The sequence below is a fragment of the Motacilla alba genome, chromosome Z, assembly GCF_015832195.1.
Source record: "Motacilla alba alba isolate MOTALB_02 chromosome Z, Motacilla_alba_V1.0_pri, whole genome shotgun sequence".
Taxonomy (NCBI): domain Eukaryota; kingdom Metazoa; phylum Chordata; class Aves; order Passeriformes; family Motacillidae; genus Motacilla; species Motacilla alba.
The window spans coordinates 41,784,868-42,073,225 of record NC_052046.1 but is presented as its reverse complement, the minus strand read 5'-3'; the positions used below and the strand labels follow the sequence as shown (position 1 = coordinate 42,073,225).

General features: G+C 40.5%; 5 protein-coding genes and 2 long non-coding RNA genes across 14 annotated transcripts in view; 3 read left to right on the top strand and 4 right to left on the bottom strand.

The window, feature by feature from the left end:
- CLTA (clathrin light chain A) overlaps positions 1–1,116 on the bottom strand; it is a 14,070-nt gene extending 12,954 nt beyond the window's left edge. The window contains exon 1 of one of the 3 annotated variants that reach the window (XM_038123889.1): positions 836–1,116. In XM_038123889.1, coding sequence (XP_037979817.1) covers positions 836–1,046 — 211 coding nt within the window. In that variant the 5' untranslated portion in view covers positions 1,047–1,116. The remainder of the gene's footprint in view (positions 1–835) is intronic. The other 2 variants (XM_038123888.1, XM_038123890.1) reach the window with 2 other exon arrangements.
- A 13,510-nt stretch (positions 1,117–14,626) lies between these two features.
- NANS (N-acetylneuraminate synthase) lies at positions 14,627–22,910 on the top strand. Its single transcript, XM_038125018.1, has 6 exons — positions 14,627–14,791; positions 16,114–16,329; positions 19,385–19,484; positions 19,733–19,887; positions 20,874–21,140; positions 22,241–22,910. Exons 1-6 carry the CDS (start codon positions 14,660–14,662, stop codon positions 22,448–22,450), a joined length of 1,080 nt encoding a protein of 359 aa, XP_037980946.1. The 5' UTR covers positions 14,627–14,659; the 3' UTR covers positions 22,451–22,910.
- Positions 22,911–24,491: 1,581 nt separating this feature from the next.
- TRIM14 (tripartite motif containing 14) lies at positions 24,492–34,762 on the bottom strand. Its single transcript, XM_038125017.1, has 6 exons — positions 34,168–34,762; positions 30,098–30,193; positions 28,937–29,170; positions 27,741–27,903; positions 26,542–26,634; positions 24,492–25,453 (listed from the first exon to the last, which is right to left on the bottom strand). The coding sequence occupies exons 1-6, from the start codon at positions 34,348–34,350 to the stop codon at positions 24,918–24,920; spliced, it is 1,305 nt and encodes a 434-aa protein (XP_037980945.1). The 5' UTR covers positions 34,351–34,762; the 3' UTR covers positions 24,492–24,917.
- A 20,157-nt stretch (positions 34,763–54,919) lies between these two features.
- RNF38 (ring finger protein 38) lies at positions 54,920–169,828 on the bottom strand. 5 transcript variants are annotated; one of them, XM_038124539.1, is made up of 13 exons: positions 163,238–163,374; positions 149,777–149,861; positions 107,637–107,707; positions 84,267–84,460; positions 79,103–79,316; positions 76,117–76,284; positions 71,928–72,098; positions 70,151–70,312; positions 67,140–67,246; positions 65,499–65,583; positions 63,913–64,034; positions 63,494–63,593; positions 54,920–58,358 (listed from the first exon to the last, which is right to left on the bottom strand). In XM_038124539.1, exons 2-13 carry the CDS (start codon positions 149,823–149,825, stop codon positions 58,296–58,298), a joined length of 1,506 nt encoding a protein of 501 aa, XP_037980467.1. In that variant the 5' UTR covers positions 149,826–149,861; positions 163,238–163,374; the 3' UTR covers positions 54,920–58,295. The 5 variants fall into 5 exon arrangements, with proteins under 5 accessions (XP_037980467.1, XP_037980468.1, XP_037980466.1 ...); XM_038124540.1 differs by having other exon boundaries at positions 147,486–149,861; positions 163,238–163,273; XM_038124538.1 differs by lacking the exon at positions 149,777–149,861 and having other exon boundaries at positions 163,238–169,828.
- A 26,164-nt stretch (positions 169,829–195,992) lies between these two features.
- Positions 195,993–210,750, top strand: LOC119695645. The gene is made up of 3 exons (XR_005255314.1): positions 195,993–199,387; positions 199,707–199,809; positions 210,625–210,750. It is a non-coding gene; the product is annotated as an uncharacterized LOC119695645 (long non-coding RNA).
- Positions 206,673–265,974, bottom strand: SHB (SH2 domain containing adaptor protein B). 2 transcript variants are annotated; one of them, XM_038124544.1, is made up of 6 exons: positions 264,989–265,969; positions 251,893–252,010; positions 228,845–229,060; positions 222,543–222,708; positions 218,214–218,333; positions 206,673–209,936 (listed from the first exon to the last, which is right to left on the bottom strand). In XM_038124544.1, the coding sequence occupies exons 1-6, from the start codon at positions 265,574–265,576 to the stop codon at positions 209,753–209,755; spliced, it is 1,392 nt and encodes a 463-aa protein (XP_037980472.1). In that variant the 5' UTR covers positions 265,577–265,969; the 3' UTR covers positions 206,673–209,752. The 2 variants fall into 2 exon arrangements, with proteins under 2 accessions (XP_037980472.1, XP_037980473.1); XM_038124545.1 differs by lacking the exon at positions 206,673–209,936 and adding an exon at positions 212,639–213,092 and having other exon boundaries at positions 264,989–265,974.
- A 12,184-nt stretch (positions 265,975–278,158) lies between these two features.
- LOC119695462 lies at positions 278,159–287,593 on the top strand. The gene is made up of 4 exons (XR_005255219.1): positions 278,159–278,497; positions 278,925–279,030; positions 280,719–280,922; positions 284,862–287,593. It is a non-coding gene; the product is annotated as an uncharacterized LOC119695462 (long non-coding RNA).
- The last annotated feature ends 765 nt before the right edge of the window (positions 287,594–288,358 follow it).

Below are 288,358 nucleotides of genomic sequence, written 5' to 3'. Positions count from 1 at the left end.
CTACAAAACTGGCCCCTCAAACATAAGATATGTCAGTAATTCCTGATATCAGGCAGCAAAATGAAGACTTAATTCTAAAGATGTTCCGACAATGAACTGAGGAGCAGTTATTCAACTTAGTCTGAAGGAGAGTGGCATCCTACTGCAGTGACAAAGGCAAGTCACATGAAACCAAATATGTCCCTGTGGCCCTGGTGACAAGTAGAATCAAAGTCTTCTGAGAGCGTTGCAACATCAAGCCCTTTCCTCTCAGGCTTCGGTTAAAACCTTTCAAAAGGAGAAGTGTTTATTTTGGGCTGCTTTAGGCACCATTAGACCATAAGCCATACTTCTCAAGACACAGTTCCCACCCTTCTCCAAACGCGGGTTCTGCAGTGTTGGGCTTGCTACATTCAGTACAAAGGTTACCAAGGAACAAAGGCTAAAGGTTTAGTAAAATTAAACATTAGCTTAACTGCTCTTACGCTTTAAGACTAAGATCAGCCCCGCTGAAGACAGAAATTCAAGTGGCGGATTTATTCAGCTTCCCAAGCCTTTCTTCAGACAGGCTCCTGGAGATGAGCACCTTTCGCATGAGGACATGGGCACGCCTTAGGCACCTTCAGGGGATACAAACTATAACCGAGAGAGCAGGCAGGTAGCTCACCTTGTGGCACAGCGCACCCAGGACGGCCCCGACCCACCCCCCGGACCACCCTCGGGCAGCGGGCCCCGCTCGGGGCAGTGCGCCGAAGCGAGGGTCCCGCCAGCACCGCCCCGGCCGCGCCGCCCCGAGGGACAAGGGGACCCGGGACCCCTCACCCCCAGCCCCACCCGCCGTCCCCGAACGGCGTACCCGCGCCGAGGCCCTCGGGACCCTGCAGCGCCTCGGGCACCTCGCCGTTCTCCAGGATGCCGAAGCCCTCGTCGTTCTCGATGCCCGCGATCTCGTTCTCCTGCTGCGCCAGGAAAGCGGCGGCAGGATCCTCCTCGCCACCGTCGGGCACCCCGTTCCCGGCGGGCGACTGCTGCGGCTGCTGGGCACCGAAGAGCTCCATGTCGGCCATGGGCGAAGGCGGGCAGGCAGCTGCGGCTCCGCACCGCGCCTACGCCGGGCAGCAGCGCGGAAAGGGCGGGGCCGCCCCACCTGCGCCAATGAGCAGCGAGCGCCGCCGGCTCCACCCAATCAGCGAGCGGTCGTGGCGGGGCCTGAGAAACCCGAGCCAATCAGTGCCCAGAGAGCAGCAGCGGGCGGGGCGGGGCGGAGCGCGGCCCCGGTCCCCGGAGAGCCGGGGGGCACCAGCGGGCTCCGCTCCATCGGGATCCGCTCCGCTCCATCGGGATCCGATCCCTCGGGCTGTAGCTGGACCGGAGTCGCCTCTGCCAGCCTGCCAAAGCACGGGCGTTCCGCTGGGAAAAGACACGGATCCGTCGGCAACTTGGAGACAAATTCGAACCCGCAGAATGCATCCCAAACATCTTTCTCTCGTGATTTTGGGTGTCTTCTGTCTGACATGAGGAAGCTTAAGTCACAGAAACACAGAAGTTGTTGGTAGGGACCACAGTGGGTCATCTGGTTCAACCTCCCTGCTTTAGCAGCGTCATCCCAGAGCATTTGGCACAGCATTGTGTCCACATGGTTCTTGAATATCTCCACTGAGGGAGACTTCACACCCTCTCTGGACAATCTGTTCCAATACTCAGTCACCCACACAGTAAAGCTCTTTCTCATGTTCAAGTGGAATTTACTGTGCATCAGTTTTTGACAGTTGTCTCATGTCCTGGTGGTTGGCACCACCAAGAGCCTGGCTCCCTGCTTTTGACACCCCTGCCTTTAGACATTTGTACACATTGATGAGGTCAAACCAGTGTAAATTCGGGAAGCATGTGTTCTATTGACAAAATGTTCATCAGAAGGGCAGTGATTTCTGATACAATTTTTTGACAGTTACTTTGATCATATTCTTGTGTCTGGCTTATAACACAGATGGAATCATACAATTGTAGAATGTTAAGGGATTAGAATGGACTATAAGATGATCTAGTCCAAACCCCTGCTGCCTTGGGCAGGGACACCTTCCACTAGAGCAGCTTATTTCAGGCCTTATACAACCTGGCCTTCAACACTGCCAGGGTTAAGACATCGACAACCTCCCTGGGCAACCTGTTTCAGTCTCTCCCCAGAAAACTAAAGAATTTCTTTCTAATATCTAACCTAAAAATTTCCCCCGTTTCAGTTTGCACGCATTACCCCTTGCCCTGTCACTACAGTTCCCGACATTGACTCCCTCTCCAGTTTCCCTGTAGTACCCTTCAGATAGTGGGAGGTTGCACAACCTTCTCTTCTCCAGGATGAATAGACCCAACTTCCTCAATCTGTCTTTGTAGGGGTGGTGCTCCAGTCCTCTTACCAACATCATGGCCTCCTCTGGACTTGCTCCAACAGTTCCATGTCTTTCTTATGCTGAGGGCATTGGAACTGTGTGCAGTAGTCCAGATGGGGTCTCATGTGAGCAGAGAGAAGGACAATTTGCAGGCCTCCTTTGACCTGCTGGCCACATATGTAGTTTATTGGCATAGCAGAGAGGAAGGGGAAAATATTTTTGTAAGAAAGATGATGATGCTGGCACCCCTCAAGCTGGTGTATTTGCTGCAAGAGATAGTTGTTTAATTCTGCTTACATGTTGCCTCCAAGTCTGTGTGTACATTTCATGAAATATTAGAGGTAGTGCCATTATGGCATTAATGCCATCCAGGCTTATGTTATAGTCCCAAACAAGGGTTCAGACATATTTCAGAAGGAGGCCAAATTCAGAGAAAAATTTAACTCTGAAAGACAGTTGTTTCCCATGTGAATTTAATGGGTGAGATAAACCACATGCTAGGTTACAATTTTCCCCCCATCAATATAATTTCTAGAGAAAAAAAGCACAAGTAAATTCTTGTAGTGTGACAGAGAACTCCCTTCACCTCATTTAGTCAAATAAAAGATGTGCCTAGTTTTTCCTTTGAAAACTCAGAAGCTGGTATGGCAGGAGGCCAGACTTTCCTGAATTTCATCTCTCAAAGAAAAACAGCAAGGTTATTTGTCTTAAATAATCTCCAGCTGCCATGGGAAAGCTAAAGAATTAAAAACAATAGCAGTAAGTGAGCTCATAATTCACAACAGGAGACGATAAAAATGAAATGCCATCGTGAAGTGGTGTATGCCACACTCTAACAGAAACTTCCACAAGTTCTTCTAAAAAGATACTCTCACATCCATTTTCATCACTCTTCTTTCCTTATAAGTAAATAAAGGAATATTGCACTGCTTCCCTTTAACTATGACTACTGAATGTTGGATGCCTGTCTAGCTATTTCCTCTTTTGCTTTACCACTGCCTCTTAGCCCTCTGGGGGATTTCTGATGGCACAAACACAAGTAGGACATTGTGATTTAAAATGAAAAGCAAATCCGGTTACTTGCTTGTCTATAAATTGCAGAATAGGGATTAAGGAATATGAAATATAAGCAGAATTGCAATTTTTCAAATGGCCCAACAAAATTACTTTCTGTGTTCTATCAGAATGAGTAACTGAATGTTATTGCTTCAGATGCAAGGGAGAATACAGTGAGCCATTAGATCTATTTTGATGATGAATTCAAAAATTTTTATGTCATCTATCATTCAGACCCACTATGAAGTGTTCTGGCACTGACAAAGCTATTACTATTTTCCTGCTTTCTTGCCCTGTATAAGAAGTCATGATACCTCCTTTTCTAAAGGCAGGTGTTACTCCTTAGAGAGTATTACTAAACATAAGAGTAGCATACCCTTTGTTATTCATCCATAGTGGTTTGTTGATGTGTCACGCTGGGGAGAAGAGTTTATTACAGAAATATTAGATGAATAAACCCTTATGGAAATATGAAAAGGCAAACAGACTACAAAGGAGTATCAGGATTGTTCTGTTTCTCTCCATTCTTTGAAAGATGGTAAAATTTAATTCCAGTTTCTATATCTACTGAGATTTCATTTAGAAGTAGTTTAAAAATATGTTTTTGAGCATTTATGAAAATTTGGGTTTGCAGCTCTGCACTTCCAACATTAAGAAAGGCACTGCAACAGAAAGGCTTTGCTATCCCACAACAGTAGGATTTCTCTGACTCTTTCACAATGTTTTTGATTTAAGAAATTAAATCATTAGTAGAACAGATATTTCTAGAGAAAAAAAATTGAAATGCAAGCCCTTACAACATTCTGCACATATGCAAATGAGAAAGACATTGCACAGCTGACATCTGGGCATGAATCACTTCTCAGGAAATCTCTCTAACTAGAAGCTCCCTGCACAAGAGCCCTCAGTTGGCAGGAAGTCAAAGGTGAGAGCATGCAATGACTAGGACTTGGTCCAGTTCCATTGAAACTAGTTAAGAGGTTCCCTCAAACTGCTAATGGCTAGCAACTTTCAAGCTGTAGACAGAAGTTAGAAAAACCTCCTAGCTTTGCACTTATGAGAACCTAGTATATTATAACTAGACTCCTGTATCAGAAAAATTGTGCCTACTTGGGGTCAGATTGCCTCTCCTTTGCAAAGTACACAAGCCAAAAGGAACGGGTTTGAGAGTCACATAAAGCTACCAGCATCAGTCGGCTCCACAACAGCTACTCTGCACATCACATCAATCTGGAAGCTCCCTCAAAGCAGATTTTAAAAGGTCACTGCACATACACTGACTTGGGCACTTAAGCTACAATTAACAGTTCTACTAAATGGGTTTATGAAGATTAAAGCCCACAAAGAAAACATTTGTACACGTCACTGCCATTCAGCTCAAGCCCATCTGCACTACAGAATCATGCTGCAGCTGTTCACCTTGTTTTGATGGGGCTGGATTTAAAGCCAAGCCAGGGTCTATAACTCATATTGACAGTAGCATCTTAAATAAGCCATCTGCCCACTCTGACTACCTAGGAAGACCAAAGAGCAATTCTCCTATTCAGACAATCAAACTGGAGACATGTTCATTGCTACAATGTGCAAGAGAAGCCAGTCTTTAAATGTATGTAGTTCTCATCTCCAGAAGAAAGGCAGTTTTTTTCATAAGAGAGGCTCCTTGGGTGCATCAAGTCACCTGCAAAGCAAGAGGATTTGAAGTGGCCCACCCTTACTTCACATGTATATTGACAAACATGTACTCTGCTACAAGACCTCCAGTGCCATGGCAAGACATCCTGCTTTCAGTTTATCAAGCTGATTTCCTGCCATGAGAATTTAATTAGATAGGGGCATGAAGAGAGGCTGCTGATAGTGTCCACACTGTTAAACACAAACATCCCAAGATAAGATGTGCAGCTGCTTTCCAAGGAACAGGCAGTAGTCAATAAAACAAGGAACATACCTACAACTAATAAACACGTGGCACTATGCTGTTTTTTTGTTGCTCCAACAGCTGTATCTAATCATCAGAGCTGTGCATGGTATTCAAACAGAATCTGAGTAAGCAGAGAATAGACATTGTTCCCTACCTAAGGGAAGCACAGAGCTGCACAAAGATGAGCAGAGTGGAGGGTTAGACTGCCGGAGCAGAATAGTAGTAAGTAAGTAATATGACATGAATAGTATAAAGAGAATGGTGTGCAAATACAGGGTCAAGATATTTGAAATTATGTAAATATGAATTATAGAGTGATATATAGAGTGTCATGAGCAATACCATGAAGGTAAAGTCTTGCCAACATTTTTTTATGGATATAGTGAGCCTCTCCTTAACACAAAAGTACTTTAGTCCTTTAATAATCTTTGTTGTCTTGCCCTGGACTCACTCCAGTATGTCCATGTCTTTCTTGTTCTGTGGGCTCAAAACTGGATTCAGCATTCCAGATGTGCTGAATGCAGAGGAAGGATCACTGTCTTTCACATGCTGGCAGTGCTCGTCCTAGTGCAGCCTAGGACGTTGTTGGCCTTTTTCATCATAAGGGCACATTACTGGTAGATGATAAGCTTGTTGTTCCCAAAGACCCCAAGGCCCTTCATTGCCAAGCTATTCTCCAGACCCCAGAATGTACTGATGGCTGGAATTATTCTTATCCTAGTGTAAGTCTTCACATCTCCCATTGTTGAGCTTTATGAGAGTCCCCTCTGCCCAATCCTTCAGCCTACCAAGGTCCCTCTCAGTGGTAGCACAACCCTCTGATGTAATAGTCACTTCTCCTGGTTCTGTATAATATGTGAACTTGCTGTAGCAGCACTCTGCTCCACCATCCAGGTTGTTAATGAAGAACCTCAACAGTACTGGCCCCATTATCATGCCCTGAAGTATAAGGCTAGAGAACTTGCTTCCAGCTTGATTTTGTGCCACATATCAAAACCTCTGGACCTGATTGTTCAGATAATCTTCAATTCACCTCACTATCCATTTATTTATCCCATACTTTGTCAGCTTGTCTTATTAGAACATTGTGAAAGACAGCATTAAAGCCCTATTACAGCCAAGGTAAACAATGTCTCATTGCTCTCCATTCATGCAGCAGGCAAGGCAACTCACTGTGGAAGGTTATAAAGTTGGTTAAGCATGACTTTCCTCCATAAGTGCATGGTGGCTACTTCTGATGATTTTTTGTCCTTCCTGAGATTGGAAATGGTATCCAGGATTAGTTGCTCCATCATCTTCCCAGGGGCTCACATGAAGCTGGTTGGCCTGTTGCTTCTCTGCTGATGTTCTTTTTTGACTTTCTGGAAGATAGGTGTGACACTTTCTCTCTTCCAATCTTGAGGGACATTCCCAGTTGCTATGGCCTTTCAAAGACTATCAAGGGTGGACTCCCAAAGACATCAGTCAGCTTTGTCATTGGCACAGTATGTAAGGCCTATTTGTTTATGTGCTCCTTAAACTGGTCCTTCTCTACCCAGGGAAAGTTTCTTTTCTACAGACAATTTCTCTGGTTCAGTCTATTTGTCTGATACAGAGTCTTGAGATTCTTGAAGTTTAAGATTATTTTATTTCAACAGACCTAATAAGGTGCTCCAAATTTACTCATAATCCAAGGGGGAGAGTTTGATTTAGGCGCATACAAATCCAGTGTAGAGATAGGTGTCCTTCTGATAGTTGAAACAGTAGTATGTGGCTCCTCATTACTTCCTCAGAAACAAAAGAAAAACTGGAACTAGGTTTTTGATGCCTTACCATTTGTTTTCTTAAGAGAATTTGCTTTGCTAAAAGGAGCCAGAGGAAATGCACAGGAAAAACTCTTATAGCATGTTGCATTTCCTTAAAGATGGTGAAGTCAATATTTTTGTGGTGTTCTGAGAGGTGTATGAAATAAGGAATAATGTACTTGAAGGGTTCCTTTTAGTTCTTGGTACAAAACTCACTAATTGTCAGGAAGAAAAAGCCCTATGTAGGGGCAGAAGAAAAAAGTACCTATTTGCAGGTATTTCTGGAACACATTTTCAAGCTAGGTCGTTGATTCTCCTTTCCTGGATAAAGGCTTATTACCAAAAACAAAACAAAACAAAACAAAACAAAAACAAAACAAAAAAGAAAAACAAACCCAAAAACAACCCAGTTACCATGTAGAACTGCTGAAGCCTGCAAGAAGCCTCAAATTCCTACCTTATTAAATTTGCTTAATCTACTCTTGTCTGGCATCCATGCCAACAAAGAAGATGATTGATGTCATTGTGAGGCCACTCAATCATCTTTGAAATGCCAGTTGGGAGGATTCCTTAAGCCTGAATAAGGGCAATTTCCATTCATATCCTAAAGAACAAGTTCATAGAAAAACATTTTGAATTCCTCACTAGTGAAAGATTAAACAGCATCTCTGATTCCACAAAGCAATGACATGTTTGTTTGACTTCACAGTTTCTTGTTGTTGTAGAATTTGCTGCATGTGAAGTTCTTACATCCAAAGGAAGACTTGTCAGCCTACCTCACAAAACTGTCCTGAGAGAAAAATTGGTTTTCCTCAGATGATCGCTTCCTAGCCTGTCTCACCAAACTGATTGCAGCTGTGTAGGCAATAAGCATCTTTCTGTCCTATAATCTCACCCTCATCTTCTCTGACATAACTAAATAGACCTATTTAATTTACATCAGGAATTGTAAATTCCCCCACCATCAGAAGTATTCAGTGAAAAAATTTTACTTCAGTAGTATATTTGAAAATGTATTCAGTAAATTAGTTTCCAGTCAAGTTTTTTGGACAATCTGTATTACATTTTGGTTCTACAGTTTGTATTCCCAAGGCTATTTCACAATATATTATCTTAGTATTTTAGTATCACTTCTGAATGTGGAACTTCTGCAATTTCTAAGGTAGTAAAACTAATTGAAATATTAGCAAATCATCTACAACTTCTTTCATGTATTACAGTCCTGTCGGCTTCCTTAGAAACAATGAAGCAGTGGCCCTTTCTGGATTTGATATACAGACACAAAAGCATTCCATGAGGTGCAGAATGAGTGTTTTGACTTGCCCAAACCCAACACAGGTCACAAAAAGTTGAGAAGAACCTGACTGCATAAAAACAACTCATGCAAAGAAGTATAAATTAAAGTAACTCTTTAATTCTATTTCTGCTGTTAACTGCTTTTCAAAGTGAGGGGTTTTTTTGGTTTTGTTTGTTTGTTTGCTTTTTTGTTTTTAATAATTTAATTGAACCTTAAGTAAATGGCAGACACTTGAAATATAGGGATTGTTGAAGCATCTACAGAGTAGAAATCACAATTTACTCCAGACTGTTGCAACATAAGGAAATTAAGAAGGCTCTGGTAAAAGGGAAAAGCCATTCTTTATTGACAAAGGGGGGTTTTTTACCTTTTTAATTAATTTTTAGAAGAACTTTGAAAGGTAGTTTGACTATATGGGAAACTGGATAGTCAAGAGCTTTTGAAGCTCTTTTGAAGCTCTTGGACCTGCCAAAATCTTTTCATTTCCCTCCTTAAACAACAACAGGTTTATGACTGAACTCCATACAGAAGGTGAGGTATTGCACCACTTTCCCCTGTGTAAGTGTCAAAGTAATCTACATTCTGAACACATAAAAAGCACCCATTTAGCTGCCTTATCACAAAATACATTAACTTGACTTTTTTCTCCTGGGCAATCAAGGCAGTAGCATCTATGCGAATACTTATTTTTCCAGTCAGAGTTCAGTTTTCTTTCTAATACTCGGAAGTGTTAGAGATCTATTTCCTTGCAACAGCACACCTGGGCTCTGATCTGCTGGAGGAAAGCAACTGGATCCAAATGCAAGATGTGCCTCATAACAGTGGGAACTTGTGACTAACATGTACAAACCAGCTGAGAATGGGTTTGGCACTGACCTCAGCCCGCAGATTGTAGTGATGAGCAGGTCAGTGATGAGCAATGACATCCAGGCAGGCCAGGAGGCTGAGATGTAGACTGGCACTCCTACAGCACCACTGAGGCAGGACTGACAGCCCCAAGCTAAGCTGCCAAACAAACATTCTGTTCATTCTCACTGTTTTGTGTGTCACGGGTTTCTGCATCACACACTTTTCAACTGTTCCTCTGACAACAGATGTATTATTTCTGTCCTTACGCCTTTTACAATCGTGTGGAGGCTTCTTTAAGTAATAATTTACATTTACACACCTCTCGGAAAAGTGAGAGTCCCCCTCTGCCCTCAATGTACAGAGTGTACTCTCCTCCCTCCTCTGCTCCCGCAGAGTAGAACTGAAATACAGCCAGATTAGACTGGATGGCGTCTACTTATTCCAAATGTCAATTCAGAGATGCCAAAGACCAGTTATTTTATATAGGCTTTGTGTTAGTTCAGCACATTTTTCATACTGATCTGTAGCTGTAAGAATTCAACAGATCTGTAAACTAAACTATAATGCCTTGAATAAGCCAGCTATAAGAATTCAGTCTGACAATTAGATATTAAAAGCTTATTTTAGTGATTAGCCCAGTATCATCCAGCAATTTGATAGCAAAAACAGTGAATCAGAACTGGCTGATTTAGGGACCAGCTTTCTCTTCCCTAAAGCTTTCATCACTGTTTCCCTGCTGTCTCGTAAAACGCAGGATATATAGACCAGGACAGTCACCTCCAGTACTTCTGGTATAGTCTAGGGCAAGATTGCTCTTGAGGGGTGTATTTTACTGAGTGTTCACTAAGTATGCTGAAAGAGGCAAAAATGATGACTGAAAAATCTTAAAACCAGCAGCCTCTATCATTTGAGGGTTGTATAGCCCTAAACATGTGCTTTGTGTCATAGCCCTGATCATGTGTCTTGTCAAGTCGAAAATTGCAAGCCAGTGCACCCCAGCGATACACACAGGGTTGGAACATAGAGATCTCTGTTCCTTCAGCTCAGGAAATAACTGAAGGAGAGAAAACAGGTGTGTAGAAGAAGGGAGAAAATATACTCTAGGTAGGCCTCTAGCTAAATTCTAAATCTTTACCAATTTTGAATATGTTCTAATGGAACATAGTCCTTTCCTTGTGATTTTTTAGGGGAAAAAAAGATTATGTTTAACATCATCTGCCTTCTTCTCATGCAGACCCCTTATTTATAGCCCCATTTGTCTCATAGTACTCATAGCACTAGGGAAAGGCTCTGATTTTCATGACTCAGACCCCTCAGCTGCTATTCCCAGCAGCATTACTCATGAAAAAAGTGAGCATCTTTCAAGTTCCCCTGTCTCCCAACTTTCAGTCCAGCTTCTTATGCTCCTCAGATTTTTGGGTTTCACAGCATCCTCAGCAATCCACTGGCCCAGAATCAGCCAGTACAACTTTATTCTGTTACTATTCCTTAGTTTCTCCTTATATCTTTTCCCTTCTGAATCCTTCCTGCCTCTGTAACCCTTAATCACAGTAAGAGTTTTGTTTGTCAGTAAGAGTTGTCCCATTCACATCATCCCAGCCACCCCTCTCAAATATTGTATGCAATCTCCATCTCTCACTTCTTCCTGTGGAAGTTGTTTAAAGTTACTTAAACTCCACAAGATCTGGTGAAAGGACAAGCCAATCCATTACTGTAATTTCCTGAACTATTAGCACATCTGGATGCATTCACAGTACACAGGCATGTTCTCAAAGTTGCTTGAGAAAGCTGGTCAGAGCAAAAGGGAAACATCCTGGTCTTCTTAGCTGGTCAGAACTTGTGTGGAAACTAAAATTCAAATGTCAGGCTCAAATAAAGAAAATCTGCAGAAATCAAATTCTTGCTGTCACCACAAGGAGATGTACTGCCTGTCATCTATGGCCTGGATGACCCAATAAAAAAAAATTATACTGTCATTGCTAGTAAGAAAACTAATGCTAGCATTGCAAGGCCACAAGAACTGGTGGGCTGTTAGGTTTGTTATTAGTTTGATTGAATTTACTCAGTGCAAGCTGAAATTGGGTACCAGGTGTCTTTTGTTATGATGTAGAGTTTAAGTGTGGGATAATACCAGAGACCTTGAAAATATGTGCACAGGCTAAAAACGGAGGCCAAGAGACTATAAACATCTCACTGGCAGTCAGCTTCTGGTTCTTGAGAACCATTGTAATCCTAAAGTGCTGAGAACACTTCTTTAGACATAACAAGGAGGATGAGGAAGCAATGAAAAAACAAGTGCATGTAGTTTATGCACTGTTTATGAATAAGACAAATAGATTATGTGGCCATAGGAAGTTAACATCCCCAGAATTGCAGAGTATATCATCCAAGGAAAGGAGACCAGAGAATTAAAATTCACTGACAAAGTCAAGCTTTTTTGAAATGTACTGTATCTTGATATTGAAAGGAATTGCTGCTGTCAAATGGTTGTCATCACTGGATTATAATGGAATTTTCTTCCAAAAAACTATATCAAAGCTGCAAGCACATCATCTGTTTCAAGGACCAAGGCTCTTCAATTATCTTTTATCATGCCAATCAAGTTTTAGGGCTGTATAGAAGTCCGTGTCTGAGTACATAAACTACATGCACTTGTGGTCTCAATTCCTGAATAAAGCATTACTATAATTCCCAAATAAAGCACTACTGCATGTAAATTCAGTTTGCCTAGTGTGATAACTATCAGTGTGACAACCATCACACTGACAAGCCATGAAATGGTCAAGCAATTGCACTAAGCAATCATTGTAATCATTTCCAGCTGGAAGTATTCCATTGTATTCTCTGTGTCCTTCTCATTATTGTCTGCAAATACATCCATCAAATCCTCAGTGTGAGATGGCTCTCCTACTGAAATAAAAGACAAACCTGCAATAGAACCAGGGTTTTAGACATCACACAGGAGCACAGTTTCGCAGAATACAATGTTGGAATTATTGTAGCCAGACCTTCATTAGGAAGTGTTAGGGAGTGTAAAACTGCCTGCGTTGGAGTAGTTCACAGTTTCTGTACTATTATTATTTATTTCTTACTTTAGTGCTTTACAGTAGAAATATTTATATATGTGTGTATATATATATATATATATAAATATATATATATAACTGCGTGTCATCTTATGTTCCATTCTACTGGTTTAATACCGAATAATTAAAAGCACAAAATCTTCTGTCATTTTTAGGCTATAATACGCAAAATGTTATGTCATTGTAAAATTATTCCAAGAGTTAATTACTTGTGTTTTGAAGGCATTTTTTTTCCTGCTTCTTTACCTGATGACTGAACAAGGAACTTGCCCCAGGAAAGAAGGGTGTGTCTGCTCTGCCGAGCTGGTAGTAAATGTTTATGCAGGAAGAACCTAGAGCCCCTAAGGAGCTACAAGAACAAACTGGGCTTTTGGCCTCAAGCCATGTAGTTTAGTTGGAGAAATGTCTCATAGGGTAGGTGGTATATTACAGTGTAAACTAAAATTCAGTGAAACGTAGCACATTAGAGGCTTGCTTCAGATACTACAATTAAGAAACAAGACTTAAGGAGCTGCTTTTTCAATCAGCGAACTTTTGGGGTAAACTTCATTATAATTATTCTCAGTGTTTGTATGCATGCAGTGTTAAGATTACATTCACAAATTGTTTTGCATAGCCAATATTGAGTGTCAAGTGTTTTCATAAACCCTTAATTTTTAGTATCCTGAAGTTCAGCAAAACACGGTATGGCTTTCAACTCTATATATTTCCTGAAAGTATACTGTTTTAGCTCATACTAAAAGTACCATGGGGTACATCAGTAATACCTGCAGTATAGTTTCAACCTTCTATTTTTTTCTCTGGAAAGCTTTCATTAAAACATTAATTATGTATTACCCATTGCATAAATGCAACCTTTTTTATAGGGACTGTATTTTACTCAGATCTCTTTCTGTAACAGTCATTCAGCACCCCTAAAAAGGCTTCGCCTGCATTTGTATCCACCTGTGACTGTAGTCAATTGACTGTAGTAATTGACCAGTAGAAATGGTTAGTATGAGTTCTGTTGTCAGGAAACTTTCTCGTCTATGAGACAGCCTCAGGCAACCGACCTGTTTCTAGAGAACTGGCTGGTTTTATATAGATACAAACATTTTATATGGTCTGCAATTCTTGGTCACAAAAAGAGAAAAAAATCTGTATTTATACAGTGTTCTCACCATGATTTACAAAAGTCAATCCTTTGTAAAAGACAATATCCTTTTCAAGAGCCACTGGCATATTGCAGTATATCACTTATCAAGGCCATTTCTGATTTTAAATTGAGGCAATTTCTTGGGCTGTCTCTCGTGTAGTACTACACAGCTTAGAGCCTGCTGGTTGTGTTCAATCAGTCACTGCAGTCTGTCAGAAGGATGCAGTTCTCCTTGGGGAACAGTCAACACTGGCAAAAAGAATTACTGTACTCTAAGTGTGGTACTAACATTGTGTGTCAATAAGACTCAACTCCACTTCATATCACTGACCAAAATAAAACAAACCAGATCAAACAAACAAACAAAAAAACACCAGACATGTACCATAAAATCGTAACAATTGAAATTACTGATTTTCAGTTCCATTAAAAACCTCACAGATAGGCCCAGAATGTCACAAAATGTAGCTGCACGTCAGTCAGAGAAGGATTTTGGAATAAAAAAATCTCAGAAGTGGCTTCAGCCATTGCTTCCGGTTTTACCACTTATTTCCATGTATCATGGAAAGTTTTGTCTGAACCAAGTCTCTACAACTCCTGAAAGGAGGGTGTAGTGAGGTGGAGGTCGGTGTCTCCTGCCGGGCCTGCAGTTAAGAGGCCAAGCGGAAATGGCCTTAAGGTGAGACGGGACGTTCACATTAGCTATTAGAAAAAAAAATGCCACTGTCAGGGTGGTCAGGCACTGGAATAGGTTTCCCTGGAGGTGGTGGAGTCACCATCCCTGGAAGATTTTTAGGGTCTCTTGGGTGGAGCACCCAGCTGATGTGTTTCCAGGGAAACCGCTGCCGTGGCGGCGGCGCCCGTATCCCTGCGGGCATGGCTCCGCGGCGGGTGCACGACGGGAAGCGCTTAGGGCGCGGCGCCGCGGCGCTCCCTGCCGGCCAGGAGGTGACCCTGGAGAAGGGAAGCCGCGCCCGCCGGCGGCGCCGCTTGCTGCGGCCGGGAAGAGGCGCGGCCGGACCGGGAATGGCGGCGCCGATTGGTGCTGCCGGGAAGAGGCGCGGCGGGGCCGGGAGCGGCGGCGCCAATTGGTGCAGCCGGGAAGAGGCGCGGCGGGGCCGGGAGCGGCGGCGCAGTCGCGGGCGGGTCGTGGGGTTGCCGTCATCTCGCCATGGCTCGCGAATTCGAGCTGTGCCCCGGGCGGCGTGTCGGCGGCGACCAGCCCTGCTTCATCATCGCCGAGATCGGGCAGAACCACCAGGGCGACCTGGACATCGCCAAGCGCATGATCCGCATGGTCAAGGTGCGTGCGGGGGGAGGCGGATGAACGAGAGCGCCGGGGAGCGGCCTGGGTTTATTCCGAACACAGATTGTCTGCAGGGAGACCCTTGCATTTGACTTTGATGAAGGGTCTGGAGGCTGAGGGAGGTGTGGTTGTTCAGCCTGGAGAAAAGGAGGCTCAGGGGTGACATCATCACTCTCTACAACTTCCTGAGAGGATCTTGTGGCCAGCTGAGGGTCCGCCTCTTCTACCGGGCAGCTGGTGATGACAGGATGAGAGGACGTGGCCTCAAACTGTGCCACAGAGGTTAAGGCTGGACATCAGGAAGAATTTCTTCACAGAAGGGCCGAACAGACATCGGAATGGGCTGCCCAGGGAGGTGGTGGAGTCGCTGTCCGTGGAGGTGTTTAAGGAAAGACTGGACGTGGCACTTGGTGCCGTGGTCTGTTTGACAAGGTGGTGTTCAGTCACCTCAAGGACTCGATGATCTCAGAGATCTTTTCCAGCTAATCCATTCTGTTATCTTTTGTCATGGCTGCAGCTCCACAGCTGGGGCATGAGCTTACAGGGAATTTAGGAAGTATCAGGCAGCTGCTGAACCATCTCTAATGTTCCTCCAGTTTGACTTGGTTGACATCAGGGCTTTATTGCAGTAAAGCTTGTGTCATCCAGTAAGACAGCCAAACTGCTTTCAAATTTGATGTTATATCCATTAGATAGGAAGCCACACATCATCACAGCTCGGGGTATGGTGTATTCAGTTATGTGACTGGGGTGAAAGTAGTGACCAGTCTAAAGAGGAGTTGTCTTAACTGTGTGACTTCAAATGCATTATTATTCCTGGTGGTGTTCAAGAGTGTCTCGTGGTGGTGATGTGATCTAGGGACAACTGTGGTGATGCTGGGTGGATGGTTGGACTGGATGATCTTAAAAGTTTCTTCCAGCCTTTATGATGCTATGAATTTCAGATTCATACTCCTTGTTCCACAGAATCCTGTGTATTTTTTAATGCAACATTATTGGTGACAACTAATCTGGGAAAAGCACCACAGAAGTCAACTCTTTGAATAAGCAACATGCTTAGCTAAGTAATTTTGTAGGTTTAATATGATTTCTCTGAACTGCTGCTCTACTAAGTGTATTGAGACTCTGAAATAAAAGGGTTCATATGTGTGTAGATCCACAGTCATTCTGTGTTCATTACCATTTCTGTGATTGCTGTGATGATAATGTGAAACTTCCACAACACATGAGCACGTCAGTTACTCACTCCTTGCATTCAGAGTCAGGTGAGTGCACGTTCACTTGCACTTCCACTCAGTGTGCACCAGCTTGTTTTGCAGGACTGCGGAGCAGATTGTGCTAAGTTCCAGAAGAGTGAGCTGGAGTACAAATTCAACAAGAAAGCCTTAGAAAGGCCCTACACCTCTAAACACTCCTGGGGAAAGACTTATGGGGAACACAAGCGCCACTTGGAGTTCAGTCATGACCAATATAGAGAGCTAAAGAAGTATGCAGAGGAGATTGGCATTTTCTTCACAGCTTCTGGCATGGATGAGGTATGTAAGCCATTCTGGGATGACAAGGGGGTCTGGCTGTTGTGTCTATTGGGTATTACTAAGTGTGATAGTTCTTACAGTAAAAGAATATAAAGACAATCAATTTCTTAACTGAGAGACCTAGACTGTGCCTCTATAATGGTTGGCTGCATATTTTGGAAGATTTGCCACATGTGTTGAGATACTTATACACAGTAAGTAATATTAGGGACAAGGCTTCATTTTGACCTTCATAAACAATGGAGGCTTTGAGAGTTGTAGATCAAGATGGCCATCAACTGCTCTCCAGTGTTGTCTGGTATGTTGGTTTCAAGCATATCAAACTTCCTTCTGTATTTAAAACAGATTCCATTCTTGATCCCCATTATTTCCCTCTTTTTTTCCTCCCTCCTTGTTGTTTACAGACCCTTGTGGTGTTTCTAAGCAGCAGAAGTGTTTATGCCCCTATTTTACTAATCTCATGGAGGGGCTCAGCACTTTGTCCTGTTATTGCTGAATCATTTACTGATTTTTGCCAGTGGGCTCTTGAACAGTCAGTCGGTCACCAGCTTCACAACTCCATGAAACTCTTGCTGCTGTTCCCCCTTAAAACATGTATGCTTGTAGCTGTTGCATGTCACTTGCCTCAGAATAATGGTAGTGACAGTTAACAAATGCAACATACAGTTCATATATGTAAGCTGTAAAGGTTAGGTAACACTTGAACTTCAGTGTAGACAAGAGAATACAGATTTATTTCTATTTGTGGCCTAGAAAATACAGAGAACCAAATGGAAAGAGACCATCCCAGAAGTAAGCTAGCCACTCTTGCATATGGCTAGCAGAGCAGCGTCCCTGGCTTTCTGGAAGTAGACATATCCAGGATAGGGCAAGGATGTGATTTACTTAATGTTTTAAGGCAATCTATTCAGTGTCTCACTCTTGCAATCAAAGACAATTCCTGATATATCAGTGTTATTTCTTATAATTTGTTCTCCCTCTTCATCTGACAATAGACAAATATGTTTTGTGTATATGGCAATAACTCAGTGTCCCAGAATCAGATATAGATCTGTGAGAAGAGGGTGTGGTGATGTTTCTTGTATTGCTATCTTCACATCTAGAAGACCTGCTGCACTCCTTTAAGAAAGGAGTAAATGAACCCAGGATTCTTGGACTTCTGTATCTGGGATCTTAAAAGACCCACGTGCCTTTGGAGAGGAAAAAACTCCCACATTCCCTCTTTTATGTTAAAACTCTGGTTTCTAAAGGCTGTAGTGCAACACAGAACACCTTTTATAGGCAGCACCTAAGATCACTTTCTGCTGCTGGGATCCCTCTTTTTCTCTGCTGTGCTCCTATGTATGTGGCTTTATCAGCTAATTAACAGAAGTGATACATGTTTGTGTCTTCTTTTTGAGCAGTGTTTACATTACACAGCTCCTAGTATTTCTGGTGGCATTTCTCCAAGACAGGGGTTTGGAACTTAAAATATTGCATAAATTGACATAAAAACTCTTCAAGAATACATTAACTTCTGAGAGTTTTTATACATTAATTTCTGTAAATTTAACATGATCTCTGGAAGTCCAGTTACGTCAAAGAGGTTAAATTGTGTGTTTAACAATATGAAGAAATTATTTAAGTGATGTGTAAAATAAATAAAAAAGCCTATGAATAACCTCTTTATCTATTCTGTTCTGGTGTGTGCTCAAGACAAAGCAGGATCTCATTGAACCACTCCCTTTAATGTCATTCCTGTTATTTGAAATTACTTCCTGGTTCTTGAATCTCTTAAAGAAGAGCTGCTGATTTTCAAGAGCCATTTACCTAATGAAGAGTGGCCTTAGATGCAAGGTCTACCTGTCACATTTAATTTTTTGTCATCTCCTGTGATAAGATCTGTGCCTTTTTAATATAGAATACTCGTTGTCTTTATGCATAATGCATCTGAATAAACTACATTAAATAGTGAATACAGAGACGTTATATATTGCAGATACAAGAAATTTAATCTCCATCATACTGATAGCAGAAAAATTAGACCAAACAAGATGTGATTATATTCGCTGACATTAGCATTCTTTCTCTGGCATTAAGTAAATGTAACTGCAATAAAGAAAGAGCTGGAGAAATTAAAAGTGTTTGTGGGTGGTTGACAGGGGGCAAAGGTAACTATTTCATTATTTTCCCCACCTCTTGCCTGTGATAGATTTGGAATTTAAATTTTCTTCCAATAAAGTACTAATTTTTAAAAGGCAACTTACTGATGTAATACCCATTTTCAGGAAGCCTCTAATAATTCTTGAACTGTCTTCAATATAGCACTCATATTTTTAGACAAAGGCAGAGTATAATTAGCATTTAAATAAACAGTTTTATAGTCTTTGCTTTGCCATATTTTATTGTCTACTATCTTTCCTAAAAGCAAGCTAATTTTGGATTTCCCTTTTTGGGCACTTTCGGGTTTTTTTCCTGGTGCTTTTTTAATATGCTCATACAGGTTTTCAGTGTGATGAATCTGTTCTACTACCTGTAGTTTTAAACACTCTGTGCCTTAATATTTCTGACCTGCAGGACACGTGTGGCAGGAAAACTCTGTGCATGCTTGTATCACATTTCTTCTTCAACAGGCAGACTTCCATCTGCAGATAGTTGCTCTCTCTGATTGTGTTTAAAAAAGAGAGAAAAAAGCAAGAATGTTGTGATACACAGGTTCATCTTCAAGCTGAGATGGAGCTCACGTGTACTAAGCAGCAGACTGTACAGTTGGTGAGACCAGAGACTGCCTTGAGACAGTGATCCCAGTCAAAACTTTGCACTAAAATAGAAGTATGAAAGAAGGCATCATAATTATACTCCACCTGGAGGGAAATCAGAAACTAATATTGTCAAGATAGCAAATGTTACTTCAGGAGCAGTGTTTTTTGTGTATAATACTCTGTATAATACCAACCTGTTTACTTAAGCTTTGGGTTTGCTGTGTTAAACAGTTGTTTATTTCCAAGCACAGTAGTTCTCTATTCCTTGATCCAACTGAAATAGAGTGTTAAAACATGATTTCTTTTCCTTGTAGATGGCTGTGGAATTTCTGCATGAACTGGATGTTCCATTTTTCAAAGTAGGATCAGGAGATACAAATAATTTTCCATATTTGGAAAAGACTGCAAAGAAAGGTTAGCATTTTCTTTGAGCCATCTTGGTGAACATCACAATTTCTCAGTAGCTCAGTTATTACATTTTTCCTCCAGTTGATTTTAGGGAAAATTTTGAAGTTTTGTTAAATTTCAGACTTTGAAAAAAATTTTACCAATAATTCTTTTCTAGTTTTACTGAATTAATTTACTTTAAAGAATTTGATTTAATCTTGGGTAGCTTTCTTGTAGACCTAGGACAAAACCTATGCATATTTTCTAATGGCTAGGTCGCCCAATGGTGATTTCCAGTGGGATGCAGTCGATGAACACAATGCATCAGGTTTATCAGATTGTGAAGCCCATAAATCCAAACTTCTGCTTCCTGCAGTGCACCAGCGCATACCCGCTTCAGCCAGAGGACGTCAATCTCCGTGTTATATCGGTCAGTGAGTAACCCAGAGCATGCTGTGGGTAGGGTAACAGAGAAGGGCTGTGTCCTTTTGCTGAGATGCACTTCCAGGTCTTAAGGTGTGCTGGAATTGCTTCTGAGAAGTTACAAGATGTGTCACGTTCTTCTAATTCACACTGAAGTAAAAAGATCCACCGGGTCCTTTTTCATCTTTGAGGAATATAATAAAGGATATTGCTGGAGTATTCGCAGTTCAACAGAGGAAAACATGACATGGTTAACAGGTTAACACTGTGGTTTATAGTGCTAAGAAAAATCATGTAGACTCCTATCATTAAGAAGGTGCATGAAGTGAGAATGTCATTCTAAATAGGGAGCTAGACCAGAAACTTTGTTAAAAAAGTTTCATGTGGCTATCAGAGCCATGAGGAAAATTGATTCGACCCTACTGTAGTTTCCTTCATTTGAAATGTTACTTGGATATGCCAAATAGTGATGTAAGAAAGTTTTCCCAAACTGGCCAGTGTTCAAGCACTACCTTAGATCTATGCACAGATAGGATATTATTTTTAATAGAATGACACATGGCTGCACTTAAGTGCCTTTAGGATTTGTTGACTGTTCTCTATGTGTGGATTAAAAGGTTGCTTCAGATTTTAAATACAATGTTGAAGAAATCTGTTTTGGATACAGATTAAGTTTAACCAATCCACTGGGTTCTTGGATAAAAATAGGATGCTATTACTGTTACTTATGCTGATACAGGCTTTGAAGACCTTGAATAGTAGAACTGAATTAAAAGGAGAAATATAAGTTGTAGAAGAGAACATACTTCCTTTTTCTTGTCCGTACTGATAACATCAGTCAAATTTGGAATGTGGTGATTGGTAATGCAGTGTGACTTGCTGAATTTAAAAGGTATGGCACAGTATTTGTCGACTGCAGTTATCACTGTTAAATTTGCTTTGTTTTTGAAACTGCTGCCTTGGTAATTCAGACCAACTCTGTCGTGATTCAAGGCATATCAGTCAGCTTTTCCTGATATCCCCATTGGCTATTCGGGGCATGAAACTGGCATAGCCATTTCAGTGGCAGCTGTTGCTATGGGTGCTAAAGTACTGGAACGCCACGTGACTCTTGACAAAACATGGAAAGGAAGTGACCACCAAGCATCTCTGGAGCCAAATGAACTGGCAGAGTTAGTGAAAGCCATCCGTACTGTGGAAAAAGCAATGGGTTCTCCAATCAAACAGCTTCTGCCCTGTGAAATGGCTTGCAATGAAAAGGTAACTTTTGATTTTGATTTGTGTAAACCTGCAACTAATTTAGACCTAAGCTGATAACTCTGTATTCAGAAAAAATAGCTTGCAAATTGTTTATTGCAGTAGCGTTTCTGTCTCTGCACTTACAAAATTTCCCATTGCATAATGTTGGCAGTTTTGATTATAATAGGATTCTATGTTTATAATCCAGTGGTTAACTAAGATGAGTAACAGCATGGAATCATTTAGGTTGGAAAAGACCTATGAGGTCATTTAGTCCAACCTAACACCGCCAAGTCCAACCACTAATGTATGTTCCTAAGTGCCATGTCTACACATTTTAAATAACTCCAGGGATCATGTCTCATGACATGCCTCATGTCATGTGCTTCCATGTTGTAGACTGTTTGAGTGCTTGATGACCCTTTTAGAGAATAAATTTTTCCTAAGATCCAGTCTAACCCTCCCCTGGCACAGCTTGAGGCCATTTCCTCTTGTTCTGTCACTTGCCACCTGGGAGGAGAGACCACTCCTCACCTTAACTACAGCCTCCTTTCATGGAGTTGTAGACAGTGATTAAGGTCCCCTCTGATCTTCCTTTTCTCCAGGATAAACAACCCCCAGCTCCCTCAGCCTTTTCTCAAAGGACTTGTGCTCCAGACCTTTCACCAGCTTCGTGGCCCTTCTCTGGATTCACTCCAGCACTTCAATGTCCTTCTTGTAGTCAGGGGCACAGAACTGGACATGGGATTTGAGGTGTGGCCTCACCAGTGCCAGGTTACTTGGCAATAGTAATAGAAATAATATCTCTTATCATTTTATATGAGCTGTTTTTACACTAAGCTAAAATACCTGTTACTCTAATCAGATTCCCTCCATTGTGATTTTGAAAAATTCCAGTGAGTCACTGTCCAGTTTCAGAAAACATCTGCATGTTCCTGGCAGCCTATTTAGAATGAGAGTAACCATGCTAAATTAATCTTCATTTGGAATAAGTAGTGGAGAAGGCAATTCTACACAACCTGTTCTAAAATAACTGCAGAACTTTTTTTATCCTTTTATGTTATACTAAGCTAGCAGTGTATTTAACTTCAACATTGTTTTTTTTTTCCCCCTACCTGTAGCTGGGAAAGTCGGTAGTGGCAAAAGTGGCAATTCCTGATGGTGCAGTATTGACACTTGACATGCTGACGGTGAAGGTGGGAGAGCCGAAGGGATTTCCCCCAGAATGCATCTTTGATCTGGTGGGCCAGAAAGTTAAAAGAAATATTGAAGAAGATGAAACCATCACTGAGCAAGTAGTGGAAAATCATGTAAAAAAAGTGAAATGCTAAACCAAAGCACTTCATTCCATACATTTCTCAATGTACTACCATGCAATGTGTTTGAGAATAGCAGCATGGTAGAGTAGAAGAAAGGGGTGTAATTATGAGGGTGCAAACAGGTTAGAATTTTCAGGTTCTTGTTAGCAGGAAGTTTCAGAAGCAAGGGGATATAAATTATGAAGATTTTATTAGAAACTGTATAGCATTTTGCCTAGGAAATGCCATGATCTTCTCTTCTCCATTTCACTTAATCTAGTTTAATTTGGAGTTCTGCCAAATAAAAGACCACAGTCTGCTGCTTTCCAGCTTCCCTTTTCTGTTAAGAATACAGTAAATTATGAGAATTTTGTCTACACTTTGAATTGTTCTAGCCCTATATCTTTTGATACTCTTTTCTGCCATTTGCCTCACCCCTCTGATAGCAGGACTCTGCTTGGAGTTGAATAAAGGAAAGTTTACACTGAACAGAAAACTACAAAGGCAACCTGGATGGATTTGTTTTTTAAGATGAAAATCTTAAAAGTGTCATGATAAAGCAGTGGGTTGCAGGAATCTGTATTCTGTGGGAAAAGGGGCTTCTTGAGAAAGCTAAGTTCTCAAGAGACAGTACCAGGAAAGGAAGCATAGGGATATTTAGAAAGGTCCCATTTAAGGGGCAAGAGAGCCTTTTGTGAACTGAAAGGCCAAAAGGCAAACCAGAGAGACTGAGCAGGGAAAAAAAAGTAGATCTGAGATGAATCAGTGGAAATAAGTTTTAACTTATGCTTCAGAGATTCTGAAAAGCATCTGTTGCAAGTTGAGTGAAGTCTGGAATATTAAGTCGATTCTGCAGAGCGTTTGGATGCCTCTGTTGGACCTGGGGGGCATCTTCTCAGGTGGAAGCCAAATGCTGGTGAAGTTTGAGCAGCTTTTTTTTTCGGTACTTACCAGCAAATCCTCTACATTGGGATTTTTCTCTCAACACTGGTGTGTGAGATGGCTGAGGCTGACTGCCTGACTACATCACAGCATTATGTTTCAGCATGATGGTCAGCACACTATTTGTGTGGTCTGCTCTTGCTTTGCAATAATTCATCTGCTTTTTTTTCTGTGGTGGAATCATTTACTAGTGATGGTTACTTGGAACTTGCTACCTTTTTGTCATGAGCCGGTGAAGTATCTTGAATTTGGTGGTGAGTGGTTTTGTACCTATAAACTGTTTACTTTCAAAATGTTTACCCTTGTGCAATTCTGAGGAAACTGTATTCATATATTTACATGGGGAAGCAGAGGTTGAGTCATATACTTGACCATATGTGAGGTATGACTGATGCAGTATGCTTGCCTTACATTAAAAAACTACTCAATTGTTACAAGATTTTTTTTTTCATTTCAAATTTGAAAAATAAATTTAGCTTATAAAACAAGCTCTTGTTTCTGCATTTCAGCCTATGGTCAGATCTTGCTTTTGCCAGCACTGGTGGTGCTGGGCCTTTAGTATTTGAACACTGTAAGATTACCTGACCAGTTTCAAGTAGCAGTGGTTTTTCACTCTGGGCTGGTCCTGGAGACTGCTGTAAGCAAAAGCTCCAGAACTTTCCAGGACTTTAATTAATGTGTTGGTGAGGGGAGAAATATCCATATAGAGAAACTTGCAAGCTGTGTCCCCTAGTTTTATGTGAATTTTGCAAATTGGATGCAAAGATAAATGGGCCACAAATGCACCTCTGGCCTGGTGTTTTTATTGCACCTGTGAGCCCTGCAGACACATCATCTTTTGTTAGGGCTTGTACACACCTTTTTCTCATGCTTCCACTCAATGGAAAGAATAGGGCCACCCAGAAGTCTAATTCAGAGTTTCTGTTACATGTAAGACCAGCTAGTGACTATTAAATGTGGCCAAGAAAGCTCCAGGACCCTTCCCAGAGTCAGTGCCAGACTTTGATTTTTCCAGGATGACACAAGTGAGCTAGTTCACCTGTTGCCATACACAACTGCAGCCTCTCCAGGCTGATGAGAGAAGGGAGTTCATTAAAAAAATTTTCAAAAAGTCAATACCCATGTTCCAGTCTGAGTTGTAATATATTTATTTCAACCTGACTTCCTCCATTTTGCAAGTTGAAAAATACTACATACAGCACTTCAGGTGGTACAGCAACACCATTTATAAGTACAATCATCTTTCCCCATTGAAAAGCACATATATATTAAAAAAATACAATTGATTTTCTTGAACTTACTGTTACAAGTTGAAAAAAGTTGTACAACAGTAGTACATACGGCACTTTGAGTGGTGTATCAACATCATTTATAAAAGTCAGGTCACCTTCCCTCATTGAAAAAAAAATACACATTAAAAATCACATCTGGTTTTCCTAAACTTACGTTACCGTCTAAAAGCATCAAATTACAACTTTGATAGAACAGAAATGAATTCATGTAGATAATTGCTGAAGTGGTATTATTAGAAAAAGCATGAAATAGTAGGCTTTGTTTTTTACGTTAGTTTGCATGTTCTAATGGACCCTTCCCAGAGTCTCAGGGCTGGATAAACTGGTTCTGTGAACTTGCAGCAGAAGGTGTGCAAATGAGCCATGCCATTGCTAACATTGTAGAATGAAAGGATTCCTGCTTCATAATCTAGAAAAATGCCAATGCAATCAGGATCATCTTCTATCAGGATGGGGATTCTCTCTCCCTTGTGAAATGCCCAGTATTCAAAATCAAACTTCTTAAGGCACCAAGATGCTCTATTCCAGCCCAGTCGACAGGCTTCAGAGTCTCCTTTCCTGCCAATGGTAGGGTAAGCTGCACCAATCCACCATCCTGCGCCAGCGCGAAGCAGGTCAACTTCCCAGTAATGGCTCCCAGAAAGGAATGCGTCTCTGCTTAGCACTTGCCATAATTTATCAAATCTCTGGGGACTACAGGGGTAAAGTATTCTTCTCCAGCTACAGCTTACTTCAAGACGGTCATCTGACAATTTCAGTCTCGGGTGAATGCTGTCGTATTCCCAGGTTGGTGATCTTGCATCTGCAGTAAAAGCCATAAACATACTTGCTACATTTCTCATGACCCTTGGAAGAAGTCCAAGTTATAAAACACCTGCAAAGGAGCCCACAGTTGGAAGTGTCTTGGGACAGTCAGAAAGCCTGCAGTCCCAGGAACACGGGCTGGAAAAGGTATGCCAAAGGGGTCACAGCAGGGCACTAACATTGCTGCCTCCACACCTTTGTGATCTGGACCAACCATGGTGACGGGGACCTCAGCCACCACACCAAGGTTGCTTTACATTTAGAGTTAAGGCTCAGCGAGAAAACCCACAGGTCCAAGGACGCTGGGTCTGGAAAAGGTTTTCTAGTTAGAGTAAGGCAGGGCCGCAACATTACTGACTCTGTGTTAGGTAGAGATGGGATTCAGCTAGCCACAGAGCCTACAGCCCCAGGGACACTGGAGCTGGAAAATGTATGCCAAGCGCATAAAGCAGTGAACCAACACTGCTGTCCCCACACCTTTCTAACCCAGGGCACCAGCGCAATGGGCACCTCTGCCACAGCACTGAGCTGCCATTTGGGCCAAGGTCAAGATTCAGAGAGCCACAGAGCCTACAGCTCCAGACACACTGCAAAAGACATGCCAAAGGAATCAGAGCAGGGCACCAACACTGATGCCTCCACACATTTCTAGTCTGGATCACTCATGGTGATGGGCTAAAGAGAAGCCATACACAGAGAGTTACAGTCCTGTGGTCAGTTCAGCCTTGAGGAGACTGAGGAGAGACCTCACTGCAGTTTACAACTTCCTTGTGAGGGGGAGAGAAGGGGCAGGCACTGATCTCTTCTCTGTGGTGACAATGACAGAACCCAAGGGAATGGCCTGAAAGTTCTGTCAAGCAAGGTTTAGGTTAGATATTAGGAAAAGGCTCCCCAGAGGGTGTTTGAGCACTGGAACAGGCTCCCCAGGGAAGTGATCACAGCACCAACCCTGACAGAGCTCAAGATGCGCTTGAGCAATGCTCTCAGATACATGGTCCTGTGCAGGCCCAGGAGTTGGACCCTAGTAATTTTTGTGGGTCTATTCCAGCTCAGGAGATTCTAGGACTCTAGCATGATCATACTTACGTTTTAAGAAAAGCAACCGATCAACAGGAGTCATGGTTTTCAGCACTGTCCCAGGCTCCTTCTTTGCAGTGGGATTAAGGCTACTGAAAACATCTGGGCAAAGATGAAAAGGGATAGCTTAGGGAGTCTGTCAGTTTTTCAGCAATCATTTTCCAACTTCATGGACAAACTATGTGCCAGTTTTTCAGCAATCATTTTCCAACTTCATGGACAAACTATGTTACTTTTTCTGGGGAGGGCCTACTCACTCTGTATGCTTTCAGCTTTATGCTCTTTGTATAGCACGGAGATGCTGGACTAGTGTTGCCACAGAAATGCACAACTGAGCACATCACCAAGTAATCAGACCTGATTCCTTTTAAAATAGCCCTTATCAGATGAAAATAGTCAGGCAGCTGAAGATAGCTGCAGGTGCTTGCTGCAGAGCACCTCCACAATGCTTTCTATCAGTCTCACACGCGTCCTGCAGTGGTCTTTCAGATCAGATCTGACCATTTGCCCCAACAACCTGCTACTGTCTTTTCGGGTGGCAATTCTCTGATAAGGGATTAAAAGGCAGCTGGGTGAAATGTGATGACCAATGTTGCCTGCTTACTCAAAGAGCAGGCGGGATTTTCCCATGGTTATTTAGCTTAGTGGTTCTGTGTCCCATTAGGAAAAACTCCTTGTCTTAATCATGCCAAAGGTCATTTAAGGATGGAATAACAGCTCAAAGACAAAAGGATTTCTAAATAGAACTTGTCAGCTCAGCTTTGCAGTACTAAAAATCATCAATTTTTTTCAGACTGGGGCAGATCACCACGTACATCAATTAAAAAAAGCTTTCAAATTGTAGAGGTACCGCAATGTCAGAGCCCTTACACCCAATTGTAAGTAACTGAGAGAATAGATACATTCTATAGGTGTGATGGTCTACATTAAATTGTATTGAAATACCTAATAGAACTGGGGGGGGGGGGGGGGGGGGGAACAGTAGACAAACCAAAGATCATTTTCAGAGTTGGAAGAGAAACCTCTTATGTTCCTAAATCACCACTGCTATAACAGCATTACAGCCATTGTGTCAGAAAGCAGTACCCACGCGTAAAACACTGTTGTTTCTCCAGATGACTAAGTAAAAAGTCCTCTTCTTACTTAAAAAGTACACTTTGTATAAGGAGAGCAGAAGAAAGCAAAATTCAAAGCACTCTCCCAGGTACCTTCCTTAAGCCGGGCTTCCAGTGGTTTCTGTAGAATGGACTGAAGAGCTCTGATGAAGTGTTTATAATGGTTAAGTAAGTGCTCAAACGAGAGCGGTATTGGATGCCATTTTTCTAACGGGTGCCTGGATTCCTTAATTTCCTTCTCAATTTCTGTGTACTTCTGAGGGCAGAAAGCCAAACACTACAATTAGCAGAGACTGTGACATGAAAGGACTCTTCCGTCCCAGCTCCCATACACCACAGAGCAAGGACAACTCCAACACTAGGTAAACCTATGGGCCATAACAGGCAAACTTTGCTGAGATCAGCCTGCCTTTTAGCGCATTAGCCTGCCCATCATCTCCTCCTGAGAGTGAAGCCACCCCAGACATGGAGAACCCAACAGCCATGGTTAAAGAGATCCCTCCAGCATGGAAATGAGTTTAGCCTGGCCAGGACCCTTTGTGGGAAATCCCATCAATAGTAAAATCAAACTATTAAGTTTTAAAAACAATCTGAAGAATAAAATCCAACCTCCCCACAAGAAAATCTCCACAAAATCACAAAGAACAGCTCCTGTGTGTACATGTGTTGCTAGCACACACAGCAGAATGCCAGGGCCATATCACAGCAATGGAAACTCCAGTCTGACACATTGCAAGGATGCAAAAATGCTCCAGAGGCATCATCCCGTAAGAAATTGCATCTTTTGTTTTGTGTCAGAGCACAAGCACATGGCAACACAATCTTTCCAAGGAAGGTGAAGATTATCATCTGTAGGCAAAAAGAATTGCTCCCTCCAGTGAAGTGGAGGTGTATGGTGATTAGGACTCCTTGCAATTAAGGAAATTACACATTTTAACTTCCCTCCTGAGGTTCCCTGAGGGCTGCCTTTTCTCATATTTTCATATTACACTGGACAAGGAAAGACTTGACAGAGCATTTGTCTTCAAGATTAAGAGACATGTATCTGTCTTTTCCATCTACGCTAAAAACTGAACTTCATACAGACCTGAAATCAATGCCATAGCAGGAAGACCTAGTAGCTCGAAAATCAGGAACCAAATTTGTTCACCAAAACACCAACACCAAGCAAATTAAAAAGCACTTAGGAAGAAGCTGCTTACATACAGAAGGATCTATAGAAGACCTCACTAGAGAAATTAACTAAGAACTGTCAGGGTAAGAGGTAGAAAGAGACTGTACAATACCACCTCCAGCAAATGAATAGGATCACTGTCCTGTTGTATTTGTCTGATTTGATGTGTGAAGGTCTTGAGGGCTTCAAGCTGTTCTTCACAGGACCGCAAATGCTGATCATGGGTTCCCAGGGCTTGCTGAGTCTTTTCATCAATTAAGATTTTTGCCAGACTCTCTTCTTCCCGAAGAAGTAACTGAAGCTCAGTCATTTTTTCTGACAGCTGCCGTTTGATCATATCAGCATGTGCCTATGGATAAAGCAGAAGAATGTCTCCCCCCTGCTCAACAGACCATAAACATTTCAGACATTTCTCTTTCAGGCTTTCAGTGCTATGTTTTGGTTGAATTTTACTGATTTTCTCCACCTCTTCAGAAACATGTCTCTACCCCTTAAGGGAGCACAGACATGATCTACCTGCTGATGTCTGGATGGAAAAGAGTGAGTAAAGATTCTAAGATGCCTATTTATGTCAAAAAATCTGGTTTCAGCTGGAATTAACAGGGTACCAATTGCAACAAGAAGCAGACCTTTTTCTTCAGCAGCAAGACTTTGACTGCTTTTAAAGCAAGCTAGAGACAAGTAACTGGTAGGAAGAGAAAGCCTCCAAAAGAAAGTGACATCAGTCACCTAAAGTCTCTAAAGCCCCCTCAAGCACTTACTGACATTTCTGTAACTGAACTGCGTAGTGATGCTCCTTAGAGCAGAAGTCATTTCATGCTCTATAAATGAGGTGCAGCTTAGCATACATTCCCATTCTTAAGACAGAATCAACAGAACTGTTCTTGTGTTTACTTAACTCTGAATCCAGAAAATTCAATAATGCAGTTCAGTGCATATCATATGAGTTACGTGCATATCATACAAGATACAGAAGTGTACAGAAGAATAGCATAGGCAACTGGGGCTACCTGCTATTCCTCTGCATAAAAACTTCACCCTTGGTCTTACAGAGATGCTCAGCTGATCAAGGAATGAGGACCAGGTCTTTGGAGACTCTCCCTCTTCCCTCTCTTTGGTAGTGTAATATATTGTGATGAATACAGGGAATACACTCTTCTCCTGAGAAGTAGAATAGCCACCCAATAGATGGTTGGGTCTTTGAATAGCTACAGAGAAAATAAAATGTCTCCTCTTGGAAAACGACCATCCAGTGGAGAACAAAATCACACTTTACCTTCACATCATTTACAGCCTGCTCTATGCTCCTTCTGTTGACATCTTCTTCCTCTTTTCTCTCTTCTAGATTCTTCAAACACAATGCCATGAGTTCCTATACAACAATGAAACAGAATAAAACACTGTTTCACAACAACATCTGTAAAACCCAGAAACAACTATCCAGCTTGATTTCCATATAGGGGAGTACTGAAATACTCTGTTTCAGAATCAGAACATTATGAATTGGAAAGAGAAACTCTTAAATGAATGGCCTTTTATGAGGCTTATTAAGGCCAGTATAGTGATGAACCACAAGGATTTCAGCATTTCACCTGGTGGTTATACTGGTAAGGTTTGGACACCTGGGCAAATTAATACCAACTTCTTAAGGCACAAGCAAACCCAAAGTGAAAAAAACATATTCGTCTTTAAATCCATGGTGCTGCATATTTCAATTATGTGCTAATGCATTTAGCAGCTGAAGGGCAACTAAGTACTTTTATTTAGAGGCTAAGTGGAAGGCTCCATTTAGACTAAAATTTCAGTGAATGTTCAGGATACTTCCCAGTGAACAAATGACCAATCAGATACCCCACTATCGCCACAGTGATGCTGTAGTCTGAATGTCTGCAACAGCTAATAGTGTCAGCATGGCTGGTAATCAGTCACACAATTTGTGACACTTCTCAGATTATGGTGTGTCCAGCACAGCATAATCAATGTTCTGTTTATATCTTGCTCCACTTTCTCACCTGCAGCTCTCTGAAATTGGCTGCCCTCTGCCCAGCAGGTTGAACAGTCTTGGCATGCCTGCTAATGCATTTTTGTCATTAGTAACATGAAGGATACAGGCAATGCTGCCCCACAGTGCTCTCAGTGCACTGGTGCTAAAACAGGCCCTCATTAAATACAAGGTAAGCCAGTGCCAGCTGTAGCTGCTATCAGTGTCCTCTTCTGCAGCTGAGACCCAGTCAAGAACACACCTGCACACACATGTACCAGGTCACTGCAACAGCCCCAGGGCAGCACAGCATTTAAACTCTGCAGCGTGGACAAACAGAGCATGAAGTGTTGCTTCATGAGCAATGTTTTGCATTTCTGATGTATCTCCTTAGAAAACACATGCAGTTAGTCATTTGAGTATGACAGAGTCAGAAGAAAATAGGCTCCCAGCAAAAGCCAGAGACTCTGCATCTGGAAGGCCCTTGGCAGAGATACATCCATGCAAGCAGATAAATGTTCTTGCATAGAGCAAGACACTCATGCTATTTATTCCAGCCACAGTTTTCTAGTTTTGTCCCTGAAAAACCAGAAGAGTTCTACACCAGTAGAAGATTCAGGAATTCTTCCAGGTACCAGCCTTCCTTAGTTTATTTTGCAGCCTAGATCTCATTCCTTTCCTCAAGGACTGACAAAGACCACAGCAAAAAACCCAATCTTCTTTCTTTGCTAGGAACACACATCACTTTGTGCACTCACAACAGTGACCATATGCAAATACTTGTATTAATCCCAAGCATTTCTGGTTAAGCATTACTTTCTTTACAGAGGTACATGAAAGAGCTGCTTCCTACCAATTGAAGACTGCCAGCAACCCATGTCATTCACCCTGACGAATTGACTCCAAAAATCTTCCTTTAGGGATTGCCTGGGTGCTTTAACTCATTCAAGTGAAAACACTGTAAAAGCAAGGATTTCTGAGATGACACTCAGAGCTCCAGTCAAGCTCACAGGACACATACCAAGTGCAAAGAATGCTGATCCTGTGTGCTGCATTCAAGAGCACAGGGAACATCCTTTCCAATGATTTTAAACAATCTCTGCTCTAGGGATGAAGCAGCTGATGGATCTCACACAATGGTTTTCATTTCTTCTTAGCACTCACAGCTAGGATTTGCTGAAAGAGCTGTGGAAGATTCTCACTGCAAGAAGTGCTGCCTGGCTGTTGTCACACCACAAGGGCTGTACTGAATAACTGCTCACAGAAAACAAAATCACTAGTCAAAATACCATCTCTTAGGCTAAAACTATTGATAGTTTGTGCCTAAAATCTCTGCACCCCTAAGCCAGCAGATGTCAGCAGATACCTCCTTGGGACAGAGGGTCACACGGGAGTACAAGTTTCTACCCCGCTCACTTCCTGATTTGGCAGAAACAAGTCCTTATCAACAAAACATGCTTCCCTCTGTCCATAAGACCCCCAGGGAAGCAGCAGTTTGTAGATTTGTGCACTTTGCCTCAGATCAGGTTGCCACTGCACAATATGTGCATCACCCACCCACTGCCGCCCTGTTGTGAAGGGAATGCAAACACTATAGTGAGCAAGAAGGACACCTGCAAGAAGGTGCAAGAAGGTGCAAGAAGGACACTTTGGATGAAAGCACACCAGCAGGCAGGTGCAGTGCTCTGCACTGCAGGTGCAGTGCTCTGCAGGTGCAGTTGCTCAGACGTCTTAAATAGTTTTACCTCTGTGCTGCTGTTTGCAGCAGTCTAGTGCACTTGCAATGCTCTGTAACATGAAGTGGAATAGAATGCTCCAAGAGTTTATCACAACCTGTGTACAGTCTCACATTCTGTGTGAACTTCCAAGCAGGAAGTTCTGTAGGAACTGTTTCTTCCTAATGTTTTCTGCAGGAAACCTCCTAGTAGCACTCCTGTATCACAGAAGGAGTGAGAAGAAACTTTCTGAAGTTGTAGAGGGAGGAAAAAAAAAAAGAAAAAAAAAAAAAAAAAAAAAAGAAGGAAGGAGAAAGAAAGAAAGAAAGAAGAGAAGCTTCTGAACATCAAACCTCTGTGTTACAGTATTTTAAGTCTCCCAAGGTTAGCACCACAGCATGCAGGCCTTAGTAAGCCTCCTGGCAGGTTTTCCAAGTAAAACAGTACAAGCAGGAGTATTGGCAAGCTTGCAAAGCTTCCTCGAGGGTATTTGGTGGACAGCTACACTGGGATGAAAGAAAAAATCTTAGGGAAGAACCCCTGGGCTGGCTGTGGCTGGGATGGAGTTAATTTTCCTCATAGCAACCCGTGTCGTCCTGTGTTTCAGATGTGACTATACTGTGAATGCACAGAAGACTAGAAGGGGACACAAGCAGGAGATGACCCCCTACTAATCAAGGAGGTAATCAGTGCCATATAAAATCATGTTCTGCAAACTGGAAGAGGGGTGTTTATGTGGGCTAGCTGTCTTTTGCTCGGGAACTGTATGGTGAATGTCGCCTTTGCATCGTTTTTGTTCTTTTTCTCTTCCCTCCACTTCTTCTCCTATTAAACTTATTTTTATCTCAATCCATGATTTTTCTTGGTTTTAGTGTTTCTCTTCCCCTGTCCCACTGGATAAGGAAGAGGAATATGCAGGCAGCTGTGTTGTGCTTAGCTGCCTACTGGGGTTAACCCAACACATCCCAGAGGAGTTATCACAGAACCGTGCATGGGCAGTCATTGTGATCTAACCAGCTACAATGGTGGGGCCAGAGGGTAAATAGAAATGACCTTTCCCCTTCCCCTGAGGCATCTGTGTTTTGGTCAAAGGTTCTTCTAGCCTGTCAATAAAACGAATTTTCTGGGACAGCCACACTCCTCTGAGTCCACGTACAAGGTCTGAGGATAAAATGCTGCTGCATGTGATCAAACAGTGAAAGTCACTTCCTCCTTGCCCCTTGATTTATACAGCTGTTTTGTGGACGCTTGGGTGTGACTGATTGACTCTTTCCTTTTCGTACACAACTTACATCCCTGTGCAGTGGCATCAGGCTGACCATGTCTGTATGGGGTCTACAAAGCACTTGTTGAAGTACAGAAAGTACAGAAACTTTGTTCTAACTTAACACAGTTTCCGAACCTTGAACTCCGCGAGGTGTTGATAAGGCAAGCAAAGCAAGGCTAAAGATCGGCTTAGTACTGTGGCACTGCGCTAATACTCACAGACACCATCATCACTCTCTAGCCAAAGAAAACCCAGCGGCACACGTTTCAGAAACGTGGGGATAACCGGCAAGACATGAAATCAGGAAGAACTCGTCTCAGCTCCCGGTTTCACGCCGGCTCCGCGGCACAGCGGCCCCGGGCTCCGCGGCGGCCGGCACTCACCTGCGTGCGGCGGACGGCCTGCGGCAGGAGGCAGGCGCGGTGCCCGCGGTGCGCGCCCAGGGCCGGGCAGAGAGCGCACACGCAGCACCCGCAGTCCTCGCAGAACAGCTCCAGCGGCCGCCCGGCATGGACCCCGCACAGCCGCGCCCCCGCCGCTGCGGCCCGCGGCTCCCCCTGCGCCATGCCGGAGGCGTGGGAGGGTGGGGAAGAGAAGGATGCGGAGCCGGCAGTGAGGGAGAGGCGGATACGGGGCAGGCGGGGGCAGGCAGAGGCGGATGCGGGGCCGGCGTGCGGAGGGTGTGCGCAGCGGGCGGCGGGGCCGCCCTTCGGGCAGGCGAGGCCGGGCTGTGGCCGTGGCCGTGGCGGCGGAGGGCGGCCGGGCCCCGCCGTGCCTCACGCCCCGCTCGCTCGCCCCGGAGCGGGGACCGCAGCGGGGCTGCCGGACAGGAGCTGTGCCGGGAGCGGGAGAGCCGGTGCCCTGGGAGCTGCCTCCGTCCGGGGCCCGGGCTGGAAAACGGACTAATTTGTGGAATTTCAACAGCCTCGGTGTGAGGTGGGCTTCAGTGCCACGGCTGAGCAAAACACTTAACCTGATACAAAAATGAAGGGGGGGAAATTGTCTTCAGGGTATGTTTTGTCACTTTATATTTTTCAATTAGAATTTTGTGCTCTGAATTGTTTCATTTATAGAAATCAAAATAGAGTGCTTATGCTCTTACAGAGCTTGCACACTTACTTTCCTTGGCTGTAACTCTTACCTACATTCCACTAAATTCATACTAGTTTTTTAATATGCTTTGTTCTTCCTGTGAATAAAAGCAATACAGAGTATCCACACGCACGTGCACACACACACAAGATGTGGAAAAAATAGGAAGATATTTAAAAAACAAGAATTTTGGTGCAACATGTGGTTGTCAGAATATGTATTAGTACATAAGAATGTGGAGTACTGAGGAACAAGGACAGTCATGCTGAAATCAAGCAGAATTTTATGCCTGCGAAAGAGCTGCTAACATAACCAACAATTTAGAAAGTGCCTTTTGTACATACAAAAGTCAGCTTTTTTCTTGAAAAGTGTTTCATACAAATCCCAGGCTACAGTCATGGAATCTTAGGGATCATTATAGATATTTGTAGATTGTTTGCTCTTGTTCTACACACACAAAGAAAAGTGCTAATGCCTGCTTTAATAAAACAAAAGTTTCACATCATCTTTGGTGCAGTTTCACCTGCTCTGGTGCTTGACCATCCTCAGAAAGAAAGTTTTTCCTACTGTCAGTCAGCATTTTTCTCATTACAGCTGGAGCCATGTTGTTCCACTGTGCCTTTCCAAGGGGAGTTTTAATCTAATCTCAATCTACGCCCATACAGGAGCTGTAGACAGTGCTGAGTTCTCTGACAGAGGCTGCACAATTCCAGTTCTTTGCCTGTGTGTTTTGAAATGCTAAGCTTCAGCTCCAGTACTATGTTTGCAGCCTCTGCAGGAAGGTTTGCCTGATGGAGTCTGTGTGTGCCCTGTCCAGAGGATCATGTGTGTTAAGCAAACATTCCCATCGGACCATTCAGGAACACACTGCCAGTCACACCACCAGAGACTGTAACTGCTGGGACTGAGGTCTCTTCACAGGGGTTTCTCCAATGAGCCAAAGGGTCCCTGCCTGACTCCTACACACCCCACACTCACACAGACAAGGCTTCCGTAACAGTTCAACCCCAGGTTTCCAGTAGCAGAATCTCACACCTCTGGATCCCTGAAGAGATTTATTTATGGTTTGGTAATAGAGTAACAGCTCCAGCTGGTGCCTCAAGTAGGAATCCTGAACAAAGGATTTTTACACTGTCTCAGAAAGACTTTTACACTGTCTCAGAAAGTCTGGGGTCTTCCTGCTGAGTCCTCAGTTCCTGCAGTGCCTCGGTGTCCGGTCACCTGGCTGGGTCACAGGCCCCTGCGTCCTTTGCTGTGCCAGACGTTGGCAATTCCTGACCTCGTGCCTCAGGCTCCCAGCCAGAGCTCAACCTGCAGCTCCCACTGCAGCTGCACCCCGAACTACCTTCACAAAATGTTCATCCCTTTTTTTGGATTGAGCATATCTGCTAATATATTAAAAGAGGAAAAGAAAGCTTTCACAGCATTTTACACTGCCCTTACTTACAATATTATTACAACTAACAGAATTAAGGCTAACATTGTTGTCATTGGGTAGAAATTATTATCAAGGCAAGATCATGAAAGATTCTTGAAACTCATTTATTGTCCAACTTCTTAATCATTCACTACTTGTTGGATATGAGACTGGTGTATCCAGTTTTCCTAATACAAAATTTTAACAGCAAAATAAGAACACAGAAAGACAGCATATGGTCCCTCCCATTCAGATTCTAATTGGAGCTTTTTGCGAGAACATCTTGCTTAGCACTACATCTGCAAGTTGTGTATAATTTACTTCTATTTCAAGTGGGCTGGGCTGATACTATTGTGCATGCTTTCTCCATTCCTCGAACCTTTTCTGTATTTTATATATAAAATACTGGATCAGGCATTCTTTTCCATCCAGAAGCTGGTCAGGAATACAAGTTCCTGACATAGCTGAGGGGCTTCCAAAGAAACTTTTTTTGCCGGTGCTACAGCCTGTGACGGAACATTCCAAACATTCCACAGCACCAAATTTAAGGTTTGTGGCCATTTCAGATAAGTTCATGTGCCTGTTCATCCCCTCTACTTGTCCTGAAGATTGTGGATGATACAGTTAGATGTAATTTTCTCTGTATTCTCAAGGGCTTCCACAACTGGTTGTTTATATTTGCTGTAAAATTAGTAACCCCATCTGATTCAATACACTCTGTAGAACCCTGTATCTTAACTTTTTTAAGCCAAGGCCTTTTGTGCTCCTCTTGTGCCAGCTCTTTTTGTTGAAAAGGCTTCTGCCCAGCCTGATAGTTGATCTGCTATCACTGGCAAAGTCTTACACACAGCCATAGGCATCCACAGAGTCTATTTGTAGTCACTGAAAAGGGAAGTAGGCTCATAGTTTGTCATTCTATCTCTAAGCTTGGTCTGAAATTGAGAACTTCTGGTAGGCTGGGAAGCTGTTTGTGATTATTCTTGCAGTGGTGTAAATTCCTGGAGCTGCCCATTTTTTTTTCTTTTTTTATTTGGCTAGCTGTAGCCTCTGCCTCTCCACCTACGTTATTGTGAACTTCTAACTACACAGATTAAATATCTCCTTGGAAGAGTTGGCTTCCCCTCTGTAGACCCCATTCCATCATAATCTTGAGTCGCCTCCCACTTTTCCCACTGTTTCTTTTCTTCTGTTGAGCAGTCCTTCTCATACATGGTCTTAGAGTCTCCCAAATTTGGCCATTCACTCTAGCCAACCAGAGCCACAACAGTACGTTCTCTGCCATCAGGTAGAGGCATTAGGCTCACTGGATTCAAGGTGTTACATCTTTTTAATATTATCTGCCATTGTGAAGATCAGCTCCTGTCTATGTGCCCATTGCAGTGTTAGCGCTTGGGCTGCAGACTGTCAACAGTTATCTCCACATCATGTGGGATATGAACTGTTCCAGGATAAGGGGAACAACTAATTTCTAATATTTTTGCTGTTGTTGTCACTGACTTGGGCTGGTGCTCCTGCTGCAAGGGAAGTTAATTTAACCGAGTAATATGCAAATGGTCTCTGATGGGGTCCTAAATTATGGTTTTCCACTCCACTGGTTATTCCTTTACATTCATGTGCATACAGGCTGAAGGGTTTTGTATAACCTAGGAGCCCAAGACCAGGAGCAGACACCAGAGCTCCTTTTATTGCTGTGTAAACTTATTCTTTCTCCAGGCCCTATGCAATTGACTTTATGTCTTTGTTCATGGTTTCCTCAGTCAGAGGCTTAGTCAATTCTTCTACCACAGGAATCAATGGCCAACAAAATCCCACACCTCTGAGCAAACCTGGTACATGCTTTTTGTGACTGGATGTGGGAGCCTAATTATGGCCTCTCTTCTTTTTTGACCTGTCGTTCATCATCCCTTTCCAAAGTAAAGTGTAAATATTTAACTTCTTCTCTGGCACAGCTGAGGTTTGGATGGAGATGCAGGCTGTTCCCTGTTTTGGGAATACATAAATGCATACTGTCTAATATATAAACACTCTTGTCACAATTAGCCAATGACAGATCATCTAGATATTGTACAAGAACCAATATGCCCAGTAATTTTATACCTTTATTGCAGTGCATTAAGTGCCAAAATTCTCTGCAGATTCAATGGGTCTAACCTTCTATATCCTGAAGACCATAACAGAACTTTCAAGCATTGTCATGTCTACAAATTTGGTTTTTTTAAAAATATACACAGAATTATCACCATTACAAGCAAGTACTAGTCCAGAGGAAATCTCATATATGTACAAAAAATAAAGCAGTGTTTCCAACTGACCTAAACTTTCTGGAGAACCTGTTCTTGGTATTTCAAGTTTACACCACAACAATCAATTCAAATAGTTATAACAACACACAGTTTGAAGATGAACATTCCTCTACACGCAAATCTCCCTGAATCCCCCATTTTGAAGAGACACCATATGCACGTAATAGCAACAGAGGGTGAACTATTTTATATGGTGTTTTGTGCACTCTCCAAAGACACGTTTTGTCTGTGCAGGAATTGCCTCAAAAAAGAACTGTCAGGAGATGGGCGGATCACCTTAGAGATCTGCTGTGGATAGGGATACAGCCCAGCACAGACTGACACTGCCTCCAAAAAAATGGGAAAAACCCATTTTTTTCCCATTTCCAAATGGGAAAACCCCTTTTTTTTCCCTGCCCAAAAAAATGGCCATGGTCAGTGAGAGCACCGGGTGCTGTCAGAGCTCTCCTCAGAGGTCCTGATAGGTTGTGCCACTGCACTGGGTACCCCATGACACATATCTCTGCCAGTCTGGATGCAGGGATCTGAACTCAACACCTGACTGATTGGTGGAGGGCAGGGCAATCATTGCTCATTCATTTGGAATGGCACTTTTCATGAGGGTTTCAGCCAGGTCTCTGGCTACAAGTAATTTAATCCTGGTGTAGCAAGACAGTAAGAGTTTGAGCTGATGCCTCAAGGAGAAACCCTGAACAAAGGATTACCTGGGCTTTTATACCCTCACAGTTTGTATTCCAGAAAGTCTGGGGTCTTCCAACTGAGTCTTTGGCTCCTGCTATGACTCAGTGTCCAGTCCCCAGGCTGGTGCCACAGGCCCCTGTGCCCTTCCCTGTGCCAAGGGTTGGCAGTTCCTGGTCTCCTATCTCAGGCTACCATCCAGAGCTCAGCCTGCAGCTCTCATTGCAACTGCACCTTGAGCCACCTGCACTGGATGTGTTCCTCAGCACATGGCTGGTCTTCATCACCACAAAACCACACAATGCTCCTGGAAGGTACTCAGCTCAGGACTCTGGTTCCTCTTCTGGAAAAGTTAATCCCCAGCGTGTTGGAGCCCAGTCTTAATTGTTGCAGTCACTCCACGTGTTGGACAAGCCCAGACACAATTTGATCTTTGTGAAGTTCATGCTGGTGCTTTCTGCAGCACCTCGCAGTCCCTCAGAAGACTGACTCTGCCTGCCACTAAATCTTTCCTCATCCTCTGCTTCATACCCTTCCTGTTTGTAATGACAGTAAACTCTGAGGGCATATTCCATCCTCTTGCCCTGGTTGCTGATAAGAACATTAGGGCACATTGGGTCCATCTTCTGTCCCAGAGGAATGGCACTAGTACCCGCTGCCAGTTCAGGTGTTCTAGTCTATCCAAACTCAAACATAAGGTTGTCTGTATGGACATTTCAAGGCCTATTACTTGCAGCATTAGTATTTGCAAGTTATTTGCAAGTTATTAGTACCTAGGGCACTTCCCATTACAAATGAACTCATTGCGCTAGATTCTCTGTGCTTTCAAGTGTTTTAAATTGTTTACGGTGGATAAGAGAGTTGTGATAAAACTAAATAATGCTTGTGTAAACACTACTGGATAACCAGGTGCTGCTATAATGCACCAAAATAAGATGTAATTTCTCCCCAGTACTTTACTGTCTAACACTGGGGGGAAGTGCTCCTGCACTGTGGTTGTGAGAGGTCTGAAGATTCTCTTTTCATCCAACTCCCACATTCATCTCTCTGGAGGGAATGCCTTTAGTCTTTCAAAGCAGATTTTAAATGTCTCAGAGTGTGCCTCATGGTTTGTTTTTTTTTGTTTTTTTTTTTTTTTGCCAAGAAGAATCATCCTCCAGTACAGGCAGTGGAGAGAAGAGTTAAATCATAAGAAAACAGGAAGTAATAATGTTTTCCTCACTCAGCACAGTCTCAGTGTGAAAGCCAGCTGAGGAAGAGTGGGTGGAGTGTGTTGGTAGGGTCAGAATGGGCCCGAGTCTTCATCTGCTAGTTTTGAGGTGAAATGATACTTTCATTCTGCTGACTTGGATCTAATATAAGCCTTCTGCAAAATAAGGATGCATTTCTGCAAAATTTTGGTGTTTCTGCAAGCTGGCAGCATACAATACTCAGAGACCAGGCTTTTGTTTAGGTGTAGCATCCTCTACTTCTTTGTACAGAAAATTTATAATACAAGCTCTGATTTCATCTTTGTACATTTGTGTGAAGTATTGGGGGAGGGGGGGGTAAAGGAGGGAAAGGAGGGTAAAGGGGTAAAAGAGGGAAGTCTGTTTTAGTGTACAATTTACAGTGGACATCTTTACAGCCATCTACAAAAAAACCAACCAACCAACTCAAAACCAAGTGGAATCACCACTTCAGCAAAGACATTGAGGACTGTAATTTGCATGGCACTAATAAGCCATCTGTATGCACTGAACAGCCTTTAGTCACTGCCACACAGGGGCTGAATGTTAAATAAGGCTGAGCTGAAGAATCCTGTGTCAAAGTGGTCTGTTTTCAACAGAAGTCACCCTTCCCACTGGCTTAAAAAGAGAAATAATTTTTACTGCAGAAATCAGAGTTTGTCTTGGTTTTGTTTGCCTCAGGGCTACCCATTTCCAGAGGGGCCACACAGGGAAGAGCTATTTTATTCTGAGTCAAGAGAACCTTCTGGAAACATATGCTTACATGTGTGTATTTTAAGTATTTTGGTTAGAAAAATGTTTTAGCAGTGCTGTGTGAGTTCAGTTTTCTGTGGCTTAGCTACCCACTATTTCATTTAAAAAGACAGAAGATCATTTCAAGTTATCAAAAAATCAATGTATATTTTTATTTTTAATTTTTAGCAGAATATATTTTCAAACTCATGCTTTTCAAAATACACTTTCTGCAGTACTGCACAAATATAGTATGCATTAAAGAAGTATCAGAATTACTTCAAACTGACATGAAAATTTTGTCTTTCCTTGTAGTATCACTGAGTTGGCTGTGTTCAGGCAAACCCTTTGAACACACATTTTCAACACTGAAAAGTATCCCAGGTAAACAGAGGCAAAGAAAAAGTAAGTGCATTTTTTTTATGCCTCAGTTTTTAATAGTGACAATTAACCTTGTGTTGCCTGGTTCTCAGAGTTGGGAGGACCACGACAGTGGGAAGTGACTTTCCATTTGTAGACACTGAAATTGTCAGGGGCCAGTTGTACTAGTTGATGGTTTGTAGGTTTTTTGTGGCCAGACCAGTTTCATCTCAGAAGGATGAAGGAGGTGGTGGATGTCCCAGCAGGACCCCTCCCATCACCTCCTAAGTTCTTGGGAATCTGGAGAGGTGCATGCTGAGTGGCACTAGTCAGTGTTATCACAGTTTACAAGGCCATGAAGGATGATCCAGGGAACTCCAGACCTCTTAGTCTAAATTCAGTACCTGAAAAAAATGTTGGGGAAGATCCTGCTGGGTGCTGTTGAAAGGCATTTAAAGGATAATGCAATTATCAGGCACAGCCAGCATAGTTTCACGAAGGGGGAATCCTGTTTAATTAATGTGCTATCCTTCTATGATGATGTCACCAACAAAGGTGAAGGGAAGGCAATGGATGTAGTTTTTCTGGATTTTAGTGAGGCTCACTGTCCCTCACAGCATCCTTTTGAACACGTTTCTGACTGTGAGATGATCAGGTACCCCCTCAGGGGTCAGTGCTGGGAGAATGCTGTTCAGCATCTTTGTTAGCAACACGGACAAAGGGACCAAGGCACCTTCAGCAAGTTTGCCACTGTCACCAAGCTCTGTGGGGGCCAGTCAATGCGCTGCTGGAGAGAAGGGATGCCACACAGGGGGACAGGCTGAGAATGCTTTAAGGTTTTTTCCTCACCCACTTGGTACTGTTGTCTTCCCTCAAGGCTGAGGTCCGACGCAATTACTTTCAGATGGTTTACCAGAGGAAGACAAATTCTTTTTAGGCAGCCCAGATTACAATTATTTTCCTGGGCTGTAAGTGCACATTGCTGGCTCATATTTAATTTTTCCTCTACTGATATCCCCAGGTCTCCTTCTCTTCAGTGCTGGTCACAACTCATTCATCTCCCTGCCTGTACTGATAGGAGGGACTGCTCCTTGTTTTTCTTTGCTTCTTTGGGTGGTTTTTGCTTTCCCTGTTAAACTGTCTTTACTCAACACACAAGTTTTCCATCTTTTACCCTTCTGACTCTCTACCTGATACATCTGGTGTGGGAGTGAGCAACTGTGTGAGGCTTTGCTGTTGGTTGGATTTAAACAAAACACAGGGTAAGGTGCTCTCTGGAACAAGCCAAAGTGGGCATAAACATGTTCTCCCTGGGTAACCACAGCCTCTAGTCCTGCACCATGAATGGACGCTGATTGGGCTGCTGTCCTTCCCCAGTTTATCACTAATCCAGATCCTTCCCTGTCACAGGGGAACAGTATTGACCTCACATAGCTTGAAACCATCCAGAATCAAAGCAGTTTACTGGTTTCTCAAGTACACACAATTAGCTGTCCATGACCTTGCAATTCTAGGCTCCTGAGAAGTCTTGGGCTGCAATTGGGCAGGGCAGTTGGGCAGACCCCACCTCAATTCAGGCCTCAGAGTTCTCCCAGATGGGATCAGAGCTCAAGGCAGAGCAGAAAAGAAAAAATGAGCTGCCATTGCTCCCTATGGCAGAAAGAAAACAGACTCATTGTCATTCTGACCCAAGTTCAGGTACTTCTTGATAAGTAACATAGAAATTCGCAGCTGCCCTGAAGTTGCTGAATTGAGCTTAAAGATGAAGAAAAAGTCTGAGGGAAGGCCACCTTTGAAGCACTTGATATTGAAGCATTCAGGGAATATGATCACCAGAGATCCCTTTTGATGAACTTCCAGGACCTTACTTGCCTGCTTTCTAATGCTTCAAATTGTGTTAAAAATTTTATTTGGTTTGATTTCAGTATCAACCTGAGGCACAGTGAGAGATCATAACATGGCCCAGGAGTATTACTTTCCTGCAAGGTTTAGGGCTAGAACATGTGACAGCTTCACTCTGTGCTCCATGCACATCTGTCTCTGCACCAGAAGTTGGCTGCTTATGAGGGGCGGGAAATGTTCTCCATGTGTTAGAGAAGCTCCAAATACAGGCTTTTGGTCTTGGGGCAAGTATGCTGGTAATTAGGTTTGGGGAGGTGTGGGAAGCAGAGACAGGGTGCCCAGCAAGGGCAGGAGGGTGGGTGCAAAGGTTTTCTGGGTACAGACAGTGCAATTGAGCTTTTCTCTGCTGGCAGGGCTGGGGCATCTGGGCACTGCAGAGCCCCAGTGAAGCCCCTAGCAGCTGGGAAGGCTGGGAGCTGGATGGTGGCCCTAGAGAAAATTCCTAGCACTGAATGCTGAGCTGCAGGTGCCCCCTCAGCCTACATGAGAGGCAGCTCTGCACAGCCCCAACAGCACCAAGTCTTGCCCTTGGCTGTTTTGGGCCGGGGCTCCTCTGGCTTTGGAGAGAAACACAGGGACCTGAGAGCATGGGGGTCTGCAGGATGTGACGTTTTCAGACTGCTGGGAGGGCTCACCAGAAGGCAGGGATCCTTGCAGCAGCCCTGGGAGCACTGGCTGGCCCTGGGTCTGGGAGCCTGCAGCTGAGCCTGGCTGGGGCACGGGGGTATTTGTAGCTGGAGCCAGAGCCCTGATGCCTGCCTGGCAGCAGAACAGATTTATTGAGTACTACAGCCGAGCATTTGGTGTTTGCAAGCACAAGTGGTTTTTTGAAATTTAAACTCCTTCCCCTCCTGTTTGCTACCTCCAAATAGGTAGGTGTTTGCCACACTGTGGCACGGCAGCAACCATCCTTTGTCCTTTCACTGGCCCTTTGCCTGTACGTCCATATCTCTTTTGTCCTGGGAAGCCCACAGCTAGGCTCATTAACAGCTCCTTGAGCCTTTTCACCCTGGTGCTGTATGACCCTTTCAGATGCCGGCACCTCAGTATAAGCCATGTGCACTGGCCTCACTGAGCTGCTTCTCTGGCTGCTTGTACAGAAACAGGTACCAAACACCAAAGTCTCCCAGTTTGCCAAATACCATGACATTGGAAATATTGGTGGAGACTTGAAAACATTTGCTTTGAATTCCCAAGCCCAAATCCATCAGCTCGTGAGGGAGGAAGAAGAGGCAGAAAAGACACGGGTCTTCCTTCAAGGATGGTATTTCTCCAGAATAACTTCTGGAGAGATGGTAGCCCAGCCTGCAACTGCAGCTAGCCACCCTGTCTGGGCAAGGGTTCCCCAAAGACACTCTGATACACCTGCACTTCATGCTCATTCTGGGTGGGTGAGGGCTGAGAGCAGCTCTCTGGCAGCAGGCTGGCACCTGGGAATGCATTCCTAGGTGTTCCTTCCCAGCTTTCCCTGAAACTAGTAAAGGCAGAGGGCAGAGACGTCCACAATATGACCCAACAAGCCTTTCTCAGCCTGGACAACTGTTGCTGGCAGCACAGCGACCTCAGACAGAGGACAGGAAATTAAAGACAGAAAAAGGGGAGAATGAAGAGTCCAAGGGCGTGGGATTAGCCCGCACCTCCTTTGGGAGGCAGCACACATGCAGGGAATAGGGGCACATTACCAGCCTCAGCTGCATGCCCCTTCTCTTTCCCTGTTTTGGGGTCTGAATAAAAAAAAAAAAAACTCCCCAGTTAAATTTAGAGGGAGATGCTGCTCTACCCTCTATCCTGGGCTACCTGTGCCAGCAGGGGTTGGGTTAGTTTTTGGGTATCCCTAAATATCCCCAGTCATGTGTTCAGCATCTCAGAAGAGCATCTCTTTGAACCTTGCTACTCCTCATCCCTCTTCTTGCACCTCCCTACAGCATAAAGTACTTCCATGCTGACAATGGACAAGTGAACATCTCCTCTTGCACCTTGGCCACAGTTCAAGCCATGGATTTGGCCTTAGCAGTATCTGTCAGAGTTTACCCTTGGCTTTGGCACTGAAAGCCTTCAGAGCAGGAGGAGCCCTGTCCCAGACCCCCTGTGAAACAAGGCACTCAATACTTACATAAAACAGACCAATTCTAATTCATTGCTTTCCTTCAGATTTTGTGCTGCAAGCAAAACACTTTTATTACACAGGCTTTCTGGTCTCCCAGTCACCCTTCAAAGCATGGTACCACAACCGAAAACTAGCTGACAGGACAGAATTAGAGTGTAACTGGCTCCTTCCCTTCCTCTTCAGTCACATGCTCTTGCTTGCCACAGGACACTCCCCCAGCGTCCCCGCAGACTTCCTGCTTATTTGCCTTTTGATGACAGGCAGGAGTTTCAGAGCCACCTGCCCACCCCAGTGCAGGGAGTTCCGCATCACGCAAGTGCCTCGTGTGGGCAACCACAGCCTGGAGCCCAGGAATCACTCTTCACTGACTGGTGTGAGCTGAGGGCTGAGGAAGATGACATTCTGCTATGGGCAACTCCCAGGTTCAAGGCAAACAACTCTCAGCAAAGCCCTAGTGATGCTCCTGCTGTCACAGGCAGGAGAGGAATTCTCTAGCACCTGGTGTTCCAAGTCCCAGAGAGGATACAGGCTGCATATACAGCTTGGAGATGCTCAGATCAAGGAAGACTGGTTTCATGTGGTTTAGTTGGAAGAAAACAGCTGGCAAGAGAATGCAAGTTTCAATGAAAACACACAGTCTGGATATGGAGCTGGGAAAGGGATTTCCACTTAAGGATAGGAGATGTAGAATTTCTGCTTGGCATTCTTATCTATGCATCCCACATGCTCACTCACTCTATTTTGTGCTGACTTAATTTTATTTTCTTATTTTCTCTTTTTCTCTGACTTCAGCCATGGATTCTTTCTATGACATCCTGTTTGCTGCAGAAAATGCTCTAAATGGCAGTAAGACAAAGATCTTTTTTCCCCCCTGTATTATCTTTTCCCATCTACCTCTATTTATGACAACATTCTGAGTTCACTTTCTGTTTTTTCTATTTTAATTGTTCACCAGGTTATTGATGAACAGTAGCATCAAAAACACTCTCCTAGGACAGCCCAGTAAAGGTAGCACTGAAATCCATCTGCATTCATCGGGAACTGAAATTTTCTTAAAATAGGTGTTCTCTCTGTCTTCTGCTTAGCCATGTTATCCTGGTGATCAGTTCTTTGTAAAACTTGCTCGACACTGCCAATTGCAGAGCAGGTGGTTCTTGCCTGAGTAACAGATGGTTGTCTTTCAGGGCCCAAAGTACAGCAGCTGAAGTTCCTACCCAAACGGCATGTAACAGATCTCCCCAGAAAATTCCCAGGGAAATAGAAACTGGCCCACCAAGCTGTGGCAGATAACAGCTGCAGATTTTTGGAAAAAAGAGTCCAGGAATTTCAGCAGCTATGTAGGTACCATTTATGTACCATCTGATGTGCAAGAGGTGAGTTACTATGTAAAAATTGAATTATTCTATAATAATAATGTAATTTTTACTGAGAAGTAATGGTAGCCACAGCTGCATATACATACTTAGCCCTGCCTTACTTGTATTCAAAACCAAACCAATACATCTACACCTCAATCTGCCATAATTTAGATACCCTCTCAATGAAATTATGCCATTTATGAACAACTCACATAGAAACCACCCTTTCAAAATGAAATATGCTCCTACACACCACTTTCCTTTTCACAGAGTCTGGCTTTCATGGAAAATGTTGGTACCTGCAGGGCAGAAATTATGCCAAGCAGAACACTCCCTGTTTGAGGACTGTGCCTAGCACACTTTGCTTGCTGTCAATTTGCAGCCCATTTTTGCCACAGTGACCCTGTCCCTCTGGATAGCCCTCTGAGGAGAAAAGCACTCCTGGTCCCATTCACCTAACAGCAATGCCAGCAATATCTCTGAGGTAGAAAGGTATTACCTAATGTAATAATGTCCTGGTTGTGCCACAGAGGTTCAGCTTCAGCTTCTCTGTAAAAGATTCAACACTTTCTGCAACATCCACAGCACCCTCTATAGCATCTAAGAAAGAGCTTAGAGACAGTTTCCCCCCAGCAGTACCATGTGGCATCAAGGCTGAGCTGGCTGCACAGCTTACAAGGAGCTTTGTCACATTGGCAGCAATATTGTCCTTAGCTCTGCAATATTGTCCTCTGCTGTTCTGCACTGTCATTGTCACAACAGGCAGGAAACTGGTTCAGCTTGGCAATAAACCATGATCCCTCCCACTACCAAAGGGAAAACACACCATGTCGGGAAGTGGGGGAAGACAAAAGGGAGGAGGAGGACTGGGAGTGTGTAGAACTCGCGCTGTGTTTGAACGTTTTGTGTTCTGAAACTGCAGCTCTGAGACACAGTCAGATTCTCAGTGCAGTGGAGGCAATGCCCCGTGCAGAAGGAATTAGTTGTTGAATTGCTGCCATCTGCAGTTCCTAGGGAGACTGGAAGTCTTCTGTTGGTGAATAAATTTTGCCTCATCCAACGGGCACAGAGCACCATGGGCTTCTTGTGAAAGCCCCTGGGTATAGTCTTCTCAACCTCTCTTTGGCTCGTTTTTTTCCTACAGATCCCAAAACATGAACTAAATGGAAGTGTGTCTTCCATTTCCACTCTCCTACAGAGCCACCTACCTAACAGTCCATGAAATGAGGGCAGAAATTCTAGCCAACAGACTCAGCAGTGTTTCTGAAGCTCAGGGATGCTGTGATCTGTGACACTTGATGCTGAGATTCCCCCGGCATCAGATCTTGCAAAATCCATCATAAGCAAAATGATGGGCTCGCTAAGACAATCCCCAGGAGGACCAGAGCCTGGGGGTATTTGGTATAAGGGGTTTCCCAAGGCATAGTCTCATTAATCAGCAAATAGTATCCTTAATTCAGCAAATCTTGTCTGTGCTCTGAATTTCTCACACCCTGAGAAAGATTTACCAAAGCAGATCATTGTTTCTTTTCTTAATGGATTCAGACAGATTGTACCTTTCACTTCAGGTATAGAGTTCAGTCAAAATAGCACTCCTACCTGCTACCTCAGGATGAATTTAGCAGCTAATCATTCCATATGACCCGAAGGCTTTTGCTTCTGGCTCTCATCTCTAGGGTCCCCCACATCGTCCCCCATTCCCCCACCCTGCGGTAAACTGAAGTCACACAATAATTCTTTATCTGCTTCACTCATCTTCTATTAGTAAATTGATGCAACTTGACTTGTTGAGGACATTACACAAAAATGAGGGTACACAGAATTACATGACCATACAAATTCATCACTGTGATTGTGCTCCCTGTGACTTCCTCAGCATCTGGTATTGATATTCAGCAGTAAATGTCAAACCCTACAGAAGTTGTATGGTTTCCTGTCCTTTTGTACACTTAATAATTGTGCATTGTAGAAGCATATTCCTTTGTTGAATGAGACACTCCATTAATAACAGACAGATGGTCTGGTCATAGAATTCATTTTAGCATGCGAGTGAGCAACCATCCAAGACCAACACTGACATGTTTATTTTTTGATGCTGTGTCATTTGTAGTATTTAACTGCATTTACTCCTTTTGTGGCAAACTGATCATTCTCCATGCTGAAGTCTTAAAGACGAAGTGCAATCACTTCTTTTCATGCTCTGCAACCTCCTTTCCCTGCTCTGTTTCCTTAAATCTGTTCAAGCTGGTCCAAGATGCAATGGTATACAGAGGAAGATGAAAAGCAATTTGCAGTAACTAGATTTTAAATTTGGCCTTGCTCTTCAGAAGGAAAAGACATAGCAAAATGCCATAAGGCCAAGCAAAATGAAATCATACAAGGCCCAAAGTGCTCCTGGCCCTGCAGGTTGGACTAGATCTGGGTAGAAAGGTTCAAGAGAGTAGAAATAACCTGTGTACACAGGAGGGATATGGTCTATGATCAACAGCAGGTCAGTAAATTGCAGAGCAAGAGCAAGCTGAGAGAGAGAGAACCAATGCTTCAGATGTTGCAAAAATGTGTTTTAGCAGCACCAGCATGCATAATTACTTCCTTCAATTAGCATGATTGTTTCATGAATTTTTACAGAAATACTTCCTAATTACTATGCAAAACTATCACAGCTACTTGCTAAGGATTTTTTTTTTGAAGATGGTAAACCATATAAACATTATGGTCTATGTATCTAATTTCATTACTAGTCTGTTGCACATAAAAAAAAAAAAAATCATTCCTTGTTTTGAGTACAGTTCCGTCTTGTTTCTCTTGTTGAACTCACAGATTGATCTTCAGTTTTTAAATAAGACTATATGATGGCCCAAGATCCTAGTACTCAAATGAGCTGTGAATTGCTGCTTAACTTCTCTCTCCATATTCTTCCCTTAATCGCCTGTCGAAAAAAACATTCTCCAAACCCTAGCAAACATGGTGTGGTAAAAATGATCCTCCTGCACACACAGATCTATGGGAAGAAACAATGAGACAGAGGAACTTGGTGGGGTGTCTCCCAGGACATTTATTATGGAGGACTGTGCTGGCTTGGGCATCTGCACCACTCTTAACTTTAGACTCTTCTAGCAGTGCCAGGATGAGCCTTTCCAAGATGTCCATATCAAAATGAAGATTTGCTGAATTTTTTTCTAAGTGCTAGAAGTCTGATGGTACCAGAGTTCTTTCACAACTGGAAATAGCACTTTGAGACACAGTGATGTGTTAAGTGGTGCGATGCAATCCACTGCAAAGGCCAGCACATGAGACTGTGTTAGGCAGAATAGGCATTTCAGAACTGATGGCTCACAAATAGAATATTTGTGTGTTTGAAAAAGCATAGAGCTTTGTGGATGGTAATTCACAAACTCATAGAATATGCTGACTTGGAAGGGATCCATCAGGATCATTCTGGCCAACTCCTGGTCCTGCACAGCACCATCCCCAAGAATCACATCAGATGCCCAGGAGTATTGCCGAAACCTTTCTTGAACTCTGTCAGGCTTGGTGCTGTGACCACTTCCTTGGGGAGCCTGTTCCAGTGCCCAAACATCCTCTGGGTGAAGAACCTTTTCTAATAATGCAACCTAAATCTCCCCTGAGTCAGCTTCATGCCATTTCCTCATGTCCTGTCAACTAGTCACAAGAGTCAAAAGATCAGTGCCCGCCCCTTCACTTGTGAGGATGTTGAAAATTACAATGAGGTCTCCCCTCAGTCTCTTGTAACTGAACAGACCAAGTGACCTCCAGCTGCTCCTCATATGGCTTCACCTCCAGACCCTTCACCAGTGTCATTGCCACCCTTTGAGTACTCTCCAAAAGCTTAATGTCTTTTTCATATTATGTCACCCAGAACTGCCCCCTAGCACTCGAGGTGAGGCTGCCCCAGTGCAGAGCAAAGCGGGACAATCCCCTCCCTTGCCTGACTGTGATTCTGTGCCTGCTGCACCCCAGGACACAGGTGGCCCTTCTGGCTGCCAGTGCACTGCTGTTCACTGTCATGTTCAACTTGTCAGTCAGGACCCCCAGGTCCCTTTCCATGGTCCCTTTCCATGGAGCTACTCTCCAGCCTCTAATGCCTATCTATGCACACACACAGGGCTGCTAGGCACAGAATCTGACACTTTCCCTCACTGAACCTCATACAGATGATGCTTGGCCAGCCCTCTCATTTGTCCAGGTTTCTCTGCAAGGCCTCTGAGGGAGTAGACAGCTTTCCCAATTTAGTGTTTGTTGCAATTCACGTTTGTTTTAGTTTATTGTTTAATGGTTTGTTCTGTTGTACCCCTATATTCTCCCCAAAGTTGGTTCACCCCTGATTTGTACCCTCCCTCAAAGCTGTCCCTCATGCCTTTCTTCGCCCTTTGTTCCAGCTTCTTGTCCCACCTGTCAAGGCAACCCAGTCCCTTTTTCCTGAACCTTCCCTGTCACTCTCCCCTTGGGCTGATCCCTGATTATGACATCCTTTTGGAATTCCCCTAAACCTTGACACCCCATTGGCCCCATGTGACCTACCCTCTCCTCCCATCAGTCCTGATTGGACCCAATACAGTGATGTATTCCCCTCACTCCTCCCCTGAAGATTCCCCATTGGATGATTGTTTGTAACCGCGCCTAAGGCGAGGCTGTTTAAAAACCCGCACAGAGTGGTGCTTGGGGCTCTCTTACCTTACTCCCTTCACTGGGAATAAACCCTTCCCTGTGGAACCTCAAGATGAAGCGTCTCCTCCTTTCTCCTTCACCCACTCCCTGTCACTGTCTCTATCTGCACTGGAGAGCAAGTGGCTCTTCAGGTTCAGCTGTGGGCAGAACCCAAGGCCCAGCTGTTCCCCACTCCTGGCGCAGCACTGGAGTTCTAAGAGCTAGTCTGGGCTTCAGTGGGCTGCATGAATGTTGTTGGCCAACCTACTTAGTATCCCTTCCAGTCTTGTGCCCAGGTCATTTATGAAGCTGTTGAAGAGCACAGGGCTAAGGAAGGAGCTCTGTGGAACCCCACCAGTGACAGGTCACCAGTCTGATGTCACCCATTCACTGTAACCCTTTGCACCTGACCCATGAGCCAGTTGCTCACCCATTATTGATGTATTCATCCAGGTCTGTGCTGGATGTTTTGTCCAGAAAGATACTGACAGAGACAGTATGGAAAGCTTTACTGAAATCCAAAAAGATTACATCACCTGTCTTCCCTTGGCAGCTTGCTGTAGAAGCAAGCTTGGGTTCCCCTTGGGTTATGTTGCAGCAGAAGGAAATCAGGTTGGACAAGCAGAACTTTCTCCTCCTGAAGCCGTGCTGGCTGTGACTGATGACTGGGTCATCCTTCAAATGTTTTTCAGTACTCCCAGAAAAATCTTTTTCACAATTCTACCCAGCAGTGAAATGAGACTTCACTGTAGTTTCAGGAGTCTTCCTTTTTTTCCTTCTTGAAAATTGGGATAATGTTCACCAGCTTCCAATCAGCTGGAACCTCTCCAGATTCCCAAGACTGCTCAAAAACTATGGAGAGAGGCTTTGTGATGACATCAGCCAGCTCTTTGAGGATTCCTGGATGAATCCCATCAGGCCCCATAGATTTGCAGGGATCCAGATGGAGAAGATCCTGCACAAATTCAGGGTCAAAAGGAAACTGATCTTTCTCACAGTCACGGTCCTCCAGCTCAGGGCACTGAGACCCCCCTGGGGGTCCGTCATCCCTGGCCCATTATCTGTGTTAAAAGACAGAGGCAAAGAACACATTTAACACATCTGCCTTGCCCCATCCCTGTTTGTGAGGCGACCTTACTCATTCTGTAAGAGGCTGATATTACTTCAACACTGCCTTTTGCAATTAATATCTTTGAAAGGACTGTTTTTATTGTCCCTGTTTCTGGCCAGCTTCCACTCCAGTTGAGCTTTGGCTGCACAAATTTTCTCACTTAAGTGGGAAGCAGCATCTCTGCATTCTCCCCACGTTACCTGACCTTACTTCCACTGGGCATATACCTTACTTTTTGCCTTATTTCCAAGAGAAGATGCCTGCTCAGCCAAGCTGGCCTGCCTCACCTGCCTGACTTCCAACACTTAGGAACTGCCTGTTACTGTGTCCCTAGGTGATATTTAAAAAGTGACCAGCACTGATGGACCCCAGCATCTACCCAAACATTTTCCCAGAGATTTTACTTACTAGTTCCCTGAACAGTCTGCTCTCCTCATGTCCAGAGCTGAGGTTTTGCTGGGATTTTCTCTCACATCAACAAAGATTTTAACTACTTTGTGGTCACTGTGGCCAAGATGGAACTAATCTCCACTCACAAGATCCTCTCTGTTGACAAGCAGTAGGTCAAGGAGGGAATCTTTCCCAGCTGGCTCTGTTCACTTCTATAAAGCAGTCACCAAGGTTTTTAAGAATGTTACAACCTGGGTTGTACTAGCTGTGTGATGGCTCCCAGTTGATTTCTGGCAAGCTGAAGTTCCCTTTAAGGACAAGGACAGCTGATTTGGAAGTGTACCCTAGCTCCTCAAAGAATCATAGACAAGGGAAGAGCCTTATGCTGTTAAATAAATGCACCTACACCTACCAAGGTTAGCAAAGGCTAGAATTGGACAAAAGCTGCAGCAGTGCCACTGCTCCTGAAAAGCCAAACCTGTCCATTGCACATGTAAGACTAAATAAGAAATGAGGAATTCTGTATTTTCTTAAGCATGCTGTCATTCCTGAATCAGCTGGTAAGCACTGTGGGCATGCAAATCACAAATTTGCAAGGAGAATCAGTAGCAAGGAAATACCACATCTAAAAGTCAGATGGTCGTGTGCACCACAGTGTGAGCTGTAGGAGAAGGAGGGTTACAGCAGAGAAATGAGATGGAGAAACTAGAGCATAGGCAGTAGTTGAAAACAAGAAAGGAAAACAGAATCACAAAAGAGCACACAGGATGCAGTATCTGGTGGTAGTGATATGATTTACTAGAAGTTAGCAACAGAAATTGTAGCTAATTGATGAGAATGCCAGGGGAGTCTCAAGGAGTGGTAACACAGGATTGTGAGCAAAGACAGACACTGCACAGGCTGAGGAAGAGACTGAGATGCTGTGACACAAAGGTGGGGAGCAGAGACGAGATCAGGAGAGAGAAGCAGGGCAGTTCTGCTCTTCAGGCTAGGACTGGTCATGGCCAGTCCATGATGTCCTACTGATGATGCTGGAAGCTGCTCTGCAATATACTCACCTGCAAAAAATGTGACTCTGCAAATATCTGAGCTCACAGATTGATACCTTTCTCTTTTCCAGCATCTCCCAAATCCAAAAGGTATGTGTGTGAACCTGCATAAGGATTCTCAAAAGTATAAATTAATCTTCAAATATGTCTGAGTACCTAGAACACCTGCTATAGATGCAGCTATTAAATGTCCTATGTAAATGAAAACCTCTTCAAAAACTACATTTGTCAAATTAGTTTACATTATCTGAAAACCAAAATCCACAACTCCTTTTTTTTTTTTCTTTCTTTTTGGTTTTGTTTTACTACCAGTTTCTTGTGTGACCCTGGCTAATGAAACCATTATAATTCAGGATGCATCACTTATCACTCTTAGGGCACTGCAAAAGTGTAACACATCTCTTCAGCTGATTCACAGTGCAAATAGTATGCCTAAGAAGCACCTTCATCCCTGCAAAGTTTCTTCTGACTAAGTAATAAGATCTTTAGAACACAAGGCTTTGAGTATGCTGAATTCTCAACTCTCAGAAATATGGTACAGCATTTCCGATCAGTTTCTGAGGCTGTCTCAACATACGAATAAAGAAAAGGTTGTGTGCTACAGTTAAGGTGGCAAAACACCTACAACACAAGTGGCTGTTGCCAGTAATATTTCAATTTGCATGATGATGCACAGAAATATGCCCAGTAATAAAAGAAAACCATGCACTCCTCAGAGAAAGAACAGGACAAAATTGTGTAAGTGTACATCATACATTTATTACCGAACACCTCTCTCAACTCCAAAATTGGGCACAGGGATTAAAAATAAAAATTCATTGCACTACCTAGTAAAGCATTACTAGTAACTCTCATAAAAAATGTACAAATTTTGTTAAAAATTTATCAAGCCTTCAAATGATTTGGTTACAGATATTTATAATACATTTAAAACTACATGTTAAATGATACAATAGCATATGATTTAAAGAAAACACTTAACAAAATATGATTTCAACAAAAACCATAAGCTTTCATAATAATTAGCAAGTCTGAAACACAAGTAGCAAAATGAGGTAACAATGTACCAAAGGAAAAAACCACAGCTTTTACAAAGGCCCAAAGATAACTCAGTTGAAACTGTTTTCTACAATTGAAACAGTTGGTAAGTCTCATCCCAAGTATTATGCATTGCATTAATACCTGTGAAGTCACATTCAAGAGCCTCTACAAAATGGCATACAACACATGGCCTTACTTCTTTTTCTAAAGAAAGGCAAAAAAAGAGACACTGGAATTATCTGTAGGCCTTGATATCTACCAAAATGTCAAGTTAAATTGACAGTTTATGCAAAAAAACACAGCAGTGCCAATATGATATAGCAAACATAATGGAGGTTAGATATTTTTGTTTTTTTGGAGAAAAAAAGAGTCATTGAATGGCAGAAAGGCAATGAACATAAGTGTTGCTGAATTCAGGTGCTGTCAGGCACCACGGTAGCTGTGCATAATACGTGGCAGTTAAGAGCTGAACAAAAATCCCCTGCCCTTGACAGCCACCACAGAAGATGTGGTTGTACCCTGTCTGAGCTAATTCAAAACATAAGCATGTGTGCTCTTTGTACACACTAAACACGAGAAGCAAGTCCCCATTCATCCAAGCAAACTGAAGAACCATTCCAGAAGAGATGAGCCGTAAGAGTGCAACAATTAATTGCAGGATTTTACCAACTTAGACCCTCCATCTCCTAGATCTCCCATTGTCTCACTGAATTTTAGTGGGGGAAAAGGGACATTTCTCCAGTTCCAGAAAGAGAACTACTTTCCCTCAGCTTCAGAAGTATGTGTCTTGTTCACTTGTATCAAGTTTAGAAAAAGTACCCTCTTTCCATGCTTTGAACTGAATACTGGGTATTCAGTAAACACAGAAATGTTAGTCATGTTTAAATCTTACATGGATTCTTTTTCTTTTGCAGTTATATAAAAGAGGCTAAGTTTTGTAAGACATACGTGGCATATGCTTTTTAAACATGATTTTATTTGTTAAAAAAATAAATTTTATTACATGTAATTTAACCTGCTAGGTGCTATTGTGAAAAGTCTATTCTTTAACTCCACTGGAAGAGAGGAAAAAGAAATTCTAGTATTTTGAAGTAACAGCATTTTTGTTTATTTAGTGTTCCTAAGTAAGGTCAGGTACAGAAGGCGTCACTGTTTTTGAGAACTACCTGCATAATTAAACAGAGGGAAAAAAACATCTGAAACAGGGCAATATTGTGCTTTTATTTAGCTGCACCAAAAGCTGTGACTGGTCTGTAAAATCTTCAAAGAGGAAAACCAGCATGAAGAACATCTAACACTGTTTGAAATTTTAACTGATACTAAAGCATAGCAGCATACAAAAGCATCAGAAATTATAAAGAATAAACTTAAAGCTGAGACTGGCAGCAAGTTGTAGCAATTGTGCCACACTTGTGCTGTTGCTGCAACCAAAGAAATGACACTGAATTTGTGAGAAGAGTTTCCTTACAAAAAGTGCATCCTTTTAACAATTGCGGTATATGCAGACCTAAATATTTTGCTAGAACACATCAGAGACGTTAACAGCATGAATATTACAAAAAAAAGCTCATTTTTTTTCAATGTCCCAAATAAAATATTATTCAGAGCACTTGAATAATCATTATCCCCTCCTTTTTCACAGCACTGTTCTGGAAAGTATTCCAAATTTCTCCTCTAGCGGAGCAGTCTGGAAACTTGATTGCAAAAACCTAGGAGTTCCTTCTTCCTATTACACTCATCATGAAATAAGGAAGGGAAAGAAGCAGCATCAGGGCAACTGAATTCTGCAGGTTATCACCAAAACCTACCTCCTCTTGTGATAGGGTGAAAGAAATATGAAATTCTACTTCTCTGAGAAAATGCTAAAAAATGTATTTTATTCATGAAGTTGCAGGAATAAAATTGTAACCTTTTACAAGTTATTTTAGTTACATACCAATTTCCTTGCAGATGACAAAGAACGAAAAGCCAATGTTATAAGCTAAAAGATTATGTCCTTAGCAAGTACAATGGGCAAAAGTTAAGAGCTGTTCCACAAGACCAGGACACCCTCAGTGTATTTCCTGCTTCCTTTCATGAAAGAAACACATAACTGGTAAACTCAGCTAGAAAAATTTAAAAGGAAAACAGAAAAACATTGATATATTTCAGCAATTGAAAACATTAATATTGCTAAATGTGATATTGTGACTCTACATTGATAAAATAACTTGTAAATCAGCCATTAAAAAATCCAGACTTTGTAACATATGATAAAACCCCCAAGGTTACTCATGTATGAAGAATCAATGCATTCTTTAGTGGTACACACTTAAAGCCTCCAGTGAAGGGGAAGCATAACAGCTGTTTGAATAGTAGTAGTTAGAAAGGTCTTTACACCTGTAAGTACATTGGGGACAAAATACTTAATGTCTGTAATTGCTGCACCCATCGCATTCAGTGTGCAACTGCAAACACAAGGAAAGGAACCAGTGTACAGTACTAGTACTGTTTAAATAACACACAAGATTATACATTGCAGCATAATTATTACTACACACATACGTTCTCAGTACATGCTGGTATATAGGTTCTCAAACACGCAGGCACACCCAGTCACAAGCACGCTTCACTCACCCTCTCTCAGGCAAACACACATTCACACCATTCATCCCCACTCACAGTATCTGAAGGCTCTATATAAGGTAGATTGCTATATTGTTTGGAGCTACCACTTTTTTTTTTTTTCTTTTTCTTTTATATAAAAGCACATGCTAAAAGATCACATCCACAGTAATCTCGCAGCAATACTTGGAATGATCACACAAAACCCAGGGAATGTTAGTGCACACACAAAATTAAGCTAAAAAAAAATCTTTGGAGTTCCAATCACACTTGTTAGTATAACAATCCCGTAACTGTGAAGACTAGTTATAAGCTTTATAATTGATTAAGTCACACAGTGCAAAGTAAGGTCCATTGACCCTTTTGTATAAAGGGTAGGCTGGAAGCCACATGGGTAGGTAAATTCAATAGAGAGTTCATATATACATGTGACCAGAAACACCCAAACCAGATTTGTGCTCTTAGATTGGTCATTCTGAATCACGATGCACTTCTGAAGCATCAGCTCTACAAATCGGGCAGGTACGATTTGCCTGTAAAACCAGAAAAATGAAAGGGGGTTAACCAGACTGACAAATACATTGTTAAAGTAATGTGTACATGACACTGACATCTGTGACCACAGAAGAGCAATTCAAGAGAAGATAGAATGTGCTTATGCCTTTTCTTGTTTTATGTTTGAATGGTGTAGTGACTTTGCAAATTCAAAATTACATTTACAAAAAAAGCCTTTTATATTTAAATATATATCTATAATATATATTATAGATAATATATTATATTATAGTATTATATTTCAATATTTTATTTAAATATATTTATAATATTTATAGCCCAAGCAAGACAACAAATAAGTCTCTAGCTAAGTGATAGTGGTTTCATTAATGCAAATTCATAATTATAGTATATTGCAGTCAGATGGATGCAACTAACAATCTATACTGTATGCCGAAGAGAAAACCACCAAAACAAACTGAGACACCTTGGGCTCAAATAAACATTTTGTGTGAGGATGTCATATTGTCACAAACTGTACTGATCAGGAATGACACCGTATGTTGTTTATCTGGTTATCATCATAGAAAAATATCAGATAGACTTGGTCGAAGCAAGCAAACTGGGGAAAAAGTGAGGGGCTTTTAGTAAAAGGGAAGGAGAATAAAAAAAAAAAAGATGACCCAACCAAGCAGATATTCAAGTAATACACACCAGCAGGCCTATATTTAGCTCTTTAGTAAAGTACATATTGAAAATATGTCCTGTGACTCATTTACTTTTCTAGCTTCCTTTAAAAGTAAGAGACATAAGAAGCAATATTCCTTAAGATACTGGGAAAGTATAATTTAATTTTAGCAAATAATGAGAACAAACCCCAGAAAAATATATATTATCTATGAGTCAATACTTCCCTTGCAAAAGGAAGAGTGAAGAGAGTTCTTCCCTGTCACAAATTCTCTATTTCATAGTTACCAAAACTGCAGGACCAACCACTGTACTCCAAGTCTTCTATGGCAATCAGATTTTTCAATGAAAATACAAGTGAAGACCATCAAGAAATATGACTCTGTAGGCCAGTATTCAGAATTCTTTGCCAAATATTTTAAATCCAAACAATAACTAATCCAATGAAGGTACTATGTTATTATTTATACTGAAAAGCATTATTCAGTAATGAAAGTTAAAGTTACAGGGTTTTTTCCCTGTCGATTTTCCTGCTGTCAACTGTTAGCGCTGTCCATAATTTTTATTGCTTTGTAATTTTTGTAAATCATGGATTGAAGTACCAATTAAACTTACATTTCTTGCTGTTTCACTAGCAGTTTCAAAATATAATTCAAAATGTCCTTAGTCAGTTATTTCATTTCATTGGAATGATTCTAAATATAGCCTGGCTAATATAATGTTTAAAATAAAAAGGCATGTTCTTAAACATTCAGTGGATTAATAAATCAAGAGCTATTTGCTTAGGTTGGTACTGAAGTAACATCTACTTGCACCACAGAACAGCATTCAGTAGGAGCAATTGCCTGACAGGAATTGCAGACACAGACACAGACCTACTGCGCCAGGATAAAATGAATACTCGTGGACACCAAAACCCTGCTTTTAAAGTAACTTTTCAAGATCCTACATGAACATCTGCTTTAAATTTAGTTGCATTCTTGTGTCTTTCATGAAATTAATTTCCCCCTCCTAGCATTTCACATGACTCTTTGACACTAAAAAAGGAGTGAGTAGGACATAATATTGTAATACTGACCTTCTAACTTGCCACTCTTCCAGGCAGACTTAATTTTGTGCTGTAACTATAGAGTGCTGCACAATGAACTGATTTTTTAAAAACTATTTAATAGAAATTTATAGTTAAAGTGAACTGGATTTAGAATAATGAAACGACAGGGCTACTAGAATCCTCAAAAAACCATTGCACTGCTTTGGTATTAGTCTATCAAAACTAAGTTGAAGTACAGTTACAGTTTGTCTTTTCTTATACATAATACAGCACTTCCTAGTACGCTAAACATAAATGCAGGCTGTCCTTTTAACATCGTTCTCAACCCTAACGGTCAACACAGGTCATGGTGTTAAGTACTCTTTTGGAATTATGACTTTTATTGTATAGAAGAATGCATTTCTCATGTTTTCATACTTGACTAGAGGATATAGGGTAAGAAGGAGCCAAATACTGTGAAACATGGGAACTGAGAATACTACAAAAAGTGAAAGGAAAGCCTGTCTCTTTTTAATTCTTTTGTTCCCTCCATTGTATTCTATCTTCTCTCCTTAAGTCTTTAAGTTTGCTTAAATAGGAAAGTATTTTAGCTAAGTGAGCAACTTAATGCACTGTTATAGAACATTTCCTCTTACTTGCACGCCACCTAAAAAGACAGTACTGTCATATATTCTATGCATACAAGCCACAAAACGTTTTTAGATAGTTTTTTTACTTCACCATCATCACCAACAGACAACCCAAGAACAATATTTTTAAGTACTCATATTGAATCACTAACCTTTTACTTCTATCTTTCACTAAAGTGACATATGATGGAACTTAAAAAAAATAATTTGACTCCACAGTTCTAGAAATAGTCCTAGATAACAAATACACTCTTCAAAGAAATGATATTAAATCAGTAAAAAATAGTGACTAACCGATAATTTTTTTCTTTTTCTACTTCGTGGAATAACATTACAAGTACTGAAAAGCTACAATTTTAACTTTCCCTTGTAGAATTTATGAACATGATGTTGGCTGGATGATGTGAATTAGGTAGATGTGGACATAATTATACAATCAAGATACATTAAAAAAAGCTCTTAAATTCATAAATGAATGGACAGAAGCAAAACTAAAGCACAAAATATTTTCCAGTTATCATCACTTCCGGATGTTAGCTTCTTCATTGTAACCAAGTTTAGACAGAGGCAGTAACTAACACAGACTGGTGTTACAGGTGATTCGTTACAGCTTCCAAAGCAAAATAGTCTTTATTTGCAAATACCATCTTCGTAGCAGTGTAACTGAGCCCACATGGTGTAAAAGTATCGTCTTAGTGAAACTACACTAGGATGGTTTAATGTTGTCTATCTTATTTTGCAGCTGAGCTCTGGAGTAACAATGTCAATGCAAGTTCTGCTAGGTTTAACTGCACCCCTCTACATTTCAATTGAAGATCTTGCACCTCATTCTAAGGACAACCTTTAGAAAATACTGCAGGTGAAGATCTGTTAGAAAACACCAGTTCTAAGACGGGACAAGAACATCAGCAAAACTATTTCACTACTGGAACAGTACACTACGATTATGAAAACAGACTAAACTAAATCTGTTTTTTTCACTTTGCAGCTCCAAATTCTATTGCCAGCTCATTAGCAAGTGAAAGGACTAAGTCTTTAGCTTTTAAAGTAACACACTGAGTCCAAAAGAGATTAGCTCAACATGCTTGTCTGATTCCTGAGTGGGATGTCAGATAAGAAAAGAGGATTAAGAAAAAGACAAACACGCATTATACTTTCCTGACGTGTTCCTCTAACTTCCAGAAATCTGCAGATCAGGGGTTCTATGAATCAGAGGTTTTTGGTTTTTTTTAAAATTAATAGCCTGGAGAGAACTGTCTCTAAAAAAATCCACATAATAAACCTATAGTGTCCACTATCTCACAGGCTATGTCAAATTACATTTTCTTTTTTTTTCTTTCTTTCCATAAAGTGGAGAGAATACTATCCCTGGATACTCACTGTCCACACCACAACTGACTTAGAGAGTTTCATGCAATGAAAGATTGACAGATGTAGTGTGGATGCTGCTCGAGAAGAGAAGGGGAACACTGAAGAATACCACTCCATATAGACTCTACTTTTAATTTTTAGTAAGTGAATAAAACTTCATACATCTAGCAGAGAAAAACTGGTAATATTATGTGGAGTGGATTCCTGGTATGACAATAAAACAACCAGGTGTTTACTCTTGCTGATTCTTGAGCACGTATGTGAAATCAGATACTTTTGGACCATTTCTACCAAAAACTAAGAGCATTACAAACAGCTACACTGGCCCTAGATTTTGTAGGAGCTTTAGACTTAGACTACTATGGGTACTGTATCAAAGGGCAGTTTGACATCCCATTTTTTCAAATCCTTCTCATTATTCTTGGTATCTTCTTAGGAAAAAAAATACTGTCAATATTGACTTCATTTTCTTCATTCTCTGCATTGCATATTTTAGCACTTAGGCCTAAGATATGATGCCATATTTATGATGCCATAAAGGCAAGGGGGTTTTCTTTTTCCAATTTCCAAATTTCTTTTTCCAAAACAACAAACACCATCTGTAATTTTCTAGGGACCGTATCAACAGAGGATTACTGCAGTTTCCAATGTTCCATATGACAGACTAAATGGATTAAAGCTGAATAGAATAAAATAGTCAAAAAACTGAGGCAAGATGGGAATCAATACCTTGCTGGCAGTAGATCTGGCTCAATGCAGCCTGTAGAAATGCCTGCCATAATCTACTTGTATTTCTTGTTCTTCTCACCTACAGCTGCTATTTAATCAGTGCTCTTACTGGGTGGTCCTGACTCTTGAGCCTTTCTTATTTGCTCAAATCCTCTTGGATGGGTAAATTATTTTGTAAAACTGTAGTTTCTATTTGTATATATTACATTTCTGTGTATATGCACACACATAAACGTACATATGTAACCCACTTTATTTGCCCCAGAAACCAACATTAACAGCAAAGTGGGGAATGTGTTGGTACTCATTCTTGCTAGGCAAGCTATGTAAAGCAGTTGAAGCCAACATCATCACCAAGCTCTGTATCATACCTCCTATATTATTTACTTTTTCTCAAGTCTTCTTTAATGTTGTGTATTACTCAAATGAACAGTTATTGTTATAAGCAAATGGAAAACATAGTAAGAGCTGTCAATGAAAACAACTGTATTCATATTCATTTTCCAGTGTACCAAATATTATGAAGAAACAGCCTTCATCAATTATTAGAATAATATAATACCTAGGCAGTGATTCCATTCTTCTGGCTTTTTAAGTATCAGAAACACAAAATAAGATGAAATGAAGCATAACAGTAAAATATCCCCACCCTCTCCTACAAAACTACATAATCAATTTCATCTAAGGTAGGATTACTTTTTCTTACCTTCAGCCATTTATCAACACACTTGGCATGGAACTCATGGTTACAGGGTAAGACTCTAAGTAGCTGCCTTGACTCAAAATCACACATGCACACCACACACCTAAAAAAGACGAAGAAGTTCAAATGTATCTGGTATGTAAGAACAAAAAATATGCAGTTCCATACAAAACCTTAGAGGTATGATTGCAACACAGAAGCTATTTTACTCCTTCAATAGCTACAGTGATTTGCGTCTGACAATGGAAACTGAGAACTGACTATGGGGTTCTATGGGTGTTTTGTTGTTTTTTTTATTTACTGTGCTTTCACATCACAAATCAAGTATTCTTGCTCTTCTGACCTCACTGTGACTGCAAGTTAAAGAAATGAAAATCAAGCCACCTAAATTATGGATCCTTGAAAGAGACCAATATACTTACAATGTCTGCTCTGACTGGTGATTGTTTGGATTGAACCTGTAGGATGGAAGCTGCTCAATGTCTGCTTTTGTTAATCCCCGTGGTTTGGCTTCTCCCAGACGTTCTGCCAAATTCAGCAGTGCCTGCAAAACATGGAAACCAGACATATAAAAATTCACTGATCAAACAGTTGGGCACTACCATCACATCTCTCTACACCAGCTGCTAGCACAAAACACCTATCAAGAAATGTTTAGAACCTAAGTTCTTCCACACAATACAAACTCCTTAGAAAGTCTTTCAGAGCTTAACCATCTTTGTAATGATGTAAGATAATTTTCTCTGGGATTTCAAAACCCACCTCCCAAGGACCCAATTTCCAGTTAGTCCTATGACTGCATGCACAGCTCAATAAATAATTATCTTCTGAGGGATTGCCTCACCCTGCTATGAAATTAACAGTGCCAGTAACCAGAAAGAAATTGTCAACTAATTTCCTTTATAGGAATATGTGAATTTGGTCTTGTGAGAGAAATCATGAATTTAACGGGACAGTTTATGATTCCCATTCCATGTCTTGGGCTAGCTGAATAAAAATACGAAGATTTTATCCTCAATCTGGAAAACAAATACATATCATCAAACTTTAGGCGCTTTTTTAGGCTGCTAATTTTTATGTCAATTTTCTGTAAGCAAACAATTGCAACTAAAATCCTTTCATGTATATAATTTGCAATCTGTCATGTATTTAATTCACACTCCTTCATCAGGGGCCTAGGAAACAACATCAGTATGACAGACAGTCAATGCAGAGAAAAGATACTATGAAAGCTGCAAATGGTATTGATTTCTTACACTACTGAACCTAGGGCCCAAATTCTCAGAAGACATTGCTGCTTCTGAACCACCACAGAAGTTATTACAGAAGCACTCACTGTTAAACTGAAGATGTGCAACTACACAGATATCTTAACGAGAGCACAGGAAAAGAGATGCAGAGGGCAGGGTTAATGATGACTAACTCAAGAGAAATCAAATGGAATCCATTAGCTTCAAAACCAGCAAAGAAACAACAGTTGGAACAACCCCATAATCATCTAGGATATTTAAGATGGTTCTGCATCTCTAGATGTGAATTACCATCCCCCTCCAGAGGGAAAGAAGAAAAGGCAGTAAGGCAATTTTATAAACATTATGTTTAGATTAATTAATCCTATGATATTAAAACTATTCTGAAAGTTACACTCATAAAACCAGTAACTTACCCTTTTCTTTTGAAAGTGCTTCACTTTTGTTTGGTATTTAGAATCAATTAAATTTTGAAAGGAGAAGAATAGCATGGAGAACATAAAAGCTGAACAACTTAATTACTACTAGCCTGGAAAGGTGAATTCTGTGAAAGAGCAATAGACAAGAAAAAAAGCTAAACACTTCTAATATTCAGTATTACAAAAAAATCTGAAAGGACCATTTTTTTATTCTGTCTTCACAGTCACTACATTTATCTGAAAAGCAAAACCAGGATTAAAAGCAAAATAAAATAAAATTGTATCTATTGCTTGAGCTAACATCTGTTCTTTAAATGTAGTTGTAGTTCACACACCAACCTCATAGTTTTCTACCTCTCCATCTTCCACATCCAACTCAAAGCTGAAAGCTGGTCCAACTGCTGGTGGCACTGGGAGCATTGATCTACCACGAGAGCAAACAAGGATAAGGTTCAGCATCTTGCTGAAGGAAAGCACAGAAATATCTGGCAGAGGTAAAGTAACCTTTCTGATGCCTCTCAAATCAACATGTTCTCGGAACTGGCAAAAATGTAGTGTTTGAAGTCAAGAACAGACATTTGAAGTGAAAGAGTCACAGAAAAATGCTTTTTCTGCTAACTTTCTGATATTGGGAGTGCTGACTTTTTAACTGCATGCGTGCTTCACTTGATACTTTTAACCAAGCTCAGCTTTATTACAAAAACTAATCTCTTAATTATCACAGACTATGGAGACCTAAAATTGACAAAAAATTGACATTCTGGTTTTAAATATGTTTTACTTCCTTAAGTGGATAAAAGACCATCAAAAGGAATACTAAGTCTATTTAGATCTCCAACATAAAAGTCTTTCAACTTCTACAAGCTAAAACACAAAGTGAAGATAAATAGGATTTCCTACCAGACAAACCCATCCTGAAGGCAAGGATGGGTTTTCATGTACTGTGATGTTGGTAAAAGCAGAATCCCTTCAGACTGAGAGATCAGAGATGTTTTTTCGGTTGTATATTCAGTAAGTCTTTTTACCCACCCACCGCCCCACCCCAAGGTAGTACAATGGGTCCAAACTTCATCCACAGACATGGAAATCACAAATTCAAAGCACTAATATAGTAGAATCAGGAATTACTCTGCTACATCATGTCCTCAGTGAATAGGCAAAAAGCTATGACACTGCTCTCAGACTGCAAGATGAAAAGTTGAACTACACCAAATCAGATTTCTGGTGCCATTTTCGTGCCACGTCTGACGTTGAAGAGAGAGAATCTACAGATTTGGTGTCAATGCTTGATTATTTCCTTGTCAATGTCACCTTTGCCATCAGAAGCTTAATCTTTGTTTTCCAAACATTTAATTCTTACTTCTAATACAGAACACAGAAGACTAATACATCTCATGTCATAGACCCAAACTCTCTTCCAGAGAGTCTACCATAACACATTACAGATAATTCCTAAATGTCAATTGTCCCACATCTTTTCCAGAAACAGCTACTCAGAGGCAGAACAGAAATGTGACAGCCTTGACAGAGTAGCACTTAAGCCAATAAAGAGTAACACCCCAGAAGCCCCCACTCTTGTGTTTTACATTTAAGAACCAAACCAAATTAATTTATTCCATAAAGGAAGACTCCTACAACTTCATCCTACAGTGTTAACTGTGCCTCTGTAAGAGTATCATAGAACTATGATTTAAAATCTGTTGAAGATTATACCAAGAGTTCAGAAACAAAAGGCTACTCTGCCTCAAAATACCTATAAATAGGTAAAATACACTGGACAAAACCTGTTCACTTGTATTTTTCCTTGCTCAGTGGTGTTGGTTATTAAAAATAAGCTGAAAAGTTTACACAGAAATGGAAGTTTTCCTCTGAGACAGGTGAAATATGCCTGGTCTCTGGTAGAGTCCAACCATAAAAAGTGCCAAGATGCTTTCTGACTTCTTAATAGCCTACATGGAAGCAAATGTACTTTTCACTTACAGCACATAAGGTAATAGGCTGGGATGGTAAGGGTGTGGTGGTATTGGCTGCTGTGATCGGTATCTGCTGCGCCCTGTGAGTCTTCGAGGCATAAAAGGTGGGTAAGGCTGCAAGAAAGAAGAAAATAAACTTCAACTGAAACTTCTGGAACTGGAACTTGTGTCCAGTTCTGGGCTCCCCAGCACAAGACAGACATGGACATACTGGGAAGATTCCAACTCTCTCACTAAGATGGGACTGGAGCATCTCACATGTGCAAAAAGGCTGCAACAGCTGAGCCTGTTCAGCCTGCAGAAGAGAGGGCTTGGGGGGATCCTATCAATGTATATAAATACCTAAAGGGAGGGCGCAAAGAAGATGGAGCCAGGCTCTTTTCAGTGATGCCCAGTGGCAGGACCAGAGACATTGGGCACAGACTGAAACATAGGAGGCTCCGTCTGAACATCAGGAAACACTTCTTTACTCTGAGGGTGACTGAGCAGTGGCACAGGTTGCCTAGGGAGATGGTGGAGTCTGCCTTCCTGGACATACTCAAAAGCTGGCTGGACACAGTTCTGGACACCGAGTTTTAGGTGGCCCTGCTTGACCAGATGACCTCTCTTCCAACCTTATCCAGTCTTTGAGCCCATGATTCTATATTTTCTATTCTTAATAATGAAATAATGAAATTCACTTTCAATAAAGCATTGTTTAAAAAATTCAGCCTCTGCTAAAATCCAACAGAATCTCAGCCACAATTTGAAATGACATTCCCATCTATAATATACAATCATACCAATTCATGTGAAAAAGTGGTAATATACAACAGAAATCCCTACAAGTTCTTATGTATTTAGTCCATAGTCAGTACAGTTTGGGAAACAGGACATGAATTGCTGAACCTCTTCTAAATATAAAAGGCTCAGGCGCTATTATGCAGGCCTGTGCATAAGCAGTTGAGTAAAGAAGCCCTTAAAAAACTCTCTAAAAATGAGAATTTTAAAAAAAAATCTCCTTAAAAAACCCTCTAACTTTTAAGGAGCGGTATATACTTATATTTAGGCTTAAAGGCTTGAACCCTTTCAGGTGTACGTAGAAGGTTTAATCAGTACAACTTCTGCAGCTGAACCACACATAGGGAGACTCAAGCCCAAAGTTTCAATGCATCCATTCTATGGGTAAATCAGGGTGCTTTTTGTCATGTTTTATTAAAATGTTTTTTGTATTTTCTACAAAATTCATGTATCCCTATTAAATTCATATTTGAGAGCCTTATGTCCTTTTTTTTTAAACAAAGAACACTCTAAGCCTTTACTAACCTGTTTTTCTTCTTACATGTTTGAAATTTGAAAGCACAAGAGCCCAACACCCTCAATGACTAACCTAAAATCCTCTAATTTTACAATCGAAACATTATAATTAGGTAGCCATAAAATCAGTAATTTTATGTAGTTTCATACATAAAATTAACTTATGAATATGAACATATGAACATATGAACAATACAAAAGAGACAGGTTCCTTTTGGTTGGAGTCTCAAACTAGACATATGAACTATTAATTTTACTGCTTTGTGAATTCTACAATCAAAAAACATAATTAGAAATTGTTGTGTTCACTGAATGAAAAATAATCAGAAATGCATCTATTCCATTCTAATGTTAATGCAAATAAGGCATTGTAAAGATTTAGTATTACTTTATAAAAGGCCACATGGTTACTTGTAATAAGTCTCAATTCTACTCCTTAGCAATAAACAACTCGGAGCTGAAACATCAGAGAGGACAAATGTTACAATCTGCAGAAAATGGTTATTATGTTCCCTATCTACTTTAACAACCAAACTTAAAAATGAAGTCTGACTCCAAGCAAAACATGTATGATTAGACTAATTCATCTGACAAGCATAAGAATAAGAATAAGACTGAATAAGATACAGCAGTTCATAGAAGATTTCAAGTGTCCTGGACTCCAGAATGTCTCATAGTGCCTGAAAATTTCATTGAAAATCTGTACACCTTTAGATTAGGAGTTAGTTGATCACTTTTTGAAATGGTGGACATTTACTTGAACCTTTATGAAAACTGCAAGCAACCATTTGACTAGGTTCTGTGATTTCAAGAAGAATAATTGAAGACAAGGTATCTGTATATTCTGCAGCTGCAGGGCCTAAAATTTAATTATTATTTAAAATTTAAATAACAATATGCCCCTAAAACCACTGACAACTTGATGTACATGTCAAACAACAAAATATTTCAGCACCTAAACCTGGGATCTAGCTATTTCTCTCAGCATCACACAAACAGGAGAGGGGATATTTTGGTTTTTTTAAAGAAGTGACCCATACAAAACAACCACAACAACAACAACAAAATTATGACACATCTCAGGACTAGTATAATTGCAGATTGAAGTACAAGACAAAGATCCTAGAAGTGGCACCACTGGACACACCACAGAAGCACATGATTCAGCAAAATTCAACACAGACTTTATCCTGCACCACTTTTAATTTTATTTTGTGCTGCTGCAGTTGAACTGCCTGTTGATCCCCTGAAAGCTGAGTTAAATCAAGCTTTTTTACATGGCTATCTTTATAATGTATGGTGTAGACTAAATTATGGAAGCACTTTACAACTGCTTAAAGACAACTGTTTTTAAAGCATTCTGGGTTTCCTGAGCTGTGGAAACTCAACATATGATGATACCACTTAACTATAAGTGGTAACAGTTTTTCTGAACTGTACTAACCGCTACCTGCAATAGAAGTCCTGGACTACGTGACAACATTGAAAGTTTTGTAAGTAAATGCTGCTGCACTCTGCAGATAATGTTACTGGAAATAATTTGCTGGTGTCATTAAATTACCCTTAACTTGATTAACTTAGGCTTAAAGAAAATACCACAATATGCAGCTATTCCAATAATGGAATATGATTGCAAAAGCATGACTTTTCAACAAAATGTACTACAGAATAAAGATCAAGAATGTCAATGAAAGAGAATGTAGCACAGAAAACAATACTTACTACCCCAAATGACACCTCCTGGTGTAATGGATCATGGGCTAAGAACTGAAGTGGAGCTGAGGGAGGCAACGTTGGTGGATGGGCTGAGGGAGGGTATGTAAAACCTCCTACAGGAAGATGTTCTCCAAGCAATTCTACATCATTTTCTATCCTTTGAAGTGGCTACAAAAAAACCAGAGATAGTCTTTGTTGCAATAACAGAGATGAAATTTTTCCCCAATAAAGAACTGCAGTCCCAGCTGTATATTCTATGCTACCATGATCAATTTTATTGTAACTCTGTGAGCAATTCCTAGATCATTAACACTACCCAAAAGAGCAAAGACAACACTACACATTTGATGCAAGTTCACCATTTCCAGCTAGCCAAGCTTATAGACCAGGACTTTATGTGACCTAGCAAATACAGGAGTGGATGTAATTTCCTGTATCTTTCATTTTTCAGGACAAATATTTGTTCTCCTTCTTGCCAGGATGCTTTCACTGTGTAACTATGTGAGGGAAAAAATAAACAACCACAGACAAGAACTGAAATAGTGCCAGAAAAATTGGAAAGTGGAGAGGAATCATGATGGTTCCAGTAGATGAAACTGATAATGATATCCAGAAAGAAAGCAGATGCTTTCCTAGGAGGGTCATGCAAGCAGTGCTAACAAGCAGTCCTGAGGTTTCAGAAGCATGGGATTCCAGATTGGTTTTGTTGCTAGTCAAATCTATTACATTAGTCAGGCTCAAAAGTGTCCATGAAACAATCAGGAATTCTCGCTGTTTCATAAATACACCATTCTGTTATTGACACTGAATTCCACCATTTCAAGAAATTCAGCTAAGAAAGCCACCTTGTGGAACCAAAGGATATACTAATTTTTCTGTTATACAGAACAAGATATTCTTAAAGCACTACGATGCAAGCTTTTTGGCACAGCTGAAAGCAGACAGGCAAGTCTAGTTAAAAATCTAAGTAACTCAAGGTAAAACCTGAGTCTCTAAATTTTCTAAAGCTAAGTATTGCAAAGATTTCTACCACAAAGAACCATTTTATTAGGATGATGGAAACTGTTCTCACATCACTGTAATGAAGTGATTAAAATCCTATCCACACCAGAGACATGGCATGAAGGAGTTTCAGCAGTGTTTGCAATAATAAAACTATATCCTATTTCTGTGTTACTGAAATATCTGCATCTTCTACTCACTGGGGCAAACAAATGGATGAGCACTCAGATAACCACACAGAAAGAGTGGTAGGCCAGAACTGTAAATCTGATTTCCCCCTAAATCCAAAACAGGTCACATTTTTCCATGTTTGCATAGTCCATTTCACTAAGCCAAATCTGCTTAGGCAACATCAGTAACTTTTGTAAGTGTAAAGAAAATGTCCTAGGAAAAGGACTAGTTATTTAAAAATTAATCAAGAAGTAATACAAAAGAAACTAAAACAAAAGCAAATACTGTGCTTTTTTCTCTGCTAAGCTTTTCTCTGAGATGCCTCCTATCCTCACACAACTTCTGGATTCTATTCTGCTTCCTGGGAAAGAAATATCTGATGGTGAAGGAAATACTCATCTTTCTGAGAGAAGTAAAAGGGTATGGACAAACAGCACAGGCAATGACAAAACCTGAAGTGAAACACTGAACTTCAGAAGTATTTTTTCATCTTCATACCAAGCAGTTACAATTTGAAAGAAAATCCTTGTTTCCTCAATCAGGTAATCAGTACTGTGTGCCCATCCAGCCCACCAGATCTACTGAGAGCGGGGTAAGAAGCATTACTTACCGACCGTGACTGTTGTGCTTGGAAAGGAACAAATTGTCCTGGAGGAGGTAAGTGAGGAGGGTGGTGTGTAGAGATATGAGGAGGATGCAAAAGGAATGGGTCACTAGAAATGAGGGGTGGAAATGCTGCATATGGGACAGGTAGGTGCTGGACTGAGCACGCCTGAAGCATCTGAAATAAAATGAAAACAATACATTTTTGTAGCACAAACATTCCCTACACAATGTTCCATATTCTATGTATTTATTACAGAAAGATATAATGGTAACAGAAAAGTTCTTTAGCCTTGTTGAAAAAGTCTCCAAAATACACATAAATAATAACTCATTCAAATACCCAAGGAACAGTGATTACTACAGAACAGGCTCTAGGAAGTAGCATAGTATGATGCCTGCTAGGTGCTCATGAGGTCACCAGGAGACTGGATTTTCAATATTCCAGGACCAGACAGGCTCCTAAGTGATGAACAGATACAGTTATCCTAGTAATTTAATTTTTCCCACATATCATCATCAAAACAACATGCCAAAACAATGGTCTTGCAAGCACTATAAGCTCTAGATGCAGATAAGGGACTTAGCAGCCAGACTGTGCGTAAAGACCTCTGTTGCCTCATATACTATGAATAATTCATACAGTCTGCTTCATTTTGCACTTTTGGGTGAATCTGATGCTCTAAAAGCAGCCCCCTAATAACAGATACTACAGAAAATAGCTCTTTTTCTCTCCTCCTTTAAATACCTGATAAAAAAGCAACATTCGTTACTAATGTTTGAACAATAAATGCTGAAAGCACTGCAGGGGAACAGGAATGTACTTTGTGGCATTGTTCAGTTTTACTTCCACCTTTATATATGGAGGAGCAAGGAACCTGCAATCTCCTCTTTGTTGCACTTTGAACCATTATGAGAATGTCAGGAATTTCTTTTACAGTTTTAACAAGTATAAGAGCATTTAATGAAGATATTCGTTATCAAATCTTGAAAAGAAAGATTACCCAGTTTTGATCTCTCCCTTTTTTTTTATTAGTAATGCCACACAGCATACATTTACATATTGACTATAATAGCATAAAATGGTAAAGGGAATTAATTTAGTATTAGATTTCAGTAGTAGAGGTGAAACTATCATCTCAATTTGCTATGATCATGACCAAACATAAACCTCCAAATGCACCAAAATACAAGTAGATTAATTTGATCCAGCTACTATTTTTAATTTAAATGCTGACTATTCTTTTCCCTCAGTTACTACATCATTTTTCTAAAAAATAAATACTATAAACAAGTGTTTCTATGCTTATAATACATTTTTATTTTATTTTACTAAATTGAAAACTGTCCTCTGAAATAGCTGAAGATAAATTTGCAGGTAGAACATCTCACAGTCTTCAAAACATGAGATTCTTTGGAAACACTGAAATAGGATTCTACAAGGTAAAGACTACCACAGCTCCTATATATGTTTGCAAATGTTTTATTTGTGCTATGCCCATATCACTTTAATATTAAAGCTAGAGCAAATGAGGCGACACTAACTTCCAAGCAGAAAGAAATGAAAATTACCTGTTTATTCATTCAAGCTTTTAAAAAAGTTCTTCAGTTTGTACATAAAGTAGAATGACCTAGGTTGGAGGGCACCTTAAATATCATTTTGTTCCAAACCCCCTGCGCCATGGACAGGGACACCTTTCACTAGACCAGGTTGCTCAGAGCTTCATCCAACCTGGCCTTAAACACTTTCAGGGATGTGGCATCCATAACTTTTCTGGGCAACCTGTTCCAGTGCCTCACCATCCTCAGAGTAAATAATCTTCTTTCCTAATTATATCATTTAAACCTACTCTTTTTCAATTTAAAGCCATTCCACATCTTGTTCTGTCACTACATGACCCTGTAAAAAGTCTCGGTCCACCATTCTTGTAGGCTCCCTTTAAGTATCTGAATTAGGGTACTCCTAAGCCTTCTCTCTTCCAGGCTGAAAAAACCATATTCTCTCAGCCTTTCATTGCAGAAGACGGGCTCCATCACGGGCTCCATCTGATCATCTTGGTCTCTCTCCTCTGGACTCAATCCAGCAGTTCCATGTCCCCCTCCTGCACTGGGACCCCAGAGCTGGATGCAGGGTTCCAGGTGGGCTCTCACTAGAGCAGAGCAAGGGGCAGAATCCCCTCCCTCCCCTGCTGCCCACGCTGCTTTGGATGCAGCCCAGGATACGTTTGGCTTTCTGGGCTGGGAATGCCCATGGCTGGGTCATGTGCAGCTCTCACCCACCAGCACCCCCAAGTCCTTCTCACAGGGCTGCTCTCCATCTGTTCATCCCAAGCCTGTGTTGGTACAACCCAGGTGCAGCACTTTGTGTTTGGTCTTGTTACACCTCATGAGATTTTACATAAGCCCATTTCTCAAGCTTGCCCATGTTCCTCTGGATGCCATCTTGGTCTTTGAGAACTTTTAAAACTGATGAACATACTTAATAAATGGCATTTGTTTACTTCATAGTTGCACATGCAGTGCGATAGACAAATATTGTGAAAATAACAAAAGGAAACTGGGAAGCTCACAGACGTAGCTGGTGAGCAATGTGACATGCTGGAGAGCATGTGCCACCTTGAGATGTATTTTTATAGGCTGGAGAAATTGGCCAACAGAAACTGTTTAAAGTTCCAAGGCAAATGTGAAGTCTAGCACTGGAAAAGAGTAACTCCATGGATCAGGACACTCTGAAACTAAATGGCTGCAGTCAAGACTTGCAGAAAAAAAGTGGGGTTGTGGTGGACACATACATAATACCCATAGTGTACCCAGCCAAAAAGGCCTATGGCATGCATGGCTAAGAAGGCAACTGGTGAAACTAGGGAAGTGATTCTGCTTCTCCATTCAAAAACTGTGACAATTATCTCAATTGCTGGGCCCAGTTTTGGGCATGCCAGTGCCAAACACAGACAATGACAACAGGATGACCAGGTCTTGGTGAAAGTCACAACAACCAGTGACTTGGAGAGAATTGCATAAAAAAGGTGGCAGAACTAGACTTGTTCTTCTTTAAAAGAGAAAAGTAAGCAAATATCTTACCCCTGTGTCTAACTCTTCCTGAGAGTGGACAGGAAGAATCCAAGACCTCCTCAAGAAGCAAAGTAAAAGAGCACAAGACTAATGGGACCAAGATGCAACAAAGAAAACTCAACCAGACATAAAGAGGAAATTCTTCATCACAAGGACAGTCAAACGCTGAAGCAGAAACTTGGAGGTACTGTGAAATCTCCATATTTGCAAGCTGGTACTGCAGCAGGTGACCAGACAACCTCCAGAGTCCCCTCTTAACTTAAAACTATTCCTCAATTTTAGGCTTGAACGAAAGAAAGCAGAAAGTCTGCCTGCTGATGCCAGAGAAACCTAACTGTTTATATTCATTTGAACTGGATCTATTCTCTAAACACACTTGATAAACTGTTGTACATTCAAAACAAAAACTAGAGCTTTACTCCTATATGAATTATAAGGACAACTGCATTGTTGAATTACAAAACCTTTTATGAATTGCACAGATAACATACCTATTCACAGCACAGGGTAAGATTATTAGTATGCGTAGAATGGATTTCCCTAAGCCCCAAATACAGTTTCAGATTTTTCTCTGTTGCTTCTTAGGACATGTTGCTTTTTTCCTTGCTGAATTTACTATGTAAGTGTTGTTCCAGTCTGTGGGTACTTATTCTGAGATTGCTTTGTTCCACTACCACCACGACTAAACAGAAGGAAAAGCCTGTCTCTCATGCTGCCTGAGGGATACACACCAGCTTATGTAACAGATTTTCACCAATTTGACAGGTAAGGAACTGATTCTCACAAATATTCCAGACTTGCCAGCACCATGCTGCAGACCTTGTTGCCTCTCATGGGGATAAATGGCACCTGGGCAGGATTAACACAAATTACCCTTACTCTTCAATGGGCAGCCTAAAGAAATAGATGGCTCACATCAAGGGTTTTGTTCCAGTGCCACACAGGCTTACTCATGTCACAGAAAGCATCACAGGAAAAGCAAACTTACACACTGCTGGCAGAGACCAACACTATACCAACATCAAAAGTGTTCACAAGATGCTGTATATAGTACTGTGTACGACACTTTTGATTTGTACTAGAGAAATAGATGGAAGCTGGTGTAGTTAGAAAGACCTACTTACTGGGGGAGGCACACTGCAAACTGGAAGGTGCTGGCCACTGAAAACCACTGAGCACCCTGGGACCTGCTGCGTGCTGCAGGCTGGAATGTGCTGGCCTGTGCAAAGTGGTATCCCATGTGGAGCCACAGTTGTCACTGTGTATGAAACAGGAACTGTGCCCTGATGGATCTGCAGCAAAAGGAAAAGAAAATGTATTTAATAACCTACTGTAAAGTCTTAACACTGTTGTACAGCACAGTAAGATAACAAGCTTTTATTTACACATCAGAAAAATAATATATACACAAAGGAAGAGTAATAGGAGATGCATGGTTGTAATTTCTGTTCATTAAAATGTTTTAATCAATGGAATGTTATTTATTGATAAATAAAATTCAGAATTGCTGGGCAAAAGGGATCTCTCAGCTTAACATGTTAAAACTTCACTGGCACCTTAGTCACTCAGAAGCACATCAGACTATTAAGCCTGCCTACCCTCCTTTCTCTCCCCCAGGTTAATTACGGAACTAACCTTCTTATGAAATAAGAAGGTGGTAACTCCCACATAAAAAGCTATTCTACAAGCAGCTCAAGAATCTTCTCCATTCTGAAAGGACTGATTCAGTATTAATTCAAAAGACTTGAATCTTTAAACAACAAAACAATTTTCCAGATTTTCTTTCTTCCTAAGAGACCACTCTCTTGATTCACTTTCAGGCCAGCATTTAAGTTAAATTCCCAACTTAAGTAATGGAACAGCTAACTAGAATGCTGAAAAGGAAAAGTTAACATGACTAAGAGGCAGCAGAGCCTATCTGTCCAGATTATATTAGGAAACCACATAACCCAATTTTCTAACTAGTGGCAGTACATAAAATTTAATCACCAAAGGTATTCTGCATCTAGGAACCACATGGGATGGTTTTTTGTTTAAAATTTTGTTGTTGGTTTTGTTGAATTTTTTTAACGCTGAACGATCTTTTAACATTTTCATGCTCTAATAAAACTGAAAAGGTTTAAGAGTCAGGCAGCACAGATTAACTGAAAGTAGTTATTTCAAAGCTCTCTCTTCCTTTATGATCAGCCAAAACAGAACCTTCTTATTTAAAACAGAACAAGAACAGCTCCTCATGAAGGTGAGAATGAGCAAAGAGAGCTAAACTACCAAACTGGTAGTGTACAGCCAGATAAAGAAACCAAAATAGAACACAGATCACTGAACACAGGTTAAAATCTCAAACATCAATAACGACAGAAACCAGGTTCAGGAAAGACACTGGACTTGAACCAGTTCCAGCTCTGCTACAAAAAGCTGGGCTTAAGTGCCATGCTATATGTGATCCTGGAATGTTTACAGCTCATAAGAATAATAATAAAAAAATTACTTCTCAAAATGTTCATGCCGCTGAATTGTAAATTAGCACCATGGAAGACCTCAGTCAGTCTGGAAATACATCTGATCACAGATGGTGTTTTGCAGTGGAATGAAAAACTGTTCAGCCAGACTTGTCATGAGCTTGCAACATAAAGCAGGAGCATTTTTGGATCTCCAGCAGAAGAACTGTTAATGTAATTTGTGAGACTGCTAGAATGGCATGGGGCTTCCATCCTTCCACTTGGTCCCAAATGCAAATACTTCTCTGCTGAGAACTGCTCTGCACACATAGTACAACACACTAGTGCTATGCATCTGCACTGAATGGAAACCAGCTTTTAAGCACAGATGTTACAGCTGCATTCTGTGCAAGTGCAGCTTCCGATGTGGATATCTATGAACTGTCTGTGGCTATATAGCAAGCAATGTACTTGTGCTATGGCCTGTTAATTTAGTAGACAACAACAAAGGTTACCTCAACAGGATCACAGAAGCATACAGGCTGGAAAAGACCACTAAGTTCATCAAATCCAACCATTAACCCAGCACTGCCACCCCAAAATCATGTCTGTAATTGCCACACCTATGTGTCTTTTAAATAACATCAGGTATGGTGACTCCACCATCTCCCTGGGAAGCCAGTTCCAATGCTTGACAACCCTTTCAGTAATTTTTCATAATATCCAATCTACACTACCCTTGTGCAATTTCTTCCTGTCACTTGTTACTTGGGAAACCAATGTCCACCAGGTTACAACCTCCTTTCAGGCACTTTTAGAGATTGGTAAAGTCTTCCCAGAGCCTCCTTTTCTCCAGGCTAAATACACCCAGCTCCCTCAGCCGCTCCTCATACGATTTGTGCTCCAGACCCTTCACCAGTTCCATTGCTCTTCCAAGAAGGTGTTCCATCAACCCAATGTCCTTTTTGTAGTGAGAGGCCTGAAACCACTTTTACAGGTCCTCAGTTACAGAATTCTATACAAAGTGCTGTCACAGAAAGGAATTATTTACTTTCTGGACCAACTCAAATATAATTTTTTCATACAATTTAAGGAGGAGTTGATTAGGCTTGGAGAGTTAATTCAGTTATGCACCAAAACTATTGTGAGTTCTGCTGCTATGCAAACAACCAACTATAGGCATTGTGAATTCTACCCCTAAATAATATATTTTAACTATTTAATGATTCTTAAGCTAAGGTGAAACATTTCATGTGAAACAGAATACATAATTAGTAAGTATCGTATCACATCTTTATTGCAAGAAACTAATTACAAAAGCAAAATAACTGCATTTCAAAGATTCAAGACAGAGACATAGAGAAATATGACAATTTATGCATTGACAAATTGTTAAGTATGAATTGTTAAGTATCAATCTTCTTTATTAAAAGTGTGAACTTTTTGGGTTTTTTTTTTCACTGCCTACTGCAATGCTTCATACACATAATATTCAACAAAAACCACCACTCTGTAAGAAGTCAAATAGAAATTAGTGCTCTGTGACTTTCATTGTCGACCATGAGATGAGATGACTTGGTGAAGAGAGGGATCTTGAAGATGGTGGGAAAAACCTCCCAAAACCAAACACCACCTCTTGAACAGCCTTCTGATTGTGCTCTAAAAATTTTACCTGATCATGAATGTCAACCATCACTGCATTCTGCTGTGGTGGGTGAGCAGCTGGGTGCAACATACGAGGAGATACATTCGGTGGGCGAAAGGCTCGAGGCTCTTCTATTGCTTGCTGCTGTCCATAGGAGAGATGGTGATAGTTTTCATCCTGGCTAATAGAATTGTGTCTAGACAAACGATCTCTCCTTGCTCTCTGACGTCGAACAGGAGGACTGGAAATGCATTAAAAAATTAGAGTTATATAAATGACATAAATTCTTCTTAGTAAATAAAACCTCAAGAGAATCAAATATCAAGGAATCTTTTAAACTGGAAAATTTTACTAGAACAAGTTTATTAGATTAGAATAAAATTTTTTACTGACAGAACTGCTAGAATCCTTATAAATGACACTTTTTACAGTATGGAAATGCTTAACAGAGCATAACTTAATGCTGTTAGGGAAACCAAGAGGAGAACTCCAATGTAAATATTACCTTATTAAAAAATGACATTTGGATTGCCACAGTAGTGCTCAAAAGTCAAGACAGCAATCTTCACAATATTCCCATGCCTTTATTCTATCTAGGTAAAAATCCTTCATTAAATGGTCACAGATTTCCCCAGGGTCTTTGTTTCAACCACACCATAGAATGACTGCTTGCTTATTGACAGCAGACTAAGCAGTAGACTTCATTGAAGAAACAAATTTTTCAGCTCTCACATGTTCACTACATAACTGCGCGCATTCTAAAATTCTTCCAGGAGGTCCCAGGAAATTATGATTGTGGTATTGTTTCTTTTCCAGAGTGGAGAACTTCTGTAGACAGACCCAGACCACAGCGTACACCTCTTAGAGTAACTGATCTACAAGTGTAGGATTTGATTATATAGTCCTATATAATTGTGCGCAGTTCTGAGTAGAGCTGCAACTATCTTGAGCCAAAACTTCTAGAAATCAGAGACCACTGGCTCAGGTTCAGCACTCAGAAAATGATGAACACAGATGTGACAAACTCACTACCAGAAGTTTTGAACAAGTCACTTCTCATTCATTTGGAAGGGGAAAGCACTGAGAGCACAAAATGATCTTGCAGTACTTTCAGCACATGCCTTCCAATCTCCACAACACACACAAGTTACAGGTCCCAGAAGCAACAGCATATTAAAGCTACATGGGGTGAAGTGGTTTCCCATTTATGAAACAGGCTAAAGAACATAAACTACAGAGAAGAGACAAAAAGAATCTGTGATCATTACTAGAACGTGTCCTCTCCAACTGCAGGGAACAGAATTTCTGCTATTACCAAATAAAAATCATATAAACCTGCAACCTGTTGGCAAATCCCAGATAATTCTTAGGTTGAGTCCAACTTTTGTGCTGCATGAAACAGACATACTCAGGGAAAATGAGATCACATCACCAGCTACCCAGACGCAACTGTGAGCATATGATACAATGTCTCAAGCCACTATTTTTCTACCTCACAAAGATTTTTGACACTATTGCCTCTCTTAGAATTGAAACAAATGGCAACTCTCAACAGGCCAGACAGAAGGCATAAGGCCAGACTGTAACACAGCAAAGGAAAACCCAAACAAATTTTAAAATGCATACCCACCTTTATTTTTATAAACTACCATGGCAGAACATACAGGCTGTGTTTTCTTCTAACCACTGAGAACCTAAAGTTTAGTTCTCACTAATGTATTTTAAATCCAGTTTTCTTTCCTGAAGTTTTTGCTGCATGCTGTATCGCTTTATTACTAATATGATATAACTGCTAGTTTCTCCTTAGGTAAAATTGGCATATATAATTTCTAATCATGGAACTAGCAATGCAGATGATGTTCTATAGTTTGGAGTACTCGGTTGTTTTAAATTTGCTATATCCTGCTATGGAACAGAAATGGTCTGAATATTTTCACATAAAAATACCTATGCGAGGATTTTTCTTTGGAAAAGTACCAAAAATAGAGGAAAGTTACAAAACACAGCACAAGTGCTTCAGAAGAAGAGAAATTCTCTTAACTGCCACCAGCACTTAGACAAGGTGGCTTCTTAGACAAGATAGTTCTCATAAGACTTGTCTTAGTTAAAAGGCCTGGTTTTACTTTTTCATGAACCCAGAATTATGAAAAAGCCAAAAAAGGCTGGAGCGTATTTTAAAATGAATGAATGAATAAGTATCATTCTCTGGAAAAAAGCAAAGCTGGATTTTTTTCCTGTGCAGAATTATACCTATACTATCCTTTCAGTCAGCAAAATTCAGAACATCTGGATACATAGCTTTATTATCTTCTGAATTATTGGAAATTACTTCACAATAATTGTCAAGACATTGGTCTAAACTATTATTGAACTTCAGTAATGAATTTGTGCTTGAAGTCTTTAAAAACAGACACAAAAAAAATCCCGTTACTACATGTGCAGTATAAACATGGTAAATGCCAGGTTAAGACAAAGAGACAGGATGAAAATGGTTAAAAAAATTGCATGAATTCCCACCCTTAGGTAAGAACAGCCATCAAAAGGTATCCATAACTGCAGAGTTAGTATGTGCAGATCTTAGTATTTCTAACAAGGGTGATTTCTTTGCAGTAAGGCATTCTTGAATCCCTTTAGTTCAGAATTACATTCAAGACAAGGAGGAAAGGAAGCACAGATGAAAGGTAAGGCACAGCAATGGATCCATTTCACAATGACTGATAAATTGGAATGGCCTTCTCTGTTTCACATAGGCATGCATTATGATTTTACATTCATAATTTATCTGTACTATATATAAGTTTCTAGACAAAAATAATCATTCTACAAATTTACACCAGAAGGCTATCTCTTTTAATGCAGTATTTGTTTGCTTACAACGAATCAGAATGAAAAACCACAACAAATCGGAGCATTCTTGTGTTAGGCACAGTACAAAATCACTGATACCAAGAGGAAAAGTCAAAATACTAAGGCAGGTAATAAAAAAAAAAATTCCAGTTAGTAAAAATACCCAAGACAGACTGTCCTGACCACCATGAACCAACTGGCAGGATGAAGGAGTTAATGCTGATGACACCAGGCAGTGATGTCCACACTACACACACTTCAAAGGTTTTGCCTGCACTTGCCCTAGCCTGTTTTCTTGAGTTCAATGACCATTTGCAGCTGGAGTTCACCTTTCATCTTATCTTAACCTGAAAACCTGGCGAAATCTGAAACCATTCTGCAATGAGAAGAGAAAACAAAGCAGGGAAAACAAAAAAATTGCTTCAAAAGCATAGGCATAACCTCACCTAAAGCATTAATAACAGATACATTCATAAAGATCTTAAGGACTCAAGCTTTTGATCTATGAGAATGGCTGTTAGTTCTGGAATTACTCCAGAGCACTCTTAAGACTGAGAAAGATTCCTGCAAAACAAGAAACATGTATGTACTGTTCTCCCTAAAAACCCTGGTTCTAGAAGAAACTAGGTGCAATGCTATTATGGAACTGACCTGGAGCTAGCTCAAATGCAACACTGCACCCAAGCTAAAAAATGCCCTGACTCAAGTGCAGGGAAACAAAGTACTGACACATTGAAGTGTCTGTGATTACAGCAAAAACTTGTGTTATAACCCAGGAGCAAGCGAGCTGGCTCTAGAAAGAGTAATATTTGTGTTCATAAAGCTGCAACCAACCTAACAGTTCCGGTCAGACTAAAGATGGCTTTGCAATGAGGTGTCTCCCTCTTTGCCAGTGGCTTACTTACAAAAAGCCACAGGCTACTACTTCATTAGCATTTGACTGCATCTGAACAGCAAGACACTTGTCCCATGCACATTCAGTCCTTACACATTTCCATTCTTATCCTCCATTCCACAGTATACCCAAACTGTCTAGATTCTGCTGTCTAGCATTTCGCTAGCCAGATAGTTAAGCATGCTGTTTAACTCTGCAGATGTTAATGAACACTGCAAAGAAAGTTGTGTAAGCTGACTGGACACCAAACAAAAATGACTGAATGCACATAAGCTAGGCATCTCAGTTCAAAACATTTGAGGTCAAAATAATTTTGTGGGCCAATGCCCCTAACAGAGCATTCGTGTACCAAACTATATGAAAGGTGTGATCTTATGTTTTCACAGCAACCCTTTTAAGTTCACTATTTAGCCTCTTTCCTAAGCCTGACAAGCTGCATTGAGAGCTGCATATTTTACAAGCCACTGACTGAAGGCTTTCAAATTGATAAAAGTTGAAGCAAAGATCCAAAACTAGCATGCTGTAAGCTCTCTTGCTTCAAAACTGCTGGCTGATTATTGCTGACAAATTTGATTTGTGGAATCTGAAGAAAACTAGCTAAATATATCTTAAGCCTAAATTTCATATTAATGAAAAAGGAGAGACACTTTTTTTTTTTTTAGTACAAACCAAGCTAAAACATGTCTTAGAAGCAAACAGAGACACTGTGTTTTAACTTGACTAAGATGACTCAGTATTTTAGAGGCAGAATGTGAGGCAATGAAAGCTTCTGTTTTGGATAATTTGTTTAACCAGAATAGCAAAAAAAAATCTGTGAGTTCATGTTTTGCTGGAGTACCATCCATCCACACCCCAGTTCCAGTTTCTCTCTTCCATGACCACAGGAACTTATTCCAAAATCTCTGCTTTGAGAAGTTAATGAGCCACAAGCTAAAACCAACATGAAAATCTAATTACTACTACATGTCAATCACCCACCTCAGCAAACATTTGACACTATGCTAACCTTCTGATCTCTCCAGCTGGTGTCTCTAATCTTTATTTTGATTGGTTTTACGTACAAAAATAATTGTGACTGTAATGAAAATGATGGTATTACATGAGTAATTCTTAACACCTTTAAAAGTACCCTGATGAGAAAGATTTTTCCTTGCACTTTTCTACATGCTTTTTACCTCAGGGCAGAGTAATAGAGAATTACGTTAATAATAAAACATGTCTAGAGCACTCTTCTCCTCAAGCTGACTTTTCACATAAATTACAAGGTGATGCACAACCCTGAAATACTTCCAGTAGCCTTTTAGTCACAACTGCATTATCTTACAGTTTAAAGGAAATGTTAACATGTTTACCATGTGTAATCTAGTCAATGCTACCCAAAACACGCCTTCCTTGAGCTAAAATCAGAAAGAATAAGAACTTGTTTCCCAAGCTACACAGCTTGCTTACCTCCTCCTGTTTCGTGCAGGTGTGTTGCATCGTTCCCCTGAGAAGTGGTGTTGGTTGGGTCGAGCCAAAGGAGGCTGCCTATTTGATGTCATCTCCCATGGTCGCATTGGTGGTGATGGGGCTGGTGATGCTGCTGTGTAGTCAAAGACGGAATGGGAAAGGCGTTGTCGCTTGGGACTAGGACTGTCTTCACTCTACACCAGTGCAAAGAAAACCAAACCAAAACAAAAACAAAACCAACCACCAGATGAGTGAATTGCAATCCTTACTTCAGTATTACTTTGCATCTAGCATTATGAGTGACTCATTGAAGATTGAAAACACCATGAAATTTAGCACCTACAAGTATTCACCTTTATATTTTGTTTAGAAACACAGATTTTTTTATGGTTCCCTAACCTCTAAAAAAATTACTACTTAGATTATACTTTAGCAGCACTAAAATATTAAATTCCAAACACCCATGCAAAATCAAAACTCTATCAGAAAAGAGTAACATGAAGGAAATAAGGCATCACCTACTCTACATTCCTCCTACAACAGCACTTACAGGCTACAGAAGTATGGGAAGATGTCTTCACAGTAATGGAACTGGCACTTGTGAGTAAGCAGCTAGTACACAGAGCTTGCTCTCTGCATTGGACCTCCTTCCTATCAGGTCTGTACCTAGCTAATCTGACATTTGCTCTGTACTGCAGCCTATTTTAATTCGGCTAACTCAGCACAGAGATGCTCAATCCTTCTAGTTATTCATGTAATGATAACCATTCATACAGAAAACCTGAAAAAAAATCATCAATCTCCAGTTAAACTTCATTATAACTCCACAAGGCCTATATAGTGCCTGAAATTTCCAGTGCTAGTGATGTGAAGGTCATTCAACTCCAAACAATGTTTTCCCAGTTGGCTATGAACACAACTTTCACTGTGTGTCCATGCTATCGAATAGAGCTGTCATTCTTCTCAGAAGCTTCCACCAATGCCTATAAAGCCGGCAGAAAATGCAATAAACGTCCTCCTCCTAGGGGGGAGCCTCCACCCCACTATTCTGCCAAAATTAAAGCACATCATGCTGTTAATAGACACGACAACTGAAAATACAGAAGACTACACATCATATTGCAGAGATCAGCTACTGAACAAAAAACTAAAACTACATGAACTATCACTGGAGCTATCCTTGAGTCCAAGCATCACATTAACTTCTGACAGAATTTCTAGTACAAGCAAACTTGTAGTATTTAGTTGCCCTCAAGCTTGTCCAGTCACTCCACCACTTCCATTTCAGTCCACTACCGCACTATTTCAATTACATATGCATGTAATTGCAGATAGCTGAAGCACAGAAAACAACTTGTCTGCAACAGCTTTGTGCTCCAGAACTGCCCCCTCACCCTAGACTGTTAGAGGTCTCACTTCAGACTTAATTGTAGACTGGACTCTGGACCTCTCCTGGCTCTTAGCTTTACAAGGGCATTTTATTTTTTGAACTGTATTAGTTGCTTCTTGGTAGGTTTCCATCAATATATAGTTTATACTCCAGCATTCTTTGCAGTGCAAGGACACTCTTTTTAAGACCTAGAAGTTTTGTCCAGGTGTTCAAGAGACAAAAGGTGGCTACTGACTTGTGGCCATTTTTTACAAAATCTTAGAGCTTTTCAGTCTCTTGTCTTCAAATACTTGAACACAGATTGTAGTTTTCCCCTACTGTATCTTACCTAAAACAATCATTTTCCTTAGAGAACCAGCCTGATAATGCATGCATCTGCTTGTTGCTCAATCTCTTTTGGACTCCTTAACCAACTGCACTTTAATTTTTTACAGAAATATAGGTGAAAAGGCAGGTATGCACCTGATGGTTCATGACAGTAGATGTTCAGGTAAAGGGTGACTCTTCCAGAAGGTTGCTAGCCCTGAGAAGCTCAACACAAAAAAAAAAAAAAAAACAAAACCAAAAACCAACCAAACAAAAAAAAACACAACAAAAAAACAAACAAAAAAACAACAACAAAAAAAACCAAACAAAAAACCAAAACCTGGAAAAGATACCCTTGAGAGCACAGCTTCTGTGAAAACACGTATTTTATCAGATTTCAGAGAACACTGCCAAAGGACAAATCTTAAAGGAACTATGTTACAAGAGTGAGAGAAGGATGGTTTGTGGCCCAGCATTTTACACCATGATGACTAAGCCTATTCAAAGAAAAAGACAGGTAATAAAAGTGCTGGTAAAGTTAGGTATGCTGGGATTTTTTGAGTGCAAAAGAAAATCTCAAATGGAGGAAGAAAAAAATTTGATTTAGTGAAGCTGGCAGAAAACAAAACCTTGAAAGAATACAATAACCACTCCTGTCCTAATACAATCTATACATGCCTTAGGCTGGGGATCTCCCACTGCTATTGCCCTAATTTAAATGTGACACCCTTCCCAAGCATTAGCACTAATATACCGTGCCCTGTAGAAAGCAGTCTACTTTGCAAAAACAGCTCTTCTATTATTATTTTTTTTCCTTTTGCATCTGGAGTGCACCACTTCAAAGACTGTGGAGATGTAAACTGCTAAGCAGTTTGCCTTCATCACCACTCCAGATTACTAACTCTCACAGATATTTCAAACTCTGTAAGTGCTAACTACCCTCTGCAGTAAGCAACAGTAATTTTACTCAAACTTGTTTCCCATTAAGAGAATAAAGGTTAAATAATTTTTTTGGAAATACATATTCAGAGATTTAAAATATAATTGTGTCTTTTTCTGTACTGAAAAAGAAGTAACCTAAGGCTAAGCTTAACTTATTTGCAAACAAACTCTATAAAAACCCCAATACAAACCCAATTAATTGAAGACTTGGTGTTCTGTCTTAGTTTTTATCAAGAAACCAATTCTCATGTGGTAATTGTATCAAGGTAATACTACCATGCAGAAAAGTACAAGAAGCTAATAAGAGACACTCATCCTATATAATTTTGTTTGCATGTTATTTTCAATCAGCATGTGGAATAACTATATATTGACAGTATTTCAGACAGTTGTTTAGTCTACATTATTATTATTGGTCATTAAGTTCAGTAGTTTATTTGTGGAATATATGATACTTTCCACAATGATAAGTCTCCAAATCCCAAATGGCTCTTACTGTTTCTTGTTAGTACTCAAAATATTTTCTGGGACTACTGCTAATTTTTCCAGACATACGCTATGTATTTTTCTCATGTCCAACATGCAACAAGAACAGACTGGATGGCAGTTGTCAAGAACACTCTACCTAGCTTTTAACTAACAAGATAAACTCATTGCCCTTCTTTAAAATACACTGAACCAAAAGAGCATGATGAACAGGGATACAGACACTTACAATCTCATCCCTAAAAGCTGGCATTTCACTGACATAGGTAGTATAGTTGTCTCATTCGCATCTGTGCACCACATAAACTCTCATTACTCTAATGGTAATAAAGGTGAATACAGAGTTTGCCTGTTTGTAAAACACCATTTAGAAGTGTTTGTTCTATTTCTGTATGTGTTTCTTGCAGTAATGTTTTATCTGAAAGCCTTTCCATTTTGTTTGGGAAAAACAAGGTACTTTCACTGAGACAACACCCTTTGAGGTATGTTTTTGCCACTGTCCTTTTCCAGTAAAGTTATAAATACTGCAGCCACACTCTGATTATTAACCATCACAGAAGGGAAAGATTACCAAAGCAATTACTGCAAATATCTGAAAATCATTTTCCTCTCCAACTCCCTATATATTTCCACTTAATGGTCCTGCGAAACGCAAGCAGCTACTCCATACCCTCCACCTCAAATTCAGAGAATAAATTACATCTATGCTGTAGTCCATAAAAGACCTGTATTTCAAAAGCCAACTAATACTACAGGAGTATTCTCATGCATAGCCCACAGAAGGCTTTACATAAGGACAATCTGATGGGCATATCCTATAAAACCCTACCAGAGGCTGACCAGAAATCATCAGCTGCATGTTTCCTCTTTATGACTGCATATTGAAAAGGAAATTATTTTTCCCCATGACACTCAAGCCTTAAGTTTTAGCTTTAATATTTTTCAGATTCTGTGCTGCCTAGGTGTGTAGTTCTGAGCTTCATATTAAGTATTGATAAGCTCTCTTCACAGAATAGATAGACAAAACAATTCCTTTTCTAGCTTGTGACCAAGGACAACCATTAACAAATTTCAGGCCCAAAAGCATAAACAATGGTGAACTGAAGAGAGAAAACAAGAAGAATGGGACTTCATAATCTAAGTTGTAATTGGACAGTTAACCCCAATATGCAAATAGACCAAAACTTATAGAAGTGTGGGACCTCATAACTGGTCGTCCATTTGGTGACCATTCTGGATTCATCTTTGGTGTAGCCCTCACCAGGCCCTTGCACTGCCCAAGGTGTATCCTTTAAGGTCTTTTAATATATACCTACTTTTATTCTTTAACTCTGTGTAGCCTCTGTTCTAGGTCAGCCTTCTCAAGGCATCAATACAAGTTGGTAAACATCAACATCAAGCATTTTCAAATTTAACTATAGGCATCTAGTAAACTGAGTATTCTGCAGATCCTATCTGCTCCAACAATTCTAACTGTAATTTGAATTACATTGCAACATTTCTGTTAGTCACATTATACCTACAATAACAGCAAGTTCTTGGGCTGAACAGACAGTTGCATCCAAATGCAGTGGCCAAGACCAAACTAATCCTAAATACATTTTTTGGCCTATGTCGAGTATGCTCTGAAAGAGCTGTGCCCCACAACCCTAAAACCAAGGCAAGGGAAATCACTTATGTGACTGGAGATGGATGCCATTTCAGGCCAGATGGCTTTGTAAGCATTACTGTCTTCTTCCATCTCTCCCACAGAAAGCAGAAGCTGCGTAAGTTTAACTTCAGTGTGGCATTACAATGCAGAGTTTACAAGCTCACACAACTCCCCTGTAGCTGGGATTAGAGATACAAATTCTGTAGGAAACCAACAAAATAATTCAGATAGCTACAGCCCCTCCAGCTCCTGCCACCAAGAACCTCACTCACTTCTACCACTGGCACTGCAAACCTGGTTGTTGCCAACGTCTCCAGAGGGACTTCAGTTAAGAAAAGATCTAATAAGGCAGTTAAGAAAAGATCTAATAAAACAGGACAGACTGCAGAGATCAGGCACAGGGCTCAGCCAAACAAGGGTAAAGACTGACCACAGTTTACCTGCATCAGCCCTTTTTCTGTCTGGCCTCATTTTGTCCCTTTTCCAACTCCATTCCCTTACAAATCACCTTCTCAGATGGCATAGTCTCACTGACCTGCCCCAACATCCTAGACTCTCAGGTATGCATCCTTATCAATCACAGAATCCTTGTTTGTGTGCACATTTCCGATAGATCATCAGTTACTGTGACAGACCAGGTTTTGTTTTGTTTCTTGTCTTTGTCTCCTTTAAGTTTGCTTGGCAGGTTTGTGTCTCTCGCCATATCTTTATGGCTCCCTCCTTTCTCTTATAATGCCATGTGATGAGGTCTACAATCAAATAATCTCTGAATTAAACATTCCACATACCCTCTTCAGTTAGTGACTGATCAGGTTTGGTCACTGGTTTGGTCATATCTACCTCCCTTATTTTTTGGTTCAACAGATTTGTGCCTTAAATCGTTCCTATTTATTACTCCTTTTCTTTTTATTCCCTTATGGCACTCAAACATTCTTTGACCAGACACAACTTACACGAGCTGATGGTCTCTCCTTCCACGTTCCCTTACAGACCACAAAACACTTTCCTGATCAATACAGAGCACAACTGTAACCACTCTGTCAGTCCAGGAAGAGCGAAATGAAGATTATTTCTGAAAACAGTAAAAACTAAGAAGAATATGGGAATAAACAACAGCCCTTCACTCTTGCCCTAAACAAGAATATTTAATGACAATCAAAGGGTTGGTGTAAGGGATGAGAAGAATTTGTTATGGTAAACCAGGAAAGTTTGTCTCTCCCATCCAGGTATGTAAAGCCCAGGATAGTTCACACACCCCCATCTGTAGGTACTTTAGTACACATGACAGATGCCAGCTGCAGATCTTGGAATCCAGACAGCACCTGCACTCATCAGCCAGTTCCCTAATGAGCAAAACAGGACACTGCACATACACTGTGTACTAATAAGCACAGGTTTTTTCATCCTTCCCTGCTGTGCTTTCCCTTGAGCTTCACTCTCAATCAGGTCCCCATTTGATCAGCACTGGTGTCCCAGGGCTCCCACAGTGGTAACTCTCAGCTTCCATGAAAGCCAAAGCTTTCACATGCTCATCAGTCCTGCCTTATTCCTGAGGGATCCACATTTACATTTTGTGTAACAGTGAGGGAAAAAAAAAGAATAGGATGAAAAAGTGGCATCATATTAACTTGTAAGCTTCCAGATGAAAAGCTCTTGGGGACCATGAAGTTTGACATTTCCTTTAAATATATTCTTAAAATTCTAGCTTTAAATAAAACCAGAAAGAAGCAACTATAAGAAGTAATGATGGGGCAGTAAATTAAAAGCCCTGTGCCACAAGTGGCAAAAAGTAACAGATTTTATGAACAAGTAGACTACTTCCAAGACTAATTGGTATGCTTTTTTCAAGACAAAATAAACAAGGATTATCCAGTTGGACTCAAAGCTGCATGACAAAGGACCTGTCCACATATAAAGATCTGCCAGCAGAATCATACTGTAACGACACACATCTCTCACTGGCAAAAGCTCTTTAGAGGAACTTCAGTTGACAAAATAAACACAGGAGTAAGAATCTTTTGCTAGTATAATTGGATTTGCCCAAAGAATTTTGCTGGCTTAGCTGCATTGGCCAACATAGTGATATTTTTCATCCTGCTAACTGTGTGCCAGTCCAATTAGAGCACGTAACATTGCTCGTTCAACTTCTGCAGGATAAGCAGGATTCAGAACCTTTGCTTCAACTCACTACCATTCACATAACCATTATACCGCTTTTCCTGAATAAAAGAACACCTGGAACAGATACAGTGGCTTCTCTAGTAAGAACTGCAAACTGTTACAGCTGTTGACGATGAGCACAATCTTGGTATAACATAGTCATGAAGTCAAGGTGAATGGGTACATGGTGAGAAAAAAAAATTCTAATATTAATGTCCTTGCATCCTCCAGGCACTAGATAAAAATCCTAGAATGTAAATAATGCTTCGTGTGTTAAGAAAAAAAATAAAAAATTCAATTTTTACCTAAAAACCTCACTACCAGTAATATTCAGAGCCATTTTTTTCTAGCCAAGCTTTTATTTCAGAGTTGTGACCAGGACACAACTTGGAAACTTGACTCTCTGGGCACATGCTAGACAACTTCCTGATGAAGGAACAGTAAGGGAAATCTGAATTTGGTCTAATAAAAAATTGGCACAGAAATGCAGACCTTCCCAAATCTGCAAACAGTTTCAATAAAAGCAGGTGACTGAAAGGAAGGCCAAAATGAGCCAATTCTTGCAAAAGTCCTAGGAAACAGCATCTGGAGGACTGTGTGTAGTTCTGGGCTCCCCACCACAAGAGAAACACTGACTTACTGGAGAGTCCAGTAAAGGGTCACAGAGATGAGAATGAGATGAGGTGCAGAGAAGCACCTAGAGCATCTCTTACATAAAAAAAGGCTGAGACAGCCTCAGACTGACTGATCAGCTTAGAAAAGAGAAAGCTCAGGGTTATCTCATCAGAGAGACGCAGCAGGCTCCATCTGAACATGAGTAACTTGACTGAGCACCAGCAGAGGTTTCATGCAGGCTGTGAAGTCTCTCTCCCTGGATCATCTCAAAAGCCATGGTCCTTGGCACTTAGCTCTACCCAGCCCTGTTTCAGTAGAAGAGCTGGGCCAGATGACCTCCAGAAGTCCCTTCCAACTTCAGCCACTGTGATTCTGCAGTTGATTTTCATGCAATGCTAAACACAAGGCTTTTAGAAGCCTTTTTCCTGTGAAAGAAGCAAAGTGCAACTCATATAGGACTTCAGGGTACTTCAAGATGTACCCTTGAGATATGAAGAATCCCTGTATCTACAGTTCCCCACTGAACACTAGATACATCTGAGTATTCAAAAAGGAAGATCATTTCTTTCTGCACTTCAGAACTTTTTCTTAATTTGTCTTAATTCTTACACTGTCAAGAATTAAGAAATTCTGTAAAAGAATTCTGAGGAATCTGTAACCAGCACTTGGGATGAAAATTTGAAAATTCCACAGAGAACAAAAAACACTAAGCATGACACTGTTTCCTATAGCCACAGCAAAATCTAAAAAAAAAAAAAAAAAAAAGGCAGCTAAAAAAACTCATGCTCCTGGTGACATCTCTGTTGATTTATGAAGAAAGTGTATCAATTCAGACAGAATAGTGCATAGCAAGGCACATCATTCTGAAAAGAAGCCTACAGTATTTTCTTTAACTTGCTTTCGAAATATGATTATGTGGTAAGAAGAAAACTAGCCACTACATCTTAAAATTGAAACCAATGTTCAATAGCCATGTCAGGTTACTGGTACAAAATCTTCTGTAGCAGCTTTATACATAAATATCAGGTCTCTTAGTAATTTTTGTGAATTAAAGAGCCCTTCTGAGAGTGGAACAGCAGAACTTTCCACAATATTTAGTAAAAGGACACAATTTGTAAAACAAGAGCAACATTGCCAGACATGGTAAAAAGAAGTGCAAGTTCATCTCTTTTTTTTTTGTCTTGCAACACTATGATGGTATATATCAATTACGTGGTATGTATCAATTATAGCTGTAACAACTGTACCAAGAACATGCCTCAGTAATCTTTCTGGCCATCAATAATTCACTTCTGGCTAACAGAATTAATTCATTATTTACTGACAGTAGACACAAAAGCCAATTTGTTCTTCAGCAATCAGAACTGGTAATGAATCCTTCATGCAAAGTTTACCTGTGAAGATCCGGGCCATGCAATAGCAAATCACACAGCAATCTACAGAACTGTTCCAAAAAAAAAACAAAAACCCAGGTGATTGACAGAAAGGCCAAAATGAGAGGATTCTTGCAGAAGTCCTAGGAGATAGGATCTGGACTACTGTGTGCAGTTCTGGGCTCCTACTAGCAAAAAAAACACTGACATACAGGACAGTCCAATGAAGACTTGCTTTACTTACGGTCAAAACACTATTAATAAGCTGAATATTTGATCTGTTGCTTATTCTACATCAGATTGACACTTCTGTGTTTTTCCAGTGTTTTCTCCGTATCAGTTTCTTCTCTGAAATACATTTCTCACTTAACTGAATGTTTAGGACATACAAAAAACAACATTAAGAGACAGCTACATCTGAAATGCTTTAGTTTCACACAGTAAGTACTTGAAACAGCCCTAAGAATTTGATTATTATATACCAAATTTTCATTCCAAACAGTGGAACATTACTTTGCTGCACATTAACTTAAAACAAACAAAGGCATTAGAAAAATGTAAACACATCAGCATCATATTTAGCACTGCAGGACTTAATAGCACAAAAAAAAAAGGAAAATGTTTTAATAAGACTAAATGTTTCTTATTTTCAAGCTGTCCTGTTCATACAAAATGGACAGTAAAATCCATATAACACAACTGTAGCACCTCCTTTTGCAATAGTGAAGCAGGTTTAAGAACCAAGGCAGCACACAACCATCTCAAAGTTCTTCATATTAAATTTAATTAGTATTTGCAACTGCTTGCAGTACTTGCTGCATGCAAACAATCCTTTGAAATATGAAAAGGTTTTGCAATCATTTTTTGCAGGAATGAATCATAGCACTTTAAATGCTCCAAACTCCCAAAGATGTTAGCAAGTATTTATTTTTGTATCACATCATTATATTTCTTCTGAATGGGAATCTTTAACTCTCAATCCAAAAACACCAATCAAACATCAATATGGGAAGAAACCTCAGCTATATCTCCCTATTTTAAAAAATCCGGCTGCTGGAAGAATATGAATTTTACCTTAAAATCCCAATTTATGGTTGCAGTTTTCAACTCAACTTTTTTAGTGGTATGAGTGATAGAAAATGGAAAAAAATTGTGCTATTTCTGCAGATGTTCCCTGCAATTAATATGTACTATGATAGCAACCATTTCAAGCTTTCTTAAAACTGAAAATTGAAAGAGTTATGCAACAAACAGTACTGGTGTCCAAAAAGACTTTAAAAATATTTTCCATTGATAATTTCTATCAGTCAATCTCCAAAATGCCTACCAAGATCTAAGGTAAAGTGTCCATGTTTTGACATCTGCACCACCTTACGCAATATAGAAAGTGTTATTTCAGGTGACAGTGCTAAAAGCTATCTCTGGGCCTCCATCAGAGTCCTGATCCCCTCTTTCATATGTAAGCAGAAGATAAATTTTAAATACAGAAATACAGATATAGAAAGAGAGCTCATTTTCCTATACAAAGCTGAAACACATAAAACTTTGCACACGTACCATTAAAATGTATTCACTATTGTAAAGAAATTACTTTAAGTGTAATAAAATGTGCTGAGATTGACATACTTAAAATAATGCCAGGGCAAGAGTGAAGTGGGAAATCAAGACAAGGTGTTCAGGTATAGGTACATCTGAAAAAGATCATATTTTCAATTTTAAACATAATTCTGCTCTTTCTGCTTTGACAGGACCAGGGATCTGAGGAGAATATGACTCAAAATTGCTTAATAGCAAAGTCTACCCTACACATATTTTGCATATTTAATGCATATTTACTAATGATTTTGCCATTTAGACATGTGAAATTAACAATACAGGTACCTCAGTGGAGACAGGTTAATTAGGACATTCATTACAAGTAAAAAACCAAAATCACACTCCTTCCACTTTAAGATTTTTTTCCCTGTATTAAACTACACATATATAGATGCACACAGGTATGTACACACATATATGAAACACAACATATGTAAATGAACAAGCTGTCACTTGAGCACTGAAGACTGAAATCTTTTATTTGTGTTAATGGATGCTATACTGACCATATTTGTTGACATAGCACCAAGAGAACATCCAAACATTTACACCAATGAAAACATTACTTGCACTACTATACCTGATATTTGCAATAGGCACAAGGACAAGTCAGCATTTGAAATCTGTTCCTAGTGAGAGGACTAAGGGCATAATAACTCAACCTCTATTGTGGTAACACATATTTACACTTGTCTGCCTTCACTGTTGTTGCTTGTCATCACAATACTGAACTGCATTACAGGAAGATGGAAGTATCTGCTCAGCACATTATACTGTTAAAAATTTCTGTGTGTAATATAGTTTTACATGTTCTCAGTTCATACCACAATTTTCTCTCTACATTGCTTCAGTTTCTCTGTATTATCAGAAATACAAATACTCTTCATCTGTTTTAGAAGCTACACAATGAATCCACAAAAACCTACCTACTTACCTAATCAGTACAACCAAACTGTCATGATAACAACAGAACGCTTCAATACACTCACACTGGTATTAATGGGGAAAAAAACCCCAAAAACCAAAAAACAAGAGAAGCAATTCTAACAGGATTCAGCTTAAAACAGTTATATTTAGACACAGGCTTGAAAATTCAAAGGTCAAGATACTTAATTCTAAGAATAAGGCACTCTAAGTTGAACCTTCCTCAAATTCCTTTTTCTACGGAGAGATGCCACTGAATGAGGGAGAAAACACATCCCAAATGGGACACAGTACAACTGCAACCCTTGTCCTTAACTGTCACAGCAACCTCCAATACTGAACCTCTCACCCTGAGCACCAGTCCTGTCCTTCTATTTACAATGCTTAATTTATTATTTCCTTATTCTACAGAATTTTACACAAAAAAGCAAATTTCCATGGTGAAATAAATACCAAGGCTTTACTCTGCCCTTCACACAGCTTAGGACAAGTAAACTCTTTATCACCTATGGCTGGACACAGTGGGTCACCAAGCACGACGTGATGATTAACATTTTGTTAAACTTTTTTAAAAAATGAATTTATTTACATTACAGAATACTACACATTGATACACAGCAGAAATATCCTTAACAACAGCACAATCTAGGACTCTAGGTCATGGCAACTCATGACTTAGAGAGATGTCCTCTTTCCTTGGTAAAGAACTGGCTGAATGGCCTGGCCTAGAAAACTCTGGTGAATGGAGTTATATCCAGTTGGTGTCCAGTGAAAAGTGGTGTTCCACAGGATTCAGTACTGGGGCCAGCCCTCCATAACACCTCTATCAGCAAACTGCACAAGATGATCAAATGACTCCTCAGTGAGTCTGCAGATGACACTAAGTTGGGCAGAAGTTAGTTGATCTGCTGGAGGGTAAGAAGGCTCTGTGGATGTGTCTGGACAAAATGTACCAAAGGTCAAAGGATGCACTGAGGTCAAAGTTCACAAGGCCAAGTGGTGGGTCCTGCCATTGCATCACCACCCCATGCAATACCTAAGGCTGGGGCAGTGTCTGAAAAGTTCCCAGCAAAAAGGATCTAGGGCTGCTGGCTGACAGCCACTGAATACAAACCAGAAGTGAGCGCAGGTGGCCAAGAAAGCCAGTGGCTTCTGGCCTGTGTCATCAATAGTGTAGCCAGCAGGACCAGGGCAGGGATTGCCTCCCTGTACTTGGCACTGGTGAGGGCACATCTTGAGTGCTGTGTCCAGTTCGGGGCCCCTCACAACAAGATGTTCCTCACCTCAGTGCTGGAACATGGTGGGTTTGGAGCACAAGTCTTATGAGGAGCAGCTGAAGGAGCTGGGGTTGTTTAATCAGGAGGAAAGGAGACTCAGGGAAGACTTTTGTCTCTCTCCACAGCTACCCACAAAAACAGCTTCAGCAAGGTGGGAGTTGATCTGTTTTCCAAGTGACAGGACAAGAAGAAATTACCTCAGTTTGCACCAGAGATGGTTTAAATCTGGTATTAGGAAAATTTTCCTCACAAAAAGGATTGTCAAGCATTGGAACAGGCTTCCAAGGGAAGCAGTTGAGTCATCATCTCTGGAGGCAGTAAAAAAGATGTGTAGACATAGGGAGGTCATTTAGTGCTAAGACTTGACAGTACAAGGTTAATGGCTGGACTTGATGATCTTATGGGTCCTTTTCAACCTAAATGATTCTTTAACTCTTTTCAAAGCTCATCCGATTTATGTGCTACATAATAGAGACTACTTGATTTAAATATATACTCATCATTTAGTTTTTATTAACAGCTTGGATAAATTAGTAAGAGTTGCTTCAAAAAGCTTAGGGGTAAGAAATGTTCTTCTCTAGAGCTGGGATTTAAACACACCTTTTATTCTTAGTAGCTTGTAGAACTTTTTTTTTTTACGTGTGTCAGACCCAATAAAGGCCCAGTAAACATATTAACTAGCACAGCAGTGGCTGTTCCTCTGCCCCTACAAAACATACATGTTGGGAGGCTGTCATCAAACAGGTCATGTAATGGGTAAAGAACACACTCCTCAATGTAAGCGACAAATTATTTGAGATGACAAAACCAAGAAAGAATTGGCATTTTCTGCTAAGTTAACCAAAACAAGGAACATAGGAGGAAACACTGCAGGTTCTCAGGTTCAAAAAACAGCTTCTACTTGTGTAGATCTTTTCATTTACTTTAGATTATTCTCACACAAAGTCAAAGGAAGGTCAATAAAAGACAACCCACATGATACACATTAGATGACAGGCAAAGGAACATGAGCCTCGTTCCCCCAAACACACTCATATTAGCACCATTTGCTGACTCACTTCTTAAACCTTATCCCACACCTTTTATAAGAAGAAAAAAATAGGCATTAAGAACTTAAACCATGAAGAAATTTGGTGAGAGGTGTCCTTTTTCAAAACACTCTCATGTCCTGCCCAATGTTGAACAAAACAACAGATACACATAAATATTCACTTACAGAAAGCAGACCCAAAGAATACAAACACTATACTAGGTCTCTGTATTTGAATTTGAGAAAGAGTGATCTGGTTGTTCTCTGATACAGTAAGGAAATTAAATGAAGAGGAAGAAAGCTTCACATATGATCTGTAACCTATGCTCAGTAGAGCTTCACATACAAAATTATTAAATGCCTATTGGTCTTACCAGGTCCTTTGTGCCCGTATCTGACTGTTTTTCTCAAAGCCATACTCATCCATGTGTAACTCACTTGTCTTCATAAATGCTTCCAAAACACTATTTTAAATTAATTTTCTAGTCTTTTATGTCTCCCATCTCTTCATTTCCCATTTTGCTTTGCATTCAGTTCTGATGTTTTACCAAGACATAAACACAGAAGACAGATCAAAAATGCGCTCCCTCAGTACTTGCAAACAAAATAGTTTTAAATCTCTTTGCAAGAGATTAATTTCCAAGAATTAGATTTTGAAAATGAGGCTCATCAAAAATGTTCATTACACCACAAATTGTTTAAAGAACAGTCCCAACAGGTCATCTAATAAGGTCATCTGAATAAGGAAGAAAAGTCTCAAATCTTTGTCTAGAACGCCATCTCCTAAAGCTTTCATGAAGACTGCCAGACAGAGCATCTGCTCAGCAGCACCATAAATTGTGCCATGAACGTTCTCATCCCTTCTCACACAATTTACAGTTACTGCAGTGTGACAAAAAAAAAAAAAAAGAAATTAGCCACTTCTAATTAGTCAGAAATTAACAAAGCTGGCGAAGACAGACGACAAGGCTAAGGTAAGAGGTTCTGGAGAGAGAATGTAGCTGACTTAATGCAATTTCTGAGTTTTTCTAGGACAGGTGTTCACAGATTTTGCAAAGGAACAAAACTGCAAGACTGATGAGATGAAAGAGCTACTTAAACAGAAAGAAAGCAAAGAACAGCCTGTGCAGTAGTGCTCACATGAAGCACTGGTTATTTTTTGTAGTGTCTGTGTGGGAAATACCAAAAAAAAAAAAAAAAGCAAAGTTATTGAAAATAAACAAGAAGATAAAAAATACTGAGACAGCAAACCTGGAATATATTTACTGAGAACCAGAAACTGCATAAATTAAAGAAAGAATGTCCCTATTTTCCTGAGAGGAGAAAAGCAAAGGAATCAGTCTTTCTACTGCTACAATGCCAACAGAAGACAGTACGCAAGTCAGATATATGCTGCTTACCTACTTTTCTACCAGGTGAGGTACATCTCCAAGGCAATCCAGTCAGACTGGTTGGAAGGCAAGCAGCAAAATATTCAAGGTGTAAAAGGGCTTCTTTTCTCTCTTTCCCCTTCCCGCTGCTTTTAAATAGCAGCTGTTGCCAGCTGTTGCTAGCATTCAGGGCTATTAAAGGCCAAAACCAGCACCAGTGTTCAATGTTCTGACACACTGGAATCAGTAGAGGGCACCAAAAAGCAAAACAAGTTTCCTTATGTTTAAAGAGCTTAGTAAAAGAGGAACCTACCCACTCCCATGAGAAGCTGAAGAGTAAAAAAAATTAAAACCATCCCGTTAAATCACAGACTTCATCAAGTTCCGCCCACAGCAGAATTTCAATATTCTGTATTAGATAATTTAACTTGATATAAATTCTTATATAGAGAAAGAAACCACAAGTTCTACTTCCATATAAACTGATTAAGTCAAGCCTGTATCTTCCACAAGTTTTAAGTTTTCCTATTCCTCCACAGTCAGAACAACTTTCTGACCAAAAATAGGAAAAAAAGAAGTTCTATATCTTTCCTCTACCCTTATTTCTATCTTTCAAATCCATCTGAAGCAAGGCGGGGATGGTAAAGCTACACACAAAGACTACCTGAGAACTTTGTAGCTCAACGACTGGCTCTGTACAAATTCTCATTAGATCCCCAGCAATTCAGTCCATGTAGTCTCTACAAACACGTATGCCATATCTGACTTACGACAAGACCAAAGTTTCATAGTACAGGACTATAATTCAAAAGCAGGGGTATCTGAAGAAGTAACTTTCCTCCCTAACTACACAATTTTTGTATTTTAGCAAGTCATTGCATAAAAACCATCACAACTCTTAAAAACTTTTTTAGCAAACAATTGAAAAAATAACTTGACTTCCTCAACAGTCCACTTTAAATCATAAAATATATCTCTTATTATAATGCCAATAAGCCATATTAAAAACAAAACATATTTAGAAAAGCCAACACATAAACTTGACAAATCACAACAGTAACTGATTCAACTAATATCAGCTTCTGAGCAAAATCCTTGTATTTCAGAAGACAATAATATACTGTGACTTCGACACCAGTGCAAGGACTTAAAAACATGCAACTTCATTTCTGTATTTATTATACTTCGGTCAATTAAAAAGCCCCACAAAGTGAACCAGATAATAATCAAATGAAGTTTAACCTACTGTAAGTCCATGAGATAACAAAGTAAGATGCACAAAGGAGATCATGAAATCTTTACTTTTCAAGACCCTTTTATTTACATACAATTTTTCACAATTGACACTTTTCACACATGGTGTAACTCCAAGTAACAATTCCCTAAAAACTTACTTCACATGTTATTCTATGTATGCATATATTCCATTTTCTCCCCAGTGATCTGGAGATTTAGGAAGATCAAAAACATTATGAACTATCACTAGCCATGAAACCTGTCACAGAACCTATTTGCTCTTCCACCTCAGACTTAATCGTCTAATGACTGCACCCTCCTTTCTCTTACTGCACACATTAGTATCCAAAAGGAGTTTTTTCCTCTCTCAAAACAATGAGCTTTTAATACCACAGCGACAATACCCCCCTGAAGGTAAGAAAGGTAATGTAATATAATGCTTCAAAGCAGTTAAAGAGTCTGTTGGGTCAGCAGACAGCAAGATCCCCAGAATGTGGATAAATACCATAAATTTGGCAAATGAAACCAAAGCAGTTGCTTCAGTGAATGACATTTAAGAACAAGCACGTCATCAGCAACATTAAATCAAATTGTAATGTAATTGTATTCAGTATTTGAATATGGCAGACTTCTGTTAATCCTGTTTATCTTACTATTCTAATTGCCCCACTCAACACGTGAAGAACTTAGCAGACAATGCAAGTCTGCTTCAAACACCACCCTCAAAAATCTCTCTCAAAATGCAAATGCTATACATTCGTAAACATTGTCATGACTTCCAGTTCAATGAATTTCTGTGTAAATAATAACTAAGCTACTTACTCTAAACCCGTCACAATTTGAAATGGGTGTCCTCAGTTAAGATCTCAATACACAGGCAGATTAAAAACACACTTCTTAAGGAAACAAGATGTAATTTTACAGTTCAAGCATTAAAAAAAGAAATCCCTTTTGTGTTCTTTAGGAACAGGAATTAACTCACGTGCACTAAAAAATACCGAATGCCCTAGCATGTATGCTTGCTAAATCAGTGTTTCCTTAAACAGTTGCTCTTTCGACTAATTTAAAGGGGATTACAGACACCTAAAGACGTCATTTTACTACATGGATGGGAGGACGTCCAGCGCTTCAGAAACCCTTGCGACCGCCTTGCACATTGACCTGCATGTTTTGAAGACAGCACAGAGCACTCCAATCCTGGAAAATCTGCTAATTTTCAGGCTCCAGTTCTGCCTTATGCCGAGGCAGATAAAGCAGCTTTAACAAGATCAGACAATTGCATCCCTTCCCCAGCTCTAGTGCACCTCGCGGGCCGCCCACGTGGAAGGAGCTCGGGCTCCCCGTCGGCCCAGGCCACACAGCCTCCTCCACCCTCTACCTGTACGGAGGGCGGCCCGGCGCCGCCGGGATTTCGCCCCTTCCCTCCCCGGCTGACGAGCCGCGGGCACCAGGCGGCGCCGGCGAGGCCCCGCCCCGCGCGAGCCGCCGCTCCCCGCGCCGGTACCTGCGGCCCCGCCGCCTGCGCCGCGGCTCCCGCGGGGGCTGCCCCGCCTCACCCTCGGGGCCGCCGCGGCCGCCCGGGCCGGGCCCGACCCTTCCGCCGGCGCTTCCGGGAGCGCGGCCCCCCGCCCCTCGGGCCGGTGACGTCACTCCCCGCTGGCCAGTGACGTCACACCACGCCCGGCGTGAGGCGTCCTTTGCGCCCGGCCACGGCCACGGGCCCAACGCGCCTGCGCGCCGCGGTGACGGCGCGGCCCGGCCCGGCCCCGTTTTAGTTTCGGTTTCACAGGATCGGAGAGCGGGCAGCGCCGGGGAGAGACCTCCGGGATCGTGCGGGCCAGCCTGGGGCCGATCTTCGCCATGACAACCAGACCGCGGCACCGGGTGGTCACGTCGTTTTTCCTGAAGCGTCTTCCGCGACGGGGAGTCCAGCGCCTCCCGGGGCAGCCCGTTCCAGTGTCTGACCATCCGCTGAAGAAATCCTTCCTCGTGTCCAACCCGAGGCCTTGACTTGAGGTGGTGTCGACTGAGGAGACCGACCCTCACCTGGCTCTAACCCCCTTTCGAGAGCCAGTGGAGAAACAGGGTCTGCCTTCTGCTGACGGTGCCACACGGGTGCGGGCTCGGGATGCAGCCCTGACCAGCAAAAGCAGCAAACGGAGCCTCACGGGACTGACTTGCTTGAGCTGTTCCACTCAAATAAGATACTACCACCTTACTTTTCACCTTTCCAACCTCCCTCCACTCTCCACCTCAGCGTGATTAGAGTTTTTCTCAACTCTGACCCAGGAAAACGAAAAAACATCTGCTGTAGGTATAAAGAATTAACGTTCTAAAGGAGATGACTACTAGGCACAAAAGTGGTTGAAAATTGGTAAAAGACATCCTTTAGCTGCCAGAGGTGAAAAGAAAAAGGCATAAAGCTGCTCAGTAAATATAGACAGAATAAACTGGGACTAAGAGTGTGTGGGTGTGCGGACGGGACAATACACGCCATGAAAAATGAATCTGACCTGTCCTAAGTGGACAAGAAAATTTTCCAGTTTTGAAATTGGAGGGAACAAAAGAAATTCCTCCTGATACTCCCATTTTTCTATGTACTGCCCCTCACACATTCCCCACAAGAGGTGCATGTAGTCCTATATAATACGTCATATATAAATAAATGTGCTGGGTCCTTCAAATACCTGAATTTGTGAATCACTTTTTGTTCAGCTATATGTGAATTTCGTAGGCTTATGCTACCAGACATTGTGCCATTCAAAGTGGAATACAAAGCTGGTAATTTTTACTTTAGGATTAGAACTTAAAAATACTTATCTTCTTGTGAAAACATGTTTTTAATGAGTTGACAGGCCTCTGTATTACAGACTGAGTACCTGATGTCCATGACAATGTCATTAAGACAGGTAAATGAGAGCAAGTTCATACAAGCACAGAATTGTCAGGGTTAGATGGGACCTCTGGAGATCATCCTATCCAATTCCCCTGTCAAGGCAGGGTCACCTCGAGCAGGTGACACAAAATGTGTGTGGAAGATGTACCAACTATAGCTGTGAAATTTAATGGTTAGAAATAGTATAATAAATTATGTAGCTATGTATTTCAGTCATAAGTATCAAAAAGAAAAACAATTTCTTTACATACTGTGAAAGTAAAAGAAATTAAAATAAGCTAAAAAGGAGAGAAGCCAAGTATAATTACCAACCCCTTAGTACTAGTAAAAAAAATTCCAGGCGATTTTTTCCCTGGAAATTTCCCTGGAAAAAATTCCACAGTGATTTTTTTTTTTTGTCATTACTGCTAGGTGGCCAATTTGGTTTTTAACTGTATGGAAGAGATGACTTGAGATCTGTGAAACAACATGTTGCAAGAGTAGTTAAGGCTTGCATCTTTGGACTTTCAAGATGAGTCAGCATTCTTTAACAGAAGCACACCACCAGTGAAACAGCCACCCAAGGGACAAAAAAGTATTCTAAAAGCTAAATAAACTTGGTACGATTGAAAGGCTCTGCCGGATGATGTACTTGCAGAGTATATAGAGATGGATCTCTAACCCTAGTAGGAATCCACTGCTTGAGCATTAAAGTGATATACTAAGGAATACCAGTTCCTTTTTACAAGTATCTTTCCCTAAGTGCTGTGCTCAATAAAGAGACTTATTCAATTCTTTTATTTAACATTTATACTTTAAAGCAAAAATCAAAGAAATTACAAACATGAAGAAACAGTGCCCTGACTCATGCACTGAGGTTTAAAAGCTCCCACCACCAAAGCAACAATTATTTTTAAATAAATCTCAATTCTGTTCACTTTACTACACCGAGCAAAATGGGAAATGTATTTTATACCTATGCTATATTAGATTTCTCTGTAATACAAGAAGCACTACTTTTGATGCTACAAAATTAGACAAGTTCTTAGTACTACCAATAATGCTCTCAACAATGGCACATCCCTCTTAATGCAGTGAGTCCACACATGAAAAACCTTACACTTTGGTTTCCTGCTGATGTCACTGAACATGAATTCAAGATTCTCATGTGCCAAGTCAACAAAATCAAGTAATTGGGGTGGAAGCCTGGGAATTGTTTTCATTAAGATTGCAACATTCCTTTAGCATGTGTGGTGTGGAACTTTTCTCATGCTGTTGCCGAGAAAATAACATCTGGGTTTGTGGAGAAACTACTGTAAAATATATATGGATTGCCAGTCAAATGCTAACCTTTATATTTCTTTTAAAATGCAAAAACCAGTTTTGCGCAATCAGGCAAAACATAATAAATTATTTTGCTAAAACATGCCGATTGACTAATTAAAGGTATGTCAAACTATTTTAAATGCATGCTTTTCAAAAACTTTCTAGAATTAATATAAAAAGGCCCAACAATTAATCAATTTGTAGTTACATCAATCAAATCCAGCATTTAGTATCATTTAAATTATATTCATACCAAAATGAACAATGGTATCTCTCAGTAATAGCAGAATAAATCAGAACCCAATTTTCAAACTAATTCACAGGGGAAACTGTGACCAAAACCAACATAAAAATGTAGGCATATGTGAATACAAGGAAGGAGTGAGAGGAGATTGCAACTGTACCCTAGCACAGGCTAGTTTTAGGAAGCATCACTTAGGATTTAAAAAAAAAGTCTATCCATATATACAAACCCTATGGAAAAAAAAAACCCAACAAGCACCAATCAGTGGGCATCCAGAACGCAGTGCCCAAAATCTCAAGAGTCCCAATGGACATCAGTGACAAGCTGTGTCCCACAGGGATCTGTATCAGGACCAGTGTTGGACCAGTGTTATTCAATACTTTTATTAGTGAAACAGATGAAAGGATCAAGGGCATCCTTATCAAATTTGCAGATGACACCAAGCTGAGTGATGTGGCTGACCCTCCTGAAAAACAGGATGCCATCCAGAGAGACCTGAACAAGAGGACGGTTCATTGTTTTTCCAAACAAGTGGTTATAAAATCCATATCAGACAGCTTCGTGTATTCTTACAGAAAAATCAAAACCATTACCAAATAAACCTGACACCTGAGGGAAAACCATGTCTCTTAAACAGACCGAAAAACCACATTCTTTCTGCTTTTTATACTAGTTCTATACTAGTTCTACTTAAGTAAAATTCACAGTGGGAAGTTCTTTCTCAATTGGTGCAGAATCAACCCTAAGGAGAAAGATGGGTTTCTTCCACCATCTCTAAATATGCAAAAAATAACATTTGGCCCAATTCCTCTATTAATATGGAGGCAGGTGGTGTGCCAAACAACCACTCTTCTGGAATTTACACCAAATAAGCTGCCACAGCCCTTCCTACTCCCCTGGCCCCAAACCAGTGAAGCACGTAACAAACAGATTTTCCAACAAGATTTAAACCAGTTTTAATTGCCTTGATATGAAATAAAACTAAGGAAAGACAATCAGTGTAACTGATTACAAGAAATGTAATGTCTTCTATGTAATGACTCACAAAAGGAAAATGGTTAGGTTGGTGCACTAGGGTGGCTCTGAAATGAAATTTCTCCCACCCATTCCTCACCCAAGAATCTTCCAGTGCAGAGTACACAAGGCCCAAAAAAAAAAGTAGTGAATACTGTTGAATACAGCTAACCAGATAATCAAGTGGAAACTTAAAATAATGTTAGCCATGCTCTAGACAGCATGCTTGATAAGTATCTCTAAGATGAACCAGTAACCAAATCTAGGGTGGTACCTAAAAATAAAATTAAACTAAAAAACTAAACCACACCAAAAAAACCAACCTCTCCAAAAAATAAACCCCAACAAGAAACAAATACACAGACACACTAAAAAAAAAAAACAAACCAAACAACCCCCCCAAACAAACAAACAAACAAAAAACCCAACAAAAAACACCCAAAAAACCCTCATAAAAATAAACAACCAAAAATACCCTAAACCCCCCATAAAACAAAACAAAGAAACAAACAAAAAATTCCCCATAAAACTAGAGGAAGGAGAGTGAGAGGGGAAAAAAAAAAAAGATAGTAAGGCAGTAGATCAGTAAAAGAGCCTCTTTCTGAAAACAACTCTATCTCTAGATAAGCTGGAACAACTATAAAATTAACTTATTCCAGAGTTTCAAACCACAGTGATTAGTACACTTATTAAGGCAGTGCCACACAGGTTGCATTTCATTTCCCAAGAAAAATTATTTAGAATTTGACCAATACCCACCCCTTTCCAGACATGTCAAGCCAAGAAGTTAGTTTACTATGATGTGTCATACTTGCATACAATGTAAGACACATTACGTGTTGAACTAAAGTTAATCAATTTGCAGTACTTACAGACAATAAAGCTTAAGGTAAAACCATCAACAGCCAGTCTTGCAAGCAGTTCAATGTCAAAACTACTCCTTTCTGTATGCCACAATTACAGTAGTGATTGAAGTATCACTGAACATTTAATACGCAGTACTCTACTAACCCCCAAGCAAACTAATCTGCAAATATGCCAAAAAAGGGTTAGGGAAACACATGCACACAACTAGACAAGTTGCTATTTTGAAGATGCACCACCAAATAAGAGGTCCTAATATGTAAAAGCTTCAATTCCCAATCTAAAACCAGGAAAATACGACAACTGTGAACCGCCCCCCCCCCCAAAAAAAAAACAACTTTGAACACTTAGCTAGGCTCTAATTTCTAAAGTCAGAAGAAACAAGACATCCTACCTTATTTAGAAATTGGCAAAGCCATTGCTGTTATTTATTAACTGAGGGTGTCAATATGGCAAAGGAATACAAGCAAAAAGTAAAAATACAGTACTAAAGACAAATTTCTCATTAACTGTCTAAACATTGTCTAGAGAAAAATATATATCTTACAACGACAGAGACAGTTTGAAAAGTAACTCTGAAAACTGACTGCTATATCTGCAAAACAATACATCTTTGCGTAGTAAAAAACAATATATAAAAACCCTGCAATGCATATTCATCTTGCGAATGAAACAGTCACATAAATCTCACCTTGTCACTGTCATCAGTACAAATGTGGTCTTGATGGATTGAGTGGCATTGAAATGCTGTACCAATACTACCTGGAAAACAAGGAGGGAAGGGAGAAAAAAATAACTAAAATGATCACCCAATTTCTGTGAACACTAAAAATAAGGGTAAATTTAGCAAACTTTCTTTCATCTAAGATTTAGTCGCCAAACAGCTAGGTTTGATAACAGAACAAGCATCAGAGAGACATTTTACAAGTGTGTCAATGTCTTCACATATATTTTTTATAGAATTTTAAAGAAAATATTTATATTTTTAAAGAATTTTAAACAGAATAAAATTATAGCTAGCTCATCAATCCAAAAGAAACTAATGCACTAAAGTGCATATGCACATATAAAAACAAGGAGAAGCTACGCAATTCAAGTTTATATACTGTACTACAGAACATTTTCAGCACCCTGGGTAACCACAAACCAGCAGCCTCATTCCAGCAATACATTAAGAATAAAAGAGGAAAATCCCAAGGTCAAAGTTTTAATTATGTCCAGTTTTCTTGTAATGGAATTTCTGCCTGTTTAATGTTTCTATACAAGTTTCCTTAAGCCTAGGAACAAAAGGGACAGTACACCCCTACAAGGCTTACCCCCATCCTGAGATTTCTGTCCTAAGAATATATGAAAATATTTTACAAAGCTTCTTTCTGACTTACCACTTCAGAAAAAAATATTATTTTGCCATAGGAGTCATTGTACTGGCTTCAACAGCAGTAATGCATGATCATACTGTGTATTATATTCAACTATACAGTTGAAATTTCAAGGTGAAAAGGGAAAAAAAGAACCAGTTTTAAACTGTTCAAAATATGCAGTGCTCCCCTCCCTCTTGATTTAGACTTATGCAAACCACAAGCATTTCATTACAAGCACTCCATATGTTTTCTTGAACTGGAATCAGTTCAAGCTCAAAAGCAAGCTACAAAACTCAGGAGAACACAGTATTAAAGGTAAAGCTTAATATCTTTCTAACCATTACACCAGAGGCAGAATTGATGTAAAATACAACCTTTTGAATTGATCTAAAATAAGAAAATAGGCAACAAAAGATAGTTCGGTTCAGCCAAATTACAATACATACATATAAACTTGTTTCAGGCATCCACGCAGGTGGATAATAAAAGGAATTTCCAGAGATTAAATTCCTAAGACTTACTCCCCAACAAATTAAAATTCATAAATGTGGACCTTGCAATACAGGCTACATTTTATACTTTACAGACAAGCTTTTCACGAACCGTGATTGCATGCACTATCACAATGGTAAGCTGACTTTGTTCTAGCTATAACAGATACCAGCAGTAGCAACATAGCTCCAGTAGCAGAGCTTCCAGTTAGTTAATGCAACATAAGACACCTGTGCAGCTCATCAGTCTTCATGATGCCATACCTTCAATTCTAACAATATCAGCATTACCAAAAAAAAAAAAATATAGCTTGGGTTTTATCTACATGTTTCACTCAAACTCAACTGTTCTGCAGTTAGCAGAGAAAATGTCAACGTTTTCCTTTAATTTTTTTTCTCTTAACAGGATTATTAATGGCCTTTATGACATATTTGTTTCATTTGCAGTCAACTAATACCCTACAGTACAATAACAAGTTAAGACACAGTCCCTAACTGTGAGAGGTGAAGGCATTACACACATCCCGGCTGCTTTGCACCAGTGAACTGGCTGACCTCACCAACAGCCTCACCAAAAGCTATATTTGGAAAAGGGTTTACCTCAAAGACAGCATTGAAAATAGAGTCCCTTGAATGTGTGAGCAGAGATAACAGATCTGAAGACACTGACACAGCAGACTACCAGCTAAAGGCTCTGCTTCACAACAGTGCAATCTATAATCTTGAGTTCAATGGTCAGGAAAGTCCTGTAGGACTTCTCTGATCTTAAAAATATTTTTTATATTTATACACATAAAATATAAAATCAGTTTTGAATAACTGACTTATGTTTTTAAAGCATTTTCTTTCTGACAGATTGCACTGAGACAAACCTGAAGACAGGTTAATCACATTTCACCTACCTGCAAGGAAGATCAGAGTCAGAATCTCAAAACATGACCTCAGCAGCTCTCTAGTCTGTGTCAAAGACTTTTCAATTGTTGTTTAACCATTAAAGATGCCCAAGGACTGAAAGGAACAAAAGCCAATTTGCATTGCACTGACTGCACTGAGTAGATACAAACTCCGTTTAACCACTTTCATATCCCCAAATTTACAGGAATTTCAGACCAACTCAAGACCAACTGCACTCCAGGGCTAGCATATCCTAGGGCTACTACAATCAAAGCTTTAATTCTGAGAGAAGAATTACCTCTGCAAAACTGACTGAGAGTAGGGAAAATGCCATCAAGACTCCTACAAAAGGAGCAGAATGCCGCGCGCGGGCCACTACCCACAGCACCTTCCCAAATGCACTTCCTTGCTATTGTGTTCAGGAGATGCATTTGTGAGGTCTAATGCTCATCATTTTCTCAAGCCTAATCCCAGTTTGAATTTGCTCTCTCCCGCAATCCAAAGCAATTTCCATGCTGTGCAAGTAACAGGACACTGTTGTAACAGTCAGTTGGTTTTCACAGCTTCTAATACCTGGGTGACAAAAGAGGAGCCTCAATTTACGCTGAGACACCACCAAAACACAGCAGGCATACATGAAACATTAGATCAGGCATCCCTTCACCACTACCAATATCAGACAGGGCAGAGAGTATTGCCCTTCAATTGGTGCACTATATGTATATATATAACCTCTTTAAACACAGTTAAATTCTTTTACATACCCTTCTTCACCCAGCTTAGTACTATGACTTGCACGATCCGTTCTTTTGGAGCAGGCAAGAAAGAAAGAATGCTGCGTCCTCCAGCTACTACAAGAAAGGGGCTGTTTTTCTTCTAAACCCCCACATTAATAGCAAAAAGAATCTTCAGAATTTCATGGATTCTGTCTAACTTCTGCATTGTAATAAAGAGAATCAGTATGAGGTTTGAAAGGCCTGCGTCATGCTTACCAATTTAAACCATCCAAATACAATACTAGTCCAAGGGAAAAAGAGGTGTGAATTCAAATCTTTTAATTCAGTAACTTCAGCACTACTGGAAGTATCTGATTGCTTAAGTGAATGACACAGATTAATACATTCACTGACTCTCCAGCACCAGTCTCATTAGGAAATTGTTTGTGTACAACCTGCTTTATCTAGAGTGAAGCTGTTCAGTCTTACTAACTTGCATGAATCAGACAAGTTCTGGGCTCAGTGTTTGATTTGCAGACTAGCGTTTGGAAAGTAGGAAATGCATGGAAACAAAGTCTGAATTGGATCAACCTAAGACTCTTAATTAACTGGTCCCTTTAAAAAAACCTATGAGTTGAATGGAGTATATCTGGTGAGATATAGCCATGGATGACTAGTCTACTTGAAAATATACAAGGAAGGGAGGTTAAGTTATCTGTGATCTAGGAGCCTCAACTTCAAACAAAATAATGCAAACCACTCCTGCAGATTATTATAATGTGCTAGTCAACAATGTTCCTCTACCTGTGGCATATTATTTAGATTTTAGATGCGCCTTCTAATTCAAGAACCTTTCAAAGTGCAATGAAGAAGTTACTCAATGGGTAAACAGAATACTTTGCTATTACAACAGAAAAGTTACAGGTGAGTTCAATAAAAGATACAGCTACTGAGGTTGGTCAAGTAAGAACAAGGCTGCAAATTAAGTATATTATACTACTTTTAAACTTTTTTCCCCATGTGTGCAAATCTGACCACAAAGAAGAAACACGATACATTGTATAGTAGCTGTATACAATTCAGACTAGAATTGGCATTCTTCCCTTCTTCCTTCCATTCATTTTTTTATAAACTCCAACAAATTGAAATTCCCATGGATTTCCATCTACTTTAACTTAGATTGTTGAAAGAATTTATTACACTCTAGGAAGAGCTAATACTTTCAATTGCATGGTATGGGACACAACACTGATTATTTAAAGCAACTCCTCAGCATGGAGAATACCTATCTAAGGAGTTGTGATAAAACTCTGTAACACATTCTAGTCAGGAAGCAGCCTAAAGGCATTAAAGCAGAAAAAAAAAGGTAAAATGCCTCCTGAACGTCTCTCCTTCCTTTCCTCCTGCTTCATCTAATTGTCAAGAAATCCATGCTCTTGTCAAACTGCAACCAGCATAGGTTTGCTGGTGTTTTCTGAGTTCTGGTGTCCCCTTCCCTACCCTGACCCAGTCAACCTTACTGGTTTCCCCACCACAATGCTCAGCCAAGTAGTGCTGTCCTCAATTCCACACACCCAGTGAAAACTTAGATATCTAGTAATCATCAGGAAGCACAGTAACACTCTGCAAGAAAAGCTCTCTAGCTTTTCCTTTTTCTGCAGCTATCAGAGAAACACACCGCATGCTTACTAATCAGCAAGAAAATGGGATGAAAATGACACAACTAAGAGTTAAAAAAAAAAATCTGGGCCTACATTATTGCATATAAATTAAGTGTATCTTCCAGTCCAACTTGTGACTGTATGACACCTCCAAGACACTTCTGGAGAAAAGGAGAGGATTGTATTTTAAAACCTTGAAGTCTGACATATTTTAACAATACCAGAGCATAAAAAAAGAACAGACAAATTTACTTTAGTACAGCAAAAAGCCTGAATATGAGGCAGGCCTCAGCTTCATAAACAAAACTCATCTAAAAATCAGAACTGAAGAAAACTCATCTATAGATCAGAACTGAAGAAAGATCTTTTTACCTGAAGTTTCTGCTATGTCTCTACAAGACTGCATAAACACTTAAAGGAACATCTAATTTAAATTTACAGGTACAAACTGACAGCTTACTCCAGGAACTGTCCACAAAATGGCCCTTATAGCAACCATCTGAACATAACCCCATCTACATACCATTTACCTTAGAGTTGAAAATTTTATTTCTTATTATTTGGATGTAGACATCAGTAGCTAGAATTGTTATGATGCAAGATGAACTTTACCTGAACTATAAGGCTATGTTGTGTAAGTCGAGGTATTATTGTAAAACCTGGAGCTAAAAATCTGAACATTAATAATAGTCAGTAAAGACAAACCTAGCAACCTAAATATTATTTTTAAATAAACAGCTAGAGTATATGACCCATAGATTTATGAACTGTAACAACCATATTTCAACGTGGACTATAAAACCAACAGAAACTCCCACCAAAACCAACTTAATACGCTGTGAATATGACCACATGGCAACTACTTGGTAACAAACAATGAACCGATGAAGAGCAAGACCCCAGACCTTAACATGGCTATCTGTCCAGATTGTCACATGAGAGATGCCAAATAAACCTGCCTAATGGAGATGAGAACATTGTGTCCAAAATTTCTATAACACTATGGTTGCAAACACACTTATAATAATGATGGCCCCCTCACCTCATACAAGGAAGTACTGTGGCCTAGCTGTTGCCTTCTTCCTTCTCCACTAACTCTAGCAGCTACATGTTTTTTTAGTGAAGAATGAGAACAACTACACTTCAGATGGCCTGGTAACCCACAGAGTCAACCATATGGTTTCATCCCCTCCGCAGCAGTCTGGGACAAGGAAAGAGGCCATTGCTTTGTCAGTCATCCAACTTCATCTTGCAAGGTCCAAATTCTGAAAATATTTGCATATTTTTAAGCTAAACACATACCTGCAAAAAAAAAAGTGAGTCACTTTCACATGATAAAATGTCTGAAGGATTCAAATCCCCAGCAAGTTGCTTCCCCACATACCCTACAGCTCAAGTCAGGTATCAAGTACAACATCAAAATATTTTTTTCCTGAACTAACAATGCAGCATTATGAAATAACCAAAGACTCAGTAACCATGAATTATTCTAAAATTTGTGGTTTCATATCTTTACACTGCAGATACAAAAGCAAGGAATGTTTTCCATAGGTTTACTGACAGCAGTTGCTTTGCTCTGGGGATCATTTTTTCCTGCTTATTCAAGGAGCTGTTCAGCAAGAAATCATGTATTGAAAAAAATTACAGCATCAATAAACCTTCAGGAAATCAGCTTAATGCAGAAATACTACTACACCCATAAACACAGCACTAATATTTTACTGGTGCTCTTAACACTCAAAATGTCAAGACACAAACTGTATCTGAAGAGACTACACAGACAAGCATCAACAAAATGTTAGCAGGGTGTTTAAGTCTGGTTCCCAGTAGTTCACAACTGGAGAAAAAGAACTACATAAACAAGTATGGTAAAAGTACTGTTTGTGTCAGATAAGCTATGCAGACCATTCCCTCTCTGTTACCTTTGTATCCTCCTATTACTGAATGAACTGAGCTCATAAAAATCACACTGTTTCCAGCTGTCTCATGCAAGTATCAAACATGGAAGACTGACAATAAATCAGGACCAGTAAATCATTTAAGGACTTTGCAACCAAAAAAACCTGCATCAGATGACAGTTCAAATCCATTGAGAAAATTCACTGCTCATTCATTAGGGTACCAGCTCATTTCAAAGAATCACAGAGCCATTTGGATTTTAAAGAACCTTTAAATACCATCTAGTCTAGCTATCATTAGACCAGGTTGCTCAAAACACTGTTCAACCTGCCTTTAATACTTTCTGTGATGGAATTTCTACAACTCCTCTGCAACATCCACATGAGGGCAACCAGCTCCAGTGTTTCTCCACCCTCATTGTTAAAACTTTCTTCCTTCTATCCTCCTTATATTCCTAAATCTACCGTCTTTCCATTTAAAACCACAAAGACCACAGAGCTGGATGCAGTACTATAGATGGGAGTCTCAACAGAGTGCACTAGAAGGAGCAGAATCACCTCTCTTGACCTGCTGGCCATGCTTCTCTTTGACAGCTGAGGACATAGTTCTAAACCATGAGTTCTAAACACACACTGCTGGCTCATGTGAATGTTCATCCACCACTATATCCACAGTCTTTCTTTGCAGAGCTGCATTCAGTCAATTCATTCAGCAGCCTCCATGGAAATGGGGGATCTCCAAGACCCAGGAGCAAGACCTTACACCTGGCCCTGTTAAACCCCATGAGGTTCACATGGCTCAATGTCATCTAGCGATAGATGGCATCCCTTTCATCAAGCCTATCAACTGCACCACTCAGCATGGTGTCATCCACAAACTTGCTGAGGGTCTGGTCAATTATTTTATGCCATTGATTAAGGTATCAAAATGTATTTGTCCCAGTAGAGACGCCTAAGAGACACCAGTCATTACTGGCTTTCACATGGATACTGAAGTGTTGACTGTAACTCTGGGACATGGCCAGCCAGCCTATGTCTTATCCATCACACAGTACATTCATCAGGTCCTACTCCCTCCAATTCAGCAACAAGAACACTGTGTGGGACCATTACGAAGGCTTTGCAGAAGTCCAGGGAGATATCTGTAGCTCTTCCCTGGTCTACTGATGCAGTCAGGACTCCCTCATAGAAGGCTGTGTGATTAGTCAGGCATGGTTTGCCCTAGGTGAAGCCCTGCTGTCTGTCTCCAGGCACCTCCATGTCTTCCTTGTGATTTGACACAGCTAGCAGTAGGATCTGTTCTATGATCTTGCTGGGCACAGAGGTGAGGCTGACTGGTCAGTAATTTCCAGGGCCCTTCTTTTTATCCTTGTAAAAAGGGTGTGCCCAAAAGAAAGCCAAAAGTGCCTAGGGAATTGTTGATTTTAGGTACACGAATCTCAACCATCTCAACTGCTCTAAGGACATACAGAAATAACACCTAATATATAAGCCTTTGTGTGGGTGTCATGATTTGGCGCTGGCACAATGCCAGTGCCCCCATGAAAACATACTCTCCCCGGTGTCTGCTGTGAGATGTGATCAGAAACAGAGCAAAGCAGGCTTCAACTTGAAAACAAAGGAGGAAAAAACTTTATTAACTTACAATTATATGAATATGTACAGCAAACTGGAAAATCTTTCAAAAACATTTCTCCTCCCGCACTCAATTTCCTCACAGCATCAAATAAAACCTTAGATTTTCATTCATCACCCTTCAAATAATCAACTCTCAGTCCATCTCCATCCTTCAGGCAATCACCTCTCATTTCATCAAGGAGAGAGGAGTCCCTCTTGCGCCACAGGCTTCCCCTGGAAACACAGCTGAGTCCTCTTGTGTTTCCACGTCACTCAGTACCGCCTTTGTGACTTCTTCCTTCCATGTCCAGTGCTCTCACCACTGCACACGGACCAGAGCTGCTTTTAGGGTTCCCCTTTTCAAGGATGGTTTGCCCAGTTCCAGAAAAAAAAAAAAAAGCTGCAGTCTCTCACTTTTTGGGACACCAGTCCCCCCAAAAATTTCACCCCCTGGGGCAGAGGGGTCTTGAGAACAGTGATCTTCCTGGATGCTTTGCCCAGTTCCAAAAAACAACAGTGTCTCACTTTTTGGGACACCAGTCCCCCCCAGATTTCACCCCCTGGGGCCGAGGGGTCTCGAGAACAAAGCTCTTCCTCTCCACTGAAGATCAAGGGAACCACCAGCCTCCTCACCTGTCGTCTCTGTTCACACCACTCCTTTACTGCTCTCTCTCTTGGCTCCAAGCCATCGCCTCCCCCTAAATGCAGTCTCTGCGTCACAGGAAAAATGGGTCTGTCCATGGCCATACAAGAAAAGAGTCCAGCCAAAGGCCACTCCATCATCTCCTCCCAACTGGGATTCTTCTCAACTTCTCTCGGTCATTCTTTACTTGTATAAGTTTACATTGCACTTGCCCATTTCCTCCTATTTCATCCCTATCTCTCTTCTCATTCAGCTCCCGGAGGATCAGCATTTGTAAGGTTTCCATCATCCCAAAAAAGGGTTAAAAGCTTGGGCTCTGTCTGCCCAGAACTCCCATGGCTGCTGGCTGCATCTTCTCGCCACATTCCCCCCCCCCCTTCTCCTTCTCAGCCAGGCCAGTGCTATCAAATTTCAAGGTGGCACAGGCACACTCTCTTTCTCTTTCTCTCTCTCTCTCCTGGGAGGGAGGGCGGAAGGAAAGGCTGCCCAATGTCTCTTCACCGCTCCTTCACCCTTCCATCCTGCAGGGGCCAGGGGCCTTCACCTCCCTTCTCAGTCCAAGGCTTCGGCCTACCTCACCTCGTGGCTTCCCCTTCCCCACCCAGCCCGCAGCTGGGCAGGGGAGGTCTGTCCTCTTCAAGGACCAGAACCAAGAGAGAGTTCCCCTTGGAGTCCTCTGCTTTTAACCCCTGTGTTCTCAGAGGCGAATCCATATCCTCAGTGGCCACACCAGGTGCCAATATTCACATCTGAGCACCTATTGGTTTGGCCACTACCTCTCAAAAAACTCACTTCCTCTCAAACCACGACAGTGGGGTAGAGAATCATTTTCCAAAAACTGACTTAGTCCCACAATCAGTACATGTTTCTCAAGGGGTAATCTACCTGTACATTCTGCAGGTAATTCCATGCTGCTGCAGACAAGATGAACAGATTCAGAAGAGATTACTCCCATGGCCATGGCAGTCAGATACTTGAACCAAGTGAACAACACAATCACCAGTTTCTTCCCCTCTGTCATTCTCTTTAGATCTTCTCTCATGACAAAATCACTGAGGTGATTTTCTGAAGAACTGACATAAACTTAAATTGCAGCTTGAAACATATGACCTCTGCACAATAACACAGTTCCTCTTAACTCTGTACTACAGAACTCTTACAATGCCACCTCACAAAGAATACTTGAGACACAAAGCTTGATGCTTTAAGACACAGAGATTAAAGACAAGCAATGTTTTATTTTCCATGCTAGTCTCCCCTGTGTACAGTAAGATTCACAGCTCCTACACTGGAGTTATCTCTGAGACAAAACAAAAAAAAAAGTTTATTAACAAGCTAAAAGGAAACTCCCTTTCAGCATTAAAATCCTGCAAGAGAAGGACACTATTGCTAAGAAACTCCGAACAGCATCTCCAACTTGTGGTGCCTGGTCCCTGTGGCTGCTTTGCTTAGTAGTTAGTCACAGTTTGCTTGCTGTTCCCTGAAGGCTGTTTCATTGGGATTGCTTCTGTGCAAGTGTAGTCTAGTGAAGGATGCTCACAGCCTTCAATGCACATTTACTGCCATTCCAGAGAGAACGGTAACATTCATTTATAGACAAAGAGTGTAGTGAAACTCACCACAGAAAATAGTACCAAAGGGCCAAAATATAGACCTTTTCATAAGGAGCCTCTCCTCAAGGAAGTTCAGTATCTACTTAAAAGAAGGAAACTTTTTGCCTGTTCTTGTTGTCTTTCAAAAGGACACTAACAGTAGTACCATAAGCCCCAAAGGCATCCAAACACATTTACTATAATGCATATGCAAACAGCTAGTAAAGGAGAGAAAACAGGTATTTCAATAAAACAAGGCTGACTTTTACTGAAAGTAAATCAATTGTAGAACAAAGAATAAAACTGGCAAGCCACAAAGCATTTAAAAAAAGATAAAATCTTTTAATCTTGTCCTGGAATTCAGTTTTCATCAACCACTGTGTGGGAGCTGAAGCAAGAGATGCAAATACCAAGCACAACTACATTAAAGGCCCGGTATGAGCATAAAAGATCACACAGATATCCTCTACACTGTTCTATTTCCATCTTTATAGGAATTTGAATTACTGGTTTTGAAGGTTCAGTTGTCTTGAATTTCTGAGCTTCCTGAATCTGTTATTGTTCAAAAGCTACCTAAAGTTTCAAGCCATTTGTTCCTCTCTGTTTGTAACTACATTATTAAACTGATTTTCTTGAAATTAATCTTCTCTTGAGAATTTCATTTAGTCCCTAAAAACTAAAAAACTGCTTGTACAAACTTTCTGGATGCAATGAATAAAGGGCTTTCTAAGGCTTACATTTATTGTTAATAACATAAACCAGCCAACATTACCACAAAAAAACTGAACAGGCATCGAAGCACAATATTAACTCTAAACCTTAGCTTGTTGTCCTCTGCCTGTTTTTTATGGTATCACACTTATGAAATCTAGCATTAATTTGCACAAAGGCTGTGGTAGTTGTTTGGTTGGGGTTTTCAGTTTTGATCAGGTTTTTCTAATAACAGCCTTAAAGCTCCCATCCAACCTGGCCTAGAGAAGCAAATGCTTCAGTGGTAAAACTATTGTTGGTACCAATTCCTGTAGTCTTTGACACAGATAGGAAAGAGCAATTAAATGTAATGTCAGTGAAATCCCAGAAACAAAGTTTTAAATGAACCTCAATTATTTATTCTTTTGTCTTTTATTTTCACTGTATATTCAATCTAACCATAAAGTGAAGGGTAATAAAGAGGCATTTCCTACCTGGGAACTGACCTTGTAAATATCTGTTTCAAACAGAATCAATTCTGAAAGTACGGTTAAAGGTGCATGATCAAGCTACCTGTAGAAAATTGTTTCAAATGAGAGAGAACCCAATCTCCCTCCAAAGACAGCTTATTTAATGAAATGTGAAAACCTCAACACAATCAAAACTGGTCTAAGAGAGAATCCAGAGAAGTGAGAATTAAATAGTCTGTTACTGTGTATGAGCTCTTCACATCCCTCAACTCCCTGCAGCCCATTAAGTGCTTAAAACTGCAACTTACATTAATAATCAGTAAGGAATGACTTGGCCGAACAAAATGAAAAAGTTAATTTACATTTGATAGGCCATGAAATAACTTTCTCTCTTCCTATCTTTCTTGGGTTTGTTCCAATTAGTAAGCATTTGTCCTAGTCTTGTTTCAAAGAAAGCTATATTAACAATCAACATTTTATGTCTTTTTCTCATACATGCAGAGTATAAGGCCATCAGCAGCCTGAGACACCACACCAACTTCTCAAAAAAAAAAACCCAGAAATTGTTTAGTAATATTTCTGTCCACTGAACAAACCAAGCTATGATGATAAAATAGAAGTTACTTTGGAGGAAAAGAACAGAAGGTCAACGGAACTCCTCTTTTAATGCACTGCTGCTTGTAGTAAATTATAATAGAGATTTCAATCCCACAATATCACAGTTTTCCTCCCTTTCTGGATATATCCTGTCTCAAGCTGACAAAGCTTGTCTAAAGAGAGAAACATTTTGAGGAACCTCAACTTGTTTTATCACAAGCAGCATTATTGTCATCAATAAGAAAAAGCTTCTGAGAAAATAAGAAGAAAATTTGATATTTACATACCATCAAAAGACTAACATTTCTCTGAAAAAGCAGATTCTAAGTCTTTGGAGTAACATTCAGTAAGTAAATTACATTAAGCTTTACAGAACAACAATTCTGTGCTAATTCTGTCATGGGGAATTCTTTGCAACTACTTTTTTTGTACTCTGGCTTTTAAAACCAAGATGCACCACCGCTCACTAAGTCTGATCTTGGTATTCCTCTCCCAAGATGTCTGTCAACACCTATATCCCACTTGCCCTTGTTCACACTCTATGCTCATTTTCAAAACCTTTTTCTTCTGCACTGCCTATCCTGAGGAAGGATATCAACTGGTATATAATCCCCAGCTTTAGTTCTGGTGCAAATGTGAGAGACAATTATTATGGGCATAACTAACAGGCAAAACTACAAGTAATTCAGCCAGTAATCAGGTATGCAGAAAGCATCACGTTTCTTGCTTTCAGTTTCCAGCCTTTCAGAAATCTGGTTTCTTTTTTGATGATTTTGAGTTTTAAAGGTTAATTTAAAAGGACATCCATAAGGAGAGTAAATCAGAACACTGGCACAGTGTTCAGTGAACAGGAGATCAAGCCTGTGCCAAGTTTGAAATCTGAAAAGCATATTAGGTAACTAGAAATTTTTCGATGAAGATGTACTCTGACAAACTTACATTTAAAATCTTTGTTCCCTGTCCTGTCACGACAAGCCTTGGCAGTAAATCTCTGTTCATCTTTTAAACCTCCTTCTGAAAGGTCACAGTAAGGCCTTCCCAGAGGATTTCTCTCCTCCAAACTGAACAACCCCAACTCTCAGGCTCTTGTCCAAGGAGAGGTGCTTCAGCCCCCTGACCATTTTTGTGGCCGACCTCCGTACCCATTTCAATAGGTCCATGCCTTTTGTGTAATGAGGTCCCCAGAACTGGAAGCAGTATTCCCACTGGGGTTTCATAAGAGCAGAGAAGAGGGGCAAAATCACTTCAGGATACAGTTAACTTCTTGAGCCAAAACGCATTTCTCTCCGTCCTGGACCCTGGAGACTGCAGAATGTATCTTCTAAAGTCCTCCCAAAATTAACACAGGAAAAATTATTTAGTTTCTCCAGAAATATCTGCAGAGAGAAAAACTCTTCTGAAAACAACCATATGCCCTATGGTAGAGGTGAAAACCTTCTAGGGTTAAATATGCTTATTTTTCAGTGTAAGCAGAACACCCACACTCCTCTATTGAGTACTGCATATAGGGCAACTTTTCAGTATGGTTGGATCAGTCATTACTATCAGTCATTATTGCACAATGTTGTCTTTTCTCTTTTAAAAACAAAGAAATTGGTCTATCTACATTCCACAGGCTACCAGGTCCCAGAAAGATCATTAAATGTTAACATAAGCACTCTTCTGGTACATATACAACACTCAGATTAGAAACCTGTCAGCCATGGAATGAGGTAAAATTGTAAACAGGAGCAAATGTTTACATTTATTTTACCTTTGTTAGACGTTAATAACTCTAGTAAAGAAAGTCTGGAAGCTTTGATACTTCAGAACAAATGGATAATCTTGTTTCAGGACTGGTCAATAGCAATTCCATCTGGAGAGAGCACAGAAAATAACACTTCATTTCTCCTTTTGACACAGCCAAACAACAACAAAACCAAAAAAAAGCTCACAACAAACAATAGTTCTGGGACCCTGGATCTGCAAGTTGCATGTGGATGGTGTTGACAAGTGAAAAGTGACAGATCTATCCCCCATAAATTTGCCCTATTCTCAGTTCTCTACTTTTCATAACTAATTTAAACTCTATTCAGTTTTTCACTTCTGATAATCCTTGCATTTTCTAAAACTCATCAAAGGTTCTCAACAGAAAAGAATCTTTTCTTCTTGGAAAGAGCATATTAGCAAAATTCGCTCCAACTAACATGCTATTCTGAAATCATTGCAGGTAATATCCATTACAAAGGTAATTTACCCTTCTGTCAAGCAAGGTAAATTACTGATTCAAGCAAGACAAGCTGGATTGCACCCATCCGTCTGTGCTAAATATTTGGAATCAAATGGCCTAATGTAGCCAACATACAAACTAACAGGATGAGTAATACCAGGGGTAGAGGTTAGCTCCCTTTGGTTCTATAAAATATGCAGCATACAGGCAGTTTCTCATTAATTCACAGCATACAGAATACACATACAGAAAGATTCTTCTACCTGGAGATCCACTGAGATAGCCACACAGCCCCATTTTTTGGACAGTACATTCTACTTGCCAGTATTTTAAAAGATAAGATTACTGAGAAGTTCTCAGAAGAGCTTTTATATTCCAAACCCTTTCATAACAAAGGGCAAAAATTGCAGAAAAATGAAATGCCATAGTAATATGCTGTCTAAGAAAAATCATGATGGGCCAATATAAAAATTGTATGCACAACCTTGATTACAATCTCTGATCCAAGGAAGTCTTTGAATATTGGAAATCAGCAGGTAAAAATACATAAATTTAAATTAAGATACTGAATTTAAACTCAATCAAAGCTATTTTCAAATGTACTAGAAATTCAAACCTAAGTTGTCCAGAACAAAAACCAAAAAGTAATGAAATACTTCAGAGAGTGAACATTAGTCCTGAACTTTTAGGATCAGTCAAGTCTCTGAAGGAAATTCTTCGCCAATGAAATTAGAGATGTTTAGGGTGCTCTTTCAGAAGTTGATGCCTTTTGCCCCTCTTCCCATTGAAGAGTTTAATAGCTTGCTCATTCAAAGTTAGAAAATTTATTACAAATTATAGGAGAAAACAGTCTAATTTTTACATATCAGAAAAAGAAGGCAAAGTGCAAGTGAACACTAAATCACTAGTTCTACAAATACTACAGATCTACAGATCTGTATATTGTATATATAGATCAAATACTACAGATACTACAGAAAAAAAAAGCTTAAATTTGCATCTCCCTCAAATAATTTTGTTTCCATTTTCCTGATTTCTCAAAGCCACTCTATTTTCAGCATAATGACAAAACACATCTGCCTTTCAAAACTGTTTTAACAAGCTTGTTGTCTAAATTTAATTTATGTTTCTATTAAATAGAAGCCTATCATCAGTTAAGAAATCAAAATTTTTTTTATCAAGGAAAACAAAGTAACAAACCATACAATTTTTCAAAACCCTAAAACACGGAACTGCAATATAATGTGAAGTTATATAAATTCCTTAAATGTGCCCGTAAGTTACCTCCTTTCCTCACAAAATTTAGCAATTAAGACTTCAAATGTTATGTTCAATAGGAAATACAATTATTGACTACTAAGATTCAAGTTTTCTTAAGATGAATGCTCCAAGTTAAACTGAAAACCATGAATCAAAGAAGTATCCTAACTGGCAATTTAAATTAATTAAAACCAACCTAACTTAGTTTCCCTGTGAAGGCATTTTTGTGGTGGCCTATGGGTTTTGCTTCAGGCTTTCTTCCTCCCATGTTAAACAGAAAGCATGTACAGCCTTTATGAACTCAAAAGCAGCAATATGTAAGGCACACTAGCATAAAGATATGCTAAGTAAAACCAACAACAAAGTAAGGGACATCATACCTTCACTTACAACAACATTTGTTTTCAAGGTATGAAGCTGCAAAACCTAAGTAGACTGTTTCTCTGAAATGTAAAACAAATTGCTAATTTGTTACTGGGGTTGGGTAGTTGCTGGAAGCACTACTACATATAAACAAAAGACCTTGAATGGAGCAATTATGAAACCACAATATAAATTATTTTTAAATAATTACAGGATGATTATTAAAAATGGTTCTGTAAAAATGTTTGAACTTTTAACTGTATCAAATATTTAACCCATAGATACTTGACATTTGAGATGCCTTCCAATTACCAGCCTCCTCTCAGCTTGTCTATCCAACAGCACCTACATTCATGGCCAGGCACCACACATGTGCTGAGCCTTTCTTAGCTACTTCACAACTCCTACAGCCACCAGCAGAAGCAGCCTGGGACATATACAATGAGGAGAGAGATCCCTGACCAAGAATGTGCACAGAAAGTCCAGGATCTTGCAGCTAGCTTCCCTGATCAGTCTCCAACAGACCTGCTTAGTGACTCCAGACACAACAGTAGAAATATTCCTCGGCATGCATCTATAATCTTCTCAGACATCCTTTAACCCCATGCTCAGAAGTCACTAACTGACCAAGAGGGGCGTTACCTGAAAAGCTGGCATAACCAAGCTCAATTGTGAATGGGACATCTGGAGTGACTTTGACCAAAGTTGCCACAGTGCAACTCTCTGCTATGAAGAGAAGTACATCCCCTTGCTCCCCCTACTATAAACAGAGGGGTAGCATGAGAAGAATAACTTAAACTACTGCTCATTTTTCAAGCATCAAAATCATGATGCATATAAAATTTTTTATTTCTACGCTACGGATTGCATCTACTTTAAGTCTATAACCTAGAGAAACTGACTAACTACAGTTTCCCAATGCATAACTGTCCTTAGTTGTAATTAAAACAGTCTTGTCATTTCACTATACCTAGGAAAAATAAAGGAACAGAAAATCAAGAAGTCACAAATGTACCATTCACAAAAACATGCAATGCACAGTTTGCTTGTGAATCCTTCCCAGTGCTGTTCCACCTGGCGTTACAGGGTAACATAACCCAGTAAAACTAGTAGTATGGTTTGTACTGGACAGGCTTATCAGACATTAGGCTGAGAGCAAAGTGCCTTCAACTACCACATAAGTGAACTAAAATCCTAAATGAACCAGAGGGAGCTCATGTTTTTCTTTCTTTCAATGCGTGTGCGTAACTATACCTGCCCATTTGATAGTTTGTAAAATCTGTAAGATGCCTCAACACAGTGAGACACAAATTTTAACCTTATTACTTTAACATCAGCTTTAAAAGACCAACATATTACACATAAACATGAACATAATTTAAAAAGAAGTCATATACACTACTTCATTTCAAAAGCAATCCTAGGTTAAAGATAATTTTTATCCATGAGACTGAGGCAGATTTTTCCCAGCAAAATATGCTTTTGCCAATATAAACTGCCTCAGAGCTGTAACCTTGGTTTCCTAAACACACCAGTAAACTTATTCTAGCTAAATGTCATACAACACCCCCACAACTCACTACAAAACAATGTATTGTTTATAGTCCTACTCCATCTTTCTCTCCACAACCTACACATCGTAAGCCATTATGAGTACAAAAGGTTCACCTGCACTTCTCCAAAATGGTAGAAGCTAGCAAACAAAAGCAAACAAAACTAGAACTTGATGCGACCTACCTACCATTATACAGTAAACATCTGCTGAACAGGCTTCTCTCAAAAAAACCCTCTTGCAAAGTAATTCACAAATAGAGATCTCCTTTTAATCACCTGCTCAAATCACTGGGTCACTGAACAATGTCTGCAGCAAGAAGAACTGAAAAGAATGAAGAACAATCAGAAATGTGAATGCACTCAGTTGGCAGGAGATGCAGCCAAGGAAGGCTAAGCTATTCCATCAGTCTCACTGGAATCAGTTGAGAGCATTCACAGGCAAACTGAAGTTGCTGAAGTCACAGCTCTGTTTCTCCTGCTCCAACAAACTGTGTGTGCATGGTCTGTTTCTGTGTTTGTGTGTTTATAGGGAAGCATGAAAATGTATTTCAACAGGTATTTAAAAAAACCCAATACATTCTCAATATAAGCTTTACTGCTAGTTAACAGTAAACATTCAAGTTCAATTTTAACACTGTGTACATATAATGGAAACAAATTAGATCACATTATTAATTACCCAGCAATTTGTATACAAACACAATATAGCTGCAGGAACTATAAAAACCAGCCAAATCCACAAAACCTCTACTACTCAGCGTCTTTCAAATCAAAATGAAATTATGTTTTTAAATTAAAAAAGGAACAAAGAAACCAAACAGTAGCATTTACTTGGGCTCTGGCCAGGAATGCCATATTCTATTGCCTACAGTATGTTTTCACTGCGACGTGATAAATCCTGTCACAGAAGAGGTTACAGTATGAGCAGCAATCTCTAATACAACTCTAATAACAGGAACAGCCTTTAACACATTTCATAAAACTGTTAATTCTATTTTAAGATTTGAAGCTGGTCACCAAACTCTCTTCCTTTTTCCTCTCTTCCTTTTCTTGAACAATCTTTAAAAAAACAAAGAACAAAACAAAAAGCAAAAGCATCAAACAACCCAAAAACTCAGAAACCAACAAATAAGATTTTGACAGAGGAGGTACCAGTGTTCGCAACAAGCAGAAGACAGTCAGTGTGAATGGATATTATGCTTTCCACTTACTTCCTCACACAGCAGCATCAGTCAAGGCAATACATCAATTTTTATCAGCCAAGTTACTTTCAAACTCACATTATCTCCAACTAGGAAGGGACACTCACAGATAAGTGAAGAACTAGGGAGTAGCAGTAGAAAGAATAAAGGACCCTGAGTGACAAGAAAAAGAGGCACTTAAGCAGCAACACTACAGGCTGAAGGGGCCCCTGTCTGAAGTGTACATGTAACACATGCAGTCTGAAAACACACAGGAGGAGGAACAAGAGCTCTGCATCCAGTCACCACACAACGTGACTGGAATAACTGAGATCTGGCAGAAATGACAGAGATGTAATGGACAAACAGATGCAATTCAGGAAATGCAGACAGGGAAGATGAAGGTAAAGGGTGCCTTTATGCAAAAGACCAGTTTGGATTTATGAAGCTCTTTCAGTGGACAACAGGTGGGTGAGAGTTTGTGGACCCACACCAGAAAAGATGTCAGGAAATGAGGCATCATGACAAAAGACTTTTTTACAGACCTCCCACATAGACAGAGCACCCTAAACAACCTGAGAATTGCTTTTGATCACAACTTTGGTTCTTGTGAATGATTTTAATCTCCTTGAAAAAACAACAGAGCAGGTGGGGACACACACTAAAAAGAATAGAATAGAATAGAATAGAATAGAATAGAATAGAATAGAATAGAATAGAATAGAATAGAATAGAATAGAATTTCTATAAAGAGTATCTCCTTAATATAGATACTATACCGGCTAACCTGGGCTGGTGTACAGCTAAGCACATCTGTGATTCAGTAGCTGGGAAGTACCAATTAAGGATACAAAAATCACTGGCAGCCTCAGTGGTAATGACCATGACATAAGGGAATTCTAAACCCTGGGGGCACAGGGGAAGGTGAACAGCAGAGTACAGACCATGGACTTTTGTAGAGCAAATTTGGGGATTGGTAGGTATGATCCCACTGAAAGCTGCAATGATGGTAAAGGATCACAAGAAAGCAAGCAGGTCAAAGGACATTCTCCAAGCACAGGAACAGTCCAACCCAATAATGTGAAGTACACATATCAGAAGACCAGCCCAGCCAAAGAACTCATGGTGGAACTCCATTGCTAAAAGGCAGTATACAGGAGGTGAAAGCAAGGTTAGGCTACAAAGGAAACATTCACATATATTGCTTGGGCCTGCAGGAATGGCATTAGGAAAGGCGAAGCTCACCAGCAATAGAAGGATACACAAAGAGTTTCTACTGCTCCATGAACAGTAAAAAGCTGACCTCTGAAAACACAGGATAGTTACTGAATGGAGTAGGTGATTTAGTGAACCCAGGAACAGATAAGAGAGAGGTACATGATGTCTACTTTGCCTTTGTTTTTTACCTGCAAAGTACTCCTGTTCTTATATACGGGGTTAAAGGAGGTTCAAAGAATGGCCATCAGTTGATCATGATTTAGTCAGAAATTGTATAAGAGAACTTGAGCCATACAAATCCATGGGATAAGACCTGCTGAACCCAATGGTACTGAGAGATGGGCAATGCCATGACAAGGTCCTCTCTCTCACACACATCTAAAGTCATGTAAAAAAGCATGGAGACTAGAGAGGCCCCTAATAACTGAGAAAAAGCAAATGTTACACCAGTCTGGGGAAGAAGGCAAAAAGATCTTTGGAGAATTGCAGAGTGGTCAGATTCACCTTGATCCCTGAGGAAATCATGAAACAAGTGAGTTCTTTGAGCATTTTTCAACATACAACCGGAAGCTGACTGTGAACAGTCAGCATTTGCTCCTGTAATCCTCCTCTATCACTAGTCAACAGGCTAAAGTTAATATGGAGTCTCATGCATATCAATACCTGCAGCTGAAAGCACTTAAATAACCAACACATGGGGGGACGAGAGGAGAATGAACAGGACTCAAAAGTACACACCGCTAATTGGAAACCTCCTCTTAAGAGCTAGCTACAAAAGTATTAATCCAGGTACTAAATCTTCCATTCACTTTGAACACCTTTTTTAAGCAAGCAGTTAAAACAACAATGAAATAAATGAGACAGATTTCCTGAGAAACTAGTTTTAGAGAAACAAGTTAATCACATTTTTTACAGTAAGAACAACAGGAAAACCTCCATTGGAAGCTCACAAAAGTCTCAAGTTTTTAGGAAAGAAACTGCTCTTTTAAATGCCAAAGTGTCACTATTATTGCAAGCCAATCTTTGCCACTGAAATCCACCAATACACAAACCCCAACACACCTTCTTAAACAGAAAGAATGGGCTTTCTTTTTCAAAAAGAGGAATATTTGCAGGTGTTCCTGAAAATTACTATATCTGGCAGCTGTAGGTAGCTCTGAAGAACTCAGCTAGAACTGAGATGCCCTCAACATCAGCATCCTCCCAATTTTCATAGCACGACATGACAGCCCTCCTTGTGTTCTGACACAGACCACCCCTCACACAGAAGAGGTTTGCCAATTCTACAAATTGTAATGCTCCCTCATTACCATATTATTGTCCAGAAATATTCACTAAAAGCTTTTGAGCAATTGGCAGCTTTACACAGATCCTCTCTCATTCTACATCTACATTATTCTGCTTGTGTATCATACCTGGCTTAAAATTACTTACTGAAAACCCATGCTCATGTAACAGAATCTGTGGTACAATATCCTTTCTAAAATCTCTTCCCTCCTTGTAGCAAGGCCTCTTTGAGGCTTGACTTTGAGAAAAGAAAAACTGAGAATGAATGAAAAGAACCATCTCTTCTTAAAAATATTGTAAGCAGACAGTTGCTTATTTTTCATTTGTTCGTTGGGGGTTTTTTTGCCCCCACTGTTCAAAGGTTGAATGTATGAGGGGAATGTGAGAGGGGAAGAAATAAAAAACACCAGTAAAAGTGCAGAGGCTATGTAGTTAAAGTAAAGTTTGGTATTTTGTCTCTCTCACAGACTTCATGGGACAATGAAGCACACAAAGATGATTTTTCTAGTAACTGTGACATGTAAAGAGATCTCCTGGTATACTCAAGAGCTAGCAAGATAACCCTGTAACCTGTGTAGGGCATGAGAAAACTATGCCGTGATAACCCAGGGTAGCTCACCTCCCCTGATCAAGTATGCAGAGTCAGGAGCACAACTTATATTGTTGTTACAGTAGACTGGGACAGTTTGCTTCCCAGCATCCCCAGACCAAGTATACAGAGCCTCAAGCATGTTTTATTTCCTCACAGTACACCACTATAGTTAACCCACCCCATCTGCACATACCCTTGCACTGCTTCACATGATGGAGGCCAGCTGCAGATCTCAGAATCCAAACAAAAGCATATGCACATCTTGGATCAAGCCCCTCAAGATCTGAAGCCAACTTTGCAATTTTTTTTGTTGTTGTCAATCAGCAGATGTAGCTAGACAGTTATGATTAAGCAACTGCATTGTGAACATTATATGCTTGGTTAGTGTCTGTTTGAGGGAAAAGGGAAGGCAATCCCAAGATGAATGGCCTGTCTGGATGAGAGCCACCAGGAGTAAGGTCAGGACTGAGCAGTAACTGGGGGAGAGGTCATTCCAGCAGTGGACCACCAACTCAGTGACCACCTACTCCAAAGAGACCCCAGAGTCAGACAGAGGGAAGAACTGCACCTGCAGACTAATTAGCATGGCAAATAGGGGACTGAGTACTAATTAATGGAGTCATGTAATCTGTAACCAATGAATGCTGATGCTTTGTTTGTTACAAATGCTGTAAATTTTGATGACTGGAGAGCCAGTCTTTTGTGGGCTACCACCCTGTTCTCTCCTTTGCACAAACCAAATAAGAGGTAGAAATACCTTGAGTGTGAGTGGCGCTGCAGACTGGTCAAGGAGCCCATGGCTGGCACAAGTTTTTGGTAACCCAAGTGGACAGACAGGGTGCCTTGCCCAGGTTGACTAGCCACTCCAAGCAAACAGGCTCAGATAGACAAATTCCGCTGCACACTGACCTTCTGACTGGGGACTTCAGAAAACCAACCCCAAAGTTAGGGCAACTGGCACAACACTTTAAAGATGTATGTCATCAGTAAAGGGGGATGATTGGGAATTGATAAAGAGGCAGGAGGATTTTGGGCTGGGGCTCTGCACAAGCTGCAGGAGCAAATATTTTGTTTCTGCACTTTGGTGACAAGCGTCTTGAATTTTTGGTGTTTTGCACATACATTTTCACACTTGTTGGTGGTGTAAAAACTTGTTTTAAAGTGTATGCATTTGGACAGTTTATGAAACATTGGGAATTTTAGTACTGAAATGGGCTCCCCTGCTTCTACAAAAAAATTGCTCAAATTTGTTCTGCCCCTGGATGCATCTTAAAGAATAGGAGTAAATTTCAGAGTGAGCCCATGACTCCAGAGAAATTGAAAAGATACTGAAATCAATGGTGGCCTTAATGTGAAATAGAGTATGGTGAAAAATGGCCAGAAAATGGGTCTCTGAAATATAATATGATTTTATAGTTGATGTTATTTTGTAGAAGGCAAATTAAAAAAGATTAGGCCTATTATGTAGTTTTGGTTTTTGCTTTAACAAATAATTGGGATGTAAGAAAACCACACCCACACCTGCTTTTCATGAGTAAAATTTCAAAAATTAATATCTTCATCAGGCTGATAAACGTTCTTAGTTCTTATACCTTATCCTTTTAAACCAAGTGCAAATAATACCTTCATCATCTTAAAGAGAAGAAAGGAGGCCCAAGATGAAGGTCCTCATGTTATCATACATAGCACCAAAGAAAAAAACTAGAAGTACAGTAGATCCAGCACAGATGTATTAATCAGAGCAATAAACTGGATGTCCAAACACAAAACTAAACCTTGGGGTAGTGCAGCTTCAGTAGACAACGAGCAATGAACCATTCTTACCATCCTGGCTTACTCAGAAAAGCTGAATGAAACTCAGCTAACATTCAAACCTTAAAATCACAACACTCCCACACACCCCTCATGTTAAACCAAATATAAAAGGAATGACAAAATTATATACAGGTATAAATAGAAAGGTCTTTCCCAGCAATGTACAGAACTTCTCTTAGGCTTTGACTACTACAGTGTATAAATCACATTTTTCAGTGATTAACTGTAAGTCAGGAAATCTCACACACACAGACACGCACACATATTGTTGCATGCAGGACATGCTGACCCTCAATATGCTTTCTAATTATAATATTTGATGCACAATTATAAAATCACAATATGAGTAGGATATTTTACTGGGCTTCAAAAAGATGAGAAATCTAGCAATCTAACTTTTAGCTAGCAAAACCACTCTATAAGGAAGCTAAACTGTATTTCCAAATGATTTCAAATTATTTGGAAAGGCAGAGAATCACTTACAAAAATTAGCTAATATGGTGACTGAAACCAGTATATACAACATTCAGGGACAACTCTGATCGTGCTCGGCTGTTTTTAGATGAGGTATTTAGTTCAGCCAGGAACTTCACAATCTGAATGCCATCAGTATTCAGAATCGTTTTTCTAGGTTTTCAGTTCTTCCAAGTTTCCCTTAGCCAAAGACAATCCAAAGACATCTTCACTGCATAGCTTACCAGTATTCTATTCAGCAGGAAAAGCAAGATTGAAAGCTACACACACACACACACACACACACAGAGCACAGCCCAACTCCCAAGTAAGCAAGGAATCATGAGAACATAGCTAAAACACCAGGACAGAAACACAACTGAATGCAGGATACAGACAAACAAAGGGCAGTCAGACAGATTATGTCCAGATGCAGAAATGCACTGAAAAAGCTACACCAGCACCTTGCAGTAGTTTTGTCTCTCAGTACTAGTCTAAAAGACCATCTAGCATGTGACAGGAGCCTGAAGAAACATCTGTAACAATAATTTTGTTACCAGGTTTATTTCTAAGATACTCTCTTGAGGATTCAGTTCTGGAAGTTCCTTCCTATGTTAATAAATGAAACAGATAAAACAAAGTAAGTGAATGCAGCACCATTACTAAATCACACCCTAATTCCTTCCACCTTCTACAATCAGAAGAGAATACTCGCATTTCTTTCTGAAAGGCTGAAAGAATTGGAATTGTTCTGCTGGGAAAGGGAAGGCTTAAGGATGACCTGTTTGCAGTCTTCCAGCACCTGAAAAGAGTCTTCAAGACAGATGGAAAGAGACTATTTACGAATACGTGTAATGACAGAACAAAGGCCAACACCTTGAAATTGAAAGGCAGCACGTTTAGATGAAACATTAGAAAGAAATTCTTTACTGTGAGGGTGATGACGCACAGTATGCCCAGAAAAGTTGGGGATGCCCCATCCCTATTCAAGGCCAAGCTGGATGGAGCTCTGAGCAACCTGGTCTGGCAGAAGTTGTCTCTATTCACAGTAGGGTTGGAACTGCATGATCTTAAGCTACATTGGGAATAACCTAATTCAAACTCTCTTTTCTCATCCCAACAGCCTTCAAGTAAGTATATACATAGCCTCCATTTAGAAAGCTATGCCACATTTATTTAGTCTCCTCAGGTGAAAAATGTCCTCCTGCAATTGCCATTGAAGTGTCTAAGGGTTCAGAGCCCTCACAATGCTCCCTGCTGCGTATATAAGCAGCAGCCTCTCTGCTGGCAGGCACCTGTTGGTAGGTAGGCTGATAACATCAGTAAATGTGCCTGCAATGGAACCCACACTTGACACACAACTCAGATAGCACTCAGGCACACTGCAGTTCTTTATAATTCCTTTATCAAGCCTAGAAAATGTCAGTGAGATCTGTACACTAGGGTCAGCATCCCTTTTGTCTAAGTTAAGCACAAAGCTACACATTTCGCTAGCTCTGTAGGTAGAGAAATAGCAAGGAAGTTTGACTCTCTGTCTTTTCAACAGTTAAATGCATTTTGGCTATTAAAACTCATAGATCATACCTCAAGACAGAACATTCAAGCAATTAAAAAAAAAAAACTAGGCCAAATGTGCTCAGAATTGGAGAAAAAATTAGTGAAAAACACTGTTAGTTTTTATGTGGGTATCTACACCAGCTGCTGAGTGGGTTTGTAACTGTACATGTAAGCAAAAAAACATCATTCTCCTTGCTCAAATGATACATGAAAGAAACACACAAAGAGATCACGGGAAAAGATCTGAGGAAGTAGATGAAAGTATTAAAAAATAAGACTCCATACATCACTTGTCATCACATACATGAAGTTAACAATTTAGAAAAAACACTCCAAATTCTCCAAACTGTTTTCTAAACTTGTCAATTTTAAATGTTACACATAACAGTTCATGATTACAGTTCATAGAAATAGTGCAAATAAACACAATTTGTAAAGGTCAGAGAAGCAACATCTGCATTCTGTCAATATACCACAACAAAGGATACACATGCTTAAAAACAAATTGAAAAGAGTATAAAAGTCTTAGCAGTAGTGCAATTTGGGCAAAAAAGCTACCCTTTCTCAGGCTCTTTTCACGAAGAAGTGACATATGAATTCAGGAAGGGGTGTTATTTGGGGATTTTTGGTTGTGTTTGTTCTGGGGTATTATTGGTTGTTTGCTTTAGAGGGCATTGTGGTTTTTTGGGGGGGGCTTTTTTGTTGTTGGGTTTTGTTGGGTTTTTGTTTGCTTTTTTTCGTAACGCTGACTGAACTTATTTGGACTACTTGACTCTTATGTAGTTTTTTTCCACCTGAGTTGCGCTGTCACAGAGAGGCCCTGTCTTCATATAAAAATTTACAATAGCATCTATCCTAAAATCATTTTCAGGATCTGGAGATATTAAAAAGAATCCAAGTTCAGGACACTGTCCTGGCCAATGTGTTCTACATGACCCTGCTTCAGCAAAGAGGTTGGACTACATGATCTCAAAACATGCCTTCCAACATCAATGCTTTTCTGATCTGTGTACAATGAAAGAGCTTACTTTTGGCTAACTAAGGAGGCCATCTACTCCAGAATAAGCTACATTATCCCAAGCAAACATGTGGTATTGTAAAACTTGCCACACTCCTTTAAGGACAACAATGTATGAAATGCCACTATTAAAAATAATAACAAATTTTCCAAAAATAGCATAAAAAGCTGTTATTAAAAATAGTTCATGGTATTCAACATACTATCTGATTCACTTAATGACCACTCTCTCATTCTCCTGCTCTATATCCAAGTACAGTCTGTACCTATATTGTAGGCAACTTCTTTATAGATGTAAGCAGACTATTACTACAAATCACTGCTCTACAGTTGTCTTTCCTCCATGCCAAACAAACCCCTGTCCCTCAGCCTCTCCTTGGAGCGCACACACCCCAGATTCTGGGGTGGTGGTGCTTCATAGTCCTCTACTGAGCTCAGTCCAGTTCTGCATCATTTTTACTCATACTGGGGCATCAAAAGTGGATGCAGCATTCCACATGCAATTTAACAAGGGACAACTAAAGAGGAATCACTTTATCTGATTTCCTTGTTATGCTCCTGTTGATCCAGCCAGGGTGCTGCTAGCTTTTATCAGCTGCAGAGCACACTCTGTTCATGCATGGCCACTGTCACCCAGGATCTCTAAGAGCTTCTCAGCAGAGCAATTCCCCAGCCAGTCAGCTCCTGTCTGAGGCAAACAGCATCTCCTACTGCCCATGTCACTGTTCAATTATACAACATGCCTGGTGGTACACTCTTCTAGCCTGTCTAGATTGTTCTGGACAGCAGCCCTTACTTCAAGTATATAAACTAGAAATCCAGACTGGAGTCATTCACAGATTTTAGTGATGTGCATGATCAACAGCTGAACAAGGAAAAGTGAAGACATTAAAAAGATTTTAGGATAGACACCCGTAATATTATTATCTGGAGGCCAGCAGTATTACTCACTAACTACTACTTCCCAAGCTCAAACATAAAACCAAGTTTTTCACATACAGAGTCACAGATCAAAGAATTACAGAATATGCTGATTTGGGAGGAATCAAATCAGATAACTGAGTCCAACTGTCCAACTCCTGGCCCTGCACAGGACATCCCCAAGAGTCACTCCACATGCCCAAGAGCATTGTCTCAGTTTTTCTTGAACTCTCTCAGGCTTGGTGCTGTCTTGACTTCTCTGGGGGAGCTGGTTCCAGTGCACAGCCATCCACTGAGTGAAGAAATTTTGTCCAATATCCAACCTAAACCTCCCCCTGACAGAACTTCAGGCCATTACCTTGGGTTCCTTCACAGGTCACTACAGAGAGATTATCAGTGCCTGTCCCTCCTCTTCTCCTCATGAGGAAGTTGTAACTGCAATGAGGTCACCCCTCAGTCTTTTCTTCAATCTGAACAGACAAAGCAACCTCAGTCATTCTTCATACAGCTTCCTTCAAGGACCTTCACTGTCTTTGTTACCCTCATCTAGTAGTTTTTCATTTATCCAGACTTTACCATCCCAACTTGGGTGCAATGATGCCACTGGAGACCACAGCAAAAGCCTTGCTAAGAATCAAGGCGGATGACAGCCTCTACTCTCCCATCATTCATAGATCTTGCCATTTCATCACAGAAGATAATCAGCTTGATAAAACCTCCTACTTAATGTACCCAAAAACGGCTTCAAGAGACTTTATCCCACTTAGAACAAGGTAGTTTATGTCTTTCAAAATGGGGCCTATTGTGCTGTTCTGTTTCTTTCCTTAACTAATTAAAGAGCCGTATCACAGGGAGAGAATGCACTCATTCTCCAGCCAAGGTGAAAGGAAAGCTGTAAATGTTTTATGAGACTTGTCTGATCATATAAGTAAATTTGTAATAAACTTGTAGTAAAAAAATTTTGCTAAGGAGACTCCCCACCACTGCCTTGTAACTTCTAAGCCAGTTCCTCTGACAATTTCACAGAATCCATGTTTGTTGGTATTGCAGGATATCTTCTCTTGGTGTGTCATGCAGACCTTTAATATGATCTTGCTCTGCATTAGTTTTATCGTCTGCATTTAGAAGAGTGAATGTCTGCTTTTAGCCAGCAGACATTGCAAGGAATTCACTCACAGCGCTGGACAGCAGGGTTCAGTCATTTAATCCCCTCTCACACTGCACACATCTAGAATGCAGGCTTAAAGTAACTCAAGTTGCTTTATGGAGCACTTTGGGAATATTTAAAACTGTCCAGTGAAGTACCACAGCTTTACCAACAGGTCTACAGTCCCAGGTAGGTTGCTAATTTAACTGCTTTGTAATGAGAGAGAACTCCCTGTACAAGCCAAAACTGGTACAAGAAACACACACTTGACTTCTTCTAGTTTTTGGTTTGCATGATCTCCAAAGACAAATCAACAGTCTTTTGATTTACATAGCTACTACTGTCAAGCATACTTAACTTTTAAACAATTTTGAAAAAGACATGTGATTGAGCTCAGCTTCTTCAAACTTCCATGGATCTTTCTTTTAAATGTGTTTTTTCCTCATAGGGCAAACTGATAATAAAAACCAAGACTTCTAATCAATAAGAACAACACACAAACTTAATAAACCCATGGGACAGTTACCAGCTTCTGAAGAGTTCACATAGTTAAGATTTAAATTATTTGAAGATTTTCCTGTTTTCTGCCAAGTAGAAAACAGTAATCTGAAGAGGGGAGGGGCAGATGGGATGGGTAGCGGAGGAAGAGGGAGGAAGAGGGAGGGAGGGAGGGAGGGGGGGGGAGAGAGAGAGAGAGAGCAAGAGAGAGAGAAAGAGAGAAAGAGAGAAAGAGAGATAGAGAGAGAGAGAGAGAGAGAAAGGACTTCAACAAAAAATCCAAAGGTTTTAAGAGTTGCAAAACAGTGCACCTGACATAGAAAGAAAGCCCTACATATTATTTGAGAGACAATAGAAATCAGTTACTGAAGTCAGCTGCTTAGGCTGACGGAAAGCAGAAGGGCATTAAAGACAAGAAAACATTAATCATAATTGAGGATTAGAAGTAGAGCAGCCTAGGAAAAGCTCAGCATTATTTAAATTGAAATCTGCCCATCATTCAAAATCATTTGGATCATTTGGTTTTGACAATGTTTCAGTGAGTGCTGTTTTACCGCTAGGGAAACACCAAGAATTTCTGTGCTTGTGTTTTAATGCTAAACTGGCAGCCCCCTAGGTTGTTTGGAGAGTCTCTTTCACTTTGATAAAAATTTAGAGCACTAGAAAACGCTTTTCCCTGACACAGACTAGTATCATAAGCATCTCTACAGTAATGCAACCCTTACTGGTGTTTTTCACATTCACCAATGCTTCCTAAGTGCTTCAGATATTAGAATAACATTTTCTAATAAAATGCAGAGACTCTTCACTGAAAGAAGTGGAGTCTGTGTAGGTAAAGAGCAATAAAATGCTGTACAAATAACTTTAAATCCTTTTAAATATAAAAATACACACACAGCACTAAAAGCTGCTATTCCACGGCAGTAGTCAGTCACTGAACATCAGCTGCAGTGTACAAACCTTCAGGGCTGCTGGCAATTCCTTAGCTTGGTAAATCTGTCAGTGAATCTACCATGCAAAGGAAGACCCTGGCCATTAGAAACATTAACTGCTCCTGGCAAATCAAACAATCATGTATGTGACATGTATATGGTCAGGAAAAATGCAGGGAGGAGTCTAAAGTGAGCTCAGTCAAGCCTTTGTCACTACACTAAGCTGGAGCTCCAGTTTATCCAAAAGCCAACTAATATTCCTTAACCGTTGATGCAGAATTTTGGTGGCATGTTGTTAAAGAGCGCAAAGAAAATACCAATACAACAGAATAATGAACCATGTCAGTCTGCTCAATTTTTGCTGCAGTAAGTGAGCAGTTTGATACAAACCTTCAAAAAGCTGTTGCAAAACACAAATATTTGTTTCCTAAGAAGAATAAAATGCTTTGGATTACTTCTAACATAAATTCTACCTTCACCAACATTTGATTACACAGGTTAGACAATACCAGAAAGTTGGAGCAAAGAAGCAAAAGTCCAACAACCATACACACAAAAAAATCCCCTGTTCTCTCCTCATGTTTTCTGAACAACTTTCATAGTCAGAGTAGCTGCAATGGCCAGTTACCAAACCAGTTACCACTTTAGTCTAGCTGTTCTTTTGCCAGTGTCTACTGAAAAAATGTCCAGAGTTCATTTCTGTATGAAAGCCCGGGTGAGCAGATTGCTTATACCACCTCCAGATGGCAAACTGCTTCACAAACTGCCAGCCCACCCCCCTACTCCCAGTAATTTTTGCTGCTAAAACCTAAAATTCATTCATGCAGTACTTAACAAAAGCTACATGGAGAAGTAACGGTAAAGTTGTTCCACAGATCTTTTTGTCTTGTGCATTACTCTGGAATGACATGATCTTTTTTTATGGCAGCTCTTCTTTCATATTGAAGGGGAATGTTCTTGCAAGGTAAAGTACTGCCTCAGCACTTAATTAAAGAATACATGAACAGACTTTCAATTATCAGCAATTTTTACTGCTGACACATCTGAATGTGTGCCATGGTTGGACCACCTCATCTATTTGGCACTCCAGAGGCAGAATATGGATTTTCACTTTACAGATTCATAAGAAATACCTAATTTTTCAAATAACTTTTCTTTTTTTCCTTCTTCCTAAAATCTCCTTTTATTCACACATAAAACTAAAGAGCTTTAAGACCTTATCGTCTCAATGGGAAAACAAGCATATGACCTTGCCCTCAAAAAGACTGTCATAACAAAACAAGATGTTTCTGCAATAAAGCCAGCTGATTTGTTTTGGGGTTTTTTTGTTTGTTTGGGGGCCTTTTGTTTGGGTTTTTTGTTTGTGTTTTTGTTTGTTTGTTTGGGTTATTGCTTTGGGGTTTTTTTTTTGAGCCAGCTAAAAAGGGTTTCTGGGAGGGCTGCTGTTGTCCCAGAGAAGTAGCTCTCACTCTCACTGTACGAAACCTTGTGTCACTTCTTTTCTCTTCATGAAGTAGGAATTTTCTCAGTGGGTTACAAGTTAGACTACACTTGCTTACTGACAAATCTTTCAAGGGCTTATGCTTCTCAGCAACATGAAAAGTTATGAACAGGATAACAAATTCAAATCAAAGCTGTTCAGTCAAAGAATACCTCTCACCTTCCTTCATCTGGTATGTTACAAAACAGTCAGAAACAGTATTTCTGGTCTCTGAAAAGTTATCAATTCTTATTTAAATTCAAAATTAGAGCAACAGGTGACATTCTAAAAAAACATTAATGTTTAGATTTGCCAAATATATTACTAAGGTACAAATGCTTTAGCATAACTGGGTACTTGCTTCAGGTGTCCCTCTCCTTCAAAGAGTTTACTATGGGAAGATGCCTTCTCTAAAACAGAAGCTGGGATAATCTACCCAAACTGACTTTCATCTACAGCCCACAACTGAAACTTAACAAATATTTGATTTTTACCTTCTGAAGTTCGTATAAATCAATTTCTGGTAAAATGTTTTAATTTGAAAGGCCTCAAAAATCACTTCCAAGTATTAGAAAAGAAAGCACTTCTGGAAGAAAAATAACACTTTTTGGAGGTAGGAATTTCCCATTTCATGCTTCAGAGAAAAATGTTGACAGCTTTTTTAATGTGGAAGAAATAATCTGGCATCATTGCTGATTACTGTGCAAACAAGTCTGCTGTGAAAAAGATAAAGAATCACAGAATAGCTGAGGTTGGAAATGGAAGGGACCACTGGAGGCAGTCATCCTGTCCAACCTCCTTGCTCAAGCTGGACTACCCAGAGCAGGTTGCTCACCACAATGTCCAGATGAGTATCTCCAACCCGGAAGACTCCAAAATCTCCCTGGACAACTTGTCCCAATGTACAGTCCCTCTCTCCATTTCCTGATGTTCAGAAGGAAGCTCCTATGTTTCAGTTTCAGCTCACTGCCTCTAATCCTCAATCCCACAACCAGAGCTGTCATAACAGAAGGGAACACAGTTCCCTTTTTCCTTTAAATTTCAGCTATTTTGGCCACTTCTCCACATAGCATGCAACCCACAAATGAGGATGCAAGAACATAATATATAGTCCACTTGATTTAGGGCAAGAATACATTGAGACCAAAGAAAGTGAAATTACAAAATCATACTGCTGTCTGCCTATTTGGAGAACAAGGAAGAAAATACCTTTTTTAAAAATTTTTTGTTATTTTTCAATGTGCATTTGCAACCTTCTTAGTTGCAACATCAAAATATAAAAAGGCATTTTTATCCTCAGTAGGAGGTAGTATACCAGAGGAAAAGAAACGTACAATAAAAGAACAGTTAGCTCTCCAACTACACACATTCAAACATCAAAAGCCATGAATTTAGAAAACATGCTCAATTTAAAAGCTAACTTAGAAAAGTTCAATGCAAGAACTAGAAATGACTATGCCCTAACTCTTTCCTAAAAAAGGCATCATCTGGGAGAAACTTGCTGAGTAAAAGTTCTAAATCCACCACTTTAACAATGCACAATCAATTAATTCTGGCATGTATGTGACAAGAAATAGGAACATGGAAAAACTGTACACTTAATGAAGCTAATTATCAAGGTACTGGGATGAGCACTTGTTTTTGTAACAGGTTATTTGCTTAGTGTTCAGTGCAGCACACCTCTGCTACACAAAGTCTGCTACCTGAAGCTAGGCTTGCTGAGGGCAACAGCTTACCACATTCACTAGGAGGCTACAAAGGTGATGCCAGAGCAAGGCTTAAAAGGTTAGGAGAGAGTAAGCTGATAGCAGCAACACACAGCATATTTTAGTTCCACATTAATATATTTCTCTCCTTCTCCAGCTTTCAGTGACTGAGGTGTGAAGATTAGAGGAGAGCTGAATTTGTAAAGGAGGCAGATCCAGAGCAGCAAGAATCAAAGGTTATGCTCAAAGCCAGCAGACAGCACAATGGCATGGAGAATGATCAGGACATGAAGAGATCATAAACAGGCCAGTATGTTTTAACGTAGAGAAGAGGTAACTGGAGGACACAAAACTTAAGCCTAAAAATGTGAAGTCATAGGTTTACATAACAGTATGAAAGACAGTGATCAGACAAGGAATAATATCTCTGAAGACTACAGGAAAGACACACTGAAAGAGAAGGCAAAAGTTCAAGGGGCATAATGTAAGTTAAGGAGGGCAATTTTACAAAACTTCTAAAAGAAACTACCCAGAAGGATCTTTCACACAGGAAAAACTGGAAAAAGCACTAAGTATATATCACATGAAACAGTGATCATAGAAGTATATTTTTCAATATTACATAACAACTATTACAGTAATTTTTGGGATAATCCCCCATCAGAATATTTAACCGGCTGTTCCCTAATTTACAGAAGATATTTTAAAACTTAAGACTTTACAGGGACAGGAAGCTGCACATGTTGCTCACAGGAGAAAAACAGCAGTGGAAACACTTCAGGTAGCTGCCTGAACACTGAGGAGCTGAACTGTGATGATTAAAAAGTCTTTTCTAACTCAGAATGGAGAAACAGAAAAGTTATCCTATGTTTTCAGGGCCGTAGCTGAAATTAAACCACACAACACAAGTTTTCTGAGTATTCTTGGAAGCTCAATCTTTAAGCACATATGGTTCACACATAACTGCTTTACCTGTTCATTTTTCCTTCTCTCTTAACCCCAAATGTGCAACAATTCTTTGCTTCTATGACTAGATCTGCTATACCATTGTACAGAAATAGCTAAACATCCATTTCTCTCACTGCAGCAGTTTTAAAATTTATTTCACTTATCTTCCTTTGTACCTGAGGTATATTCCCAAATAATACAAGACTGACAACATGAAGTTAAAGGTCTAACCAATAACCTAGACCAACTAGCATGCTAATGACAATGTACATCTCACCAAAGACTTCTTTTTAACTGAAAGTGTTAATGCTAACCAGAGAGAACACTTCAGCTTCCTCATCCATCAGAAGACTCAAATATTCACTTGCTTCTTAAGTTGGACAGCAAGCAGATGTTATGTATCAGAAAGCTTAGAACTCCAATCAAAGCTTATTTGGAAAACATGAAGGACATGGCTGGCACATGAAGTACAACAACTCCCTAGGGAGAATCATTCTGCCTTTTCTCTTCCCACCAGCTCAACTGCCCATGCAAAATATAACTACTGCCTCCAGCATGTGAACTACTGCAAAAGCCCATACAAGCTTAGTCCACTCGTTTTGTGACACTACCTCAATGAGAAGTCAATACATTTACATGATACATATATAACATAGGAACGTTTTCATAACATAGTTCACTTTGCCTCTGAAAAACAAACTTCTAAGAACAGAGAGACTGTCCTACGTGTACTACTACCAGTTAGTAGTATTACTAACTACTAGTAGTACTACTAATAACTAATAGTAGTAGTAATACTACTACTAGTCAGTTATATTCAGGAGACTTCTTCCTCAATTGCATTGCTCAAATCTTACTTTAGAAATTTACAGTTACTTTACCCTTCTGTTCTCTAATTAGAACACAAACAAAGCAGACATGAGGCATACTTTTTGGTACTGCTAATTTCAAGGAAGCAACAAGTTGATTTAGCTAGTGGACAGAACCCAGACTTCTCAAGCAGGTGCAAAAACACAATCTCAAATTGGAATACAGTAAACAGCTGGAAGCACTCCCTAAAAAAAACACTAGATTTGTGGGGGTTTTATAAGATCTTCTGAACTTCATCCCATTCTAGTGCAATTACAACTTTGTACCCTCTGGCTTAACAGCAAGATTTTCTATTAAGATATCTCTTAGGAATGACATGGAAAAAAGGCAATCCCAGCAGTGGAATGTGGAGTGAACACATTCCCAGAAAGTGGATGGAGAGATCGGGAGATTCACTAAGTCATCTTGAAGAAGCAGTGATGGGTTACTAAAAAAGCTTCCTAATTATTCATAGCAATTAAAAATCAAGGCTGTTGACCCAGTTACTTATCATTTTAAAGAGGAAAAATCATTTAAGTAACTTCATAAGTAAAAACAGGGAGAGGACCAAAAAATACCTTCAAGGAGATGAAAGGAGGATCAAGAAGACAAAATCATGATTGAAATCAGAGGGAGTTACTCTGTGCAACCTTTGTTCCCATTGCCAGGGCACGGCCTCCACACTTCCAGAATCAGGACATGCTCTATTCAGGAGCAAGCAGAGCAGCACACTGCCAGTAAAGTAAACGTGGAAGACATGACCCAGCCAGTTCCACAGACAGGCAAATATGCTTTATTAAGTGTGGGCAGAATTGTTCAACTAAGGAGTATTTATCCTCATCTGTCTAACATGGATCTGCAATTAATGGACAAGGCCTTCAAAGTTTCAAAGCAATCCATTTCAAAGCAGTTGTCATTTCCTAATCTATTAAAATCAGCAACAGGCACAACCTAGGGTCAAATGGAAGAAAAATATACAACAGAATTATGACACTATTTAACAACAGCAAGTGAGGAGTGAATAAAGTGACTGATGAAATTCAGTGTGCCAGTAACTACAGAAGAATCCACGCAAGGAGAAAGATCATTCCAGCTACACTTGTAGGACCAAAACCTTCCTTTTGCCTTCTCCCTTCTGTAGTCCCCTTAAGAACAAGACTGTTCCCCTATGGAACAAGACTGAAAAATACCTCAGGGTTTTCCAGTACCTTGATAACTGCATTCTTAAGAACCTGTAATTAGTTAGAGAACACTGATTAAATAGATGGGTGTGGGGAAAAGCAAGAAGACAGCACACAGACCTGGATTCTTCGGCTTTTAAATTGCTTGAGTAAGTAGAATACTGCCAAAAAGAATCCTGATAAAGAACACTCACTGTGCCTCAAAAAAAGTCCAGCCCACTGAACACAATATGCCTGGTAGAACTTCCTCTTCTGGAAGTGCCTGACAAGGACCTGAAGCTTGGTAACATCATGGGACAGGTACAATTGGCTTGTATTTGTCAGATACTGGCTTAGGACTAGCTGATATCTGACGAAACAAGAACAATTTGCTTCAAAAGCCATTGTTCACCTTCTACAAACATTCCCCTCCAGACTTCTAAGTCCAGCTGTAGACAGGTTCCAGGTTTTGGAAAACTCTTCAGTACTTTAGTGTGGTATCAGTAAAGCTGCAAGAAAGAACAGGGCACCATCAACAGGACTCAACAGGATTGACAGCAGTCCTTCTCAGGAGACATTGTGTGGTTATTGGGGACAAACAGTTGTTCACAGCCCTAGTAGTTCCTATAAGACTAGTAAGTGCCTCAACAGGGCAAAAGAACATTCCTGACCCCAGGTCAGATAAATCAACATGACACTTTCTCCTCACTCTGAAAGTAGTCTGCTTGATTACAGGTTTTTCTTTTCTGCACCATCTGTTTGCAGCACTTTGCAAAATACAGCCTCTCCAAGCACAACAGAAATGTAAGTAAAAGGATTCTGCACCATGAAGAAAAAAGCATGCCATGTTGTTTCCTGGTTCAGAAGCCCAATACCAACCCTATGATTTTCCTAGAACATGACCAAGCATCAGCTGTCAATTTCTAGCAGTATACAAGCACTGAGGGAAGGCTGAATTTCTTTAGATTGCTCAACACTTAGCACATGACAGACCCTTCTGGGCTCAGGTACCTGGAAACTGAAATCAGATGGAAGAATAGCAGATAACATTAGGGCTACAAAAGTCAAAAGAGAAGAATTTCTGGAGGAAATTATATTTTTGTTTCTCTTCTTCCTCAAGACACCCAGAGGCTATGGATGGTAAAACAAGTTGGAACATACAGGGATATATTACTAGGAATGAGGATCTGAATATCAAGGAAATAAACAAGGGTATGTGTGGCCAAGACTTAACAGTGGGAAAAATGGAACTGGAGAGAGCTCCTGCCAGACACAAGCTCAACCTGTCTCATACTAGAAGATTTCCACTTCTTCTAATAGTGGGATGTTATAACATCTTCAAAATATCCTTTCAAGAGAGCCCAGCACAGAGCAGCAACTAAAGTAAGTGCTCTCAATACAATCTCTCAGAAAAATTGAAAGCCGTGCTTAGTGCTCCTAATAGACCAAGGTCCAGATCTTCTTTCAAGAGACACTTTGAGAGAGAAAAGCACAATTCAGATTATAAAATTCAAGTATCAGTAGTTTACCTCAATAAACCATTTAATTTAATGTTATTTCTCATGGAATCAAATGACTTTGCTATGCTCTGGATTTCTAGACACAGATCCTCACTTGTCTAACTGCCAATGTGCCTACATTATTTTCAAAACAGAAGCAACACCTTATGATGGGAAACTCGCTAGGTTTTTACAGGAAATTGTTTCTCTCCAAAAATGTCAACCATACTAAAAAGGTTATGAGAATGAATAAGTTGAAAATAACTGTGATGCAAAAAAAAAAAAAAAAAAAAAAAAAGGTTTTTAATGAACAGTTCATCTGGAGGAGGAAGTGCAGTGAAACACTTAGCTGTGTATGACAGGGTTAATACATTTCTGTGAAATGATAACATGCTTCTGAGTGATAAGGGCAATTCAGGTTTTCTGCTTTTCACTAGATATGAAAGAAAAGCTGTCTAATATGCATTACATGACTTGTGCATGGTTTACATCATGTTTGCTTGTGCATATCAAGTACCAGAAAAAAAGCAACAACCCTGTACTATTACTGTAAAGGGGGAAAGCACTGGGTTACATGAGCAAACCACACAGCAGAGTCAGGTAAAAATTCCATTCAGCAGCTGAGGCTCACATTTACCAGCCTGCAAGCTTATACTTTGCGATATTATTTGGGGTCAGGCAGGAAGGATCAGTACCTCAAAGTGAGAGGTCTCTAGCTTCAGTCCTCTGGTTTGTGAGGATTACTCGAAATTGGAGTTACAGAGTGCATAAGTTATTGTCTTTAATTCATGAACAATCTGAACCACGTAAATGAAGGTAAAATTCAAAGAAATATCTGCATATTGAGGCCTTTGTGTGTGTGCGAAATTTTTCATTCACTTTACACTACTGTAGAACTGTATTCAACAGAAAAAAATACTTTTCTTCCTGAAAAAAGAAGTTTACTCTCTTCTCTTCCTTCCAAGCTCCCAAATATATGTACCTGGTACTCTATCACTATTTTCACATGGTGAAATTTTTTAAAAGCCAAAAATTAAAAAAATCAATGCCATCACTCTTTATTTACTTTTACAAAGCACTCATTTGTGTTTACTGTGTATATCCTAGTAGCCCTTTAAAGAGTATCAAAATTGATTGCAGTAGGTAAAATGGATGACGAAAGGAGGAAACAAATACCACCTGGAAGTTACTACACAGGCAGAAAAGAAGTGGAAGTAATCTCTTTGCTTTATTTTCTTGATCCCATGTTAGAGGAGCATTACCAATGAGGGAAATACTTCCAGATTTCCTACATACTGTAGGTATGTATCTGTAAGAACACCCAGCGAACCTGGACAAGTGGCTTACTTCAGTTAACACCTACTGCTTGTGTTAAATTGCAGCAGTACGTTCATTCATTTTAGGAGTACGGTGGTCAGAAGCCAGGTGGTAATGTACAGCTACTTCTGCTACTCCTAGCTGCACCTTAAGATTACACGAAGCTATTACCCTAGAAACAGAGTTTTTGGGATATTCCTTATATTGATTCTACATATCTAATAAAAGGCTAGGTGCCTGATTCAAAGCTTTGTGACGTGAAGTAGAGAAAACATACATGCACAAGCCAAATGCTTTATGAACTCTGAAAAGACCAAGGCTGTCCTCATCTCTCTTAAGCATCCAATGCCAACCTAACACTCAAAAAACTACCACAAACCAAACCAGCTCTTGCACATGTCTTGATTTCACATTGTTCCTTTGTTTTGTCCTAAAGGTCCATAGTATCACACTCAATAAAAAGAAGCACTGAAGCACTTCTAGCAATGGGTTCAGATGGTGTTCTTTAAAGAGACTGCACATCACCACGGTGAAAGGTTCACAGGGGAACAATCTACCTAAGAGATCCTGAAAAGACCCCATACCCAATCACTCCAATGAAAAATGTATCCCTTCAAACGCAAATCAGAACATTTTCTTCAAACAATACAGATGTCTTTGATCACTTTGGAAAGGCTAGAAATGGGCACATTTTCACCACAGGACAAAATACAAGATAGGTCAGCTACAGCAGGACCAGCTGATGTTTTCCAATACCAGTTTTTCCTTGGTATGCAAAATGTGCTACTTGGAAAGGAGAACTTCCTTACAAGCACTAGGACAGAAGTGATTTCCCTTTTCTCCTTACTCATAAACCCATGCACTCTTCCAGAAACATGGTTTCATTGATGAGTAAAGTTTATTACTCTCTATTCCTGTCAACAACCTTGCTGACCTCTGTACTTACTCGAAAATACGTTATCAAAGCTCCCTCCATTCTTGTGATGGATGTGCCTGCTTTCTGAAGTTTACTCTGAACATCACAGCCATTGACATTTTACCAGAAGATGGGTATTAGAGAGTCAAAATCCACCTAAAAGATTGTTGCAAAAACACGTTCAAAAAATCTAGGTACCAGATTTAGAAACACAACAGAAAAAGTGCAGAAATTTCAATCAAATGGCAAAGCAGCAGGTCAGTCATAAGTAGATTTTACTGACAATCACAGATTAGTCTGAACACTACTGTTTCTATTCCATTTATATGGCTGGATTATTTCTGAAGCATGGTAAGTTCTGCAGTTGCTTTCTCTCTGATTGGGGGGGGGGGGGAGGGGCGGGAACCAACACACAGACACACACACAAAAAAAACCCAAACCAAACAAAAGAAACAAAACCCCATGCATAAACACCACCACAAAGCCCCCCCAGTTTTCTGAAAGCCTCCAAGGTTAAGCTGAAAATTTGAAATCCCCAGAAAGCTAAGCAAAAGACATGATACACAAATCTCTATCTACATCAAAAAGTTGAGGTTTAGCATTTCAATTGGAATTTCATTATTTTACTTTTTTAATAATTCCAGACCTGTCCCCAACAGCAAACTTACAAGTACAAAGAGCATCTTTATTTCTGACAAGCGAGTAATCTAGTAGGATTCATAGCCTTTATCTAGCTCCTTCTGTATATTTATACTTCTTTTTTCAGTATAATGGCTGCAATGCAGTTCACTTTCAATTTTAAATGCACAGTACAGGATGTGAAACCCAGAAAAACCTGCCTTTAGGGTCAACTACATTACCCTCTTCAGCTGCAGAGCTTTTCTAGGCAGCAAACTGTTTAAGTCATAAGCAATCATAAACCAGAAAATACAACATGCTGAATTCACTCTACTTCCCTGCATTAGCTTTTTCACCCAATTCGTCATACAACTCATCTTGCTCCAGGACACCCTATGGAAAGAAGTTTGTTTCCTTCTTCAAGCAACTGTCTTGGAGCTGTGACAAAATCATGACATCAAAATCTTTGTGTAGCCAAAGGTCATACAGGCAATGTTTGTCTGCAGTGACTACTTCTGTGTATAATTAGAGATTTTTTTTCAGACTATCTTGTGTGGCAAGGTTTTGGTGGCTGGCTAAAAGGATAACCTGTGTCAGATGATGTCAGAAACTTCCTCTATGCACAACAGCCAGTGCAGCCAGATCCAAAACAGAACCACCTTGTCACCAGGCCAAGCCTGTCGGTGACAGTGATGGGCTTGTGCATCTCTAAGAGATGTCCAGTGCATCTCTAAGAGAACATACTTAAGAAGGGGAAAAAACTGCTGTGCAACGGCAGCAAAGTAGACCTCAAGGTCAGTGAAAATTCTGCTCCAGGCACTGGAGCAGAAATTCTTCTGCAGCCTGTGCTGAAGACCATGATGAAGCAGGCTATCCCTCTGCAGCCCACCGAGGTCCATGGTGCAGCAGAAATCATCTGCAGCCCACAGAGGACTCCACACCTGAACAGGTGCCTGAAGGAGGCTGTAACCATGCTGGAAGACATAGTAGGGCAGTTCATGAAGAACTGCAATGGGAAGGACTCATGCTAGAAAAGTTGGGAGGGACTTCACAGAAAGAAAGTGAGGAGGGAGGAGCAGCAGAGACAAGTGTGATAAACAGACCACAGTCCCTATCCCCCATTTTTCTGAGCCACTCAAATGGAAGAGAAGAGCAATCTGGAGCTGAAAGTTGAACCTGGGAAGAAGGGAGGGGTGGGTGAACGATGTTTTAAGGTTTGTATTTATTTCTCATTATCTCTGGCTTCTCATTGGCAGTTAATTAAATTAATTTCTCTGAACTGAGTTTGGTTTGCTGTGACCATACTTGCTGAACCTTCTGTTACACTTTTTCTTCACCATCCAGATGAGGAAGGTGAGTGATTAGAGTAGCTTTGGTGGGCACCTTGTGTTCAAAGTTATCTCATCACAACAAAACCTCCTTTCTCCACTGAATATTACTTTAGTTTCCATATTGTCTTATATGTTCTGCACAAATCAACTATACTCTGGAATTTGCTTCATATCTCCTAATTCAGTAACATGCTACAGAGGCAATGTGGATTTAGTATTTCCTTCTCTGTAGTTGCCAATTCTCAGCTTGTGATGTTCTCTTTGACTTAGTAAGGTAAAGCATCTCATTGCTGGGTGATCTTGCCTGGCTAGTTATCACCCATTCTCACTCTATTCCATCAGGAATTCCCACAACCCCATCACACTCTTACCTTTCTCAAGTAAACAAGACCCAGCTCTCCCAAACACTCCTACTACCATAGCTCCTTGTGCTCCAACTGATACTCATGGTAACATCTGAAAGCAAAAGCAGCAACACAGATGCACGTCAGCCAATACCTGTGACATACCCACAGAGCTCAGCAGTTTTCAGTTGTCTAGCAGCTTAGCAGCCAAAATACCCCTTTGACATGAAAACTTTGAGAAAGAGGACAAGTTACTGCAGTTATATCCAGGTCATTTTAAGAGACTAACTTCTTTTGGTGGGGATTGTTATCACCAGTATTTTTACATAACTGAACAAACTACCACTGTTGCTCTTAATGAAGGCATACCTCTCTCCAGTCCAAAACACAGGGCTCCTACATTTACACAAAAAGTATATACATAGATTTAAAGACACATATATAGTCCAGTTTTCTTTTAAGCATATTTCAGCTGCAGACAAGATCTCAGTACGCAGCATATGGAACTGGAAGAGAAGTTTCAAAGTAGCTGGGTCACTCAGTCCCAACAGCAAATTATTAGCTATACTACTGCATACTCTAGACAAGTTTCACCAAAAAAAAAAATCCCTTTAAGTTTACAATGCAGTCAATGCACATAATTCTAGGAAACCAAAGAGCCAGTTTCAGCAGACCTTTTTTTTATACCTTACCTAATGCATTGAAGCCATTAGAAGTAGAGGGCAGTGGCCACTGCCAAATGGCAGATATTTTTAAGAGATACAGAGATGACTGTTTATATATATGACATATCTAAGTTTGTGTGTCTGTCTGTAAGCATTTCCACATGCATGTGCTGTTTGTCTCTAGAAGCAAACAAACTCAAAGTATGCATGTCAAAAGAAAAAAGGTTAGAACTTAAGACACTGGATTTAACATCAGTCATCTCATTCACCAGTTTTGAACTCTCAAGCCTTCTTTAAGATCACTAGAATGTTAATGAAAGCAATAGCCAGTGGAAAAATAGAGAATAGTCAACAGAAATATATATGTAAAGGAGACTTCAAATGAGTAATAACCTTGTGACTTGAGATGTATCAATTTTTTGTTTCAGCACACTACCCTTTTCAATTTCAACAGCTTCCATGTTACCATCAAAGCAAAACAAAGATTTCTAATAGCCTCTCTATAGTAATGAAGATCAGCCACTGGACTTCTGGAAGAACTTCTCTTGCCCTTCTCTTTACAAATACAGATTTCAGAGTACAATAGCACACGACTTGTTAAACATCGGCATAAAGAGTGAAATCAACACAGACCAGTAGATCAGACATTAACTCATGATACTTGATTTGCAAAGTTGAAGCATGACTATTTGTGGTTGATGCTGAGAATTATGTCTACACTTCTGAAGGCAATAGAGCAAATCTGCTCCTCAAAACCTGCCTCCATCTGCTCTTTCACAACGCTTTCTGGAAAGCAACATCTGCAGTGCTTGTGAGTAAAAAACTGCCCAAGTTTTTATAAAACAAAATATGTTACAGCCAGAGCAAAACTCCGCAAGTTCAGATTTAACCAGAGATCAGACTGATACATTCCTTTTAAATATATACAACAACCAAAGTCTACTTCCCCTTCTTTCATAAGTAATACATTCATAACAATAGCAGCTTGATCAGGTGCAAAAGTGTTTCTTGGTAACACCATAAAAAGAAAGTTCTAAGCCCAGTTTTGCAGTTCCTATAAAATCCTCACAAGGAATCCAAGCAGTTGAAGCAAGACAGCATTTTGTTTACCAGTGCTGAGAATCGCATGGTAACATTGTCCTGGGCATTTCATGTCCCAGATTGTGTCTCCCAGGACATGATTCGTCACCCTCAGCCTGCTAGCTGTATTTTCCACTGAGCATCCTGGGCAGCCCTGGAGAATAGGTAACCACATGTCCTGGTCTCCCCTTTCTTAAGACTTTGTGACAGCTCTCCCCTTCTGATGTCACTGCTCCAATGATAACATAAAAAGCTTCAGTAGTCACAAGAATGCTAAACATAATAACATGCAAAAGGTGCAATTCAGTCCACCAAAGATTTTTCACTGCCCTTTGAAATTTGTTCCTCCAGCAATAGCCATGAAATAGACAAGCTTAATGCACCTGGGAGGTAGCAAAAACAAGGAAAATGCCTGGACAGCCATAAGAATGATCCAGGACATTCTGGCATGACTCTTCAAAGGAGCTGAGGAGTGCACAAAGTTTTTAAACTCAAGGAGCAGCAAACCCAAGACAGCAAGAGTTAGGCAAAGGACAGCAAAGGCTTAAAACACAAACATTTTATAGGAAATCACCTCTTCAATTCATCACATGGACAGACTGCAAGGAAGAGGCAGCTGACATCCACACTCCAAACAGGCACCATATAGGCCCCAACATGGCTGAAAATTTATTTTCAGTACCACACACAGCTGTTAGGAACTTGAAATTTCAAGCTGGTGGTCTACATAAGAGAACACACAAGTGTATTTGTTAACCACAACTCTCCAGATGCACTGTGTCTACAACCCAAGAACAATGGGGTTATCAGACCAAAATGGTCGTAGTGATGAGTTACCCTGTTTCTCAAAATAGGACAAACTCTCCCAGAATGAGCATTTCAAAGTCCCTTTTATGTCTGAGAAAACCATCCTTGCCCCTTCAGATATACTGATTGAGTTAGCACAGCATAACCTTCTAGCACAGGTAATCCCCTAAGCAGTAACTCCAAAGATACTGCATAATAAATATCAAAGCATGTCAGTATGCATATATTCAACAACAGTCATACCAACTGTACTAACCAGTATTAAAGTAGTCTCACCTATTGCTCTCTATAGAGAGCATAAGATCTTTCATGGTCATGCTAGACCTTCCTCTTAAAGAGATGCAATAAACCTTATACAACATTTATTCTTCAAATTGTGTACATTTAAGATCTTTAGAAGATCAAAATTAAAACCACTCCAGGTGGCAATCATTTAGGTATCTCTTTTCTGGACAATCAACCCTATTTTGAAAATCCATAGAGACATAAAAGGCCACAACTAGATATGGTGCCTTGAAAATGAAGCTCTCTTACAGTGGTAGAATGATCTCCTATGTCTTGCTTTCTAATCCAAACCATTAGACTATTTCTTTACGTCTCTTGCTACTTGAGACCAAAAAACCCCAAGGGGCTAAACCAGCAGAAAATGGAGAAACACAAAGGTGCAGAGGAACTAAGTTACTAGAAACAGTTACCTCTCTATGACATCAGTCACAAACAGAAAATGCAGCATTCAAAAAAATACCTGATAGCAAACAAAAACTTGATGTAATGCAATAATGTAATGCTACAGAATAATAAATGAAACAAATGACACTACTCTTTGTTTTAAAATGCTTTAAAACCACTTTTGCCCCAACCTAGCAGAAGACTCGGTAACTCCAGAATACTCTGGCATGCTCGTTTCGCTTCACTACTCACCCTGCCACACAGCCTCCACACAGCCCATAAACAAGAGATACAGATGATGCTTCAGTTAATTCACAGTAAACAAGTCCATAACAATATGGGCAACTCACTTGCTTTGAAAATTCTTTTTTATGGCACAGATGTTTTAAGAGTGATCCTCAAAAGAAATCAGTTGTTACATGAACATCAGAAATAATGAAAATCTGCATTAGTGCAATTTTGTTACCTATTTTATGTTTTCTTCCACAGTAAAACATTTTGCCTCCAAATCCTTACAATTCCCATTCCCTGCAATTCCTTTGGTTTCCCAAACTCTCAAGATCCTCCTTTATTTCCTGTGTCCTTGTCAGAAAGACCATATACTGCAGCTGTTTGGAAGCAAAATACTGTCTAACTGCCCAACAACTACCTGTGTCCACAGATCAGTAAGTCAGACAAAACAGCATCAGATCCCTTTAAGCTGTTTGCTTGAGAGAGCAGACTAATCTATCTGGTACTTAACCAGTGATTTACTACAAGTTTTTTTAAAACACTAAAAAGCCTCCCTCAAGTTTGAAGCTATTTACAGAGAAACAGGACTAAGGGAACAAGCCCATTTCACTTTTCCATGGGAAGGCAGTCTGAGGAGGTCATATACCATGGTTTTTCACTCTCTTCCTACTTTTTGCTGTGTTTGTATTTTTTATTATTGACCAAATGTTTGTCTCTACCATTCTCCCTTATAAATACTATAGGAAGTGTATACACTAGGAGAGTCATCATATTACAAATACTGGTTTCATAAAGACTAACAAAAAAGGATAAGAATACATCAGTGAATACATTTATTTTTTACATACTGTCCAAGCTTGGGGAAAAATCGCTCTCATTGCTGAACACATCTCTCATTTATCTTGCACTTTCTGAGAGTGTACCAAGTATGACAGGAAAGACAGGACCCAACATCCCCTACACTTCTAGGACTGAAAAATAAAAATTGAAGTGCATACTTTTGCTTCTCAGATGAAAACAGACTGTTTGCACATAAACCAGCAAGTGAGGAAGAAGGGATGAGAGGCAGAAGTGTAGCTCTGGTTTAAATACAAAGAGCTATTGATGCTTTACCCAGAAGGATTTATACATTAATACCCACAACAAAAGGTACTTTTGGGTGTGTGGGGACGAAGCACATGAAAAAAATCAAGATTGGAAAAAAAAGCAGTCTCACAAGACTGAGGTGACACTAGTGTGCCGAAGCAATCTGAGTTCTCACCATCACTTCTGACTGTGTGCAACTAAACCAGTCCCAAATTGCTGTTCCTTCTCTACTTACAATGCCTGAGGAAGGCATCCCCAGGCTAAAAATAACATGCTCACTACACAGTACCAGAAAGTTTTTCAGGCTGCAAAAGACTGCTGGATATTCAATAATTCAATCTCCCTGCTCAGACCAGGCCAATTTAGAGCAGTGCCTTGTCTGGCAAAGTTCTGAATCTCTCCAAAGTTATAAGGTCCATAATGTCCACAGTTCTCTACTTCAGAGTGAAGAAAGATTCTTGCTAAAATTATCTGCCAGAAATTTAGGTATTTCTGCCTGAGCCCTATTCCCAGTGACTCGCCTTACCAGCTTGCAAAAGTCTGGCACTATCTTGTCTTCATGTGCCATAAGAGGAGAACAGAGGCCATTGGGATCTCTCAGTTGGGATCTCCCCTAGGCCATCTCTTCAACCATGCTGTGCAATCCTAGTGTCCTTTACCTCTTCTCACAGGTCCCATGCTCCAGCCTCTACATCAGCTTGCTACCTTTGAGCAAATGAGCTACACTAGGTCCGGAGCTCCTACCCTTGAACAGGTGCCACCCACCCAATAATTTTTACCATATTTACCACTTCCATAGCTTTTCCCTAATCCTTCATGTTCAGAATGCCTCAAAAAATAAAAAGCTGCCAAAACGTAACAAATCCTTAGTTTCCCTCAATGTCCAAATTCTTCATTAGTAATATTTTTTGGTATCACATTGCATAAAAGCAGAATCAATACCCTATGGGCAGCACAAGAGACTGACAGTGTTATAAAAATGAAATTAAGTTTTAATAAAGAAAAGAGTATTTTCTATCTCATTCACGTTTTCCAACTCAAGAGACCTTATGACGAAAACATCAATTACATCTTGACTCTCACTTTCTTGAAATACATCCCTGCAGTGTGTACCTCAGTTTGCTCATCTTTACAAGCATAATCACATATTTCTTCAGTTTGAAGATACTTTGTCTTCAATGATAAAACCAGGACACACTTATCAGACTGGTGGCTAAAAGCTTTCACTTCCAAGCCTCCAAAAATCAAAAATGCATTCTGAAACAGCTCAGAAGTCTAACCTGTACCCAACCTCCAAAATGAGCTGTAAAAGTGATTTTCAGATCATATCATAAACACTTTATGTAAACCTGCTCAAAAACACACACAAACCACAAAGATTACAGACTCACAGGGTTTCTGTGCCAAAAGGCTCAATATCCTGCTACTAAATCTGCATGATAATTCTTTCCAAAAACTACTGCTTACTCTGCTTGGCTTTGGGCCATTTCAACTTATAAACAGGAAAAAAAGTGATGCCATGGAAAAGATATATACAGAGAGCCTGCACACACTAAAAAAGCAGATAAACACATTTTTAATAGAAATTCAAAAAATCATTTTAGACTGTTGACTTGTAGGTAGGGAGAAAAAAAATCCTCCACAATCCAGATCCCACAAATATTTGCACAGGCTCTTAATGAAAGCAGAAGTATCCATGTGCTTAAAAGCCAAAACTTCACAGAGCAAGAACCCAAGCAGAGAGTAAACATAAATCTCCAATATTTTCACTCCAGAACCTGAATATACTTTAGGTGTCAAGCAGCAGAAGATAAAGTGGAGATAACTTTCAGCTGTGCTGAAAAAGCAGGCAGCAAAACTTTCCAAACTATATGTTGCTGTTCCGTGGTGCAGGTTCAATCACATGGCACAGGAGCTGTTCCAAGTATTCTCCGACAGACTCAAATGGTCTGTACACACAGCTAATGTTTCTAGCCATATTTCCTGGTTTAATAGCCATTCCTTGGGCTCTTGCACAACTAGAAGTCATGCACACAAATACAGTGCATGGCTTTTAGCACTTTTTAGACTATTTAAGGGGATTCTTCCTGACAGGGAATTTTCCAGGCATGCAGATTATGAAGTAGTTTAATAAGATTCACAGAATTCATACTTTACTCCTCCATAGGCCAGCAGAAAATTTATGACATCTACTAGCTTCCTTGTACCCTCCTTCCAGAAAAATGTGCACAAGCACAAATAACTTATTTTTTTAATAGAGATTGGTAGTATTACAGGAAGAAATGCAACTCCACTATTCATAAAGGATATCGGAAACAATCATTAACCCTCTAATAGTTTAAAGAATATTCTTTACTGATACTGGCTGCACACCCTTGTACTACAGTTGTGTATACCTTACACATAAGAACAGAAATTCAGTTACAGACCTTAAGTTTTTTAGGGGCTTATTTTGCTGAAATTATCTTCTCGTTGTTGTTTGGGGGAGTTTGGGTTTCATTTGGTTTTTGTAATTGAAATGCTAGAGTATGTTTCCTTTAATATTTTAATTTCCCATTTGGGATTGTCCTCGAAGCTGGTGACCAAGCCCAAATGCTTAGAGATGTGAGCTTTGAAATACTACAATGAAGGCTGGTTGTTATAACAGCCCATGGTCAAGAGCACCACACCAGCTGCCAGACAATGCAGCAAGCAACACAGATTATTTGTCTGGATGCAGAACCTCAGTCATTACAGAAGACATTAGAGAAACACGTGGACACACTTTCCCACCCTGAGACTGGTAACAGATGTCTCTTTTTCATACACTATGGTGGCAAAGGGCTTGCATGAGAGGGATGATGCAGAGACTCAACCTAAACACTGTGTCAGGGATAATGGGAACAGCAACTCAGGACCTTAGTGCTGGGATGCCTAAGGTTTTCTCAGGCTCTCCATTGGAAAAATCTAAAGAAGAGTGTTTTTAGAATGAACATTTGGAGCATGTGTGTGCATTTCAGAAGCTCAGAAAACACTGTATATATGCTTGCTTAAAATAATTGTGAAAATACCTATGACTTACTATCTAAAAAACTTCCTGCATCTTTCCTTAAGTGAAGTATGCATTCTTTGCCCTACATTTTGCCCTACACATCAAGCAACTTCCTGAAGGAAGCTTTATTTTAAGTCATGAAAGGAACTAGGAAAGGACTAATTTTCCTATCAAGAATGGAGGATCTTTTCTTTATGCAAGGAATTCTAACAACCAAGCACTTACTGTACTTCACATACACAAACAAGAAAAGAAAGGTTTAGAACAAGCATAGAAGAATGCAAGAAGAAGGCATAAAGAAAAAAAAGGCACTAAAAAAAGGTAAAAACTAACAAAACAAACAAAACCCAGTAAAACAAAGGTGGGGAAAAGCACTATCTTATTGAAATATTCATGTAAAGGGAGCTCTCAGTGTGCTATGATTTAACCCTGACTAGGTACGAGCAGCAGCTCTCCATCACTCTCCCCCTTTGCCAGTGGGATGTGAGAGTGAATCAAGAAAAGTAAAACTCAGTCCTGACATAAAACCAGTTTAGTAACTGAAATAAAATTAAGTACTAAAACAACATTAATGATATAGTATTATAATTATAATCAATAGGGAGATGAGGAGGTGGGGGGACCAAGGAATAAAACCCAAAAGAAACAGGTGATGCACAATACCATCAGTCAACACACACTGACTGATGCCCGAAGTGCCTGCCAGGAAGAAAATTAACTGTATTCCAGCCAAAACCAGGGTGTTGAAAAATTCGTAACATTCTCTTTTATTCTGGTACCATACCTTCCTGTTAACCCATCCACATCTTGCATCACATTAACAGTGACAACCCTTATGTTTAGATGACACATCTCTATTTGAACTTCTAATATGAAGCAGATGCCATACAAGATAATTTAAAATACATAGGGTGCAAGAACTAACAAAAAAGCTGCAAAGCTATCTGTTGAAAAAGATTTAAAGCCTATCTTTCTCAGGGAAAAAAAAAGAAAAAAAAACTTGGTTAAAAATATTTTGTCTGCATGTGGATTTCATTTTGCCAAGATAATTTGTGGGTGAAAAAAGAGCTGTATAAGCAGCAAAACTAAACATTAAAAGGCAAAGAAAAAACACCAAACCCCACCATTATTTTTTAATTGAACACAGCTTTTCCAAGAATTTACAGTGCTCTCAATCATGCTCGTTAATACTCTTTAAAGCAGTTTCTCATTTTAACCTTTCTGTGACAATGCAAATATATTTCTCAAGCTCAGTATTTTGATGACTTAGACCAAAAAGGATAATTTAGATTATTTCATAAGCAGATGTTACAAAGCAGAGCATGCATTTCCAAATTAAAGACACATCTCAGGTCTTCTTGCTATTATTAAAATGAAATTTGTACGTTAGAGAATATTCTGAATTTTTAATTTCCATGCTTTTGCACATTTTACATCTAAAATATACCAGATTAGACAAGGATCAAGTTGTTCATACTCTGTGAACTACAATCAAAAGAACTGCATGTTAATTTTATATTCAATATTTTCTTTAAAAAAATTTGCTTCAGTCTGACACTATCCTAAAATGCTTATGTTGGGGGCAGGAGATGGCAGTAGATTAACACTTGCTAGCATCCACTTGAGCTGCCTTGATGCTGGCACCTAAAAGGCACACCTCCAAAGAATAATTTCAGGCCATAAAATCGTAACTTCCAGTTCCTGTAAATACTACAAGTTAAAAGTGAAATAAAAATGAAAAAGTGATAGTCACAGAGCATGGCTTAAAATGAATGCACCTTATCTGAAAATAATTGTTAAGGAAGTACATTTGTATTTATTTTCCAAATAAATCCGATAAATATGTAACTCATATCTCTTATAACTAACTTCTTGAAACAAACATTTATTGTATGTCTGTTGACATTAAATCTGTAATTACTAGAATCTATTCAAAAAGTACAACTAATTTATGTAAAAACATAGCCTATCTTCCTTTATAATTCAAAAGTAGCAAAACTAACATACCAGCATTGTAATAAACAATTCTGATGTGCTAAAGCTAATTGCAATCTCATGTCCAAAACAGAATACATTCAAACACGCAAAGTAACAGATTTACAATATCGTGGTGATTCTAACAAAGAAGTACCATCCAGCCATTTCTTTACATCACACTTTGACCAAATTAAAATGGAGATGCTCTAATGATAGTTTCTGGTTTCAGTGGGTTTTTTTTTTTATTTGTTTAACCTATCAAAATGAATTGTAACTCCTGAGATGTCTCCACATACTGAACATGCTTCACTTGTTCCTAACAAGAAGCTGTCTTTCCATCTCACTTTTTTTAATATGGTTATAAAGCTGTGAAGGCATCACTATGTCATAAATAAAGAAACTAGCATCTATCACCAGGCATGCCAGAGTTAAATATGACTCTCACTGTAAAGCCACATTAACTGCTCTCCAGTTTGAGAACAAAACCACAAATACCACACAGAGATGGTATAACTATGCACAACTGCTAAAAGCACAAAAATTTATATGTGTCAATATGAACATACAATTCTAGTACAACTGCTCAGCATATACAGAATTAAGCATATATAAAAACATATAATAATCGCTAATAATTCAGCTTTCTACTGCACTTAACTGACACCTCATATATAATCATCTCAAGAAGTCCAACTCCTCAAATTCTTACAATCAATTAGGCTTGAAAACTGGTACTAATCCTTTCAACAGAAGTTTCAACTTCTCCATACTGAAAGACTTAGAAAACATCATTATCTGCCAAAATAAACACCTTCCATTACCCCTCTTAATATAGGACTTAACCTTGTGTGTACCTTAAAAAACAACTAAACTAAAGACTTAGCAACAGAAGGAGAAAAAGCAATATTAAGTAGACTTAGTAAAGTTCATCAGATGACATCAAAACAGCTGATATGCTCTAAGATGCTTAAAAGAAAAGCTGTTTTTGCCAGTTATGGACAAAACACCAAGTGTTAAGTACAGCACAACTTCCAAAAACCATCTTTCCTTTCCAGAAATAAGAATATCAATACAGACCTAAAAACCAAAAAATAAACAAACAAAAAACCAAACCAAACAAACATACAAACAAACAAAAACCCTAAGAATTTCCACTACAGGCACTTTTCCCAGCTGACAACCTTTCCTCTAGGTGAATTACTCTTTTTCACAAAGTAGATGCAGATATCCCACTGGAGGCAAAATACTTTATGGACAGAGAAATGCCTTTTAAGATCAGGATCCATTTTCTAATGAAGTAAAGAATCATCAGCATTTCTAGTCCAATATCCTTTCATATTTGACAGCCATGAATGGAGACGTTCCAGTCTGTTGTCACATACTGGAAAAAAACACAAAAGAAACAATACCAAAAGAGCGCAAACCATCACTGCACATTTTTTCTGCTGGGAGAAACGACAGAGCAAACAGTCTCCTAACCTTGTATGTGAAGTACAGCAATTTCACTGCCCCTTGACATTTGAAGATTAGATCACAATACAGGTTTTTATCAAAAGCTAATATATTAGGAATAAGAGTACAACAAAGAGGATGCTTGGCAAAACAACCCAAGTTCGGCCCTGATGCCGGAGTTTAGTTTCTCATTTTGCCCTCTGGTGACCAATATTTGACTGAAAAAGACAGACCTTCATGAAGAGTCTTTTCCTTTGAAGAAAAGCAAACAAAGAAACAAACACTCCTCATGCCCAATCTAGAAATATCCTGTATTTGTCTGTAAATTATGACACTACTTCAAAATTATAAGATTAATCACATATCATACTATTTGAAAATGTTTTATGTATTTTTTAGACAATGACTAGTAACAAGCATTCACCTGCTACTGTGACTTAAGTATACTGTAAAACTTAACCTTTGGGTGTCTGCAGGAGCTCTTTTGAGCAAAACCATTCTGGCTATTGCAATTGCCATTAAACGCAGGACTTTTAAGGACGTTTAAACACAGGAACTGTACTAGTGAATACCAAAACTTCAGAACAAACCCCAAAAAAAGCCCCTTTCTGGAGAAAAAAAAAGTCCAGTATTCCTTAATCCAACATTAAGGTCTTTGTACACTAGGCCTGTGATGAACATATTACAAGGTAAAGGTTATAGTTTTCTCCACCGCGACTTTCTAAATCATGGAAAATAGAAAAGCTTATATCTCCCAACAGTAGCATACTAGGTCAATTTGTCTATAGGACTGCTAAGAGCTTAAGAAGATTAAGAGAGGTTTTGAGATCAGGCTTTAAGATAAGGTTATCATCTACACCAGGAATGTCCATGCAATTTTAAAACAAAAAGTTGAAATAGAGTTTCATCAGACAAAACCTCCATTTCCAAATAATGTAAACTGGAAAAATATTTTTCTCCTAATATATTTTATTTGGAAGGCCTGGGAGAGACTAATCTGCCCCATGTACTGTGTGGTCTCAGGACACAGCAAAAGCTGCTTTTGAACTATATAATACAATGCAAAGGTAAAAATTCAAGTTCTCCCTCAACTTTCTGCATTGTAATCCTTTACTATGTTGTCAATCACGAATTTCAAGAGGAGCTTGTCTATAAACTCTACTTCATTTCAGAGCAAGATTTCTATCAGTATAAACACCCAACTAAGTGCCCAAGACATAAGCACCACTAAAAATACATTCTAAGAAAAGACTTAATTAGACACCTCATTTCCTCACCCTCCAGGCCCGAAGAACAATGTCTTGTTTTCTGACCTTCTCCCATACCACTTCCTAATTAGTAACTTCATATACGCATAAACAACTTAATTCTGGCTGCCATTCACAAAGAACAGCTTAGGAAAACATCTAAGGCCCTGATCCCAAAACCACACAGACACGCATTTAAATATAAGCATGTGGGAAACTCCAGAACAGCCTTGGAAGCGGCTCTTGTGTTTGACTATAAACAAGCACATCAACCCATATGTTAGGACCACAATCCTGAAAACATCGAAGCTTCAGGATGAACGAACCACATGTTCGAAACCAGCTCCTCAGAGGGACCCTGCTGTGGAGCGGTTTCTAAGAGGAAATCCAAAAACATGTTTGTGGAACTGACGATGAGAGCCCCGAAGACACTCAACGGGGGTCTCACAAGGCAAAAGTCTGACTTGCAATCAGCATTTTGGAGCGCCACGAAAGAACTTGGTATGACCGGTCAGTGCGCTCCGTCAATTCCCGCAGTTACCGGCAGCCCGCCGCGAGGGGCGGAGCCTGTCTCCGGGCACGGATACGGACACATCGCCCCCTCCCTCTCTTTCACACACACTCACACACACAAAAATCCTTCCAGGAGCGGGGCTCAGCCGGCAGGCTGCAGAAGGCCGGCGGCCACTGCGTAAGGGAGGCAGAGCGGCAGAGCCGCTGAGGCCCCGGCGCAGCCCAGGACACATCAAAGTGCGATAAGACGCAGGCGAGAGTGCGAGCGCACCCGGTGCCCCGCACAGCGCAACCCCTGGAGCTGCACGGGCGGGCAGGGGCGCGGGGCTGGGGAGCGCCAGCGGCAGCAGCGCGACAGCCGGAGGCGCCCGCCCGAGCGCCAGCACTGCGGGCTGCCCGCGCTTCGCACCGCCGCATCCCGACCGACCGTCGGGGAAAGAACCATCGCCGCGCCGGGCACCAGCTCAAAGGCGGCCCCGAGCACTCCGCTGCCGGCCGGGCGGCACATGGCCTGCCGCCAGCCGCCGCCACGATTCTTCTCGCCGTGCTGGGAACAGCGGGAGTTTGCCCTCCCTCCCGTCCCGTCCCGTCCCGCCTGTGGCCCCCACCAGAGACGGACCCCGGGAGCTGCGGAGGGCAACTCCGCGGCCCTGCGGGCCGGCTGCGCTGCCAGCCAGGGGTGGGACGCCCGGACCCGCACCCAGTCCCCCGGGGCCCCTCTCCTGCTCACCTGGTGGCGGGGCTCTGGAGCCCGGGGCGCCGCGGGGTGCGCCGTGCCCGGCGGGGCTGCCCCGGCCCTGGTTCCGCGCTCCCGCCTCCGGCAAGCTCGGCCCGTGGAGGGGCGGCGGCGGGCAGAGTGCGGCGGGCGGCGGTAAGCGACCGGAACCGCCGCTCATGGCGAGTCCCGGGAAGCCGGAGCGGACACGGGCGCGGGTCTGGGGGTGTGCCGGGAGAAGGGAGGCAGCCGAGGGGGAGGTGGAGGCGGCGACGGCGGCCCCACCAGCGTGGGAGGAGGCAACAGAGGAGGAGGGGGGCGGCGGAGGGGAGGAGGAGAAGGCAGGCAGGAAGGGGGCGGCGGAAGAAGCCACCCATCTGCCGCGCCGGCCCGCCTCGCCGGCCTGGCGGAGGTGCCGCTCGCCGCCGCTCTCCTCGCCGCGCGGAGCGGCGCCACGGTCCCACTGGCGGGCAGGGGCATGGAAGCTGGCGTCGGGCTGCGCCCCGGGGGCTGCCGAGCGGGCGGCCACCGGCATCGCTGCCCGCTCCGGCCGGCCGGCGGCGGCCGCCGCCCCAGGAGCAGCCCCACCGCGGGGACGGCGGAGCGGTCAGCGCCAGCGGGGACGCGTGGGTAGCATGGGCGGCGTGGGGAGCCTCCGGCCGGGGCGCAGCCCGCCGCCGGGCGGAAGGGCCGGTGCCCAGCCGTGCCGGCCGCTGCAGCCGCGCAGCTGCTTACTGCTGCCTCCGAGGAGGAGGAGGAAGTCTCCCCGCCTGCTTCCTCCTTCCCTGCCTCCCTCCTTCCCTCCCTGCCTCTAGCCCCAGCGGCCCGCCGGCAGTCCGGCGCCTCCCCAAGGCCTCTCGCCGCTCGCAGCAGCGCTGCCGCAGGGCGTGACGACCCGCGGGGCGCGCACAGGCGCGGCCGCCCCGCACTGCGGCGGTGCCCCCCTCGGGACAGCGGGAGCGGGGTCCGTGCCGGGACCCCCGGCGGGCCGCAGCCCTCCCCGGGCAACCCTTGCGCGCAGAGCCCGGAACCGTCCTCGCCGTGTCCCACGTTCCGTCTCCGCGGGCAAGGGCGCCGTCGCGGGCCTTCGCCCTCGCTGTCCGGCTCCGCGGCCCCCGACTCGGCACGGCTCTCCGGGGACCGGGGCGACGGCCCGGGGGCAGGGGGCAAAGGTTGCCATCTACGGGTGAGCCGGCCCCCACAGGCACGCGTAGGGAGCGGAGACCGCCCCATCTAGGCGTCAGCGGGGGCCGGTGAGTACCGATCACTCGCAGGGACAAGCCGCGCCTGCCGGTATGTATGCAAAAAAGTCAAGGATGTCGGTGAAGGGATAGGTTGAGGACAGGGATTTCCTTAAGCTGTCACAGTGACGCCGGTTTCGTTGTCAGACGAACAACATTCTAGCAAATCCATTGGCGTGAGAAGACACCAGGAACGCAGCCAAGACGCAGCTAAGAGTTTCTATGAAAGTGAGGGAAATGCCTCTGTGTGTGCGTCCGTGCACCTCTGCGATGCGGAGAAACAGCTGCGTGTGTGGAGTGAGCCTAGCGGGTTTGGTTCTCACAAAGAGTGGAACAGTGGGAAAAATGACACATGCATTAACAGAGAAAATGCATAACGAAATTTACTAGCCAGAGGGGTGCACTTGATGTCCTCAGTGGAACAACAGGAATTCTCTGAGATCTAAATGTGCAGACAGAGAATTTGTTTCATTTTGCACATCACAGCAGTGCTGCCTTCTCCTGTGCCATGCTGTGAGTGGGAAATGTTTCCACAAATCCTGCATTTGCCAGCATTGCCCCACTATGCCAGTTTTTTCTGTCACTCTATGTCATTTGATTGAGGTTTTCATCCAATGTGGGAGCAGGTGACCATGACTACCCAGAGGGATTAACAACTCAGGGGTTTGTAGCAGACTATTGATGTGATTTTTGTGTCCCAACAATTTTTTAAGATCATTCAAAACCTTTCTTGATTTGTTTGCTTAAGCTTCATGGAGTGTTTCAGGTCTCCAGTTTCTGAAATCAGAAACAACTTCAAGAGCTCCTATTTCCTGATTCTGTGAAGCATGAGAGTCTGAAGTACTTTCCTTACACTTCACCTTTCCGAGGTGTCTACGCTTCTTTCAGGTTGCTGCTCTCTGGCACGCTCATGCAGCCTGCATGAAGGTCTTGGCAGTGCACAGCTGGCAGAAAGTGATGAACAGAGCCACTATTGCTTTTGTGACAATTCATTTTTCACTCACTTCCTGGGGCGAAATTGCTTTAAAACTACTCCCATATTGAAGGTAATACCCAAAAGTGCATTGTGGCACAGACTTCCTTTTATGTGAGCCCTCCAAAAATGGAAAATTTGAACACTAATTATACACTACAGGAAAAGGTGTGAAAATAGCACCAGTCCTTCAGCTAAGACAATCTTTCTAATCTTTTGTATGTAAATTGTCTTCCAGAAATAAGCAAAGAGGTATTTCTGCAGTATGAAGTTACTTCAGCTGTTAGTCTAACATGCACTCCAGACTACAGGCTGTCTGGGAGTTCAGGAAGGCTGTTTCTGCGCAGTTTGGGGCAGGAGTCTTGCAGACATAACCTGACCGTTGTGGTACACTGCACTTCATTTACTTCTGGAGCTTTGGTGTTCCATTTTCCTGTTAGTTCTAAATTTAAATAAAGCCTTTTCAAGATAGCATCATTGCAAAACCTAGATCCAGACTTTTTTTTTTTTTTTTCCTGGAGTCATTTTACTCAAGTATAATAAGAGATACTACCTTTAGTATAAAACCCTCTTAGGGTAAGTGCCACATTTGGAAAACAGGCAAGCTTTTAGCAGTATACAAAAAGCCTTCTGATCTGCTTAAGGTCTTCAGGTACTTAAAGAGAAGGTTTTGTCTAAGGTTTTAAACAACTGTTAACTCATTTTTCTAAACAGAAACATACTGCTGACTATCCACAATTACACTTCTTGGTAGTTTATATCAAATAGATCCAGGGAAAAGTTATAAAAAGCTTTTTTTTCCTCCTTTGTTGTGATTTTTGTTATAAAGTTTACAAACTTGCAATGCTGCCTAAAAAACCAATAAATTTAAGTCTAGGTTTCCATACCTCTCCCAATGGTCTGGAAGAATCAATTACTTGTGTTATTTTCAGGGTTCTTACTGTGATACAATGTTAAAAACTACTGGATTAGATATATTGTTTCACTAATAATTGAAAAAGTTAAACATCCACTGTGCCCAGAGCATCTCTGAAAAGCCTCTGAAGTGATGTTTAAGACTTTGCATAAGCCAAGACTTTGCAATGGGATAATTTCTACCATGAATCCTTCATTATCTCTGTTTTGTTTCTGTTGGTGCTGCTAAAGTCCCTGATCATTAAAAAAATAAAATTACTGCAAGTAATTTACATGGCTGGCAAGATTGAAAAAACTGATAATGGACCTTGAAAATTGATATGAAAGCTGACATGTGGAATGCCTCAATGGCACTGGGGAGTATTCATCTGAAGAGGTGAGACAGTCTCTAGTGCAGGTGAAGTGCCCATGCAGCAATGCCCACAGCATGGGTAACAGCAACCGCTGGAAACCACTGTGCAGCTGGAACACTGTGGTCTAATCACTGTCACTGAGATGTGGAGGGACAAATTGCATGGCTGGAGCACTGCATCAGTGGCTATAAACTCTTCAGAAGGGACAGGCAAGGAAGGAGGAGCGGGTAGCAGTGGGGATCGTGTTACCCTCTGTGTGGAAAATGGATGAACTACAGGGCGCTGCCATGGAAAGCCAGCAATGAACAGGTGAAATGGGTAAAAATGTATAGGTAAAAACGGGTCAAGCCAACAAGCAGAACCTCATGGGTGATGGCCACCCTACAGGCCACCAAACCTAGGGGAGGATGTTAATGAAATGTTTTGACTTCAGCTACAGGAAGATTCATACTCCAGGCTCTGATCCTGATGGGGGGCTTCAACTGCTCTGACATCTGGGAAAAGTGTGCTGGGAAAGTAGCACGGCAACTTCTGTCTCCTATAAGCAAGCCAGGAGATTCCTGGAGTGCATTGATGTCTTAATTCAGGTGATAGCCCAACCAGAGAAGAAACTTTACCACTAGAATAATAACGACTTCTGCAGGTATGTGGTCAGAAAAGGAGACCAAAGAAAATGTAAGCCCCAAATAAATAAGACAGGATAACTGGTCTAGTACAGAAAAGGCTGAGGCACTCAACATTTTTTGCCTCAGTTTTCAGTGGTAAACTCTCTTCCCACATTTCTTAAGCCCCTTTGTACCTAATCTAAATTAAACCGTTTTTGGTTTAGAGTGACTCTTCTCCAATAAGTTTTGATTTGTACAGAAAAAATTCATGGTTCAAGTGAGTATGATAAATACGATGTGGAAGGGACAGTGCAGTCGAAAGAATAGGTGGTTTCACCATGCATTTTATTTTATCAGTGTCAGGATGTTTCTCATCATTTCAGTAGCTGCTCTGGATTAACCCTGACAGTCAGGCTCTATGTAGATGACAAGATTTTTGACCTGAGATGTCACAGGTTTTCCACAAGAAACCCAGGTAAAACAGCTTCAGTCACTATAAATTTGTTATACTCTAGTCTTCAGATATATTAAATTACCCATCAAATAGGGATGTTGTGAAGCTCTTCCATGTTACAGTGGAGAATATGACATTATTTGTAGTAGGTAATGCAACTTTATCCCACACTGTGAAACACCATTCATGCATCCCTCTGTTTCTGAACAAGCAGTAGCAGAAATACAGACCAGCTTTTTCAAATGACTATTAGGCATGGTAGCTAATATTTAAATCCAATGGGAAGTTGCATGATTGTAATAGCTACCAAGTAATGGTAGAAGAGTGTAGCCAGACTGAATGGAACATCAAACTGAAGAAAAGTAGACCTGCTATTACAGTTTTAAGGCAAAAAATCTAACTTTAAGGCAGTTAGATTCCTGGACTATGTTCACTCATCTGCTCAGGTTTTAGCTAGTGTGTATTCAAGGGACAGTCATGGGTGGTCTCATGGGGATGGTGGAAAAAGGTGCACCACACCCTTTGACTCACAGTTTGCTTTGTGCAAATACATCCCTGGCTGTCAATCTGTTGCAAACAGCTGCTCCTTTATCCCATAGCAATCTAGTTGACATTTCACATTACAAGTTGCCTTCTAATGCTATCCACCCTGTGGACGGATGAAAGAATTAGATAATTGAATTGATATTATTTTGAATTTATATTGATGGAAGAACTGATAAATTATCATAATTGATAAAAGAACTGGAAGAGTGGGGAATTGTTACCAAGTCTCATTCTCCCTGTATAGATGACAGTAAAAAAATCTCATGGCACACAGTGACTGCCAGTAGATTACAGAGCCTTGAACAGTGTCCCTGAACTACTCACTGCAGCTGTTCCCAGGAGAAGTGATATAGTTAATATCCTCAGTGAATAAGATGCATGTACTGAACAACACCAGCAGTATACTTTAAATATCTTGGTGTGGTATTCAGGAAATCAGGAGAGGATTCAACACCTATCACTCAAAAACCAGTCACTTTGCTGGACTTTAAAGACAAAGGAATAAGGGAAACTGTGAATGAAATAAGAATGAAACTAGTCTTTACTAAGGCTTAGATACAATCCAAGACTTCTTTCTCCTCCACTGGGAACTGATAAATGAATAAGTGAAAGCTGTCATTCAACTTGCATACTACAGAAGTAACTATTTAGAAAGTATACTAAGTATTCCCTGGAACTTTATTAACACACTGATGATGAGGTGTTATAACTGGAGACAATGTTGACATCATCTGAAAAGATAGGAAGCTTCCTGTGTCAGACAATGCTAACCCTTGCACTGAGAAGTCTGATATTCTGTATTGCAAACCCACAAAAGTTGGTAAATTCTGCAGTAACTTGGACAGTGAGGTCCAAATATCAAAAAGCTAACATCAATGCTGGCAGAATTCTGGAATTCAACTTGGCCTGTACCTTAGGACCAATACGTAACACAACATGCCCTCAAATTGAAGAACTGGAAACCTGAAAAAATAGCTATGAAAAGGCTATTATGTAACAAAAACAAATGACTATTGCAATCAACCATAATACCTACTGGAATTTTTTGAATCAGAAGAGAAATTTAACAAACTGCTGGACATCATTGGTGGGATATTTTTATGGGATTCACACCATCTTTATCTGGCATATCACATCTTATATGCATGATCACTGTAATACTGTGTTCTGTTTTATTAGCTTTTATATGCTTGTGCTGGTATATTTGCATATTGCTTTTCTCTTCATGTCAAAAATATATCACATTTAACACATCAATTGTTAAATGATTACCTGCCAGTGAGAATACTATCTCCTTCCAGATGCTACATCGTAGTGTATAAGAAATGTATGTATAATCAGTGGAAGACCTGCAAGGAATACTCTGAAAGCTAGGTTTGTATTTGCTTATTCACTGACAGAGCTTTAAGAGCCTGGTTTAAAGAAATAATCAGTATGCAGTCTTGAACTGTGGCCAAATTTCAAATTTTTTTCCATTAAATGCCTTTAAATATTACTGTACCTTCCCTAAAAAATTAAAAAGCAGCTATTTGATTTGGAACAGAGGTATTATCAATCACTGTGACTGGAGTTTAGTTACAAAGCGAGAAGAGGACAGGCTAGAGTAATATACCTTGAGCTGGAGCATTGACATAATATTGGCGCTAGTGTTTTTGTTTATGTAACAGAATTTATTGTCTGCCTTGTTTAATTTTTCACAGGCTTTGTGTGTAGTTTCCCATCAAATGCACACTGAAGTAATTTCTCCTATCCCAGGCTGAAGTTCCTAGAGAAATAAAACCAGAAATTTAAAAAATAAGTTTGAATGACAGAACCCATCATTAGTGACTGTGTGAGTCTGAGACACAAAGAGAATTTACAAGATGTCTACATTCAGAATTGACAGGCTCTGTCTCTCAGTGCCTCTGGAGGCTGCATTTCACTCTTAGGCATATTTAGCAAGAAGTAGAGAAATTATTTATTCATCCACCAAAATCAGAAAACACAACTATAGAGATACTGATTACACTGTGATATTTATCTCCTCGCTTGACAGAGCTACATATTTAATTGATGCACATGGTTTTTTTGTTGCTTTTTGTTTGTTTGTTTTGTTGTTTTGGGGGGTTTTTTTGTTTGTATGTTTTGACATGCTGCATTACTTTGGTGAAAAGAAAGGATTCTGCCAACAGAGCAGGAGAACATCTGTCTCTGTTAAAGGAGAACCTGTACTGAGTTTCCTTCTTTTCTCCAGTGAGACCCCAACACATCCATACATACAGAGAAACAAATCTAGGATGAGGTGGCAAAGATTGGCATTGCTTGTTTTGCCTACTAGTCTTTGAAGGCTTTGTTATTTACAAACTTCTGGAACTAGTGTGGGGTTCTCAAAGCTAATTCATTTTAGTGGGTTAATTTTGGTTCAGACTAAGGCTCCTGTTGGTATTTGAGTGTCTGTAAGCAGGGGAGAGGATGTTGATGTGTGTGCATGAGGATATGTGAATATCCATGTGTACAGTCTGGATAGCCATTTCCCATCCAGAATGAATGTATGAAAAAACAAACCTCCTTGTGGATGGAGAAGGAAAAGCTGGCAATTCCCGAATCTGTTTTTCAAGGAATACAGAGGAAGGAACTAAAAGAAGACTTTGTGGTAAAGTATTGGCTGACATATGAGCAAAAAAGCTGATAATTGATCCTTGTTGTGTTTAGGCAAGTATGACTTTATATTACATGAGAATACACAGGTAATGACTATTTTATTGTATTCCTTGCGGTGAACTAAACATGTGTTTTTACTTAAGTATAAAGAGATCTAATGTGAAGTGCCTTGGACACAGTTTTCCTATCACTGATGGTTCTCCAAGGAGTCTACAAAGATGCAGCATGAGCTGAATCTGTATGTACACTTGCACCTGCACCCACCAGAGGTGCATGGAGGTGCATGGAGCACCTCAGCCAAGCATTGGGTTAATTCCCTTCCATCAGCTCTGTCTACCAGAGTGGCCCCTGACCACTTGAATTACATGATCCCACAAGATAATACTGGAGCATTTCTTTCCTCATCAGCAAGGGAATCTTCACTCCTCTGTATGGTGGTTCATCTGTTTTTGGCATTCCTGCTTCCAGTCAGTTAAACCAGTTCTGCAGTTAAATATTCCTGTGAACTACACCAGGTAATTCCTCTGTCACAAATTGCCATTACTGAGCCATTTCCATTTGAATTTCTCTTTCATGACAAGAAACCCTTTTGGTTTGATTAGGGGAAGTCCTCCACGTGGCCACAGACTGGCTGTTTAAGGTTATGTAAGTGTTGTGCAGTTGTAGCCATAAGGTATGTACATAATTCTGTGGGGTGGTAGGATATGTTGTCTGCTATGACTTTCAGAAAGACTCCTCAGGTGCATTCAGTCAACATGTGGAGACAGTTAGGCAGTGAAGTGTACAATAGATTAAGTGTGCTGTGTCTTACCCAACTTCTTAATGGTTCTCTCTGTGGACAGCCCTTTTTCTTCTGTAAAACCATCTCCAGCACAAGGTGCTGCAAATAGTTTGATTAAAGGAGGCAGGACAAGGCTCCAAAAGGAGATTCCCTCACTAGATGACATGCTTGAGATATAATGAATATTTTAATTCCTCTTTGACTAAAATACCTTTCCCTCCTAATCAGTACAAGCCTGTCATATCCCAAAATAGTAGATTTTCCAGATGAATTTGGCTAAACAAATGCCTTTTTGCCTGAGGGAGCTGGAATTACTCTCAGCATGTCTGCTCTTCCACTGAGCCCTTTCAAAGCCACTCTACTAACCAGATGAAAGGGACGCACTGAAGGACCACAACTCCTTGATTAGTACCTAAAACAAAATGTCATTTGTGACTTTATCAGCATGGTTTATGAGTAATACAATGAGATAACAACTTGTGTTGAAACAGATTGAAAAGCTCACACCCCTGCAATATTTGTTAGAAGATGTTTGTTTGCTGGTGTTTGATTTGCAGCAGCCTAGAGTGACTGACAGTGCAGGGCAAGGTTCTACAGTAACAGATAGCAGATAACAGATAGATTATGAGTCTGCGTGCAGCAGAACTGGGAGCGTGCAAGTTTCTGAGGGTTTTGTGACAGAACACACAATATATCCATACAGCGAGGAGCAAATACTCCCAAGCAAGAGCTTTCACTTGTGTATCAATAAGAATACAAATCTTCAAGGGTCTCCAAAGGTAAATTTCCTGTTTCAGTGGTCAATAATATATCAAAAGAGAGTCCGGAATCACTGCATCAGACATATTTTTCACAAAGATGAAAGAACCTTGCTGAAATCAGAGACATTGAGAGGTGGCTGTGGGGATTGATGCAGGGAGGAGAGCTCAGTTGGTGTTCCACCTTTGTCATGCCAAGAAAGACATCAGACTCAGTGTTAACTATAGTGTCTGCCTCTCACATCATCATGTCCAGGAGACAAAAGAAAATGCAACTGTTGTGGTCCTGAATTAACTGTGTTGGGAAGATGTTGGTGCTTGAGTCAATTAAAATTCCTGCAGAAAATGCTCATCCCATAAACATTTGCCTGGCCAAGTCACCACAATGCATTAGTGCAAATAACCTCACTTCAGGCTCCAAGTAGGTCTGACAGCAGCTGTCCACAGTGAGAAGGGCCATAGGTACATATAGAGCAATAGACAGGACAGAGAGACAGATCATCCCAGTGGGCAGTGGGAGGAGGTGAAAGAAGGGATGAGGTCACCCACAGGTATGGTTCGGGCCATTTGATTTTTGTGACAAATAGCCAAAAGATTTCTGAAGATAGGTCAGTCTTTGAAATCAGTCCTTACTGAACTGGGACCAGAGAACCTCAGTCATTTGTACTGGGCATTTCATAGAGAGTGTCACAGGACCCATGAGGTGCACAAACCCTCATTGGAGTTGTCCACTGAACTAAGGCATGGGCAAGCAAAGAGGCAGAGCAAGGACTGGTGAGTGCCTGAGCCATAATTTTGCCAGGCTCAGGATCGCCACTATGATTCCCTTGTTTGAAACTTGGGTGAAAACCTAGCATCAGCTGAAATTGGACCAGCAGCACAAGCATTTCATTGCCTGTGTATGACATACAGCTGAAAGACCTTGACTGAGTCTAGGGAAGAACAAGCTTCTGAAACTCCCTCTGACCATAGGTATGTGCAAGGATTCTTGACAGAAGGTCAGGATGATGGTTCCCAAGATGGCACAAGAAATCTCTAGCCCAGCTATGAAGTAGAGCTAAGCCCCTCAAATCCAACTTAGCATGTGCTTGATAATATCCATTATACAAGCCTCATTGTACCTCACTGCCTGTAGAGAAGATGCAAATGTCAGAAGCTTGATTCTGGAACAAGATCCAGAATCAATTCAGACAGTCCTGCAGGAAGAGATATTTTAGGAAATCCTCTCCAATTGGATTTAATAAGCCGTACTCTGGAATTGCTGCTGTGTTGGCCACATCTTCTGAAGGTCAAGAAACTATGAGAATTTATGTTGTGTCCCAGCTGTTTCTAGTCTGTAAACCCCACTTTCCACCTCAGTTCTTCTCTTCTATAATTCAAGAAGATTTACAACATGGAGGACTATGAAGCCCTGAGGTATTGTGGTATAACATTCTTGCACAAACCAAATCTCTCTCCTATTTGACTCCAGCAAGTCAACTAGATTCCACTAGTGTGTATTTTTCATCTCTGCTCTCACCTCATTTCTGATGCTATGTGAAGACCTTGTTCTCAGTGAGAAACTTCAGAACCTGTGCAGCTTTACCAAATGGAGCTCTCTGAAGCAACTTTAAAAAGTACAGGGACTTCCTCTTGGTTGCAGGAAGTACTGAAGAATTATTTGATTTGCAGCGGAAAACTGAAAAAGAGGCAGGAGTTATCAAGGCTAGATGGCACAAAGAATGAACTACCACATTTTCAACAGGTGATGTTCAGTTTTTGGACTAGCTTCCAAAAAATCTAGTGGTTTTTTTGGGGTTTGTTGGTTTTTTTTGGTTTTTTTGAAGACTCCAAAATTGGAAAATTGGATGAGATTGTTTTCCTGACAAAATTGTAAGACAAGCACTAGTCTAAAGGTCCAATATTGACATACTTGGAAGCCAAAGTTGAAGATGGAACTGAGGTTTAAAGTGACCACCTCTGGTTTGTAAACCTGCAATGTGTTCACTAATTAATGGAGGTTAATTTATTCTGTTGAAAAGCAGTAGCTGGGGGACAGCCATAGGCATTTGCTCCTCTATATTTCCTTCTTTGATCAAACCTGCAGAGCTTTCTAGAGTTATACATATGACCACAGAAAGTCCTGGCCTTTTTCTTGAAAGAAAATCAGCAATCCTACCAATAATGGGATATACTCCTGCTGTGTGTATACATAAATATGGAAATACATATGTGCACTTACAGGTACATGTAGTACACTCAGAACCAAAATGGATGAAGCAAAGGATATGTAGAAACTTCATAATCTCTGAAAACTTCTCTGCAAATAAGATGTCAGCTCCTTTTTTTGTTAAAAAAAATCCAAAACTGAAGGAACCCATGGGTTTCGGGCTGTAAATCCCCTGGCTAGCTTAGGATTTAAGCCCGCATGGATCCTACATGGACGAAGTAAAGGACAAGAAGCACTCTCTCCACGTCGTTCTGATGTTCTGTTTATTAGCTGGAAGGGGACATCTGCATCGTAGGGCTTCCAGGAGAAAAAAGAGGAAGAGCTCCAAACCCAAGGGACATTTATACCCGCGGAATGGGAGGCGGGGACGGAAGGCCACAGCCAAGGGGACACCAGTGAGGAGGGGCGAAGGGAGGGGCTACAGGGGACAGACCACCTTATCTGAGGGATACACCATCTGAGGAAAGGGGGGAAACATTTGTATAACACAACACCCAGTGCAGCATCCAAATAACAATCTAGTGCATCACAACACAAAACTTCTTTTGCCAATAAGTAATCACAATCGCTGCTAACTGCGTCATAAATTCCACTCTGCTTATTGATGCTGCTTAGCTCATCACCAAAAATGGCCCAAGCAGATGAGTGCTGCTCTCTGCAAAATGCAAATACCAAATTCTGCATTGCTGGCTATAGCTTAGTGCTAGGAACTCTTAACGCTGTTCGTGCTTTCAACACATAGAAGAACATCAACCATGTGAATGACTACTGTTACATCGTCATTTTGAAGATGTGGGCTGATTATTGCAGTGAAAGCTGCTTACTCCCCCTTCTTGTCCTGTCCTTCATTCAGGCCAAGGAAGATCGAATTTGGATTTACTGATGAGAGACTGGAAGTCATTGGACAGCCCTCCTCACATGACAAGTTTATCAGTCTTCCAAATATCAGAAGAAGGACTCATATTAGCTGACTAAACATTAGAGGAGTAAAAAGGTCCAGATGGCTGGAAAATATTTATTTAGGAAATTTTAATTTATGTTTTGTACATTGGTGATGATTTTAGGGGAAAGACATATGATGGAGCCCTGTTTTCCTAAAGCCTGCTAAGGGGAAGTGGTGAATGAAAACTTTGGTTTTCTTTGCTTGCCTATGGAGACTTTGCTTTACTGATTAAACTATTTTTATCACAATACATGATTTTTCTGCCTTTAAGCCTCCTGATTGTCTTTTCCATCCCACTTGATGGGAGTGGTTATGTGGGGTTTAGCTGCCTGCTGGGGTTAGTCCATCATGATCTGCCAACAGTAAGCTCCTGCCATGGTTTCTGAGGTGGGGAGCTTTCAAACAAAGCAGAAGAGCCATAAAAAACATGGATATATGATTTTCTTTTTTCCTCTGATGTTTCTAATTTTAACTTTTAATGCAGCCTGTGATTTCTAAGCAGCAACTGTGGCTATTGTCTGTAGACACTTGTGGAGCTGTGGTGACATTCTGGCAAACCACTGGTTCCAGATTCTTCAAGCAACGCCAGAGGTGTTTTCCTGCGTAAAAACACAGGTCCAGACTGCAAAGTAGCATCTTCTCTCACTTCTCCTGGTGAACAATGGCACACACTCACATCTTCTTCATCAGCATTATTGGTTCAGTTCCTTCACATGTACAGAGGTCCCTGAAATCTAGCACTTGTGGCACAGTGATCTGTTGAGCCTTGAGGCTCAGTGTGATCATTAAAGAAAATTCCACAAGTAGCTCCATGTACTTAGTGGGATTACTTACTCAGGATTCACCAGAAGGGAGCTCTATAGGCCTGCCTACCTTTATCAAAAGTAAAAGATTTAGATGGAAATGCTTAAATTCCTGCATTTGACTCAGGAATCAGTGTCCTGTTCAGAGATGTTATGGTCCAGATCTTAAATGGCTGTCATGTGCCAAGCTGAGATTTGAGCAGTGATTGTGCCAAGCAGTTCATCACGCTGGCTAATGCACAGCATTAAAATTATGCCCTTCAGAAATCTCACAAGACTTTGTGAAACTGGCATTTTCAAAGTAAAAAAAAAAAAAAAATTAACTTTCTACTACTTTTTTTCATGGTTATCTATTAGTTATCAGTATTTTAAAAATCTATGTAGGACATCCATTCAGCAAAACACTGTTAAATGTTTACTATCTCCTGAAATCATGCTTTGAGGAGCTGTAGCAAATGGAATTAATAATGGTACTTAAATATTTAATGCCTTTAAACAGATTGAAAATTCAAGGCATGATTAAACTGTTAATGACAAAATCCTGCAAAATTGAGCAGTGCTGAAATTTGGGAATTGACCTTTGCTAGCCTCAGCATTATAATGGAACCATAGAGTGGCACAGGTTGGAAGGGACCTTAAAAGATCATTCAGTTGCAGCCCTGTCCACCACGGGCAGCTATGCCACCCACTAGATTAAGGTGCTCAGGGCTACATCCAACCTGGCCTCAGGATGGGGCATCCACAACTTTTCTGGACAATCTGTTCCAGTTCCACTATCCTCTGAACTAGAGTTCCAGTACCCTATTCTCTGAAAGAATTCCTTCCTACCATCTAATCTAAATTTCCCCACATGCATGCTTTTTAAAAAAATATATTTTTAAAGTTCCAAACCATTTCCCCTTCTCCTATCACTATCTACCTGTGTAAGTTGCCATTAGAAGTGTGGTCTGCCCACACTTCTGACCTTTCCTTTGGCCCTGTACAGAAGTACATTGCAGCCCTGCCTGTCACTGTGAGATGAGGTTTTTTCTCAAAGACCATTAACCTTCTTCATCATATATGATGGACCTGCTCTGGGTGTGAATAGTGGTTTCCCCACACCCCTACCCTTTTTTTTAAAAAAAAGCTTTTGACAGCATGTTTGTCAGTTTTTACCGTTGTTACACAAAACCTCAATTCTCTTGTTAAAAATGTTAACTATACAATACAAAACATCTGCATTGTCATAATCGGCAGAGATACTTTTACACTTCCATTGAATGGAGAATGTCTTAGAGGCAAAGAAACATTGTGACATTTATATGTAGCTGCTCAGCTGGCACTGGAAGCTGTACAAAGCTTTTCGCACTTCTTCTCCATCACCTACACACTCCTTACTGAAGATGAATGTTGATTATGCTGGTACAATTTCCCTTGGTACTAGGTACTGCCTTTTCCCTGTTTCTTTCTGGATTCTGATTTTTTTTTAATACCTGGTGTTGATTATAGAACGATGTTGTGTGGGCCTTCAGCATATAAAAAACTCTTGTGGGTGCCTTTGGTGGAACTGTACTTTTCCTTACGTGGGAGTCCATAGATCAGTGAATGAAATTATACCAAATGGAAGGCTGAATCAGAAATATTGTTGAACATGAACACACTTATATATAGAAGTATGTAAAAATATCATTTACTTTCCTCTACAGTGGTCAGACTTTACCTAAACCCATTAAACCTTTATGGCTACATTTTCTTCAGCAATAGAGTAGAAATGCCTTAGACTGTGGATTACACCTTACAGGGGGCTTTTGAAGCTGCACTGTTATTTGGATGCTGTAGTAATAGAAATTAAGATCTTCAGTGCATGGCAGTTCACAACCACTTGTGGTTTATGATAAACACAACCAATCAGCAAATCAAAGACTGGAATAAACCACAAACTTTTCTACAAGCTGTGCTTGGTAAACTGAAAATTTGCTTCAAGCAACAAATAGTTGTGAGCTGCCTGTGTTAAGACAAGAGATCAGTTCTTAGAAGACATGTTTCCAAAATTGGTTGGTGTGTTGGATGTAGCACCACAGAATGCAAGAGGAAGTGGCAAATAGAGGAGAGGAGTTTACTGGTGAAGCAGTATTTTACCTGAGCCTAACACTGACTACAAGATAGACTCTTCACTCTAATAATAGCTACATTTATTCTACTAACGGTATTCAGGGGGAAGATGGGATATTTGGCTCAAATGTTAAACACTTGTTCATTTCATTAGTCTGTTAGAGTATTTCTCTATCAATGGCTATACAGCAGTATTTTCACAGAAATATCTCAGCATAAGAGAAAACTGTAACAAATTCTTGCACAAACTAGGCATGCAGTAAAACTCTTAGATCATTGAAAATGCACATTCAGCACAATATGACTCTCTGCATCCTGAGATTCTTATAGCAAAAGAAGTGAAAACAAGTAGCTATTGATATAAACTAATTGCCACTGTTCTTGTATTCCCACTGCCAATGTGCTGTTTAACATTAGGTGTGAACACAGCAGTCAGCCAGACATGACTGAAATTCTGATACCTTTTTAAAAATATACAATATCTACAGTATTCACATTGGCATTATAGACCTGGGTAAGCCATCTGCCAATATACTAACTTGAAAGTTAGCAGTTTTCACTCCCATGGCTGGTGCTTGCCGTGACAGAATTATGGTATATTTTTTGCTCCCAACCTGGGGGCTTAGCACCTTGCTAGACCACATTCCTATCTTGCTGTACAGAAGATGAGATGAAAAACACCTTCTTCTGGCAGCAACTGCACTGTGCTCCATAAATGGGAGACAACTAAAGCCTGGAAACCATGGGTTTAAAACCAGGCATAGGCACAATATGTGTCACAAACACCTCTGGGCAGATCCAGTGTCACAGTCAGGACTGGTATCTGCTCACAACCCTGGAGCAGATGCTGTCTGGGCAACCTGTTCCAGTGCCTCACCACCCTCATAGTAAAGAATTTCTTCCCCATATCTAATCTAAACTTACTATCCAAATTTACTATGTAAATGTAAATTTACTATATAATATGTAGACTTACTATGTAAATTTGAAGCCATCCTCCTTTGTCCTGTCACTGAATGCTGTTGTAAAAATCCCTCTCCAGATTTCCTATAGGGCCCTTTTATGTACTAGAAAATTCTGAAAGATCTCTCTGGAGAAGTCTCTTCTCCAGGCCTAAGAAATGCAACCCTCTCAGCCTGTTTTCATAGAGAAGGTGCCCTGTCCCTTTGATAATCTTTGTGTCTCTGCTAGTCTCATTCCAACAGGCCTGATTCTTTCTTGTGTTTGGGGTCTTGTGTTGCATGAGTCTAATGGCTGTCTGGCAGTTTGCAGCTAGCTAAACTGACCTGTGTTCTTCTGCACAATAGCTCAGAACCATAACTTTGAATCCATGGTCAGATCTTGTAGGAAGTCAGCTGGGAAACAACTCCAGAGCATATCTTTAAGTCAGGGATTCATGATTCTCCACCTTCTCTCTGTAGATCACATCACTGAGAGTATTATTCTTCCAGCAAGAAAAGTTAAGGAGATCAGGTGTATTTTAGACTATATTTAGACTCTATATTTTAGACTTTTGAAATAACAAGCTCTCAGACAACACAATAATTTCAGACCAAGGATTCCTGTGTTAGAGAACTGAGTTTTTAGGAAACTGAGAAGGTTGCAGATTGTATACAGCATAAAGTATTGTATACTTGTATACTTACTTGTATAAAACTGGTGCTTTCTAGAAGAGATGGTACTCTTTGCAAACTGTTTCACTATCTGCCTCTTAAAAGCACAAATGTCACCACCTATTTTAATGCTTGTCTTTCAGAGGAAGAAACCCTGGAAAAAAAAAAAAAAAACCAAAAGCAAAAAAAAAAGATAATCCTGTTTAGGACTGTAATGCTGGTTTGAACTTTTTCTCATACATTATGGTTTTTGGAAGAGCATGGTTGAGATGTTCAAGAGATGCTACATGTTGGACTGAATATTAGGAAATTGAAGAATTTTAGATGTTGGCATTCTTGTGGGAATTTTTGTCATGCAGGAGCAGGCTGTCTTCAGAGAGTAATGATGATCAACAATCGCCTTGGTGTCTTCAGAGAGTAATGATGATCAACAATCACCTTGGTATTTGTTTTAAAATTTGGTCCTTCCTGAGTTATTGTCCACCATTATCTGGACTTCTATCAATAATATATAGTCCATTTTTATAGATGTTTCCAGCTGTTCTAACTCTGGGATATGTTTTTCAGCTGGCCATAATTTCTATTAGGGCACTATTTCAGTATGTCTGCCAAAAAAAATTGATTTGACATTTTCATTTTGTTGTGTCATTCCTTTTACCCCTACAGACTGTTTTTACACCTGGGCTTTTTCTCTTTGAGCACAAGTCAGTCAGAGACCCTCTTGTCATATCACAGTAGGTAAAGAAGAAACTGAAATGTGTAGTGAAACACAGAGCGCTCATAAGAAGGTTTACCTGTTCAGTCTTGAAGAAACTCTTGTACTAGATCTATGTGTATGAAGAGCAACACAGACATGTTCCCCAAAATTCAGAGTTAGGCCAAAACAGCTCCTTCTCATATTTGCGTGAATTGCCGTGATTAACTGCAGCAGAACATAACACTGTTAGTCAAGTTGCCTACACCAGGAGATAGTGTTTTCTCTTACTCTCAATAAATCTTGGTCTGCTCACCCCTTGCAGAGGAAGTGCCTTTATAGCCTGAGTGAGGGCTATCAGTACTTTTGTCCCAAATACAAAAGGAGAAGAAGGTACTCTGGCAGGTATTCATGAATCTTGTTGTGTGAGTTACACTTGCATAGAAATGAGTGTAGTTTTAGAGACTGTAAATTACAGGTAGCAAACGAGGCTGATTAAAACCCTCCGTTTGCATACAAATACCACTTCCTGGCAATAAGCAAAAAAAAAGAAGTAATAAGTTGTGTGAGGTTTGGTAGCTGTTTGCCTGCTTGTGTTACTGGATCTACTTTTGTGCTCATGTTCCAACTTCGAATAAATATTTAGATTCTCTCTCTAGTTATAAGAAAAGAACCTGGATAGAAAATGGCACGATATCTGGGATTTTCCATATTGATACTTAGGGTAGAACTGCAAGCTGCACAGTCCTTCAGAGAAAACAGGAAATAGTATGAGTCTCTTAGGAATGAGAAATACATGTTGTTTAAACTACCCATAGTCTGGCACAAAACCTGCAGTACAGCTCCTTTTTTAATGTGAATACCATTGAAAATGATAAGCCAAGTCAATTTTGCAATATTGTTCTGTTTTAAAACAGCCGTGCAAAGTTTAAACCAAAACCTTCAATCACACAACAGTACTCCAGCCTTCCTCAGATGATTGTCCCTTTACATAGGACCTCTTACACGTTTCTTCTAGAAAAATAGAATCTTCCCATAAGAATATTAATTTTTTGTTTCTCCTTCTAAAGCATTGACTATTAAATGCTACATACATTCCAGGTGGGATTTCTTTGTCTCTATCTATATGAACATTATTTTTTTCCTAGTACTTTTGCAAAAACCTTTTGTTACCGTAACATAATCAATCAAATACTGCTGCTGTAGATAACTTGGAGCAGTAAGAAGTTGGAACTTTTGCATTTCATTTTCTGAATGAAAATACCACTGCTTTCCTTTATCAAATCCCTTACTTTCACATATGGAAAGTCCTCAGAAGGGTAACATTCTAGTCTCAGATGAGTGATGAGTTTCCTATTTCAGTTTTCCCCCCATTTTTTCCCTAGAAAAAGGAAAATTGGAACTTCACTATTTTTTTTCCTCTTAATTATAATCTGCTGGTTCTGTCTTGAAATATTCAAACAGAATAATCAATCTTAGAATTGGGAAATTATATTGCTAAGGTCTATATTTGATAGTGTGATTGCTGATTTAGTCAAGAGGATATTTACCAATTAAATGGTAATTTATCAATTAATTTACCAATTAAATGCCATGGAAATCAGCATAGATCTGAAAGGAGCACCTAAGGACTATTGCTGTTATTTGAGTCTGGAAATTTTCTAATTTTTTTTCCATGATTCCAGATGGTGGGAGAAACTCTGATTGCTTCAGAGCTGCAAAAAGAATAAAGTGGAAAAAATTGACACCAATTCCTTGGTGTCAGCCTTTGCCCTGCACTTTCTAGTTGCATTAATTCTGCTTGGGGTGGAAATGTCTGGTAGTGGTGACTTTGATCTTGCAAGCTGGAGATTTTGCTCCTGGTTATTACAAACGTAGTTGCCAATTAAATCGAATCAATAATTTGTGAGAGCCAAATTATGATAAAATAACAAAGTATAAAATTTATTTTGCGTTCGAATGATAAAATCTGGGTCAGCCACGAATTGGACAGAGTCTAGCCCGGGACTAGGCTCTGGGTGACACACATACACAGCTCTGAGCCCCTGCCTGCATCAGAGTGGTAGTGGCACACCATAGCCGTGTCCGAGTCCAGTTCTTATACTCTTTTTCTCGCCGCAGGCCAGGATGTCCTTTGTCCTTTTCTTAATCAAGTGAGTCCCAAAAGCTTCTCCGGTCTCAGGATAAAGCTATCAGATGGAAGATGGTCCAGTTCTCGATGTCTCGGGAATAATTCATCGGTTTCTTGTCTCCTGCTAGACAGAGCTTGAGAGCCGCGCTTGCAATACACAAAATCCGGTCCGGGAAGATATACAAGCTAAACAGTTCCTTACTGGTAATCCTTTGCATGTTAAGGGATTTCCCAGAAACAGACCACAGGTCTGAATGGATCACCATCAGATATGTCATCTCTCCTGGCTATCGGTAACCAGGTGTGCCACTAATGGCTGACTCTTTACTTTAGTTAAAATTTCTGAAACCCTGTGCCACTTTCCCCCCATCACATGTGAATGTAGTCAGGCTATGTGTGGTATGTGTATGACAGCAGGTTTCCCAATCTCTGCAAGCTGCTTCCCTTAGCTTATTGGGGACTTGCCTGGACAAGTCTCCTGAGATAAAAAAACAGACTCTTAATCCTTTATAGCTACTTCCTAACTTATTCTATTATTTTCTACATCTACAACTATATTATACTCATCATATTATTTTATTTTCTCATGAATTTTGACATATTCTTCACATGGTTCTGAGAATAATTTGGAAACTTTTTTCATAAAGGTCTACCTTCATCTGTCCTGCTCGCCTGGTTCTCACTCAGGTTCATGCAAACCCTTTCATGAGTATGAGGAAGGAGGTTTCCAATGTAAGTCTTCTTAGCCAGTAAGTTTCTTATTACACATTACAGGTCTATTAGGAAGAGCAAGTTAAGGAGAGCTAGTTTGTAAGTAGAAAATTAACATTTTTCCTCCTATCTTTTGACATGAGAAAATAACTATGATTACTCAGCCAGGTCTGGCAGAAAGGACACAATGCCTGAGGAAGTGAAAAGTGTTGAGGTCACAAGCAGTCAGACTGAGAAAGAAACTTGGACTTCTCCAAGTGGTTTCCAAGTTGCTGTTTCTCCAAGATCAGACCTTCAGCTGGCACAGCCTAAGGACCCAGGATCTAGTGCCTGCCTGAAGTAAGCACAATTCCTGAGTGAAGCTATCTGGTACTCTAAGGACTCAGTTTTCCTCTCAGATTCATACTGCCATCCTGAGGACATGCAGTCCTCACACATCACCTGTGAGAAGAAGTTTTTAAAGGCAAAGTTTTTTTGGAAAGCTCGAGAAACCTGCACCATGAAAGGGAGTGCGAGATGAGCTGTACTCTGTTGTGCTCACATTGCTGCAGAGAAGAGAGGCAGACTTTGGCTACACACCGATCAGTGTCACTTTCCTTTCTTAACACTGAAAATACAGAGTTGTGCCATGCACACAGGGGCAAACACTTCTTCACTCACAATGTTGAAAAAAATGCAGTCCTTTAACCCAGGCAGGTTTCAAGCTTACATCAGAGAAATTCTGTCATGCTCTTCTGTTTGTTTTCCCTTACAGATTGATGGTATGAGTTCTGTAGCTACTCTGACAAAGATTTGCAAAATAACAGTGAAGACATAAGGATAAGCACATCTCTGTGACAGAAAATATGCCTGACCTTTATTGATGTCAGCTGCCAGCATTGCCTCATGGCTGATCACAGTAGCTGGACACACTGCAGGCAGTAAAAGTGGTTAGAGGTCTGCATTTCAGGCTGGTATTAACAATTCAACCTAAGACAAACCATGTGTGAAAATCTCTTGTATGTGTCATTTCCAGTTAATAATTCCTGGAAAAAACATGCTATTTCAAGTGCTCAAAATGAGCAAGGAAGCAGTGTCTCACCTCCACTTTAAGTAACGTATTCTGAATATAGAAATTGCCATATATTGGAGTGCCAAGCAAATGATTTATAGTCAAGAGATGCCTTTGCTGATAAGCTTTGAGGTAAAGAACCCAGACTGGCACTGGTTCCTGGCTTAGGAGGCCTCATTCCTTCTGGCACCTCATCAAACTGCCCTCTGAAAAATTCAGCTCTGCTTCTCTCAAAAGCCAGACTGGCAGCCTCTCTCTGTCAGTTCTGGGGGCAGGAACTGCTGGAACCTCGCTGCTCCAGTGACCTTCCCAGATGTCTGTTCCAAACTTATTGATAGCAAATCTGCATCCATTTTTTCTCAGACCAACATCAGATTTCAGTTAAAAAACTTCCTTACCCAACACAGGATTTTGTAATCTGATGTTTTTTACAGAAAGTAATCAAGCACCTTCAAGCCTTCTCTTAACTGGGAGAAACAGCCAGGCTCTTTTTGTCTTCTTTCAGAAGATCTGTGAGTCTGCCCAGAACCCTGGCTGTAGCACTGGGCAGTATTGGAGGTATTAGGAATTGTTTGAGACCAGGTTTGCTTCAGGCTGTAAGTTGATGTTTCTGAGCTTCATGCTGTGTCTTTCAATTTTGTAACTGCCTTTTCCTCCATTTAATTTTTCTGTCTTATCTCATATTTCAGTAGCCAGGATATATGAAATATGAGTGGCATGAAGAAACAGTTATATCTCCATTTTTAACAAGCTTTTTTCTTTCAATGATGTCACAAATGACTTATTTAGGTCATTTAAAGAATCACCATTGAGGATTGAGGGTATTGGGGAAAGCGTGTTCAATATAAATTTTTAAAAGCATGACTTAAAAAAAGTTTGGTGGCAAGGTTCACTTTATGACTTAGCATATAGATGAAGCATACATGGAAAAATTGCATTATGAAGCATAATTGGATTAGAATCAGTTTCGAATGATTCACACATAGTCTGAGGATGCAAAATTATAAGGATACAAAAGGGTAAGGGAGACTCCCCTTCTGAGCAATGAAGTACATTGAGGACCTCCTTGCTTTCTAAACTCCTGATGGAGCCTTGGGGCAGCTGAGCACAGTCTTAGTCCCAGACCCTTGGTCAATGGTTTATGTATAAAAGATTTGGCAGTGCAAGATCATTGACAAATTGAACATTTAGAAAGAGAAGCAATAGGGTTTACTACAATTACAGCAGTGACTTGATAATAGATTCAAGATGGCAGACGCATGCTATACTTTATAGGAGATATTTAAATGAATTCAGACACACACAAACACAGATGTGTATATGGATGTATAAAAGGTACCTGCTCAAATTGACAACAAGTGTGTTTGCATCTCTGTGGGTGAAGGGTTGAGCCTCAAGGAGCTGGGTACCCCTGGTACATACAGGCCCTGTTCTCAGTTTGCACTTACTGTTCTGAGTTCTCAAACCTGTGAATTGGTGAGCTCTGAGAGACCAAGCTCAAGATGCTGGTGGAGGCACTGCAGCCCAGGGGAGCTCAAAGGGCCTCACTTGGGACTGTTCATAGCGTTGTAAGTTTCTTGGCTTCAGTCATCAGTCAGTCTCCATCCTGGCCTCAATCCAAACCAGTAATTTTCCTCAAAATTTCAGGAACAATAATATTATTCCATTTGGGCTATGATTCAGGCAAGTTCAGTTCCGAGGCTTTCAGGGTTATCTCTTGTCCACTTCCTTGGTTAGGCCACAGAATTTCCTGCTATGGGCCAGGAAAAGATGTTTTTGATAAGTTCAAGAGAGGTTCATCACCAGTGAACAATTTATCAAGGACAAAGCCTAACAAGAATTTCTGACATCTCAGAGCTGTCTAGGAGATAGCAGGAATGCATCACCACGTATGCTAGAAGTCTCTTTTAAAATGGTGAATTTAAATGGGCTGCTGATTAGCTGATCTGAAAGTAGACTGAAAAACTAAATTACACTGCTTCACACCCGGAAATGTATTTTGTACAAGTAATCTGGTATATTGGCTCATAACCTTATTCATATGAATAATCTCTGTTTTTTTCCTTTTTATAGTGTGGATATGGAATAAACAGAATGAAAATACGGAAAAAACAAATAAAATAATTTATCACTTCAGTATTAATTCCCTGGTATTACAGGTGTTCCATTCCTCACTAAGTCTTATTTTGGGAAACAGTATCTTCTCTCCTACCAAGCAATTGCAATAAAAACAATAACCCAGAGATACATTGACATCCAGATTTTAAAAATCCTGGCCATTATAGTATCGCCTTTTCTTCTCCTGAGAATGGGGGAGGAAGGAAGAATCTCCATTGTTTTGAGTGGGAGGTGCTAGGTTCTGAGTTAAACACGGTGATGTAAGTTGAGTTCTGTAAAACTGAGAACTCTTTTTTATGAGTGTGAATGCCTGGGAGTTGATTCCCTGGTCCTGCAAATTTAGCAACTAAATTATCCCAAAACTTTTGTGATCCAGGAAATGATATAGTGCATGCCTCTGCTGGAAAGCTTGCCCACTGAGCTGGCCATTCATACTGCTGTAACAAAGGGGCCAAGAAAATTTCGCCACAAATGAGGTGCACCTGGCAGGAAAGATGCTCTTTTGATACTCTCCTGGAGTGGCGTTTCGCTTGAACTTTTCTGTAACACAGCTCAAACTAAGTCTCCTGATTGCATCATCCAAAGTAAGGTTCATGTGCGTAGCAAGGGCAAAGGTTGATGGGGAGCACCACCACCACCACTACAGGCAGTGCCTCAACCTGTCCAGTTGGTTCTCATGCTTCTCTATGGCATGAAGAGTGTAAATATCTCACACTAGTGTTGACTGGCTCCAGTGCTTTTGTTAACGTTGTGCCATTTTTTTTTGCTTTTCTAGGGAAGTTGGAACATAAAATACCATTAAATGAGTGGAAACTTGAGAACAGGAATACAGGAGCTGAACTAAGAGTTTTCACATGGAATTTGCTCTGGGGAAACTCAGTCTCTTTGGCTTCCTTCCTGTTTTGTTTTTTTTTAATATTATTTCAGGATGAACAACAGTTACTAGGGCTTTGTCAGATATTCACGGGGTTTTGTTGCTATACTAACTTCTACCTTCTGTATTTTCTTTTTCCATAGATAGGTTTTCCACTACGCTGTTCAGTCCTATTTTATTAGATCATTAAAGCAAGAATTATATCTATATTTTGTTTTTGTTGTTGTTGTTGTTGTTTTAGTTTTATAAAGCGCAACAGCATTCTGGAGTTTGACCAGCCATCCAAGAAACAAGTGATAACAGCAGGTAAAAATTTAGACTGAAAACTGAAGTGGTAAATATCAATGATATTTAATTAATTATGTTCACAGTCTTGATTGTATCCTACAGCTCAGATCCTATTCTAGCACAGCTATGTGCTTAGGTAAACTCAAGATTATTCAGGAATATGGAATGAGCCACTGTAGTGATCCTGAACAGAAGATTATTGTTCAGAGCAAATAATCCACAAAACAACTATCCTGAGCAGATCCTGGACAGTGCTATGTTGCACTGTGCAGAATGGATGCCTTGGCCTTCTGACTTTTGCACTTTGATTTTTCTGCCCAGAACTCTGCAACTATTATATTCTTGCTGATTTTGGCCGCTTTTAGTGAAGGTACAGCCCAAGTCATATGATACTCCTGCTAAGCTGAATTAAAAAATCATGTCCACTCAAAATTTTCCATAAATTAGCCACTGTGAACTGACTCTCCTCTTCATCCTCTTCTTCCTCAGAATTATGAAAGCCAGAGCCCAAGGCCAGGTCTACAGTACTAAGTGATTAAAAAAAAAAAAAGTTAGGCATGAGAAACATAATTTGAGTTCTATTGAAAGCAAAATTCTAATCATAAGCACTGAGTACTTTAAGAATTCGATCATGTGATATGGTTAGTGAGCAGAAAATCCTATTTTCACTGTTTTCCCTTTCCCCTTTGAAGCTGTCCTGGTTGCACGCTGACCATAGTGTTTCTTGTTTGGCTGAGAGTTTTGAACTTAGAAGACAGCAAATATTCTTGTGTTCTCAATGTTTAAATAATCTTAGGTCAAGAAAAGGCGTGAAGAAAAAACACGTAAACTTAAGTGTAGGTGCAAAACAAGTTATACAAATGGAAATTAACCAGAGAGCATAAATTCATGTCTGGGGATTCCAGCTGATAAAATATACCTTCACTGGGCTCTAAATGTCACTGAAGTCCTTGTTTCAATTAATTATAAATTATTCTGATTTTCATGTAACTTGGTAATTATTTATTGCTATTGGTCACATGACTAATGAGATAACTTTCAGTTTCATGACTGTTCACTTTACAAATCTCTTGTTCTCAAGATCAGTCAGCCTCCAACATGCAGCATGCTATGCAGGAATGGCCGATTGCAGACAAAATCCCTTTTTGGACTTTCAAGCAATTACAGGTTTTTCTTGCAAGAACAGCTCTATTATCATTAATTCTACAGCCAAAACTGTAATGAAGTTCACTTGAAAGCATCTTTCTGCACTTCTAAAGGCAGGAGTTGCAATTACTACTTCCAAGTGGGATAAGCAGGCCATTGTTGCATGGAACTGTCTGAGTTTTTGCTGTGGCCCAGGGATTTCCACATGTGTGGGGCTGTGCCATACATACAGACCCAAAAGGGATAATGTAACAGTTTGGGTTGTTCCTGCCTTAGGCATAGGTAAACCCATCTGTGGGATGCTTTTCTTAAGACCCTAGGTGCACATGGTAGGTAATGCAGGAGTATGAAAAAGTCCAGTGTGTTCCTCAAAGGGGTTTCATTTTGGGTGAGAATAGCCAATGAATTAAACGGTGTGATGGTATTTGCTATATGTGTATATATAGATAAATATATAAATAGATAAATAAATAAATAAATAAATAAACAAATATATATATACATATATACAGATACTGTATATTATAATTTCTATGGCTGCTGTCCACCCTTCATCACATCGGGTGCCTCACAGTATCCATCTCCGCAAGTCAATCGCTGCATTAATGAGGAATGGAACTTGATGGAACTCAGTGAGCATAGTGGTGATGGAAACAGAATTGTCTACAATATGCACCGACTGGGCACTGCACCCCATCTTTCCTGCCTGATTGTTACGATGGTCCAAGGTCATGGACTAAATGAATTCAACAGACCCTTACAGGGGAGCTCCATAGACTTAAGGAATGGCAGCAGTGGGCACATCAATCAAAATATAGGAGAGGTGATGGGCAGCATAGGACCTGGCATGACAAAAATGGGATAAGATGTGGATCCTCACCTGTTTTTTGCTGGGATGGAGTTAATTTTTGTCTTAATAGATGGTACAGTGTGTTTTGGATTCAGTAGGAGAATAATGTTGGTAACACACTGATAGTTCAGCTTTTGCTAAGTAGTTCTTGCTCTAAATCAAAGACTTTTCAGTTTTCCATGCTCTGCCACATGAGCAGGTGCACAAGAAACTGGGAGGGGACACAGCCAGAACAGCTGATGCTAACAGGACAAAGGGATTTTCTATCACACAGAGTGTATAAACCGAGGGGAACTGAGTGTTCAGTGTATAAACTGAGGGGAACTGGGCAGGTGTCACCAGTCACTGCTCAGGGACATGCTGGGCACCAATCAGCAGGTGGTGTGCAATTGTATTGTGCACCACTTGTTTTTCTTCAGTTGCATTCTTTTTTCTCTCTCCTATTTATTACTGTTGTTGCTTTTGTTGTTTTCATTGTTGTTGTTGTTATCCTTACTTTCTTTCAATTATCAATCTGTTCTTATCTCAACCCACAAGTCTTGCCTCTTCTTTCCAATTCTTATTCTCATCCCACCATGGGGAGGGGTGTGAGTAAACACCTCCTTGGTACTGAGTTGCCTGCTGGGGTTAACCCATTACAACTGGTTGACACAGGTTGCACCTGCTTAACTGTAATTATCTCATTACAGAAAGATCCCATGCATGCTGCAGATGCGGTGCTGGTTCATCAGTGAACCAGTGAACTACCATAGGCAGACAGAGCCACAAGCTTGCAGAAAACACACTTGGAAAATGGGTTCCTTCGATTCCAACAAAGCCAGAATGAAACAGAACATTCAGAGTATTCTGAAATATTGTAAGCAGGTTTAGATAAATTATATGCATATTCCTTCCTCCAGAATGAGTAAGAAAATTTGTGGTGTAAACTCTGACTTCTAGAAATACTCACAAAAAAACCCAAACAAACCAGGAAATAAGAATATCTGGGGGAAAAAAGGCAAATAATGCAGGAATCTAACAATTAGTACTAGTAATCCACAAAAATGCTTATAAAAGCATCCACTCAGTCATTATTGGAGCACAAACATTTATCTTTAGAACATGCCATACTATTTCAAATACTCAATCAAAACCATCCAGAGAACTTCAAATGCTAAGTGAGACCCCTTTCAGCCAGTGTAGAGGATAAATTCCTCACCACTTCTATCTGAGTGATAGGATATATGGCATGAGTATTTGCATGGAATTCCTTAAAAATTTTTCCAACAGTGACACAAAAAAATAAGTCAATCTAATAACTTCTTCGGATCTCATCTCCATGTCCTAGTTCTGCAAAATGCATAATTATTGTATAAATCCAACCCACATACTAAGACTCAACTTTAATCTATGCAAAAGCCACCCTAGGAAAGACAAACCGTAGAGCTGTGCTGAAGCTGTTCTGAGCAGAAAGAGGTGCTGAGTCAGTGGTGGTGATTCTATTTTCACTCTTTGTTTCTCCTGCCTCTTACTACCCTAACGATGCTGTGTGTGGTTCATAGCCTCTGAGGTTCAGAGGACACCTCTTTTTGAAAACATTCTGTGACCAAGGTATTCAGATGCTACTGCTAGAGGACATGTGAAAATTCTATTCATGCAAATAATTAGCTTTGTGCTTTCTGAAGCCTTCTCTCACAGCTGGCCGCTGGGAGGAGCAGAGGGGCATGAATATGAAATAGTTGATAAAATATTGAGTCAACTATAAAAACATGACTAATTTTACCTGGAAGATAATTTCTTTCACAGCTTTAAAGTATTTCAGAGAATACTACCATTTGGCCTCCAGTGGCTTTGGGAATATTCTATTCTCCATTTCCTAATATTATTCTGGATCTCATCCAGATGAAGAAATATGTTTCCTTAGTAAAGACATGGGCACCTATATTGCTTGTTTTACAGCCAATTAGACTGGCTCCATGATTTGACATAGGAAAAATGATGAAAATTACATAATCTAAGTAAGATAACATGAAGAAATCCAGCATCAACATTGTTTTTCAATGTTGAAAAACACACAGACAGCACACCAGACTCAGTTATTGTCAAGAAATGAAAAATACCTGTGAGATTTCTCTGGCCTATCTAAGGTGTTGCATTGTCTTTTGTGTCACTAAAGTAACAATGACAACAACAAACAAGCATAATTGTCAGACACTTGTCAATGCTTGTTGAAATCACTGCTGTATGCCTCATTGCATGTTAGAAAAGCATGGATAACTCACTAAAAAAGTTTTCCAACAACAGCACTGAACTGGGAGAAAGGATGTGTTAAATTGCAAACCTGAGATTCTGGATTATGATTGAGTACAATCATAGATGTGGCAAACACCTGGATCTTTTCACCATCATCTGGCTAAGTAATTTCTATGCTTTCTCAAGATGCTAGGTTTCTAATTGCAGGGTATCTGAATGCTGTACAAAGGTAACAAAATTTACCATTCTTTGCAGAGCTCTGAGGGGTGGCAGTTGTGTATCAGTTTTTAGAGCAGTAGCCTAAAGATCCATTGCAGCTGATGACATTATTCCTCCTTCATTCCTCCTTTCTTGAGTTAAAAAACCCAAAGAGACACAGATTTCTGGTTAAATTTAGTTGTGAGGTACTCCCCCATTTGTTTTCATTAAAAGTTCCCTGATCCTTTTCTGACCCACTCTTACTGAGAAGGTGAGCTCAGTGGAAATGTTGGTGAACCCACACTGATCACTAATGAGCTGCAGCTGACCTCTGCACTTCAGGGAGATGAATTTTATCTTGTATTTATTCATTATGACTCAGATCCTTGGAAAAAAAATAGGGTCTTCTACATAAATAAATGAAGGCAGTAAAACTTTAAAGTATATTTCATAAGTCCTTGGATGAAGTTTTTATTTATGCCCCTTGCATCTGGATTCCCACTGAAATCTGAAATTCAAGCTTTATGAATACAAGGTCAGTATTCTAACAAGAAAAAAAAATATTATGTACAATTGAAGGGAAAAAATCTTAAATGGGTAAAGGTGATATCTGGCCTTATAACAGATCCAGTTTTCACTGCTTACGTAGACCGGACAGTGTGATCCAAAACACTCCTGTAAGATCATCAGATGGAAGATTTCTACTTCATTTGGATTCATTTAATCTGACTGAAGAAAACCAAAGTTTATGAGAACTTATGTCAGAGATCTGGTTCTTACTGGTGTCAGTGTCCTGGTTTCCATGTGATTGAAGCAGCCCCTAATTACAAGCCACACTAGTTTGGTAACTCTCAACTGCCACCAACCTGGGTTACCTGGGATGCTTACATGGTCTAGCTCAGTCCAGAATATGGTACTGGATACGCAATCCGGGATACGTCCTGAACAGCTGTGACAAAAACTGACAGCTTAGCAAGCAGGCAAGAAGGCCTTGCGACAAGACCTTGGCATGAAAACACACCCCAGAAAGGCAGACCCAGCCCTGTGCGGTGAGGAGCAGCGATGCAGTGAACAGAGGTTGCCCCCTCTTGATGGCAGCATGAAAGTGCTTTGCTGTCAATGGTGGTTTCACTACAAAGTGACATCAACTCGGGAGCAGCGTCCCCTGCGCCGACAGCGTGATTCCCCGCTGGAAGGGATAATTATGCATGCGCTGTTTACTCCTGGTAAAACAGTTAAGTGATATCCGTGCCACTTGCAGAAAAGCCTAGATGAAGTGGACTTTCCCAGTAAAAGCATGTAGTAATTAGGCAGATCCACATACCCTTTCTTCCTCGACAGGGCATGAAAACACTTGGTGGCTTGAAGCCATGTTTACCTTCTTCAGCTGCTGTATCTTCAGCTGCCTCTGCAGTTCCAGAAGTGCAATGAGGTTTGATGAAATTACAGTAATGTAAATTTGACAAGGTGTTCCTATGTTTATTGGGATGCAGAAGATTTTATGAGTTTTCCAAACTTGTGAGGCATTTAATAGGACAGGCATCACTCCCAGAAGAAGGTATTTTTAGTTCTGTAGAATAATGCACTACCTCCACTGGTCTGATTTATACTAGGCTCAAGCTCTCTGAGCTGTCATGCTTTTCTGTTGCATTATTGTTAACTGCATGACAGATCACAATGCATTTGTCCAAGGTGTAGCAGCACATGCACGTCTCCTTGGCATTCATCTCTGGCTTATTTTTTTAGGTCTGTTGGTGGTCATTCAGAGCCCTTTCACATTTAAATGCATCTAGCCATCAGGAGCTAATCACCAAAACTTGCCCGGAGTGCCATTCTAAAGATGGAAATTGTTGGATGGGATACCCTTCCAAACAGATTATTGGCCACATTGCCATGAGGAAAATCTCACAAGGAAAAACTCTTCTTTGACTATTCTGCATGACTTTCCCTTTAATGCAAATTTTAGCTGTCATTTTCAAACTTTTTTGCACCTTTTCCTGTTATATTTCATCTTTGACATCTTCCTTCAAGCACCAAATCTTGTGAAGCTCTCACAATATCTGAACTTCTCTCTTACATCTTTGAAGTACCTATTCTTAATGAAACCTTACTTTTCCACATCCTCTGTATGTACAACTGTAACCATTCTTTAACATACTGTAGTTTTCTAGGTAGATTATAGAGTCTGAGTTTTTAAGCTAATATTATGCTAAAACCTTCCGGAATTCACAAAGGTCTCTGCCAAACAGGGAGACCTTGAAACAATCCTTCCTTAAACCTCTTCTCCTACCTAGCACTTTCATATGTGTATTTTTTATTCAGACTACCTTCCCAGTTTAAAAACTCATGATTAGAGTTTTTAATTAATGATTTATCTATTTTGATAGAAAATCTTAAGCTGGATACTTTTTATTATTGCAAAGAACATTGTCACTGATTTTTTCCCACCCATGATGCTTACAAAAATTTAAACTGGAAAAAATATTCTAGCAGAAAATGAACTGCAAGTAACAGATTTTTGATGAAAGAGGAAAGGATCTATGGCTTTGTGAAAATTTCTTCTTGAAAACAGAATGTAAAAATGAAGACAGTTGCTTTTCCATAAAGAAAGGCAACTTTCACCATCTGAGCTAAATCACAGTCTTCAGTTTGGAACATATTCTCCAATCTATGTTTTTTTAAAATCAATTCACAGCACCATAAAGCTTCCCTAATGAAATTACATGCCCTTCAATATTTCAGTCAGTCACATGATCAAATTCCACTTAAATTAATCACAGCTGAAAGCCAATCAAATACAGTATTTTTTTCTTTCTACATGTGATTACACTGTGTGACTCAGGAGCTAATTGTCTGCATTCTCAATAATTTACCCAAAAACGTAAAATTTCAAAAAGATTTTTCCAACTTCAGGTACTGTTGAAACTGAAACAACTGTTCTAAGTATTTCTGCTACGTTTCAAGTTATCTGGAATGCTACTGTAGAGTTTCCAGAAGATTTTCTGTCTGAAATTGACTCTATTTATGTAATAATAAAGATCTAACTGTAATTACAACACTGTGACCCATTCTAATTCTGCAAAGGATCTTTAAAAGAACCTGCCCCCATTGCAATGGGTAGTGTGGGAATCCATAAAATCAGAGGGTTTTGGGAAAGCTGCAAAAGGCAGGCCTCAGAGACAGCAGAGCTGTGATTAGAGCTAAGCAACAGTTATGAGATCGGTCAGCAGAAAAATTATATAAGAAGTAGAAAAGTAAGGACAAATATAACAATGGTCTGTGTATTAATGCTTGTCTAGAATAACTCCCTAAGCTGCAGAAAAGTATATCTAGAGAGATATTACGAAGTTCTAAGCTTAACAGTGGAGCTGTGTGCATTGTTTCTTAAGGCTTACAAACAGGTATTGTATTCAAAATCAGCAAGCATTGTTTTAACCAAAGGTACGTGTGCTTATAGTGCTTGGATTGAACCACTGTCAATATGCTTTTGCTTTGTGTGATTGGTCAAAAAACTTTTAAAGTAAGTTGTAACATTAAGTTCTTTGTCTGCTGCCTGGGATGTGAGCTACTGGCATCTTCCCATTGTCCTAACTGTGTAATGAGACTGATGCTGGAAAATAAAACAGCTCGAGACGCGTTCCTCAGCAGTCCCGTCCCATTTGTGATTTGTACTTAGACCCCTGCCTGGCAATAAATGGTGCTCCTCAGTGAGGAGGATTTTTGGACTAGAAGAATAAAAAAAGACCATGGACAGTGCAGTTGTCGGAGGCCCAGGCTGTTAATAGGAGGAATGGATCATTCCCTTCATCGTCTGTAGCTGATATCCTTGTAAGTAGTAAGTAGCAACTCTAGGGGCTCCTGGGCAACGATATGGAAAACCGTCTATCTAAAACAGAATGGGACATCTTTTATCAGCCTGAGACAATTTTACAGGATGAAGGACGTTCCGACATCTCAAAACATGAACTGAAAGACTTATTAATCTGGGTAAAAGCGAATACTCAAAATACAGACTTGAAGTCTGCTTTTACCTTTGATTTTTGGGACCAGATAACCTGGGAAATTTACAGTCTAGTCTCTCTCAAAAAGGAAGAGACTTTGGTCAAACTAATGCCTATCTCCAGAACTTTAATGGAGAGCTTTAAACAGGTAGCATTAGGTTACAAGGACCACAGGGTGAAATGCCCAATCCCAGCTCCAGGACTGGAAAATATTTCTTCCTGGTACAGCAAGCGATGTCACTATTTTCTTCTCAGCAAAACTGAAACTGTGAGGTGGGTGATGGAGTCAGCATTGGCACTGGAGCCTCAGGGGTTCCTTCTGGGATCCAGGCCCTGAATCTTCAGCACATCCAGGGCTGGATTCCAGGTGAATCACTGCTTTGGAATGCCCAGCTAGCTCTGTAGTATTCCAAAGCAGCCAGGCAGTGCCCCAGGCCAAAGAGGGATGATTGTTGGCCTGTCATTGTGCTCTTGTGAAAATGCTGCCTTTACAGGCCTTGTGGCAAAGCTCCCAGAAGAGGATGGAGAATGGAGAGAGAACCCACAGAGGCAGGGCTAAGTAAGGTCTGAGCTTCAGGGCACTGCCTGGCTGAGCACCCTCACCTGTGCCCTGCTGAGCTTCCTTCCTCAGAGGGCGCCCAAGGTTGCAGAGCATTCCCTGGCACTGGGAGGAGGCAGGTGCAGGCTGCCTGAGTGGAAACGTCCTCATCGATGAAGAGATGTCAGGATGAGGTAGGTAGGCCAGCTCACAGGAGGCTCACAAACTGCTGCTGGCTGTACCTCAGCAATGAGCAACAGAGCCCAGGGAGAGAAAATCTGCCACTTTGTCTGCAACCTGGCAGCTGCTCCAAGGCACACCCCTGCTGAAAGCCTGGCCAGCTGTACAGTGAGCTTCCCACAGCAGATACAAAACCTGTAACCCAGCTCTCACTGCTACAGTTGCTGGTGATCATGAGGATTGACCTGTTAGAGAGCCAGATCCCATCCCTGCTGCAGTCTTTGCATCTTTCAAAAAATGGCTTGGGGCAGAAGGGTCTTGGGCAAGCAGACTTCTGATGAAGAGAACCCTAGGCTCTTTAGGAAGCAGATGAACAAACCTTTATGGCTGGGACAGGGAGGTCCTAGTCGGTTGCTGCCCTATTCCCTGGGATTGGAGAGCAAAGCACGGTGGAGTGTGGCCAGCAGTGCCGATTGTCAGCTGTGTGGCGCCAAGGAAGGAGGTTTCAATGACTCCTCCTTTGCTATTGGGAAAGTTTAGTGACAGGGTCAGCCTGGAATGGCAGAGGACAGGGCTTTCCCTAACATTGCAGGGGTGAAGAGGAGGAAGATGGGATTCTGATTGCAGCTGGTGACACTGGACTCACAGATGAGCATGGTGAGTGGGTCTGGTTGGGATGGAGTCAACTTTCCTGGTAGCAACCATTATAGAGCTGTTCTTTGTACTTACAGTTACAATGGTGCTGATAGCACACCAGTGTTTTGGTCATGCTGAACAGGCCTCACACAGCATCAAGTATGTTTATTCATATTCCATCCGATGGCCAGTAGGTTGGAGGTGGGCAAGAGTTTGGGAGGACACATAGCCAGGACAAAACAAAGGGGATATTTCATAATCAAAGGGGATATTTTATACCATGTGATGTTGTACTTGGCAAAAAAATAGAAGTTAAGGATCATGGGAGGGATTAGTTATTAAGGCATTTGTCTTCCAAAATAATCACTACACATACTGAGGCCCTGCTTCCCAGGACACCACCTGAAGATGAAAATGAGAGAATAAATATTTTTGCTTTGCTTTGCTTCCACACACAGTCTTTGGTCTTCTTCACTGAACTGCCTTTATCTCGACCCATGAGTTTTTTCATCTTATTTTCTCTCCTGTCCTGTTGAGCAACAGAACTGCTTGTGGCCACTTGGCATCCAGCCAAGGTCAACCCACCACAATCCTTTTTGGCACCCAGCATGTGGGTTGAGCCAATGGGAGTACTGAATTGAGCATGCTATAGCAATAGCTGTTATTAATTGGAAGGTTTCTGTGTCTTTGAAGCTGGCTGGCTGCACTGAATACCTCTTCATTCTGTTGAGCTTTGGAACATGTTAATACAAACGTTGTGCACTTAACTATGCTGGGAAAGTTATCTTGCAGACAGAATGAGAGAATATACGTCCACTGAGATTGATGTTGGTGGTTTTACTGCATAGACTTCCACACTTTTTGTTCACCCTTATGTGAGGTGTTTAATACTACTAACCCGATACAGTTGGGTTTGTGGCAAAACCACTCTATTCTGGACAGTCCTAGAGGCCTCATGTATCCTTGGCACAGACTATGAGGGCAGTGAACTTCAAGGGCTAAAAGGGCATCAATGAGCTCTCAGTGTAGTCATCATGAATATGGACATGGTTAAACAGCTGACTAACTTGTCTGGCCTCTCAGAACATTTCTCTGTTGTGGCCTTACTGTAGGTGGATGAATGGCATGATTGCTACCATGACAGTGCACCAGCAGTGATACTGCAGCAACTGAGATTCCCTGGCTCCCACTGGCAGGCTGATTCACCCATTGGAGAGCCAAAGAATGATCAATTTCTTTTAAATTTCTCATATGGCCCATGCAGAAGTCTGGTGGAGGGTGGAAATTAACAGGGACAATTGTGTCCTGAATGACGATGTCACACTGCTGCTGAGTGCTGCTGTACTCAGTATCCTGGAGTTGCTATGCCAGCTGGAGTCAAGGACAGAGAAGTGGTGTGCTACAACAGATATTATCAATGTTTTTTTCTCAATTCCTTTGGCAGCAGAAGCATGTGACAGGGTGTCAGTACACCTAGAAGGAACTGCACCAGGCTGGAAGCACAGTCCTACCATTTGTCGTGGACTGATGAGAGCTGCACAGTCACCAGAATGATCCCCTGAACACTTACCATATGTCAACCACATCAACAGGTGGGATAAAAAAGTGTGCTAGGTGGGCAGCAGGGCTTGTAGGGGTGGGAGTCTGCCATTTGATTTCTAAGGAATTAAGTAGCAGAGTCTTTAGAGTATGGTGAAGAGGTGAAGTCTGGGTTCTTTTGGTGTTGAGAGAATAGTTTGGACTAGCTGTTGGAGCAAAGCAGGGCTAGTGAGCAGCAGGGCACCCAGGCTCCCTGGAAAACAGTAGGATTTAACACTCCTTTCCCCAGCCTCACCTCTTACAAGACACATCTTCTGCCAGTTGTACCTGTGCTGAGAGTTGATGGGTATGTCTGCTTCCTTGGTGTTGCAGGGGATTTTGCAGCGATATCCCATTACTTACATGAACCTGGAGCCTCAAACGGCCCTGCTGGACTCTGCCTCACGAGGGAGCTGTGTTCCCAGGAAAAGAGAGTGTGAGTTACTTTCCCCCTGTACATCAGTCCTAGAGACCTAGAATGGGATTAAAGGAAATCTCCCTTCCCTCTTCCAGCACTCCTTAGCGTCTCTACACAGCTCGCAGTTGTGTCCCATAGAGAGACAGCAGCAGGGAACTGGAGGATTTACGGCAGTGAGGGACAGGATAGGGGGATGTGAGCCTACAGAAAATAGGATTACTGCCCGCCTGTGGGAGGGATCCACTTCTGAAAGGGTTTCCTTATGCTCTGTCTCTATATTGTAGAGGGCCCCACCTCAGGCCAAGCTGGGTGTGTTCAGTCCTCACAAGGCTGGAGGACCTTCCCTGTAATCCAGTAATGCCTTGGCCATCGAGACTTGGGAGAGTGTTGGCAGTTCTGGACAGAGAGAAAACACAGGCCTATTCCCTTCTGCCCCTTCAGAGTCTGGGGGATTGCACTGTTTGACTGGATGCATCAAGACCAAATATGCTGGGAGTGGCCACAAAATTTAATTTTGCATCAAAATGTTCATAATTTTAAAAAATTTTCCAAGACTCAGACCAAAATATTTGACAGATTTCAGAAAAGAAAATATTTTCAGACAAAAAAGATTTTTAGCTTTTCAAATAGGTAGGCAAAAGGAGGAGGAATGAGAGATTAGGATGAAGAAAGGAAAGAAGAAATTCATCTGGAGAGACAAACATAAAAAGCAAAATGGGCACAAGCAGGCCAAACACATTTTTCATTTTCATTGCTGTTATTGAAATAACCAAAATTCTAGGATTCTGTAAAAAAAAAATTAATATGGAGAAAAATCATGTTATGATGAACGTTAAGCTAGGATTTAGCATGGATTAAAAAAAATTAAGAAATCTTAATAGTCCCCACTATAATTGATCTGGGTTTGGTTAGCATGTCATTTCTTTAAAAGCAGGAAAATTTTGTTTTGCTCATGAACCAGCCTGCTACTGCAGACACTCGGTGGCCACAGCTGTAAATAGAAGATGTAAAAACTGAAGGAAGGATTTACATGCAAGCACTCAGCAGCTCAATGTGTAAGAAACTGAGCAGTTCAGCAGCTTTGGCCATCCCAGAATAATATCTCTTGCTGTCAAGCTCCATTTTCACATGACCTCTATAGAAACAAAACCTAGAGCTGGAGCAAGATGCAGAGTTATTTTTTGTTCGTCTCTCCGTTTGTTTGTTTTTTCTGGCATGATTCTGAACCAGCAAGTCAGTCTCACTCCAGTAGCAACACAGCAGGTGCATAGGAACGTAGAAGGCTAAGCCTGAAAACCATAGTGATGTGTCAGGATTAGGGTCAGAATCAATGAGATACAAGACAATGAATTATAGAAGTGAAGATACTACAGAGGTAGGGGTCAGTAGCAAAATCTGAGCTTAAATGCAGCTTCCAAGTGCAAAAGGAGCATGCTCTCACCTTTAGTTTTCTTCACAAGAGCTCCTATTAGTGACAGAGCAGACTCTGCAACTCAACTCTTTCATTCAGCCAGTTCTCAGCACCTTGAAATCAGAATTATTCAGGCAGTCACATGGTGACAGCACAAAAGACAAGTAAAGGAAGGGACAGTTTAATTTGTTTAACAGAGGTGAAGAACAGCTTTAACAGCGGTAAAACTGGTGCAGCTAATGGCTGGAGGATGTCTGGGCCATAGTAATCATGAAATGAGAGAATTAAGGAATGTGGTTAGAACTACCAGCTTGGACTTCCATTGGGAAGTCTTTGGCCTAGTTGACAGAGTCTCTTGGAAGGCACTTCAAAGAAGGTATTGAGGCACTGGAGTGAGTCCAGAGAAAGGCAGTGAAGCTGGATGAAGGTCTAGTGGTTAAGTCCTAGTGAGAGAAGCTGAGGGACCTAGGGTTGTTTAGTCTGGAGAAAAGGAGGCTCAGGGGGGAACTTACTGCTCTAAATATCCCAGAAAAAGTTGTAGCTAGTTGGGGGGTTGGCCTCTTCTAGGAAATTAGCAACAGGATGAGAGGACACAGCCTCAAGCTGTGCCAGGGAGGTTCAGACTGGATATCAGGAGGAATTTCTTGATGGAAAGGGTTGTTAAACATTGTCATGGGCTGCCCAGGGAGGTAGTGAAATCACCACCCTTGCAGGTGTTCATGACAGGACAAGGTGCAATGTTCTAGTTGATGAGGTGGTGATCAGTCAAAGATTGGTCTCAGTGGTCCAGAGGTCTTTCCCAGCCTAAAGGATTCTGTGATTCTGTGCATTCTTGAAGGACAAAGGAATCTAGGCAGGCTAGCAATTTTTGAAGAGAAAACACTTAAGAGGTACAGAAGTACAGTCCCTGAATGCCAAAAGATGTGCGGTGGAGGTGGGGATGTGGGGGGGGAGGGAGAAAACCAGTATGAACAACAAAGTTTTGGCAATAATTCAGCAAAGAAGAGAGATTATGACCTTTGGAAAAAGTGTGTCTCCACTCAGGAAGACTACCAAGTTCCAAATTTGCATGGAGAGAAAATTTAAAGGGCCAAAGCCTAACTAGAACTTAATTTGGCTACTGAGTAAAAGACAAAATATTTCTATCAATACATCTGGTGATCTGGAAGACATAGATGAGAAACAGAGTGATGGCCTAATAATCCAAGGGGAAAAAATTAACAATCAAACATGGCTTAGACACACACAAGTCTATGAAGCCAAATGGGTTCTTCCCAAGGCTACTGAAGGAGCTGGTGGGAGAGCTCATTGAGTAATTTTTAATGATTTAGCAGCAGTCCTGGCTAACTAGGGAGTTCCCAGGAGACTGGAAGTTGGCCAGTGTGATCCTCTTCTACAAGGGCTGGAAGGAGGATCTATATGGAGCTGGGGCACTATAGGCCTGTCAGCCTGGGGAAGGTCATGGAACAGATCATGCTGAGTGCTATCACATGGCACATCATAGACAACCAGGGATCAGGCCCAGCCAGCAAGGATCTAGGGAAGGCAGGTGCTACTTGACCAACCTGACCTATGACAGGTAGGATGGAGGTAGGAGGGAAAGGCTTAATAGATGAGGGAAAAGCTTTGGATATTGTCTGTCTTGACGCGACCAAAGCCTGTGACGTTTTCTCCCACAGCATTCTCCCAGAGAAACTGGCTGTTCATGACTTGGATGGGTGCACTGTCTACTGGGTAACAAAGCGTCTGGATGGCCAGGTCCAGAGAGTGGTGGTGAACAGAGCTACATCCACCCGGTCACAAGTGCTTTTTCCAGGGGTCAGTACTGGAGCCAGTTTCTGGATGAGGGAACTGAGCATACCCTCAGTCCTTTTGCAGACAACACCAGGCTGTGTGGGAGTGTTGACCTGCTGGAGGGCAGGAAGGCTCTGCAGAGGGATCTGGACAGGCTGGATTGATGGGCTGAGACCAATGGCTTGAGATTGAATAAGGCCAAGTCTCAGGTCTTGCCCTGGGGTCACAACAACTTCACTCAGCACTGCAGATAGGGAGCAGAGTGTCTGGAAAGTTGCCCAGCAAAGGACCTGGGGGTGATATGGTTGACATCTGGCTGAACACAAAGAAGCAGTGTGCCCAGGTGGCCAAGAAGGCCAATTGCATCTTGGCCTGTACCAGCAATAGTGTGGCCAGCAAGACTAGGGCAGTGACTGTGTCCCTGTACTTGGCACTGGTGAGGCCATACCTTGAGTGCTGTGTCCAGTTCTGGGCCCCTCACTTCAAAAAGAACACTCAGATGCTGGGGTGTGTCCAGAGAAGGGCAATGGAGCTGCTGGTGAAGGGTCTGGAGCACAAGTCCTGTGAAGAGCAGCTGATGGGACTGCATGCGTTAAGCCTGTAGAAAAGGAGACTCAGGGAAATTTCAGCTCTGCAACTACTAGGAAGGAGGTTTCATGAGGTAGGGGTTAGCCTTTTCTCCCAACAAATGAGGGGATGAGAAGAAACAGCCTCAAGTTGCACCAGTGGTGGTTTAGACTGCGTTAATATGGAAATAATTCACTACTGAAAGGGCTACCAGTCACAGACCAGGCTACTCAGGGAAGTGGTTCAGTCCACTGTCTGGAGATATTTAAAAGATGTGGCATTTAAGGACATGATTTAGGGGTGGATTTGGAAGTGTCAGGTTAAATGTTGGACTCGATGACCTAAATGATTCTATACAGATAAGTTTATATGGAGATAAAAATAGTCTTAATGTGTAGAAGAAACAGACAGATGACAAGATTTTATAGGCTGCCCTCTCTCTGAATGGATCTAATTACTGGAGGTAAACAATAAGATGATTTCAGAGGAAAGTTTACTACATTTGTGCTGAAAGAAGATTATGAACAAAAAACAAAAATCAAAGACATTGTTTACATGACCCTTATTTTCACAGAACTGGTAATACTCAGGTTGAAACCATGGTCGATCCTGGCCACAAAAAGTTACTAACTGGAATCAATTTATTTTAATAATTTATCACAATTATGTCACGTAACTTTATATTTGAAAATAATTAACAATAGTTAATTAATAAGAAATAGATAATTCAGGGCTGCTTTTTGCAATAAAAGTTAAAATGAAAGTGCAGACTCTATATGAAGTCAGATTCAAAAGCATTTTAGACATGGATATCTTTGATGTCAGCCACAAGAAACATGACCTTCCTGTTCCACAGGACAGTCCAGAAGAGAAGTTGGTTTGATTAGTGCAGTCTTTGTCCTATGTGGTAGACCACACAGTCTGGGAGAGAAGTCAGGAGGGTCAGCGTAGCAGTTCCAGCCTTACCATGTGCAGTCTCTGAGGATGTAGGGTCCCTTGTACTTCTCCCAAAGTATTCCTGAATTCTCCCCTTTTCCTCCACAGGGTTTTGTTTGATGTCTCTTCTGAGTCTCTCTGGCTTCTCATCAAGTTTCTTTAGTCTCTCCTCATAATCTCTTTGTCTGGGTTACCTCTTGTAGGTACCTTCTATGTCTCTCTTGAGAGACAGTGGACAATATCCATTACAGACTGCTAGAGAATGCCTGGTTCCTGTATTCAAATTCTCTCAGTATCTCGCACTTGGCTCTTGCCTCACTGCAACTCAGTCTGTCCTTGCTGAAAGTATCTCCACACTTTCCCCATGACACTTTTACCACTTTCACAGCAGTTAACAAACTATTTACTTGTAAATGGTTACCTTATCCTTCTCTACTCTTTCACAGCTAAATTTCAGCCAGGCCCTGCCCATACTACCTGACACAACCTAGCCCTTACTCTATAAACAATCCTGTAACTCTTCATATATATTAATTTCATACAATCATAGTGTTTCAGTCATCCCCATGGCTTATGCAACTCAGAAGATTTCCAGCCATCCTGTTGATATTTCTCCTGTAGTTAGAACCACTGTTTCTTGGAGGCAAACCTGGGGAATGGGTTGATACAATCAACTTGCCAACAAGCTTCACCAAGCTTGTGTCTTGGAATTGTCAGCAGCAACAAATGCAATTCAGGGACTCTGAAGGCAAAGGCAATGTTTGGTCTAATCTTATCACTGAACTAAATACAAGGTGCAGAGCACTGCAGTCACCACATTATCTCTTCATTGTGCATACCTTGTCCACAGAGGAAGCTCAAGGCTCAAGACGGGAAATCACATGGTGCAGAAAATTGGATTGTACATGGTCATCCCTTGCAACATATGAACTTTTTTTTTCAGTGGGACTTGTATTTGTTTCATTTTAGATCAACAACTTTGTTTGGCTGCTGCAACTTCCTTCCTTACTTTCTTCTTACCTTCTTATTGGGGCCTCCAAAAATAAGTAATAAAAGAAAGCAATATGCAGTATTTTATGTAAGATCATTAAAAAAGAAAAAATGTATGAAAATCAATTGAATCTCCTTTCTATTTCCTTTACCCCTTACTCATATCAGAACTGCCAGTTCTGTTCCAAATCTGTTTTGTTTTATCCTCTCTACAGAGAAAGAGAGCAGAGTAGTGTGTGGGATGAGGTCTTTAATCAGTTTATTTAGAATTCTGTTAAGACTCTGCTTGTTTTGCTCAGGCACCACTTGAGGTACCACCCAAGGACAACATGAATAACTTATAGCAGCAGAGGACCAAGTCCACCAGAGTATAGCTCAGTAGTGTAGCAGTGTCAAAATGGAATCAGAGCCTGGATAAAAGATACCATTTATGGACTCCACCAACATTGCCACACGGTGTTCATGTTGCCAGCTTGAGCCACAGCATCAAGATAAAATGCAAAACCCAATGAGACACTGAGGAGAAGCACACAAGTGTGTCATCCTCCAAGCAGTAAGCATTTTCCTCGGCCATGTTCCTTGATAAGTTGAAAAATTCTGTTTTGTACCTTTGCACTTAATTCAGCCCTGTGCTTTGCATCCTCTCTCTGAAGACTCAATTTGAAAGTAAGACAATAATCTGTTATCAAGTAGAGAAACCATAGTGATGACTCTACTTCCACAAACCTAAATGGTTTTCCCATTATGGAAGGAGCTGTGAAATGCAACCTTGGCCACTAAAGCTCTCATACACATCATATAGATGTTCACAGCCTTCACCATGCTGTGAAATACTTATCAAAATAGAAGCCAAATTAACACCTCTTACTAAGACTGCAAAAAGTGACTCACCAGTGTTGTGCTGTTAGCAGCAATAACTGGATTCCTTGGACACCACCAGCAATATCATTCACACATGCACCCGTGTCAGCCCTTGTAAAGATGTACATTATCAAGATAATTAGTAAGGGCAGAACTGAGATAATATGACTTTCCAGACTCCAAATTACAACCTAGTGATTTACTTTCACAGCACAGTTGAGACAAATAAACACAAGTTGTTCTAAAATGCCACTTCAATTATTAGCTATTCATGACAATCTGAGTACACAAGGACAATCAGAGGAAAAAAAGGGAGAGTTTATATATTTTTTAAAATAAACTTTTAATGTGCAATATAGGCATGATCACTACAAGATCCTCCACCTATACGCAATACTACACACTGTTAACACACCGCATTTTCACTGTACATTAAAAAATCTGGGAAGAATATGCCTTCACTGGAAAAATATCATACAATCACTTAAATAAACAGAGACAACATTACAGTGCAAACAAAATCCTGGTTTTATTTATTCTGCAATTATTGAGTACTTTCTAAAAGTCTTTTAGAAAAATAATAAAAAAACTTTCCCATGGACAACCAATACTGAGGACAACCAATGTTCTGAGGACAACCAATATGTTCTGAGATGATTTCCTCTTACTGAACCAAGAACCTTGATCTGATCCTTGAAGCTGTAAAAAGCAGTATACTCATTTGTATGATGCACATTCACATAACTTGTATGAAACAATGGATCCCAACCCAAAATATTCAGACAGTAATAAAATGGCACTTGCTGGCTTCATCTGACTTTTGATCAGACCCAAGACAAGGAAGGTCTGGTACAATAGTTATCCCCATGAATTAAAGACAAAGTGCTTAAGGAAGCCAGACAAGGCCTTGGTTAATGATGCTATTGGTTTCTACTGTTAATTGCTGTTAAGACAGAGTAGGGGCATACATTTTTTTTCCCTTTAAAGAAGGAAAACAGACTATGGAACAGCAATCATGCCAGATTCAACACACAAAAGAAGAAATAACACATTTCTGTCCCAAAGGGCATGATAGTGTTGCTCAAGCCCACAAAGGCCAAGATTCAGAGCAGATGTCACCTGATTCCTAATCTGTGTGAACTCTGCCACCTTCATAAACTCCTACTCTGGTGAGAGAATATACTAACTTCAAAGTGCCTGTACGCTCTTGTCAGTTGAATGATATTAAGACAGTAGACTTTAGGGAAATAAAAAAAGCAGGCAGGTGAACATGACGCCTTAGGTTTTAGCTTTCATATTTTTCAGATTCTGTGCTGGTTTAGTGTGTAGCTCTGAGCGTCATATTAAGTGTTGCTAAGTTCTCTTCACAGGGTAGGTAGACAATTCCTTTTCCAGCTTATTAGGACAACTGTTACAAGCTCCAGGCCCAAAAAGTATAAACAATGGTGAATTGAAGAGAGAAAACAAGGAGGATGGAAGTTCATAACCTCAACCTATAATTGGACAATTAACTCAAATATGCTAATGGAACAAAACTTACAGAAGTGTGACACCTTGTGACTGGTCATCCATTTTGTGACCATTTTGGGTTCATCTTGGGTGGCATCAATACATGAAAAGGGGATGTTTGTTTTCACTTGGAAAGGAACATTGTCTCTTTGTCCTCCATTGAGCCACCCTCCTCAGAAAACTGGTAAACTTATTTCAATGCAGCTTCCAGTTCTGGGTAAGACAGACAGTTTGACCCATTGCTGCACAGAATGACACTGGGCTCTTCACACACCTATCAACTTCTGTTCAATCTGCATTGGATACCATTTAAAGAATAAGGCAGGCTTAAAAGGAAACAGAATATTTAGCACCAGTGAGAATATATGGGTCATCCTTGAGGTTCTTAACAGAATTAACAATACCATGAAGAACTACTTTTACAGGCAATAAGTGGTTATTCCATCACAATTTTCAGATTTGCACTTCTTCCTAAGCATACATAAAAAATAGTAGTAGCTAAGAAAGCTGAATTAAATAGCACACAATTTCACAGTCCTATTGCTGTCTGTAAAATACATAACCTGCATATAACCAGTTTGCTACTATACCAGCTGATGGTTTAATGCACAACATTCTAGACATATGTGGGAGATGGCACAACATGAGGACTATAAGGCTATAGATTCCCCAGTTCCAGCTTGTGTACAATTATAATTTTTCACTTATCTCACTGAATGAGCACACAGAGCATGTAGAAAATATGTCCCAAGTAGATGGGCACTGAGTTGGCAGGACTAAGATACAGAGCAGCTTCCACAGTGCTTCTGGCTGACAGTGACTGAAATACAGCAGGAGGCAGGCTTCTGCTCATGGTGAAAAAGAGCAGAAGGTATGTGCCAACGGGGCTATAGCTTAAGAATGCCTTGGTAGACCAGAAAAAATTCTGCTCTGCTACATACTGCAATTCTCACAGCTGCAGAAGCCATCTTGTTGAAAGGCAGCATGATACACATTAGCCTGCTACATCAGTAGGACAGCTGTTAGATCCAGATGAATGAGCAAGTGAAGATTTTGCCTACTAAAGCTTTATAAAAGCCTTTGACCACCCTCATGCATAAATACTAACCCACATATCAAAATTACTTATCCTAACTACTTAAAACATTATGGTGTAACTGCCCCAAACAGAATTAGCTGCCTGTACCTACAAATGAAACTTGCAAATGAAGACAGTAAACATTAAGAGATTATTGTACCAAAAAGGATAAAAATATATAACCAACTACTGTTTAATTACATCCCCTATTCATAAGTAATTGACCATAATTTGCTCTCACAAAACTATTTTAAGATTGTGTGTCTAATAGAAGTTCAATATTTGACTACCCTAAGAAACTGCATTAAAAAAATCCCAAACCCATCAAACTATGTGACCAGAGCCAGAGACTTGCTTGCTAAGCAGCTCCTTCTCAGGTCCATCAAGAACACCCTAGGGTCCCTCAGAGTAAGGTTACTCTTTCTCATGGAGAAGTTTCTCAGGGTAGCAAGAGAATACAAGTTGTTGGTTTTTTACTGCTGAGAAGAACTTGTTGATTCTTCTCAAAACACGAAGGAAGAACTTTTTTTGGGAAGCACTTTCATTCACATAGAAAGTCTGGGAAGGCTATCTGCCTTTCTTGCATTAAAATAAGTGTTCTTTCTGTTATGCAGCAATACAATTCTAGAGGCATGCTGCAGCACAAGTATATCACACACACAGTCCCATAGACAACTCTGCAGAGAGCCCACATTCACAAGACTAAATGCTGCCTCTCTCCATCATAGACTCAGGCTCTGAATTCTGGCAACAAATTCTGTGCAACCCAGCTTATCTCTCACCTCCCATCCACAGGAAGGGGTGAGACTAGGTTATTAGAGAGTCCGTACAGCCACAGGGTAGAGCAAGGACAAGTGTTCTGCTCCTTTGATAGGCAGCTTTTTTGTAGTGTAGTAGTGGATGACTTCAGGGACACTGTCGAAAGGAGGGCTGTTCTGACCCAGGATGTATTTCTCTTTGGTTTTCGTCAGCTTCATATGCATAAAACCTTGACTGCTCCTGCAAGGAAAGCAAAGTGTAAGTTCATGCTTGTGCAAAGGGAAGAGGGGTGCAGCACCATGACAGGCTCTCCTTATGGAGGGGAAAGTAGGAGAACAAAATGCCAGTAGCTGCTGGGTGGCAGGTCAAGACAGTGGCCAGACTGACCATCTCCAACTGCTAGTTGCAACCCCTATGGACAGTTCACCACAAAGGCAGCCTAAGGCAGTATTTTGTTTTCAGCACCTGCACTGCCTTGATCCACATGCACAGCTGTCTCTCACTGAAAGTGATCCAGAGGAATGCCAGTAGATAATCCATTTCCTTCCCATGGCCCCTCTAACCAGCCCCTTCAATAATTTCCTGCAAACATTTATTTTCACTACAGCCAGTCATTATTTCTGGACCCAAGTATCTGTGATGTTGGCCTGCAGAGGCCTGAGGGTCCCTTCATAGGCACAAGCAGGCCATGAACCATCCTCAGGTAGGCAAGACAAGACCTGTCCTGCTCTACCCTGTGGATGCCGCAGGGCAGACCTTATTCATTCCAGAACAGATAACTGTCCAGAACAGATCTCTGTGCATAATCTGGTGGCTTCAGGTGGGAAAACTACTCCAGGTGAACATGTTCCCAAGGTTCACGGCATACTACTGCTTTAGACTGCGCACTATACTGAGTAAGGGCTGCTGTCCTGTGGTCTTTCTGCAGGCACTCTCTTTGAGAGAAGGCTCATGACTACACAGGCAGAAGAAGAGTGTCACAGAACTCATGGAACTACCCTGCCTGCTCTTAGCAAAGCAACCCGTCCAACAGAATTCCACTCTAAGGCGTAGCACCCACATTGCCATACAGCTCCAGAGGTAAAGCTGGCCTCTGCTCTTCCCAGAAGTGACCTTTCAGTGTCTGCTGTCTTAACATAACATAAAGGCTATTTTAAGAGTGTAGAGTTCAGCCAGGGCAACACAAGTGCAAAGAACAGCTCCTACACGTCGAGATGTTAAATGAGGCTTAGAAGGTTTTTACAGCTTGTTTGATGTCCCAATCCCTAATGTTCTGGCTCCAAGCCGTTGTTTCTTCTAGGTGTGTCCAGGGGCAGAGACAGTAAAATTGGAGTTGGTCTGTGTCAGCAAAAAAACCCAATTCAAGATGACACAGAAAGCTGCAGCAGGAAAACAAGTTATGCTGAAATCAGCTTCTCTAAAATCTGCCATGTTCTAGTTAGCAGGTGCAGCATTCCCTTTTTAAGTGCCTGTACCATAACCAAGCTCATGTCTTTCAGATGTACTTAACAATTGTCTGATGAAGAGAAACCTGGTGCGCAGAAATCATGGCAGGCACTGTAATTATGGCTCTACATACTTAAAATCATGCTTTAAACATCAATTTCTTAGTGGGAACATATATCTTTCAAGTAATAATTAATCTCTAAATTATTTCCCTTAAATAAGAATGACATCTTTAAATATTATTAGGACAGATGTATTGCTCTCTTTCTTCAGTTGACTATGAATCTGCTTTGCCACAAAATGACTTAAAAGTGTGCAGATACATTAATGGAATCAGGTGTATGCTGATTTCAGAAGTATGGCAAGGACTGAAGAACAATCTTTTAAATGCACTTTAGTGCAGAGAAGGAAAAGGCACAAGCCTTTTTTGAACAGGAGGACAATGCACAGAGTATGAACAAATTGCTACAAGCCATGCATTCATGACAGCTATTGTTTCCCCAAGAAGGACCAATGTATGTATTCTGGTTTGTGTAGCACATAGTCATTGAGCTCACACAAAAAGAATCCCTGCTATATATCCTGACAGGTGAGCCTTCTGGAAGGCCACATTGTTTGTGAGGGTGAGGGAAAAAGAATGTGAGCTAGAAGTTATGAATAGCAGGCTAATGGAATGTAGACAAGGCAAATCCATAGCTTCTGCACTTGGGATGGAACAAACCCAAGCACCAGTGCAAGCTGGGGCACAAGACGCCAGAAAAGGAACTATGGTAGGGAGGACACACGGTGGGAAGGAGAATGATTCAGTGGTCTGCCCATGAAGGCCTACTAAAGCCCTGAGTTCCAAAGCAATGTGCAGCCAGCTGCTGGAAGACAGTGTCTACAGAGCGCTCATGAGGCTGCATCCGTATCTGGTGAGAGGGTGTCCCATGAAAAAAAGAGATGTCAATGCTGGAGCATATCCAGAGCACGACCACTAAACATGGTCTGGGGATGGGAATACCTGACATACGAGGATAGGCTTGAGGGAATTGTGTCTGTTTAGTCTCCAGGAGAAGGAAAGGTGAGATGGAAGGTGTCAGGTTGCAATCATCTACTGCCTAAAAGGGAGAGTTACAGAGAAAACTGAAGCTTCTCCATCAACAAGCACCACCTGCAAGGGAGTTCCCACTGGACACAGGGACTTCTTCCTCATAGGAGTCCTAGAGCCCAAGAACCAAGATAAGGCAGGTCAGAAGGGCTGCATCCTCACAAGTTTTCCAAAGCACTCAGCAACCTGATAAGCACGTCCTGCTTGGAGCAGGGGATTGGACTAGACATCTCCAGAGGTCCATTTGCAACTACATCTCTCTAGGCAACTGGAAGGGATGTGAAACTGACTTCAAAGCTTTGCAGTGTCTCACATGCAAATCTTCTGTTCATAAAGGAGGAGAACTGAGACGCAAGAACATTCACTCAATCATCTGGTTTTGGTTACTGCTAGTGTTTGCAGCCAATACCACGTTCTTAGTGATAGACCTGATTTCTATCCTGGCTACTTTTCTGGATGTTCATAACTCTTTAAAATGAACATTATTTCAGGCTTACTGGTGGATGAATGCAAAGATTATGTTTTCAAATATTTTCCTTCTTCACTCCCTTTCCACCCTCTTTTAGTGTCCAAAAATTACACTGTGAATGTGCTATCTGCCCTCCCTGTTTCAAATGAACTACCACAGGTTACAAGTAAACATATCGAACCAGACAATTCTCATCTACTATAATGTAGAACAAATTAAGTTGGAAAAAAGTCAACTCAGGACCTTGAAATCATGCCCTTGAATTAAACCCTTTCAACTGCAAACTATTCTGTTAAACTATTCACATCTACACTAAGGATCCTTCTGTGCTGTCTCACCTTTTCTATTTGTCCTTAAAATCTGTCTCACAGTCTCCACTCTTCTGGTACACCTGGATGCAGAGAATCAGGGTCTTTAGTAACAGGTAAGGGCAAGATGCATCTGCACATGATTAACAACACCAATGCTGCTAGACCAGTGACTAGTGTTACAGGGACCACGTCAAAAAAGAACCTGAAAGTCATACTCTCTCTTCCTCTCCTCCAAATGCTGATTTTAGTATGCAAAGAGATTACTGAAATTTCAGGTAATGACAGGGAAAAAAGCTTCATGGTTAAAGTGACTGTTCATAAATTTCTGCTTAGTTTTTGAAGCACTTTTGGAGTCTACCTGAACAACTGCCTGACTGAGTAGTCCTGGTTTTGGAATGCCTATTTTTCAGCTCAGCAACAGCTATTAGAACCTGCCAGGCCCAAGGTTCACAAAGAAAAGAACCTAAATAGTGATCCCAAGTTCACATATGTGAACAGTGGTGAGAGTCAGTGCCTTGAAGAGACAAGAGACAGACATTTTGCAAGAGAAGGTGCTGGGACCTGAACTACAACATGTGATAGTGCTACTGTGTGAATTCTAAATGTCATTGTGGTTTTTTCAAATGTTGCAATAACTCTTAACCACATTTTCATTCAACTGACAAACAGCAACAGAACAGTGCTACTAGAGACAATCTTCTACTCTTTTTTTCCTTTTTGCAACCAGTCCCATGAGTTTCAAACACAGAAGAAAATTGGTAATTGCTGATCCCCGCACCAAATTTCTTTCAAACTCTGAAGCACACATGTTTATATAGACACAAACTTCATACATGACTAATAGTCAGTCACACCTTGCTTAAAATGTTTGGCAACACAACCATAACACCAAAAGACTTTGAATTGGAACCTCCCCCCATATTTTCTTTCAGTTTTCAAAACCCAGTGAGGATGGGAAAGAAATTGGGCAGACAGTTAATTAGAATGTGCTTTTTTGATCTTATGCATGAAGTGTAATAAAAGCAGGTGTAATGAATATTAATTAGATATTAAACCTAGTATTTTTTTCTAGGAAATATTAATGGCTTTGAAACACGATTCAGTGTTCACAATCAGAAAGTCTGACCAAGTCTTCTGAACCTTTGCCGAACAAAGTACTGTTTCGGCAGAATGGATTTTCTGCATTCATTTTGATGAAACGTCACCTGCGTAAAGAAAAAAGCAACAACTTTGCAATATCATCAGAAAAAAAAATCTAGCAATGTAGGAATAGATGTTGTGTTATTTTTCCACTCTGAAATGATTTTCCATTTCATAATTTTAATTTGTGTTACATGCTGTAACTTTGAACAAAGCCTATGTACGCCAAAAAAAGAAAACAAAATAAAACCTTATTGCTTAACCCCAGACCAAAAAAAAAATTAAAAATTGAAAAATCATTTACTGGAGATGTTAAGAGGCTGGTCTATGAGCTGTTTTTCCTGTTTCAGCTTTGCTTTTTCAAGCATATTATACACAACACTGTCATTCTACACCTGATAGACACTGTTTCCATGATAAAATAAACATCTCTTCCCCTACAAACAAGGTGCAGAAGTGTTCATTTGCACCCAATGTGTGAAAATAGCTACTAAGCCCAGGCTCCATCCTCTATAACCAGTTCCCATCTGCTGCTTTGAAGGCAGTGAGAATCCTCAGCTTGTTGGATTTTCCATAGAAATGACAGAATCCATACTTCCTGATAACAGTCAGGACCTTATCTTTATGATTTAGGCTAACAACAGACTAGTAATACACTTTAAAACCTTTTATTCAATTGCTAATTTAGAGACATATCAAAAATCCCACAACCTATTTGTAAATTATACTGACAGGAAGAAACTTGTTATTTTTACAATATTACAAGATTTACTTCCAAGAACAAAAATCAACAGAAAGGTTCAAGTGCAGCATTTATCCAGAACCCAGAACTACCCAAAGTTTACTCAACTTTGGAAATCAGGACCACTTCTACAGACTGTAATGACAAAAAAAAACCCCAATAGCTTGCAGTTTCCTTTGCTATTCAGGGAAACCACATGCCTGTTTATGAATCCACAGGATCAGGATGTCAAAAGGCACCACCCTCTCTGAATTCAACTCTGTACTTCCAGTGGCTGTGATTGCACAGGAACTATCTGACAGATCAGAATGCAATGCCTGTTACTGTTTTTGCTCACAGACAGCACATTTAGTTAACTTGTGAGATAATCCTTATGTAAAATTAAGAACAGCCACATTTCCCAAAACTGAAATATGAGTCAGGAAATGAAGTGGTGTGGGCATGGTGCACATTGCTGCAAGAGCCTTGGGAGGGGCAAATCCTGACTGAAAGGATTAGCTAGTAGAGCCCAGCTGGTGCCTGGTCTTCACTAAACAAGACTGAAATATGATAACCCCATCCTGAGATCCTGCTCTATTGCTACATCAGAAAGGCATCTCTGTGAGCTTGATGTTCACTGAAGTAATTGCTGAACACCTAAAGCATTTATAAGTAAGAAATGGCTTTCCCTCTTTCATTTGCACATCTACTTCTACCGTTTTCACCAGTGTGCTTGTTAGTAAAGAACAGGTCTCAGACAAGGAATTTGAAACTAGGCATTTCAACAGCAGCCAGGAATTTCTTGTTACAGCACAGTTTCCAGGAGTATGGGTCTCCAATTTTTACCCAGCCTTCTGCAATTATAATTGCATTTAAGGAAAGAGTGGGTGGGTATGAGCGAGCCAAATATCTACAACCCTGAAGGAATGCAGAGAAGAGGAAACACAGGGAACAATCCAGGGCTGACAGGAGATTCAAGAGAATGTACAGCTGCTCCTCATGCCTTTGGGATCATTTTGTTCTGAGAAGGTAGATCATATTCTTTTCCTCTTCTGCTGTGCAGAATTTAAACAATGCTGACAAGGAGGCTTAGCTCTTCGGATCCCAATCCATAGAAAGATGCTTTTAGCTTCAAACACTTGTCCCCAACAACACCAATTCCTTGTAGTTAACTGAGATGGGCAACATAAATGTGTACTTCAACAAAACCTTTTCTGATGCCCCCAGAGATAGCTAATCCACATGCAATTAAATTTCACTGGATAACCTACACCATCTCACAGCGACAGACATTGACATGAGCAACTTAAACTACCTCAATGACTGTTTTATACACAGATGCATTTTAATTTAGCAATAAAGCTATTTTCACACTCATTTCATTATATTTAGAATGATAATTTTTGGATTTTGAACCAGCCAGATATCTCACACAAATTCCCCATGCAAGTCAAGCCTGTGTGGCTTGCTCAATGTCCACAGAACATAAAAAGACTTCTTACTATTGGAAAAAAATGGTCTTCAGAGATGTGTCCATCTCAGCTATATTAAAAGAAAATGAGCAAGTTCTACCATCTTTTCACTTTTCAAGTACAGGTAATATTTGGGGAGATTCTTATTGCTGTGTTTTGGGAAACAGTCTTTTGTTATTAGAGAAAAGAAAACTAAAAAACTTGAGTGAAGTGGTTTGGTTTTGGTTTTTGCTTTCTGTTTTGCTTTTATAAAAAGCTTGTCACATGAAACAGAAGAATAGATTTTAAATCACTGTCACTTAATCTCAGTACAAAATCAGGGTGTGATTCTTACTTTTTCCCTGAAGCAGAAATGAAACGTTTAACCAAAAAAAAAAAAAGCTGACTCACACATCATACTAAAGGTCCCCAAGAAGCACAAACACACCTAATAGACAATGGAAACATTATAGTTCTGTCCAAAGAGACTACAAAAGGATACTAAAGGCATGAACACAGCTGTACAAAGCAGCAAAATATAATTTTAACTGTCACCTTTACTCTGGAAGTTGTGCTCTAGCAGAATAACAAAAATCACTGGGCTGATGCAAGAATTAGGTGAAATATTTTTAAAAATAGATCCATATTCCAAGACTTTGAATTTAAGGGACAATTTAGGTCTGAGGGAAATTTTTTCCAAAGCTTGTTCCATTAATGCTTCAGTGTTTGAAAATATCTAGAAGATGCCTATATCGGAGTATACAGAGATCAAATTACAAAAGAGATAACAGGAACTCAACCACAATTCTAAAGCAGATGTGTTCCAGCTCCAGGCAAACCTCTTCATTACAGAGAGATCCCAAAAATAGTAGCAGAGGAATAATGATTTAAAATACACTCCTACAAAATATTCTCAAGCTCTAGAATGGAATTTTAAAATTATAAAAAATTATAGAAATGATCCGCTTTGGTGCTATTTATAAAAGCATTTGTTACAACCAGGCATCACCATCATCCCAGCAGTAAAATGTATTTTCAGAACAGACCTGCGAAGAAATGGCATAAAAGCCAAACTGGCAGGAGTAATGCTAGTGAAAAGGGCAAGTTGACCTGTACCCCAGACCAACTTGGAAGGTTAGGTTCCACATCAGACCCTATCCTGCATGAAGGAAAGAAAGGAAACATTTCTCTTTGCACCTGTACAGCCTATACCAAGGTAAAGGGGCTTCTTTTTCTCCTGCACACAAAACCTTGACAATCTTCCTCAGCTAGAAAATTAAGTGAACTTATTATCCTGTCACGGGTGGCAGAATTGAGCTAGATGATCTTTGATCCTCTCTTCCAACCCCAACAGTTTATGAATTTGTATTGTGGTATGTTGAAGATATCTGTAATGAACCCAGCTCAGCCTAAGTAAGGCAGATTCAGAGCAGTGCTAAGACTAGAATACTGCTCAATTCCTAATTCTGTAGATCTTTCATCCTCAGTCCTGGGATTTTTACTTCAAAGAACTGTAACAATGCTGTACAGCTTTACTCCAGTAAAGCAAACAAAACAAAAGGAATAAAATCCCCAAACAATACAGTTCCTTATTCAGCCAAAAGCAGAAGCAGCAGGAGCATTTCAAATCAGAACCAGAGAAAAAAAAAAACAACCAAACAAGTTAATTTAGTTAAGTGGACACCAAATGAAAACTAAAAATCTCTTAACATCCCCAGACAGGAAGATACAAATTCAGTGACTGTAATTATACATCACGCAGTCCCAAACACTCTGCAGCCCTTCAGAGCTAAAACAGTGCAGCAACAAACTGGATGATTTTCTCGTATGGCACCAGAGAAGTTAGGGCTTATAAGTACATTTACTATGTTTTACTGACAAGTACTTACTTCAGTGAAAGTGAATAGTCATGCTTGCTTGTTTGACTATTTCTTACAAGGTAGCTACACTCCTTACATAAACGCAACAGGTTTTCTGCATCTGTCCGACTGATTGCTCCATGATACCATCTAGAAAAAAAGCAAAGAGGTTAATTAGCACAGAGAAATATTGCTACTCATACTGCTTTCACCACCTAATTTTTTAAGGTGTGATTTGCTACCAATAGCACATGGATACCTTTAAAATCTAATAATGTATGGATAAAAAGCTCTGGATGAAGTTATTACAAATTGGGGAGGCTTCCCATTCCTGTCAGCTGAGGGGAAAAACTCAGATCAGGAAATCACACAATAAGACTGGTGTACATGTTTATGTAAGAAATTCCCCTTTAGAGAAACACATCCTAATCTATCCTCCAAACAGATCCACGATATGAAATTTGCTCTATTTCATCCCTGATTTCTATATCAGTTTTTAAGCTAATACATAAAATAAACAACAAAAGCAAAGAAACTGAAGATCACATGCGGAGAATATGTACAGTTAACAGTGGAAAAGATTTGCTAAAATAAATCTTTGAAAAAGGAGAAGAGTGATAAAGTGTGAAGATCTACCAAAAAGGCACATTCTAAACAAAGCTGTGGCAATTCTGAGAGTTTTATATAAATCTCTGGTGGATTTATGGAGTGGATGCGAACAACTAAGGGAAAAAAGGAAATTGAGTGAGGAGAGGTGGGTCCTTCATTGAACTAGCCACTGCAAACAAATAAGCTTCTCAGTGCACGCTGCTCTGTATCAGCTTTCAAAATCTGAGACTCCAAGAGTAAGCACTTGGATCCTTCCCTAAGTTTCCAGAGCAATGTAATGTGTCTGGCCCTGTACTGTGTCAAATGTGGCTCTGAAGATCTCTCCCTCCCTGCAATTACCAGGTGCACTTTGAAACAATATGTGACACTACCATGCCTGCCTAAGCAAGACAACGAACACATCAGAAGTGCTCTCTGTCTGTCCTTACTGGGAACTGTTGCTTGCTTTATGTAAAAGAGTTTCATTCCATTTGTTTTTACCCTGAGAAAGATGCTCCAACTAAGATAGGTGAATAAAGACCAGATAAGCCTCTTTGACAGAAATCATTCCCTTAACTGCCTTTTGCTGGTGACTCTATTGTCAAATCTGATGAATGTGCTAAAAAAATATAGCTGGTGCCCAAATTAAAAATTCATTGAGTGCTTGAATAAAACCAAAGTCTGCATTAGAGGGAACTAAAGACAGACTTTTAAAAAGGGAGGCCCTGACAACTTCACCACTTCACAAATAAGATGGAGACACAGATACAAATGATTTCAGGCAGTCTCCTCCTCATCTCCCATTAGATATTTACGGCTGAAGGATATTTCTTAACAAGCAATTTAAAGACTAGATTGACTTTTGCGTGTGACGGAATGATATTAACACAAGTGTGAATCATGAAATGGACTTGGGAGAATGTAAAAACCTTTCCTTCTAGCTACAATTATCTTTATTTTCTTTTCTCCCCAGAGGGCCAAACAAAAGTGAAATATTACCTTACCAAAATAAGGGAGATGCTTAACTCTGATATTCAAAGAGAAATGGAAAAAGAACACAGGGCTGGTTTGAGGAAGAAAAACCTGCTTTTAAGAGTTGAAAGTAAACAGTGGATGAAACATCTGATTTAGATGTGATGTCTGGAAGCTGTTTTGGCTACACCTGACAGTAAGCAGCAGTATCCAGAAGTTTAATTGTTTGTGAGTCATATGTCCATGTAATTGGGGCACTCTGATTGCTCCTGTTCCAGCTATCTAGTGCGATAAGCAAGTGCGATAATCAGCTTTAAGTTCCTGAGAGATTTGCTGTTCAACTGTATTGGGTCTGTTTGTCCTGAGTGCGTTAATTTTTGAAATGTCAGCATACAAGCATTTGTGAAGAAAGGTCAAAAATTCAAACATCAGCAATGTGGTTTTAAAAAAGTGCAATGACAGCTTGTGAAAGACACCAGTGCGAAAGTATGGAATAACCTGAATGTCTTCTAAGATATCCTGGGAAACACACGCATACAATGCAAACCTGAAAGCAAAATTCTAACATAATCATACACTTTGACCCTTAACAGGATCTCCTCCCAAATTTATAAGTACCCTGATTGTAGTTTACAGAATGCTCTTCCTGATGTCCCTTACTTTCTTACTTTATAAATGGTCAGGTTTTGGCCACTAAGGGGCCACAACTCCACTGAAGACAGGAGAGCAGCATCAATAATACAGTAAGTATAATAAGTTATTACAGCTTATATAATGCACAACGCTACTCTATTTCTGAGTTAGAGCAAAACAGGAAACCACAAGATCTTGATTATAAGGCTGGGAGGGATTCACTTTCAGTAAGACAATGGAAACAGCAGAACACACTTTTTCTTTACACTGTTATTGAGGAAATAGAACAAATTACTTTGATTCCCCTGGGTCCATGAGTTAATAAGTTCATAGTTACAGATTCCTTGGTCACAAGTAACTAAAAATATTTTCTTAATATACTAACTCACCTTGGTATTTCTGCCTGTTTGGGGAATATCCTAACCTGCCCATCCACTTTTGCCAGTTTGTGTGCATCCTTTTCTTTAGATCTTGTATTCCTTTCTGCAAAAACAGACTCCACTTTTGCAGAAAAAGAAGGAAGGGTTTGGCATGTGCTGTGGAGATGTCTCACACTACTAAAATGAGTAACTTGAATTATTATGAATATTCTATGGTAAAATAAATGTGGACTCTATCACTTTATAATGCATCATTGTTAACTGCGCTCATTTTAGGTTTGATCCATCATGCTGAAGAAACAAAAAAACCCCTCATGTCATTGACATTTGAATAGTTAAGAAGGAAAAACCAGACATGCAGTTTTCAATTGTAACATTTAACTGCAGTTATACTAAAAGACAGAATGACACCACAGCATATTTGTGGTTTAAAAATTAGGTAACAGAAACTCACCTTCCTGCAGTTATTTTTAATGTATTTGGGACTGGGCGAGCAACTTTGTTAAGCTGGAACTACCCAATTTGGAGGACCAAATCTACAGTTAATTTACAGCCTTTTACTTATTTACCTAACAGTATCAGTGACTGACTTCATAATAATGGTTGCTGCTTCCTCTACTGGAGATAAGCATACAATCAGTCAATGGGCACATGGTTCAAAGGCTGAGGTTTATTAGATGGAACATGACAACATACGGATGATATTATCTGTTTCAAACTTAAGCTTCCAAATATTGCCTGAAAAATAGAATGTCAAAGGGAAAGCAATTTCTGGAACTACCTCCTCTCAAACCCTCCTACTGAGGGTCCTAAGTGTAAGAGGCTTCTTAATCCTCTCAATACCACAAGCATTAAGGAAAAAAGTATTCTCACAAAGTGCATACTCACATCCATACTAAATTACGCCCTCCCTCTCCAGTGCAAATAAATTCTGCCTCTAACCCAGAATGACAGTTTCTGGAGTGGACAGCCTTCAGGGGTTCAAGACACAGCTTCTTCAATTTACTGCACAAATCCACTGGCTTCTCAGTGACCAGGAATATCAGTCTAATTTTTGTAAATTGCTCTACTTTTTCACTTTTCAGCATTTTTCTCTGTGTAGCAGGAATTCTGGCCCCCTCTTTGAGGCTGCACCTTTGGTATGATACAGGACAGTGGGTCATTCCACCACACAAGCCAGTCTGCCCCAATTGTTCAAGGAAGGGCAACAATAAGGCAGGACACAGGCCACTCTTGTGGATACCAGACATTTACTACAGGGAATTCACGTGGAACCTGAACTTAAAGCTGACAGAAGTACATCTAAATACCAGTCTCAAGTTTGATAGCACAAGGGTAGAAATAACAACCTCTTTTCTGAAAGCTGCATAGGTGGTCTTATCATTCTCTCCCTGGAGGAGAATCACTGCCAGATGCAAGGCAAATCTGATGTATTTTAGAAACATGCTCTGCAGTCACAAATATATTGGTTTCATGCACCTTTAAACAGAATTTGGTTATATATGAGATACAACATTTTTTTCCCCTAATGCAGTATAAACAAGGCTGAAAATGGAATAAATGAATGTACTTGACAGATGAAATTCACTGTTTTTGAGATGAGTTTCCTGTTTAACACTATTTTGCTCCCCTATAAAAATTACTTACACTTTGCAGAACTAGTAAGAGTAAGTCTTTGGGGCTTTGGGGACACTGAGGAGGGAAGCTAGACAGTAGGATCTGGGTACTTACTGCTCCTGTAAGTGGGGAGGCAAAGAGCTAGAGTGCAATTACTGTGCTTACTTACATCTGCTTTTCCAGTTGAATAGTTGGATCTATTCTCTCTCCCAGGATCCCACAAAATTCTGGACTGCCATGTTTGATAGGTTTAAAGCCTCCTCCAGGTGCTCTTAATTGCCTGTGCTGGTCATTTGTGGGAGAAGCTTGCTGTTTCCCACTTCCATTAAACTGGGCTGCAAGATACACAATTATTACTTCTCCAGGCAAGGTTAGCAAGGACCAAAAGAGTTGTAGCACTTACAGTGGTTGTCACACCCCACAGAGAATAAATGTATACCCACTAGCATTAAGATGCTTTATCTACAAAGTTATATGTATCACATAAAGTATTTCTTACTATTCAGAGTAAAGTTTTAGGACTGTTGTTTTTCCAGTAATAAAATTCATGCTCTTCTAAACCTTGTTATAATAACTACTGCTTATATCTTGACATTTGATACTTTGATCCTCCAGAGTTGATGCTGTCAAAACAAGTAACAGTAACAAGCCTTCAGTCACCTGCCATAATTCCAAAAGTAAATAAGTGAGAACACCAGTTTGTCTCAGCTTATGTGGTATCATCCTAACAGTGATCTGGGAGCAAATCAGGCAGCTAACATCCACATCAGAGATACTGTCAAGCAGCAAAAAATTAACAGTGCATCCACTTACATGCTGCTGGCACAAAGTTTTTGCCTTTAAAGTCTAGGAAACAGATGATAAAAGAAAAATAGCCTTTCATCATTTCTCTCACTAACTACATTATTCCAAGAAAAGAAATACAACTTACTTTGCAAAGTTGTAATTTATTAGAGCACTGCAACACCTGCAGCCAAGCACATACTAATGATGTCAGCATTTTCATTCTACATTTACAGATTCCACATAGTTACAATTAAAAAAAATACTAAAGGACTGAATGTTGACAGGAACAGTAAAAGAATCTACCCACATCATATTCCTGACTCTCACTGCCTTCTATGGTTTGCTGCTTCATCAAAAACCAACACATCCAGCTGCAAATGATTGTATATTAAGGTCATCTAGTGAGGATCAGGCAGAGAACCTTTACTGTGTCAGGAGGTAAAAATCATAGTGCTCACAAGAAGAAACAGCTCAATCAGCCCCAACAGCAATACTGGAGAAAAATGTTACAAGGAAAACTAAAGGAAATCCCTACAAAACTTACAGGCCTCATGCACTTAAAAGTGAACTTACTGTAACACACAGCCAAGTAGGCATGTGGATGACAGTATTGTTTTAAAGCAGACAGCTGCCATGTTCAAGTTCAAAAAGATAATGCACAGAGACATGTTGGATGAGGACAGTGTCTGGGAGCTTGTTTAAAATAAATTTTAAAAATTGTTTATGCTTTTGTCATGAAGGTTAGGACATTTCCAAATCCCCTCTCTACTCAGAGAAAGCAGGCACAATTGTTTTTATTTTAAAATTTAGGCAAACTTTTTCAATCACATTCCTAAGTATGCATGGTGGAAATATGCTGATTCTTTCTTAGTATAAACTCAGATTTAACCTCATTACTGGCTAATGAAAGCTGATTAGTGTAACAAGGAGAAACACTGCATGTGGATACATGCCTGTGACATATATGAGCAGTATTATTACTTTAACTCTAAGAAAAACACCCGGATGTAACTTGGGTACTCTCTGAAACCTAGTGAGCTTATTGTCACCTCCTGAACAAGGAACACCTTTCAGACACCAAAAAATTCAGTTCACATTAACTCAGTTCTGACTGTTAACAACTTGTGATTACAACACAGAATCACAGAATGGCTTGAGTTGGAAGTGACATTAATGATCATTTAGTTGCAAACCCTTAAAAGCAGAGAGATGCCACCACAAGCAGTGATTTCATCCACTAAACTACATTATTCAGAGCCCTATTCAACCTGGCATTGAACTGTTCCAGAGAAGGGCCATCCAGAACTCACACACAGCAACCTGCCCCATTGCTTCACCATCTCTGACTAAACAATTTCTTCCTAACATCTAATCTAAATGTCTCCTCTTTTAGTTTAAAAACATTCCTTCTTTTTTTTTTTTATCTCTATATGCTTGTGCAGCAAGTCACTAACATGATGATAAGACAGACAAACTGTTCTCCAAAAACAGGACAAAGTTAAATTTCAGATGCTTTTGAATGTTGGGGCTTTTTTCTCTGTTTGAAAAGCTCAGACATGTATCTGGACTGCTGGCCTTTATTTTTTCTCTTTTTTTTTTTTTCAGGAAGAAGCAGTCTTGAAGGGCTATCCAGGCAGATAAAAAGTGACAAGTGTAATATCCAGTCAGGCACCTCCCCACTCAATGCTGTAATCTGGTCCAAGTTTTGGCTGCTTGGCTGCTATGAATCCTCTATTAAACAAAGCTGAAGTATATCCAGCCACTGTAGTTATGGAACTGACTGCAATAGTTCCACACTCTCCATGTAGCCTCTCTTCCACTGCCCTGTAATTCCTGCCCTACTCCTGTGACAGCGGCATGCCAGAACTCCCTTGCTTTAGGTCACTCAGGGTCCTAGGCAACACCTTTCCATTCAACAGCAGTAGAAGCCAGAAGAAGTTTGGCATTTACAAGTCCTCCTTCCACGAGCCCATGATCAGTGCTGGAAACTGCTACCAAATGGCCCTCTTGACCATTGAGACCCTCTCTGTAAGTGAGGGTCACATATTTTGTAAAGCAATACTAAGACTGGCTTTACAGACTACACAAGCATTTCCTTTACCCAAAGGTTTTCTGTGCCCACACGGCAGTCTGAAGAGGACAGATTTCTCACAAACTCAGTGGAAGCCAGTGTTAGTGTGACATTCTTCAATGGGCCCTCCAGTACCCATAATATCTTCTATCTATCCAGTGGGCTCTCCCTGGTGTTATCTCCTTTTCCAGCCAGACTCCTGTACCTGGAAGCTACTTTGTTCCTGTTGCTCTGCCAACCTCAACTCTTCCGGGCAAACCAGTCTGCCCAGCTCAGCAGGAGTTCTAACAAGACCTGCTTGCTTCCCATAAAAGCCATCAAAAACACATTTTACCTTCAGCTGGACAGCCTCCAAAAAAACAACCCCAAATTTGTTTGTGAAAGAACTCCAGCTGCAGACAGCCAAAATGCTGCATTCTGGTTCTGCTACACAGAGACACAATCTTTTAGCAGAGAAAAATCCATAGTCTGTGTACATCTTGCTCCATTCACAATGCCAGCATGACACCAGCCTCAGCCCCATCCTTAGGAGTAAGAGCACAGACACACTGCCCTCAGCCTCAGCACATTTCATAGCTTGTGCACACTTTCATTCTGACAAATCTCAAAGTCCAGGCTGGAAATAAACAGGTTTTAGCTGTGCTTCAGCAACAAATCTTGGAATCATGGCAGAAAAGCAATTTTTTTCCCTCAAAGACTTGCATGAGTAATTAGGTTCACGGTAATTCTAGTGTTGCTGGTGATTTTGGTTTGTTTACCCCATGATAAATCAAAAACATTTGCTTCATAAAACTCTGTGTCTGCAATTCTCATCACAGATGTACGTTGTTCCCTCCAGATGAATTTCACAAAATAGGAAAGTTTCAGCAGAGGGTCCCTCCAGGATCTCCACAGTTCCACGGAACTGGGAGATGGTAATTGTGGGCCTGTAAAGTGGGACTTACCCATTGCTAAAATTTTTAATAGTTAGACTAACATTGCACTTTTCAGGAAAATCCACCTCAGCTAAAAATTGAAAAAACCCTTTCCTGAGCTACACTATGGAACCACCAACTAAGTCAGAAGAGCACTTAATACATCTCAGCAGGGAGCCAACACTTCTCCATTCTTCTTCAACACTTCTCCAAACTTTCCACCATTTCAAACTTCAAAGCTGGACCTCTTCATTCCTTATTTTAAACATTTACCACTCCTAGGACAAAGATGAATTCTAGAAAGACTGGATGAAACACCAGCTTGCAACTGGGCTTGCAGCCAATCTTTAGACATTTCTTTGTGACCAAAGAAATTCTTGTACCTAAAATAACTTGTACCTAAAACAAATTAATCTATAATGAATGGCAGGCGTAATGAGAGAAATCTAATTAATCTCAAAAAGTGTTTACTCTTCTTATTTTAAATAACAATTCTCTATGCTGAACCTGTAAGTAAACCAACCATATCATAACACCATTTAATTAAACCTCTCTTTAGTCTATTTAGTCTGTAAAGCAATATTTTGCTCTGTGTGCGGTCGTAACTGCATAGCACTTGAAAGAATATTTACACATAAGCCAATAATAAAATCTGGTACTGGACTGACCTTGTTAATTTACAGTTACATGTAAAAACTGAAAATTAGATATAAAGAAAAAAAAAACAAAACTAAGATTCTTTATTTTAAAACAACTCAGAAAAACCCTATTTCAGCATTTACCTGAAAAAGACCAAAAAAGTGGACACAAAGATCAATACAGAGGTTAAGAAAAGATCCAAATTAATTAAAACTCATAAATTTCATATAATATGACCAATACATGAAGGATAATAATTTACATATGCCCATATATGACTCTTTACACTTAACTTTTGAAATCCAGTCTCTGTACCTGCTCTATTACTATTTGAAAAATTTGTGAAATGTAATCTCACTGGAGATAGATGTCTACTGGTCCCACAGCTTGCGTCTCAGCATCATTAAGCAATGAAGTCGCTGGTTTTTGAAAGAAAAATTACTTCTGGGTAGCACACAATCACCGAACTTGTGTGGGAAGTTATGTGATCAGATCAGGTTGTTTATCCAGTAATTTCTTCCCACAGGATGAAAAAAATCTGAAGATGGAAACTGCAAGAGTCCCTTGAATAATTGTTTCCAATACTTAACTGTCCTTGCAGAGAAAAAAACAACTAGAGTTAGAACCTCTACTGATTCATCTTATATCTCATCTTCCCATCACACACCTGCTCATTTGTGAACAAACTGGCTCCATCTTATTAAGGATCTCCTCACAGGCATTAGAAAGTTCCCACTATGTCCCACCCAAAGTTTTCTCTTCTCCAGGCTAAGCAAGCTCAGTTCTCTCAGCATCTTTTCACATTTGCTGTCATATGCTGCAGTTTCTTGTCACTTTTTTGGCTCATCCCTGTTATATCAGAATCCTGCCACAGCATTATGCATAGTTCAAGAAATATGAAGTAAAGAGGAACAGTCACTTTGCTTCATCCACCGGCTTGCTCCTATTCACACAGGCTAGCATGCTGCTAGCCTTCATCATGGTGAGAAGCATTGCTAGCCACATTTAGTCCACTTCCCCAGGACTGTTTAAGCCCCTTCTAGCAAAGCTGCAGCCCAGCAAGTCAATCAGATCTAGGTCCACATCATTGCAGGGGATTAGTCTGCTCCAGATGCAAGTCTTTAGGTCTGTCCTCATTAGGTTTTGTAAGCCTGTTGTTAGTCCATTTCTCCAGCCTGTTCAGGTTCCTCAGAATGGCAGCTTTGTACACACCCTCCCCTCCCTTGGCTGTTATTCCAAGCTTGATAAGGGGCATTTCCTCTCCTGCTCTTGGTTACTAATAACTGTGGACAGGTTTCAGAACATATCTTTGGAGGAATCACACTTGTAACCAGATTCCAGGAAGAGTATGAATCACTAACACTACCCTCTGAGGTCAATGACTCTGAAAGGTTTTCACAGATCTACTAGTTCACCCATCTGGGCTACAACATTCCAAACACAGCTGATGCCACAGCACAACATGCTGAAAGCTGCAGTCTACACACATAACACCTACTGCTCTTTTTCCATTAAGAGATCTAGTAGTTTTAACACCGAAAGCAAACAGGTCTGTCAAGCAGGATTTACCTAGGGTAAATGCACACTGACTACCCAATAATCATTGCTCTCAGGTTTCTTCCATGCTCTGTCCCAGAGCCACACCTCTTTTCTTCCTGCCTCACCCCCAACACTGCATCACACTATCCCTCTGAGAATAGCTCCACAATTGCAGGACCCTGCAAAGCAACTTTCTCACCACAGAGATACTCAACAATAAACACTACCTACATCCCATCCATTAAAATGACGGTAGGGAGAAGGAGTGGGAGAATCAGAAGTTTTTCTTTTATTAAACAAGTGCTAAGATGACTGACAACAGGTTGGCTGAAGTACCAAACAGAAAGTGCTGTTCTATATTTATTTACAGAGCAGGTAAAGATTTGGGATGATCCACACTCACTTTTCAGACATTTCTTCACACACACGTACACAAAAGAGCATAAGTATCTGATTTACCCCAAAGGTATATATGGTATAACTGTGAGAGAGAATTTTGAGGCTGGGATCTAGGAATTCTACCTGCCAAAGCTGGGATGCTGACTTTGTTCCACTCCCATGGCTGATCATACTCATCTGCAGGCCTGTCATCATCCTGTGGCAATTTGCTTTCTCGTAGACGGCGACTCACCACACTTTCAGAATCAGATTCCACACCACTGCATTCTGGTTCATAGGGTGTGTCATAGAGCTGCATGTTTTTCTGATGGGACTTCATGCCTTCCTGCTGTTGAAACTCTGTTGGCAAGGAGGAAAATTGCATCAGAATCACTTCTAACCATGTCTTATCATTACAGTCTATAATTTTAGAGCATTCAACTTCCACCCATTTCTTAATAGCCACGTAATTATAGAGATGACAAGCTTGTACAAGACTTCTAAATTCTACCTCTACATTGGTAACTGGCTGGAAGCAAAAGTTTGCTCCAGTTAACCACCAAAGCTTCATGCCTCCACAAACATTTCCCAGCTTGTGCAGAGCCAGATTTCAGGAAGTACACAATCCCTGTCAGCTGCTAAAAAGCACACTCACAAGCAGCTGTACATAAATTCCCAAGAACACTGAAATTTGTGTACAGTTAGCTCTTCAGGAGGAGATGGTTCTGAAGTGAAATCCAAAGACACAAAGAACATTAAAAAAAAAAAACCACAGTACAATTGTATGTGTTGATTAAAAAAAATTGTCTGCATTTACACCTACAGAATATCAGCAAAAAATGAACTAGGACTAGAGTAAGAATACTAAACAAAAGCATTAGAGCTTATCTCACATCAAGGGAGTTGTAACAGCAACTCTCAGCTGCCTGAAAAGCAGTCAGAACCAAATCTTCTTGGGCAGAATCAGAAGAAGCAGTAAGGAGGAACAGGCACAAGAGGTAGTCCAAGAGATCCAAGTGGTACATGGAGGGTACCTTCTTTCCCTTGTGTGAAGTGCAGCCCTGGGATAGGTTACCAGGTAGGTCACGGGAAGAGTCTTCATTCTTTGGAGTTTACAGAGCTTTGGTTAGGCAAAGCCATGGTCCCTCCATCTACTGATACAAAACTGGGTGGAGTGAATAATAGACTGGGTGGCTGTGCTACCATTCAAAGGGACCCAGGGAGGCTGGAAAATGGCAGACTAACAGGCTAGAAAGCTGCTCAGCAGAGAAGGACTTTGGGGTCCTGTACACCAGCAAGTTAAACACAAGCCAGCAATGCACCCTCACAGGAATGAGGGACAACGCAACTTGGGGTGCATCAGGAGTGCTGAATGCAGATCATGAGATGTGATTCTTCCCCTCTACTCAGCACTGGAGAGGCCATCGAGACTGCTGGGTCCAGTTCTCATCTGCCCAGCACAAGAAAAACACAGAATATTGCAGGAAGTTTCAGCAAAAGGCCAAAGCTCAATAATGGGACTGAAGCACTTTTCATATGAGGAGAGACTGTAAGAATTGAGACTGGCTAGCTGAGAGAAAATAAGTTTTAGTGGGGACATTATCAATGCATATAAATGCCTGATGGAAGAGAGAGAAGACAGAGAAAGACATATTGACAGTGCTCAGTGACAGGCCAAGATACAATAGGCACAAGTCAAAATATATGCAATTCCGTCTGAACACAAGAAAACACATTTTGACTGTGATAATGGTCAAACACAGAAATAGGCTGCCTGGAGAGGCTGTGAAGTATCCATCTTTGGAAATATTCATGATCTGACTAGACACAGCTATGGGCAATCTATTCTAGCTGAACTTGCTTGAACATGATTTTTTTATTAGACAATATCAAGATGTCCCTTCCAACTTCAGATGTTGTGTGATTATACTGACCACTGCAACAACAAAACAAGAACACTAATAATGTAGCAAATTGCAAAGTTATGAAAATACTCAGAGAGAGAACTTTTTAAGCTACAAATGAAGCAAAGATCTAGAGCAGTTCCCTCGGTTAAAACAACAAAAGTCATAAATCAAGACATATATCAACAAGACTATTATAATCAAGTAACTTCTCCAAACCCCTTCAAAGCACAGTGAAAAGTCTGCAAAATGACAGTGCCCTTATTCTTTGAAAAAAAAATTATTTCATTTATGCATTAAAAATACAGTAATTTTGAAGAAATATACACCAAAATTGATGCTACAAGCAAGATAAATCCTCTTAACTTCTAGTTATGAACAACCACATCAAGAAAAAGTGCTGCATTGAGGGAAAAAAACTGTAATAGAAAGAATACACTGCTCTCTTGAATACTCTGGTTCAAAGAGATAAATATTTTGGTTTTTTGTGAAGTCAGAATGTATCTTTTTGCCTGAAGTCAGGCATGTATCATTTTGTCTTTCAGCACTGTGGACCCATTCAATGCTACACCAAGAAATGTGCATTTCTGAGGAACAGAAGCCAAATCAGTTGAAAGTGCCAAACACAAATTTGTGTGCCAAATACAGCTACGCAATTGGCTCTTTGTGAGCATATTTCAATACCAGAACTCTTGCCTGACATTTTTATTTCTCCCCGAAGACCATAGCATCAGGCCATACAGGAAAGTTTACCAGTATATAGAAGGTGGTTCATGCTCAGGAAGCGTAACTAGAAAAATTACGAACATTTGATTCTAAAGCAGAAAAGTTTTTCTAGGAAAAGCTACAACCTAGATGGAGGGAAGTGCAGGGCAGGAGCTGGACTTAATAATCCTTGTGGATCCCTTCCAACTCACCATAGTCTGTGATTCTGTGATATATAAAAACATATGCATGTATGCACATACACTTCTACACACTTATCTTCAATCTCTTTTGTAAAGCTTCGTATAAATATGCTTGAAAATTCACCTTTCAGAGTATCTGTAAAGAAAAGTAATTTTTCTAAAAGCTCAATCAGAAAAAGTTCCTTTCAATAAATGACAGCACAGCTGAATCTATACCATACATTGTGTTAGCATTATACACACAGATAGCTCAGTGCAAATTTAATATTCAAGAATCAAATAGTAGAAGACAACAGTACATTTGCGATGAAGCATTTCTCACGATAATTTTACAGCCTCTAATAGTGACAGCTCTAAGGGCTTAAGTCTTTGGAAATATTATGGAAAGTAAAAAACTATGTTAATTTAACTTTTTCTTTAGAAATTCACTGTTATGAACAATATAACTGGAATTCTTATTGCTGATTAAAAGTACATTTGTATACAATTCAGCACTAAGTTAATAGCGATCACAAGAAGTAACAATTGAAGTTTGGAAAGCACTAATTTTGCTAGCAGCCTGGAAGACTCCCACAGATAATTCTTGTTCTCACAGATCAGCGGTTATTACAGAATCAGGCTCCAGAAGTTTGGGCTTATGTGTAAAACCAAGAACTTGACTGGAGAGGTACCAAAACTGAAAAAACCACTATGAGATACAAGACTCAACTTGACACTGTTCTTGACACTTGGTGAACAATTCTGATACTCACATACAGAACAGCGCTCCACAGGACAAGCAGCCACATCAGCCACACCAAGCACCTTATTAGCCCTAAATAACTGAACAGGATTACACATAGATGCACTATATTCCTGAAAATAGTTTGAAGAGAATTAGGGGATATATCATCAAGGGAACAGAACAGCTATGAAGCCAACAAAGTAATGTTTTCAACATTTCCTTACTTGCTTACCAAACCCAACAGGTGAACTTCTACAACGTGCCTTCCAAAAGGATCCAACAGACTAAAAAACAACCAGACCATTCTATAATGGCCAGATGCCAGTAAGGTATTTCCTTCATCTCAAATGCAAACATGCAGTAACAAGAGGTCAAACAATGTAGTCGCACTATAAAAAAATGTTCTGATAATATAAAAGCCCATTTTCCCAAATCAAGCACATCTGTAAATGTCACCAGGCAATAATAAACTCAATGCCATTTACAGCCCATTTTTAACATATCTTTTGATGAAACACTAGACAAGCAAAATGCAGGAGTCTTACTGCCACAATTGTGTAAGGAATGTTAGTTACAGAGAGGTTCCCTGAAGTTAACGGCTTGCAAGAGTTTTTGTTCTCGTGTGTGGTGAAAGACAATGAACTCTGTGCATGTTGGGGTTCCTGCATCACAGTAACATCACAGTAACAGCACATCTTGCTCATCTACATCTAATATACAGGAAGAGTCTAAACCTGCAGGAGACAAAATCACTACCTTATATCAATTGCCTGATTTTTTCAACCTCTGCTATTCCATTGGGAAACCTTTTAAACAAATTACATGCAAACAATCACAGCATCAGTGGTAAGACAGACGTAGGTGGTTCTTTATCAGTCTGACAGCCATCTGTAATTTATGCATGCTCCACTGAAAACCAGGGAAAACTATAGTGGAATTGGATATAGTCACATGAACTCACAGATTGATCAACGGAAGTACAATAAAGCTGTTTTGACTTGCCAGTATGTCAGATTTCAAAGTGCACTGGCCCACACACATCAGGTACAAAAGTGATAAACCAGACCCCTCTCCATCTCAGCTACCACTTTCAAGACTAGTGCCAAATTAAAATGACAGTCCTACCAGTTCCTCAGCTGCTTTCTCTAGCCAAAAGTCCTGTCCTAGTGAGACAAATCTGACTATGAAGGTCTCATGCTGGAAACAAAGATGCAAGGTCAACTTTTGAAAAGCTACCACTGAAAATGACTTTCAAGAAAAGTACAAGGGTTATCAAAACCCTTTGTATCTGACAAGCCTAAGAACAATACTCAGAGAACAGAATTCTATTGAAGGGATTTTACATGGGACATATAGCTGCACTCAGCTCCATTCAGCAGTGCAGAACTCAGTTTATCTGGCCACACTGCTGAATAAAGCTTCATCCTATTTCAGAAAGCATCAAACAAATACTTGGAAATACTCCTAACTCCAACAAGCAGCTGTTGCTAGAAATCCTTTAATGTAAGTATAATGATTTTCAAGGTCATTTTGGCATGCAGTTAAATTTGTTCAAATACACAGTTATTTGCAGGAAGCCCGGTAGATTTTTCATTCATTTATTTAACACACATTAACATGTAAACACTATGCTGGAATAAGGTTGTACAGAGGACAGCTGTCAAGCTGTCAGCTTGAAGAATTTCTGTCCTCCTACCTCTGGATTTAGACTACAGATGGTTGCTTTTCTTCTGCTCTTTCCAGAAGTCAGCATTTAAACAACTTCAATCCCACTGACCTGGATTTAGTTTCCCACTAACCAAATAAAAACCACAACCTGCTATTAACTACACGCAAAACTGTAACCAGCCTGCAGTGAACACAAAATACTGTGCTGTTATTCTCACTGAATACATTTGTGTCACTCAAATCTACCAGATAATTCCAGTGACAAGCATCTCAACACTGAAGCGACTTTGTCTGGAACTCACAAAACTTTTCAAGGCACACAGACAGACCAAACATTTATCATCAGAAAGATACAAGTATTTAATTAAAGCAAACAAGAAAACTATAGCCTTAACAGAGTCATCTTCTTGCATCTTTTCCTCCTATATACACAAAATTCCCCTTGGGAGGAGTGTTTCCGCAATGACAGAACAGGCTAACCCGTCTTTAACTAGGATAGTCAGAGCAGAATTATGAACAGCAGAACTTGTGGAATGTGGATTCAAACACTTTATATTCAAAAGCCCTAAAAGGGCAGTCAACAAAGTGTTTGAAGGACATGCTATAAGCACACTGGCTTTTTGTGGATAAGACTGGGAAAAATAAAATACCATATGTTAAATAAAAAAATGTACGTGAGAACATAACTTAGGAACAAGGCCTGTTTGAGGACAACAGCCAATTGAATTTCTTGTATTCTCACCTGCCACTGAGAACCAGAAATTATCAGTGGAAGCAGAAAGAAACTTGAAAATGCTCAGGTTCACATTGACAGGCGTTGCTGAGCATCTGATGCATTCCCCCCCATATTATCCGGACAGCCTGGCAATCTCTAGCAGGTAAAGGTCACATCAGGGCCAGATCTGATCACAGATAACAATGACCCATCTGCAGGAATGCTTGCTGTCAGGGAGTAAGTTTTTCTGAAATGCTCAAACCTCTGGTTTACACATGTTCTGCTCTTGCTGCCTCTAATGGAAAATCACTGAGGCAAGTAATCACATTGAAGGGCAGTGAGCTGTTTGCTCCAGGTGTATGGGCAGGCAACAATCAACCAGTAACTTGCCAGTTTGCCGCAGGCAAGAGACAGATTAATGCAAAGATCACCCTGATATGAACATTTGCTTCCATTGAATTAATTCCCAGATAAACAGGTCAAAATACTCAGCCAAATGCTTACTTATCCAAGCCTTGCCATTACTGATTCTTTTCACATCCATTTTGGAAAGACAGTCTGAAAATATTTCAGGACTTGTGATACAGAATTCTCATTTTATTACTACAAAGCCTATTCACTAGAGAAGCTAAGTTTTACCTCTATTCAAATTTCACCTCAGGTCACCAGAAATCAAACTGCTTTTTCCTCTGCTTCCAGATCCAGCTGGATGCCTCCAACTGCTGGGACACAAGGGAACACCAATTATATTCCGGTGGCAGGGAGGGCTGTTTTGCTTTGAGACTGCAGCAACTGCCACCCAATCTGTAATTATTCCAGATTTTGCTACAGGAAAAGCTGGATATGAGAAGATCTTCCTTCCCTCATCTTTTCTTCCAAACAGAAGCCATATGACTCAGAAGTGAGCCACTTTCCAGGAATGAACAGACATTTGTTCCCCTATTCCCTGTGAGGGCTGGGCATAACCGCATGATGTGAAAATCAACATCTTCACGTTGCCTGCATCATGCCGGAAATATTATTAAAGTCCAAGTATGACTCATTACCCCAGGAAAAAGTATTCAAAGCAACCTTACATTCCAACAATCCTGATAAAGAAAAGTTGTTAGGCCAGTCAGAGCAGGGGCAGGCAGGGAAAAGACTGTTTACGATAAGTATCAATAAACCAGCAAAATACCCCATTATTATTTTCCACAGAAGGTACGTACTGAATTAAAACAAGCAACCACTACCCTGCCCAAGAAGACAGGAAGTGCACATTTGTCTTTGTGGGTGGGAAGGGTGAGGAAGAGGAGTGGTGGGTGTTGGTGGAGTCAAAGGATGCTGATTAAAAAAACAAAACACATGAGAAGAAAACCTAAATCCTGGTGGCCTGGAAGGACAGCCATATTGTTTCTAAAGGACATGAAAATTATCTTTGGAGATTTATTTCTCTTTTGGCAGAGGCAAAGAAATAAAAAAGTTAACTTTCTTCTGTTCCCTAGAGGCAGAAATTTATTCTATAAAGCCTTCCACCTCAACACCATATCTTCTGATAGGTAAGCAGTGTTTAACTGTCAGTTTTAAAGCCTTAATTTCTGCAGACTTTGCCTCTTTGGAGGTGCTTTGATGCTGCTGACATACTTACTCGTTGCACATTTTTCAGTAAGACAGAAGAGGAGTAGGGATGCCTTTTTTATTTAGATAAGGGAACAAAGAATCCAAAAAACTCCACAACTCTGTACATTTACTGCTGCTTGACCAAGAGCCAACTCCAGATGCAGCTACAGCCAGTTACATCACAGTGCCATATTCCTGGTTTGTTTGTAGGTTTTCTTGACCTGCCTGTACTGAGTACTGACCTTTGGGATTCAAGAACCATTGTTTCATGGCCTAAACAGAGCAATCCAAGTTGCAACAGTGCATAGCAAAAAAATTCAAGATCCCCATTCCATACTCCAAAACTTCTAAGCTGTGTAAAAGAACATTCATTTCTTGAGGTAAGAGGAAACAGAAGCCCTCTGGGAAACAGAACACTGTGCTGGGATTTCCATGTACAACAGTTAGTACAAGGGTGCTCATCTGCCCAGGACACAAACTACAGTGTCTCAAAAGATTTGTTTTAAGATTAGCACAAACAGAATAAATTCTCCTTGAAAGCCATCCTAAACACCAAAGTCTAAATGAGTATTTTAAACAAGCTAAAACTGTCCCATGTCAGGACAGAGAAGTTTATAGTGAATATGACTGTTTCCTGCAGTTAGATCAGTCCAACTACTCATGACTGCTACTGATGCCCCCCTATGCCTTTGCCAGGGCTCTTCATGAACACAATATCTCACCTTCACAGGAATCACTCTGAGACAGGGCAGGAGTGGAAAAAGAAACCATTCATAATTTAAATGCTCTTCAAGACTCACACAGAAGGAAGATATTTTCTTGCATCATGTCTGCCTGTGAGAGTCTCTGCTGAAAGCTTACTTAAAAGAATCAAATTATCAAATGAGATAAGCACTGATCAAAATTATTTTTTTAATGAGTATAAATATATATTTATATACTCAGAATGATATTGCAAGGAATAACCAGATGGGAGCAAGAGGGAGTTTATAGGACCAAGACGAAATAGGGAACTGTTTCCTGAGAGCTGAAGGTTTAATTCTGTGAGAATTATGCAGAAAGGAGTTCTCTTTTCTGCATGTTACTGACTTTGAGCACAGCCTCCTAGGGATGTGGAAGAAGGCAGAGAAGGATTAAGTAGATAGAGGCCTCCCTCCAGACTTCCTCCCTGTGATACAAACAGTGGGAAGAAGTTCCCTACAGGTACAACTTACATAGTACAGTAAGGCAGTAGATTTTTGTAGCCAGAAGAAATGCCTTATCTGATTCAACAAACTCAGATGAGATGTATTCTCAGCCAGATGAGATGTTATCTTCTTTTAGCCACCTGCTAGCATTTGCCATAGAGAGTACAAGGCAGGGAGAAGAACTGCTACTTAATTCCTACAACAGATTTATTCCACAGACCTGGTGGCTACATCATCAAGAGGAACACAGAAATGTGAATTGTGCATTGTTTTCATCCAGCCTGTGAATGACTGCATCACTATGATTAAAAATAAAATCAACCAACGGACTAAAAAAACCTCAAAACCCTCCAAATGCCAGCTTAAAACATAGCCTGAAACTTTCCTGGTAAATAATGCCCATAGTTTCATCTTCATTAGTAATTTTTAAAAGAAAAATGCTAAGAAAACAAAGAGAAGTCAAAGCTTTGGAAGCAATATCTGATGCATTTGTAAGAGCTCTTTCCCCAAGCAGCTTTCCAGGAAGAGCAGGCACTAGCAGTACTGTTTCCTCCTTTGGCAGGACTTAAAAGCCACATAGCATCTGCATGCTAAAGCATCTGGTTTTTCTCCTGTTCACTGCAAGGAATAGCCACAGTGATTATTTGCCACAGTGATCATTTGCAATTTTCCAACTGGCAAACTGCAAGAAGCAGAGATCAGCCACCGTGGTTATTTGCAATTTCCCCCCTTTTACATGTTTTCCCCAAGGGAAGTATTGTCCTAGTTGCAATCTTTCTGTTCTGTCATTCAAACTGAGTCATGGGGATAATCTATCAACTCTGATCAACACCTAAGCACCTAATAAAGATGAATCACCACCTCTTGGACTTACAAGCTTTCAAATATAACTCCAAATGTTAAACTCCAATGTAAATTTAAAGTCTAGGACAGTACTGCACATGCATGCCATAAGGATCATTAATGTAGACATAAGAAATGGTTTGCATTTGCTGTTCAGCCCTGGAGAAAGAATGGTTTCATTTAGAATTCTAACTTCCAATGATTAGATGAAGAAAGCTGTTCAGTCGTCATTACATGCAACTGTAGATTTTACTTATCGCAATCCAAGAGCTTGCATGCATTAAATGTCAGCTGACAGCACAGAAAAAGTGACAGGGATAGGAACACAAATTACTAGGAGAATGTTTCAACTCATCCTCTTTAGCCTATGATCTCTTTACTCATTGTGTCAAGTCGCTCAGTGAGGGACTGACGGAAGGAGAAACTTGTGTCTAGAATTTGTAGGTTTCAAATACTCAGCACTAGCTGTCCAGCTGCTAATATTGCTTGCCTGTGTTTGCAGATTTATCTCTAATTATTATACTACTCAGATAAACCCAGACTGGATGTCCATTTCTAGTTAAAAGCCCACTTGCCGAGTAATCTGTCAGTTACGCAGAGTTGGGTTTTCTCCTTGGACAAGACTTATGTAACAGTACAGAACATGCAGCAGTGTTTGCAAGTATGCAGTATACAGTCTATCACATAATCACTCAAGAGTATTTGTGCCTACACTGATACATAACAGAAAATAAATCTGATTAGCATGCAGCACAGGATCCTTAAGAACAGGTGCTTTAAGAAAGCAAATGACAGTCATGTGCAAACATTATAAAGCAGTACTTTTTTCACTTCTTGCAATGGAAGTATCACAAATCTGGAAGAGCAAAATTTAATATTTTCCAATTAGGTCAATGTGGACACCCTGGGGAGGCATTCCCGGGTCTAGGGAGACACAAGAAGCTCCCCTAAAAAGCTGTTAGATCCCACTGGCTTGTTCCCCCGTTCATCTGTCTGTTCCTGTGTCCCTGAGCCACTCCTATTCCCTGATTGGCCCTCATCTTTGTACTGCCCCAAAACCAGGGTCAGTCCCCAGGCCCCGGCAGAGAGAAAGTGAGACTGTGTGTGTGTGTCTGTGTGTGTCTGGGACCCGAACATCTCACTGCGCGGCTGAATAAAATATCTGTGGATATTATGCAAAAGTCCTTTTTGCTTCCTTACTCTGGACTATGCCAGCAGCAATTCAGAGTGCTACAGGTCAAGTCAGAAAACGACACGTTATAAAAATTCATTGCAATGATGATCCTGATGCATACAACTGAGTCAACACTTTCTGGTAAATTTTCCAGTTACACTCTTGCTTTCCAATACGCACCTCTGAACCACCAGCCAGTGAACATGGAAACATTTACAATGCACAAAACCACACCCATGGAGACAATTGTGGAAGGCTTTATTTTTTGCTGGGTTTTTTTGTTATTTGTTTTAAGAGACTGATACAAAAAGATCCCTTAAAAATAGTTAGGAGAGGCTGTCTTTTGTTATGCTCTATATTCTACCATGATGCCAGGATCTCGGTGATGGTGCACGTCACAGCCAAAAGAAAGAGCAATAGTATGTGCTACTCAGCAAAAATATAATATAATACAAAATCAAGAGGAGATATTAAAGACATCACCTTTTTTTAAACTTCATCTCTCTATTCCCTTTCTATTTCAACTGAGGCAGCAGCACAGATACCTTTACGACAATCTCAGGCTGCATTAGAGCCATAACTGCTGCTACAGGACTTGCTTAGAAAAAGCTCATGCTTTTCTGTCTTGAAGTCCATCCCAGACAAGTGCAACTGTTGTTCAACTGTACAAAAGACAAGAGCCAGATCAGCAGTAAACCCACTGCTTCATCACAGCAATGTTCAAATTCTCCACAGAAAATGAATGCAGAAAGCAAGCTGAGTTCCTTCAGGCAAACCTAATTTCCCCCAGGTTTACCTGCATTGCTCTTAATCGTTAGTGTAACCTGCAATAGCATCAGCTTTGCATGCCTACATCCTGCTTCATAAAACCAAGAAGTATGTGGACTCTCCCACTTCAAGGCACCTACACATGAAACTGAACAATGCATAGCCTTGTTCAAGCCCAGAAGAAGGCTGAATATTTCTGTCTTCTATTTGTACATTGGTACTATTCAACCAATTTAATCACAGTAGCACAAGACAGTCCATCATCAAGCAGAAACACACTGAAGGCTTCCTAGGTCTTTACCTGAGTAGAGATAGCAAAGATTAATGGACATATCAGCAGACCAACACACCAAAACCAGATGAGGTTTACCTGACCTCAGCCAGAAGGAAAAGGCTGCTCCTGCAGACAATTGTCTCCAATTATTTTAGCAGCCAGAATAATAATGAACAGCCGGATTTGCATAGATATTTGAGCTCCTCCAAAGGATCATTTTCAAGCAGAGTTCTTCATAGCCAGAAATCAGAGAAAGAGAAGCTGTACGTTTTTGCCACCCTACATAAAATGCAAAGAGCACAAAAACTGTGTTTCTCACCGCTTCTCAGTGAAGTTTTAAGTTTGTTCTATGACACTGCTGTGAAGCCACATTAAACTGTTGGTAAACTGATGTGGCAAGATGTACAGTCTCTGTGGCAAAAGCAGACACAGAACTAACTGGTTGAATCTTCAAGTCTCATTTACTTCTAAGGATATGAAAGCACTCATCTGGTTTGGGTTTCCTAACTGAAAAAGGCACACTAGCAACTACATTACAGCTGATGTCAGAAACAGACCTAATTTACTGAAAGTTTCACTCATATTTTGCCACTCAGGATTTCCAAAGTCTGGATGCAAAACCAGCAGGCAGAAATTTTATTCATTTACTAGCAAGCTAAGCACAATAAAGATGACAACATATCAGAGCTGAAAGGGTATCTTGTTCCTTCAAAGAACTATTCTGTTTACCTCATGCTTAACTAATACTTCCTGTACCAGCTTTTTTGAGCCTGCTTAACTCTTCTGTACAGTGCAGATAAAAAACCCAAAGTGATTTGAGTAAGCGAGAGTATATAATATGAAAGAATATGATTGAGAAAGTTCTTCTGAGAAAAAATTCTCACTAATTTAGGAGGGGGGGGAAAAGGACCCCCAAGCAGGACCTTTGAGTTGAGCACGGCTAGCTGGGGAAAGGGTAGAAATTCCTTCTGGCTTGACAGCACATGTAAAGTCCACTAGTTGCCTTTAAAAAACAATAAATCCAGGTTAGGCTAGAAATATCTATTCCCAGGGTTGTCATCCTGACACTAGCTTGTTTATTAACATGCCGCTCTTAAACATTTTTACATTTTCTTTGGCTAAAAGCCTCTTTGCAAAAGAATAGAAGGAAAGAGAAAAGGAGAACAAAGCATAATTGAAGATACATACAAGTATGACTTGGGATTTTGGTATCACTTTTTGTCCCAAGTGCATGTCTCATTTTTTCTTTCAGTATCGCTACTACATCTCTATATAACAAATCCCTGTAGAACTCATCAACAACAGTTTACATCTCCCATGCACTGCTGATTATTCACGTAACAAATTCTCCACATTCTGCTTTTGAGCCATGTTGCAAGAAGCAATAGAGCTGGCACCAGCTTGAGAAGACTGAAAGCTGAACTGATAAGCTGGCAAGATGTACCTCTGATGTCCCATACCTAATAAAATAACACTCCTCCCAATCAGACCAAAAATGAGTTTACAGTGTTCCTTTGCTGTGGCAGGCCACAATGGTATCAGTCACCCATGCTCCCATCGTACCTCCATCTGGAAAGCACCCAGAATTCCTGCCAACAGAGTCCAGAAGTCCAGGCTGAGTGCAGTCTGGAAACCCATCTGTTCAGCCTCTGCTCCTTACCCCCAACAAACTGATAGTTAACAGCTGTCAAGAGTCAGACTCCCTTGCTTCAACAGCATGCTTTCAGCAAGGATTCTGCCCATCTAGGGTTACCTCCACAAAACCAGAGTATGTGTGCATAAGCCCCTGCTCAAGCTACATTTCAGCAGACTGTTTCCTTGTGCCTCACAGTCACCTGTCTGGTCTTCCCAGAGATAAAGTTTAAAAGGATCAGTATTGGGAATATACTGTCATGGTATGAAGCTGGAAATCAACTGAGACTAAACAAACTTATTCCAGCAATCTAGTCTGGGATATGCTGACTCTCACAGCCACTTCTCACTTCCACAAATCAGTTGCAGGATCATAAAATAAGCCAGGTTAAACAAAATCTCAGGAAGTCATCTTGTTCAGTGTCCAACTCAAAGCAGGTTTTAGCTACGGGGTCAGACAGGGTTACTCACATTCTGGTTTCTCAGTCCAGTCCTGAAAAATTCCAAAGACTGAGACAATAAAATCTCACTAGGCAACCTTCTCCACAATTTGACTGTCCTTATAGTGAGATTTTTTTCCTCCCTGTATTCAATGAACCTCTTATTTCAGTCTGTGTTCACTGCCCCTAAGCCTTTCCAGGAATGGAAAGAACAGATGGAACACTGATTAAATCAGAAGGAATCACAGTCTACAGAGGTCTGATTACAAGGGAAAATGCAAAACAGTTTCATTTTTTATTTACTTTATCCAATTTAAGGGTTTATACAACTCACACCAGTCTCTACAGGGCAGGCAGAGGATCCCTTCATGGCCATATACTTTCATGTTCAGGCATGTTCTACCTAAGAAATCCTTTGTATCAAGATGAAGTACTTCTTTCTATCCCCATAGATGATCAGAGAAGTGAGACACCTTCAAATTCAACATACATAGTACTAGAGGGGAGGAGTTGGGGAGAGGAGGGTAGAGGGGAGATGGGAGGGAGATTTAAAGGACTTGAACAGATCAGCAGGACACAAAATGAAAAAACAGTAGCTCTTTCACCTTTGTAACCAAAAGAATACCAATATTCCAATTTACTCAAATCTTTTCACCCTAGGGTCACAGGTCTCTTTTTCGTATTTCCAAGACACAGCTGCTGGAGTGCTAAAATTACAGATCCTCTTGGGCCACACAGACTTCAGTGCTACTCAAACTGCTGCCAGAAGTATTGCTGTCTTGAAGGGACAGGCAATTCACATCCTATATTAAAAGCATCATTGTTCTTAAGAAGAGCAGTCCAAAATCTTGAAACTTATCTGGGGATGGGAAGGATGGAGTGGACCTGTGATAATTGGCGGGCGAAAACAGACATAGAATTAAATCAGCATATTAAGAAACACAAATATAACTCCCTATGCCACAGGCAACGCTGCATGGAAAGCACAGGTAGGCACCAAGGTAAAAGCACCTGCATACATTACACATGTTGCTTGTATTAGGAAAGCAGATTTTGTCAAACTAACCATCTTCATCAAAAATGGCTTGAAACAATTGCTTCTTTGCCAACATCAGTCTTCCAGACTGCAGGCAAGGGTTAAACAGCATTTTGACCTCATTGGTTTCTCTTTCCCAAACATCTATTCCTTCACTTTACTTTTTATGCAAGTACATAGGCCAGATTCATCAGACAGAGAGCAAGGAAATTGAATGAATGAAGTTACAGTCCTTCAACATGCATCCTCAAGTAGTCTACTATAATTCTGATGTACATTTCCAAAGTTCTGGACATCTTGTTTCCATTATTTTGGGCAAAACTTTTGTCTTAATGAGAACAAGACTCAAAACTGTGAAAACCTCAATTTTTATTCAGGCTTGTGATTCAAGTTTCACATTTAGTCCATTTCCAAACTATATCAAATCAAAAGAGCAAGATGAAGGTGTTGAAACAGGGAAAAAACCCCACAAACAAAACCAACAAAAAAGTAAACTTGTAGTATTAAACATTAGAGAGAACACCTTAAATCTTTCTAGGGGAGGAGACATCTTTAAACATAAAGAAATTGTAATAATTTTATGCACAGCTGGTATCCAGCCCAGTGAGGCACCTAGTTGCAGCAACCACAACACAGCCTCTCACTACATGAGAAACTAGGCTCTCCCCTTTCTGGCTTTATCTTCTCACAATCACTGGATGAGGTGCGATGTGCTCATGAAGACAGGAAGAGAAGTACTGATGATCCTGGCAACTGGACTTGCTCTAAACTGGCAGGGTTTCACGGCACGTGTGAGATCTATTGCTTTCCTCAGAGGACGCAAGGAATTGTGTTGAAGCAGGTCCAGCACTATTTCAAACATCACTCAATTCACACACATTAGACCTAATGCCAAGGAAGACGATCTCTGTTGTAATTGTTCCTAGACAATTTCTTTCCTTTAAATCATTGCCCAATGGAATGTCTGTCCAAATTCCAAATTAAATAAGAAACAATTTGAAATAGTTGCTGAAGCCCAAGAGATTTCTAATTAACATTGCATCTAGCATATTTTAAAGAAGAAGCACAGCTGTTCAGAGCGTATGTTCTCACTTCTCATGAGCTGCAGGGAATTTTGCACTACAGGATAGCAGCAGGTGACAGTAACACTAGCACTATGCTCCAAATGATGGGGAATGCTCAAAACATATCAGACATCTCTCCTTTGTCACTTTTAGGAAGAGCTCCCCAAGATTTCCAGTGCTGCTCTATAGGAAACTCCCAACACATAAATAAAACCATCTTCTTACCAATTACAAACTTACTTCTGTGTGCTACTGATCTTCTTCAAATCCTACCCAGTGGCTCTTCACATTGCAAATGTTGAGATGAGAGCACACACACACTGAATTTGAAGAGTGAAATGTTACTTTGCACTTTTCCACACTTTTAAAGGAAAAAAAAATCCTAAAATTTTTCTACTGGAATGACCAGCGTGTGGTCTATTCATGTAACCTGGAAACTGGATGATAATGGTGCAAATAAGGAATTCACAATACCACATGAGGTGCATTGACAATGGATCGATTCTCATTTGGGGCTCATTTCCAGTCATGGCTAGCCTATTGTTAGACCCTCAAAGAGAATTAGAATTGAAACACACAAATGTAGGAACAAGAGAAGGAGCTTAAAGTTTTTTGAAAATGATGCCAGCTGTTGAGCTCAGTGGACAAACACGCTGCTTCTCCTGTGTTCACTACAGCTGTCTGCCATGTTCAAGTACAGACAGACAGCAAATCTCACACAGAGCCACTAACAGTGCTTAGAAATCTGGTTAGCTTGCTAGGCTCAGTGATTTTTAACAGGCCAAAAATATTCTTCCTAAACTTCCCATGCTGTATGTGCTAATCTAGTCATCCTAATCAAAACCTTTATCAAAGCAGTTATCATTGCTCTTCTTATATTATTTGCAGTTGCAAACCCGGTGCCAACAAGCAACATGCCAGAAGCCACCTGGTAAAGAATTTTACAAGATCTGACTCACCACCAATGTGCTCTAGTGACTATTCAGATGAAGTTACATGTCTGAACAAAAAAACAGCCTTTCTAGTTACAAGGGAAACTGACACCCAAGACCTTTTGAAGTAGGTCCAGCTTCATGGGAATGCTGTTTTCCCCATACTCCCAGCATTTCTGTGATAGCTTGCACGAAGACTGAGCTACTTCTCCCAGCATGTCCATGGGAAGCTCCCAGTTAAGGCAGGTGCACTGTTTTTGCTGGGCTGCCTGTCATACATTAGAGATTCCATTGTGATGCAGCCATAGACTCTTACCTCAGTCCCTAGAAAGAAGCAGTGAAGTGCAAGAATGCATTTACTCTTCTAGCACTGTCTGCACCTATAGAGGAGTCTCAGCTTTCTGCATCCTCAGAGAAAGAAGGCCAAGCACAAAATCTTCTAAGTATGAGCTAGTTAGACTTGCTCACTGCTGTTCTATGGAACAGCCAGGATGATGCATATGGAGACAGGATGATAAATACACAGAAAAAGAAGAAAATATGACGATGCTAATATTGTGAGCCTATAAACAAAGCTGTGATTTTTCTTTTGGAATTCTCTCGAATAACCCCTTGTTTCATTTTAAAAGAGCTCCCATTGACAAAATGCTCACATTCATTAAAGCCCCTCTGGATGAGAACCCTGCCCTTCCTCATCACACACTTCCTCTAGTTTATGCTCACTTTTGCTAATGTGTAATTGCTCACATTGCTAATGTGTAATAGGTTGATGAAAGCATTGAACAAGACAGGCAAGAAAACAGGTATCTCTGTACCTTGATCATAATGCTCTAGAGCATCCCTAGGAATAGATTCCAGCTCTTCAGGTCCAGTAAACAGATCATTCTGCCACATCACTCACCTAACCCTGGAGCGTGCACACAACCTCATCTTTTTGGTTTGAAACTTGAATTCAGATTTCCATTTATGGCCAGAAGCCTTTTTATGACTTACTTAGTGTTGTGATGCACTAGATTGTTATTTGGATACTGCACTGGGTGTTCTGTTATACAAATGTTTCCCCCCTTTCCTCAGATGGTGTATCCCTCAGATAAGGTGGTCTTGTCCCTTGAAGCCCCTCCCTTCGCCCCTCCCCACTGGTGTGGCCTTCCGTCCCCGCCTCCCATTCCGCGGGTATAAATGTCCCTTGAGTCGGGCCTTCTGGCTCTCTTCTTCACCTGGAAACCCTACGATGCAGATGTCCCCTTCCAGCTAATAAACAGGACATCAGAACCACGTGGAGAAAGAGCGCTTCTCGTCCTTTACTTCGTCCATGTAGGATCCGTGCGGGCTTAAATCCCAAGCTAGCCGGGGGGATTTACAGCCCGAAACCCACGGGTTCCATCAACTTAGATTTTCCAGTGTTCAAGGAGTAGTGGCAGCATGCTTCTGTGTCAATTTGGGACTTGCCAAATGCACATTGAGCACCTTCCCTGATCTCATGGGTTGGCACATCCCACCTACAAGATCTAACATGCCCAATTCCCAGGACAATTGTGTGACTAGACTCTTGTGAGAAATACATCAATAACAAATTGAATTCCTTCCTCCTGCAACACGTACTTTGGCTGTCCAAAAGGAGATCTTTTATGCCCTGAGGAACCTCCCAAGTTACCCTGATCAGAATAGAGGCACAGTGTATGTTTATCAACGGTGTTATGACAGCCTTCTTAAGTCTGCACACAACATTGCATTTGCTCCATGACGAATACCACACGGTACGTTACATCTCAGGGAAAGCAACTGTTTGCAGAAATGCTACCCACTTAAGTCTTCAGAATTCTGAGACACAAGAAGAGAGTCTTCTCCCTGGCTACCACATCACTGAGGCAGATGCATGAACTAGAGGCCAGAACCCGATAAAAAGGTTGATGTCTCTGGCACAGTCCTAGGTCATATGGATAAAAGCAAAGGGAAAACATGATGCACATCAAGACTGTCAGGGCATAGACCTGACGCATTCCTAGATCTCTAAGTAATCAAGGCACTGATGCACCACGTGCTAATTTCAACCTTTCAAATCATCAAGGACTTAACCTTCCTTGCCCATTCTACAGAAGAGAAGATACAATTCCTGATCCAGAAAAAACAGAAGTGATTTTGCCCACACACTTTTCTCAAGGTAGGCCTCATTTCCTGATAATGCTTTCTACTTCCTCTCTCACCAAACATTCCCACACCTTACCCAGCCATTTTTCATTATGTGGTTTCAAATTATTTTGAGACTTAAAATGACCTTAATTTTACAGTTGTTTAAGTAAGCTGAATTATATATTATAGTATGTATCACGCTAGGTGCTTCATACTCAAGAGATCCTAAGTTGCTCTGATGAGGGTAACTTTAGGTTACTCAGGACATAAAATATCTCCTTTTGGAAGGAAGATGCTCTCTTCAAATCCAAGCACTAAGCAGGACAACAGATGCAGTTTATTAACTCAATCTCTATAGCCAGTATTCCTTATCATACCTTAAAATGACACAATTGTTTGTGGAACAACTTTCCTACCAGCACATCTCCATTTGAATGATGATCCAAAATTGGATCCTTCTCCAAAGGCAAGTTTTAGATGCTGCTATGATGCAGCACACAGAAGGCTGTGGTATAGGCAGCCTTGATCTGGCATTTGATTGCAAATGTTTCATGCAATCTGAGCACTGGTGTTAATTCTTTCTGAAAGGCAGAGATGCCTGGAAGAGTTATGTCAACATGCACAGCTGTCAGGAGAAAGAGGAAAGGTGTGGCTGTAAGACTATAGCTAGAATAGGGCCTTCTGACTTTTAGGGGAATTAAGGGAAAAAAATGCACACATTTTCCCCAACCATTGCTATAGTCATATCCATGAACTAAGGAAACCTTTTCTTTCTCAGGTAAGGGATTACCACAGAAAACAAACAAACCCTTCTTCAGGATTTGACATTCAGCACAGTCTGATGGGAGTAAATACTCAAGTGAAACTTTACTCCTCTTTCCCTAGCATTCCCTGAGATGAATGGATGACAGAGAGGCCTGGATGTTATGATCACCAGCACTCTGACCTGACAGTGTCTCAGCCATTCACTTCTGTTCAAATGCAGCATCTCCAGCCACTGCTTCTCTGCAGAGCTCTCTCTCAAGCATGAAGAACATACTACACCTGATCCAAGCAGTGATGCTTGGTTGCAGTCTAGGTAAAGCAGAACAGGCTTGTTTCTGTGACAGGCCACATGCCACTGCAGCAGCTACAGACTGACATCAGGGGAGAAGTATGGTCCACCTACTACTCAGGATCCTTAGAAATCAGCTACCTATCTTGCTGTCATTGCATGCTTGGTAGCAGCCAGCCCAGAATCTTCGGCCAATTCCATGCATAGTCCAGGATACTTCACATCATATACCACAGAGAACTTCCTTTATACTCGTGTAGTTACTCTGGGACATCAAATCTCCAAAGAGGTTGTGGACAAGGCAAAGATGCAACAACTCTTGCTGTGGCTTTGGGTGCACACCCAGCCAAGCTGAGATTCCCACCACACAGCACTTCCGGAACTGGATTGCCAGGGGTTCTTTCTGAACCTTTGGCATGGATTTCCTGAAGACGGGACAGACACTTAGAAATAGCAGTACCACAGCAGATGTGTTCAGCTGACAAAAGATGATAGCTTCTTATCAACATGCATTTGTTATCAACACACTCCACCTTAGACTTGACCTGAGGCTTTCTTCCAAACCTTGTCATAAAGGTTGCTCTTTTTTCCAGTCATTACAACCACAAATCTGGGGATTTTTGGGGAGCACTATCAGCAGAAGAAACTTCAAGCCTGACTAAACCTAATTCTAACCACAGACAGTATGGGAACAGATAGAATTATTTATTTCAATCATTAATTGAAATAAATTAACTCAGGGACTGCCTATTCTTTTAAATTAAACATCAGCTGAGAACAAACTGCCTGACAACTGCAAGACCACAGAACTTTTAGGAAGAAAGGATAAGCTCTGAATAAAAATATTACTTACTTCAGACATCATGCATTTCTATTCAGATGTAAGCTTACTTTCTCATATTGAAATCACAAGGTCTTATTTCATTGGACACCTGCTTTTGCCTAATCCTCTACTAACTCAAGGAGCATGTAGCACACAGAAAACTTTTAGGGTCATATTTCAACTACCCTTACACTGGGTCCCCAGAGTTCAACAGTTAGGTTATACCAGTAAACGTGAAATAACCAATAAAAAACTGTTTTATTTTTTATCTCTCCTACAGTGCATTCCACTGGGTTATGCAAATTCCCGCTCTCTAGGACTAAGCCACTTTAAATGCAATCAGAAGGATTTAATCAGATTAGTCAGGCTAAATGGATAGCCATCTGATGTTCTCTATTCCTCAGAAAAGAAAAGTAACGAACTTAACAGAGCAGTAAATATTTTGAGGCAAGTCAAACTTCAGTCAAAAGGTCGTCTTCAGAAGCAGCAGATACATAATAGAACTCACTCTGTATAAACAGAACCTTTAAAAACTCTCCAACAAGATGCCTTTGGATTTTCATTTATCAAGTAAAGTGCAAAGGCAATACCTAAGCAATAACAAAATCCCCACACATAAAACTATGTGCTTGAATACAGTCAACATAGCCTGATTCCATGGAGGTTTATGGGGAGACCTTCTCTATCCACATTCGGACAAGATGACTGGAAACTGAATACCCAGATCTCAAAACACTAAACATCTTCACAGGTGTATCAATCATCTCCTACTTGCTCAGTCACATGAAGATTCAGAACACTAACTCTATCATTATAATCAATTAAACCCTATTTTCAAAAGTGCCTTTAGAATCTTGGAGAGCTCCTCATGTTTCCTTTATAATGACATGGAGCAGATATAACAGCTTATCAGTTGCACCAAGCACCAATTAGGCAAAAGGATGTCTTGTAATTGAAATGGCTCACGAACCTACTGTCCCTTACTGCAGATAAGCCATCCAGTATTGTCCTACTAAATATCTCATTTCTTATGACTAATCTGAAAAAGAAGAGAGAACAAACTCCAATCCTAAATGCAGGAAGAAACAAACCAATGCACTATAAGCTTAGTAATTTAAATTACAAGTGCTCACCACTGCTGTATAAAGAGCAAGAAATTATTTGGACTAATTTGATTTTCTGAGAAATTCCTTTACTTAAAATTAATAGATTTACAGTAATGAGAAGTAACAGCTCCCAGCCCTTCTGTAAGGTACTGAAAACTTCAAGAAATGTTTCCATGTCATTTCCTGTGTCTCTCTTCAGAAATGCTTTAAGAAAAGAAAAATAGGAACACTTGCATGAAAAAAGGATCTTTGCATCCAACAGCCTCATCTTCCCCCACTGATTAATCTTTTCTGAGGGCCCAAAACAGGAGCTGCCAATAGAAAAGGAAAGCATACAATCAACTTAACCAGGCACAAGAGTGACTTATACTGCAAAATGAGAAAAAAAAAGGACCTGCTGTACAAATCCAAGGAATGTACATTTGATCTGCACAAAGATATGTGTTGACTGGTCAAATCATCACAAATTAAAAACATATAGCCCAATACCTCAGAACATTTTACAGACCGCACAGACAACAAGGAGGATATTGATCCTGATAAAGAAAATACACGGAAAATAGAGTTGCACAATGCTGGTACAAGAGGTTTAAATAGTTCAAAGGCATACAACAACATCACCACTAACCATTTTCCTACATGACAGAAAAGGAAGGACACTACCAAGAATAGCAATTAAAGGCTCACAGGCATCCTACAGTGTCTCATTTTGACTGTTGGTAAAAAAACATCAGAGAAGCGAGGAAGGAAAGAAGGAAGCTACAGAAAGATGTAGCTCTGCAGCCCTCCTCCAACACCAAGAAGTCTGAATCTGATTGAGGAAAAAAGTCCATTAGCAAGCTGTTCAACTGTTTTTAAGAGGAATAACACAATGTCATGCTTTGGCCATCTCAGCCACATACACAGATGACAGCCTTCACATTGCCAAGAGGAGGAATACACACTCCTACTCCCATTGCTCTTATTTTTTCATCTTATCACATGACAGTACAAAACTTCTATATTTAAAAGTGAGGTACAGAGCGGTATTTTTAGGTATAAAGGCACATGCAGGAAAATGCAGTGCTTCTGTGGCATTTGCTGCTGCCTACCTAAGCATCTTCAGAAACACAGTTTTCCATGCCAAAGGACATTTCTGTTTCATAGCAGCTATAATATGCATGTGAACTGCCATGCAATTTGAGCTCACACGTGCAACTGCCTTTTCTTACCAGCCATTATTCTCTGGGCTTCGTATGGTTCCATATAGCCGGTGTTCTCCCCTTTTCCCATTCTGTTCAACTCACTTTTAGCATCAAACGGATCTGAGTAGTCATCAGCTATCAATACCTGAAAGACAGGAAGGTAACTGTTACTGAAGTCTCCAGTCAAATGTGCAAAGCAGAAGGCAATGACATCCTATCAGCAAATAAAAACTGTTTCATTTGGCGGCATCCTGTGCCATCTTCAAAGTACAGTTGGTTCAGAGGATAAATACACAATTGCCACTGATCAGTTACTAAATGGTACTAAAATAGAAGTGTGCTCCTATTTATACCAGAAACTTCAAAAAGGCAGACTCCATGTCAAAAGGATTTCTGACTAGCACAAGCAATGGAATAATTGGGATGAACAAATTAGAAAGAGCCAACCAGTCAGCAAATTCAATCCAGTGCAAATCTTATCAAAGAAGTCTGCTAATATTCAGGGGGGAAAAAAGCACTCTTTCCCTTGCACATATTTCATCTCCTCTGCTTTTAAGGTTTAAGAGCGACAACTGAAAATATTGCTAGAAACTTTTAAAATAAGTATTCTAAGGCTACTCTTTTCATTGCATTAATAAGAACCCTTTTAATTTTAGGTCTCACCTGAAAAAAAACAAAACACAAGAAAAACTTCTTGGCTAAACTTAAACCCTCAAACCCATCTTGCCATTCTTTCTTTTAAAGAAACATTATTTTTACTTAACTTTTGTGACCTGAGACAAAAGATAGCAAAAAGAAACTATCTGTCAGAACACATTTTCTTCCTCCACTAAAAGACTAAAAAAATCTGAAGATTAGAACATCTCACACTTGACCTTACATTACTATGCTTTCCTGACCACTGCAAAACCATTGTATGCTGTGTAGGTCCCATCTATAGGTTTTTTATCAGTCAATTAAAGTCACAGGAATCATTTCTCCCTATAATTGAAGTGGTAGAGCTAATCTTTGTTTCTGGGATATGACAAGCAGACTGGGGCAAAGGCAGAAATCCTCATAAGAGAATTACTGCAGAACACAGAGAAAGAATCTACAGCAGGCAAAAGAGTCTGAAGCAAACAAAAGCAGGCAGAGGCAGGCTTCAACATCAGAATCCCTATGAAACCGTAACATTATTCAGGTGGGAAAGAACCACAAGAGATCACCCTATCCAACTCATCACTCAAAGCAGGGCAAGCCTAAAGGGTTTTGCCCTGACTGCTTACTTTATTTATGGGGGATTTTTCAACTGAATTACTGTACATTTTTACATCAAGCACTAGTAAGACTTACAGCACAGTGCTATTCCAACAGTTTCAATCCTTTTAACAAAGAACCAGGAGTACACTGCCAGCTAAGAGACTGAGGCTGCATCTGCTTCTGTCTCCTGCTGCCAGCATATCCCACCAGTCAGAGAAGAAAAACAGGACACACAAGTATTCACAGATCAAACACCTGCACAAGTGCCATGGAATAAATGAACACTCTATTAGGAAAGACAGAGATCTCCTTTAAGATTAGGAAACAAAACATCTAACACACTTCAGAATCATTACTCAGGCCCCATAACACTGGCACATTGCAATGTTATACTGCTTATTTTGCTTATTTTACTACCAAGACTGACGTTTTAATTATGGGGTTTTTGTGTTTTCCTCCACTCAGAGTTTAAAGTGACTGGAGGCTTTTTTTTTGACCAGAAATCACCAGACTGATGTGGATCATTGAGAGAGGAAAACATAATTCTTTCTTTCACTTGGTGTCCAAAATTACTCCCTCATTATTTCGAAAAACAGTTAACAGCAAGGGGAAAAGTCCCCTCCCCCCTGTCTGGCAACATATGCCCAAGCAGCAAATCAAGTGACAGCAGCTGCACACACTTGAGACAAAGAGGACAATGTGTATCACACAGCAGCAATTTCTCCTAGTCACAAGGGCAGTTTTATTTCCAAAAGTGATGCAGCTCAAATGCCATCCATGTTGTCTTCTGCTCCGACCCTGTCAAGAGCTGCTAGGTGGTCGCATGTGCTCTATGCTGCTCTCCTTTGCAAATGCTGACACACAGTACTTGCCAATCCTTTGCAAGTACTGTACTAGAACACGAAACAGAAAGCAGACTTAGCACAGCTGTTTGACATTTCTTCTTCTCCATTTGCCCAAAGTATAGTAGTAGGAAAATTATACATAAAAGATGCTGCCAAACACCCCCCCCCCCCCAAAAAAAAATACACCCAAAAAACTCCAACCTAAACAACACTCTCTCATAGCAAATACCAAACCCACTTTTCAGCACTCAATCAGGCAGAAATACAGTTCCAGGAACAGTGAAGCAGGCTGCTCTATCTTACTACAAGTGGATTTACAATGCTGAGCTGTCAGAGGACTCCCCAGCTGACTGTTACTGTTTCCATACATACTAAAATTCAGTAATTCTCAGCCTAGATGTAGCAGCTGGACAGTGCCAGAATTTGATTTCTTCTATACTCACTAACAGCTACAAATTCTCCACTTCTAGGAAGTCTCAAGTATTTCTACTTCTTTCAAAAAAAAAATCCAATGCTTGAAAACCTCAAATGAGTATGATTGCTGGTTCTATTGTAACATACTTACTGTAAATGTCTGAACTCCTTTTGACAACCCCATTTCAGAGGCTTATTTTTCCTGTTTTCAGAGATCTCAAGCAGAAAAAGAGTTCCTACTCTGCAAGTCTTTTTGCCAACTCCACATAAGCTTAGTTTAATGAACTCACCTTCCAAGCCTCTATTCTTGGTTAGAGTACAGACAAAAACTTTTGATGAAATAGGAGGTTTTAAGTACATGAGTTTTCTAGTTAAACAAAACACTTGCTTCATGACAGATGGTATTAAAACACTGTTCTCATACCCCTTTCATGCTATCCTGAGAAAGAAAAAGTGTTCCAATGCTACACAAATATCACAGGTACATGCCTTGCATGTGCAGTGGGGGCTCTGCAGGTCATGATCTTGATCACCTCCATGCCGCACGGGGAAGATCCACTGTGACAACACCATGCTGTCACCTCTTCCCCACAGCCATACAGGAGCAGGTCTTTCTGTGTGACAACCAACGTGCTCCTGTGTTCACCAGAGCGCATTAGCTTTCCAGAAAGAGGCATTTTGTTTGTTTATATTTCTCCCAACAACCTTTCAACCACTGCCCAGCAAACTGGTCTCAGTCAGGCATTTGTTTTCTACAGTCCAGAGGCCAAGGCAAGCACAGGAGATCCGAGGTTAGGGCCTGCATGCAGTGCCCCTTCCACAGATTTTAGTTCATTTCCAAGGCAAATGGCTAAACTCGTTTGACTGGTCTCCAAATTGATCTTTCATTTACTGACTGACAAACACTGGACAGGAGGTAGAAGATAATGGATAACTTCCACTGTCTACCAACATATCCCTCCTAGAAGTCTCAGCTAGGTAGATTATCCAGGATCTAATGCTGTAGTTCCCACATCTACCCTGGACACAATCGGAAGAATGGCAACATGTTGAAATTTTCTATGCACAGCTAAAGACAGCATTCATACACAGAGGATGACACATTTAATTTAGCTCCCTGCTCTGCCAAATCCAGCCACCTTCCTCACAGGTCCTATCTGTCAAAATGAAAATACAGCTATCAGGAATCCCCACAAGGCAGTCATCCAGATTCCAAAATAATGTCAGAATCAGTTGAATTTGTCAGTTATTGTCAAAGACCTGTGGCTTATCTCTTGACAGAATGCAAGATCTACATTCTGAGTGTGGACCAGGAGCTCCTACAACTACTGATTCCTGCTCTATTCAAGCCTGTTCTATGGCATCCCATACATATATCATACATATATGATACTACTTTCTATTTTTGTACCCATAGTTGTCATATATCAAGGCATCAGTAACATCAAGCAAAAGAAACTTTAACACATAAATAGAAGCGCAGTTATTAAAAGAAGTCAAAAAGCATTTAGAAAACACTCAGAGGGGCTCTCCCTTGCAGGTTGCTAGTTAAAAGTCAGAAGACAGAGAAACAGAGTGCAGCTCAACCAGACAAGTTGACAAATTAAAAACCATAACTCTAGCTAAAAAGTTAATCAGCAGATACAAGATCAAAAACCCAATAATCATTCTACCTTCCAGAAAATTACAGACAAGCTGAGAATGTGGTTGGTTTATCCCTCTATTATATATTAACTAAGTTGCAAGCTTCACTGTTGATGCATAGTCTTTGTTCTTCTACAGTCTTAAAAAAAAAAGTCTGATGAATATTATCATATTAAACACAAGTTTAAATGAGTATTTGCATATACAAAAGCGTAATCTGCGTATGCAGCCACAGGAAAAAAAACAAAGAACACACCTAAGTGCATAATTTCACAGGTATCTCTATCTGACTAAACCAAACATTTTAAAGGGAATGAAAAAAAAGGAACCAAATGAGAACTCACCACACTGAAAAAAGAGAGGTAATCTCTTTTTTGGAATTGAATGGAAATGCAGAAGATCAAGCTGTCTTTAAAACAGCAACATCAGCACAGAACTTTAGCTATTTCACTACTTTGGGCTATTGTAATTAAGGACACGCTGTTCTAGAAGAATCCAAGGGGAATTATAATAAACAGCATGTAGCAAAAAATCTAAAAGACTTTTCCTGCCCACCAGGCCTTTGCTGAATTTATTAGGGGATATTTACTTTAAAGATTTCTTTTTATTAAATAATATATATTATTATATTATCAATATTAAATAAGAGAATGGTTTGGGTTGGAACAGACCTTAAAGATTCTCTAGTTCCTTGCCATGGGCAGGCACATACTTAAATAACTGTATTAAGGCAGACCATATATTCCTGTTTCAACTTCCATGAGTTGCAATTAAGTCCACCAATATCGCAGATAACAGCATGTATCTATCAGCAAAGATATAGAAGACACTTAAAGGACACTTAAAAACTGTGAATATATCTCTGAAAACACCACAGTTAACACATTTAACACAATGTAATGAAAATTCTTCATCCTCTCTGAGAATTTGTATTCACAAAAGACCAGTCCCTAGCTACAGTAAAAGTCACTCTAAATTATCATAGAATGGCCTGGGTTGGATAGGACCTTAAAGATCATCTCATTCCAACCCGTCTGCTATCGACAGGGACACCTTTAGTTAGACCAGGCTGCTCAGAGCCCCATCCAGCCAAGCCTTATACACTTCCAAGGATGGACATCTACAGCTTCTCTGGGCAACATGCGCTTCATCACCTTCACAGCAAAGAACTTCCTCCTAAAATGTAATGTAAATTTACTTTCATTTCAAAGCCATCCTCCCTTGCTCTGTCACTATATGCCCTTGTAAAAAAGTCCCTCTCCAGATTTCTTGTAGGCTCCCTTTAGATACTGGAAGGCTCCATTTAGGTGACCCCAAAGCCTTCTCTTCTCCTGGCTGAACAACCCCAGTTCCCTCAGCCTTTCCTCCTATGAGAGGTGCTCTATCCCTCTAATCATCATGATGGCCAACAATGATTAACAATATTACATGGGGGGAGTTGTGTTGTTATTTTGTTAGGTGGGTATTGTGTTGTATTGGTTAGGGATTTTTTGCAGAGGTATGTTTGGGGTTTTTTCACAACACGATATTTTTGACGAATGCCAAATTTTTCTTTTTGACCCCACAGAACCTCCAGGTCTCACATCCCAAACATGCCCTAAGCAGATGTTCCCTAAATAATGATATTTTCATGTAATATTCAGGCAACTAGACATCAGAAACATCTCTGATGTTGAAGCCTGGACAAAGCTCAGCCTTGTGAAATTTGGTCTTGATTTGTTTTCCATATTAATAAAGACTTCCACTTTTCTTCCATGAAGGACTGAATTAAAGAGCCTGTTGGATAATCATCCCTGTAGCCTAAGTACCACTTTTTATTCAAAATAAATTTCACAGCCTTGGAAAACATGCTAATAGAGTGATCTGTACATGGTCGGATTCCTGAAAGTATCAGGAAAACTAAATCAAGGACCTTTTAATATCTTGCTACCAAGTCAGAAATTTAGGGTAGGATTCTAGAGGACTACCCTATAGATAAAGTGTACATAGACCCTTTCCTCCTAGTCCTAAATTTGAGTATTAGAAAGACCAACAATAGCTCTGATCCTGGAAGGAATCACAGGCCTCATTCACAGCAGTGACTTCCAGAGAATGACACATCTCATCTAAAAGGTAATTGAAACACAAATTGGGAAATGTGGTGCCTAAATTTCTCAGAGGGTTGTGAACTGATAGCAAGGTGCTGGGGGGAAATCCCCCAGTATTTAATAACAGGATTTCAAGAGCTGTTCTCCCACACACAAGGTTTGGTGCTCAGTGAAGGTAAATTGTTCTTCAGTTTTGACAAGTCCACACACTCACAGGGACAGAACTGAACTGCTAACAAGTTGATACAGATAACAGTTCTTGCCCTCCATTTCTCTCTATTCCCAGGCAGTAACTGAAGTACCCTGCTATCCCATATGTCTCACTGCTTCACAAAGGGCAATGTAGACCACTCTTCACAAGGCAGGCAATGCAGCACTTCCGGCTCAAAGTTTAAAAATGCAGTTGTACCTTTCCCCTCAGAAAGAAACAGGTGCTTACTTGACCCATCCGCTCAAGTATTTTAAATTTGAAAATACACCTTTGAGGATATTTCAGTAGATCTAAGAGTTGTTGAAGGAAGGACAGACAGAAAGTTAACAGATATTGTTCCGTTTAGAAAACAAAGTTTTTAAGCAAAGTTTTTTAAAAAAGCTTAAAGAAAATGTATCTCATATAATGTCATTAGCAGAATATATTTTGTAAAACAATTAAACAATTTACCACACTTCCTGGACAATGCACAACTGCTCCAAAACCACACCTTATGTCTGTTTCCTTGTAAATAGACTGTCTAACGGTAACATTTACAAAAACAATGACCTATCCAGGAAGATCTGTACCACAGTCCTTTCCTATCTCTTGCTAGAATCCACCTTTATGCTGTTTCAACTGCTCAGTCTCATATCACTTCCTCCTCTTCTAAACCATACTGTTAGTTAAGGATACAACCACACTGACTCAGGGCAGCAAAGGAGTGAAAAGTCAAACCATATTGTTTGCCATCAGGCAGTGGTAAGCACAAGCAAGGACATATACAAATGTCTTTAGAGACACACACATAACTCTCTTACCCCACTGCCATCCCTGGTGAGCCTGGGGAGCAAAGAATCTTATAAAACCAGACATTTCTTCAGTGATCCAAGCAAATACAATGGTAAACTGGCCACAAAATCAGATTGCAAACTAAGAGATTACATGCAAACTTGACGTTTAAAAAGAGAAACACAGCTTCATATTTTTCCTTTCTGGATCCTTTCTCTTCATTAATTAGGCTAAAATACTTAGAGTTCCCATACAGTTTTTGCTGTGCCTAATTTCTCATTTAGAGTTAGAATCATAGTTTGAATCATAGTAAACTGCATAACCTTATTTAGCCTATAGAAGGTTTTACTGCCATATATACATTACAACAGTCCTAATGCTAACAGTTGGTGTGCAAGTTTACCTAAAGTTGGATATGTAAAATAGTGTAATACAGATGTCTTTCCTCATCTGGACAGTTTTGAAGAAAAGTCTGCAGGTAATATGTGTGCTATCATGCACTAGTAAGAAAGACCCCAGTGTTGCAGCAGAACAGCAAGTCCATCCCTTTGTTCAAAGGCAGTATCTGAGGAACTTTCTTATAATGGAGTTGAGGTGCTTACTTCTAAGGTATACACATGATACACTCTTCCAGAAGTCTACCACTCCCTTCTTAAATCTCCATGTCGTCCAACTCCTTCATACACTTTCCTGATAGCCTCTCTCTGCTTGGATCTCTTTGCGCCCAAAGTCTGACAATTTGGATGGCTTCCAAAGCTGTGAGTGTTCGAAGCAGCACATACAGTGCAGATGCCAGGCGTACTCATAACCGAACAGCCTACCACATCATTCCAAAAAAACTCTGAAGCCAAGACTCCAAAGTCTCAGGCTATATATAAATATCCTTCTCATCACAAGACTGCTGTAGTCCCTTAATCATGAGACTAACATATGAGAAAAAATTGCATTTCTAGCTGCACTACAGCTGCCCTGTAACAACATAGATACGCAGAAAAACCAACTTCCTGCCTTTATATATGACCTTGCCTAAGCAATTAATGCACAACCAGCAGCCATAAGTATTTTTTTCTTTTACTCAAAGACAGAGCCATACAACAAAGGGAACCACATGTAGAGAGGAAGACTATTTCAGAACCAACTGTATGGAGAAGCAGCTTGAAACTCTGATGTTGTCATCTTCTTATTGCAAGAGTTCCATACCTTCTTGGTGATTTCTCATGGGCAGCTCCTCACAGCACTGACTCCGTCTTCTCTACAGCACAGCCAACAGACTCCAACTCCCCACTCAACCAGCTAACCCGCTCTTGCATAGCGCTCATCCTCATTGGATACAGCTGTGACCTGTTAAGGGCAGGCCGGTTCCTAATGTTTGGTGATTAGTACAGCTGCAATTCCTCAGGGGTGAGATAGTGCAGAAGGCAATCTTTATTTTCTTACATTCTATCCCTCCACACACCAGTGCAATGGATTAAACCTGGAAATAAGACACTGAGGTACATTTGTAGTTTAGGATCTCTAGAAATAATATTCTCTGATACAAATAACCCCAACACTGCTTAGACATCTTTCAAGTGTTTTCTCAGTGCATCTTGAAATACCAGCTGCAAGATTCTCTTAAATGCACATGACTTGTTCCCAGTTTAAAGATCAAATAAAATATAGACCTTCCATATACAAAAATAAGACAAGCATCTGCTCAACCCTAAACCAGTATTTTAATAATATAAAGATATTAATAATGTTGTATGGAGTCTAATCACTTTTATGCAAGATGTCAGAAGCTCAAAAAGCTAGACTACTTTGCTAGTCTACTGCAAAGACAACTGTTTCTTACACATAGATAGTGCTTTCAGAACTTGGTATATCAAGACAACAGCTCTGCTGTCCTGAACAGTTGCATGGTTGATGGCTGCTGCTGCACAACTTTCACATGATTTTGCACTAGATCCACTCTGACTGTGCAGAATCAAGTTATTCTCTACTGCATTAGATACATCCGGTCTTGCCATTCAAAATTTGTACTATTTAAAAGTAGCTGAGTGCTTGCTTGACAAAAATAGCTAGAATTGTTAGGCTGTAGGCTGAACTTTATTGGAACTATAAGATTATGTTCTGTAAGTTGAACAGAGATTATAATACAGTCTGGAACTAACAATATGTACATTAATAATAATTAAACTGGACAAAACTTTTACTTACAAAAGTAATTAATTACTTTAAAAATAACAGATCACAGCTTATGGACTGCAACAACCATATTACAACACAAGACAGCAGAACCAACTAAAAACACAGCAAGCAGTTAGTAACAAAATCAGAAGTAAGAAGACCCCAGACCCCAATGCTGCTGTTTGTCGAGAGTGTCATGTGAAGGATAGGGAGTTTGGATTGTAAGTGTATAACTGCCTAGGGATTTATTTGTTCAGAGTCCTTGTCTTGAAGCACTACCAGATACCATAACTGACCGGTGCCAACAAACCTTTCTAATGAAGAGATATTAATGTCAAAAAATTCTTTAACACCTGTGGAAATGGATCTTGCAACTTGCAGTGTCTTCTGCATTCAATTTAAAGAATTGTTACATTGTTCTGTCTCCACCGAAAAGAGATGGTGCAAAATGCTGCTCATTATGAAATAAATGTCTTTTAAAGGACAATGTGCTACAAATCTAGCTTTTAAATCTTAAGAACTTCCTGTGATGAAGTATGATACACTTGTTTTTGGGAAGTATCCCAGGTTCTTCAGCTGCAAAACCTGGCAGACAAACTGTTAGGTTCAAATACATAATAGGTGAAAACATATCTGAAGTATTCCTTCACACAGACACTTCCCCCTCATTTATTACTTCATGCATTTACACACACCATGTGTGTGTAAATCTGTATAGAGGACAATCACTTAGGAAGACTTCAGCTTATTTCTTTTGATCTTCATTCACAAGTGTTTGCCTAGTGAGCTGGTCTTAAAGCAAGTCTCTTGTTTATTCTTACACAGATACAGGAGATGCCGGAATGATCCAGAATACAACCACATGTTGTTTCAACTTGCCCACACTCCCTAGCTTCTTTGTGGCAATCAAATAAGTTAAGCTCTCACAAGCCAGCACTAAAGATGGAAGCCAGTAATTTCTTTATCCACCATACTGCAGGACCTGAACTTCAGCCATTAATTCTAACACACCCTGTTCTCCCTTGTCTGAAGGTAAACATCACAGTTAAAAGTCCCCAAACCCACCTAACTGTATTACCTACATAATAAAAAAAAAACAAACAAAAAACAAACAAACCAAAAAACCAACAAACAATTTGAATTCAAAGGCATCTGGAAATTTTGACTCCCACTGGGCATCTGTTATAGAAGTTATTCACCTCACTACTAAAAGGTGCATGGCAATTTGGGTTTATCTGCTTCAGCTTTAATTGGTATTTCCACTGCCACATATCAAAACTTCCTGAATCCCAGCTACATTACATCTCTGTGGTTACTTTACCAGCCTTTGTCTAAAATCTTGCATAATATAGTCATGTCTGCCACCACTTTAAATCATCATCCCCTTTATTCCCTGAATCAGCTAGTTTACAATTTTTCTTTTCCTCTGGGAATTTCAGCTAACCAATCTGCCACTATCCGTACTTTGCCATTTGCCCTTTATAAGTAACCACACCAAACAAGCACCTCCCTGAATCTCCTTCCCATTCCAGTAACTCTTTCAAGTATGACACACAACTGAGATTTTCAGCCAGTTCTTTACTGATGACAAACCACAGAAGATATAAAATTGCTCACTGAATTTGTGGAAACCCCTACTTCTCACTTCTCCATCAACACACAGAGGAAAACAGCATTCTGTGCTTGTAAATGAAATCAGAAAAAAACACCACCAAAATACTGAAGCAGTGATGCTGGAATGAAACACAAACATTTAATGCCTAAAGTGTTTACTAGCTTATGCTATGTTACACACAGCATAAAAAAACCAACCCACAGTTTTTAAAATGTTTTGAGCATGTCTCTGAATTCTTATGAACAGCAGACCTCTAGCTTTGGGGGGTTATAGTCCATCTTTACTGTCTTCCTTAATCTATCTTTCTTAGAGAAGTTTATTTTCAATTGCTTTGTTCACTGCTGAAGTACAGACACTCAGTTAACTAAATTCTTAATTTATCTTCCTCAGTGAATCACAGGTGTAGAAGAGAAGCAGTTCCCTGATAGCCCACTATGACCCCTACTTACCAAGTTCACCTGTCAAACTCTACATTTCAGGGCTGTGAAATGAATGAGATTTCATTTCCATTGCTGGGATAAACTAACACAATTGAACAAAAGGCAAGCCATGTTGCATACAAATGCTGTTGCAGGCAGCCACAGTAGGCTTTTCTCAGATACATTCAGATTTCCTGCTTGTCACATATAGTTCTCTCTCTCAATAATTGCAAAAAAACCCCAAATATGACTGAGAATTTTTGCCTACAGGTTTCAGAACCTGCAGCAAGGGCTTGGGAGCAGCATACAGATTTATGACCATTACAAAGCAGCAGGTTACCTAGCAACAAATATGTATTTTCTGATGAAAACTGCTTCAGTAGGGTCTAAAATTGAACAGTGATTTTAAAATAAGAAAAAGAAACACATTCTGCCCCAAGCACTTGTTTTTGCTGAAAGGCGTTCCCTAAAATAGGATACCTAATATCAATGTAGGAATTTTAAAGAATACTGAATAGATTGTAATGTATAGTGTAAAACATAGTGAGATGCTAACCTTTAATCAATACTTCCACAAAAAAAGTTGCGTCCAGTCAGGAACATCTATTAAAACAACAAAATAAATTCTAGATGTTTCACCCTATATCATCACCATCACAAGCAGATTTCTTTGGAATTCCACCTGGACATATATAATTTATCAAGTTGTCATGGAAGTGTGGCAATGCAATCATGTTACATATTTAAACATGTACACTCAGATAATTTAGACTGATAACATTCAGCACATACCTGAAATTCCTGTGATGTGACTTTTATCCTGGAGTTGAGAACACCAATTAACAAAATAGAGAAACATTTATTTCCAATACATGAGAGAAACTGGACTATACTCCCAGGACCAACACAGGCAGGAGGATGTGCTGTTCTCAAAAAACAATTAATGCTATTCCCTCTCTAACTTGAGTTCCCAAGTGCAGTACTTTCCAGTGTTGTGTCTAGAATGTTTTGTTAAAATTTGAAGAGAATGACCAGTAAAAGACAGGATAAAGTTTGCAACTGGGCAAGTATCTATGGAATTTGCTCCAGCTCCATACCAATTGGAAACACAGCTATCATGGAAGTTGCCATGCCATTTTAACACAGGACTTTGAACCACCTTACCTTTAATACTGAACTAGGAGGCAAGAAGTTTATAAATAAACAAATGACAAACTCTCTCCGTAAAAACAGTTTATTTTTTATATATGACTGCCCAATACCACACGCAGTGGGGCAAAGGCCTCAGCTTAGGGTCACAAGCACAAGGCTTTTCAAGGGCCTCTAGTGCTTCTCAAGCATCCCCCTAACGACTCATATCCTGTTCTGCAGGGTCATAACAAGAGCCTTGGTACCCATCATGAGGCTGGCAGTGAACTGTGCCTCAAAGAAGGGCTAGACACACCTGGAAACATGCCCCATCAGAAAGAAGGTGAGCTTGAAAGCCATAAGAACAGGGCACCATCACTTCACGTGCTACCCCTGCACATGCCCTGCATGACCTAAAGCATTAAAAAGGGCCAGGCCACCCAATGAAGGATGGCAGAGAACAGCGGCAACTCCAGATGCACAGTAGCTAGTACCCTCGCCAAAAAATCCTGCCAGGGGCTGACGTAGCCCCAGCCCTACTACCTGGCCTACAGGGGCGGGAACAGGACCACAACACTTACTTTATCTTTCATGGCAGGGGGGGCAGCAACCGTCGGCTGCTTGGGGCCCTTGTTGAGCTTCTTGCCCGCGCCGTCGCTGCCTCCTCCGCCGCTCTCCACCTTGATCAGCCGGTGCTTGGGGGAGATGTACTTCACGTCGGGCGGCGTCGCCGGGCGGCGCTCGCTGTGGCTGCGGAAGAGGTGCGGGGAGCCGGTGGTGGGAGGCGTGGCGCAGCACGACGAAGAGGAGGAGGAGGAAGAAGCCTTGAGGGATGCCTCGCCCAGGTCCTCGGGCGCCGAGTAGTCGGGGCGGCACATGGCGCGCAGCTTGCGCAGGGACGAGCCGGGCCCGCTGTAGGGGTCCTCGAAGTCGCGGTCCTTCTGGGCGCGGTAGGCGCGGAGCAGGTCGCTGGTGTCGTCGCGCAGACGGCGGCGCGAAAAGCCGGGCGAGGTGTGGTGGTGGTGGAGGTGGAGGTGCGGCGGCCCCTCGGGGCGGGGCGCGCTGCCGGCACCGTTGCGCTTCTCCCGGTAGTCGGGCCGCGGGGGCTGCGGAGGGCTCTTGGTCTTGCTATTGCCCAGGCTGAAGTACTTGTTCAGCCATTTGGCCATCGTCTCTCCCAGTCGCGGCCTCAGCACCGCTGCGCGCTGCCCCCGGCGCCCCGCGCCCCAGCCCCGCTCGCCGCCCGCATGGAGGAGCGGGTCGGCGGGGCGGGCCGGGCGCCCCGCTCCGCGCACTCCCCGCTCTCCCGCTGCCAGCGGCTGGAAGGGCCCCGCCGAGCCCCCCGGCTTCCCGGCGGGAGGAAGCCGTTCCCAGCCCGAGCCAGGCGCTCGCCGTAGCTCCGCGCCCGCCCCCGCGGCTCCGGGTCTGCCGCGACCTCAGCCCCGCTCCTCCGCGCTGGCAGCGCAGCCCAGCCTGACCTCAGCACGCACCGGAGAGGCGGGGGACGCATCTGCATGCGGGGCCCGCCCACCGCCGCGGCCGGGCGGGGCCGCGCCAGGTGCCGGCGGGGAGAGGCGGATGGGCCGGCCCTGCGCGGGGCGGTGCCGGTGCCGCTTCAGCCTCGCTTCGCCTTCAGGCGCGACGGGAGACGTCGGGGCTTCCCCGCTGCTCCCTCGAACGGGCGGGGGAGGGGAGCTGCCGCCGTGAGGAAGACGGAGGTGCCTTCCCGTTCCTTTCCTAGGTGCCCCCGCCTGCCGTCTGGAGTGGCCGTGGGACCTACAGCCACCACCTGCCCAGTTTGAACTCTGAATTCTCTACTACCGCTGTGTGTCCCCCTTGCCATCCGTGGTGGGGTAAGAGGGTTCCAGCTGGCGCCTAAAAAAGAAACCAAGCCCTGGTTTTGGCTAGGGCTGACGCTAAACAAACAGGATGTTGCATATTTTTTGGTAGGTACTTTGCCCATGTGTGTTCCTAAGTAAGGGATACAGTAAATCAAATGCAGAGATGATACTTTTGCGAATCATGCTGCTCAGCTCGTGTGTTGCCAGAAGGATTTGTCAGCTGGGCCACCACAGTCGCAGCCACTTAGTATTGCTCTTTTAATCTTTCTCCATCTGCCCAAAGGTAAACATATATTACAGCAGGTTTTCCCAAGTTCTGTCTGCCCAGCTGTGATAGTCTCACTATATCTTTTATCCTCATCCTGGTGCTGATTTGGTCTGGTTTTAGAGAATGCTGGATGCATTGAATGGATGTTCAAGTGGGGACAGGAATACTTGCAGGCTGATCTCTCCAGGCCTATCTCTGGCCTCTGCCACAATGAAAAAATTAAGCAAACAGAAGAACTACTCAGATCATTGCTTGACCTGTGGTGCTTCAACTGTGCGTTATGATCAGTGACATGAGAGATTTGTTGCAGTTTTGTTCTGTCTACACTGCATAGGGAAATGCACTTTCAAATGAAGAGTTCGAGAACGCCTCGCAGTTGCATTTTTAAAAATCTTCCACTAATCAGAATTCAGACGGATCAATAAAAGAAATAAAAAAGTTTTTCATTCCCCCAATGTAAATCTGTGACAGAGTTTTCCAGAGCTATACCTTCATGCGAAGCATCATTTCTCCATTGCTTTATCAAGTCCATCAATGCAGAGAGATGAGCAAGAAGGGGAACCCTTTTCATATAGTTCAAAAATCTGCACAACAACATTGCAGTTTCACTAGGAGCTGTGGACATGTTCCTAATATGATGTGCTGGTTTTGGCTGAGCTACAGTTAATTTTCTTCACAGCTATTACAGGCCTATTTGCACTGAAAACAGCATTATTAATACTGGGGAGTTTTTTGTTACTGATGAGCAGTGCTTACACGGAGCCAAGGCCTTGTCTTCTCACACCACCCCAGCAGCAAGCAAACTGGAGGTGCACAAAAGCTTGGGATGGCACAACTGACTTCACCTGACTTCAACCTACCATATCATATGGCATCACGCTCAGCATATAAAACTGGGGGGAGAAGAAGGAAGGAGGGGATGTTCAGAGTGTTAATGTCTGTCTCCCCTAACACACTTTCTGCACAAAAGCATGACCAAAAATTAGACTTGAGACCAAACCTGTTTTGAAGATAAGAAAGGCAATATCATGCACAGTTTGGAGAGGGGTGTGAGGATGTCAGGAACAGTCATGTTTTGCAATGTTGTTTTTAATCATTTGGAACTTGCAGCTGTTTTAACCTTTTTATAATCAGAACAGTGGAGGAAAGAAAAGAGGAAACCTTTATCTACTTATTACTACAAGTCATTTGTGTATTGCCCTGTTGCATTTTGGCAAACACCTGTCTAGCTCCCTGTTGGCATTGTTGAAGCCGAATGTCAGACACATACCTGCAATGTATTTACACACCCACAGCCAGTCATGAATTATGACAGCAAAATGGACTCAGCTATATTCATGAGTAAATTCTCTTTATGAAATAAAGATGGACTAGATTTACATACAAAGTTTTTATCTGGTTTTGTGGACCCTTTTAACCTTGCTCTTGGCTACACATTTCTCTATAAGAAGCCGCATTATCTCTGAGTTTGGGCACTATCCTTGCAGTTTGTTCAAAATAGGCATGTCTGTATGTTTTAGTGAGCACCTGAGAACTAACCTCCACCCCTGTGAGCACAGGCTTCAATTGTAATTCCTTCCTGCAGTATTTTCATCAGCTTGTGTGGAAAGGAGGGTTGCATTCTCCCTTTACTGTCATCAGCAAATTTTTCTTTTTACGTCCTTAGTGTTGGTCTCCTGTCTCTGCTCAGCATATCCATCCTGTCTGACCATAGAGCTTTTTTTTCTCAGAGCAAGTTCTCAGCCTGAGCCTGAGCAGTGAGTGTCCTGTTTCTTGACTGGCTAATACCTGGGTCTCTCAGGGGGTTGCAAGACTGCCAGTAGCTGCTGATTCAGGAATGGTATATTCTACCTTTGTGTTAGAGCGATTTTTTTCCCTGAAGCAAGACGAGTCTCAATTTCTTTAAAACTCAGAGGACCTCATTACCCAGAAGTCTAGCAGCTCCCTAGTTCCTGTTTTGCCAGTCAGGGGAGGGGCAAGAAAGCCCCAGCAGTGCTCCAAACTCGGCCTGATAGTGTCCCCTGTGGCTCAGTGAGGAACCGCGTTCTCTTCCCTTCATTTACAGGCATCTTGTGATGAGACAAGTGAACAAAAGCATATCGATGCAGGGAAGCCTCTCTAATACTTCAGAATTTCTCTTAAGTTGCCACCCAGCAGTGTGAGAGGATAGGAAGGAACTGTGGGTATACAGGATAACCCCAGGAAAACCCAAACCTGGATAAATGCATACGAATGAATAATATGAATACCTACAGAATAATCTGTAAAACCAGCATAGCAGAGAAGTAAAATCAAGAATTCCATTGTCTCTCTAATCTCAGAGATTTTTCCAATATAAATCTGCAAGGCCCACATTTTTGCATGTGCACAAGATGCTTTCCAATCTCAGTCCACTCATGCAGGGTACACCAACACCTGCAGGATTCCTAGTCCCTGCTCTGATTCATTTTCACACATATTTCTGAAGGAAACAGGCTTTGTCTTTTTCAGAACTCTGACCACATTTTAAAGTTCTTCTTGGCAGATTTCCAGCATATTTTTTTGCCAAACATAAATAGGAAGGGGTGATTATGAAAGTGAACTATTTCTGTGAAATAACAAATCTTAAAATGTTATTATCTGAATAGAATATCTACTTCTTCTCAGATACGCATTTCTTGAAGCAGAAATAATTCACAGTTTCTTTCAACTTGGGGAATTAGTAAAAAAGAGACTCACCTTTTGATACAGGCAAATCTTTGCACACAAGTCACTAATTTGTGCTAAGTGTTCATACTCCTAATCATATTAATTTAATTAAATAATGAAGTTAAGTAACATCTACTCTGGAATTTATAAGGTCTTGTTTCCTCTCATACTCCTGATTTCCATGTATATTGAGAGTTGCAGTACATGCAGTGCATTTCTAATTAGGATAAAGAAGAAAAAGTAGCAAGTAACGTGCAGAGCAAAATACTTTCTGTATTAATATACACTCAAGCAGTGCTGCAAAGTCTAACTTTACAGTTATCTTCCAGGAAATTAAGTCTAAAATTTTTAGTACTGATCAATCGTTCACACTGAGATATCCACAAGAAACATGGAAAGCAGATAATCCATCTGGTTAATATGGCTTTAGGCTATTAAAAAAAATCAAATCAAATGCATTCACCATGTTAAGCCATCACAAAACAGAGAAATGTTCTCTTTCTTGAGGCAATTCTTTCCTGGTGACTAGTGTCAGATAGTTCAGAAAGGGTATGTAGCATCCATAACACATTTGGATTCCTCCTATTTGTGTATGTTGCATCACAAAAATCATACCCAGGTAATGATTAGAGATCAATTTGTTGTCCACAGTCTATGAAAATGCTGAATGTTTTCCTTCTTCTTCATATGTGTGACTAAATATAGGATTATTAGGAAGTTCTATTTTTTCTACTTCCCAGGGTGACATCTTCCTGCAATTAGTTTATTCCGGAGTAAGGAGAAATTCTTATACTGTGAGCATGTGTTAGTTATTTAAGTCCAACCAATTTGTCTCATATTCTCATGCTGCAGGGAAAAAACCTAACCACACACTCCCTTGAATTCTATATTTGTGATGATTGCTTTTCCTCCAAGAACAAGTTCACATCAATCATCTTTAGTTATCTTAAACCACATGGGCTGTTCAAAATCAGATTTTTAAGGGTTTTGTCATCTACAGATATCCTGCAGAATTTGCAAAAGCAACTTCATAAAGTCAGCTGGATTTAGAGTACAGCATTCCATTTGTCATTTTCTTGCATTTGTCAGTGCCTCTCTGGAAAGCTCTGGCTCAAGTGACCACTGTGATCTGCATCATAGATCTGCTCTGAGCACCGGGAGTGTGTAGCCATTGGAATTATGTACTTCAATCCCAGCTACTCTTCAGTAGCTGGGCAAATGACAATGGCAAATTCTGGCAAAGATGCGGCTGTAACAGCACAGGGTTTTCCACTGATTGCAGATTTTGCTTAGGACCTTGAATTAGCCTGAATTCAACTGGATAAATGGTGCAGGGAGTAATTTTGGTGAAAGCACTTTTCCTTGCAGTTTTCTTGGTTTTGGGCTTTTTTTTTTTTTTTTTTCTTTTTTTTTTTTTTTCTGCAATTACACATTGCAATGTGCAATTATCTCAGGAGTCTGACCTTCCTGCTCTGAGTTCCAGTGCAACACAGAACCTTTGGGTAGTAACGGAGCCTCCCACACAGTGAGGAGAAGTTGAACATTGGTACAGAGTGGTAATGGGATCTCCATTGTCGGAAATTTGAGACCTCAAATAGAGAGGGCCCTGAATACCCAGATTTGGACTGGCCCAGCTTTCAGCAAGACAGTGGTCCAGAGATATCTGGAGGTTCTGTTCAACCTTAAATTAGGCTGTTGTCCTATCCATATTCTTTTTAGTCCTTGTGTTCCTGTGCTGCATAAGGCAGGACAGAGACCAAAAGCTCTCGCTGGCACAATAGGACAGTTTTCCATATGAATATGCCTGATTGCTACCCCACTGAGATGCCACTGTTCAACCTTAAATCGAAAATGGTTGTCCTATAATTCTACTTACCAACTGCAACAACAAACTGATTCCTTTGGAGAACCTCAGCAGAATGAGGGCACTAGGTTATAATTACAATTAAATATCTATTTTTTAAAAACATCATTTTATGATCAGCATAGCATAGAATTTTATGGTCACAGTAGCACAGGATTTTTTGTAACTGGTATCGGTATAGCACGATTTTATAAGTATCATAGCACCAAATTTAAAATCACATCTTAATTGATGTTTCTTAATCACCTGGACTCTCTGCAGATTGATTGGTTGGCTTGCAGTGTAAATAAAACAATCATAATCTACAGTCAATCTTCAGAGGAAGCAGACAACAGTGGAGGAGTCCCTGGCCACTGGGGGATCATGGGTTTTGCTGTCCAGAAGCAGCTGTGGGCCAAGTCCCACTTAGGGCTTGTAACTTCTCCATTTTACAGAGTGCTCTCTCTTTGTGGTGTTACCTTTCATTTTTCTGTGACTGAGTCATCACAACTTCTTTGTCCAGGTGCCTGAGACCTTCAAGGCTGTAAGGAGGTGAGAAGGTGGGCTGGTGCCCAGGCACAGTGAGGATGATATGGAGGTGGATAAGTCTGCCTGGTGTGCAGTATCTTCAAGAGCTGATAAAGGAGAGGAAGGGAGCTGACACGTGACCGCTCAGTCACAGGAACAACTCTTTGCCATATTAAATTGTATTAGTCATGCTACCCGTATTGCCATGTGTCAGGAGCACAGGAGTGGGGCACCAGAAACTGCACGGAAAGAACAGACCCCTAGATTGTTGCGGTGCGATGCCATAGCCTGCCTCAGTTATCCTGGTCCTTCCCCAGGTGCCAATCATCTCTCCTTTTCCCCTCACCCTGACCCCTGCTGAGTGCTGTCTGTCAGTCCTGGCATTCCAGAAGGGCGTCGAGTGATTGGCAAAGTTCAAAAGATGCCTTCCACCCTTGAGGGCCACTGGCCCATCCAGGTGTCCCTTCCACCTGAGACCTGCCGGCCCTGTACCTGGTTGGTGGGTTTGCTCTCTGTCCCTTCCCCCTCTCTCCCAGATAAAAGAGCAAGCAAACCACACAGTTGAGGTCTGTTGGAGCTGTTGCCAGATTCATGGGGCCACACGGCCCAGAATAAAATCCCTGGATTGAAACCCTCCATCAGAACTGACTCCTTCCTTCACCATCCCCTTAAAGCTTCTCCGTCAGCGATAACCTGAGGAGCGGACCCTCTGCCAGAGGAAAGCTCCATCCAGCTGCTTACTGGGGCTCTGCATGCCTGGACTTGTCCTCTCCTGCCCCGCCACAACATCCAGCTAGCCAATAGTGTCTCTGAGGCAAAACACCTCAGTTGTCGTTGTTTGGTTCAGACGCAGGGCCAGGCAAGCCGAGGCACGTCCCAATCAGTAATATTGGTAATTAATTCCAATACTAGATTCAATAATGAGGGAAAATTTTGATACAGCACAGGAATAGATGTAAGATCCTGCTGGCAGTGGTACTGTTGCATTGCTTTAGGTACATTGTTCAGGAACCATATTTTTAAAATCATTACCGTTAAATTCCAGAGCCTTCTGGTAACAAAAAATGAAATAAATTTATAAAAAATTTCCCCTTTGTTCTGAACTTATTTCTAGTTTCTGTGGACTAAATAGGTTTTCTGATTAGGAAATAGATCTGGTTTAAAGGGTTTCACATCATATTGTTGGAATGTGTGGAAGCAGCAATTTGGAGACACACAGAGTTCCCAGATTTCCTGAAAAAATTCTCCATTCCTTTTAAGTCTTGTTCACATCAGGCTTTGAATACCTAATTACTTTTTCAATATGATAATGAAGAAGAAATAGTACTTTACAGGCATCAACCTGTGTACTTCTCAAGCAAATTATCAGAATAATATCAGAGCATCAGGATAATTCCTTGTCAGGATAATCCTCATCCTTTATTAATGACCAACTTTCACTGGTCAAAGATTGGAAAGATTTCTTCATAATGAGCTTCTTACCAGAGGATTAGAACAGAAGCAGAGACAGTTGGCATGCTAAAAAATATTTACCTGCCTTGATCAATTACAGAGGATTGAGTTATAGCTCAAGTACAGAGACTCCAGGAAATTAATACATGCACCCATAAACATTTCTCTGAAAGGCTGAAGCAGACACTGCAGCACAGTGAGTACAGCCTCAGCAACTGGGCAAGTAATCATACCTCTGAAATACATTAGAGGCAGCTACTGGGACACGAGATGTGAGAAATTTCATAATCTTCTTTTCAAATTGGTCTGTATGAAGCAGGAAAGGAAAGTAATTTGGACACAGGCTTCCAACAAGCAATCCATACAGCTGGTGCAGTAATTGAGTCTGGATTATATGAAAACACAAAGCATAATTCTGTAATTACAGGCTAAATCATAGCAACTGCAAGTAAGATATTGAATTAAGTTTCTAACATTTTCAAATCTACAGTGAAGACAGAGTATTTATTATGTTATTGCTTATGTTTTAACATTTCCCTAGTTCAAGCAGAACAATGAACTAATGACTCTCAGAAGTCTTGTCCTACCTCATTTTCATGAGGTCTTAGTTATCATAGAAAGAGGAACAGTTCTGCAGTTCAGTTTTTCAGATTGGCCCTACATGTACCTTCATACTGCTATTGGAAAATGGGCCTGCAGATTTTGCTGTTGATTTCTTGCCCTTTTTGGATCTAATTAAGAAGAATTCTGTTCCAGATAATCTGTGTCAAGTGTTACTTCAGCCTCTGGGAGCCAGCAACAGTCATTTACAACATGTTTGTCTGTCTTTGTGCTCTTCTGTGCAGTAAACAGTTCCTATGGTCTTTCTCTGGTTCACAAGTTCCCTGACTCACAGTTTTCCTGTCAGGTTCTGAATATCCATCTGGAAGACAAACTGTGTTTGTAGCTCCTGATTGCACTCTGTTGACAAAAAGGACCTTGCCTCTCACCACCTGCACTTCCCTACCAGTATATTTTGTAGGTCATTTTTCTTCTGTAGCTTGTACAAAAGAGAAAAATTATCTGTAACCAAATCAAATACCGAGGAGTTTCATAATAATCAAGCTCCTACAGTGGAAGCATACACACAGTAGTTGCTGAAGCCTGAAATTCTGATTCTATAGAAGGAGATAGTTGGTGACTTGTATACTGGCACGTGCTGCAAGGCAACCAGCTCTGATTCTTTAATAAATTACTCCTATGCCTTGAGTCACTGTCCTCCTCTCTGACATTTCATTCCATTAGACTCAATATAAGGTTAATTGCTCCCATTTCGTGTCTGCTAGCTTGTGGATGTCAAACGTGGCCATTTTACATAATGAGAGTTTTTGCAATTGCCTTGAGAGTAATCCAGAGGCAGATTTGCATTTTAGCAGGCTTGGAAACCATAAAAGGAGATTTAAACAGAATCAGATGGTTCAAATGCAGTCAAATGGCTGACTTCTCAATTAGGATAATGTAACTCACACAAATAATATAACTCACCCAAATGCCAGGGATTTTTCTGCACACATCTATTACCACTGTTAAACTTGCATTTGGTCTGGCTGAAGTGAAGTTCATTTTCCCACAGCAGCCCCCCCAGTGCTGCGCTTTGCATTAGCAGCTGGAAAGGTGTTGTCAACACAGCAGTGCCTTGGCTGCTGCTGAGCAGTGCTGGCACAGCACCAGCCTCTCTCTCCAACACCCTCCCCACACAGGCCAGGAGGCTGGGGGTGGGCAGGATCCTAGAGTGCATGTAGCTGGGACAGCCAGCCCAAACTGACCAAAGGGGTATTCTACATCACAGGATGTCTGTGCAGGTACAAAACCTAAGGGAAAGAAGGAGAAAGGTGTGGCCTTCATTGCTTATGGTGTTTGCCTTCTGGACCATCTGCTGTGTGTGCTGAAGCCTTGCTTCCCAGGAAGTGGCTGGATATCATTCACTGGTGGGAAATAAAGAATAAAATCTTTCCTTTTTTTCCTCCCCTTTGCTTGCACACATGCAACATTCTCTTTTGTTTTATTAAACTGACTTTATCTCAACCCATGCGAGTTTGTTTCCCCTCTTATTTTCTTTCTGCTCCCACATGTGCTGAGAAGAATCATAGAGAAGCTTGGGGGGCTCCTGAGTCCCAGACAAGGTCTATCTACCATATCACCGTCACCTTGAAGCCCCCAGACTTCACCAAGGTTTTGAAAATTCGTAGTTTGAACCACAAAAAAACAAGAGGCTGCTGATTATCTACTGTGGACTTCTTAACAGTCCATATTTGGCAAAGAAATCTTTCTCTTTTTTTGAGAAAAAGTGTTGGTTACCCTTGCTATCTCCCTTTAAAACTTTCTTTGCATATTCATTGCAAATTCAAGTGAAGAATGTCTGTCAGCTGGTGTCTGTGATCACTTTTAATAAAGAATGGTGGAATGCAATGGCCTTTTAAATATAAAAAATAGTTTTAGGGTGTTGTGTACTTTCACTTTGAAACATAAATGGTACTTTGAAAGAATACAGATTACATGTTCTTCTTCAACAACACAATATGAGGTATTGAATAATTTGAATAGTTAAGGTTTGAAGGAACATTTAAAGGTTATCTAATCCAACTCAGCCCTGCAACACACCTGAGCAGGGACATTCTTCAACTAGATGAAGCTGCTCAGAGCTATGTCCAAACTGATCACTTCTGGAATGGACCAAAGCAAAAAAAGCAGTATTTGCAAAAATTTTCCTGAGGACTGCATCTCTTTAACTATCACAGTCTCCTATAAAATATTATGTCTGGACCAGTAAGCAAGAAGTATTACATCAGTTATTGTAACCTGGCAAAATTCCATCTTGTCAGTGCCAACAGCACACACTTTTGAAGGAAGAGACCTACCAAAACTGGAGTTCTATCTATCTATTGCTAGCCATGATACATAATGCTCTGTGGAGAGAAACTATGAGATAAGAGTGTACATGCACTCTGCATTGCTCTAAAGCAGAAAATAATTCACTCATTCTTAGCTTCTCAAACTCATTAATCTTCTTGAAGAGAGAGTAGGTGCAACAGAAGCTTTCAAAGTGAACTGACAGAGAAGCTTTCTCTGCAGGCTGTGAATCTCATGGAGCCTTATCTGTGGCACTGGTTCTGACATTATTTCATGTCTGCTGGCAAAAAAATCTAAAGAATAGACTTTGCTACTATTCCCACATGAAAAGACATAAGAAATGTGCCATTTGTTGCCCAGAGGAGACAATGTCACAACTGTGGTCATAATGCAGCTGCCTGGAAGAGGGGATCTCAAGTGTATACAGATGCTTCCTTGCTTTTCAGTGGCCAGCGTAGTGGGTTGACCCTGGCTTGATGCAGGGTGCCCATCAAAGCCACTCTATCACTTCCCAACTTTTCAGCTAAAAAGAGGAGAGAAAACTGAACCAAAGGCTCATGTGTCAAGATAAGGACAGGGAGAGATCACTCACTAATTACCATTAAAAATAAAATGTAATTGAATTGGGAAATTTTGTTTAATTAATTTCCAATCAGAGTAAGATAAATACAAATAAACTCAAATTTTAGAACACCTTCCCCTATCCCTCCTTCCTTCCTGGGTTTAATTTCACCCCCTATTTTCTCCATCTCCTCCATTTCCTAGAAGCACAGAAGGACAAGGAATGTGGGCTGAGGTCAGTTCTTCACACATGTCTTACACTTCTTCCACCTCACAGGAAGGACACCTCACAGTCCTTCACTGCGTCAGTGTAGGGTCCCTTGCAGCAGAGACAGTTCTTCATGAATGTCTCACATGCTACAGTTCATCATGAGCTGCTCCAGCATGGGTCCTTTCCACGGGATGCAGTCCTTAAGGAACAGACTGCCCCAGCATGGTTCCACCATGGCGTCACAAGTCCTGCCAGCAAACCTGCTCCAGCATGGGCTTCTCTCTCACAAGGACACAGGTCCTGCCTGGAGCCTCCTCCACGGCACATTTTCTACAGGGTCACAGCCTGCTTTAGACATATTCACCTGCTCTAGCATGGATCTGCTGTACTCTAGCACTAGAGTGAATCAGCACTGCTGAAGGGAAATCATGTTCTGCATCCGTACTGCACTTTTCTTCTCCTCAACAGCACTTCTACCCACAGGCCACTGGAAAGCTGGCTGACCACATGCTCAGCAGCACAACAGCAGTTGGTGGGATTATGAATCTGTTTTCTGTCTGTCACAAAGAAGGTTTTGGCAGGATTTTAGGGTATGTCTGAACTGCAGACCACTACAGAGGTTCCTGGCACAGACTTTCCTGCTGCTGAAAAAAGCATCATATGTGCAAGTCTCCGATGACTGAATCCAGCTTTGAGGAATAACTCCTGTTATAAAAATTAACTAGAAAGTATAGATATATTTATTTTTCAAGACTGCAACTTGTAAACTTCTTTAACACATTAACCAATTTGTTTATCACTCTTTCACTCATGAGATTACATTCCCTCATGAATTTTGCCTTTTACACTGACTCAGTAAAACATTATTATTTCAGGTACCAGAGCTTAATATCCTTTTAATTCCTGGTCCTGAGTCCAGATGGTTGTTTTCCAGGAGTTACTCAGTCATGACCATAAACTTACTTAACTCAAGTCATGTAATAGCCAATATGTCTTTAACTGAAATTATTTTCCAGTCATTCTAATGGAGTCTGAATATTTGTTTTAATTTAATAAAAAAAACAAAGAAAACTCTGTCTCATTGTAATCTCATATGGTCATCTGCTGCTTTCCCAAATTGTTATGTGGTATTATGAGGGGAGGAAGTATCCTCTTATAATTACAGTGCTGCAACAGTGTATGTGTTGTTGCAGTCAAAATAATTGCTGCCTTTCTAGTAATAGAAGAACAGTGGGGAAAAGAGAATTTTTTTTTCATAAGAAACACTGACATTCCCTAATTATATTACTGGTGAATCTTCATTAAAAGCCAAATAATTCCTGAAATATCAAAGGTGAAATGTAGGTTATTTACTTTGCAGTGCAAGGTCCTACACGTGGGTCATGGCAATACCAGCCACAATTACAGGCTGGATGGAAAAGTGATTGAAAGCAGCTCTGAGGACTTGGGGGGGTGATGATTGATGAAAAACACAACATGACCCAGCCATGAGCACTCCCAGCCCAGAAAGGCAATGGGATCTTGGGCTGAATCCAAAGCAGCGTGGACAGCAGGGAAGGGAGGGGATTCTGCTCTGCTCTGCTCTGCTGTGCTCTGGGAAGCTGGAACACTGCATCTAGCTCTGGGGTCCTCAGCACAAGTCCAGAGGAGGCCCATTAAGTAGGTAAGAGGACTGGAGCATCTCCCTCAGAAATACAGGCTGAGCAATATGCATCTCTTCATCCTGGAGAAGGCTGTGTAGACACCTTATGGCAACCTTCCATTATCTCAAGCATCCTACACAGAAGCTGGAGAGGGATTCTTCATAAGGTAGTATTAGTGATAAGACAAGAAGTAATGGGTATAAACTGAAAGGGGGCAAATTTAAGTTAGAAATAAATCCTTTACTGTGAGGAGATGAAACACTGGAACAGGTTGTTTAGGGAGGTTGTGGGTGTCCTTAGCACTCTTCAAGGTGAGGTGGGATAAGGCCTGGAGCAAACTGGTATATGGGAAGTGTCAGCAGGAGTTGGGACTGGATGATCTTCAAAGTTCTTTTCAACCTTAACATAACTAGCAAATTAAGTAAGTAAATATATTTCATATGGCATAGCTGGTGTGAAATTACTTAAAGAGTAATATTATTAATTGAAATAAAATTACAGAGAAGAGAAAGAGACTTAATCCATATTTTCCTGCAGAAGTTTTTTTCCTCATAGAAACTGAAGTAATTATGTAACATTTTTATCTTTTTTAGCTAAAAACTGGACTTTGGTGACCTCAGGAACTTGCCACATTTCACATTTTATATATATCTGTCTGAATACCACACCTGGCTGGACAGCAATTTCCCTGCGAAACTGGTAAGAATGAGAATGTCTAAATGTTAGCAGTATTCAGTTGAAGTTTTTTGTAATGGGTTGACCCTAACTGGATGCTAGCCACCCACCAGTGCTGCTCACTCACTCCCCTCTGTAACTGGACAGGGGACATAAAATACAATAAAGACTATATGAGTTGAGATAAGGACTGGGAGAGATCATTCATCAAGTACTGTCACAAGCAAAACAGAATTGAATTACAGATATTAATTGAATTTATTACTAACAAAATCAGAGCATGATAATGAGAAATAAAAAAAGACCTTAGAAACACCTTCCCTCACTTCCCTCCTTCCCACCCCTACCTCCTCCCACTCAGAGGCACAAGGAGACAGGGAATGGGTGTAGTGGTCAGTTCACCACAGGTTTCTGCTGCTGCTCAGGGACAGGCATCCTTTCACTGCTCCACTCTGGTGTTCCTCCCACATAAGACAGCTCTCCATGAGCTTCTCCAGTGTGAGCCCATCCCACAGGCAACAGGTCTCCACAAACCACTGCAATATGGTTCACTCTTCCACAGGATGCAGTCCTTCAGGCACAGCCTGCTACAACATGGGTTCCCTATGGGATCACAAGTATTGCTAGGAAGCCAGCTCCAGCATGGATCTTCTCTCCACAGGTGTGCAGGTCCTTGCCAGGACCCTGCTTCAGCATGGGCATACCATAGAGTCACATCCTCCTCTCAGGCATCCACCTGCTCCTGCATGGGGCTCCTCCACGGCATGCAGATGAATCTCTACATCCCCATGGACCTCCATGGGCTGCATGGGAGCAGCCCCTTCACCATGGTCTGCACCATGGGTTGCAGGAGAATGTCAGCTCCAGTGTCAGAAGCATCTTCTACCCTTCCATCTCCACTGACTTTGGCGTCTTCAGAATGGTTCCTCTCACATATTCTCAGCCCTCCTTTCTCTGTCCACAATTACATCAGCACAATAACTTTTTTTCCCTTCTTAAATATATTATCACAGAGGCATTACCACCATTTCTTATTGGCACAGCCTTGGCCAGTAGTGGGTCTGTCTTGGAGACACATGGCTTTGGATCTGTCAGACAAAGGGGAAACTTCCAGCAGCTTCTCACAGAAGTGACTGCACCTCTCCCACTACCAAAGCTTGGCCACACAAACCCAGTACACGAACACTAACTGAATCAAAACCAATGCAGGTCTTCTCGCATCTCCTGCCTCAGAGGTTTGGTGACAGTCTCCTGAAGGTTTGCTGGGACAATTCTCAAGCTATTCAGCTCTGCCAAACTGATTATGAGTTCTTGTCTTTCTTAATGACAGGCTTTCTGGGTTACAATATCCTCCAGCATATGATAAATTTCTGGGTATGCTGCACCTCCACCCCTTCCCTCACTCTCTTCCTCTCCCCGTGCCTCCCACTCTTCCCATCCCCTCAGTCTCCTCTCCTCCTATTCCTCATTCTTTTTTTAAGTAAAAAGTTATTTTTTCAGTAAGTGGATTGGAAATTGTGGGAAATAAGACCTTCTACTAGGTGGTTTACTTTTCAAGCAGTCATAAAGATGTGTTATCAGGAAAAAAATGAGAAATACTTTTGTGTATGTGTCTTAATTACAATTAGATCAAAACTTCATACATTATCATCAAATACTTTTTAGCAATTTCCCTCTTTCCATTCACAGTTTTTTTCTTTCCTGGTTTCCAGTGTTCTGGAAAACTTTTCCAGATTATTTGGAGCACTTGACTGGAAAGAGACTAGAGAGATATCACATGTGACTCCTTGGGGTTGAACCAAGATCTGCTACCTCAGCCCTGTATCTGTAAACTGCAGCTGCATCTTAGAAGTCATGCATTCTTGTATTCCTCCTCTTAAGTATTTTTCCTATGGTTTGTGGATTTTTCTGTTAAGGTAAAGTACACAGATTTTAACCATATTGCTACTCTCCTCATTAGTACACTATGGATTATGTAACAGATGCCTGGCAAAATAATCACAAAAGGCAAAGCAAATAGAAAATTACTTGTAAGTAAGAAATTTAAAAGAGGAAAAGAGAAAAAATTAACACCTGGTCAGCTAGGCAAGGAAATAATTGGCCTTCTGTTAGAAGGTAAATGGAACTTTCCCAGAGTGGTTACAGTACTAAGAACTGACATTTTGGTTAATATTTAATAACAGTTTGTCCTTAGGTATAGTCTTATTTTGTCCCATCTGCTGCTTGTCAGCTGTAATAATGTCAAACAAGGTCACTTCCAATGTAACACATCTCTCTGATTTGCAGTTCTTATGCTTGCCATGTAGTATAGGAATGCAAATGCCTTCATTGACCTTTCTTATTCCTTGATTCTGCCAGCTCATACATTTATATAGTACTGTGTAGCAGTTCTGTTCCTTGGTGAGTGATGAAGAGTTCTCAGCTATTTTTCTTCTGCCCACCACTCTGTTTACGGACCAGAACACTGCTTCTTGCTCCTGTGATCTCATGTACTGAGAGGCTTTAGCTCATGTGTTAATATGAGCTACCCTAGCTCAGCAGTGAGTGCCATATCTGGCCAACAATTAGCTTGCTCAGGAAGGACAGACTGTCAGAAAGGCAGAGCAGTAAATGTCCAGTGAAATCATCTCTGCCTTGTATATTGGGCAGATTTCCAGCTGCTTGAAAAAAATGCAATATGTGTGTTCATTCAGCTATTAACTTGAATATGGAATAATTAGCTTCTAACATGAAAACTTGGCTGCCTTTTGTATTAGTCAAGTGTAAATCCAATGCAGGATTAATAATGAGTGAAAATATGACCTCGTTATATACATGTGAAATATTTACTTTGCAGATTTAAAATTCTGAGTATTTTCTTTAGTTTTTATAAAACCCGTATTATTTTCATGCAAAAATTCCACAAAATCATAGACCGTCATCTCACTGCAAGCTATTTTCTGAATTCAAAGACGGACTTTTATAATGCTTCACCGCTAAGTCAATATAAGAGAAAAATATCAAGTACATTAAAGTGCATTAAACAAAATCATAGCCAATATTATGTAAGATGGCTGTCACAGACACACTTGGCCCTCACCCCTGCCTTTGTTCAGACTGACTAAGGTGCAAGAGGCCTCATGCCCTGTGCTGAACTGGAATGCTGTTAAGCTCCTGGCTTGTGTATAAAGGGGTGAAAATGCCTCATGAAAATATTTCCAAAAGTGGATTCAAACCCCAAAATTACAAGATAACTAAAGCACAGAACAAGATGGTACAGCCAAAATGAAGACATCTGTCTTGTCTTTATTACTGACCAGCAGCCAACTACTTCACTCTGCAAATATCAGTCAGGATGGGCCCAATTTGAGCTCTCCCTGAAATGCAGCTGAACTGAATGCCAGGTGACTCCCCTCTTCAGCAGGGATGTCTCATGAGGTTTGAAATTCCTTACCTTGGACTAGGATAGCCATTCTTACCCAAGGTGGAGGGATCCCTTATATTTGACAGATCCTTGGTAAGTGATTGAAATAATGCTGATTTAATAGTAATGAAATGTTACTGATCCATGTAGGTACCTATTATTATTATTATTGTTGTTGTTGTTGTTGCATAGGTTAATTTCATTGCACGTAAACCCAACACTAAGATTGGACTTAGCCCTCCCTATGATTCATAAGGAGTTTAAAAAGGAAGGTGGCCTGTTCTGAACCTTGTGACTTAACAAGGGGAATCTCTCTTTTTCTTTGTGTCTCTGGTCTCTGTGTGACATTTTCTAACTCAATTCACTTATATTTTAGTAAAAATAGGGGGTTTTTTTACTTCCTGACAGATGTTTCACTGTAATACCATATGCTTCTTGTTCCTTCAGCTCAAAAGAGTGAAAAATGCTGGAGATGACTAGTACCAACAAGCAGCCTGTACTTTGAACTGCTCAGTAAATAGTCCTCAATGGCATATGTTATAATCTGATTTAAGTGATTTGCAGCTCTTTGAAACTTCAAAGGAAAAATACACTTGCCAATACAGGTTTCTAAAATGATGTCAAATCTCTAAAATCCAGTCAGTGTGATAATGCTCTGATTATCACAGATGGTGTTCATCTGTCCAACCACACTCTGAGGAAGCTGTAGGTGCTTCTCTTCTCCTTAGATTACCTCTGACAAGCAATGTAGTGTTATTCAAGTTGCATCAGCCTTCTGGGACAGCCAGAAAAGCTACTGAACTAGCTACTAGCCAGATTTACTATTGAGAAGTGCTTCTGAATGTGATTCTTTTCTTTCTTTCTTTTTTTTTTTTTTTTTTTTTTTGAGGCAAGTGAGATTAATGAACTGTATTTTCTTCTTTTTTTCTTTTGCACTTTTAAAAATACCAGTTCATAATGTAAATAGCTGTCAGGACCAAGTATCTGTCTCTATGATAGAGGCACAAAGAAATAAAATAGAAAGTATGGGTGATTATCTACTGCAACTGCAGAAGAAACATAAACATTCAGTCCATATATTCTTCTGGGAAATGAACAAAGAATTAGATAGAGGCAACAGTTTTAACTTAATTTACAGGGAGATTAAACTAATATACAGTAATTCTTCTAATAACAACAAACAAAATAATTTTACAAAGATTTTGTGTAACAAGTCATTCTTACTGGCTGTCATGGTAAAGAAGTGCTTTTAACTGGAATTATGTTGCTGTTCATAAAAAGAAATTAAAAAGAAACCAAATTATGAGAAACACTGAGAGGATACACTTCCAATAATTAATTACTGATGAAAAATATTTATATTCATCTTCACACATTTGAATCAGCTTTTTTCTCTGTTAGAACTAATTATTCTGAGAGTGCCTTTTACTTTTTCTGGGGGTGAGTTCAAAGATGTTTAGACACACCAACAAACTAAAAGCACAGAATACCACAATTAATCCCATTAAACTTGTGTCTTAGAGTATTGGAGCATGACTGGATGATTAGAGGAAAAATGAGGTAAAGTTTGGATATTTAGCTAATCAAGGGTAATGGTTAAGGCCAAAGTCTGTGTTAGTTCAGTCTTCATCTTTACAGTATGATATGAGCTAGTATCCTCCAAATGTATTGCCATAGCCAATATTTCCTACTACTGCAGTATGTGTAGCCCTTCTTAAATGATATAGAAAGAGGTTTAATCTTCTGGTAATTGTGTTTGTGTTCAGGCTTTACTTTGGAAAACGTACATAGCTCACAAAACAGACATGCATATGATCAATAATCACTGTCTCACACAAGGCTTCTGGAAGCTGAAAAGTGGTGTTTGTATGTATTCCCTTGCTTCCTATACTTATTTATTAAGCACTGGCAATGAGTTACCTTTAGGGGCCACATACTGTGCCAAACAATTTAAAACCAAATGAAATTTTTACACTTGTTAGCTCTTATTAAAATCAAATTTAATTTCTTATTGAGAAAACTGCCCTAGAATGAGTTATTTTAATTACTATTAAAAAGTTACACAAAACTCAGGAGGTGCTCTGTTGCATGATAGGATAACTTCCTATGTTCTTTGATATAAAACCTATCTCAAGAAAAATGTAGTCAAAAGACATGAGCAGAACTTATTATAAATTAGAGCCATAATGGGCTGGAGCATTGCTTTGCAGAAAAACAAGTTCACCTTACTCCTGTGATCTTAAGAATTTTCACAAGTCACTAGTTAGGAAGATGCAGTCTCTCCTCATGCACAGCCTTAGAAGTCAGGATAAGGAAAACTCACATCTGTAGTAACATATTTTAAAGACATGGTTTACCTTGTCTACTGTATTTTATAGAAAATGTTCTTCTGGTAGAGGTGCTTGACTAAAGCTGATCCAGATCAGGTACTGATTGACATGTCTTTATTTAGTTGTCTGTAAGCCTCTGGAGAACCATGGATTGTGGCTGTAAATCAATGGGATTATCATCAGATATCATCATTAGGAGCATCAGACAGCTGGGCAAAAGTCTCAACAGCCTCAGACCATCTGCTGAATCCAGGTTAAAAATTATTGATATGATGTCTGATACATATGATCTAAGCACCATATCTCAGTAACATCTTGATGGATCAGATGACTCTTTCGATTTACGATGAGCAACTTTCTTGTGAGTATTTTATAGGCACGTCCTAAACCAGAGAACACGGCTGATCCAAGTTGTACAATTCTCTCTCTTCAGTCATCCTGCTCCTCAGTTTCTGCCCATAGTGATGTGACAGAAAGAACAGAGTAGAAAGCCTAATGCAGACTGAACAAATCATTGGTACCACTTATTCAGCATAGACAAGGATTACCTTCTTCAGACTGAGTTAAATATCCAATGCAGACATATCCTAAGACACGTGCATTTTAGAAGACTACTGTAACTGCCAAGTAATTAGCTAGATTAATTTCTCTTTATATCCATCTAGGAATTCCACATCTGATGTCAAAACACTTTGCCAACTAACATTTTATTGCTAACAGCACATTCTGGGGGAAAATTGCAATTTGGCAAGCAATACTTTTCCAAACGATATACTGTATTCTAAAAGCTCTCAACTGGTTTTAGGAAGTGCCTGAGTTTTCCTCTAATATTTTGCTATTCATCACTCTCTGTGTTTCCAAGCATAAATGTACAAGATGTATGTCAGCAGCTGAAGCCTACAATTTTTTAGCAGCTGAAGCCTACAATTCTTCTGTAGCTTAAATATATTGTCCATAAGATGAAATATACCAAATAACTGGATCTCAAAAGTAGTTAGAGAAGTAGGAATATTTCAATATTATCAGGCACATGACACCTTAAATTTGTTCTAAAAATATTGTACTTCTAGCCTGTAATTCATAGTCAGCATTTGAAAGGGGGATATGAAAAAAAACCCTGATGTGATATCATCTCATCTTGTTGGCATAACTCAGGGTTTCTTTTTTTTAGTTTTTTTAAATCCGACTTCTTTATGGTATCTTATCACAGCTGAATGAAGAAAAAGTTCTGTTCCTTAGCTTGGCACCTGTTTTTTGATAGGATGTTATTTTTTGGATGGCATTTTTTGCAACTGAAGCAAAATAAAATAAAACTAAGTACATTCAAATCTCAAACAAATACACACTGTAAAACCAACTAACATCACATATAAAGAGTGTGTAAAACCATCTATCATACATAGAGAGTTTAGACCTTTCCCGTGCCTAAGAACTTTTTGTCTTTCTACTTGATTTCTTTTTCACTTGGATTTGTAAGAAGCTAAACACCTGTGTTTGCAAGACTCTTTCAAAGGGGAATCTGGGTGAAAGAAAATTCCTTTGCAGAAGACTCCAGTGCCTTCTGAGGAATTTTTTCCAAGTGTTTAATTCAGCTCAGGTGCCACATTAGTGCCATAGAGCTGACTGTCTTGGGGAGGCAGTATGCTCCTGCTGCTTCCCAGCCCCAGTCTCACTTGTTTGTGATCAGCTCAGATTTCTCCTCATGTGGGTGTGCCCAGAAACCTTTGCCATAGAAAGAGATCGTGTGAGGCAATGCTATTATTAGATACCAGCGTCCTTCAGGCACACACTCGTCTCACAGATTTTTTTGTTAAATATGGAAGTGACATCTTGTCTGCTGCCTATGGAGATTTTTTTCTCCTTAGTAGCCTTCTCACATTAATGTGACTCTTTGTCTTTGCAGTTTGTCTTCACATTTGGCAGTTGTAAAGCATTATCTATGCTTAAAACATACTGCTGTGAATCAGAACTTAATGATTCGAGGCAGCTGTTGGATGTTCAGTTGACTACCCTTGACATTGTTATGTGCTGATTATATTGCATATTCCTAGTATTATATCTCTTCACAGAACACTGGTGTTTCAAAATGCATGCTTTGCATTCCAGACAGACATCCTATCAAGCATCATCCTGTTCTAATTCTGTGTGCATCTCCTGGTATTCATGAGGGTTTTGTAAGATTCCCTCCAGACACGAAAAGTACTTTGAAAGTTTCACCTAGAGCGTAGTCTTATAAGCCTTCTTATAGCCTTCACACAGTTCTTCTCCTTCAAGAAACTGATATTTTTCCAAGGTAGCACTGGTGAGTGCTAAACTTCTCAGAACAGTAAGCACAAACAGGCTGCTGTACATACAATCCAAGACCTGTGAATTCCTCAGAAACTGGACTGCAGGATTTTTGAATGTTACTTACAACCATCTATCTTATTTTCAATAGATATGCCCTTCCTAAGACTGTTGAAGTGACTATAACCGCTGTTTGATCACTGTTGTTGCAGTGTCACTGTGGATGACTTGGGGTTAGTGTGAAAAGTTCAAAGTTGTAGGCTTCAAACGAGCTGTTCTCCATATACCATTCTTAGGAGCTTGGTCCAAGTTTCTGAACAGTAGCTTAGGTTTTCTGCCCAGTTTTCCTATACTGTTGAGGTTAATGAAGTCGGTGAAGAGAGTAGGATAGAAAGAATGGCATTTTAATTATGATAGGGACTGATAAGTGCAGACATGCTGTGGGTATTTTGGAAAACAAGCTAGGATGTTGCAACATCAAGTTAGTAATTGCATAAGCATACTAGCAGTTAGCTGTTCTAGACAATTAGCAATTAGCTAATTGTTCTAGACAATTCTTGCCTTGCCTTGCCTTGCCTTGCCTTTTCCTGAGTTGGAAATACACTGGTGCAATGGACTATACTAGTTTACCAAATAATGACAATTAAAATTACTGTGAAATGCAGAGCTCTGTTTCTCCTCTCCCTGGCTGGCAGCTATGCTGGAGACATGTTATTGCATCATAGTGGTGATGATTCTACTCTTGCATAGAAACTATCTGAGTGAGAACTGAGCATATTTTTTCAACAAGTGTGCAGGTCTTATGTTTTATTCCAATGGTTTCATTTTCAGGAATAGCAATTTTCAGGATAGCAATTTTTTCACTCCCTCATACCAGTCAATGGGAAAGATAGTCATCAATCTGGAAACTATGGAGTTAAATCATTAGCTTTCATAATTAATTGTAAAACTACTGAGGGCCAAGAGAGCTATGTCAGTCTACCCATTCATATCAGCAGCATGGCCTGTTAACACTATAGTGTACACACAGTCTTGAGAACTGGGGTCTATCTAATAAGTTTTCAAAAATTGATGCATTTAAAGTATTGCATAAAGGAATAAAAGTAGACAGGACTAGTTAAGTCTGAGTCCTTAGGCTGACATTTAATATTACTTGATTCCTAAACAAGTTATGCTCTATTTCTTTCTTGTGGCTTTTTTTTTTCCTCTGCAACAATATATTGTTTTATTGTATGATTCACTCTTAAAGGAACTACCGCAGTGAAAGGTGTCAAGAAAATAAAGGAAGCACCAGTCACTTTATAGGAATATGACAACTTCAGATAAATCCCCT

Excerpts from the sequence above, each read along its gene's own strand:
- SHB (XM_038124544.1), bottom strand. The coding sequence starts at position 265,576 with ATGGCCAAATGGCTGAACAAGTACTTCAGCCTGGGCAATAGCAAGACC. Across the intron at positions 229,061-251,892 it reads AGCCCAGAGAATAATGGCTG|AGTTTCAACAGCAGGAAGGC; the intron begins GTAAGAAAAGGC and ends CCTTGCCAACAG. Across the intron at positions 222,709-228,844 it reads CAGCATCCCAGCTTTGGCAG|CCCAGTTTAATGGAAGTGGG; the intron begins GTAGAATTCCTA and ends TGTATCTTGCAG.
- NANS (XM_038125018.1), top strand. The coding sequence starts at position 14,660 with ATGGCTCGCGAATTCGAGCTGTGCCCCGGGCGGCGTGTCGGCGGCGAC. Across the intron at positions 14,792-16,113 it reads GCATGATCCGCATGGTCAAG|GACTGCGGAGCAGATTGTGC; the intron begins GTGCGTGCGGGG and ends CTTGTTTTGCAG. Across the intron at positions 19,485-19,732 it reads GGAAAAGACTGCAAAGAAAG|GTCGCCCAATGGTGATTTCC; the intron begins GTTAGCATTTTC and ends TCTAATGGCTAG.
- RNF38 (XM_038124538.1), bottom strand. The coding sequence starts at position 163,757 with ATGCCGGTGGCCGCCCGCTCGGCAGCCCCCGGGGCGCAGCCCGACGCC. Across the intron at positions 84,461-107,636 it reads GTACTGATGACAGTGACAAG|AGTGAAGACAGTCCTAGTCC; the intron begins GTGAGATTTATG and ends GCACTGGTGTAG. Across the intron at positions 70,313-71,927 it reads AAGCACAACAGTCACGGTCG|CCACTTCAAAGGATAGAAAA; the intron begins GTAAGTAATGCT and ends GTTTTTTTGTAG.
- TRIM14 (XM_038125017.1), bottom strand. The coding sequence starts at position 34,350 with ATGGCGCAGGGGGAGCCGCGGGCCGCAGCGGCGGGGGCGCGGCTGTGC. Across the intron at positions 29,171-30,097 it reads AGGCTGTAAATGATGTGAAG|GCACATGCTGATATGATCAA; the intron begins GTAAAGTGTGAT and ends CTTTATCCATAG. Across the intron at positions 27,904-28,936 it reads ATCCTATTCATTTGCTGGAG|AAGTACACAGAAATTGAGAA; the intron begins GTGGTATTGTAC and ends TTCTGCCCTCAG.